At 43.5% G+C, this 245,535-nt stretch overlaps 5 protein-coding genes and 2 long non-coding RNA genes across 26 annotated transcripts; 4 read left to right on the top strand and 3 right to left on the bottom strand.

Moving 5' to 3' along the window:
* Positions 1 to 1,244: 1,244 nt before the first annotated feature.
* Positions 1,245 to 2,256, bottom strand: LOC111771341 (uncharacterized). Its single transcript, XR_002805136.2, has 3 exons — positions 2,114 to 2,256; positions 1,684 to 1,785; positions 1,245 to 1,488 (listed from the first exon to the last, which is right to left on the bottom strand). It is a non-coding gene; the product is annotated as an uncharacterized lncRNA (long non-coding RNA).
* Positions 2,257 to 18,426: 16,170 nt separating this feature from the next.
* On the bottom strand, positions 18,427 to 40,246 carry DDX59 (DEAD-box helicase 59). 9 transcript variants are annotated; one of them, XM_023632746.2, is made up of 8 exons: positions 40,088 to 40,246; positions 38,079 to 38,884; positions 36,710 to 36,877; positions 32,881 to 32,970; positions 25,409 to 25,660; positions 23,978 to 24,130; positions 23,326 to 23,454; positions 18,427 to 18,934 (listed from the first exon to the last, which is right to left on the bottom strand). In XM_023632746.2, the coding sequence occupies exons 2-8, from the start codon at positions 38,871 to 38,873 to the stop codon at positions 18,671 to 18,673; spliced, it is 1,851 nt and encodes a 616-aa protein (XP_023488514.1). In that variant the 5' UTR covers positions 38,874 to 38,884; positions 40,088 to 40,246; the 3' UTR covers positions 18,427 to 18,670. The 9 variants fall into 9 exon arrangements, with proteins under 9 accessions (XP_023488514.1, XP_023488517.1, XP_023488515.1 ...); XM_023632749.2 differs by having other exon boundaries at positions 38,394 to 38,884; positions 40,088 to 40,226; XM_023632747.2 differs by having other exon boundaries at positions 39,955 to 40,118.
* Positions 38,959 to 44,765, top strand: LOC111771351 (uncharacterized). The gene is made up of 4 exons (XM_070255762.1): positions 38,959 to 38,997; positions 39,827 to 40,351; positions 40,898 to 40,952; positions 43,635 to 44,765. Exons 1-4 carry the CDS (start codon positions 38,959 to 38,961, stop codon positions 43,655 to 43,657), a joined length of 642 nt encoding a protein of 213 aa, XP_070111863.1. The 3' UTR covers positions 43,658 to 44,765.
* A 212-nt stretch (positions 44,766 to 44,977) lies between these two features.
* On the top strand, positions 44,978 to 65,741 carry LOC102150522 (uncharacterized). The gene is made up of 7 exons (XR_001380307.3): positions 44,978 to 45,172; positions 46,657 to 46,897; positions 47,390 to 47,604; positions 59,513 to 59,606; positions 59,769 to 59,842; positions 63,251 to 63,310; positions 65,277 to 65,741. It is a non-coding gene; the product is annotated as an uncharacterized lncRNA (long non-coding RNA).
* Positions 65,742 to 108,652: 42,911 nt separating this feature from the next.
* On the bottom strand, positions 108,653 to 109,369 carry LOC111771292 (uncharacterized protein C10orf95-like). The gene has a single exon (XM_023632486.1). It carries the CDS (start codon positions 109,367 to 109,369, stop codon positions 108,653 to 108,655), a length of 717 nt encoding a protein of 238 aa, XP_023488254.1.
* On the top strand, positions 108,874 to 218,633 carry CAMSAP2 (calmodulin regulated spectrin associated protein family member 2). 12 transcript variants are annotated; one of them, XM_070255856.1, is made up of 19 exons: positions 130,127 to 130,386; positions 134,482 to 134,599; positions 135,440 to 135,508; positions 136,500 to 136,560; positions 172,024 to 172,185; positions 182,122 to 182,205; positions 192,703 to 192,844; positions 193,145 to 193,284; positions 199,891 to 199,984; positions 202,086 to 202,179; positions 205,416 to 205,498; positions 205,773 to 205,842; positions 206,157 to 208,356; positions 210,248 to 210,384; positions 210,896 to 211,116; positions 212,091 to 212,190; positions 212,943 to 213,058; positions 214,956 to 215,074; positions 215,704 to 218,633. In XM_070255856.1, exons 5-19 carry the CDS (start codon positions 172,039 to 172,041, stop codon positions 216,007 to 216,009), a joined length of 4,053 nt encoding a protein of 1,350 aa, XP_070111957.1. In that variant the 5' UTR covers positions 130,127 to 130,386; positions 134,482 to 134,599; positions 135,440 to 135,508; positions 136,500 to 136,560; positions 172,024 to 172,038; the 3' UTR covers positions 216,010 to 218,633. The 12 variants fall into 12 exon arrangements, with proteins under 12 accessions (XP_023488287.1, XP_023488288.1, XP_023488286.1 ...); XM_070255858.1 differs by having other exon boundaries at positions 212,118 to 212,190; XM_070255854.1 differs by lacking the exon at positions 130,127 to 130,386 and adding an exon at positions 189,392 to 189,424 and having other exon boundaries at positions 134,487 to 134,599.
* Positions 218,634 to 224,732: 6,099 nt separating this feature from the next.
* GPR25 (G protein-coupled receptor 25) lies at positions 224,733 to 230,887 on the top strand. The gene has a single exon (XM_023632516.2). The coding sequence runs from the start codon at positions 228,727 to 228,729 to the stop codon at positions 230,047 to 230,049; it is 1,323 nt and encodes a 440-aa protein (XP_023488284.2). The 5' UTR covers positions 224,733 to 228,726; the 3' UTR covers positions 230,050 to 230,887.
* Positions 230,888 to 245,535: the final 14,648 nt, after the last annotated feature.

Consider the following 245,535-nt stretch of genomic DNA (forward strand, 5'->3'; position numbering starts at 1 on the left):
GGTAAGTCCCAGCCACGGCTGGGACAAGCACAGGGCGCTCATCAACACGACAGTGAGAGGCAAGAACGGTGCAGTTGTCGTCCCTGAGCTTCAACATTGAATCGGGCTCTGCACTACAAAAAAAGTGTAGACGCCCCCTTGCCAAGGTCACGGATAACCTTACTGCCAGCTCTGTAAACGCCGACCTTCAGATCTTGTGTGGCTTGACCTCTGTGCAGCATTTAGCATGCCTGGTCCCCACTCCTTTTTAAATCTCTCTTGTATGTTTTCTGAACTCACTCTCTGTCCTCAGCTCCAGAGTCTCCCATACTTCCTGAGTCTCATTTCATTGCTCTTTCCTATAGTAAAATGGGGAGCTAGAGAACAAAAGGCAAGAGCTGGTTTGAGAGTAGAAATCAGTCAGTTTGTTTTCTGGGAAATTGAGATTGAATTGCCAATGCAGCTATCCAATTGCATAAATGCATATGATGGCTGGAGCTCTGGCAGCTATTTTGGACCATGAGGACAAAGGCTACACTCTAGAGATGGAGTCGTGACTGGAAGGACCCTGGATCACTGATGACAGGGAGCTCCATATCAAACCCTGGACTGCCTACTTCCTGACTTCTTTTACACAGACAGAAGTAAACTTTTTGTTTTAAAAGCCACTTATATAGGTTTTCTGTTTTTGCAGCCTAATCCTAACTAATACAATCCCCATTACCTACAAAATAAGATTCAAACATAACTTAAAAGGCCCTGTGATTTGGTCCCTGCTTACCCTTCCACTCCATCTCTTACCACAGCCTTTCACCGCTAATCTCTTGCACTTTATGCTGAATCATTTCAAACCACTTATTCTCTGAATGCACCTTTGTGTCTGCGCATGTGCTTCTTGGCGCTCACGGAGGTATGAAGGAGCAGACGTGCTGGGCCTGTTTCTACCCTCCCTGAAGTCGAGCCTCTGCAAAGACTCCCACCCAGGAAAGATGGTTTTCTAGGAGTTCCACAACATGAACCAGGCTGACAACAGATGAACTCTGACCTTGAGCAAAACCTGTCCCCAATAATCTATAGTTACTCTGAAAATAAAAACAAGTATTTTTTTTTAAATCCACCAGAGGGAGACAAACCGAAAGAAAACGCGGAGAAAGATCAGAATTAGGGCACTTCTGAAGCCTTCCAGATCATGTTAAGATTTAAAGAAAAACGATGAACTCGTGCAAATTACTGGTCTCTTAGGATGCATATCTATCACAATTTAGTCAATTTCATAATGTTTTTAATAATTAAAATGAGGGAGGTATTTTCTGGCCTTATAGGTGTTTGTATTCAGTTGCCTTTGGGGTCTATAACAAAAAAGGGCCCTAGGATCCTGGGAATTAAGTTTAAAGTCCAAAGTGGAAGTTGTGGAGAAGCGGGAAGAGGACCACACCTGAATTCCAGCTGCGGCTCTGTCGCGACGTGATGGTGGGACCACAGGCAGGTCTCTTTCCTGCGTTTCCTCACCTGGAAAGCACAATGACTAGATTAAGGAATTATGACAGCCATCGATTGTTGTGTCCCTTCTTTATGCAGATCCGTACCAGGCCTCACTCAATCTCCATAACCCCATAAGGTGATACTGTTACTGTGACGCTCACTGTTTCACAGGTGAGGGCAACTGAGTCCAGGAGGGTAAATAACTTGCCTGATCTTACTCACCTGAGAAGCCACAGAGCCGGGTTCAGAACTCAGGAAAGTGGGGGCCGTTGCCTGGACCCCGTGCTGCTGTTTTCACAGACGTTCTTTCCGGTTCCCAAATTTCTGTACATTATGATAAGCACAAGAGTTAAACAAACCTAAAGGTAGTTTGAAATCTGTCATATTGTCTATTTTCTTTCTGAATCCTAATACACGTTAGACCAAGCATCTTGGCAGTAGGACGATAATCCGCTGGTAATTCTTGGGCGGGTTGACGAAATCTTTACAATTCAGGGCTGATCCCTTAGCGACATAATCGAAATACGTTTAGCAATACTGCCAGTAATTTAGAACGAGGCAATTACACAAGCTAGTAATCCTTTTTTAAAAGAAAAAGAAAAGAATTCAGGGATTAGTAAATATTCCAGACGCTCTTTTCTCTTTGAATCACCTGGTTTCATTCCAGAGAAGATTAGTAAGACTTAAAAACCATTCTCAGCCCCAAAACCTACTGGTTAGCCTATTTTGACCTAAAGGAACCTCTAGGTTCACTCAGGAAGAGCAGTTTTTTAAAAAAGACTGAGTTTGACCTTCAATCAGGCGTCTCCTTCCTGCTGTGCTTTGGCAGCACAGCCCAAGGTCATTCTCAACATCCTGTGAAAATGTTGCTCTTTCATGTAGAATTGTAGCGGTTTTCCCAAAGTGGTGAATGCAAGTTTTGAGTCACCGGCCTTTCAACAAGTTTAAACAGAGGCATTAGATGGTCTCAGTAAGGGTGTTGAATGTGTATAAACTACCCAGCTGTCCGTCTTAACCCCCAAATAATTCATAACCTCATTTCTTTTACTGGTAAATTTCAATACTAGTAGTGTCTAGAATGCTAGAATTGTCTGGAATGATCTGCATTTCGTTATTTTTACAATCACTTTTTAGTTTGTGGGTTTAGAGAAATCAGTTTTCTCATTTAAAAAACAATATAAAAAACGTTGTGCCCTGCAGGTCATTCCTTCTCCTATTTGTGGTTTTCAAAAGGGCAGCTGCCAAGTGAGAAGGCACCTGGGCTGCCAGGACTCTGCGTCTCTCAGTCATTCCAGAGACGGGAGATAAGGAAGCGTTTCTCCAGCCTTGGAGCTTCATGAATAATTCCATGCCCATCCGCATGTCCGTACCCGTGTGCGTAAGGCTCAATGTTTTTTCTTTTTTTCTTGGTGTAGGCCACAGTCTGTTCTCTGACTCACTCAGGAGAAAAAGAAATCCACCATCAGAAAAGGTTCTGGTTTGTTTTTTTTTTTCAGCTGCAACGGGCTGGGACGCAACAGAGAGTTGAGTGTTCTCCTAGGAAGAACATTTTCTCAGTTTGTCCTAGCTTACAAAGATGAGTAAACGATGGCATTTTTCTGTGATAAGTAGTGTTTTCACAAGCCATGGTGTAGGTTTATATGGACTTTATGGGTTTAATTTAATTCACATGAAATTCTATCGAAGAATTCATCTTGTTCATTGTGTCCTTTCTTTCCCCCAGCTGCGTTTCTTAAATACTAGGAATTAAGTTTCTGTACCACAAGCTTTCATTGGCCCCAAACATCCACTCCAATTGACAACTGGGCCTGAGCAGTTAAAGAGCTTACATTCCTGAGACGAGAAAATGAAACAAACTTCTGGTTTATCAGTTTGTTCCCCTGTCCTGAAACTTAACAAGAGGGATGCAGACGGCTGTCCTGGAAATCTGGGCCGTGATCTGAAAGTAGAAAGCTGGGCGGTCCACTGGGATGGAAGCTACCTGTGAATTTTCAAACTTCTAGTAGCCATGTTAAGAAAGTAAAAAGAGGGGCTGGCTGGGTGGTGCAGTGGTTAACTGTGCACGTTCTGCTTTGGCACCCCAGGGTTCACCAGTTCAGATCCTGGGTGTGCACATGGCACCGCTGGGCAAGCCATGCTATGGTAGGCGTCCCACATATAAAGTAGAGGAAGATGGGCACAGATGTTAGCTCAGGGCCACTCTTCCTCAGCAGAAAAGAGGAGGATTGGCAGCAGATGTTAGCTCAGGGCTGATCTTCCTCAAAAAAAAAAAAGAAAAGAAAAGGGTCATTCATTTAAAGAACATATTTAATCTAACATATCAGAAATATCGTTTCAATACACACTCAACATACAATTATTAATGAGCTATTTCACACTCTTTTCTCAGATCCTGTGTGTGTTTTACACATACAGCACCAGCGGCATTTTAAATCCCCAATAGCCACCATATTGGCCAGTGCAGGTGTAAGCGATCTTTCTCTCTGTCTCTTCCGCTCTCTCATGGCACATGGGAAGGAGAGAGCAAGGTTTTAGGATGTGGGTTCAAACTTTAGTCAATCATGAGAGAATTACCTTCTAGCTGGACAGAGAGCGAAGAAATTCCCCACTCCCGCTCTCTGGCCACACACCTACGCCCTCTGTCTTCATCTCTCTGGGCTTGTTGGCCCCTGCTGACGGGCCAGGTCTGTGTTCTGAGGCTGTTTCTCATTTCAGGAAGGTGTAGCCCACTCTGAGCTCATAGGTCCCTGACTTTGCTCAAATTAATGCTAACTTCCAGGTTCCATTTCCTTTTCCTCAGCTCAGATCCCTGCTCTCTCCTTAATCAATTTAGAAGCCTTATCTCAAAAATACAGAGGTCAGCAAAAGAGTGAGGACAAAGCGTGGAAAGAAATGTGGGGACCCTTACCTGAAACTCATGACCCCAGATCCAGAGATGGGAGCTTCTCCTTATACTCAACTCAGGAAGAGGCTGAAAAATGCCTTAAAAAGATTCTCTGGCCCATTCCTGAGCTCCCGATCAACCTCTCCTTCTGTTTCTCTAGCTCCCCCTCTTAGCACAGTGCTCCCCTTCTGAGTAGCTTCAAGCCCAGGATGGCGCCCAGGATCTAAAGGAGATGTGAGAGACTCATTCACAGAGGGGACCGCTGCTTCCTCCGCCCCATGAGGAAATCCCTGCTGGCAGCTGGTCTCCTGATGACACGACTATCTACCCCAAGGGCTCTTTCCTCATTATTTCCAGCAATTCCACCCCTTAGGGCTCCGTTGAAATGTATTACGGATTCTACTTGAGCGCCTGACCTTCCAGCTCTGTGAGACTGAATTCCATTAGCCCGGTTTCCCTAAACTGTCTCAGTCTTTAGTAATCTGGCCCATTCCTGGAACGTAGAAACTGATACTCCTTCATTACAGGTCCATCTGTAAACGTACCTTCTTGCCTGAGAACACGAGGAACTCAATGATCCCTTTGTGTTAAAAGTACCCAGCATGGGGTCGTTAGAAGGGCACACTCACGGCTGGGGTCCCGCTTCCCCAGGGTGGCAGGAGTACATATCTCTGAACGTGGGCGCCTGGTCCTGGACCCTGAGCTATGCTCCCTTCCTCTCCCTGCCTTGTATGTTGGAGTTGTAAGGAGGGACGTGGTTTTCACACTCATAGACAGGGCTCGCTCTCAGTTCCAGTCTTCCTGCCTGGCTGTAACCCTCAGCTTCTCCTAAAGTTTCTTTTCTGCTTCCATTTCTAGGGAGAGGAGAGGTTTCACTGAGAAATGCAATAGGCAGTGGATTGGGGTTCCCTTTCTCTTCACCGTCCCTGCCTCTGCCTCCCAGTTCTTCCCTCCGCGGCCTCCATCCCTGCTTGTGCTCAGAGCATCATAAAACTGCTGGCTCTTAACGGCCCCTAGTTGCGTCCCTCTCGGTGCTGATCTTGCCTTAGCCCGGCCACCCACTGCGCCCGGTGCTGCAGCTCCATGCTGTGCCCCACTCAGCCATGGGCTGAGCTGTAACCCCACTCTGGTCTCATCCCACCTGTTTTTGGTTTAACCACATGGCTGAGTCTGTTTAGAGATAGAATGGTAAAACTAGAATTCAAATCCAGGCCTTTGGACCCCAGATTTGTGATCAAGATGAAAAACCGGGGTTTGAGGAAGAACAGCAGACAATTGTGTGTGCTCGTGAGAAACAGAGAGTGGGCAGGGGGAGACTGAGGCAGGGGGGCCGGGTACGGTCCTTGTGTTGGTCCCAGTGTGAGGCCGTGAGGAACCTGGTTGACACCAGTGGCAGAAACAGGCAATTAATGGGACAGACATGTGGAGGTTGAGGATCGCTATAAATTGGTAACTGATTATATGATGAGGGGTGGGAAAGAGGGGGCGAATGGCTGACGCTTTAAGATCACTGGACGGGTCGTGAGGAGATGCCCGGAGACCCAGCCAAACTGAAGCCAGGCTCCTGAGGGTTACTGTAGACATTCAAGAACATGGCTACCCTTCAGCCTTGTTCCCAACACAGAGGCAGATGAAAAAGAAGTTGATCTTGTCAACTTGCTGTTTTCTCGTTTAACCTGAGGACTGACTCAAGGATCGCAGGATTTATGAGCTTACTTTGCAGAAGAGAAAGAACGCCTTCAAGGAACCAGCCCCCACCTGCCCTTGATGCCCGGAAGTTAGAAACCCAAGGGCTGATCTGGAGTGAAAGAAACACAGATTTCCCCCTTTGTTTCTCTGAAACTCCTCCTGCCAAGCCTCTTAGCTCTACAGTCTTTACAGGCTTTATAAGAGACTTGGTTCTGTAAGAAGAAACCCCGTTTCTTCTTTTGTTAAGGCAGATTTGAGAGAACCGATCCTCTCACCGTCTCATTTTGGCCAATTAGAATAAGCCTTTCCCACCTTCCAGCGCTGACGTCTCCGTGATGGCTTTATCTATCGCACAGGCCCAGAACTTGAGATTAAGAAGTGTGGTAGCAAAGTCAGTCAACTCTCTTTGATTCTGTCTCCTCGTGTGTAAACCGAGGGGCTTGAACAAAGTCATCTCTCAGGGAACCTTCAAGAGCTAGGGCTCCTGGACTTCAGTGGGTGTCCGTATGTCTGTACGCCCCTCAACAGGCAGACGGCATTAAGCAGTGTCCGTCCCTCAAGCTTGGTTCTCAGGACGTTGGCCAATCTTCGCCGGGGTGGGAGCGTCATCTCAAAGGCAATGCTCTTCGAGCTCCTAGGAAAGCACCCACAGTAGAAGCTCTCGTGCCTCTTTCCCAGCAGATGCTAGGAATGAGGTCTAAGCTTCGCCACTTATTAGCTGTGCGGACTTGGGCAACGTAACTAACTTTTCTGTACCTCAGCTTTCTCATCTGTAAAATGGAGATAATAATAGTGCCTACCATATTGGGTTGTTAGGAGAATTAAATGAGATCATACATTTGCCTGGCAGATGGCATTCAATACGTTTACCTGTTATCATTTCATATTTCTTGGCCCCTGAAGTCCTACCATTTACAATTCATCTAAATAGGACCTTTCATCAGTCCCTCGAGGAAAAAAGTAAACAGAAGAAAAAAAATAAATAAGGTAAGGCATTTTCCCAAAATCACAGTAGGAATCGACTCATCAGGGTCCTTCTGATGCGAGCTGGAGCAAATTTCAATGGTGAGGAAGCTGGGATGATGGGTGTGGGGCGCTGGTGCTGATGAGCAGAAGCCGGCAGGAGGAAGGGGCTTGGGGTCTGGGCAGGGGGCAACAGCAGGAGAGCAGCAGCCTCGCTGGGCAACGGGGGAACAGGGTGCCACTGCGTGACGGGAGAGGGGCACAGAGCGAGGAGAGGGAGGGGTGCAAGGTTACCTCTGCTCCCCACCCGCCAGCCGGGGAGTGAGGTGAGCGGAGAAATGGTCCCAGCCCCTGGAAGCCAGGGGCCTTGCTGCCCTCTGTCCCCTCCTTTTACTCTCCCAGTAGGATGGGGCAGTGGGGAGCGTTACCAGACTTCTCTCACTGGGTGTCAGGAGAGAGAGAAAGATCAGCAACGGAGAAGCAAGTAGAGGAGCGATGTGGCAGCATCTCCAATAGCGATGGCCACTTGCCTTCCACTTCACGCCCCTCCCCCCAAATAGATAGGAACGGGTTGAGGATAAGCCCCAGCCCACTGCTGGGCCTCCCAGGGAACTTGCACGTCACTGAGGGCAGAAACAGTGTGTCACGGACTTTGTTGACCCCAGCATCCCGCAGAGTCATTGCTGGACCAGGCTCTGACCCAAGGCCTCTTTGGATGAATGAAAGAATTAATAACTCTCCAGACAAGTGTGTACAGTTTGTCACAATAATTACAGAATAGAATAAACCCCTAGCTCCATGCTCCTAGAAACTCAGAAACAGTCCTTCCAGATTCATTTGGTTTTGAAGAATGTCCATTAAGAAACACTTTATCTCAGTGGGTATAGCTGCTGGTGTCTGAGTTCCAGCTTGTCCCCAGTGTGCCGTGAGCCTCTGTTGCTGTAGTTAATGTTTACTATTTATACTAAATGTACAGAATCGAATGTTCCATCTTCTCTTGGGTGTTGTTTTCCTTTTAAAACATTTTATTATTGTTGGAATAATAATACTGTTCTGTGTATTATTTTTAATATTTTTATTTTTAAAATTCTCAGTCTATCCCCAGGATTTTAAAAACCACACAATAATATATGTGGCACAGTGACAAATGGGCACAGGTTTTATAATCATATATACTTGGGCATAAATCCATGCTTCCCTATATGAGCTGTGTGATCTTGGAGAGGTTACTTAGTCCCTCTGTGCTTCCCTCTCCTCATGTATAAAATGGGGTGATGAGAGTTCCCACCAGGCAGGGTTGTTGTCAGAATTAGATGGGTTAATGAATATAAAACAGGTGGCACATAGTAGGTTGTTAGTAAATGTGACTTCCTTTTTCTGCCACCATAACGATGTCCACAGTGGTCAGCTCTCTGCTGTGATGATGCTGCGTAACAAGCAACCCTCAATTTTCAGAGGCTTACGACAACCACCCATGCCCTTGCTCGTAGGTGTGCAAGTTGGCCGAGACGTCTCTACCTCAGGCTGCTGCTGAGGCTCAGGTCTACTCCTTGTGTCTCTCTTTCTGGGAATGGGTTGAGGGGACAATGGCTACCTGGTGCACGCCCCTCTCATGGCAAATGGCAGGATCAGAAGAAGGCAGGCCAAACCATGCCAGCTCATTGCAAACCTCTGCTCTTGTCAAGTCTGCTCTCCTTCCATCAGCCAAAGTCAGTCACAGGGCTGAGTTCACAGCCAGTGTGGCAGGAAGGTGTATCCCCAAGGGGGAGGGGGAGGGAAGTGACTATTTGCTTAATACCCATCTATGCTACCACAACAGAGAATATAATTTTCATAAATTTCTGAATAGCATGTCAACAAATAAAGAGAACTAGAGAACCTAGATGAGGTTTCCGGAACTATGCTTGTTCTCATATTTGAGGAGAAAAAAAAAATCAATTCAGAATACGCATTAAAATAGAATTCAATCTGTTTGTAAGCAGAGTTTTGTAAACTGCCAAGCAAAATACGAATACGAGGGGATTATTTTTCTATCTGATTTGTCTCATGATGATTATTCAGTTTTATGGATGCTCTCTATAAATTGCCAACCATTACAGAATTCAGCATTCCTTTTAGTGACCATAAATCCATAATTTTTTAAAAAGGAGTAGAAATACTGTGAGTTACTTATTGTGTTTCTATTATTCATTATTTTTTACAAGTTTTAATAACATATAAATGTTATATAATGTTTTATTTTATTATAAATTATATACTGGATAAGACCAAGCCTCCCTGGGGGTCCAGCACAGCTGTTTGCGGGGCTCTGGGAACATTCAGAGCTAGCAGACTGATGTCATGGAGAAGTCCGAGGCGTGGGCTCCAGTCCCGGCCCTCCAACAGGCGGTGGACATTCACGCTTTCTGTCTCTGGGGGAGCTGAGAGGGAAAAAAGCAGCAGTCAGCCAGGTGGTCTCTCCGGCTCCAAATGTCTTGTTTCTAAACTGAGGATGTGGTCTCTGCTTTGAGAAGAAATGGGAATACCCACGGCACAGAGGAAGGAACTTGTACGTCATCCCGTCTGTGCCAAAACTCAGCACAGGGCAGTGGTTCCGGACACAGACGGCAGAGCCAGGCTGTCTGTGCTGACTCCTGGCTCCACCACTTACCTTGGGCACCTTAGGTAACCCTTCTGAACATCTGTGAAATGATGGTAAAAATAGTACCCGCCTCATCAGGCACTTGTGAGGATTAAATGAGTTAATCATCAAAAGCAGTTAGAATGCTGCCTGATCCCCAGGAAATGCTAAAGCGGTTATTCATTGCCTCTGATAAACAGTTTGAAGGTTTGTGCTGGGGAGCCAGCCCCGTGGCCTAGTGGTTAAGTTCAGTGTGTTCTGCTTCAGCAGCCTGGGTTTTGTTCCTGGACATGGACCTATACCACACGTTGGCAGCCATACTGTGGTGGTGACCCACATACAAAATAGAGGAAGATTGGCACAGATGTTAGCTCAGGGCATATCTTCCTCAGCAAAAAAAAAAAAGTTTGTGCTGTTATTTTGTGCCTTAAAGAATCACTAAATAATTTTTAACCTACAGTAGTTCCTTTTCATTTTTCAGAGAAACAGTGCCTGTTATCTGATTAGAAAGGAATTCTAGGGGCCAGCCCTGTGGCACAGCGGTTAAGTGCGCATGTTCCGCTTCAGCAGCCCGGGGTTCGCCAGTTCGGATCCAGGGTGCAGACATGGCACCACTTGGCATGCCATGCTGTGGTAGGCGTCCCACATATAAAGCAGAGGAAGATGGGCACAGATGTTAGCTCAGGACCAGGCTTCCTCAGCAAAAAGAGGAGGATTGGCAGCAGTTAGCTCAGGGCTAATCTTCCTCAAAAAAAAAATAAAGAAAGAAAAAAAAAAAGAAAGGAATTCTATTACCTTAGAAGTAATTTAACCATTAGCATCTCCAGTAGCTTTAAATTGTGGGTAATAACCTGAGTCTATTTATGAGAGTGACAATCCTCAACCTCCGTTGGGCATTTACGGCTCCATCTGGCCTTGGATATTTGCTTTTCCCTCCTAGTGTAAGCAAGAAAAACCAATCAAAAAGAATATCAATCATTCTCTTTTGGTTTGTTTCTCACTTGATGGTCTTCCATTTGTTTTTGTTTTTTTGTCTTTATTTTTTTTTTAAAGATTGGCACCTGAGCTAACAAATTTGCCAATCTTTGTTTTTTTCCCTTCTTTTTCTCCCCAAAGCACCCCCAGTACATAGTTGTATATTCTAGTTGTGAGTGCCTCTGGTTGTGCTGTGTGGGACGCTGCCTCAGTATGGCCTGATGAGCAATGCCATGTTCGTGCTCAGGATCCGAACTGGCGAAACCCCGGGCCACTGAAGCAGAGTGCACGAACTTAACCACTCAGCCACGGGGCCCGCCCCAGATGGTCTTCCATTTGTTGATCGCTGATTATTTCTTTATACACCCTCTACTTTCAGTGACTACAGTGTTCAAAAAAATTATTATAGCATTGGTTTCATTTCATATTATTAAAAACTTAGAAACTGGTCGCCTAAATACTTAATTGATGATTATTTGTTATTATTAGCAGTTTTAAGAAATTCACAGATCCATTTTCATAATTACCATTTTATTTTTTTAGCGTGCTTACTTTAAAGGCAAAAGTGTAATGAAATAGCCTTCCTCCCTGACAGTGGAACATTTTACAGTAAGTGGCTACTTTATTGCTCTTTCAACCAAAGAAAACATTGTCTTCCTATTTACTTACGAGGATTCTGCTCCTTCTCGTAAAGTAGAAACATAATGAGCACACAGTCAAAGCTTGATGCCCGTGAAATCATTTTCTCCTTAGTTACCGTCAAATAGAGTCCTTTCTGCTCATGCATGCCCGTGCCCATCACCGCCCACAGGCGGTCACTGGTGTTCCGTATGCCGGCAGCACCCGGACACACCGGGATACTGAATGGTGAGCGTGTGCAGCCCCGTAACCAAGGAGCTCAGAGAGGCCACCAGGAGGCGAGGGGCCGAATCACAGTTGCGCTAGCTTCCGGGACATTGCTTCCAAAGATGCCAAACGTTGTGAGGGGTTAACGGCCCCCACAACATCCACCTCACTGATTCTCACAAACACCCTAAAACTGGCTGTCACCTTGCCGCACAGCTCAAGGGGGCTCTATTTACGTAACTATGCTGCCCCGCAGCTCTACGAACTTCCTCTCATCCTGGCTGGCTTTTGTAGAGACCAAAAAAAAAAAAAAAAAAGTGAATGCAATTAACTAAAAACCCTCCAAGTACTAGCATTTTCTCCAGATTAGAAAAGCTGATAAAGAAAGCTCAGGCAAGCCTCAGGGACGCGGCTCTGCTTTAAAAAATGCTGTTGGTTTGAAGCTTTAGCATCTCTGAAGAAACTTGGCTTTTTTAAAAGAACTTTGCATCTGTTAATCATGGCCACGGAGGATCATAAGGTCTGGAATAGCAAAGGATGTCACCATCACAGCGTAAAGTCCTGGGCAGCAGCGATATGGCCTGGATTTCTGGTAATTAAATAAACGTATAACTAATATGATTGATTTCAAACCTGTGCAAGACCGACCATATAGGTGCATTTCTATAGAAGGAAAAAGTCTTCGGTAAGATCATGTCCGTTTTTGGTATGGGAAAAAGTGGTTATCATAAGCATTTATCTAACTGATTCTGTTTGCACTTTTTAAAAAACATGAATCTATTGAGTTCATTCATCTCACAAAGGTTGTCTAGGCCTTTAGTTACTGAATGAAAATGGAAAAAGCAATATTTTTGCAAAACTGAATGGACATTAACAACAATTCGTTCTTTGAGAATACTCACATATTGAAGATTGAAATCACACTCAAAAATGAATCAAGAAAAGCTATGGAAGCTTCAGTTACACATAAAGGAAACTGAAATCCCATTTTATAGATTTTTTTTTTTGAGAAAGATTAGCCCTGAGCTAATATCTGCTCCCAATCCTCCTCTCTTTGCTGAGGAAGACTGGCCCTGAGCTGACATCCGTGCCCATCTTCCTCTACTTTACATGTGGGGCATCTACCACAGCATGGCTTGCCAAGTGGTGCCATGTCTGCATCCGGGATCTGAACTGGCGAAGCCCGGGCTGCCAAAGCAGAACGTGCAAACTTAACCGCTGCGCCACCGGGCCGGCCCCTATAGATTTCTTTAAAGGAAGTATACAGCTCAGTCAGGTCCTACTAGCCTCTCGAATACACACGAATGCCAGGAGAAGCTGGTAGAAAAAGTCAAAGCTCTTTGTCCTTCACCTTGGAGCCACTACAAACCCCCAGTCCCTGGACGGGTGTGCCCAGGACACCTTTAGTCTGGGCGTTTCTTTAAAACCCATATGCATTTTCCTTGAATCATTTACAATGATCTCTTATTTGAAAAGAAAAAGTCCAAAATGTATGCCCACCCGACAACACTTCTCCAACAGCATCAAGCCAAATTGTTTAATTTGCTAGAGGTTTGAGTGAATTACAGTTTTATATGTACTATTTAATATCTAGTAGTGAAAGTTCAAGTAGACAAACTAATCTTTCTTTCTTCCTTTCCTTCCCTCCCCTCCCCTCCCCTTTCCTTCTTTCCTTCCTTCCTTCCTTCCTTCCTTCCCTCCTTCCTTCCTTTCTTTCTTTCTTTTCATGAGGAAGATTGCCCCTGAACTAATATCTGTTGCCAATCTTCTTCTTTTTGCTTGAGGAAGACTGTCACTGAGCCAACATCTGTGCCAATCTTCCTCTATTTTACTGTGGATGCCACCACAGCATTGCTGGATGAGCGCTGTGTAGGTCCACATTCGGGATCCCAACCAGGGAACCCCAGGCCACTGCAGCAGAGTGCGAGAACTTAACCACTATGCCACCAGGCTGGCCCCCAAACTAATTTCTTAACACCATGCTATCTTTCCCCATAAAATATGACTGAAATGTACTACTTAACAAAACACACACAAACTCCATACTTCCCTTCCACCCCCAAATCCAAAAGAATTGAAAGGAAATTGAGTAACCATTTACCTAGAAATAAATAAATATGAAGTCTGCACTTTGTTTAAAAAGGTCATAGAGTGACGGTTTCCCAGCCTTCTCCTCCTCAAGGGCTCACATCTGCCTTCTTAAGATTCCTCCAGAGACACTGTATGTGTGTGTGTATTTATGTAATCACACATATTTATGTAAAATGTTATTTTCAACTAGGAATTCCTGAAACGTTTATATTGTTGCATTTGTAACTCATAAGCTGCTCTAATTGTATGAAATGTCTTAAAAATCGTAGTGATTGTTTATAAACGTCCTAATTTCCTTTCTCTAAGGCACCTCATTTCATTAAATGCACTCAGTAGTCTAACTCACATATCATAGCAGCTTTGCCAGCCCTAAAGTGCTGCCCCAGTTTCAGAATTTTCTTTAGTTATTTCCTGATTCCAAGCACTTAAGATTCCTCTGTAATTCTGATGTAGATATCACCAGGATTCAAAATAGACAAGAAAAATGCTAAAGACATTCCCTCCCTAATTAAAATGGTCCTTTCCCCAGCAGATTCTTTGCTTCCTCCAGTTCTGCCGGATGGCTGAGAGCTCGTCTACGACACGTCTGTTCCAGATTGCCAGCAGCGAGTTTTCTGCGTTGTGAATGTGCTCCCAGCAGCTCTGGAGAACCGGTTCATCTCTCGGCAGTGACACTCGGTACCGTCCGAGTGTGCAGAGAGCCACGGCAGGCAGTCAGGCTGGAGCAGCGGGAAAAGGCTGGAAAGTGGACTCAGAGGAAGGAGTGATTCAGACGCCAGCCAGAAGAACTCAGGTTTTTTTTGTTTTGTTTGTTTTAAAGGTTGCTAATCAACTGACTTTATTTTCTTTTCTACTGTTTTTATGGAGGTCACATTGGTTGTAACATTATATAAATGTCAGGCGTACATCATTGTATTTTGGCTTCTGTAGACACTGCATCGTCCTCACCACAAATAATGTAGTTTTTACCCACCACCACACACATGTGCCCTTTACCCCTTTCGCCCTCTCCCCGCCCCCTTCCTTTCTGGTAACCACCAATCTGTTCTTCTCAGCCGTGTGTTTATCTTCCACATAGGAGTGAAATCGTACGGTATTTGTCTTTCTCTGTCTGACTGATTTTCCTTAGCATAACACCCTCAAGGTCCACCCATGTTGTCAGAAATGGCACGATTTTGTCTTTTTTTATGGCTGAGTAGAACTCAGGGTTAACATTCCGGTTGACAGGGAGCTACTGAAGGTTTCTGAGCAAGGAAACCTCGGAGAAGTGGTGAAATTGGTGAAATCATACTCTAAAAATATCTTCCTGCTCTGGATTGGAGAGCTATTGAGTGACAGGTCCTGGAATTAAAACGGCCAATTCAGAGGCTGCTAGGATAATTGCGATTTGAGGTGATGGAGTTCTGGGCTTCCATGGCAGCATAAAAACATGGACATTTTGAGAAACAGATATGACTTGGTGACTAGGAGAACAGGGAGAATAGGGGGAGAAATGAGCCAATGGTGACACCACGAGTCTGAGCACGACCCAGGAGGGGAGCACCACAGGTGACCTGAAGTCAGAGAGAGGGCATCGGACTTTCATAAGCAAGATGGCAAACCTGGCCCTAGACAGGCCAAATGGAGCTAAAAAGTTCAGCAGAAAGTTGAAGCTATGTAACTAGGGCACAAGTCAAAGGGTAGAATTGGAGATTATGTATATACAAGTTTTTATTGTGGAATATTTCAGATACATCAAATGTAGACTCCAGAGTAATAAACGACCGTGTGCCCATCACCTGGCTTCAGTCATGATCAACTCTCGGCCAGCCTTGTTTCACCCAGACTCCCCACTCGGCATTATTCTGGAACAAATTCCAAACATGGAGGGAGGGATTTAAAGGTTCGAAGCACAGAAACTGTAGATTTGGGAAGATCTCAGAGAAGCTGAAAGCAAACCTTATCTTACAGACAAGCAAAGGTAAAGATCAGAGACAGGAATACACTTCCCCTCGTTCAAAACAGTTGGTGGAGGTATAACAGGAACCCAGGTATTCGCAAACAGCTTTGCATCTTTCTGAGATGAAATGAGAAAAATAAGGATGCCATGCAAATTGTTCAGAAAGCTGAAATTCAAATATTAAAATTACTGTCTGTAAATATTTTACAAGTTACTATTGGTAAACATATTTAAAAAGTAAACATTTGTCTTGTGTTTACCCTATTCGTAATTCTGTCAAGTACAGCACACAGGTCATACATTGTCAAATAGGTCCTCACAGTAACAGCAGAACAAGAGACCTGTGTCGACTTAATCACCCCTGGTTGGTTTTCAGTGTGGCCGCAGAGCATCCAGGGTCACCCTAAGTGTGCCCTGGGGACAACAAGAGTCCTATCTACCCAGAGTCAGTTTACTTGCGGCTGCCAGGAAAGTCACCTTGAATGACACGTCCCCTCTTGGACCCCACCCACCTACATTCATGGTGCAAACTCCGTGTTGATTGTGGCAAGGGGAAAACATAACGGTGCACAAAGAGGTGTGCTGATAACAATTCCACAGAAGGGCACGACGTGAAGAACAGTGAGCCCGCCCAAAGAGAATGGCATCGCTTCATCAGAAAATACGACAGTCCGTGGCTCCAGCTCAGACTTATTAAAGTAAATCAATCAGTGTGAGTCATGGTTTAAAGACGTGGCAGTGTTCTTTACAAAGAGGTTATGAAACCACAGAACAACTTCAGCTTTGTGGAAAAAAAAATCTGATTTTAAAAATATGCGTGGTGTTAGAAATACGAATACAATGGCATGGAAAGTATTTATAAAATGGGGTTGCCTATTGCAGACTCTAAAAGCCACTTACATTTCAGGCATTAAGGTGTTTGACGTACATATAAAAGATGTTTGCTTCCCTCTGGTACTAAAACAATTAAGTTGATTCTGCACCTCTGTCACAGGACACAGTTACTGGAGGGGTGAGACAGCTGTGTGGGACCATATACGACTCGTTACTTCAGGTAAGTAAAATTCCAAACTGTATGACAGTTTTTCACAAGAAGCTATTATTGCAAATGTTATAATATCGTCCATCGGTGTACGGGTGCCCTCTCTCCTGTCTTGAGAAGAACTGGCCCTCATTCAGAGAGTGTGTCCTCCCTTCTCGTTCTCTATTACACGTTCTTTCTTTCATGAAACGACGGATGGCAGCTTTTTAAAAATAACATCCTTAATTGCGGAAAAAAAATATTAGAACACTGAGACCAATTTTTTTTTTTAAAAGTTTAAACTTTTAGTCTGTAAAACGCATTGAGGAAACCGCAGCAGTGCAGTACCCACAAGGGGAGAGATGCGAGAGCAGGAAGATGCGGCCCGGGGAAGGGTCTCAGGGAATGAGGAGGCCAATGGTCGCGTTTTAGAGAAGTGGGAAGACTGTGTGGACGGATCGGGCAGGGCGCCGGCTGCCTGCTACCCCACTGGCTGCCCCACGCATGCACTTGCCTTTCATGCTCAGGAGCCTGGGAGCCACGGGCTCCGCCCGGCCCACGTCCCACTCGCCTGCTGCCTCAAGGATGCGCTGCTGAAGGCTCCAGTGCGAGCTGGCGGGACGTGCGGTGTGAGGTTAACGCAGACGGCTGAAGTGTGAGGGCCTTGACGGGGAGAGAAGGCAGATGCTGGGGACGGAGCTGAGCCGGCAGCTTGCATTGGAGCCCCGTGTTATCTACGTCTATTTCAACAGTCTCCTATAAAGGCTGATTCGCAAAGCTACTTTATTTTTACGGCCATACTGCTTTTGTTTATACACGAGTTCGAGTCTAGTGAAAAAGTGCCCCTTCTCTAGATTCTTACAACACTTCAAGGCACTTACTGCACGGGAAGCACGGTGCACCTGCTGTGGGGGCCGCCTCAGCGCCCCTCTGCTCCAGCATCTGGCCCTTCCCAGCTGCCTCCTCATCCCGCTCCCTTGAGACGGAACACACTCGCCACTCGGCAGGCAGCAGACACCAGACACCGCGCGAGAGCCAGTCTTCAGGGTTCACACGCTCTTTGTGGACCCTCTGAGCCCGCTTTCCTTTGGGTGGAGCCCACACTTAGGAACGGCCTCCACAGGGACTCCGGTGAGTGGGCCAAGCCATCCCACATCCCCTATAAAGCTTGTTCAAGTGTCATTTATGTAACGTCCTATCAAAATCCCCCAACTAAACTGATACTGGTTTGTTTCTTTTTTTGAGGAAGATCAGCCCTGAGCTAACATCTGCTACCAATCCTCCTCTTTTTTTGCTGAGGAAGACTGGCCCTGAGCTAACATCCGTGCCCATCTTCCTCTACTTTATATGTGGGACGCCTACCACAGCAGGGCGTGCCAAGCAGTGCCATGCCTGCACCCAGGATCTGAACTGGCGAACCCCAGGCCGCTGAAGCGGAATGTGCGAACTTAACCGCTGTACCACCAGGCTGGCCCCTGATACTAACGGTTTTTAAAGAAAGGAAAGTATTGATGGATCCAAGCACAACACCCATCTTTCTTTCCAGGACTTAATATTGTCAATTGAATTAGCAAAGAGACACTAACATAAAACTATAATTGCAAAGCAACATTAACAGAACCTGGCATTATTTTGATAAATAGCCCATGTTAAATAGAAAATAAATTCGTTCACCAAGGTGAAGGGAAAACAACTGAGAATAAAACATATTTTATATTTATCTTTTGAAAGGCGCCCTGGCCATTTTGTCCAGCTTCGGCCACTTGCTCTCTTCCTAACGTTCATTTATTCCACAAAAACCCAAGTGCCAGTGTGCACGCACCACGGGGAGGACACCAAACCAGAATCACGGTCCTGAACCAGCCTCTTCGCTGAGCAGGTTGCGAGTTCCAACAGCAGCTCCAAGGAATATATTTTTTTTAAAAAAAAATACTCTATCCAGAGAAAAGAAATTTTATTTTACTTAGCAATTCATTTTCTGATGTTTTAATTTATAAGTGGCATAAAGGGAAATAAATACAATATTGCTGTATAAATTTGATATTCTATTAAACATTTTTAAATCATGTTAAATTTTTTCATTTCATGTACATCTGCCATTTACTCAAACCGGAGAGTGATAACATACAGAAATTTCACTGACAATACACAATATAAAATTATTCAAAGTGGTATAACAAATCACTTTTGAGAATTACTTTTATCATGTTTTCTGATAATGGCCATAAGATTAGCCTCTGTGACCAGATCGTTCTGTGTCTGTTTCTCCCTCTGCTGTTCCTTTCTTTTCTGGTCATGAAGGTAAGGAGAATTTAACAACTGGGGCGGAAGAATGGATCCTGTGGGTTTTACTCTTTTTGCAATATCCCAGAAGAGTCTTTTGGAATTGTTATTGATGAAAGTAATCGCTGTTCCATTTTGACCTAATCTCCCCACTCTTCCAATCTGAAATGAAATCAGAGGCCATTTTCAAAATGGGCAAAACCTTAATGTCTCCTGAAAGAAAAGGAAGACTAGTATTTAAAGAGGCTTTGCTAAGATTAACATTCATTCAGATAACGTTATTTTGAACTGTACATCTCAACATATTTGTGAAAGCAATCTAGTGGGCTGCCACCAGATCTTTTTTTTTGCTGAGGAAGATTGGCCCTGAGCTAACATTCGTGCCCATCTTCCTCTACTTTATATGTCGGATGCCTGTCACAGCATGGCTTGATAAGTGGTGCATAGGTCTGCACCCAGGATCTGAACCGGCAAACCCCAGGCCACTGAAGTGGAGTGTGCAAACTTAACCACTGTGCCACCAGGCCAGCCCCACCAGCAGATTTTTAATGAAACCGCTCAAATAGAAAATACGAAAGTGATCACATACAATAAAAGTTAGTATTGTTTCTGAAACATGTGTTTCAGTTACATATGTGTGTGTGTATGTGTGTGTAGGGGGGGTAATGACATAAAAGGTGGGTTAAGGTAAAAACTTTTTTTTTTTTGAGGAAGATTAGCCCTGAGCTAACATTTGCTGCCAATCCTCCTCTTTTTGCTGAGGAAGACTGGCCCTGAGCTAACATCCGTGCCCATCTTCCTCCACTTTATATGTGGGATGCCTACCACAGCATGGCTTGACAAGTAGTGCCATGTCCACACCCGGGATCCAAACCGGCGAACCCCGGGCCGCCGAAGCAGAACGTGGAAACTTAACCGCTGCGCCACCGGGCCAGCCCAGGTAAAAACTTTTTTAAAGCAACTGCATTAAGGGCAAAAGGACCATTTGCTTTAGAGCACTCAAGTGCTGTGAAACGTGGGATTTAAGCAAATCCATCTTTGCATAGTTATTTCCCATTTTGACAGAAATAAATGGACACTAATTTGTGATGGAGACACCTGAAAAGGAACAAAATTTACTTGTCTCCAAATATACTGAGAAGCTCTTCAGAAGGCGGGGAATACACAACCGCGGTCACTTTCTGCTCCTTAACTGAAATGTAGAACTTGAAGTCTATATTCAGAGTATTTAAATGAATAGATGGTTCCTGACAATATACAGGACTTTTCAAACGTTGTCAAAGGAGGAAACATCAAAAAAGAGTGGAAAGCGGGGGCCCCTAGGGAATGAGATTGTGCAGAAGAAGGGGAGGGAAGGGAACCCTGGTTTTCATTATCAGCTTTTACTTTTACCTGATTTATTTAATTATGTTCCTGAATTGTTCCAATAAAACTGTAAATTAACATAAAAACAGCTGCAACTCACAGGAGAAAATATTTGCAAATCACGTATCTGATAAGGGGCTTCTAGAATATACAAAGGATTTTTACAACTCAATAATAAACGGACAACCCAACTGAAAAAATGGCCAAAGGATTTAACCAGACATTTCTCCAAAGAAGACACACAAATGGCCAGTAAGTACGTGAAATGATGTTCAGCGTCATCTGACATCAGGGAAACGCAAATCAGAACACAAGGAGATGCCACCTCACACCCATCAGCATGGCTATAACTGAAAAGATAAACAATATAAGTGTCGATGAGGATGTGGAGAAATTGGAACCTTTATCTGTTGCTGGTAAGAATGTAAAACACTGAAGCCGCATGGGAAAACAGTCTGGTGGCTCCTCAAAATGTTAAAAACAGAGTTAGCATGTGCGCCAGCAATTCCATTCCTAGGTGATGCCAAATAGAAATGAAAACGTATGTCCACACAAAAACTTGTACATGATGCTCATAGCAGCACTGTTCACGGTACCCAAAAAGTGCCAAGAGCCTAAATGTCTAGCAATGAATAAATGGAAAACAAAGGCGCCGCGTCCTTACAAAGGAGCATTAGGCAGTAAGAGAAACGAGGCAGTGATACCTACTACAACACGGGTGAACCCTGAAACCACGGTGCTAAGGGAAAGAAGTCACAGGAGACTCCGTCCTGTGTGATCCCACTTACACGAAACGTCCAGAAGACAGAACTGCTGGAGACAGAAAGCAGGGCAGTGGCTGCTTAGGGTTGAGCGTGTGCGTCTCTGTGTGACGAGGAATGGGGGGTGGCTGCTGATGGCATGCAGACGGAGTTACTCTTTGGGGTGATGAAAATTGTCTAAAACTGACTGCAGTGATGGTTGCCCAGCTCTATGAATGTACTAAAAACCACGGAAGTGTACACTTTAACCCGGTGAATTGTAGAGTGCGTGAATTATATCCACGGAGACATACTTTATATCGGGATATTTTATACTGAGATAGAAGGCTGTTAAAAAAAAATAATAGCAGTAGTCTCCAAACTCTAAAGGACAGCTGACGTTCACAAATATCAAACTACTTCCTCAGAGGCTCCCCACCCCCAAAATTAAAAAGCAGACACATGGAAACCCTATTATAACGTAAAATACACATATCCTTTGACTTAGCAGGTCTGCTACTAGGAATTGACCTCACCGATGTACTTGCACGAGAGGCACAAAGAGCTGTGTACCTGGATGTTGGCTGCAGTGTATACTTAATAACGAAACCCTGGAAACATGGTTGTCCATCAGTAAAGGGTTTACCAAATAAATTACAGTACCTCCACACAACACGTTACTGTGCAGCCATTAAAACAGAGCAAGCCAGACCAAACATGTGAAAACACTTAAAGAGCATAGAAAGCACCTGGCCATACAGTAAGCTCTCGATACATCTTAACATTTATTAACTGGTACGTATGATGGATGCTGATAAGGAAAGGTGTCTAAGATGTATTTAATAAAGAAAGCAAGGTACAGAACAGTTGGTACAACACGGTCCCATTTATGCAAAAAGCGTTAACAGGGTGTGCACATATGTGTGTATATATGAATACGTATGCATTTATATTTTCTGCACCATTAACTGTGGTAGCCACTGAAAGGTAGCACGGCCACCTTACAAAGACTTACTTTTCATTTTGTATCTTTTGTTATTTGCATTATTTGCTACTGTGTGTATGTCCTTCAGTTAGGGAAACAAACAACAAACATCCAGATACAGACTAGAAAAGCAGAAGGATCTGGGGCCATTCTGGGCAGAGGGGAGAAACTATATATGCCATCAGCCCCCGAGGCCACTGCTGTGTCAGAGCACAGTACAGGGAGGAGAGCAGAGCCATGGGCTCGCCCTCGGGGTAGCGAGGAAAGACGAGATCATTATAATCAGCACACTACTTAAGAAGCAAAGAAGCTTCTTGCCTATTTTAATATTTTAGAAAGATTTCCATCCAGAATTATTAAAAGTTTGACAGAAAATAAACGTCAGTTATTTGAACAATCAATGCCTGTGGAATACTCAATTCCCTGATGCACAGGGAAATGAGACGGTACCAAAAAAAAAAGAGAGAGAGAGAGTGGACTGGCCTGGTGGCGCAGTGGTTAAGTGCGCACATCCCGCTTTGGCGGCCTGGGGTTCACTGGTTCGGATCCTGGGTACAGACATGGCCCCGCTTGGTAAGCCATGCTGTGGTAGGTGTCCCACATATAAAATAGAGGAAGATGGGCATGGATGTTAGCTCAGGGCCAGTCTTCCTCAGCAAAAAAAAAAAAAAAAAAAAAAAGAGGAGGATTGGCAGCAGATGTTAACTCAGGGCTAATCTTCCTCAAAAAAATAAAAGAGAGAGAGAAAGAAGTACCGGTGTATTATTATGTCTAAGTAAAAATAAAAGCAATAACGAGTTAAAAGTACTAAAAGCGTTTCAGTGGTGGCCCAGGGAATGTGGTATTCAGAGGCAACTCTGAGAACACCGGAGAAAGGCTCCCCGTGGAGAGCGTGTAAGTGATGCTGGAGAAGGAAGACGGGCACCGTGGGTGAGATAACGCGGCGCTGAGAGGAGCCTCTTTTTTCTGCTAGAAAGGAGAGCTACTGTTATCTCTGGTTGTGAAAAAAGGAACAAAACTGTAAAGGTTGAAAGACCAGAACAAGTAAGGATATGAAGAGGAGATGGGGACAAGATTCCTAAAAACACAAATACTTTCACGGGTCAATTTTATTTTGGCCAGTTACATGAACTTTGTAAAACAAAGCCTCTTTTTTTCGGATTATAAAAGCCATTTAATATGCTCAGGGAAGAAAAGAAATATAAAGGAAACAAAAATAAACCCCAAATGAGCCACTTAAAATTTTTTGAAACTAACATTTTAGGTTATTATTTCCAATTATCTGTGAATGCATTTTAGGCATACCTATAGATCTTAAAATTTATGTACGTATATATTTTAAAAGCAAAAATATACAAAGTTTTGCGTCCATTATAAAAGCTTTTTTCTTTCTTTTTTTTTAACTTACCAGTATATCGACCACGCCTTGCCCAAGACTGCTGGTGGCCGCACGTCGGTCTTACCTGATGCACGTACTCGTCCATGCTGGATGGCATGTCGAAATTCACGACCAGCTTCACGCTGACCAAGTCCAGGCCGCGTCCCAGGACCCCGGTGCTCACGACGACTTCATAGTCTCCCTCCAGCAGTCCCTTTCCAGGAAAGCAACAAAATTCATTATTCAGAATTTATCTTAGGTGATTTTATGTCATTTACGTATCTTTTTTTTCTCCCAGTACTTTCTTCTATTTTGTTGTTGCGATATCTTTTCAGTGTGTACGGGGTCTCTGTACACCTCAGAAACGTATGTAGCTTAAGGTCCTCCCAACGCGCCCCCACCCCCCCAGCCCCTGAATTTTTTCTATTAATTCACTTGGGCAAACCGTTTCCAAAGGTGAGCTCCTGCTCAGCCCCAGCTCACAGCGACCTGATTTCAGAAACGGCGGGTTCGGAATTAGGAGGCCGTCAGTGGGTCCCCAGGGGACAGGTTTACTGCTCCCAAAACACAGACGCCCGGGCAAGAGGCACAAGGAACTTCGCGGGGGCTGCTCTGAAGCTCACGCAGTCGTTAAAACCAGGTCTGCTCTAAAGACCAGCGGGTAATAGGGCATCTCTCGAAAATAAGGCAAAACAGGTTTGGAGGAAGGATGAGAAGAGAGGTGCTGCGTGTCAAACCTTCAGGATGTTTCTCCTCTCTGTCTGCGATTTCTCCGAATGTATAGACACGCTTTTCAGACCTGTGACTTTCTGAACTGCTTCGCTCAGCAGATCTGCCCCCAGTTTGCAGTCCACAAACACTAACACTGGAGGCTTAAAGAGTTTCTTATCCTGGAAAATTAAAAACACGCATTTAAAATTGTTCATACGACATAATTTACAATGGGGAGTTTTTCCAAAAGCATTAGTATAAGCCCATTACCAATCAATTTATAAATACTGTTAAGGAGAAAAAAAGGCATATTCTGCTAAAATGAGTATTTTCTTTAAAATACGCACAAACATAAGCCAAACTGTCTACTGCCCTTCCCAGTTCTCTATCTCTATCTCTATATTGCAAAAATAATTTTTAAATTTTAAGTGCAATTTAAGATTTTCAATACTGTTCACAGTCAATACAAACCATATTTACCTTAACACCATATTTTTAACTATCCTTGCACATTATCACCCACTTAACAAATTTCTGTTTAAGCTGGTTACTGTTAAAAAATTCAATGTCTCAAGGTAGTATACAGCCAAGAAAGAACTTGTCCTCACCTTAGATATATAACACTATTAAAAATTTTTGAAACAAAAAAAATATTCTTAAGGAATAATCTTGATATTTAAGTGTTTTTCTATAACAAAGAAAAGAAAAAGCTACTCTGCATCTATACAGCATGTTTTTACAAATAAAAATTTATTTGATTCTCACAGAGTTCTGAGGGAGGTAAAGCAATTTTTTTTTTTTTTGGCTGGGACACAGTCGCCCTGAGCTGACATCTGTTGCCAATCTTCCTCTTTTTTTTTTTCCCTCCCCAAAGCCCTAGTACATAGTTGTATATATTAGTTGCAAGTCCTTCTAGTTTTTCTATGTGAGTCAGTGCCACAGCATGGCTACTGACTGACGGGTGGTGTGGTTCTGTGCCCGGGAACCGAACCTGGGGCGCCGAAGCAGTGAGGGCCCCAAACTTCAACCACTAGGCCATCAGGGCTGACTCTGGTAATTTATTAAGTATCTATACCAAATTGCCCCAAAGCTGCATCTAAAAACCACTCTCCTGGGGCCAGCCCAGTGGTGTGGTAGTTAAGTCTGTGCACTCCACTTCAGCAGCCTGGGGTTCATAGGTTCAGATCCCAGGCATGGACCTAGCACTGCTCATCAAGCCATGCTGTGGCAGCATCCCACATAAATAGAGGAAGATGGGCACAGATGTTAGTTCAGCAACAATCTTCCTCAAGCAAAAAGAGGAAGATTGGCAACAGATGTTCGCTCAGGGCCAATCTTCCTCAGCAAAAACAAAAAACAAAAAAAAGGCCACACCCCAAAAATCCCACTATTTTCTTAAGAACTGTGAAAAATGCAAACACAATTTACAAAACAGGGTTGCCAGCTTGACTACTCACATTTAAGATTTCAAATAATTTTTTCTTTTTGGCTGGTTCCTCTATCCACAAAATAATCTGACGCACACTGGAACACGGCAGGTTCTTTTCTCCGGTGACGATCCTCACAGGGTTGTGCAGAAGCTGGCCTGCGAGTTGCTCTATGCTGGTTGGAATTGTAGCGGAAACCAAAATGGTCTGACAATCCTGAGGCACGTTTTCCAAGACGTCAAGCACCTGCTGTTGAAAGCCCATCTTTAACATGGTGTCGGCCTAAAATAAAATCACTTTAAGGTTAGTCCTTCTTGATACTAAAACCCAGAGAAGGCTGATATAATTGAGAACATAAAAAAATTAAGAATTCCTACCCAGAAAAATATACGACAATGTCAAAAGACAAAGGCTCAACTGGGAAAAACATACACTTACATATATTGATATATGGTGTCACGATATGTTTACAACATCAAAGATTTTTATTATGGCATTATTAACAGCAGCAAAAAACCATAGACATCCTAAATAGCCATCACTACAGGGCTTGGTAAATAAATTATGGTAGATCCATAGAAGACGACACTCTGTTGTCATGACCAGTGACCAGAAAGCCATTTATTAAATGATAATGAATCACTACGAAGAGGAAAAAAGCAAAGTACAGAACACCATCACAATATGATACCATCTGCAGACGTGCTCAAGAACCATTATTACCACCTCTGGGGAGAAGCCTATGGGGGGCCATTTCATTTTTCATAGCTTTTTGCAAAGTTTGGGTTTTTTTTTTACCATGGACATCTATTTATAAAAAAGTATTTAAAAAAATTAGTGTTGGGGGCTGGCCCCATGGCTGAGTGGTTAAGTTCTCGTGCTCTGCTTCAGTGGCCCAGGGTTTCACCGGTTTGGATCCTGGGCGTGGACATGGCACCGCTCATCAGGCCACGCTGAGGCAGCGTCCCACATGCCACAACTAGAAGGACCCACAACTAAAAATACACAACTATGTAATGGGGAGCTTTGGGAGAAACAGGAAAAATAAATAAAATCTTTAAAAAAATAAGTGTTGGCTTTCACTTCTGTATCTACTTCTGCACTGCTGGGGGGTTTTTTTTGTCTTTTTTTTTTTGAGTAAGATCAGCCCTGAGCTAACTACTGCCAGTCCTCCTCTTTTTTTGCTGAGGAAGACTGGCCCTGAGCTAACATCCGTGCCCATCTTCCTCTACTTTATATGTGGGACGCCTATCACAGCATGGCTTGCCAAGCGGTGCCATGTCCAAACCCGGGATCCAAACCGGCGAACCCCGGGCCACCGAAGCAGAACGTGTGAACTTAACCGCTGTGCCACTGGGCCGGCCCCTGCACTGCCGGTTTTTAAAAACAGTGAATGTATTACTAAGTAAACAGAAAAAAGAATTTTAAGTTTGTGCTGCTTTAAAATAACAAAAGATTGAGGCTATCTTCATTTTCAAACATAATCTGGGTGTCTATTATTTTGGAAAATAAGATATTTAATTATTTTAGACTATTTAGACTCAGGCACTGCATTTTTAAGAGTCCACTAACGTACTGTCTGATTTAAGTTTGAACACTCATTTGAATATTCTTCTTCTATGACATTTAAAAACTCTACAGCAATCACGATGGTCTGGGTTTGATCCTGGCTCCGTATCGATGACCTTAAGCAAGTTCAGGGATGGTTTTCAGCCTTTGTCTTTCCCTTTATAAACGAGGACGACAACAGTTAACTAGTTCATGGGGCTGATACGAGGATTAATGAGACAAAGTACCTACAACACTGGGGACAGCGCCCCCAGCACGGGCCGTCTCAGCCAGTGCTCCAGTTGGCTACGAGCCATCGAGAACACACACGCACACACGTGTGCACACACACACGCACGGTACCCACGTTTCCTCAATAATCCCACCACGCCCCACTCATCGAGTCCATGGCCTTGCTCTGCTGCTTGAGAGAAAGTACAGACCATTGGGAATAAATCCTGTCGTTTCTCTTCTCATCCGAGCTCCTGAAGAGTTGTCTGCACCTGCTGCGTCCCCTCCCGCCCTCTCTGTTCAGTCCAGGGTCTCCGCCCCCTCACCCGGCTGCAACTGCACACATCCTCTTTCAGGTCATCTGTCACTCCCAGAGCGTCAAATCCAACAGCCATCCATTGGTCTATCTCGAACTCTTTTTAAGATGCAATTTTTATTACTATTTCTATAACATAAGTAATACGCTCACTATAGAATACTCGGTAAACAAACAAGGTATAAAGAACGGAACAGGGGTCCCCTATTATCCCGTAACCCAGACACCGCCCCTACCTCGCTCCCTTCCAGTCTCCTAAATGAGGTCTGCGAGTCCCTCGTGCCCACCCCATAGCCACCGCCCAGGCTCAGACCCCCTCCGTCCTGGGAACCAGCTTCCCTGCTCACAGGCTCCTCTGCACATCAGGAATAAGAGTCTGATCACGGCACGCTCCTGCCTACAGTCCTTCGGGGCTCCCACCGTCTACAGAACAAAGGCTGAACTCTCAGGGCCTCTCAGAAACCACGCGCGGGTGAAAACGGAAAAGAAATGAATAAGTATGGTTATTTTAAGGTGCGAGGAATATGATGCTTTTCCCCCTTATTTCCAACCCGTCTTTAACGTGCATGGATTACTCATAGAACATGGTTGTCATTCAAACTGCAAAATGAGCCACAAATAGCATTTTTTTAAACCCACAAAACAGGACAGAATAGAAAATATCAGAATAGAAAAATTGCATGTGGTAGGTATTGTCCCATGAAACTTCTTTTCATTTGTACAAACAGACACACACATGCTGTTCACGTACTGGGTCTAAAGTGTATGGTTCAAAAGCCACGATGAATCAGGGCCGGCCTGGTGGTGCAGTGGTTAAGGGCGCACGCTCTGCTTCGGCAGCGTAAGGTTTTTGCCGGTTCGGATCCTGGGTGTGGACATGGCACTGCTCGTCAAGCCATGCTGTGGCAGACATCCCACATATAAAGTAGAGGAAGATGGGCACGGATGTTAGCTCAGGGCCAATCTTCCTCAAAAAAAAAAAACCCAAAAATAGAAAAAAAAAAGTACTACATAAATATATAGTGTTTCAAATATTAGAAGCACTCACAATGAAAACAAAGCCACTTTAGAAACACGAGAGTCCACAGCGGGAGGAAAAGCCAGGACTCCGGTAACATTAAGGGGTAAACAGAGTCAGAGGTAAGAACAGAGGGAGAGGTTAGCACAGGTGACCTCTAATTAAAAACACACGTGGCCAAGCTTTTCTGGGAAACGTTCTGTTTTCAGTGCTGCCTACACTTCACTGCTCGTGACGTCCTTAGTCCCCGAGAATCCGGCTTCCGTCTGTGCCACCAAAACCTCCGTGAAGGTCCCCAGCTCAGCGCTCCCTCACCCAACTCCACTGAGCAGCGAAGAGTGGCTGAAGCTCACATTTACCCAGCGTTCACCCTGCGCCAGGCTCCTTTCCACGGGCTGCACGTGTCCTCGTAACACTCCTGCGAGGGAGGCACCTCTATGACCCTGGTTTTACATGGGGAAACTGAGGCATATCACACAGGGATCCATCAGGTGTTGGAGCCCAGACGTGGACCTTGGCAATCCGGCTCCAACCACACGCCGTGAACACCAAGCTACACTGCTGTGCTCAGTGGTTAAGACACACGAAGAGACCCCACCTTTAAAGACTATGGTCTCGCAGGGAAATAGATGGGTCAAACAAAACTTACAGTATCCATACACTTGACATATGATCTATTTATTTACTTATTTTTATTCTTTTTTGGTGTGGAAGATTGGCCCTGAGCTAACTTCTGTTGCCAATCTTCCTTTCTTCTTTTTTCCCGCCCCAGAGCCCCAGTACACAGCTGTACATCACGGTTCTAAGTCCTTCTACTTGTTCTATGTGGGACGCTGCCACAGCATGGCTTGATGAGCAGTGTGTAGGTCTGCACCCAGGATCCAAGCCGGTGAACCCTGGGCTGCTGGAGCACAGCCCACGAACTTACCCACTGTGCCACCGAGCCGGCGCCTGAAATATGATATATTTAAGTTATGGCACATGACATGTTGACAGGCCCCCTTCAATTTATTTTTCTTCCCTCACTGGCTACGCCTTTCTCTTTAGATCAATCTCCACATGGTGGACAATCTCTAAGCGGTGGAGACCCCCCTGGGCTGGGTCCTAGGCCCCCTTTTACCCCCATTTACGCCCTCTCCCCAGGTAACCTCAACAAATCCTACAGTTCGAATGCCACGCGCACATCAGAGACGCCCGGGATCTCATCTGTGGCCGTAACGGCCTCTCTGAACTCAGGTGGAAGAATCCAGCTGCTGACTGAACGTCTCCACTTGGATCTCACGGGCCCTCAAACTTAACTCGCTCACAACAGAATTCTGTACTTCCTCCCTGCCAAACCCTCTCCCATTCCGGGACACGCCTCGGGAACCGGGAGCCTCGGAAACTCCCGTCTCCTCTCTCTGCTCCGTCCCCCGCCTCCAGCCCATTAACAGTCCTGTGGACACCACAACACGGCCCCAACCCAGCCCCTCCACTCCAGCTCGCCTTTGTGACTGCTCTCGCTCCCGTCGCTCCCACGCAGGAACCCACTCACCTCAAGCAACCACACAGATTCTTCTAGAATGTGAACCAGATCTTGTTACCCTTCTGCTTAAACCCTCCGGCGACTTCCCAGCGCTTAGAAGAAAGTCCGACTCCTAACCAGGGCCTAAAGCGATACGGTCCTCATCCTCGCCCACTCCTGACTTCATCCCCTACCACGCCTGCCCCACGGGCCCTCCCCCTGCCCCCAGCTCCCCCCTGCTCGGGCTTCGGCTCCTGTGCGCAGGCTGCTCTGTCTGAAATGGTCTTCCCTCCAGAGGGAGCATCGCGGGGCTGGCCCTTCATTCAGATCTCAACATGAAAGTCACCTCGGGGAGCCCTCCCCGACTACAATAGAGACGCCTCTGTCACGTCACCTCGTGTACGTCCACCTGGCACAGCTCATCTCACGTTCCTCTGCATCCTCAAAACCAAGAACACTGTCTGGGTGTAAAAAACCCTACAAAGGTACCGGATAAAGCAGCAGTCTTCAACCCTAAACGCTGAACCGGCACCTATGTGTCAGGCAGCATGCTGGTCAGCGTGTCCCAAACCTCTCTGAAGATAAGCACCACCCAGAATCAGTTTCTAGAACATTCCTGGGCTCCAACTCCGACCCACCGGATCAGAACGTCCCAGTGAGCAGCCTGGTATCTGTGACACTCGTGGAGCACGGCAGGCGAGTCTTATTAGGGGAGCTCGGGAGAACGCCGTCCTCGATTTCTGGGGGACGCAGAGAGCACAGCGTGAGAGGGCTGACAGGGTCTGCACACAGGCCGACAGAGCAGGGGACGAAGGCCCGAAGCGAGCCTGGGGAGCGAGGGAGGGCTGCCCCGTCACGGACACTGAAGGAAGAGCAGGCAGGTGGGGCGGGAGAGAATTCTAGACCACAGGACAGGCGTGCAGGAGACCAGAGGGTGACAAAGCAGATTTGCCTAATTCTAAACGAATTATCTTAATTTTCGTGCCTGACCATTCCCATGCCCCACCTCCTCCTGAAACAGCGACTACTCTCTTCGTCAGGGACAACATTCCTTCTCAGCTCCTTTCTGCTCTCTCGCCTACTTCTTTGCTCACTGACTTATCTTCCAACTCCACAGGCCAGACCCTCCACCTTGGTCCTTGTCTCTAACCTTCCTCCCTGAGAGAAACTGGTAGGTCTCACGGTTCTAATGCACTTTTTTAATTTTTTTGAGGAAGATTAGCCCTGGGCTAACATCTGCTGTCAGCCCTCCTCTTTTTGCTGAGGAAGACTGGCCCTGAGCTAACATCCATGCCCATCTTCCTCTACTTTATATGTGGGACGCCTACCACAGCATGGCGTGCCAAGCAGTGCCATGTCCGCACCCAGGATCAGAACCGGCGAACTCTCGGCCGCCGAAATGGAACGTGTGAACTTAACCACTGCACCTCCAGGCAGCCCCACGTTCTTGCCTTTATCTGAAGTATATGTGTCTTTGTCTCCGACCAGACTTAGCACCCTGGAGGCCTGAACGGTATTTAACGCTCCTTTGTGGCGCCATCCAAGCTCATCCGGAGTCGGCCCACCTGTGCCGCCTTCAGACTCAGCACCGACCGATGACACTGTTTACCAGCACTGCCCCTCTGGACCACACGGAGACGCGCCCCTTAGCCGCCGGGGGCTGGGGCCGCGCTGCGCACAGGGGCACTCGGCACACACTTGCTGCCTGAGACCTGCTTCGTGCCGAGCGAGCACTGAGGTGCCTGGGGGAAACCTTTCACCGAAGAAAACAAAAACGCGGCCGAGAGAAGCGAGCACGAATGGCACCTGACTCTAAATTCTCCGCGAGGATCTCTGCTCAGGCTCAGAGGATGGCGAGGACTTAAGAACTCGGCACACGGGCCGGGCGGCAGGAAGTCTGACGACAATCAGATGCAACAGACCAGTTCCGCCAAAGGGCCAGGCCACGAAGATGCTTCTCAAGGGGCTGAATAAGCTTTACACCTGTGTGCGACTTCTCAGTCTGTGAGACATCTTCCCAATCACTAACTCATCCTTCCACAACTCTGGACGATGAATGACCTGCCCGAGGCCTCTCAGCAGGTGGGGTGCGGGCTCATATCCTACTCTTGTGGTCTTGGCCACGTGTTCTGTCCATAGCCTCTGGCATCCTACTGCCACCCACTGGGCCACAGACAGCAGGCCAGGTTGCGATCACGGGCCAGCACCTCACACTCCACATTTCTGACCACTGCCAGGTACCACGGGCCTCTGCTCTGTCACTGCCGTGGGACCCGTGTGACAGTGGCTGCACTGTAGGCAGGAACGGCTCCCGCCCGGTCCGGGCTGGCACGTGGTTTTGTGTTCTCGTGCTTGTCTGCACAGTGGAACATCATCGAATCATAACACATTTCCTTCACCTTATTAAGCAAGCCAAAAGCAGAAAACGCCTGGCTGCTCTATGCCACACAGACAACCGCGATCACAGACCCAAACGTCCACACGGGAAAAATAAAAAAAGGTCACCCCACGAAGCATTATCAGCTACTTCCCAAATTCCTGCGGACACTTACTTGCCACGGATCCCTTGATCTTTGCAGACAAACGATGGCCAGCATCAAGTGTTCAAAAATCTTATCACTGAGCACAGAGCACTTGCTGAATTTGTTTTCTGCCAATTAGGAAGAGACAGCTGTGGTTTCATTTGAGTGCACACTACCTTAGCTAGCTGCAGTGTCACACAGGAACCAGCTTAAGAACCACTGCCGCCATTTAAAAAAAACCCTGACTTTTTCTCCTTTGGGGGAGGAATTGCGTGCATACACAATGAAGTTATATAACTATAATATGCATTTCATAACTTATATAAAATCAGCTGACTACTGTTTCTAAGCACGGCTACTTACTTCATCTACTACGACAATTTTTATCCCGCAGAGGTCTACAGCGTTCTGCTTGATTATATCCAGAAGTCGCCCTGGAGTTGCTATGATAACCTGAATAGGAGAGAAAAAGCAAATAAAAAAATCAGATAACACTCATTCATTCATTCATTCATTCTTTTTTTTTAGATGAAATCTCTTTTCATTTTCTTCTTTTTTTTTTTTTGGTGCTTGAGGAAGATTGTCCCTGAGCTAACATCCACTGCCAATCTTCCTCTACTTTGTATGTGAGATGCCGCCATAGCATGGCCGATGAGTGGAGTCAGTCCGCATCTGGGATCCGAACCCTTGAACCTGGGACACTGAACTGAAGTGCACAGAACTTTAACCACCAGGCCCTGGGGCCGGCCCCTTTCTTTCTTTCTTTCTGTACTTACTGAGCGGCTAACGTGTGCCGGACACTGTGCTGAGAACTCAGAATTCAACGATGAGTAAGTCAGGCATGGTCTCTGCTCTCAGGAAACTCACAATACAAAGGAAGAAACAGATAGATAAACGCTGGTGGGATCAGCATCATGTACGACAAAGGAAGGGATCTTTCCTGTTCCAGCTAACACAGAAACTAAAGCCTACAGGAGCTGTGGGAGGGCTCGAGGTGTGGACGGCCAGGCGGAGGGAAAGGCATCCACGTGCGTTCTGGACCCGGGAGGCCACGAGTCGGGAGGGAGGGGAGGCACAGGCCGAGCCCTGGGAACCAGGCAGGGAGCCCGGCAGGGGATGCCTCGCAGGCAGGCTGACCGCTATTTGGCTCTGTGAACAAGTGCCAAACCCTTAACCTCTGAGCTGGGCCTATTTTGTTTTTAAATTAAGAGGCTGGCACAGGGATTTCTCAGGTTGCTGAAAGCTCCTGAGGGTCTTAGAATATATTGTAGGAGTGGTTAAAGGCAGAGGCTCTTTAGTCAAGAAACTGAGGCAGGAATCTTACCCCAGCACCTAATAAGGACGTGAATCTGTTCCCTCATCCACAACACGGAAACGATAATAATCACGGTGAGGAATAAACGAGCCAGTGCCTGGCACAGAGTATAGCAGAGTCACAAACGAGCTAAGAAAGTCAACTGTATTCCACTTTTCAAGTCCACACCAACACAACGGTAAGATCGCTGAGAAGGAGAAGACGTCACGCTGCTAAGGATCTGGGTGCAGACCACTACAGGGTTCTCTCAGATACCTCAGAAACACACATGTAAGTCAATTTTAATTATTTTGAGTTGTGTTCACCCATCTACGTCATTTTTCCTCCTCTGCCAGTTTGGAAATTATAAACTTTTTTTTTTTCATTATTTTAATGCTTCCCTTGAATTTTAACCAACATACATAACGTAATAAAGTCTACAGTTAATTGACATTTTTACCTTTTTCCTAAACAATCAAGGGCAAATACCTGAACCCCAATCTCATCCATCGTGTGCTCACAGGCTGCTGTTGGCCAGTATCTTATTTCTATTTTTTTTAAGAAACCCTGCAGATTGCTCATTATTATTGGTTTTATCCAGTCGATGTTTCTGTAGATTTACCCGCGTGCTTGCCATTTTCTTGGCTCCCCAGCTTTCTCCCATCCCACACCTTCCTTTCCTTTCCGGAATCATCTCCCTTATCGGCAGGATATCTTAGTTTAGAAGTTCCCTCAGAAGGTTTACTGGTCATAAACTCTCCCGCTTTTGTTTATCTGAAAGGTCTTCATCTTGCCCTTGCCCTTCAAAGACAGCTTTGCTGAGCAGACAGACACATCCGCTGTTTTCTCTCTCTCACAGGGTGTCTGCGAGGGACACGGCCCAGTGGGGGCAGCTGCAGTGGCAGCAGAGTGAGGAAGGCTCTGCATGGGGTGCTGTGGCCGGAGGGGTGAGGAGGGCGCAAGTGGGGTCAAGAGGGGAGACTGGTTGCATACAGGAGGACCGGTCTAATGCATAGAGGAGAACGGGTGGTGGGTTCTCACTGTCAGCGTTACAAACATGGCAACAGAAAACCTAAAATGAGCCTAGTTGCGTTGCATTAGAGTTGGAAGTATCAGCAGGACTCCTGGCCTCAGACAAATGTGACACAGAAACTCCCACACTTAGATACATTCCCCGCCTCTGGTCACTGTGAGCTCCTGAAGCAACCACAGCTCGCCAGCCACGAGCCGGACCTCGAGCCCAGATGCTGCTTCTAAAGACTGTCCTCCACCCCAAGGAACCAGGCTCCCTGGAGAAAGGCAGGATTGCAGGGCCGAGGCAAGGAAAGAACGAGGTGAGCATGGACATCTTCTTCAGATAGAAAGTAAGACAGTGCTCAGAGAATGACGGGATATGATAAAAGGACACAGAAATCCACCTGAAGGTGCTTCCACTATCAAACTGAGGACAACTGGAGTATCAAAACAAATAATGACAGATTATAAACCCCGCCGCCCCCCCTTTTTTTTGGAGAGGAAGATTAGCCCTGAGCTAACATCTGTGCCCATCTTCCTCGACTTTGTATGTGCGACCCCACCACAGTGTGGCCTGATGAGCAGTGTATAGGTCTGCACCCAGGATCCAAACCTGCAAACCCTAGGCAGCCCAAGCAGAGTTCGTGAAATTAACCATTATGCCACTGGGCTGGCCCCAGATTATAACCCTTTAAATAAAATAGGGAACCACGAGTCCAGACTGATATAAAAAAATAAATGGGGGGCTGGCCCAGTGGCTCAGTGGTTAAGTGCGCACGTTCCACTTTGGCGGCCCGGAGTTCGCCAGTTTGGATCCCGGGTGTGGACATGGCACCACTTGGCAAGCCATGCTGTGGCAGGCATCCCACATATAAAGTAGAGGAAGATGGGCACGGATATGAGCTCAGGGCCGGTCTTCCTCAGCAAAAAGAGGAGGACTGGCGGCAGATGTTAGCTCAGGGCTGATCTCAAAAAAATAAAAATAAATAAATAAATGAATAAGTGGGAAGTTTGGTGAAGCATAAGAAGTTTGTGATCAGAAAGCGCTCCCCCCAAAATACTCAATACGAAGGGTAATGATAACTTTACAGTTAGTTTTCAGATAATATCATCAGTAAAAGGACAAATTGAAACTCTGTCGTCTACAGGAGGTAACGAAAAGAACAGAGCATCTCTCTGTGATACCCGGTCAAAGATACATAACTTGCATCTAATCAATTGAGGGACGTTCTTCAAAGGAAGTGGCTTATAATCCTGAAAAGTGTCAAGATGGTGAGAAAAAAGGAAAGACTGAAGATCTCTTCCACACTGAAGGGGATGAAAGCGACAGGACAATTAAATGCGGCAGACGATTCAGAACGCATCTCTTGTGCGTCCAAAGAAAGCTGATGGGGCAATGAGCAAAACGTGACGGGGCCCGAGGAGCAGCTGGTGGCAGTGCTAACTCCTGACGCATCCGGTGTGTCCACGTCCGCTTCCTGACTCTGCAGCTGTATTGTGGTTCTGTGGGATAAGGTCCCTGTTTGCAGGAATCGTTCTAAAGCATATGAGCGATGGATCCTTAGATAAATCCCAGCTTTCAGAGACTCAACTTTTCAACCCTAAAAGATGGGATACACCAACCCGCCTCCAAGAGCAGAGGTGCTGATGAACTGTGAGAATGTGCGTGAGAACACGTGTCAGCGAATGGCACACACCAGGCACTCAGTAAGCTCTGCTCCTGGCATTTCCTATAAGCATCAAGCTTAAAAATTAAGGCTTACTTCGCAAGAATTTTAAGGCCACTTAAAAATCACACTCATAAGTTTCTCAAGGAAAAAAATGAACTCGTTCCCACATTGCGAACAGCAGCCTGCAAGGGCATCCTCCGGAACGGGCGCCTACCTTGACATGCTGTCGCAGCCGGTGGAGCTGAGGGGGGAGCGGCAGGCCCCCCACCAGCAGCACGGTCTTCATGCGCGGCAGCCCGGTCATCAGCTCCTTGGCCTGTCTCTCTATCTGGATGGCTAACTCTCTCGTTGGTGTCAGAATGAGGGCAGCGGGGGTCTTGCTCTGCAGAGATGTGAAAAACGAGTCTAAAAACACGAGCCATCAACTCCTGCCGATATGGACCGAATCTTGACAGCGAGTCCAGGAGCCTTTCCCTCTGAGAGCATCCCCACCAGCCCTGCTGGATGGCAGCCCTCCCGCCTTCTGCTCACTGCCAATTTCTCCTCCAAAAGCCATCACAAATTGAACCCATTTCTTATACAACAGAGATACACACGACAGATCCAAAGTGGGACCAGGGAGAGGCAAGCGCAGTCACCGAGGGGGGACAACTGAAGGTTTCCTCCGAGTGGATGCGACCCTGCAGGCTCCAGCCATCCTTCTCCAAGAGAAAACCCGCTCATCACTGAGAACAGGCGGTTAAAGCTGGCATTCTACCCTGGGTTTGCCTCTCAGCTCTCTTTGTGTGTTCACTCCTTTCTCTGTCCAAATTACTTCCTTATATAAATACCCATTTCCTGCCCGATAGCTCTATTTTGGTCCTCCAGTTGAGTTTCACCTATATTTCGAACATCTGCGGCTTTCTTCCATTTTTTTCTCTCATTTTATCTTCTACCACTCTTCAGTTTCCCAAATCCTCCTCCTTTAGCTCTTCTCTCTGCCTACATTTTTCTTATTTCCCTCCCCGCCATTCTTCATACCCCACGAGCTCACCAGTGCTTGACATGCAATCACCCAAAATGTCTCTTAAGCTAATCATAACTGGGAGGGTTTCAGACATGGTAACCTCACAAGTAAGGGGAGGCAGTATCATCTGAAGACGAACCGTGGATGACATTTAAGGGTCTATTCTGAAACTCCACGGCAGTGTTCCAACTTTGGTATAAATCGGGTTTTTCAAAACACAAAATGCAAGGAAACTAAACTGACACCGAAAAACTGCAGCTCGTCTGGTCAGCAGGAGTTTTTTTCCCCCCAAATTAAAAGCTTATTCCTCGAACAGAAAATTTGTTAGACGGAAAACATTTCGTAGGGAAAGCAATTTTTGAGACCTTCAATGAAGATCTTTGGTGCCACACAATAAAAGAATTCCCTGCAATTATGTTTTCCACACAAACGCCTATCAGAGGCAAAATCTCTAGGAACACTAGGGACTAAAATTCTAAATGTCGTGTTTCAGGTTGCAATTGGAAGACAGTTAAGGACGAAACCTGGTAAACAGCTCGCCTGTTTCTGAGAATAATGCAGGGGAAGTCTAACGTACCTCCAACAGAGCTCGGAGGATGACAGGAAGCAGGAACGCGGCCGTTTTTCCCGAGCCGGTGTCCGCACTGGCCAGGATGTCCCTACCCAGCAGGCCCACGGGGACCATCTGCATCTGGATGGGGGTGGGGACCTCGTAGCCTGCTTCCTTCAAGTTGTGATTTAAGGCCTCAGGGAAGCCACAATGCTCAAAGTCAATGATGGGCCTGGGGACGTCTCGCCCTTGAACTACAATTCCCAGCTGCCGTTTAAGATTTTCAATCTGGTCCCCCTGCAGGTTCGAAATGAAGGGGTGCTCTTTGTAGACGTAACCTGCCTGTGGTAGAGACGCTGGCTCAGAGTCGGCTCCCTGGGGCCCGCCGAGTTTTAACTTCTCTTCCTCTTCCTGCACCGTCAGGAGATGTCTCGCCTTGCACTCCAGACTACACACGTCCTCGTCCGTCCTGTCGCAGATGTACTCTCCGTACCGGCCGCAGACCACACAGACAGGCTCCCCGGGCTCTGCCCAGCGCTGGGTTTTGGAAAATGACTTAACAGGCTCTTCGGAAAGGCCGCTGTCCTTTGCGCCCTGCCCAGGTCCAGCCACACCGACCTTGGCCATCGGGCCCGCTGGACCCGGGGAGGGGCATGGCGCGGGGCGGGGCCCGTCTGGCGTGGCCACTGCACCATCCACTGGACCCTCTCGGCCTTCATCCAACTGAAGGTCTTCTGCTTCTGGTTTAACTCTCTTAGCCGCCCAACTTTTGCCATCATCATTAGCATTCCTCTTGACTTTGAGAGATCTTGGGACAAACATCCTTCAAAACTCTGTTGAAGAAAATACATAAAGAGATTTATTTTACCCTCAATAATGTTTACCCATAAGGTACCATCTGGTCACCATGGAGGCAGCCTGGCGTCCCCGGGCTTTCCCGGAAGGGGTAGAGATGGCACCAGGACACCACTTTCATCCAGCTCTCCTTCCATGCTCCTCTTTCCTTTGGTGACAACAGAGTCCTCCTCACACACAGGGGTGAACAGCGCACACCGCCCAGCACAGCCTGACTGCGCACACGGCCTGCTTCTGCACACTGGCCACGCACCCTTGGAAAGCCAGATATTACGGAAATTCCGGAGTAAATCCTTATATGACACTTCACAAGAGAAAACAGGAGGGATGCTGCACAAATGGAATCTTTCGAGTCAAAACCACAAAGCAGAGCGAAAAATGCTGGTGTGACACACTAAGTACCGTTTGCATGGTGCTTATGTCCCACTACAGGGCTGGGGGCTTCCCGCTGGCTCCTAAGCAGGGTACCACGACCCCCCGTACAGACAGACGCACGGATGCACTTTATTGCTGGATGGTGCAGTGTAGACTCATTTTCACACGAGCACGCGCAGCCCCCGGGGGGGAAGCGACCCGTCCAAGCGCACACCATTCTCACCCCCAGAGAGCGGGCTGGAGCCAGGGCCACACCCATTCACGCCCAAAACGTGTTTTTGCAAAGTGAAAGTGGGAAAGCAGCATTTAACCTAATTGGGGGACTATCGCATATAAACATTCTTCTTAAAAAAAATTAATTCTTAGGATAAATTGTCAGAGTCCATTCTTCCGGGAAAATCCCAACAAAAATGCAACTGAGGGTCTGCAATCACTATCCAGTCTCCCCAAATCCCAAAATAAGGGGAGCGGGCCAGGGCCGGCTCCGTGTAAGCGGGAAGCGCCAGGAACCGAGTCCTCAGCCGGTGAACCCGCTCGGGAACTAGGGGGGCAGGCGGCGGCGACCCCCATTCCCACCCACGCCCCGACGCCCGCCGTCGCCCCACCCCGACCCCCCCAGCGCCCCGGCCCACCCCCGCTCGGGCGTCGCCCCGCACCCGCCCGGCAGCCGCACCCGGGCGCGTGACGTCACGGCGCTGCTAGGAGACGGGGGCGGGGCGACGGCGGGGTGGGAGGGGGCCTGCAGGGGGGGTGCCGCCCTCGGCGCGGCCCGGCGCCCGCGGCCAGGGGAGAGGCCGCAGACTCACCGCGCAGGCCCGGGCCGGTCCGCTCCGCGCGGGCCGCTCCTCCTCCAGCGCGGGGCCGGGCTTCCTGACGACCCCCCCGACGGCTGGGCGGCACTCCGGCGTGCCCCGGCGGCGGAGCGCGGAGTCCACTTGTCCGGGTTTTGGGAGCTGGCGCGGCGCGGAAGGCGGAGCCCCGCGGGGGCGGAGCCCGGCTGGGAGCGGTGGCGGGAGGGGCGTGGCCGGAAGTCCGCGTTGGCCACGCCCCCCGCCCCGCGCCGGCTGGAGGTAAAGCCCGGAGCCCGGGGCGGCTGGGCCGGGTCTGCAGGGACGGGAGGTTTGGGATCCTCCGGGAAGGATCGACGTAACCGAGTGGGCCGGGACTGGGGAAAAAGAGTCAGACGGCCCGGAAGGAAGCAGGCGGGGCGCGGGGCCTGGTGCACTCGGAAAGTGGGACGTCTGAGTGTGAAAGGGAGGGCAGGGGCCTGCAAACCCATTCTGCCTGGAGCTGGCAGAACAGCTGTCAAATTAACCGGAGTAGGTTTAATGCGGCTTATTGGGTAGAGTGGATGATGCTCGCACATCGCCACACCAGACCCCACCCCCAAAGGAGAATAACCCAAGTCCCGGCTCTCGGTCCGGTGGCTTGTCCCTTCTCTGCTCTCCGGCCTCTGGAGCCCCGAGCCCCAGGCAGCTTGCGGTGGAGAAGGGATGGGGATGGGGGAGGGCAGAGGCTGACGACTTCAAGTACTGTCTTAAGGGTTTTAGGATATTTTCAGTCTAATATGTGACGCCTGCAAAATAATATAATGAACAAGTGTGTACATTTTAAAGCACGCTGAGAAAACGGAAGGCTGTGACTCCGCCAGGTTACCAACATTACGCAGAGGTGCGTGCACCTGCCGGGTTCTGCCTCTTGCTTCTTCCCTCACCCCCGCCCCACCCCGCTACCCCGAGTTCTGTCTCTCCTTGTCATTTTTAGTAAGTACCTTTATCATAGTTGGATGCATTCCTGAAGAATATGTTGTTGTCTTTCTTCCTTTTGAGCTTTATAAAAATAGCGTAACATATATAGCCTTATGGGATTTGCTTTTATCCTCAAGCGTTTGTTTCTTCGACTCATCTATGTTGTTAAGAGTAAACAAGCGATAGAATGTTTATTTTCACCGCTGTAATATTGTGTGTCCGTCAAGTCCTTTATGTATAGTTCTGTTTCGTTTTTTTTTTTTTTTTTGAGGAAGATCAGCCCTGAGCTAACATCTGCCAATCCTCCTCTTTTTGCCAAAGAAGACTGGCCCTGAGCTAACATCCGTGCCCTTCTTCCTCTACTTGTATATGTGGGATGCCTACCACAGCATGGCTTGACAAGTGGTGCCATGTCCATACCTGGGATCCGAACCGGTGAACCCGGGCTGCCCGAGTGGAACGTCGGAACTTAACCGCTACGCCACCGGGCGGCCCGTGTGTATCGTTCTTTATCCGTTTTCCACTTGAGTTGTCGCCAGTGTTTCGTTATAATTAGAGGCAAATATAGGACGAAACTAATGAAATTTAAGCTTCAGGACCCGCCGTGGGTTCTTTCCAGAGCCCTAAAAGAGGAGTCTTGCAGTGTGTTCATGTGGACGCATATTTTTGTAAAATCGGCAAAAGAAAGAGATTTAAACCAGGATGGAGTAGGACCACCTTCTCTTTCCTCTATGGCTTCCCTTCCTTTGACGCTTCTCAAATTGGGTGGTGGTGGATGGCTGCAGGCACTTGGGAATGGAGCCGAGGCTGGTTGAGCTCCGGACGTATTTTCTTTGAGTTCATTGAGTGTCTTTATGAGGTTTGCAGTCTGTTCATGTTAAGCTCTTGCTTTTCACCCCAGAGCAGGAAAGTGCAGACAGAGATCGTATCAGGATGTGAGGAGTGTGGCCTGCAGGATCCCGCGCTGGGGGTATCAGCGTGGTGGGGGGATGTAGTTTGACATGTAGGGAGCTAGAGGCTAGTCTGTGAAATTCATTAGGTGCATAAACTCATAAGCAGAGGCTCCAATTCTGACCAATGCCTGGGCAAGTGGAACTTCTTTCCCATCAGGAATGTATTCATGATTACATGATGATTCTAAGTGCACTTCACACTTTTTCTTGATTGATGCGAATCTCACAAAGTAACATTTATCAGACTCCCTGGGTTGGTAGGTCACAATCTATAACAAAACTACAGTGAGTTTGTCTGGATGTGAAGACACCTGCTTTTTACATCCCAAATATTAATCAAAAAAATTTTAATAAGCCAGGCTAAAAGAAAGAATTCATAATCTTTTTATTCTCTCTATAGAAAACAGTATTACAGAAATCATTGCTGTATGAAGAAGGGATGGAAGAGTACGCAGCCAGGCCAGCCCCGGTGGGCTAGGTGTTAAGTTCAGTGCACTCTGATTCAGCGGCCTGCGTTTGGTTCCCCGGTGCAGACCTACACCCCTCGTCTGTCAGTGGCCGTGCTGTGGTAGTGGCTCATATACAAAAAAACAAAGACTGGCACAGATGTTAGCTCAGGGCCACTCTTCCTCAAGCAAAAAGAGGAAGATTGGCAATAGGTGTTAGCTCAGGGCCAATCTTCCTCACCAAAAAAAAATAAATAAATAAAATAAAACACACATATATATATTCTCAGTACCAATCTTTTGTCAATTGTATGTGTTGCGAATATTTTCTCGCTGTTTATAGTATGTGTTTTCAAGTTTAAAAATTTTTTTACTTTATTAAAAAAAAATCAAACTTCAGAAAAGTTTCAGGACTAATAGAGTAGCCCCCTTTTCCACAGTTTCACTTTCCAACCCCTGTCCAAAAGTGTTAAATGGGAAATTCCAGGAGTAAACAATTCATGAGTTTTAAATCGTGATGAGTAGCGTGATGAAATCTCACGCTGTCCCACTTTGTCCCACCGGGACGTGACTCATGCCTTTGTCTGGCACATCCATGCTGTGGATGCTGCCCACCCGTCAGTCACTTAGCCATCGCGGTTATCAGATTACTGAACTAGCGCAGTACTTGTGTTCAAGGAACCCTTATTTTACTTAACGACAGCCCCAAGGCACAAGGGTAGTGACGCTGACAATTTGGCTGTGCCAGAGAAAAGCCCTAAAGTGTAAAGGTGAAATTTCTCCACTTAAGGAAAGAAAAAAATCATATGCCGAGGTTGCTAAGATCTGCGGTAACTTTTAATTACAGTATATTGTTATAATTGTTCTATTTATTATTAGTTATTGTTGATAACCTCTTACTGTACCTAATTTAGAAATGAAACTTCATCATAGGTATGTATGTATAGGAAGAAATGTAGTATATACAGGGTTCAGTACTATCCATGGTTTCAGGCGTCCACTAGGACGAGGCTGAGGAAGGGGTCCTGCACAATGAACTCCCGTATGCATGTTCTTCATATAGATTCACAGTTTGCTATATTTGTGTATAAGAGAAACTGTATATATATATCTATATCTATATATATGTATATATATTTCTGATCTATTTAAAAGTAAGTTGCAGCACGTATCTCTGTGAACAGATAGTCTCTTCTGTACCTACAGAACTGAGACAGGAACCAGCCTAAAGAGACACAGCCGTCTGCAAGGCCCCTGGCCTCACAAGATAAGGCCCCCAATCAATCGGCAAGCTGGGAGAATCGGATAGAGGCCGCCAGGATCCAAGTTCAGCAGCTTCAGGACTCTCCTGGGCTTACGACGCACCCCAGCACCCAGGAGCTGACTGAAGCTGAGCCTAGCGACATCACCACATTGAAAATCACACTCGGGGCGGAGTGCTAGCATCCTAAGCTACACGCAGGGCGTGTGGTGGCATGTAGTGCAACAGCACAAGTGCAAGAAGACAACCCCCCCCTTACAGGCCAGGACAGGGCCCTCCTCCCCAGCCTTTGCCTAATAAAAGCCTCACAATCCCACTCCATAACGAGCCAGTCATCTGCCCCTTTCCTTCCTGCACCGGCTCCCTCATCCTTGCCCTGTGCATGAGCTAATCAACTTTTACTTTTCTACTCCACTTTGTTGTCTCTCTTGATTTCCATCCTGGGGGCCAACAAGAACCCAATGTGCCGGTAACAGAACCACTTTCAAATTTAGGTAGTTTAACATTAATATAATACTCGTGTCTAATATACAGGCTATATTGACATTCCGCCATTTGTTCCACTAATGTGCTTTAGAGCAGCTTTTTTCCCCAATCCAGGATCCAGTCTAAGATCTTTTCACTCTCTCTATGGAGTCCTTTGATGAGTGAAAGTTCTTAAGTTTAATGCAGTTAAATTTGTCAGTCTTTTCTTTTGTACTTAGCAACTTCGGCATCTAGAAAATCCTTGCCCTGCCAGGGGTTGGGGGGCAGGGGGATGAGGAGCACAGAGGAATTTTCGGGCAGTGAAAGTATTCTGTATGGTACTGTAATGGTGGACACGTCATTATTCGTTTGTCCAAACCCAGAGAATGCACGACACCAAGAGGGAACCCTGATGTAAACTGCACTTTAGGGGATAATAATGAGTCAACGCAGGGTCATCCGTGCGGTGGGGGATGTTGATAATGGGGGAGGCTGTGTGTGAATGGGGCTGGGGGTCTGGGAAGTCGCTGTACCTTCTACTTAATTTTGCTGTAAACCTAAAACTGCCCTAAAAAGCGTCTATTAAAGAAAAGGTCCTTGCCTACCCCAAAGTCAGAATCGTATTTCCTAGAATTTGGGGGGAAACTTTGAAAGTTTTGTCTTTCACATTCAAATCATTAATCCGTGTGGAATTGGTCTTTGTCTGGTATGAAGCAGGGATCCGTTTGTAGGTTTTCCAGATGGCCAGCCAATGGTCCAAACACCATTTATTGCCTAAGATCCTTTCTCCAGTGATCAGCAGTGCTGTCTCTGGTCACATGTCAGGTTTCCATAAGGCATGAGTCTGGGTCCAGAGTCGGTTCCCTCTCTCTGTTTGGCTGTCTGGTTGAGAGGTGTTCTTCAGGAGTGTCTTGGCTTCTCTTGGCCCTTTGTGCTTTCATACATCTTAGAGTCAACTTCTCAGTTTCCTCGAAAAAGTCCTGATGTGCCTCTGATTGGACATGCATTAATGCTACAGGTCAGTTTGAGGGGAGAATTGATTTTACATACTGTCTTCCTATCAATTTCTCGTTATTTAGCCTCTCTTTAATGGTTTCCATAGAATTTTCTGATTTTCTCCAGAGGTGCTTGCCCATCTTTGACCAGATTTATTCCTAGATTCATTACCATTTCTATTATTATTGTAAATGGTCTCCTTTTAAAAACTTATGTTTTTGAATCATTTGCTGGTTTATAAAAATAACATTGATTTTCATATATTGATATTCTAGCCGGTTTGCTAAATGCTCTTCACGTTTCTAATAATGAATAATGTGTAGATTATTTTTGGTTTTCTGTGTAGACATCAGATGTGAAGTAATGCCAGTTCGTTTTTCCTCTTCTTTCCCTTATCTTGCTGTGCCGGCTACAATCTCCGTCCAGCGCTGGTTAAATGTGATGATAGCAGACATTCTTGTTTAGCTCCTGATTTTGAAGACTTTAATTCACATGATTCCTGATTAAGAATGATGTGTGTTCCAGGTTTTTCACATACACTTTATCAAGTTAAGCAACTTCTCTTTCATTCTGAATCTGCTAAAAGTTTTATCATGAATGAGTATTGGATTTTATCAAATGCTTTTTTCCTCTCTTTTTTAAATCTGTTGAGATCAGGAAAAGATTTTTTCTCCCCTAATCTATCAATATGAAGGGTTATATTTATAGGTTTTTCAAACCTTTACGTTCCTGAGATAAACCTAATTTGGCCATGCTATGTTATCTTTTATATACCTGATATTTTATGTTAACTTTTTGTTTAGGATTTCTAAGTTTATGTTTATAAGTGAGATTGACCCATTCTCCTTTCTCACCCTCTCTGTGCTTATGCAGTCTTCAAAAAATGAGTTGGGGGAATATCCCCCCCCCCCATTCTCTGGAATAGTTTATAGAGATTGAAATGATCTGTTTGCTGAAAGTTTGGTAGAACTCCCTATGAAATTATCTGGGCCTGGAGTCTTTTTGTATGTGTGGAAAGATTTTTACCCTTAGATTTATCATCTTTAATAGTCAAAGGACTAGTTGGCCTTTTTCATGGAATTCTTGAGTCTTGAGTCAGTTTTACTGTTGTATTTTTTAGTGTCCTTTTCGACTGTTTTCATATTTATTGTCATAAAGTTGTTCATTTTATCCATTTTTATCTTTAAAAAATATTATTATATGTAATTATGCCTCTTTTTCACTCCTGATACTTACTTGACCCTCCTCTTATTTTTGTCTTAATCTCACGGGAAAGTCTGTGTTACTGCACCGTGTTCTGAAGCATCAGCTCTGACCTTGTTGATTCTGTTGTGTGTTTGTTCTCTGTTTCACTGATTTCTGTTCTTTTTTTTTCTCTCTCTCTCTCTTCTACTCGGTTCAGATTATTCTATTGTTATTTTAATAATGTTATTGAGTTTAGCATATTCCTTTTTAACCTTTTTTTAAATTTTAATTTAAGTTTATTTCATTTTATTTTTGAGGAAGATTAGTCCTGAGCTAACATCTGCTGCCAACCCTCCTTTTTTCGCTGAGGAAGACTGGCCCTGAGCTAGCATCTGTGCCCATCTTCCTCTACTTTATATGTGGGACGCCTGCCACAGCATGGTGTGCCAAGCGATGCCATGTCCGCACCCGGGATCAGAACCGCCGAACTCCGGGCCACTGAAGCGGAACATGCAAACTTTAATTGCTGCGTCACCAGGCCAGCCCCATCTATTTTTCTAATGTAAGTATTTAAGGCTGTAAGTTTTCCTCAAATTACTACTTTGTCTGCATCCCACAAGTTTTGATACATGGTATTTTTATTCCGTTCTGGTATTTTAAAATTTCCATTATTATTTCTTCTTTAAACCATGAGTCAAAGTATTTTTAATTCAAAATATATTTATATTTATATTTTTTCATATACATTTATTGCATTGTGGCCTGAGAATAAATATGATATTAATTCTTTAAAGTTTCTTGAGACCTGCCTTATGAACTAGTCCATGGTCCGTTTTTATAACTGTTCTAAGCCAGAGAATGTTTATTTCACCAATGGATAGATAGGTGCTGTGATATATATCAAATAAATCCAGCTCGGTAGTTCAGAATTTCTACATGTTTACTAAGGTTCATGTTCACGTTTGTCCATCAGTAAGCGTCTTGCCCATTAATAGATAACCTAGACCAGTCAGTCTCCCATTATAATGCTGGATTTGTCTGTTTTTCCCTGTAGTTCCAGCAGTTTTAGTTTTGTGTATTTGGGAGCTGTTTCATTTTAGAATCAATAAGTGTAAAGCAGTTGAAGCATTAACATGCCATAGGATCTCAGATTTGGACGCAGTCACCGAGTCCCATCACAGCCACGGCCATTCTCCATGCCCGGACGGGAAGAGTGTCTTACAGCACCTGCCACACGACCAGCTGACTTGTTGAATACCTTTAAAGACGGTGAGCTTCCTACCTTCCACGGCAGCCCAGTTCTTCACTGATTATAATTACCATTTAATTAGATTCTCTCTAAGGCCAGGCAACAGGCAAAGTGTTTAACAAACAGCATCATGTTGAATACTCAGTATAACCTTATAAAGTAAGTATTTTATCCCCATTGTGCTAATGAAGAAACAGGGTAATTAAGCGCCTTGCACAAGGGCACACAGGTAGTGGTGGAACAGCAAGAACTTAAGCCCGGGTCTGTCTCCTAAATCCGCTCGGCTATACCACCCGGTTCTGTATGTCACGTCTAAAACCATGTCCCTTAAACTTTCAGTCAAGGGACCTGGTTCTAACCACTATTTTTAGCGTTCCCAGCACTTCCCAGTCCTTTGGAAACCTCAGAAATAACTCAAGCTAATATGTGTTCCGTAACCCTGAGCTCCTTTTGTTGGTGTTCTCCCAGAAGCTTTGGACCTTTGCCGTACACATTTACATTCTTATTGTAACTTTTGGAAAACTAGTGAGTCTCTACATGTGAGGTGCTTCATTCTTTTTTTTTTCTTCATGCTTTTTGGTGAGGAAGATTGGCCCTGAGCTAACATCTGTTGCCAATCTTCCTCTTTGTTTTTCCTTCTCCCCAGTGTCCCAGTACAGAGTTGTATACCCTAGTTCCAGGTCCTTCTGGTTCTTTTTTTGTCAGATACCGCCTCAGCATGGCTTAGTGAGCGGTGTGTAGGTACACACCCAGGATCCAAACCGGCGAAACCCAGGCCGCCGAATCAGAGTGTGCAAACTTAACCACTCAGCCATGGAGCCAGCTCCAGATGCTTCATTCTTAATGTCCAGCCTGGTAACAGAAGTAGTACAGCTCATTTCTGCATGTGAGTCAGGCTTGCTCCATGAAGCTTCCTACTTAGCCTCAAGCTCTCTGTCTTTCAGGGTTAAAAAGCCAAACCTCAGAACCACTCAGGTCTCACACGTGGCTCGGCCCCACTGTATGCTCTTTAATAAAGAGCTCAGATTCACATTGCCTCTCAGGTCTCACCAGAGCACAGCCTAATTCACCTACACCGGTATTTCTGTTTTCTTCACCGACATGGTCTTATGATGGTCTGTTAACTGTGGGGCCACAGAAGGCCTTACCTGTAGTTGTTCACATGGAAATCACAGGTGGTGTTACTAACACATTCCTTTCATGCATTATGGTCTATGGCAGGAAGGAACAGGAAAATATCCAGGGTGACTCAGTGGGACAGAGTTGTGGAATGCGTTCCTCCTACCTAACCATTCTAAGAGTTTGCCCCAAGCTGTGCGTTAGAACAGGAAATGCTGCAATGATGTGAGCTGACGTGTGTGTTCTCCTGTGCTGTTGAGACACGTACAGAAATAATGATGCCTCTCATCCTTTCATCTCAGGAGCCTCAGCCTCACACCTATTCATTTATAGCTACTCCTACTCTTTTAAGATGTGAGGCTTGGGAAACCTGGATAAGTTTACATCAAGGTGGAGAAGGAAAGCACAGATTGATAGCACTTGACCGCCATTGATGTTTTTTCCCTCGTGCCATCACAATGAATCAGACCAGAACTTGGACCCCACTACTTTCTGCCTTCAGCACCTTTTCTTGATAAGCAGTATGACGAAGGCTTCAAATTCTAATAATTGAATTACTTACTCATTCAACAGACTTATGGCATCTACCATATGGCACGCCTGGGACTATAAAGAGGATAAGAAGGACACCCTCTGCCCTCACCCAAGCTGACAGGAAAGGAGAGAAACAATTAGACGAGAAATGCTATGATGGGGATGTCGTGGGAATGTATGGGATGGTCTCATAAGCCAGACATGGGGGACCAGGGAAAGCTCTCCAGAGGAAGTGACATCTAAACTAAGATCCGAGGGCTGAGTAGGGATTGGGAAATTAAGGCAGGAGAGAGAAGAGGAGGGAAGGCCCAAGTGAGAGTCTGGCACAGCTGAGGAGCTGGAAGAAGCCAGTATCAGTCTACTTAGGTCAAGTTGTGCTGCAGTAACAAATGACCCCGAAATCTCGGTGGCATATAACAATGGAGGTTTATTTCTCCTTCATGCTGCAATGCAGAGAAAAGATTGTAGGGGGTAAAACGGAGGTAGGCGGCTGAGGCAGTAATCCAGGCTAGAGAACATGGCAGCTTGAACTCAGGAAGTGGAAGTGGGGCTACAGAGAAGCGGACAGAATCTAGAGATATATGGGAAATAGACTCGCTAGCCCTTCCTGCTTGGACACAGAGGGTGAAAGAGAGGGGTTGTGGTTGACACTCAAGTTCAACACATACTATGTAGCTTTATATTAACCACAAAACATAAGACGAAGATGAAAGCTTTATAGAGATATATTTAATACTCACAAGAGCGTGCTAAATGTTTCGTTAATTTTAGAAATGTCTTCCTACTGATCTCTGATACATCCTAGAGTTTCTGATCTCAGTGGTCAATATTATTCTTTCTATCCAAACTCCAGGCACAGGTATCTTCACAGAAGCACGTAATTCTTGACAGTAAAGTGTCTGGGACACCAAATTGGCAGATGCCCTATTAAAACTAGGTCTATGTTACAGCTCTACTTTTGTTCTGAAACTTGCGCTTGTGAAGATGTCAAGATGGATGGTTAGGAAAAAATGGCCTGGTACCAGGCTGTCAAGTCAGCTTCTGTAAACCGTCCCGAAGGGAGGGACGTACAGGTTTCATTAGATTAAACGTTGCAAAGCTGTCACTCTCTGAAGACAGCGTAGGAGAGGGAAGCCGGGTACCTGAGGGCTACTGTAGATATTCAGGAAGAACATGGTTGCCTTTTGACCTTGTTCCCAGCACGGACGTAGATGAATCTTGTCAGTTTGCTGTCATCTTGTTTAACTTGAGCGGTGACTCGGGTCTGAGGATTTATGAGCTTGTTTTGCAGAAGAAAGAGAATGCATTTGGGGAAGTTGTGATCACCAGACGGCCGGCCCCCAGCGGCCATTGCAGATTGCTCTGGGGCTTATGGGGGTGACCCCTCTGTTTCTCTGAAGCTCCTCCTGCCATGCCCCTTAGCTCTATAAAACCTCCCTGCTTTTTGCTCTGGTTAAGGTGGATTTGAGCGAACCCATGCTCCTGCCTTCTCGTCTTAGTGCACTCGAATGGGGCCTTTCTCCCTCTCCAAGCACAGATGTCTCAGTGTCTGGCTTGCTGCGCATCGGGCATACGGGCTTGGGATTAAGAGGTTCGGTATCGAGAGCTGTGACCGTTAGAACACTTAGGAACCTGCTGCCAGTGTGCCTTAATTTTCCAGAGGAAACCATGCGGTCCTGGATTCTCCCTTTCAAGATTAGGCGTGTTGCTGCGATAATAAGTTCTCCAGAGACGAAGGGAAGAGCATCTGAAGTTTTACTGGGCAGCTCGCAATTTCTCAGCAGTGGGCGCGTTGAGAGCACCAACTCAGATACTCTGTTATCTGGCAACGGCCACCTTTCCTTCGAGCTTTCCTTGTCCAGCTTCTCCCACCGTGATCATCTTTCAGTCACCCTGGGACCACGGGTCTAGTAATTTCTCTGTTTTCTCCCAGGATTTCTGCCATCTTCTGTCTTCCTTTTCTGTCTTCTCCAACTTAGATTTTGTGCTGGGAGGAGGGTTAATTTCAGCAGGCCTACAATAAGCCAGAGCTATTTCACCGAAACTAGAGATGCACCAGAATTGCACAGACCCCTGGTCGAGGCATGGAACATACTGATCCATAACATTGCTTCGTAACCAAGGGTCTGAGGAGTTGGTTCCCTAGCATCCTCCAGAGGTGACCTATGAGGGTTTGGGTTTTTTTTAAACCTCTATGAACGCAAAGATTTTAACATATTTGGTGCATTTCAGTTCATTTCACTAATTATTCTTTCTGAAGCTGAAATTGTCCCGTCTTTGACAATGGGAACCTCTTCAAGCTGACTCCTGGGTCCTTTAGACACAATCCCGTTAGGCTTTACCAGCTTCCTTACTTTCTGGTCTGATGGTCCAGGCTCAGCTTACACACTTTTGCCCCAGACCAAGAATCAGCCGTTTCTACCAGGAGCCTGGATTCCTGGGCTGTGTTGAATGGAAAAGGGTATTTAAAAGACACAGTCTAGTCATTAGGGATGCTAATTGCTACTAAATTGGTTATTGTTCCTAAGCCTTTTTAGTGGACACAGCTAAACAATCTTCTTTTTTTTATTTTTTAGGAGGAAAAAAACATTGAGGTCATTCAATTTAAATTTAGGATGGCACGATTTTTATTTAATGTCTTTGATTTTGTATTGGCATCACTTTTCTCCTACACTGAAGATCTGGGTTTCTAAAAACATTAATATAATTATTTATTTGTTATATATAGAATAGTTTCAGAGTAACAACACCAAGAGGATTGCTAAACATATGATTACTGAAAACAGTTTAAAGTGTCTTTGAATTTTTAAAAGATTCCAGGTGTATCCCACCAGGGATGTAGAGTCAAATCATTGTGTTTTCAAACCGTGTGAAATGCTGCCTTTCTGTGTGGTTAATTGATAAATCGTTACACAGGCGGGCTCATTTGTTTCGTTTTACTTTTGGTTTTTAGGAATTGCTTTTCTTTTCCATTTTGACTTAATATATAATTATATAAAACTATTACACAGTTTGAAATCAAATCTACAAAATGATGTCTATTCTGAAAAGGTGAGTTTTTATCCCTAGTCCTTCAGCCTTATTCATTACCCCCCACCACAGGTTACTTTAAAAAAAAATTTTGTCTATTCTTTCCTTTTTGAAAATATAAGCAAATATTTTGTATCTCTGCACAAATATATGCCTCTGCTTTTTAGAAAAACAGAAGCATACTCTTATCTCTTGTCTAAACACTTTTATCCGTCTTTTTTCACTTAGCAACATATCCTGGACACCACGTCATAGCAGGGTATGGAAATAGCCTGCATTTCCTCCCAGCCCTCCGCTGGGTGTTTTTACTATAGCTCCAGTCTCCTGTTGATAAATATCCGGGTTGTTTTCAGTTCTTTGCTATTGAAAGTAGTCCTGCAGTCTGTAGCCTTCCAGGCGCTTGATCAGCCTTTTCGAAGTACGATCATATTTCATTGAATCTGAAACTCCGTTGACGGTAAGATGCACCATTATTTTATGCAACACTAAGAAAGAAAAACACCCTGACAGTTAATTGGAAGATGCATCTCAATTTCAGAGATTTAAGATGTGGAAAAAAGAAGTGTACATCTTAAAACTGATGCAATTAGAATCTCGTGTAACCTCACAGCATCCCTAAAAGTGAGGTAGGAAGGACTATCCCGAGGTCCGTGAAGGAGGAAACTTTTTCTTTGTTTTGACTTTATCGCCAACCCCAAGAACGATGCCCGGCACCTGGTAGACACTTCCTAAATATTTGTTGAATAAATGAATGAGCCCCCACTTTACAAAGAAGGTACGAAGTTTAACTAACTTGTCTGAGACCAGACAACTGTTCACTGGCACATCCTGGATTTGAACCAAGAAGGTCCCAACTCATTCCTGCTGTGTTCCACCCCGTAAACTCATGGTCACCAGCTACAGATGGGACCTCAACCATTCTGTTGCTTTTCTCCAATCGACTTGCATTTCCACTCGCAGGAAAATTATTTTAAACCATCACTCTCTCCAAACCTCAGGGTCCCTTCCCCCCATCTCCACTGTCCCGTTCCCTCCCTTGCTGAGTAGAGAACCTTGCCTCATATTTCATGGACAACATGAACCCCCCTCCTACAGCTTCTTATCAAACACGTAACCGTCCTGTATCCACGTTGGCTCTCAACTCCTTCCCCCGTGCCAGTGGAGAATGTCCCCGTCTCCTGCAGAAGGTGGATTCCTCCACTGGGACTTGGGACCCCACCCCACCTGCCCCTCCAGGACCCTAACACTCCTAGTTACCCCTTTTCTGCCCTCCAGATTCAACCTGTCCCTCTGTGTCAGTCAAGATTCAGCTTGGCTGCACATAAGGAAGACCCCAATTAATTGTGACTTAAACAAGAGAGAAATTTATTTCTCTGTCATGTAGTTGCTTAAATCTTAATTTGTCTGCATATGTAATACCTAGTTGTTGTATAAAAAAAATCAAATGGTACAAATTGGTACACAACAAAAAGGCAGTTTTTTTGGTTTTTTTTTAAAGATTTTATTTTTTCCTTTTTCTCCCCAAAGCCCCCTGGTACATAGTTGTATATTCTTCGTTGTGGGTTCTTCTAGTTGTGGCATGTGGGACGCTGCCTCAGCGTGGTCTGATGAGCAGTGCCATGTCCACGCCCAGGATTCGAACTAACGAAACACTGGGCCGCCTGCAGCGGAGCGCGCGAACTTAACCACTCGGCCACGGGGACAGCCCCAAAAAGGCAGTTTTCTTCCTACCCTCCCCTCAGCCTCCTGTCTCTTCCTCCTGTGGCTTCGTAAATGGTATTTAAAACCATGGGACTGGCAGTGGTCACTTGGGAGCATGTGTGTGGAGAAAGAAGACGACCCTAGGACAGAGAACTCTGGCACTCCAGGATTTAAAAGTTGAGTAGAAGAAGAAGAACTGAGAATTCAGAGAGTCTGAGAATAAACTTCACTGAAGAAGGAACCCCAGAGATCGTTTTGCCCTGGAAGCCAAAAGAAGAAAATATTTCAAGAAAAAGAGAGCGTGTCTAATACTGCTCAGAGATTCAAGTAAGATGAGAACAGAGAAGTGACCGTCATGTCTGGCAGCAAGAAAGCGCTTAGTTACCTGGACAAGACGAGGCTCAGGGGAAATGGGCTGAGGAGAGAAGGTGAGGTAACCAGTGAAGTCAGCGATTACGGTTAAACTCCAGAAGTTTTGTTATGAAGAGGGCAGAGAAACTGGACTAGGACTGGAGAGAGAGATGTGGTCAAGATCAGTTTTTTCGGGGTCGGCCTGGTGGTGCAGCGGTTAAGGACACACTTTCCCCTTTGGCGGCCAGGGTTTGCCAGTTTGGATCCCAGGTGCGGACATGGCACCACTTGGCAAGCCGTGCTGTGGTAGGCGTCCCACATATAAAGTGGTGGAAGATGGGCACGGATGTTAGTTCAGGGCCAGTCTTCCTCAGCAAAAAGAGGAAGATTGGCAGCAGTTAGCACAGGGATAATCTTCCTCAAAAAAAAAAGGTCATTTTTTTTCTCTTATAAAATAGGAGCTCTTATGGGATAGTGTTTCCTGGTGAAAATAAACTATTAGAAAAGGGGAAATCGATGATACACATGAGAGAGGGAGTAATTGCCAGACCAAAGTCCTTGAAGATGCAAGACTGGCATGGGATCCAGAACACAGCAGAAGGGTTGGCCTTTGAAATGAGCAAAGACACTTGATCCCTAGGACTGGGAGGCAGCTCACAATGAGTATATATGAAGGGAGGTTGTAGTTTGAGTGGCCCTTGTCTGCTTTATTCTTTAGTTTTAAATTTTATGATCAAAAGGTAGGGGTGAGGGTGGGGCTGCAGTTGGGGTTAGGGAGAGGTGGTATAATTCAGGAGGTTTGAAAAGACAAAATGTGAAATAGTTTTGCTGAAGAGTAAGAAACAGAACATTCCAAGAAATATAATAGGATTGTTCAGCAATGCTAAGCACCCGATTTAGATTTGGGGCCATGAATTTCAAGGAGACCAGTGGACGTGGTGAATAAGACCAGCTCAGTCATATTCAGCTGCCCTAATGCTGACCCAAAGTGGGCAGATCGTTGAGAATAACCAGAGTGGAGGGCTTTCCCAATGAATACACCAGGGGAACCTCCCGGAGAGGGGCAAGGAGTTTTAGGGCATTTTCAAGGAAATGATTATAAACATTAACTATGGACGTTGGGCTGGGTGAAGAGAGGGATGTGAGGACGTGGGAGGTGATTCTAGTTGGGAAGATGATAGAGTCTATGGATAGGAGTTCTTGATGGAGTCAAAGAGTTGCTGGAGCAGGAGCTACACACAGAGGAGGGGAGCCAGAAGGATGGGGGTGGTGGCCAGAGAGTCAGGGTTTCAGAGGTGGCGCAGGGATTGTGGTGGCAAAACCAGGACTGTGACCACGGACGTTGGGGTTGGGGCGGAGGATTATGTTTGGGAGGCCAAGAAAGCTGAGGGTCCAAGAGGCCAATGGATCGTCCACATGAATATTGAAATCAATTTTAAAAAGAGAGAGAGAGAGAAGAGAAGGAGAGCAGAGAGCCAGGCGGGGTGAGGACTGTTTCCGCCTTAACTACAGGCAGGCCTGGGCCTTTCTGAGGGGCGGGATATTTCCAAGAAAGAAGAGAAGAGGGGCAGAAGGCAACATGAAAGGAAAAAGCCAAGAGATTGTGTCCCAATTCAGTCCTGTGGCCTGGCTGCCTGATTGTGAACGTTGAGTACGTTCACTCTTAACCCCAATCTGGGCATTCTTCCTCTAGAAGGGAGAAAGGGAGGGGGCCACGGTGAGAAAAGAGCATGGTTCTCAGGCCGGAAAATTCTCCGTGGTCTGTGCACAGGGGCTTTCTCCCCCAGCCCCCTCGCCTGCTAAACGTGTCCATAGATTTCATCAGATTCTCAAAGTGAACGTGACCCCGGAAGATCAAGAACTACCTCAAAAATCAGAATATGTTCCCAATAAAGGGGAGACGCATCAAAGCAATACTCTATTGCATTATAATAATAATGATAAAATGATAACAATAATCATAGTGGCTGACATTTATTGAGTACTTTCTACGTGCCAGGCACCCTCCAAGGGATATGACCCTGAGCACACACCGTGAGCAGCCTGGTCTGTGTTGGAGGGGTGACTCACGAGAAATCCACACGTGGCTGGTGCGGTTTACATATCAATCTTTTGTGAGTTGGTTATCCTGGATCCTTTAACCAGAGACCAATCAGCCTGATCAGATCCCTGGACGGACATAGCTGACTTCAACCTTGGTGACCACGTCAATGGAAGTAACCAAGGGAGACCCTGCTGGGGGGGGTCACTATTTCTCTAAGTCTGTATCTTCTTAGTTGCTTCATTAGGTTATTTCATTTGAAATGTTTTCTCGCAATGGCGGTTTACCCTGTGAAGCAAAATAAATTAGTCCTTCCTATAGGAAAGGAAAATAATATTAAACTTGGAGGTCTTTAAGACGTGGGGAAAAGTTGATTATTTGACGTTTAGTCAATCTGTCAAAAACTATTAGTTTTGAGATGTCCCTATTCTTCTAAGTCCATGATAAAATGTGAATGCAAAATTGCTCAAAATTTCAGAATGATAATATCCAAGTTTAGGAAGAGTGTGGAGAAGCTGATGCTCTTGTAAGCTATTAATCAATGAGCATGATGGTGGAATGTATCAGGTGCTTAAAAGTATTCATGCCTAGCAATGCCCATTCTAGCATTTTTTATTGCAAACTAATTACTGATGCATATAAAGGTATATTTTGGAGGTGTTTGTTACATTATTTGCAAATAATATTATTCTGGGAACAGCCTAAATATTCAGCAAAAAGGAATTAGTTAAATTAATAATGTTCATCTGGAATATAATGCAGCCGTTAAAAATTACGTTGAATATTTAATGAGGTGAGAGGATGTAAGTGAGCTATTAAGAGAAAAAAACAGGTTCAATTTTCTGAAAATATATTAATAAAACTCTTAGAAGAAAACAGGAGTAATCTTTGTGATCTTGGGTTAGGCAAAAGCTTCTTAGATGTGACACCAAAAGCACAAGAAAAAAAAGGAAAAAATAGTTAAATTTAAACCTTTTGTGCTGAAAATTATACCATCAAGAAAGTGAGAAGATAACCCACAGAATGGGAGAAAGGATTTGTAATTCACATATCTGATAAGGGACTTATATCCAGAATATATAAAAAGTCTTACAACTCAACAATAAACAGAAAAGTAATCCAGTTTTTAAAAGGGCAAAGAATTTGAATAGACGTTTTCCCATAGAAGATATACAAATAGTCAATAAACACTTAGAAAGGTGCTTAACATCATGAGTCAATAGAGAAATGCAAATCAAAACCACAATGAGATACCACTTCACCCCATCTAAGATAGCTATTTTAAAAAAGGAGAGAGAGACAGACACGGAGCCCAGCCCTGTGGCCCAGTGGTTAAGGTTCCATGTGCTCTGCTTCCGTGGCCTGGGTTTGCAGGTTTAGATTCTGGGTGCAGACCTATCCACTCATCAGCCATGCTGTGGAGGCATCCCACACACAAAGTAGAGGAAGATAGGCGCAGATGTTGGTTTATGGCTAATCTTTCTCAAGTGAAAAAAAAAAAAAGAGGAGAATTGGCAAATGGATGTTAGCTCAGGGTAAATCTTCCTCTCACACACACACACACAAAAGACAGAGAGACAATAAAAAGTCTTGGCAAGGATGCAGAGAAATTGGATACACTTCATACACTGCTGATGGAAATATAAAGTGTACATAGCCATTGTGGAAAACTAATCTTGCAATTCCTCAAAACATTAAGCATAGAGTTACCATATGACCCAGAAATTCCGCTCCTAGATTCCAAGAGAATTGAAAACACATGTTCAAACAAAATCTTGTGCATGAATATTCACAGCAGCGCTATTCATGACAGTCAGAAAGTGGAAACAGCCCAATGTCCGTCATAAATGGATAAGCAAAATATGGTATATCCATACAACGGAATATTATTCAGTAATAAAAAAATTAAGTATTGATACATGCTACAACGTGGACGAATCTCGAAAACATTAAGCTGAGTGAAAGAATTCAGTCACAAAAGACCACGTGTTGTGATTCCATTTACATGAAATGTCCAGAATAGGCAAATCCATAGAGACAGAAAGAAGATTAGTGATTGTCTAGGGCTGGTGGGGTGGGGTGTATGGGAGGGAAAACGGGGAGGGACGGCTAACAGGTTTCCTTTGGGGGTGATGAAATGTTCTAAAATTATGTTGTGGTGATAGTTGTACAGCCCTGTAAATATACTAAAAAACATTGAACTGATAAAAAGTGCTAATAGTAGGTATTTCTGGATGGTTGGCTTATGTTGATTTTTGTTGTGTTTTTTTTTTTGTTCATCTATATTTTCTACAGTGAACAAGTGTTTCTAGTTGTAAGAAAAAAGAAACAAAGTTATTGGTTTAAATGATTTATCTCAACAAGGTAACTTCTTAGAATCCTGTATGGAGGTTCCTGGGTTTGGGGGCATTCTTAAGTTAAGTAATGATCCTTGAGGAAAGTTGCTGCCTTCTTGTGAGCCGTTCTCCACGTCTTCTCCTTATTCTCTGCTGTAAAATAGAGGAAGCTTTTTTTCCCTTCAAATAATGAAATCTGTGGGTGTTTCCATTTTTTTCATTTTGCGTGGTGATTCATTTCGGGCTGAATGCCTTTCCATTTTTGACTTTTCATTGTTTGCTGCGTCACAAGAACTTCTGCATTTTAAATTCTCAATTTGGATGGGAATACAGTCCATGTGGTTCCACAAATGGAGTTTAAACCTTTCCTCCAATTTGGCAGATTGCATTCTTGCTCCTTCCCCTACCCTGAGACCGATTATCGTTTGGTTGTAATCCCTTAACGGTGATAAATATAAACGACAATGAATGCATGTTGCAAAAAAAAAATCTTAAATTTCAATTTGACTGTCTAATAATATGCTGTGAGAATGAAAATGACTGTGTTAAAATAGGTTATAAATGTCTGAAACATTATATAAAAGTAGTTGGAAGAATTAGGGGTTTTCTCTTTATTATGGCCTATGTTGAATGTTAATTAATTAGTTTATTGCAGGTGAGAGGATCAATCAGTATCAGGTGATAACTAGGCTTAAGGAAAACAACTATCAATTCATATTTGCTTAAAAGATTAAAGACATCTGCTTGCCTAGTTGAAAGGCAATACTACTTAAGAGAAATCCATGAACATGTTATAACGTCAGATTTTCCTCTTAGACATAGACCATGAAATTAAGAATGACTACATTACACTTGGAGGGGACACAGACTGCAAAATGTGAGACAATTGATAGAAAAGCACTTCCAAAAGGTAAGAGCATTATAAAATAGAAGATACTGTTATTATTACTATCACCATATGAAGCAAAAAGATACATGTTCTTAAAGAGTATAAACATAGGCCTTTGCAAGAAATTTCAAGTTTAAGGTTTTTGCTTGTGTTAGTCAATGTTTGAATTTCCTTTAAACACAGGATCTGGAGCTAAAAAAGAAAAAGAGAGGAAAAAAAAGTTTGGAAACAAATGCTGGTTTTCAGTGACCACTTAGGTAAGTGCTGAAATCTTTTCAATATTAATTGCTCAGTTGTGGCCTGAACCTGCATCCTAAGGAGGAAAGGGAAAGCCTTCGTGTGAGGAGGCGGGCAGACCCTTAGCTGGGCTGGAAACCGCGTCAGAAGGGTGGCTATCTACGGGCCAAGTTTGTGTCCAGGGCCAAGGATGCGGTTGTGTTTGCATCCCTCCGAGATCATGCATCAGCAACAGGTTGGTGGACAGGGCGTGGGGAAAATGCCCTTCTAGGCAAATGCGAGACATACGTTTTCCCTCCGGCTTATTATGTCGTGATTATTTTGGAGGAAAACTCATCACGCTGAGGCTTTCTCAGAGCCCTCTATTGAGGCCGCCTGCCCGGCCGTCTGCCTCACCCACTCTGCTGTGAATTCCTTGAACACAGAGATCCTGGATTTCTACCTTGGTGTCTCCAGCACCTTGGCGGTACTTGGCAAATCAAAAATATTTGAATGGCTTACAAGGATTTAATAATCAAGCAAGCTGCTGACAAAACGATAGAAATTTATTTTCCAGCTTAAGGTAATTGACAGCTTTCAGAGTAGAGAAAGCTGCTCACAGGTGCCATTTGCAGCTTTTCTTTGCTAAGAAAACAACCAAAGGGGATTCTGGCCCCTAATATTCTCCCTCCTACACTTTCTTGTCCCTATACCTTGAGTTTCCATGCTTTTTCTAAGACTGGATCAGACCCAAGCTTGTACTGCAAGCCTTGCTGGCCTGTCTCTCTGCAAGGTCCTAGATTTAGACAAGTGTGCCATTTGGAGTATTCCTAATAATGACACCTCAAAAAAGCGTTACAGATATTTCTGTATGAGGATTCGATTTTGAGAAATGTGAAGACCCTATATTCCCCGAGTCAAATAAAATTTTACTATGAATGCAGCCGAAGCGTCTTTACCTCATTTGCTTTCGATAAACAGGCATGTGTCTGTTTGTGTGTCTATAATTGTTTGATTTTGATTTTTCATCGTGTTACTAAAAAAAAGCAAACCCAGGATTTAGAGTTTACCTTTCAATTACTTAAAAAAAAATAACCATATGTTGTGGTCTGAATGTGTGTGTCCTCTCAGAATTCATCTGTTGAAATCCTCACGACCGATGTGATGATGGTAGGGGGTGGGGCCTTTGGGAGGTGCTCAGGTCATGAGGGTGGAGCCTCATGAATGGGATTAGTGCCCTTATAAGAGACCCCACAGAGCCCCCTCACCCCTTCCACGCAGCTATGAACCAGGAAGCAGGTCCCACCAGACATGAACTCTGCTGGACGATGACCTTGGACTCCAGCCTCCAGAAGTGTGAGAAATAAATGTCTGTTGTTTTTAGGCTGCCCAGCCTGTGGCATTTTGTCATAGCAGCCGGTGACTGACACCATAGTAGCTCAAATGTCTGATACCGTAGGAGGTGGAATTGATTTCCTTTACAACATGAAAATTGAAAAAGGAGTGTAATAGACATTAATTTTAGCTAGCCATACTTGTAGTCATCTCATGTGTAGCTAGGTTTCATGACGACAGAAGAAAGAAACCCTCATGGGTCACCTTTGGAGGATGCTGGAGAGCTAGTGAATACTTCTCTGATCTCTGCACCCAGTTCCTGGCACAGAGCTCCTGAACTTTCACCCTTGGGATTTCCTGAGTGATGGGGCTGAGAGGGGCATCTTCAGTTATTTATAACAAGCCCCTTCCAACCACACCTGAGTTTGTGTTAATGAGGTGGCTTTTGAAAAGCTTCTAAGGATGAGACTTAGGAGGCTGGTTGTCAGGGGAGCCAACCATGCGATTAGAGGGTCTGAACTTTCGGCCCCACCCCCTGACCCCTGGAGGTGGACTTCATCCCCAGTGATCAATGATTTAATCAATCATGCCTACACATGCCTACAGCGAAGCCTCCATAAAAACTGAACAACAGGGTTCGAGAGCTTCTGGGTCGGGGAACACGTGGAGGTTAGGGGAGGGTGGTGCCCATGGAGAAGTTGTGGAAGGTCCACGCCCATCCCCATACCTTGCCCTGAGCAACTCTTCCCTCCGGCTGTTCCTGAGCTGTATCCTTCGTGATAAACTGGTGATAGAAGTGCTTCTCTGAGTTCTGTGAGCCATTCTACCAAATTATTGAACCTGAAGAGGGAGGTGTGGGAACCCCCAATTTATAACCGATTGGTCAGAAGTACAGGTACCCCGAATTTGCGACTGGCACCTGAAGTTGGGGACAGCCTTGTGAGGCTGAGCCCGTAACCTCTCTGTTTGCGCCAACTCCAGGCGCTTAGTGTCCGAATTGCTGAATGTGAGGGAAAACCCCACACATTTGGTGTCAGAAGAGTTGTGGGAAGAGAGAAATAGTAGTATTTTTCTTTTAGGAACCAACTTACACATAAAAAAGAACCAAACAGTTGTCTGTCTTTCCTGTACAGACTGTATCTCGGAGCAACCATTAGTTGATGAAATAAAGGTTCCCTTTGTAAGAGAGATTCTAGCTAAAAAGTAAAGCAAGCATGATGGAAGATCGTGGTGTGGCAACCCCTAATGAAATAGTGGGTGTGAGCCAAAATCATGAGGGCTGCTGAAAGCATGAGGTGGAAAGCTGACAGAACCTTATAATGTGTGACTCAGCCGGGCAACCCTGAATCCGCTGATCCGTCTTACAGCACAGAAAGACAGTCAGATACATTGTACCTCCTGAGGAATATACACAATGTCACTTACAACGTATTCTTGCGGAAAAACTGAACCTAAATCTGATTGAGCCTCTAGATGCATCAATTTACAGAAAATAAAAGAGACAGAGGAATCTTTTAAACAGCATCAGCAAATGCAGTTCGTAAAATTCAGACTGTGGAAAAAGTTACAGGAAAAATGGCAAAAACATTCCAGGGAAAAGAAAGTGAGGGACAGAACCAGGGGAGGAACTCAGAGTTTAGGAGAGACATGTAAACAAAACGTAAAAATATGTGACCCTATTTGGTTCTTGATTTAAACAAACTGATTGTAAAAAGAAAAAAATTCAAGAGCTGCCAAGAAGACTCTCCCCACTAAAGGTGGAAAGAGGATCACAACCCCCCCTCCCCGCCCCCCAGTCTTGTTGGCTTTTGTTGGTATAAATCCTATAATTAAAGAGATGTACCTTTTAGCTAAACCCTGTTGTCCTGAGTTGAGCGCTCCTAAAAATCACCATATTAAAACTCAGCAAGCCCTGATCCCCAAACTTAACTGAGTCTGTGAGCTCATTGCCCAAGGCCAGGACCAATGAAGGACCTAAAGCTTGAAGGTGATGATTTTTTAAACAGTGCCCAGAAGAGAGGGGATAACACAAAGACAGGGAAAACTCAGAAGTCAAATCTCACTGACTCTGTGAATCTACTGGGATCCCTGACTTTTCCCATGCGATTTTTCAGGGGGCCAGTTCCAGAGAAGATGCTCCTAGAAGGGCCCTGCAGCACAGCCCGGCTCAGATGGTGACGTTTGGTTTTTTGTTTGTTTTGTCTTTGGAGTTTTTTTTCCCCGTATGTTTTAATATGAGGACCTGAGAGTTTAGAAGACCAAATATTTCAGACCAAACAATGAAGCCATTTTGTGCAGTTTTGACTCCAAAGCTACAGGACAGCCTCCTAGCCTCCCAGGTCTGTTGGCCCCAGGATCACTCTTCAAACTAATGTGAATCTTAAAATCCAAATTAGAGGGAGCAAGGCCTAAGTCCCTTCAACAGCATCGCTCTTAAATAATCATCTACTCTCTGTTTAAATACCTCCAATAATAGGAAATCTCAGGCAGATTCCATGGTTGGCCAGGTTTAATTGTTATAAAGTTTCATTTTTGTTGCACAAGGAACAAGGCTGCTGCATCTTCCATGATAACACTTGACTTCTTAAAGACAGCTTTCTCATCCCCCCTAAGACAGCGAGTGTTACCTGGAGTCCAGAGAGTGTGACGGACAGAATGAGAGGACAGCCCTTCTGCTGGGCAGTGCCAGCATCGTGGAGCGGGAAAGCCTGAGGAGTCTGGAAGAGCACTGGAGTGTTCCTTAGATGCTCTGATGCTCGATTGAAGTTAAAAAGTTATTCCTGTGGTTAAAAAGAGAGAAAATATGTGAACATCTTTTTTAAATGGTTTTAAAGCCACTGTCTTAGACCTCTCTTTCCCTGGTTAGACATTTCCTGCTCTTTGAAATAGTGATAATCTCAAAGGAAAGGCTCAATAAGGTTTGGCGCTCACACATCCCTTTAGGCGAGAAGTCATTAAGTTCTTGAGTTAACAGGTCATGTCTTCTAGCTCCTATAGAGCTAGAATAAATAACAATTCTATTTGCATCAAATAATTACTTAAGATGAATAGATTATGGTGTCAACACTACTGTATTAGATACCATGTAGATTTGGCCTCTGTAAACGGGACCCCCAAGTAACTGTCTGAAAACAATAAAAGCATAGGTATCATGTAATAACATACGGGCTCCACCGTGTTTGGGGTCTCAGGCCTCTTATGTTTTTGCTCCACCTTCCCTCATCTGGAAAGGTAGGATGGCTTATCCTGTAGTGGGAAAGTCATATATGTATATGACATTATATGTATATATATAAAACTTTTTTTTTTTGAGGAAGATTAGCCCTGAGCTAACTGCTGCCAATCCTCCTCTTTCTACTGAGGAAGACTGGCCCTGAGCTAGCATCTGTGCCCATCTTCCTCTACTGTATACGTGGGATGCCTACCGCAGCATGGCTTTTGCCAAGCAGTGCCATGTCCACTCCCGGGATCCGAACTGACGAACCCAGGGCCGCCGAGAAGGGGAATGTGGAACTGCTGCACCACTGAGCCAGCCCCAATATATGTAAAACTTTTATGTCACCTCCTACAACTGGATGAGCCATCCTATAGTTGTGTACAACTCCAGGCTATATCTAAAAAGGGAAAGTGGATTATGCTACACCTTTATATATATATATGCATATGTATATAAATATGCATATGTAACATATACATGTGCATACATATGTACACATGTATGCATATACGTACATATGCGTATATACACATATACGTAGGTATGAAAGAGTAGCCTAGCCCACTTTCCCTTTTAGGACAAGATCTGGAAATTGTATCCATCACTTCTACTCACTTCTCATTGGTTAGAACTTTGTTACATGGCTACACTTACCAGTAAGGCAACTGGAAAATGCAGTGTTTATTCTGGGTAGCCGTGTGCCCAGACGGAAATCCCCTTACTCTGGAAGGAGACGGTGCATAGTATGGACTATTGATTGAGAGCGTTTATCTCAATAACTCTAAATAGAAGCTATGGAACCACCTATTGTAATGATAATGAGCCCTAAGCTAAGAGTTTCACTGAAATGCCCAAATATAAGTAGTATATGGGTGATGGATATTTGTTCTTGGCTGCCTAACACCCATTCACTCTGCTTCCAGGAACAACCTGGCTTTCATTTGGGAGTCCCTTCTTCCTCCGTCCACGTGGTTCTGTGGGTGCCCCTGTTCTTGAATCCAGTGGTGACTTGTGACCCAGCGCAGCCAGTCAGACCGTCACGGCCCCCACACAGCAGTGACTGGCTCAGGGCTTCCTGTCAGCTACTGCAATCGCAGCCTCTCCTTCAGTTCTGCAGCCATCTTGCTACACAGAGCTTGACAATAAAACCAGATTTATTATTTTTTTAGCCCAGAATCCAGCCATGTTTGGAGTCTGCTCCACGTTGGGGCTTCTTAGCTACAAGATCCAGCAAACCCTCCTCCATTTTTGTCTTGTTTTATTTTTCTCCTTATACTAGTTCATAGTGGATTTTCTGTAGAATCCTCAGTGATGTATTTGTGAATATTTCTAAATCTCTAAAACGTAAAATTATACAATGAAGAATTAAAATAATTTTTAAAAATCAAGCAAAATATCTGACTAGTTTGTATATTGAAATGAGTGAGCTATTAGCATATAGTAAAGATACACAAAGCATCATTGTTCTACGCTGTGCTTCCAGAACTTGGAGCATTAGTGTGTGACAGGCGTCAAGGATTCTTTCTCGCACATCACCAAGTAGCTAATATTACTGTAGATTCAAGAGCTTAAAAATTTGGTCATTATCAAGACCAATTATCAAGAGTTCAGCCTTAATTCTTTCTGAAATGAGGTGGGAGTATAAATAAGTGTAAAACGACATCAAGCAATTTCCTTCCCTTTCTAGCAGCTTCTTCTCCAGGAAGCCAGTGCTCTTTTTACGGAGTCCATATCCTCATCCAGTGGTTCTTAAAAAGCACAACATGCTACTTCTGACCACTTAGAGTGAATAAATAATTCAGCGTGAGATAATGCCAAATGTCACACACAACAAATCAAGCTTCCTCCAAGTCCCTCGAGAAGTATCTTCAGAAGAAATATGGAGGGACAAGTTCATGGATTCCTATACTGTTTGTCATAATGTCAGAACAATAAGAAACATTCATACTTCAGGTTGTGTGTGTGGCAAAGTGCCCTGTGATCACCCGGGTGGTGCTGGGGTTGAAAGATGCACTTGAAGCCCACCTGGATGGGAGAACACAGGCTGAACGGGGCAGAAGGGTCTTCGAAGGCATCTCCTCCTCCAAGGAATCATTGATCAGAATGATCCCAGAAAAACAAGGGATTTCTCTCATTTTAAAGACGGAATTCATTCCTTTAGTAACCCATGTCTATACATAAGCCTCCCAAGAAATGAATCAACTGTGTTTTGTCCAAACCCTTCAGGCTGAAATTCTTCTGTTTTCTGGAAACAGAAAGCTGCTGAGGACTGTCATCAGTGTGGGAGCGCTCCACAGATTTGGACTCTGTAATGAAAAGCTCTTCTTTATGCTGAATATCTTGACTCCTTTAACCCGGTCCTTCTCAACAGGGGGTGAGGGTTTCCCCCCAGGGGACGTTTGTCTGCAGACTTTTCTGGTTGTCACAACTGGAGGGGAAATGATACCGGCATCTAGCGGGTAGAGGCCAGGCACGCAGCTGCCATCCTACAGGGCGGAGGACAGGTCTGCACACCCGCACACGCATCCCAAAGACTTAGCCCCAAATGTTAATAGTACCAAGGCTGATAAACTCTGCTACCTTTCCTTACATAGTCTTATTTTCCGGACCTTTAATAAGCATTTGACTTTTCGTTGAACCGCTTCTCAAACTTGCATTATCCTACTTAGATTTGGAGCTGTGAATTACACGTGAGCCTGACCACTTCCTAATTCCTCCAGTCTGTGACACTTGTTCAGGAATAACCTAGAGTGACGCGTCCTGTGGGAAGGTTACAGACCCAGAACTTCTCTCAGGATGTAAATGACCCACTTCGCGTGTCTGTACACATTTGGATGAACTACGAGGGCACACCTAAAATTCTATTCAAACAAGGTTATGGGAATATCTGAGCCTGAAAGAAGAGGCAGGGGCCCAGGGTGGGGCAGAGAAAGGAAGATCTTGCCCAGCTGAGCCAGAGGAATAAAGAGGGACAGGAAACAGGAGAGAGAGGATCCCAAGGCAGCAGTCTGAACGTCAGCGACCAAAGAAATGGGCTAGATCAGGCTCCCAGCCTCAGACACGATGTACTGCCGCCTACGGACACGTATTCAAGATCACTTTTCATGAAATCTTAAACTTCTGTAACTTTTCCAACATTTGTTTATTTTCAATCCCTTGTTTCTCAATAATGTGGAGCAGCGAAAACCCTAAAAATGAAAAGGCTCAAATATTGGCTTCAAAAATAGCAGGAGTAGCCCCCTTTGGGGCCAACCTTGAAGAAAAAGGAATTCTGGAAGAGAAATTTGACTGGCCATAGCTGAGAAGGGAAGCAATCTGGGAAAATCCTGAGATCTGCGAGAAGCAATTTGGGACCTCCAAAGGGCTGGTGCTGAGGTTGGAAAAAGTGCTTCAGGTCTTCAAAGATGGACAGCGAGTTCTGTTTTACATGGTGCCTCACTCGTGAGAGGAGTTAATGCAGGGTTTTCTGATTTTGATTAGCATTTTGCTCCTAACTACTGCTCTTAAATTCAAATTATAGCTTTCTGGAGGATGAAAAAGAAGGAGAAGAAATATGCTGAGGTTTGCATAGCGATCAACTAACCATTCCATTCTAAAACCATAGATTCTGCCATTTGTTGAGCTGTGGTGCCGGGTTCGACATTTCTCCTGCTTGATGTCTACATACAAATAAATATTCACGTTGGGGAGTTTGAACAAAAATCACTTGGTTGGTTTGAGTTCTGTAAGGAATATATGAAATCTTCCTTGAAATTTTAATTCCAAGCGTACTTTATGTTGAAATGACTCACAAAGACTTTATTTGTACATTATCTATTTAGCGTGAAAGATGATCTAGAGGAATATGGAAAAATAATGAATGTCAACTTTGTGTAAGGGGAAGATGGCAGCTCGATGTCTCTCACGTTCCCTCTCCTTCCAGCTGCATCTGCTGGGGCCGCTCAGTGGGCAGGAGGGATCTGGAGGGTGAGAATCATAGACCTGATGAGATGCTTTCTTCACTGAGGGCAGGACAGAAGCTGGGGTCAGGGTGGGATAGGCCTGATGGGGAGACCTGAAAATGCTGGTCCCTCATAGTTGGTCCCCATGGTGGTGCCACGATAGTTGGCCTGCCAGCAGGTTGATTTCTGCCCAGTGTAGGTCTTCATATGCTCCTTGACCCCAAGGAGCTGGGGACAAACCAAACAGGCCAGGAGAACTTGAGGAGATCAGGGAGTGGAGGGGGGTCCTTTCTTCCTTCCTGAGGACCTATCTGCTGCTCTACCACCAGACATCAGAGACTGCTGACGTCCACTCTCTCAGGGCTGCTGGTACTTAAGCTACTCCCAAGAAATCCACAACCGGAAATAGAAAGAGAAGATCAAACAATTAGATAAAGTCCCATATGAAACAGAGCTGCTGGAAGAGACGGATAAAAACTTGTACAGCAAGAAAAAAATCACTAAAGGGGCCAGCCTTGTGGCCGAGTGGTTAAGTTCGTGCGCTCTGCTTCGGCAGCCCAGGATTTCGCTGGTTTGGATCCTGGGTACGGACATGACACCGCTCATCAAGCCATGCTGAGGCGGCATCTCACAGAGCACAACCAGAGGACCCACAACTAGAATATACAACTATTTACTGGGGGGATTTGGGGAGAAGAAGGAGGGAGAAGAGGAAGAAGAAGAGGCAGAAAAAGGAGAAGGAGAAAGAGAAGAAGAAAGAAGATTGGCAACAGATGTTAGCTCAGGTGCCAATATTTAAAAAAAAAATTGCTAAGAACACTAAGGAGAGCTGAGTGCAGCACCAAAGAGACTCTCTGGAGAAAAATCAAACCATGGTTTCAGACTAAAATTTAATAAAACGAAAGCCATTATTGAGACTCAAAGTAGAAGCTTGGAAAACTCAATGGAAGAAATATCTCAAGTGACATCAAAAATACAAAGAGGGAGAAATTGTAATAAACAACAACAGCTGAAAGATAAGAGATTTAAAAGCTAGACCCTGGAGGATAGATTCTAGAAGGAGGAAAAAGATAAGATGGAAGAGTGAAAATAATAGAAGAAAATATTTTTGTGTTGAAAAAGACCGGAGTCTGCAAATTCGAAAGGCTCACTAAGTTCCAGGTGTAATCAATGGGAAACACATCCAGGCATGTGGATACAAAATTCTTGAACTTCAAGATAAAGGAAAATCTTACATGTTTCCAGGCAAAAAAATTAAGTAAATTACAAAGAAAAAGAATAGGTGTGTGATTTATCTTCAACTTTGGAGGCTCAAAGATAGAGGAGCAGACTCTGCAAAGTACTGAGAGAAAAGGACTGAGATCCAAGAATTCTGTACCCAGGCAAGTTATCATTCACCCGTTAGCATGAAAGAAAGATATTTGTAAATATACAAGGATTCAGAGAATATATCATGGATGTCCCACCAGTTGAGGAAAAGACTTGAGAAAGGACACTAAATAACAGAGTAATCTGAAGAGAGCGTATCTATGTTGTTTTAGTTATCTATGACTGTGTAACAAATTACCCCAAAACTTAGTGGCTTGAAACAACATGAGGCATTTATGATCTCTCAGTTGTTGTGAGTCAAGAGTGGCTTAGCTGAGAGCTCTGGCTTAAAGTCTTGTACAAAATGGACTCATGAATGGGCCAGGGCTGCAGCCATTCGACAGCTTAACTGAGGCTGCAGGATGGGTCACTCATCTGGCCAGCAGGTTGGCTGGCTGTTGGTGAGAGGCCTCCGTTCCTCTGACGTGGGCTCTCCCAGGGCTGCTGGAATGTCCTCATGATATGCTGGCTGGCTTCTCCCAGAGCTCGCCATCCTCAAGAGAGAGAGACCCAGATGAGGCCTCAAGAGTCACGTGGATGGCATCATTCTATTTCTTAGAAGCAAGTCGCTCAATCCAGTCCACCTTCAAGGAGAGGGGAATTCGAAGTGTCAAAAAAAATTGTTAATGTATTTCAAAGCGATGCATAGATAAAGTAAAAGCTAATAGAAATACGAGAAAACCTGAGAAAAATTCAATTGTGTGGAGAAATTTCTGCATACCTTTTTCAGAATTGGACAAAATAAACAAAAATAACTAAGGAAATATGGAAGAGGCGAATCAATGCACTACATTTAATAGACATACATAGAGCTTCGCATTCCTCAGGAAAAGGATGTCCATCCTTTGATCCACAAAATAAATAAGAAAAAAGTGACTCAAAGTAAAAACACCTAGCAATATATATGCTAGCATTGTTTAAAACTTCATTATGTCAGGTGCTGGTCGAAGCACTTTACATGGAACAATTCATTTAATCCTCATAGCATTCCATGACGTAGAGCTGGACCTACTTGGAAATGTGCGCTGTGTAACTACATGCGTGCTGTGTAATTGCCTGGAAGTAAACACACATACCAACACACCCCTAGATTATCTTTGGTCCAAAGAGGAAATGGGAGCTGGAATTATAAATGGGAGTGGATATCCATCAAATGTGCATTGATACAGCTAAAATAGTGTTAATGGCTAACATCCATCTTGATTGGTGGGTGCTCACAAATACTGGTTGTTAGGTATTTTTAATATTGCCCTGATCACAAACTATCTAAAACGCTTTGAAATGAACACTTCATAATAAAGCTAAGGAATCAGCAAAAGCTGAACTCGGAGGAAAACTAAGTGTCTTCATTATTAAAGAAGAGAAAGAAAAATAAAAGAATAAAGTTAGAGTTAAGACATTCTAATTAGTTAGTTAATTAAAAATTAGCTAAGAAATTAGAATAACAAATAAACTAAACAAAAGTAAAAAGATGGAGTTACTATAAAGATAAAAGCTGAACTTAGTGAAATAGAAAACAAAATTAATAGAAAGGATAAATAAATTCAAAAGCTGGTTTTTGAAAAGAATAATCAAGCAAATAAATTCCTCATATAGCCTTATTTAAGAAAAAAGAGAAATAGACCAGACTAGGAAGGAGAAAGAAAAATTAACTATTTATAGAGAAGAGATGAAAATAAGTTTGAGACAATATGACCCAAATTAACCCCAGAAGAAATTGAAAGTCACCATAGGAGACTGGAAAAATAATTAAAGAGTTATCATTTAAAAGAGCTGAATTCTTTAAATGTTAAAGAGTACGGGCCGGCCCAGTGGCTCAGCGGTTAAGTGTGCACATTCTGCTTTAGGGGCCCAGGGTTCACCAGCTCGGATCCCAGGTGCAGACATGGCACAGCTTGGCAAGCCATGCTGTGGCAGGCGTCCCACATATAAAGTAGAGGAAGATGGGCACAGATGTTAGCTCAGGGCCAGTCTTCCTCAGCAAAAAGAGGAGGATTGGCAGCAGATGTTAGCTCAGGGCTAACCTTCCTCAAAAAAAAAAAAAAAAATGTTAAAGAGTAGATAAATCCAATGTTATTTAAACTATTCCAGACAATAAGAAAGATGAAAATCTTCCCAATTCATTTTATTACACTGGCCTAACTTTCATACAAAACCTGCTGAAGCTATTGCAATAAGGAAAACTACAGACCAATTTTACTCATGAACCCAGTGATTTTTGACCAAGTAAGGTTTAATCAAAGAATACATGGGTGATTCAGTTTGAGAAAATCTATCAACATAATTCTTTACATCCATAAATTAGAGGGAAAAACATATAACATTCACATGGTTGCTCAAAAGACTTTCGATAAAACGCAGTAGCCATTTGTAATAAAGCTTTAAAGAAGGCAGAACTGGCAGAAATTGACCACATAACAAAGAATACCCAAAATCAGCAAATATTATTGTAGAGTGCGAAATACTAAAACCAAGTCGATTACAGTCAGGATCCAGACAGGGATGCCTACCGCTTCAAGTATCGTCCAATGTTTTCTTTGACGTGCTAGTCAATAAAAAAGTTGTTATAAACATTGGAAAAGTCAAGATAAAATTTTTTGCAATAGACTTGATTGTAAGCCTAAAAAAACACTAGTAGGATTAGTAAGAACATTTGCTAAGTTATTTTAAGAATCAATAACTTTTCTCAATATGACCAATGAGTCCCAGAAAATGGGAATAGGATAAATTTCCTTTGCAATAGCAACTCTGTGAAATAACTAGTAATTAATTTAAAAGAAAGGCACACACCCTCTCAATAACTGATAGAACTAATAGACGGAAAATCAGCAAGGATATAGAAGATCTGAACGACACAATCAACCAACCAATGGGAGCTAATTGAAATAGATAGACTAGTTCACCCAATAACAGCAGAATATGCATTTTGTTTTTAAGCACCCAAGACAGACCATCTCTTGGGCCATAACACAAACCTCAGCCAACTTTAAATAATTGCAACCACACAGAGTGCATTCTTTTACCATATTGGAATCAGATTAGAAATGACAGCAGGAAACCTCTAAACATGGGGAAATTAAGCAATTTACTTCTATGGATCAATAATCCATATTAACCCATGGGTCAAAGAGGAAGTCTCAATGGAAATTTTAAAAAACACAAACAATAGAAAGAAAGTAAAAATACAGTCATGCGTCTCTTAACGACAGGGTTACGTTCTGAGAAATGCATTGTTAGGTGATTTTGTCATTGTGTGAACATGACAAGAGTGTGCTTACACAAACCTATATGGTATAGCCTATTATACACCCAGACTATATGGTACTGATCTTATGGGACCACCATCATATATGCAGTCCGTTGAAATGTCATTATGCGGTGAAAATGTAGAGAAAATCAGTAAAAAAGCTGGTTCGTCAAAAAAATCAATAAAATCGATCATTTCTAGCGAGACTGATAAAGATAAAAACAGAGATGATGTAAAACAGAACATCGGAGATGCTACTGCAGATCCTGCAGGGAATACCACAGGCAGCCTTATGTTCATAAATTTGACAACTTAAAAGAAATGGACCAATTTCTTAAAAACCACCAACTACCAAAACTCGATCAAGATGAAATAGACAAATTAATCGTTCTATAACCACTTAAAAAATTGAATCTGTACTTTAAAAGTTCCCCCAAAAGACATCTGCAGGCCCAGATGGCTTCAGTGGAGAGTTTGATCAAACATTTAAAGAATTAACACCAGTTTTACACAGTCTCTTCCAGAAAATAGAAACAGTGGGAATAATTCCCAACTCGTGTCATGACACCAATATACTTCTATATAAAACCAAAGACAGTAAGAAAAAGAAAACTACAGATCGATATCTCTCATGAACTTAGATGCAAAAATTCCCCCCAAAATTAGCAGAATGAATCCAACATAGTATTTAAAAAATTATACACCATGACCAACTGGGATTTAATCCAGGTATGCAAGGCTGGTTCAAAGTTTGAGAACCAACCAATGTAATCCACTATGTCAGTAGGCTAAAGAAGAAAAATCATATGATCATTCTGATCATATCATTTAACAAAGAAAAGGCATTTGACACACTCCAGCACCCATTCATGGTAAAAAAAAAAAAAAAAAAAAAAATTCTCAGCAAGATAGGAATAGAGAGGACTTACCTTAACCTAGTAAAGAACATCTATGAAATCCTATGGCTAAAATGATACTTAATGGTGAAAGACTAAATGCTTTCTCCTTAAGATTGGGAACCAGGTGGGGAGGTCCATTTTTACCATTATTGTTCAACACGGACTGGAAATCGAGTCACTGCTATAGGGCAAGAAAAAAACATAAAAAGCTTACAAACCAGAAAGGAAGAAATAAAACCATGCCTATCTGCAGATAATATGATTGTCTACATAGAAAATCCCAAGGAATCTGCAAAAAACAGAAAATAAAACCCTTTGGGGCTGGCCCGGTGGCGTAGTGGTTGAGTTCAGTGTGCTGCACTTTGGTGGCCTGGATTCGCAGGTTCAGATCCCGGGCATGGACCTACACCACATGTCAGCCATTCTGTGTTGGCATCCTATATACAAAATAAAGGAAGATTGGCAACAGATGTCAGCTCAGGGTGAATCTTCCTCAGCAATAACAAAAAAACGAAACCCTCCTAGAACTGAGTTCAGCAGAATCATTGGATACAAACTCCACACACGACAACCAATCGCATTTTTACATACTAACAATGAACGTGTGGGAAATGAAATTTAAAACACAGTACCATTCACAATCACGCCAAAGAAAATGAAATACTTAGGAATATATTTAACCAGCGTGTACACGATCTGTATTCTGAAAATTATAAAATGCTGATGAAATAAATCAAAGAAGACCTAAATAAATGAAGTGACATACTGTGTTCATGGACTGAGCGACTAAGCAAAGTAAAGACGTCAATTCTCCCTAAACTGATCTATACCTTTAATGTAATTCCTATCAAAATCCCAGCAAGTTTTTTGGTAGATATAAACAGCTTATTCTGAAATGTATGTGAAAAGGAACAGGTCCTAGAATAGCTAAAAAAAATCTTTTTTTTTTTTTATTAAAGATTGGCACCTGGGCTAACAACTGTTGCCAATCTTTTTTTTTTTTTTTCTGCTTTATCTCCCCAAACCCCCCCGTACACAGTTGTATATCTTAGTTGCAGGTCCTTCTAGTTGTGGGATGTGGGACGCCGCCTCAACGTGGCCTGACGAGCGGTGCCACGTCCGTGCCCAGGATCTGAACCCTGGGCCCCCGCAGTGGAGCGCGCGAACTTAACCACTGGGCCACGGAGCCGGCCCCTAAAAAAAATCTTGATAAGCAAGAATAAAATGGGAGGAATCACTCTACCTGGTACTGAGGCTTTGAGAGAGCACGGTCTTGGAGGAGGAAAGACATGCAGTTCAAAGGTACAGAACAAAGAACTCAGAAATACACCCACACAACTGTGCTTGAGAGATTCTTGACAAAGATGCAAAAGAAATTCAACAGACGAAGAATAGCCTTTTCAACAAACGGTGTGGAGCAAATGGGCATGCATGAGAAAAAAACATCTGGACCTAAATCTCACAGCTTATACAAAAACGACCTCAAAATGGATTTCAGACTTAAATGTAAAGTGTAAAGCCGTAAAACTTTTTGAAAAAAAGAGGAGAAAATCTTCAGGATATAGGACTAGGCAGGTTCTTACACTTGACACCAAAAGCATGAACCATGAAGGAAAAATTAATGAACTGGACCCCGTCAAAATTTAAAAAACAAGGGCTGGCCTGGTGGTGCAGCGGTTAAGTGCACATGTTCTGCTTTGGTGGCCTGGGGTTCGCGGGTTCGGATCCCGGGTATGGACATGGCACCGCTTGACAAGCCATGCTGTGGTAGGCGTCCCACATATGAAGTAGAGGAAGATGGGCACAGATGTTAGTTCAGGGCCAGTGTTCTTCAGCAAAAAGAGGAGGATTGGCAGCAGTTAGCTCAGGGCTAAACTTCCTCAAAAAAAATTTTTTTTTTAAATAAAATAAAATTTGCTCTCCCAAAGCCTGTATAAAGAAGATGAAAAGATAAACTACAGACTGGGAGAAAATATTTCCAACCACATATCTGACAAAGGATTAGCATCTAGAGTATATAAAAATTCCTTCGAACTCAACAGTAAAAAAATCAGACAATCCAATTAGAAAATGAGGAAAGACATGTACGGGCATTTCACTGAAGAGGATCTGTAGATATGAGACAAGCACGTGAACAGACGTTCAGCATCATTGACCATCACAAATGCAAATTACACCTGTCGTCAGATTTCGATACACATCTATCAGTTTGTGAAAATAAAAATTAGTGACACCAAATGCTGGCAAGGATGTGGAGAAACTGGATCACTCATGCATTGCTGTTGGGAATGTAAAATGGTACAGCCACTCTGAAAAATAATATGGCAGTTTCTTATAAAACTAAACATGCAATTACCATACAACCCAGCAATTGCACTCTTGGGCATCTAGCCCAGAGAAAGGAAAACTTACGTTCACACAAAAAACCTGTACATGGATATCCACAGCAGCTTTCTTTCTAATAGCCAAAAATCCCAGAAGCTGTCCAAATGTGCTTCAACAGGTGGATGACTAAACCAACTGTGGCGCATACATGCTGGGGAATACTACTCAGCAATAAAAATAAATCGACTATTGATTTATGCAAAACAACTTGCATGAATCTCCAGGGAACTACGCTGAGGGGAAAAAAGGCAATCCCAAACATACAGTTACATACTATATAATTCCGTTTCTATGACGTTTTTGAAATAACAAAGTTACAGAAATGAAGAGCAGTTTAGTGGCTGCCAGGGGATAAGGACAAGGGGGTGGGTTCATGTGATTATGAAAGAGCAACATGAAGGATCCTACTGGTGATGGAAGTGTTTAGTATCTTTTCTTTTTCCCACTTGTATTGAGTGAGTATCTTGACTATGATGGTGGATACACCAATTTATACATGTAGTAACATTGTGTAGAGCTAAATACACAGACACACACGCACAAAGAAATACAAGTAAAACAGGGGAAATCTGAATTCCACTGGTGGATTGGACAAAGTCAATGCCCTGCTTGTGATGTTGTACCCTAGCCTTGCACAATGTTACCATTGGGGGAGCTGGGTAGAAGGCACACGGAATCTCTCTGCATTATTACTTATAACTGCATGTTAACTATAGTTATCTCAATTAAATCTTCCATCAAAAAGTAGTAGATAGCTTCTGAATCTTTTCAGAATTTCAAAGGGCATTAAAAATGAGGGAACTAAATGCCATTTGTTATTGGAGATATGTAGCTATATTTTAAAAAAAGGCATAGGGCCTATGTGAAGACAAGGAAAAATCTTATGGAAGGACTTCAAACAAGATCTGAACAAACGGAACAATTTACCATGTTCTCGAGTGGGAAGACGTTTAGAAAATGGCAAATCTCTCAAAATTAAGATACAAATTCAGTGCAATTCCAATTAGAATTTTAACCAGGGTTGTTGTTGTTGTTTTTACTTGAGAGGATGATGGATCAAAATATCTTAGAGCTCATATGGAAGAATAAAGCTCAAGAACATAAAAGGCATATAAAAATGAAGAATGGTGAGAGAATTTGCCTCACAAGATATCAGAATGCACCCACAAGGCCAGTGCCATCACATCTCTGTGGCACTGGACTGAGACCAGACAATCAGGCCAATAGAACACATCAGAGTCCCAAGATAGATCCCAGGGGTTGTATGTAAACTCAATATAAGACAAAGGTACTATTTCCATTGGGCGGAAAAGCATAGTTTATTACCATATGGTGCTGGCATGACTGCTTATCCATCTGAAAAAAAATACAGTCATACCCTATAAATTAGAAAACAGTTAAAATCACAAGAATACCTAGGTGACAACATATGAACTCAGGGTGAAACGCTTTCTCAACTAAGAGAGGAAATCCAGATGCTAGTTTCCAAGAAGACATATTTGGCAATATGAAAATTAAAAACTTGTTGAATGAATGGCAAACTATACCGAATACAAATTCAACAAATAAATGATGCTTATGACAATAAAAGGGCTAACGTCTATCATATACAAAGAACTGTAACAAGCTGATAAATAAATGAACCCCATCCCCACCCCGGCACACATACACACAACCCAAAAATGGACAGAGGATGTTCCATACAGAATGCCAAGAGACATGCAGAGATGCTCAGACTCACTAGTGGTCAGGGAGATGCAAATTAAAATAACAGTAAAAGTCTCTTTATTCACTAGATTGTCAAAAGTTAAAAGGAGTGATGACACCTATTTCTGGTGTTCAGGGGAAAAATTACTCTCATATGTTTCTGTGGACATGTGAAGCCTTTTGGAAAGGAATCTGGAAACATGTATTAAAATGAAAACTACGTCCATGTCTTCAACCCTGCAATCCTTCTGGGAATCTGTTTCCCAGAAATAAAAGTCCCCAGGGTATATGTATAATGATGTTCATTGCAGCATTATTCATAGTGAAAAAGATTTGAAACAAAGTGAATGTCCACTGAGAGAAGAACACGTGAATATATTACATGCATCCACACTGTGAAATATTATGCAGCCATGAAGAAGAATGCATTTGCATTCTGCCAGTCAACATCAGGAATTTCAGTGAGGTATTATTGCATGAGAAACTAAGGTATGAGAGCAGAGTATATAATATAATCTCAATTTTGCAAAGCAAATAATGATTTTTGTGTGTGTGTGAGGAAGATTGGCCCTGAGCTAACATCTGTGCCAATCTTCTTCTATTTTATGTGGGATGCCACACAGCACAGCTTGATGAATGGTGCTAGGTCTGCGCCCGGGATCCAAACCTGCGAACCTGGGGCCACCAAGGCGGAGCGCGCAAACTTAACCACTATGCCCCCGGGCCAGCCCCCAAATAATGATTTTTAAATCAACATATCTATGTATGGTTATATGAATCTGTAGAAAAACATAGGAAACTATACATCATATTGTTCATACAAGTTCCCTAGAGGAGAAATGAGTGGGGCAAAGGAATGGGGGAGGGGGGGAAGAGAGAAGGCAGGGAGGCAAATAAAGAAAGATAGAAAGAAAATGGAAAGACTAAACAAAATGAACATACTCTATGTGAAATGAACTCTTCTATGTAAAATAACGTGTGTGTGTGTGAGAGAAAGAAAGAGAGATTATATATAAAGAAATTAGAGAGTATTCTTTTAGATATATATTTACTAACTTGCAGAGAAGTCTACAATAAACCAGCAAATGGAAACAGTAAGTTGGAATGCATGGACTGAGGGGGTGTAAAAGAAAATCAGGACACGGTGTCGAATCTTCAAAAATCTGGAAGTGTATGGAGTATGATTATGTTTCCATGATAAATAAATCCCTCATGTATCTGAATACATAGCTGTATATGTATTAACCAAATATTAACATTGGTTGCCTGGGGGAGTGGCAGGCAAGGGATGGTGTTGGGGCTGAGGTGGAGGAAGAGGAGAGAATTAGCGCTGTCTTTTATAGATGCTTGTTCCCTGTTATTTCACTTGTTATTAGAAGGGTGGGCAACTGCTGTAATGGTAAAAAAAATCAAGTAAAGAATTTTTTTAAAAAACATAAACCCCTGGGCCTGGCCCGTGGCCAAGTGATTAAAGTGCCCCGGTGCTCTGCTTTGGTGGCCCGGGTTGGCAGGTTCAGATCCCTGGTACGGACATGCGCCACTCACCAGCCATGCCATGGCAGGGTCCCACATGCAAAAAAATAGAGGAAAATTGGCAGGGATGTTAGCTCAGGGCTAATCTTCCTCAAGCAAAAAAAGAGGAGCATTGGTAATGGATGTTAGCTCAGGGCGAGTCTTCCTCAGCAGATAAAATAAAATAAAAGAAATGAAAAACATAAACCCCAAGTTTTCCCCATGATACCTCAAATGGATGCCACATTCTGCACGAAGAGCACCTCTCAAAGAAGAATACCCTGGATGTTCATTTTGGGGATTGTGCACAGGCATTATTGGCTTCAAATGGATTTACTTTAAGGAAGATAACTTAGGAGAGAAACTAATACTCAAATTTAGGTGCATAAATATTTGCTTAAGCTCATTGAGAGAATATTAGACGGCAACTGATAGAAAATAGTGTCACAATGACCCCTATGCAAAGCAGGAAAGAGGCACGCTGACTCCGGGTGGCTGGAAATGTGCTACCAATGATGCCCAGAGACAAAACTGCAAACATCAGGGCCTGTGAGCACCAGCTGGAGTCAAGCTCAGGCAGCCAGAGTGCTGCAAACTAGCCAACAAGGGGAAGTTATCATTTCGGATGGCTTGCAGGGGCTCATCGGCAGACCGCCAGAGTCCCAGGCAAATTTCCTGCAGAGAGATTTAAGAGTGCTCCCTTTCCTCGTGTCTTCCTCTTCCTCAGACTCCCATTGCCCATGTCTCAGGACGTGGAATGAGATTTTGTCTCAAAATTTCAGCCATAACCTCAAAGCTAGGGACAACGGGTGACAAATGTGCCTATATTTAAGAGAGATATCAGACGCATCCAATCGGAACTAACTAACTAATTAAACTGGTCCATCCATAATCAATACCATCCCCCATTTCCAACCTTTATAAAAGAAGAAGAGACTCATTAATGAGATCCTTGGTAGTAAGAGAATTCACATGAGTTGAAAGTCTTGTAAGGCGCTCCCCCTCCCACCTCCAAACCAAAAGAAGGGATCCCAGTGGACCCGTTTATAGAGATTGGTGCTATCTACAAGAGGGACTTTGGTCCCTCATTTTCCAGCTGGAAGTTGTGCTGTCACAATGCAACGTCCCCAGGAAGTTGGGTCACGCAGGATGAAAGTAGAGACTAGTGCCTACCTCTCCCCTGGGAAACTCCTAGGTAGGGAGCCCAGCTAGAGTGGCCCGTGGCTTAGGGCAAGGAGGAAAGACAGCAATGGGAGCATCTGCTGTTCCGGGGAGCCGTCATCCAATTCCTGTGTAAGGATGTGCAATGTTTCCTATGGACCTAGTGGATGCCGCGACGGGTAGCTGGGAAAAGATGGCCTTGAAAGACCCCATCTAAGAACTGTCTGGGTTGGAAGATCCCAACAGAGAGAGGCTGCGGGTGAAACCCCAGAGGATGGAGCTGATAAGGGCTGCCCCGCACTAGGCAGCCAAAAGAGAATTACGAACATCACCAGATGTGAGAAACAGGCTTTGCCTCTTTCCTGCTCATCCCTTCTCCACCACTGTTTCCAACTCTACAGAAGCCAAGAGCAGCCGTGGGAGGACGCAGAATGGGAACAGACCAGAACCTCAGCCACTGCTGCTCCCCAAACCACAGCTCTGGCCTGAGCTGAGGGCACGAGAGGAGCTCTCAATTGCATGACAGATTGGAATGTTGTCTTAGATTTAGTAAAAGCCCTGAAAACTATGGATCCTGCTCAAAAAGTAACTTACAGGGTAGAAAAGACAAGTCCTATCTCCTTAGCCGGCATTCAAGGCTCTCTACCTCCTGGCCCTCACACACCCTCCAGTAGACAAAGACAAAGCTCGTTCTCTCCTCTTCCTCCACCTCTGCCTCAACACCGTCCCTTCACTGCTGCTCCCCTGAGGGAACCAATGTTAACATTTCGTTTACGTTTATTAGGTAATCAAGTTTATTTCTGAATTACTTGTTCCCTCTATTCCAGCCAACATGACGTGTGACTCCCCACATCCGCGTCATTTCCTCTGTTGTTGGCATGACTTCCTTGCCTCCATTCTGCTCGTTGATGCTCCGATGTTCTTTGAGGCTTTCCCTTCAAGCCCCCACCTCCTCCACAAAGCCTAACCAACCGGCCAGATTCTGAAGAATCGCTCCTTGCTCTGAGTTCTGGTGTTGCTGATTGGCAATAAAATAAGATATTCTGTTCCCATACATCCCCATAAGTCTACCATACAACCCAATTTTCATGTGAAGAATGTGGTCACCGTACACCCAGCCTTGTTACTTCATGTTGTCCTTTACTGTCACATGTCTCATTATATGCTCCTTGACAGCAGTGCTGATGTCACCATTATTTATTTGTTTGTTCGTTTGGGTCTCATGTCCCCGGACTAAGCACGTAGTAGATTCCAGGGGAACCTCTGTAGGTGGAGTTGATGTTACTGATGATTCAGTGCTTGCTCACCTCCTTTTCTGCAGTCCCGTCCCACCTCCTGGGGACCTCTCTCAAGTCTCTATCACCCTTAACTTATCTTCTGGACTGCCCAACGCTGAAACACCCCGACACGAACCACAAAACAAGGGTCAGTCATTTCACAGTCACTTCCAAAAGGCTGGAATGACTAGACTGGAATCCCAGAGAAGGAATTTCCAGTGCATCGAGCATTTCAACACAGAGGAATGAGGAAATAGGAAAGAGCAGGAGGTGGGCCCATGGGAGGCAGGACAGAGCTCTGGAGACCTCAGTGAGCTGGGCATCAAAACCACGGGCTCAATTCCTGATTTGCCAAAGATCTGTGGGCCAGGGTTCTAAAAGGGCTTTGTGCCACTTTCTCTATTTTTGAAATGGGAATAACATACATTTCTCTCTGCCTAATCAGTAAGCCTATTAGCAGAACCAAATGAGATGATGTGAACTGTGTTGCTCTGTAAATCAGATTATATATCATTAGCCCTTTGCAGGATCATTTTTGGCGAGATACAGAAATGAGTGATCCGAAAGAACGCTGGCTTCTCAAAGAAGGACTTTCTCTTTTATACTCTTGTCCATTTAGAATTCAAGATTTCAGCCCTTTAGGAATAAAATAGCTGGGCCATGAATCAATCGTGATTCATGTCATGATTTAAACAAGGTAAAGCAAGTCTGAACTCAAAGGCTCCTCATTCTCTAAAGGCTGAATATTCTATCCTAACTTCCGCCTTCTGACTCTTTCTCCATTAGACACAGGAGTCTGCAGAACCCCATTGCAGCACGAGGCCGTCAAGTAAAGGTGGACGTTTGCTCCCCAAAGAAGGAAATAGCCATCATTTTTCTTGAGAAACTACAACTGCAGGGAGAAAAATGAAAGGTGATGAAATTATGTGGCGGGTTTTAATTGCCATGCTAATTCTCTGGATAATTCAGGAACACAAGCCCAGACACTGAATTGTCTAGATTATCTGTCATCATCTGAATCTGAATTTGCTTATTCCACAGATACATTAGCCAGCCCTTCGTTTTTCCCTTAGTTGTTTAAAACTGGTTTGGAGTGTTTAGAGCAGCATAGCTCACATGTGGTCTTTCCTCCCCGGTGGTGGAGATCCCAGGCTCTGACCTCAGCTGGATGTCGGGGAGAAAAAGTCAGGCAGAGAGAGTGGGCAGAACTTCCTGGAGTTGAAGAGCACTGGGAGCCTGAGGTCAGGGACCCGATGGAGGAGTCCTGGAAGCAAGGACGGAGAGCAAGGTAAGATCAATATATGAGTGATGACAAGTACTTCATTTTCCCAATGAAAATCATCTTTGGAGCATGTCTTATACTCCAGCAAATATGGTAGTTTGGGGAAAGAAACCCTGTCACATCCTCAAACTTACATTTAATCTCATGAACCTACAGGAGAAGCCAACTCGAAAATTAATAGGTTCCTCTCTGAGAGTTTGGTGAATAAAAATGAGAATTCTCAGCTTTTTAGATAAATGTTGAAAACCATCAACTGTACTCCTGAGGCTTGAGTATAGTTGTTAGATCTCACTGTGTGAAATTAAAGAGTGAGTCTTTGCCTACATTTGCAGTTTATGTAGCAATTAAACAGAGACGTCAAAATGGAAAAATCTTAAGGCAACGGACGGCTATTTATGTCCCATGTGCTTAAGATTTTCTGCACGTAAGTCTCATTTCTGAAACACCCAACAGTGCTGTCATCTACACACATAATTGGAGTGACTCTACTTTTTCCGGATAATTCCTAGTACAAAGTCACTACTTGTCCCCTGAAGACAGTGTCCCTATTTCTGAGCACTTCCTTCTGTCTCCCTGGTCATTGTTGGTCAGACCATGGGCTTCACACCTGTCCTGTGCAGCCAGCTTGGTTTTCTCCCGTAGAGGTTTGGAATTATGACCCTAGCCATTCTCCGCCAGACACACACAATGGGAAGAGATTTGAAGCTGGAGCTGGGATGTGTGAGTCTGAGCACACTGCTGCACAGGAAAGAGGTCTGCAGAGAGAGAGAGAAGTGGGGTGAACACAAGGGGCCATAGAGGCCCCGAGAAGGAAAGTCGAGGTTTAGTTTTCCAATCCTTCATGTTGCCCTATCCTTGGGGTTCCTTGTGATAAACCTAATTACTTCCAATAAACTCCTTTTATGATATATTTTTTAAGATAGCTTGAGTAGGTTTCTATTGCTCAGCCACTTTGGAAAACAGTATGGAGTTTCCTCAAAAAATGTAAAATAGTACTGCCATATAACCCAGCAATTCCACTTCTGGGTATTTATCCGAAGAAAGTGAAAACAGTAACTTCAAATGATATATGCTCCCCCATGTTCATTGCAGTGTTATCTATAATAGCCAAGAGATGGAAACGACCTGTGTCCATTGATGGATGAATGGATAAAGAAAATGTAACATATAATGGAATATTATTCAGCTATGAAAAACAATGAAATCTTGCCATTTGCAACAACATAGAAGGCATTATGCTGAGTGAAATAAGTCAGACAGAGAAAGACAAATACTGTACGAACGCACTTATATGTGGAATCTTAAAAAAAAAAAGCAAGCTCATAGGTACAGAGAATAGACGGGTGGTTGCCAGAGGTGGGGGACAGGGGGTGGGCAAAATGATTGAAGGGGGTCAGAACGTACAAATTTCCAGTTATAAAATAAATAAGTCACGGGGATGTAACGTGTAGCATGGCAACTAAAGTTAATAATGCTGTACTGCATATTTGAAAGCTGCTGAGAGAGTAGATCTTAAAAGTCCTCATCCGGAGAAAAAAAATCTGTAACTATGTATGGTGATGGATGTTACTACACTTATCGTGGTGATCATTTCCCAATGTATACAAAATATCGAATCATTGTATTGTACAACTGAAACTAATATAATGTTGTATGACAATGATACCAGAAGTTTTTAAAAGTTAAAAAGATTGCCACTGATCTCATAATTCTTCAGTCTCTTTGGATGCTGTCGAGTCCTCGTTTCACTTGACCCCTCTGCAGTACTGAAATTGTCTCCTTGCTCAGCTTCTCGATTGACAGCACAGAGACGGGGCTCAGAGCACAGGCTGGAGCCTGTCTAATTGCGAATCCTGACTCCAGACCTTACTGGCTGTATGACCTGTATCAAGACTACTTCCACTTTCTCTGCCTCCATCTCATGATTTTCACGGTGGAGACCTTCACAGCGCTTCCCTCCAAGGGCTGTTGTCGGATGTAGTGAATAAATGCATGGAAAGCGCCTCAGATGGCAGTGGCCCGTGTTAACCAGGATGTGTTTGCTATGATTGTTCTGTTTGTATTTCTGGGTCACCTCTGAATGCTTGGTTGGGCCTCAGTTGTCTTGCAGGCTCCTTCTTTTTTTCCCAGTTCCTCCAGGTTTTTGCTCCCAACAGCTCTCCGCCATGCTTCTTCTCACTGTAGACCCTCTCTCCGGGGCACTTGCCTCCAAGTTTCCAGATTAAATGAGCATTTACCTGTCCATGCCTCCTTAGCTTTATCAGCCACCCAGACCTCTCTCTGGAGCTCCAGATTCATATCTTTTTTTTTATTATTGAGTTCATAATAGTTTACTTCATTGTGAAATTTCAGTTGTACATTATTTCTTGTCTGTCACCACATAGGTGCTCCCTTCACCCCCTGTGCTCACCCCTCACCCCCTTCCCCTGGTAACCACTGCACTGTTCTCCTTGTCCATGCACTTGTTTATCTTCCACGTAGGCGTGAAATCTCCAGATTCACATCTTTTAACTGATTGCTAAACAGCTGGACCTATAGGTCCCACAGACACCTCAAGCTCATTATGTCAAAAAGTGAAGTAATTCCCTTCTCACCTCCAGCTTTCCAAACTTTCGCAAATTTCCATAGCCAGTGGAGAAACCTAAGAATTAGGGCAGGGTGCTCTTTGTTGTGAATTTAATAAAAGAGGGTATTCCAATGTTAACCCTGGCCAGGAAGATGGTGGGAGGGGGCAGGCGCTGTTCCAGTTGTTTCAGTGGTAGAAATAGTCATCCCTCATAGACCGTGTGAAGGGTTTTGGAGCAAGAGGTGCGTGTCTTCAAGCTAAGTTCTGAGATACTAGAGAAGAGTCAGAGCGGGGGAACCTTCCTCTTCTCTGCCGCCCCACTCATGGGAGCGGAAGCTCGCTCTCCCCCTTGTACCCAATAGCACAATCCAGACACAAGAGAGAAGGACTTGACCTGGGGCTCAGATCAAGGCTATGCAAGTTACTAAGCACAGGAGAGGACGTATTTTTTAAGGAAGAAGTGATACATTCTAGAAAATAAGAAGGAAGTGAAGATAATCAGGAGAGGAAAGGGTTAAAAGGAGGAGCCATGGGGAGCCGGGAGCAGAGTGGCCTTAGGAAAGGAAAGAGTCTCCAACCAGGGAGCCTCAGAAGATCTGAACGGTGAAGCCTGCGCTCTTACTGCGTGAACGGGGCTGAAGGAAACTGGTCAGGGATGTAAAGCTGGTTTTCCACCCTCTGACCCAAAGGGTTTGCGTTTATCACTGGTGGCTTTATGTAAAGAACTGTTTATTCTTCAGAGTTCAGTGTTTGTTTCCTTCAGGAAGCAGTTTTCCAAGACAGAGTCTGGAATAAGGGAGGGGACTGTCTCCCTTTCTCCTGGGTCACCAGCAGCAGAGGTGTGTTCACCGTGAAGGTGAGGAAGCTCCAGTCACGGGGACGCTCACTCGCACCAGCCCTTTCCTAGGCCCTCGGAGAGGCAACATAGCACCTGGTCAAACGTTTTTGTAAGTTTTGAACAGGCAAGATGTTTTTCTATGAAGCTTTCCCGGATCCCCACTCCTGTAAACTTATGGAAGCTTCAAGCTATGGAGAGCCTGAGTCTGACTCCCTCCCCGCCCCCTCAAGCTAACAGACTTTGGAAACACCTGCAATGTGGACTGTGGAAGTTAAGGAAATAATAACTCACCCAAAGAAGCAATAACATTAATCCCTAAAAGTACGTCCCTTCTGACAGGTGACTTACAAACACATCTCTTTGGGACAAAAGCAAAACGCCTGTTTATCACATGGCGTTCGCTGATGTTGGTCAATAGTACCAGCTTCTAGCCAACCCCCCGAAGGCCCTCTTCCCTACCCTACACCCACCCAATTGTTCATTAAGTCCTATCCGTTCTACCCTAGAAATTTGCTCCCCACGTCCATCTCCATCGGGCTAACCGCAGTCAGAGTTGACATGCGTGCTCATCATTTCCCACGTGCCACGACACTGGCCTCAACATGTAACTGCTTGCTTTCAGCATCAGTACCTTGCTACTCCATTCTCTAACATGATCTCTATCTCTAATACGATGTTTGCAGAAGAAATGAGTGATTATATTGCTCTCTTGCTTAAATATGTTCGGCGGCTCCCATTACCTACAGGTCAGCCTTGCCGGCCACTCTGCAAAAGGCAGCCGTGCTTCTTCAGCTCATACCGGGATTTCTCAAGTGCGTGTAGAGGACATTAGATGATGTTAATTGGTTGTCACATGGATGAATGATTCCATTTTAATAATCGTTTTAATGTGTGCTAGGAAAATAAAACTAGCACATCAAAACCTTGATTTCATGGATATTATTGCCTACAGTGAGGCTAAAACAGACAGCACCATGGTAACCTGACTATCACAGACGTCATAAATTATAGAGCTGGCGCTCAGGTGCCAAGTGTTAACGCTTTTACCCCAGAGGAGAATGGACGTTCTTACTGTATCATACACATAGATGCACCTACCAGTACTCCCCTGCAAGATGTGCGTGATGACCAAAGAGAAGCACGTAACACAGCTGCGCAAACCGTAACATTAAGAGATAACGCCCGAGAACTGTCACTACGTAATAATGAAAGACATGCATCCTCAGATTTGCATATCACAAGGACTACTAAGAAGGTTAAATCGAAATCCACAGAGACACATGGTGGTGTAACTGTAGCACATCGTAGACAAAGAAAAGATGTTCAAAGCAATCAAAGCAAAAAAAGAAATTATACACAAGGATGACAATTAGATTAAGAGCAAACTTCTCCACAGCAGCAAAAGAAGCCACGGTGAAGTGGGACAGCGTTTTCAAGCTGCTGCAAAAAAAACCCAGTCAACTTAAAACTCTATATCTGGGTAACTATTCTTGGAGTGAGAGGGTGAAATAAAGAATTTTTTTCCCAAACAAAAATAGTGAGAATTTATCAATCTAAGATCTGTTATTGAGAAATCTATTATTAAGGGATGTCTTTCAGGCCAATGGAATATAATCACAGAAAGAAGATCTACAATGCAAAAATAAAGGTTGAGCAAAGACATCAGTCAATGAGTGGTTAAATATAAACAAATGTTTTATTAAAAAAAACAGCAATAATAAGAATAACTGATTCAGGAAAATAAAACAATGTGGAAAATGAAATCTTGGACAACAATAACATGTAAGATAGGAAAGAGTAATCACAGTTAATAGATTCTAAGGTGCCTGTACTTGAGAAATAGGGGTTACCCTGAGACTTTGTTATGTAAAGTACGTGGGTTGAAATTTTAACTGTAACCACTCAGTAAAAGAAATAGGATGTACGTCTCAAAACAGTAGAGTGGGAGAAGGAAATAATGTAACCTCACCCAACTCAAAATAAAACGTAAAAGTAGGGGGAAATGCATAGAGGAAGCAGAGTAAATAGGAGCACAAAATAAGATGGGAGAAATAAATCTACAGATAAACGTAAATGGAATAAACCACTCAGTTAGAAGACATGGATTGTCAGAGAATAGATTAGTGGTCACCAGAGGGGGAGGGGTGTTGGAGGGTGGGCATAAGGGGTAAAGGGGTACATATACATGGTGACTGACAAATAATAATGTACAACGGAAATTTCTCAACGTTATAAACTATTATGACCTCAACAAAATTTTTAAAAAAGACATAGATTGCCAAATGAGATTTCAAAAGTCAACCTGACCCTGCTTATAAGCGTTGGGCAAGGCAGCATAGACACAAATATCCTGTTATGGACTGAACATGGTGTCCTCCCCAAATTCGGGTGTTGTAGCCCAATCCCCCATGTGGCTGTATTTGGAGACGGGGTCTTTAAGGAAGGATTAAGGTTAAATGAGGTCATAAGAGTAGGGCCCTGATCTGATAGGATTAGTATCATTATAAGAAGAGACACCAGAAAGCTTGTTCTGTGTGTGTGTGTGTGTGTGTGGGCACGTGTGAGCGTGCAAATACCAAGGAAAGGCTATGTGAAGTCAGCTACAGTGAGCCAACAAGAGAGCTCTCACCAGAAACTAAATCAGCTGGAGCCTTGATCATGGACTTCTAGCCATCAGAACTGGGAGAAAATAAATTTCTGTCATTTAAGCTACCCACTCTATGATGTTTTCTTTCTCTCTTTCTTCCTTCCTTCCCTCCTTCCTTCCTCTCTCTCTTTCTCTGTTTCTTTCTCTCTCTGTCTCTCTCTCTCTCTTTCTTTCTCCTGAGCTAACATCTGCCACCAATCCTCCTCTTTTTGGTGAGGAAGACTGGCCCTGAGCTAACATCCCTGCCCATCTTCCTCTATTTTTTTATATGTGGGACACCACCTCAGCATGGCCTGATGAGTGGTGCCATGTCCGCTTCCAGGATCTGAACCAGTGAAACCCTGGGCCGCCAAAGTGGAGCCCACAAATTTAACCACTTGGCCACAGGGCCAGCCCCTAAAAATCTTAACAAATATCAAATAATCAATGTCATAATAGGATGTGTTCTCTGAATATAATGTTTAAAATGTTTAAAAAAAGGTTAACAGGATAAACATACTTCTGGCTAGACTATTCAGAAAATAAGAGAAAAAAGCACAAAGAAGCAATGTTGGGAGTGAGAAAAGGACAAAACTACAGATAAAGCAGAGATTGAAATACTAATGAAAAATGCTATGAGCAAGTCTATGTAAATCAATTTGAACACGTACATGAAATGGAAATTTTTCCTAGAAAAATGTCACATCAAAACTGACTCAAGAGAAATAGAAAGGCTGAGTAGACTTTTGACCTTTAAATAAATTAATCCAAGGTTAAAATTCTTCCTATAAAAATACTGTCAGGCCTGGACAGTTTCACAAGAAAGTTCTATCAAACCTTCAACAAGAAGATAATCCTATTTCACACAATCTATTTCAGTTACGAAAAAAAGACAGAATGTGTACCAACACAATTTATGAAGCTAGTATAATCTTTATGTCACAATCAGAAAAGGAAATAAAATAAAGAAAATTTAGAGGTAATCTCAGTTAAGAACATAAATACAAACATATTCATGTAATCTACACTACAATTGATAATATTCATTCTCGATTAAAACAAAACAAAAAGCTCTTTGAATAAAAAGATACTTTCTTATTCTGGTAAAGTTTGTCTACTAAAACCTATGCAAATATGATACTTAGTTCTGACTTGCCAGGACCATTACTTTTAAAGTCAAGCATAAGCCAAGGATAGCTGTTAACACGGCTTACATTCATCATTTACTAGAAGTTCAAGTCACAGTACTGAGACAAAAAAAAAGGGCAAAGATTGGGAAAAAAGAAACTAAACTATAATAATGCACAAATGACCAATTATCACAAATTATCATAGAAAATCCAGAGAATCGATAAATTATTAGAAATCACAGTAGAGTTTAAAAAAAATGAATTGCGTTTCTACGTATGGGCAACGTAATAGTACCCAAATTCATGAGATTCTTAGGAGTAAATCTAGCAAAACATGTTAGGGACCTTTTAGGAAAATAATCGGAAACTATTGAAAGAAGTAAAAGGGGACCTATATAATGTAGAGATATATCTTACTTTTAGAACATTCAACATTGTAAAAGTATCCATTCTCTCCCGATTCAACTCTTAACTCACTGTAATTCCAACCAAAATCTCTATAGGGTTTTGGCAAGTGAATTCTAAAATTTATGTGAAGAGATGCTTTTGAAGATAAAGGAACTTCCCCTACCATGTGAGAAAGCTTATTATAAAGCTATGATAATTAAGATTGTGTCCATTGGGGCCGGCCCGGTGGTGCAGTGGTTGAGTGCGCACGTTCCGCTTTGGCCGCCCGGGGTTCGCCGGTTCGGATCCCGGGTGTGAACATGGCACTGCTTGGCAAAAACCGTGCTATGGTAGGCGTCCCACATAGAAAGTAGAGAAAGATGGGCACGGATGTTAGCTCAGGGCAAGTCTTCCTCAGCAAAAAGAGGAGGATTGGCAGCAGTTAGCTCAGGGCTAATCTTCCTCAAAAAAAAAAAAAAGATTGTGGCTATTATAATTAATATTGGTTCAGTAATAGGAAAATGATCACTAGCACCAATAAAGAGTGGCAAAATGAAGGCATTCACACATGGAAGCTGTATAGGGCACAACACATGCCTGGGGGAAAGGACCACCTCTTCAGTAATTGGTGGCGGAAAAACTAATCTATCATATGGGAAAAAAAATTACATACTTATCTCACACAATCCACAAAGGAACATTCTAAGTAGAATAAAAACAAAGGCAAAATGGACAAAGGATACGAATAGGCAAGTCACAGAAAAAATTCAATTAACATGGAACAAAAATCCTCAAACTCACTTGTCGTCAGAGAAATGCAAATTATAACCAGAGTGAGCCAGCATTTCTATACATCAGATTGGAAAAAAATGTGAAAGTCTTATACTATCTGATTTCCAAATTTACCATAAAGGTATGTAATCAGTGCAAAGTGTCACTGACATCAGGATAGACGAAGAGATCAATAAAGAAAATGTGAAAGTCGACTGATGTCCAGCGCTGGTATGGATGTGGAACAGGGTGAACTAACCCCCTGCTCGTGGGAGCTTCAGTTGCATCCCCCTTTCAAATGCTCTCCTGGGAGAGCAATTTAGGAATACATATTTAGTTGAAGACGTACATCTTTATAACCCTCAGCAGCTCTCACACCTGTGCCCAAAGAAACAGGTACGTGAATATTTATTCTAACACCGTTTGTAACAGTGAACAATTAGAAACAATCTGAATGTCCACCAATAGTAAAATGGATAAATAAATTGTGGTATGGTCATATAAAAGAATGCTATACAGCAGTCAAAATGAATGAGCTTGAGCTAAATTTGTCAGCATGGGTAAATCTCAACAGGAGTGAAGGATGGTGATACAGAACCTCTTAGTCTCAACTTCTGTGCCCGATGCTCAGTAAGCCCATCACTGAGACATGGTGCTTGGAGACGGAGAAAGGTTTATTCGCATTGGCCAGAACAGAAGGCAGGAGGATAGGTGCTCTCAAACCTGCCTTGAGAAAGAAGAAAGCAGGCGGTCTTTACAGAGCGAAGGAGCTTGCAGGAGGAGCTTCGGAGAAACCAAAGGGGAATCCGTATTTCTTTCACTCCAGATAAGCCCTTGGGCAATCTGACTTCTGGGCTTCAACAGCAGCTGGGGGCTGGTTGTCTGGTGATCATAACTTCCTTAAAGGCATTCTTTTTCTTCTGCAAAACAAGTTCGTAAATCCTTGTGACCCTTGAATCACCCTTCAGATTAAACAAGAAAACAGCAAACTAACAAGATTAAGTTCTTTTCATATATGTCTATGTTGGGAACAAGGGTAATCATGTTCTTTTTTGGGGGGAGGGGAGACTGGCCCTGAGCTAACATCTGTGCCCATCTTCCTCTATTTATACGGGACCCCACCAAGCACGGCTTGATGAGCAGTGTGTAGGTCTGTGCCTGGGATCCAAACCTGTGAACCCTGGGCGGCCAAAGAGGAGGATGCAAACTTGACCACTGCACCACCGGGCCAGCCCCGATCACGTTCGTTTTGAATATTTAAAGTAACCCTTAGGTACCCGGCTTCAATGGTAGGATATCATTAATATAAGATTTACAAATATATGTCAATACTGTTTTATTTATTCCATTTTCATAGGTAATACAATTATAAAAAGATGCAAGGGAAAAAACATTTGGTGTGTAACAGCACACACACAGCAGGCAGAGAGTGAGCGACGGGACGGGGAAAGAGTATTTAGAAGGTTTTAACTACATCTGTAACATTCTATTTTTAAAAAGTTGAAGGAAACATAGCAAAATATTTAGATCTGACAAGGATCAGTGGGCGGTACTTTATGATATTATTTTCTGTAACTTTCTCTAAGCTCGAAATATTTTAAGATAAAACAATTTAAAATATAGTAAATTAATCTTGCCTGATTTATACCTACAAATAATTATATTAGTTGTTTTTTTTTTTTTAGGAAGATCAGCCCTGAGCTAACATCTGCTGCCAATCCTCCTCTTTTTGCTGAGGAAGACTGGCCCTGAGCTAACATCCGTGTCCATCTTCCTCTACTTTATATGTGGGACGCCTACCACAGCATGGCTTTTGCCAAGTGGTGCCATGTCTACACCTGGGATCCAAACTAGCCAACCCTGGGGGCCACCGAGAAGCGGAACGTGCGCACTTAACCGCTGCGCCACCAGGCTGGCCCATTATGTTAGCTCTTTATATAGTAACTACATAGTGCCTGACATTAGAAACATTATTCTAACATTTTGAACTTGAGGGAGAGTGTCATGTACCTTGATTTGACAACAGCATTTTCTACTTGTAACACAGCAAATGAAGAAGTCATTTAAAATCAAGCAGTGCGGGGCCAGCCCGGTGGCGCAGAGGTTAAGTGTGCACGTTCCACTTTGGTGGCCCGGGGTTCGCCGGTTCAGATCCCAGGTGTGGACATGGCACCGCCTGGCAAACCCATGGTGTGGTAGGTGTCCCACATATAAAATGGAGGAAGATGAGCACGGATGTTAGCTCAGGGCCAATCTTCCTCAGCAAAAAGAGGAGATTGGCAGCAGTTAGCTCAGGGCTAATTTTCCTCAAAAAAAAAAAATCAAGCAGTGCTTTCTGAAATTGCTTCCCTAGGGTACAAGAGTGAAGACAGAGCTGGATTTCAGGAAGATGAGGGAACGATGAAGGGAAAAGTGAAACAGGCGGGGTGGGGGGTGCAGTATAGCGTTAGAGCGAGGAATACAGTTGAGGAAACAGGAGCCAGGAGCCAGAGGAAAAGGAAAAGAATTAGAAAGAAAGCAGCCCCAAGACCAGCCATAAGGGGATGCAGTGGAAGAGCAACAGCGTGGCAATTCTCTGCGTTGTCGTAGAAACTATTTTAGCAGACCCGCTTCGATGCCAAGGGTGACTTGATTTAACTTGGCCATGGACTTTTACAGTTGCTAATGTCTTCTTCAACACCCTTATTTCAAAATGGGGAAACTGAGTCCCAGTGAAGTATGTTGGCCTGCAGTTAAGTGCAGGGCTGTAAGTGGAACCCACCCTGAGGACACCTTGATCCAGCTGTCCGTCCACTCCCTACATTGCCTAACATCACCTGGGTTTCCACCTGCCCTGTGCGAGAGTGGGGTGGGAGAGGGAAGCACAGGGGTCTCCCCGAAGGTAGGGAAACTCCAAAAAGGTGGCAGCACAGTGCCCTATAGTGAATTAACACTGTATGCCTCTAGTCTTCCTCTTGTGTTTTCAAGTCCTTTTTTTTTTTTTTTTTTGGTGAGGAAGATTGGCCCTGAGCTGACATCTGTTGCTAATCTTCCTCTTTTTGCTTGAGGAAGATTGTCACTGAGCTAACATCTGTGCCAGTCTTCCTCTATTTTGTATGTGGGATGCCACCACAGCGTGGCTTGATGGGCAGTGTGTAGGTGTGCAGCTGGGATCCGAACCCATGAACCCTGGGCTGCTGAGGCAGAGCATACAGACTTAACCACTAGGCCACTGGGCTGGCCACTCAAGTCTTTTTAAAGATTTTTATTTTTTATTTTTTCCTTTTTCTCCCCAAAGCCCCCCGGTACATAGTTGTGTATTCTTCGTTGTGGGTTCTTCTAGTTGTGGCATGTGGGATGCTGCCTCAGCGTGGTCTGACGAGCAGTGCCATGTCCGCGCCCAGGATTCGAACCGACGAAACACTGGGCCACCTGCAGCGGAGCGCGCGAACTTAACCACTCGGCCACGGGGCCAGCCCCACTCAAGTCTTTTTAAAAAAGGCTCGTGGGGCATGTGCATTCTGTTTCAGGTATTTCCATAGACAAATGCTAGGAGAATTAAAAATGGGGAGTTGAAAACTGTTAGATTAATCCATTCTCATACTGTTTTTATTTCTGCTTTTCCAGCAGAACAATCTCTATAACACATTCCTTAAAATCCAGTAGAGAAAGGAGCAAAGAGGAATCTTTTCTAATTAGGCCCCAAAATGAGATTTCAGCCCACGGAGGAGGAGCCGGCCTGTACACAGCTCCATTATGACCCCTGTGATTTCCTGGGGGTTTTTGTGTGTGTGTGTGTGAGGAAGATTGGCCCTGAACTAACATTCATTGCCAATTTCCCTCTTTTTGCTTGAGGAAGATTTTCACTGAGCTAACATCTGTGCCTATCTTCCTCTATTTTATGTGGGTCACTGCGACAGCATGGCTTGACCAGAGGTGCTAGGTCCACACCCAGGATCCAAACCTGTGAACCCTGGGCCGCCAAAGCAGAGCACGCAAACTTAACCACTATGCCACCAGGCCAGCCCCCTGGTTTTCTTTTCTTTGTCCTTTTTTAAAGTCAACCATATCAAATTTATACAGTAAACCATGGTTTGTAATGGTTGTTTGTTTTAGTTAGGAGGTGGATATGAGCTTTAAGACAGAAAATGAAATTTAAGAACACAAGCAAACAAAAACCAAACTGGTCATGTGCTACACCGAGCTTGAAGTTTCTTAGTTTTGTTGAGCAGTAAAAGCACATTATTATCTAATGAAATAAATATATGTGCCAAAATAATATTTGGTGTCTCGGAAGTCCGATGAATGGAAGAGGCCAGGTCGATTTTAATGCTTCTTTCTGTGCCGCTGAGGTTTCCAGATAAACTTCGCTAACAGCTCTAGGAACCTTATGTTTCGCTGGTGTGTTAAGTGGCGCATTAAGGGGCTGACAAGACTCATGAATGCTCCTTTGTTCGCCCGGAGTCGTGCTGCAGCGCGGGCACTGTCCCCACCAACATTTGCCATTTAAACCTCCACTGCTGAGATTTATAACTTGGCTGGAATACTCGATTCATCAGACAACTGTGTGTCAAGCGATTGCTTTTTTTACAGACTCTGAAAACACACACACCAAGTAAACCCAGCCGAACATTTTCTGGGGAGCCTGATTTTCTCCCTTCGTCAAGTTGTGCGCTCGCTTCTTATTTTGAGACGTTTTGGGAAAGGCTTCAACTAGGAAAGTGGGTGTTTCAATGAGACCTCTGATCAAAAACCAATCACACTCTTGGCGAATATTTGTTCCATAAGGTAGCTTTATTTCCATTTGGAATCCGGAAAGAACGAAGACGTTTGCTTGGAAAAAGTGTGGTAATCTGTTTTCTTTTAGAGAATTTCCTCTAAAAAAAGGTACCTGGGATCCCACGGAGTCACTTAAAAAATACCTTGTATTAAAAACTGCATAATGTTGTTAAACTACAATAATTAATATATTTTTTTAAAAAATACAACAAAACAATTTTTTTTAAAGTTCAATGATTATACCTCAATAAAGAAAAAAAGTTACATGAAACCGTGAGCAACCGCTCAAGGGTTGAACAGGGCCTCTGAGGCCACTTGGCCCCTCTTCCCTCCAGCAGGGCTGTCCCCTTCGTTGCTTTATTCAGCATTCTCTCCGGTCCCCTGGAATGTCTAAAGCAACACAGTCCTTTGAACTACAATTGTTCTTCCAGCGTTTCCTCAACGGGAGCAACGCCGGGTGGCAGTGATTTTTCTAAATTGAATGCTGCTTCTGATCTTCATGAGGAGATTGAAAATTAAGGCAGTGACATTCTTTTTTAATGTTGGAATTCTGTCTGGGGACGGGTGTTAGCCTGGTATGCAAGTTACAGACTAGGCATTAGTGTAAACTCTTACTGTACTTACTTATTATGTTTCAGAAGAGAGAGGTCTGTGCGGAGTCATGCTTTAATAAGGTCCTACTCTAACAAGTAATATTTTGAGATTTAATGCTTTATCCCATACAATTATTCCATAAAATGATATACTATCCGTTTAGATGTTCAGTTGGAAGTGTCTGGTGGAAAACAGTTTATTGAAGGAAAGAATTTACATCAAAACACAAAATAATCCCACAACTAGAAGGACGTGCAACTAAGATATCCAACTGTGTACGGGGGGGGGTTTGGGGAGATAAAGCAGAAAAAAAAAAAACAAAAAAAGATTGGCAACAGTTGTTAGCCCAGGTGCCAATCTTAAAAACACACACACACACACACACACACACACACATAAAATATATTATAGCTGATGGACCCCAGGGAATATGTGCCAAGAGGCCTATTAACAAAAGTGAGAGACTAATTAAAATCCTTTATTTGTGGGAGTGACAGGAGTAAATAAACAAATTGAAAATCTGATTATTGGGGCCGGCCCAGTGGCACAGCGGTTAGGTGCGCACGTTCCACTTTGGCAGCCCAGGGTTCAACAGTTCGGATCCCAGGTGCGGACATGGCACCACTTGGCAAGCCATGCTCTGGCAGGCGTCCCACATATAAAGTAGAGGAAGATGGGCACGGATGTTGGCTCAGGGCCAGTCTTCTTCAGCAAAAAAGAGGAGGATTGGCGGCAGATGTTAGCTCAGGGCTAATCTTACTCAAAAAAAAAAAAAAGAAAAAAGAAAAGAAAATCTGATTATTACATAAGCTAGAAATGCATCCTCTGTCTTTTATAACTATTGCTCTCTCGGGTCACTTGCTCTGGGCAAATCCTGCTGCCATGTTGTGAGGACACTCAGGCTGCCTATGGAGAGGTGCAGTTGGTAAAGAACTGAGGCCAAGAGAGTTCTAAGCAGAGTGGACAATTCTGTAAGCAATTTCATCACACCAAATGCAAGCTTTCTTTCATTCTGGATTTTTTTTTTGGTGAGGAAGATTGGCTCTGGGCTAACATCTGTGCCAATCTTCCTCTATTTTGTGTGTGGGATGCCACCACAGCATGGCTGATGAGTGGAGTGGGTCCATGCCTGGGATCCAAACCCATGAACCCCAGGACAACAAAGTACAGTACACTGAACTCAACCACTACAACACCAGGCCAGCCCCACAAACCTTTTGAAAATTAGTAGAAATAGGCTTTACTTCTGCGTTTTCAGCTGTCCGTCCTGTCTCCGTCAGCAAATTTTCTTCTTGGCAAGAGACGCTTAGGGCTTGTGGATCCATTCTTTTAGTTCTGTTCATCAATAAAAACCAAGCATTGAATTTGACTAGTCAAGATCACTGTTTTTATGTTGTAGTTAATTTTAAACATTCCTTAAGCTATAAATAAAACAGCTATTTCCCAAACCATTCATTTGAAATCCCGTGGTGCCCACCCACAATGGGCACAAAATGAGCGAACATTTTAGCATGATTGGGAGGAGGGGTGGAGCATCTGTCTATCACATATAAATCCACACCTCAGAAGTGAGTGCCTTCTAGAGGGGGTAATATGTCCTCATCCAAGCTGTTTTCTTCTTACCACAGTCCAGAATGGTTTATACAACCCTTCCCACTGCTATCTGACCGGGAAGAGGAAAGGAGAGAGAGAGAGGGTGGGGAGGTGAAGCAGGATGAGGACAGGAAGCAGAGAGGTGAGACTGAAAGGAGAGAATACAGTGAGGCAGGTGGAGAAGCAACACAGAGGGGGCATTCCCTACAGCATCATTGATGGAGGACAAATCACTGCCCCGGTGCCATCTCCAGAAGTCTTTTCTGACCCCTCCCTGCAACTCACTGTCATATCCTCTGTACTACTGAAGCATAACGAATTAACCCAACACTGTCCCACACGGTTTCTGAGGGTCAGGAATCCAGGAGCAGTGTGGCTGAGTCACTGTGGCACAGCCTCCCATGAGGCTGTCGGCTTCTCCTGATGGCTTTTCAGCAGCTGGAGCATCTGCTTCCAAGACGGCTCGCTCTCCTGACGGCGGGCAGGCAGCCTCAGTTCTTCACACCGGGGGAGCCTTCCCCTAAGCTGCTTGAGTGTCCTTCCAACATGGCGGCCGGGTTTCCCCCAGACCAGTGCTCCAAGAGAGAATGAGCAGAAACCTGCAATGCCTTCTGTGACCTAGTCTCCAACGACTAGGCTCTGGACACGGCCCCTTGTGCCTTTTTCCTGTGCTTTAAAATTGAGCCCCTTCTTCCAGCCCACGTTCAAGAGAAGAGGAATCCGCTTCCATCTTTTGAAAGGAATAGCAAAGAATTTGTGGACCTCTTTATCCACCACATCACTTACCCGCCGTGAGCTGGCAAACAGGTCCTACTCTCTGTTCTCTTGTGTGGTTAGAGTAGCATATTGCATTTAATCAATTGCCGGTCCTTTGGTCTTTTATCCAGCTCATAATGGAAGTTACTAGTAGAAATAATCCACACAAAATAAAAAAGACAATGGCCCAGACTGCATACACTAAAAGTTGTAATAGATGAAAAGCTATTTGGAGAATCACATCTTTTTAACAAAATTAGAGGTATAAAAATGTGACTCAGGAAAACTAAACTTGTTAAAAGCAATGGCCACGAAAGAAACCTTATAATAGCAGGATGCTGTTAGAAGTTCACATGGACAAAAAAGTCATGCAAAAAAGTAAAATCTTGGTTGTAAATTTACAAGCAAAAGAACTAATCCCAATAAAAATACTCTCGGTAAGACAGGAAAAGAAAGTGAAAAAAACTGTGAGTAGTTTAGCCACAGAGTACAGAGAATTGATCAAAGAATTAAATTAGGCTAATGGTGCTCACTCTGGAAATGCTATTTTCGTAATCGACATTGTTGGTATAATTCTGATGAAAATGCTGGTGTTAGTACGTAAAGTAAAAATGTTCTTGAGATCAAAACAGTGCTGTCTCAATATCTCTGATGACAAAATACCAGGGGCAATTCATTTATTAATTCTTGTATGCATTTATATAACCTTTTGGGGGGCGGCAATGGAGGAATGGCTTTTTAAGTTTAACATTTAAGGCAGAAACTGGGAAAGAAAAGATTGATAGAGTGGACTACAGAAGAACAAATACGTCAAAAAATTCTACAATTAACATTAAAAGAGAAATCATAGGGGCCGGCCCCGTGGCCGAGTGGTTAAGTTCTCGTGCTCTCCTTCGGCGGCCTAGGGGTTTGCCAGTTCGGATCCCTGGGTGCGGACATGGCACTGCTCACCAAGCCATGCTGACGCGGCGTCCCACATGCCACAACTGGAAGGACCCACAACTAAAAAAAAATACACAACTATGTACTGGGGGGCTTTGGGAGAAAAAAGGAAAAAATAAAATAAAATCTTTAAAAGAGAAATGATAAACTTGGAAAAATGATTGTATTTGATAGACAAAGAGTTAGTATATTTAATCTGTAACATGTCTCTCACAAATCAATATGAGAAGATGAATTCCCTAATAGAGAAGTAGGAAACTAGTCTTATAAGAGGAGAAAAAAGACAAATAAAATTATAAAGAAATGTGGGGCTGGCCCTGTGGCCGAGTGGTTAAGTTCGCGTGCTCCGCTGCAAGCGGCCCAGTGTTTCGTTGGTTCGAATCCTGGGCGTGGACACGGCACTGCTCATCAAGCCACGCTGAGGCAGCGTCCCACATGCCACAACTAGAAGGACCCACAACGAAGAATATACAACTATGTACTGGGGGGCTTTGGGGAGAAAAAGGAAAAAATAAAATCTTTAAAAAAAATTATAAAGAAATGCTAACATCATTATTTAGCAAAAGAAATACAAATGAAAAAAACAATGTAGACTCTTACACTTTGCTGGTATGCATGAAAATGGGTATAACCTGTCGGAAGGGCAGTGTAACATATATATCAGAAGACGTACAAAAACGACTTGGCAATTCACATTTAAGAATTTGGCCATAGCTAAGAACAGCAGTGAAGTAGGCAAAGATGTATGTTCAAGGGTATTCCTTATGGAATTATTTGTAAAAACAAAAATATAGAAATAACAAAAATATCCTATAACAGGGGCTTGGTTAGAATAAAAAAAATAACGCATCCATACAATGAAATTCTGTTATGCATTAAATTGATGTCTTAGATGAATATTTATTAATATCAAAGGAATTAATAATACAATTATGTGAAAGAAACAATTTATAAATGGGATTTACGGTATGATCTCATTTAGGTACAAATGAGTGGAAGGATATACAAAGCACATTTCTGAGTGGTGAAATTATAGGTGTTTATTTCTTTGCTTTGTTTTTCTGTATTTTCTAAATGAAAGAAATGAATGTGGATTGCTTTCATCAGGAGAAAAAAAATTCCAGGTTTAAGTATAAACAACATACTGAATGGCAATTAGAAGAATGTTTTCTAATTTTTTTTTTTAGTATTGATGTGGGGTCCCTTAAGTTATTTATACTGTTTTCGCTCTTCCTGATGAAAAAATAACATACTTTAAAAAAAAGTGCTGGCCCTGATTTGGGGACAGTCTGTCCTACAACCACCTCCACCTCCACATCTTTGCTCCCATCTCCCACTCCCACCCTCGCTCTAGAAAGTTAACCAGACTAGCTAAGTGGTCCGTGGAAGTTAAGCAATAACATTCATTTCCAGTGAAATAAAAAGTTAAATGATGTACAGATTTCTGACCTGCTTGAACCAACCCCTCTATGTAAATATTAATGTGGGTGTGCAAGAGAAACGTATGGGGAGACAATGGTTTACTATTTACACACATCCAGGTGGTTCTTAGCATTTGCAATTTTATTTACAAACAAATAAAAATCTCCTAATTTTATTCACAAATGGTTGTTATTATTCTGAATCGTGTCGACTAATGTGATATAACAAAAAATGTTTCAAAATACAATAAGAAATAGGTTGAAGCAGATTTTAAATGGATTAGTAAAAGCACCAGAGTATTTCTTCAATTTCTAAAGAAACTTTTTTGATTTTGGAACTGTGAAGGACTATCTGAGCACATTTTTAACCCACCAGGCTATTTGTTGCTTTTCTTTTCCTTTCCAATTCCAGCTTTCATTTCGAATAACCTAGAAGTAAAGGGTTTCTCACATGGCACAAATAATGTTCCCAGTTGTCTAAGTTCCATAAAGAATATCATTTTGGATGCCACAAGCTTTTGCCTTTTCAAAATCTCAACGTCAAGCTGTAATTTTCCCCTTCTAGTTTTATCCAGAACCTTTAAATTAACAGCATAAGAAACTAAACAGGAAGTTACATTTCTCTGATCTAGCAAATTAGGAGAAAGATGCGGAACAGATGAGAAAACGGAATCAGGGGAAGGAAGCCACCATATTTTGTTTCTGTTAATCAAAGTCATATATTCAAAATCTGCCTAGTATCCTGACCGAAAAGATCAAGCATAAGAAAGAAGTGCAGTGTATTTTTCCAGCTGTCGATAGGTCATAAGGAAAGAAGCAACCATTTCCTACATCCACAGATAGTTCAAAATCTGCTTACAAGGAGGCCCACAAAAGTTTAGGCATAGCTCCTAACTAACACTTTAAAGGAAGATTTGATTTATATTTTTAGTGACTGAAAAAGAAGGAAAATTTAGCCCATATGCCATGACTTGTTCAAATACCAACATATTTGAAAATACCAACATTTTTGAAACTACAATAATAACTGTTTCCATAGCAAACATGATACACAAAAAATAACAGATTTTGGCCTTGTTTTTGGAAAGCTATTTGGAGCCCATTTTGTTTAAGAAGCTAATCAGGACTCACTGAGTTCAGCCCATTAGAGCAGAGGTCTCCAAACTTTGGCATTTCACAAAGCAGCTAAGTTTCCCAAAAGAATGAATGAATAAATAAATAAGTAAATTGGAGAAGGGTGAACATAGGATTATTAACTTTTCATTTTACCAAAGGAGGTTACATGAAAGCTCAGCCACCATCAGTAATCACCATTATTTCATAGGAGAAAGGATATTTTAACAGAAAAAACAAGCAGAAAGGGGATAATCTCATAATAAAAAATAGTCCTTCAGAAGAAAGAATATGAGTTTTACGAAAAAATCGCTCCATTTTCTCAGGATAAATTCTAATAAAACATAACAACGTTTAGGAAACACTGGGAACCACTTAGTATAATATTGAGGAGATCGACTTCCCATCTTTAATTCCCATACAAACTAGTTATAGTGATCTGTTTCACGGCCCTAGAATGTGTGTTCATGTGTATTTTTTGTTACCTGTTAATTCACTGGTTCTTTCATCTCTTCAACCAATATTTCCTGTGGTCTATTAATATTAGGTACTGATGGAAATTATGAAGTGGAATAAGATTGTCTGTTCTCTTATGGAGCACAGAAAGAACTATAATTCAAGACAAAGCATACCATAAGAAGGCACAAAGAGATCAGAGAAGCTAAGGGTGGAACGAGGAAAGCTTCACGAAAGAGGTGGCATTTGAGGCAGATGCTGAAAAGTGAGAAGATTTCAATGGCTCGTGTTGGTCTGGTGGAGGGCGTAATGGAGGGAGGTTAATAAAATTATCCAAACCTTGGAAAGGATTAAATATACTCAAGGGCTTGAGAGTAATTTGGCTTGATATGTATAGGAAACTTCTGGGGAAATATGAATATAAAGATACGCCATTGTGCAGAGGATCTTCAAAGTCAAGGCAAGTGCTCAGACTACATCTAGTAAGCAAGTCAGGGGAGGGAGGCTGGAGAGATTCTTGAACTACCAATCAGGAGCCATGAGTTTGAGTGTCAGCTCTATTCTTCCTGCAAAACTTGAGGAATCCTCGTAAACTCTCCGTCTGTAAAAAGAGATCAATACCTATGTTACATGCTGTTTTATGATGAGTTAAATGAGATGCAGTATGTGAAAGGCCTAGTACAGTATCGGACGCATAGTCTGAAATCACTAACGTTTGCTGACTGTGGATGTTCATTGACTCATCAGAATTCAGGTTTAGGAAGATTTCTTGCGTTAACCTTCGGGTTCAAAAGCAGAGAAACTGAGTGGGAGTGAATGAGAGGAAACGAGAAATTCGTGGGAAGGGAACAGAGTAAATGGAAGTGAGAGATACTTGGGCTGCTAGGATGGAGTGGGGTGAGAGAGGAGGAGGGCTCAAGGATGACACATTTTAAGCAGAAAGTGGTGTCATTAGCAGAATTTGAGACACTGGGACTGGAAGCCCAGTGAGAGGAAAATGACCAACGACCAACTCCATCCATCCCCTTCTTTCTAGAGTCCTTCCATTTTTGACTCGGTCCCTGCCTTCACTGGAGGATCCCATTTCCTGTTCTGTAACCTCCCCTAGGCTTTCCCCACAATCCCATCAGGAAGCTCTCTGGAAATAAAAAAGTAACTCTTGCTCTACAGATTTAAATCCTGAATGCTAGGCGGCTGACTGATTTAACCTTCAGTTGTGATCTGGTCACGTATGTGGGTGTCATCCTCCTGTTGAGGACTGTTGGCAGTGGAAGGACCTTAGAAGTTGTCTAATTCCTCCCCCTTATTTTACAGCAGTGGAAACCAGAGAGCAGAGAAGTGACATGTGTTCCCCCAAGTCAGTGGCGGAACAGTCCTGGAAGCCGGGGTCCTTACCCCGAGCCCACTGTTCCTTCTGTTACCTCCCATATCCTTACCCATCTTCAATAGTGTTAAAAATGGTGGAAGCTTTGCCCATTACAAGAGACTCAGGGACCTTGGTTGGAGTAGGGAGTAAGTAAAGAAAAAATATCTTAGGGATCTGGGAAAATAGGGTGCCGTACCTGGGAACCCGAGGGCCAGGTTTCACTTTTCAGTTTAGACACTGACTCACAGTGCAACTCCGGGAATTATGTGGCCTCCCTGTGTTTCAGTTGCTCCAGCCACACATTTGGCATCCTACCATGCAGGCCTTGTTGGAATTTGGTGAAGGTTGATGAGATAATCCTTGTAAAATTCTGTTAGCTATTCAGACGAAAGCCACAACTGTGTCCAGAGAGGATAGAGTGTCAGATACACAGCACAGACCCTTCTTGCCCACGTTGGTTTACTGGATGCTGCTATTCTCCCACCAACAAACCTCTTATTGTCATCAGTTAGCTAGGCATTCTTTTTTTTCCCGTTGGTCCTTCTTAACCTGGTTGATTAAAAGTTTACTTACTTTAGTTCTTCGAGTTTCAGAATGACGTAAGGTCTTCACCATTGACTGAAGTCCTCTGCACATTGGTTTCTCCGTTTGTCAAGGGAGGATGATAACAACAAGGCCGTGGTGAGGATTAAGTAACTTTACATAGAGCAGAGGCTGATACATAGAAAGTGTTAACACCGAATAAGTGTTAGCTACTGTTAGTGTAACTGATTGAAAGTGGATGATAGTGTATGTATACATGCTTGCAATTTTAAAAATAACATGAGGTCTCACTGTAGTACTCTGTGGTTTCGTGTTTCTTTGTGTCTGAGGGTGCACTCTGCTGAAGATGTCTACAGGCGAAGTGACAAGGCTTCTAAACGACAGAGACACAGACGTGACAATAAAGGAAAGCTGGGCTGCTCAGGCCCTGGGATCTCTACGTTTTCTCCTTAAAAATTTGCTTCCTCAGCTGTCTTGGTCAACGCTGTATCCTCAGCATCCAGGTACTCAGTCAATCAATACTGGCCAATGAATGAATGAATACATTTATGAATCTATGAGAGGTTGAGTATGGCCGCACAGAAGGAAGTCTGGCTGACACTGTGGATTTTCTGGGAGAAAGAAGAGAAACTTTTAAAATAGAGAGAAGAGGGATTGTAGAGTATGTGTAGGAATAGGTGTAACTGTTGCCTAATGGATAGAGGCTCAGCCTGGAGAGAAAAAATAGAGGGAGTGCTGGGCAGGTGGACAAGTTAGCCCAAAGGATCATTGGGTTTTGTTTCTGTTTTTAACGAAGTCAGATATCTTAAGAAAGCAGTGGAGAGCATTTCTTTTTGACAGTGGTACTCTGCAGAGATTTCCAAGTTTTGAAAGGGAGCATTCTGAAGGTGTCACAAAGAACACCCTATTACAGTGTCTGTCTCCCTGAAAATGAATCCCTCTTCTTTGTTCTCAGGGTGTTTCTCTGTTAATAATAGCCTCATACTATGACCCCAAGTTTCACAGCCTCCCTGAAAGTAAAAGCTGCTCTTTGTGTAGGTATTTTTTTCCCCATTCCTAAACACACTCCTCCCCAGTTGGGGTCATAGCAATGCCATCGCCACTAAATGCATCACCATTGAATCAAGGGCAAGTCAGAGCAACTGTCTGTTTCCTTCTCTTCCTCGTCATGTTTATTTAGGTTGACATAGCTTTCAGTAAAATTCAGCAGGCATTTACCCAGCACCCATGTGAGCAAAGTGCTGTGCTAGGCCACATACACACATCAAGTTGATTAAGCACGGTTTCTGGCCTCGAGAATCTTGTACTGGCTTGCAGATTGTTATAACAACTGGTGAAATGTTTCGGGATCTCTTTTCCACCTCTCCGGGCTATAGGTCTCTCTTAATTTGACTTGTTGCTTTGGAATTCAATTGAAGGTGGATTTGAGTACATGAGATTCAACAGATGTCTCTACGAAACTTTCCTGGTCCCTCCACCTTTCTATCTCTTCCAGCACTTACCTCTTTTACATTTTAGTACATTTATTTATGTAGGTGTCAGCCTCCATAATCTGGGGAGGGAACAGGCACCAGGAAATGCACCTGAGGAACAGAGTCAGAAGACGTACTTGTTTTTGAAGCCAGACTCAGATATAAATCAACCGTGAAATCATGGCTATGCAACTTAATCTCTCTGCCTGTCAGTCCTGCAGCTAGAATTGGGAGATGATAAGAATGCCTATTTCACAGAATGGATGTGAGAATTAACATAGTTACCATATGAACCCGCTTTGTGAACTATTATTCATAGGTTAATTTTATTATCCCCTGTCAATGAAAAATAACCAATAATCATCTGTAGATAAGGGAAATAAGGTGAGTTTTACTTGAGCCAAAACTGAGGATTACAACCCAGCAAGGCCTTTTCCAGAAAGGAAGAAAGGCTTCCAGACAAGCATGGTTTTCAGTATAGTCTTATACTTTGTAGAACAAAGAATCATACATTAAACACGCCCAGGATACATGTTTGTCAAATTTTGGCTCTACCACTTTGCTAGTAGTGTGATATGGGGTAATTTTTAAATTTTTCTGAGCTTTAGTATTCTCATCTGTGAAATGACATACCACAGGGTTTGACAATGATTAAAATTAGATAATGCAGTAAAATGAGATATAGTGAGTGATAAGAAATTTTCACCTATTGAGGCATATGGAGTAGCTATCCTGGTTTAAACCTGATTCGGCCTGAACTAAACCTGTCTGACTTGTGGCCTGTCAACCTTACACTGTACCTCTGCTTTAACCACCAAAGCAAAGAATGCACTCAACATTATCTTGAGGTAAAGGAATGCACTCTCTCAAGATAAGGATGCAGACTTCCTTTCCTGCCACACCAATATCAGTCCTGGGAAGGTAAGTTTCCTTTCACAGACATCAGGGTCATGTTGACCTGTTAATCTAGCACTGAATATCTCTTTGAAATTTTGATGAATGTGATCCTGGGCATGTTTGATGTATGTTTTTTGTTCTAAAAATGCTTGTCTGGAAGACTTTCTTCCTTTGTGGAGACCGCCATCCCAGGGTCCTCCTCAGCTTGGCTCAGATCTCACCTTATCTTTCTCCTCTATAGAATGGTTATTGGTTATTTGCGACAACATGAGGCATTAATGAGTCAAGCTCAATAAGCGTGAACTACAGTAATACCCATCCTTAGTTCCTACACATTAATTGAGCAACTCCTATGGGCTGGGTGCTGTACAGAAGCTGAAGATAGACCCTGTCATCAGTGGGAAAGACAGATAAGTAATTGCTGATTGCATGTATGTGGCAAGTGCTGTGACAGAAATAAGAACAGGGTGCTTTGGGGACAGTCGAGGAGGCACCTACCTGACCGGGAGGGTGTCGGTAGGGCTTCCTAGAGCAAGTGATTATTGCCGAGGAGGAGTGGACCGAGGGAGCTCATCGAGCAAAGACGTGGGCATCCGAGAAGGAACGCCCCTTTGGGAAAATGGGGAGCGGCTCTGACAAACGAAGCCATAAAGGTCTGCAGGTGCCAAATCACGGTGGGCATCCGTTCGCTTTGCATGAGAATTTATGCTCTATTTGGAAGGAACGAGGAGGCATTGATGGACGTGCCCCTTCTAGAGAGGAGGTTTAAGCGGGGAGAATCCAGTTAAGAAAAGTATCATGATGTCGCGAAATTAATACAGGGTGGGAGCTTCATAGCTCCTGAATCCTGGCTAAGCCCCCATGCGTGACCTAATCAACTCACTTCACCTTTGCAATTTCAGGGTCCATCAACGATAACATCTAGCCCTTAGGGTTACTTCGAGGACTAAACAGGATCATGCACGTCAAGTTCGCAGCAAAGTGCGTGCACGTAACAGTGCACGTTACCAGTTCTCTTTGCTTAACCACTGTGTAGCTAAACAATGAAAGCCACTGCTAGGCCTCTCTCTCCTCCCTTCCTTCCCTTTCCTCTTCCAGCAGCGGGAGCAGCGGCCGCAAACGCCAGGGACGCGGAGGATGTCCACTCCAGGGCGCCCTGCCCAGCGAGCATCAAAGACCAGCCGCACGGAACCCAGGGCGCGGGCGGGGCGCTAGGCTGCGCATGCTCCGCGGGCGGCAGGGCGGGGCTAGCGCGGCGGGGGCGGGGCCGCCCTCGCGGGAGGGCGCATGCTCAGTGCCCGCGTCGGCTCGCTGCGTCCCGTGCCGCAGCCGGAACACCGCAGCGGCGGCGGCGGCGGCTGCGGGGGCGGCCGAGGGGGGCCGGCTGAGGGGGCGGCAATCCAAGGGCATCCCCGCTGAGGCAGGCACTCAGAGCCTGGGACCCACGACTTGTCGCACTGCCGCCTTCGCCGTCGGCGGGAGGAAGACTCGGGAGGCGGCGGCGGCGGCGGCGGCGGGCGGAGACGGCGGCGGGGGGAGCGCTGAGGCGGGCCGGGCGGGCGCCGCAGTGGTTTCGGCGTTTCCCCGCGGCGTCTCCCGCGGCCGGCCACCCTCCACCCCGCCCGCGCGTGCGCGTTCGGCCTCCGCCCTCCGCCCTCCGCCCACCGGCCGAGGGTCCCGCGGGAGGGCGGACGGACGGACGGACGGACAGACAGACGGGCGAGCGAGGGGGCGGGGGCGGCGGCGACGATGGCGGGGACATTTTCCACAACGTGACTGAGCGAGCCTCCCCCCCGTCACATTCCGGGCCCTTCCAGCCTCCGCCCTCGCCGCCCGTGTGACTGAGGGGAGACAAAGGGGAGGCGGCGGCGCCACGCGCGCGCTCGCGGGCGGACGGACGGACGGACGGACAGACGGAGGGACGGACGCGGCGCCGCCCCGCTCCCATGCCCGCCGCGCCGGCGGCCGCGAGGGTCCGCGCCGGCCCGTGCCCCGCGGGCGCCGCCATGTGAAGGAAGGCAGGGTCGCGCCGGGAGAAGATGGGGGATGCGGCGGAGCCGCGGGACGCGCGCCGGACGTTCCTCGTGCCGGCCATCAAGCCCTTCGACCACTACGACTTCTCGCGGGCCAAGGTGGCCTGCAACCTGGCCTGGCTGGTGGCCAAGGCCTTCGGGACCGGTGAGAGCGGCCCCCCGAGCGCGTCCGCGGGCCGGGAGGAGGGATGGGTCCAGGTGGTCCAGACCCGGCGGCCTGGGATGGGCGGCTGGGCTTTGGGGGGCGGTCCTGGGTCTCTGCGTGGGGTGGCGTGGGCTGGCGATGTTCCCCTTTGTGCCGCTCGCGTGTCCCCCCACCCCACCCCACCCCCAGGTGATGACCCCGCCCGGATGCTCGGGGCGGGGTGGGGGTGGGGGGCTTCTCCATCCTGGGATGGGGGCGGCGCCCTACGGGATGCCCGCGCTGACCCCGGGGGATGCCGCAGCGATGTCGGGGTCCTCCTGGAGCCCGGCTCCTCCTCCTCCTGCACCTCGCGCTGTTAGATCGGTGGTCCCAGACGCCCCCTCGACTGTAGGGGGGCCGACTGTAGGGTGCTGTTGTCCTTGCGTGTTAGCAGCCGGGCGTCTTCCTTTTCCCAGACGTAGTTCGGCTTCCTAAATTAAGGGCGACAAAAACTCGCCACTGTGGATGTCTTTTGTTTTTGTTTTTTGGGGTTTTTTTTTTTTTTTTTGGATCCAAGAGTGTTTTGGGGGCATGTGCTGTTGACGCTGCCCTATAGGGCGGCAGCGATTCGGCGCTCCCCCTGCCACCCAGGCCCTGCGGAATAACAGGAAAAGGGCCTCCGCTTGTCACTCCTTCGCTGTCGCTTTGGGAGCCCGGCTTGTGGAACGCACCCCCCCCCCCCCAAAATTAGGGAGCTTCTCGTTTGAGGATGCTCCTGTAGGGTCACGTCGCCTGGGGCCTTTCAGAGTCGTTTTGTAAGGTTTCTGTGCCTCAGTTAATAAATTGTGGATGTATATACTAATCTGTTGAAAAGCTTCCTATTTACAGATTTTTCTCTGAATGTTCAATATAGGGTTTTTTGGGGGGGCAGGGAGGATGGCTTATTTCCCCTTTTGGGACGGTGGAAGTAGGTGGGTCAGTGGTTGTGTTCTTACCGCTGGAAGGTGCACGCCGAGTGTTTTCAGGACTGCACGTTTCAGTTTACTAGCAAACGAATCTGTGTCTGGGAAATTATTGGAGTTAGTTTCAAGGGAAACATCATGTGAACGTGATTTTAAATTTATGACAGCTTTTCGTGTCGTTTGAATTCTCAAGCTCTGATACTGAAGTAGAAGGATGTTAAAGGTTTTAAAACTGGCATCAGGAGTCTATAGTAGTAAAAGTCGTTTTGAAAGAATTGAAGTTTTGGAGATCTGTTTGGAACTAAGTGTGCAGAGTAGCACATTGCTGGAAGCACAGAGTGTTAGGGTGTTTTTATGTTTTGGAACCACTGATATCAGCGGTGAGAATAATAGCATACTGAAGCTAATATCCGTTTGGAGGAGAAATGGAAGCTGTTTAAGTATTTAGAAGAAAACGGAAAGAGAGAAATTTATGTAGTGACCTGCCTAGAAAAGCAGTGTGTACAAAACAGAATAACGAAAGTACTTTCTTTGGATGCTTGTCGTAGCGATGTCACAATGTTGCCCTGGATTCATACCGGCTGCTCTCCAGAAAGTGGCCTACTTTCTGGATGTCTTTCGGGCCCTTTTCCTGGATTCTGGACCACTTGAGGACCACACTGGAAGAGAGGGTGAAAGGACCCTGGTCTGGGGCGTCTGTTGTGGGCAGGCTCTGTGCTCGGGGCTTTGCGTTAGGTTGTACTTTCAGGAGTCGCAGCCGCTCTGCGATGTAGGTGGTGTGTTCCCCACTTAAGAAAACTGGGGATGCCACTTCAACAGAGAGGTTGAACACCTCTCCTACTATCACACTTTCAGTGAGGCAGTGATGGGTTTCGATCGACTGCTTGACGCCAAAGTGTATGGCATTGCTGGAGACAGGCTCTGTTTATTTCCCCAGCAGCTCTGCAGATGGGTACTGTTCTGGTTTTGTAGACGAGGGGGCAGGCTCAGAGAGATGAGTTTGCTCGAGATTAAACACCTGGCAGGGGATGGTCCTGCATGCCAGCTCAGGTCTTTCTGACTCTGAAGTCTTTGCTCTTCACACCAAACTGCAGATTACTCTCTTTATCTGCAAGTGTGAAAAATGTGCCCATAGTACATGGTAGAAGTCTGTTTTTCCCTTTTTTCTGTAAAGAGTGTGCAGATCTTAATACACTCTCAGATAGTTTAGATGAATATTGTTGGTACCCACTTAACATTTGCCTTGGCGGCAGTTGGCATGGATAAAGACATCATATTCAAAATGGAATGAAAAACAACTTTAGAAGACCTTAAGAGAGTGGCTTAGTAACAGGAAATTATTACATTGTTAAGAATATTACATTATTAAAGAATGTTTATTCTTTAATCAGTAGTCTTTCAAAGTATGTGTTTATATGGAGTGAATGGAAAAAAGGATTAATTTCTTTTGATATAAATATTCTTTATTTACTGGAGACACTGTTATGTAGCAAATGTTAATAGACAACATATTTCAAAGGTATTACCTAATAGTATTCAGTTAATCATTCAAAAAATTAGCCCAACTTTAAGTCATGATTTACTAAAACCACTTCTTTAATGATGACATATAGGCTCTTCAGGCACTGAGGTATTCTTTTTCCATCAGATACTTTCTGATTTTTGACATATTAAAAAGTAGTCACTTTTAGAACCATATGTTGTCTTAAATGACCAAAAGTCATTTAAAATGATAGCTAGAAATCAATTGTGGGCATAGAATGAAGTTATCGAACCACAAAAAAGAAATAAAGCACCAGGATTGTAGTACCTGGAAAGCAGATGGAGTATTTGCTTAATTTGGGATGTCAGGAGCTTTGAATCATTCTTCTCTTCACACTAAAAATATTCCAGAGAGCCCAAATCTTAAGTTTATTTTGTGGGAGAATGCATATACAGTTTTTTTTTGCCCTCCCAGAGCCCCAGTACGTAGTTGTAAATCCTAGTTGCAGGTCTTTCTAGTTGTGCTACGTGGGACGCCACCTCAGCGTGGCTTCCAGGATCCCAGCTGGCCAACCCCAGGCCACCGAAGCAGAGTATGCGGACTTAACCACTCGGCCACGGGGCCGGCCCTGCAGATGCAGTTTTGATCAGATGAAAAAGAGTTTGTTTAGATGAATCTGAAACAATAGATATTCTAATTACTTTAAGCAAATTGCAAAAGCAGAGGGAATTAAATGTTCGTGCTGTCTGTGCTGCTGCATTTGAACAGCTTAACCCATTTCAGCAATGATGTTACTGGGTTTCCTCTAAGTGTTCTACTCCCTTACATCCTTTGGGGAAAGCGGGAGGTGCACAACCTTTTATGACACTCCTCCTTACTAGATTCTTGAGTTTAGAGTTCTTAATATGAAATTTAAGGCTCACTTCCTAGTGTCAATTTACTATTTCAACTTTATCAACTATCATTCTCCCTTTCATACCATTAGTTTAGGAATATAAAATTGTTTGCTGGGGCCGGCCCGGTGATGCAGCGGTTAAGTTGCATGTTCCGCTTTGGCGGTCCCGGGATTGCCAGTTTGGATCCCAGGTGCGGACATGGCACCACTTGGCACGCCATGCTGTGGTAGGCGTCCCACATATAAAATGGAGGAAGGTGGGCACGGATGTTAGCTCAGGGCTAGTCTTCCTCAGCAAAAAGAGGAGGATTGGCAACAGATGTTAGCTCAGGGCTAATCTTCCTCAAAAAAAAAAACAAAACTATTTGCTATTGTAAATACACCTTGTTACATTTCACTGTGTATCCCAACACATTTTGTTGTCCAAGCCCTACGTAAGTTCTAACTCTTACGTGTATGTGAAGGTTGCGATGGCAGTGGGTAGCCCTGTGTCTAAGAGTGACTGATAGCAGAGAGGCCGGTTTGGGAAGTTACTGCAGGAGTCCAGGCAGGAGATCATGAGGGCTTGAGCAGGGTGGAAATGATGATAAAGCTGCTAATATTTATTGAGTGCTTACTCTGTGCCAAGCCCTTTTCATGTGTTATCTCATTTTAATCCTCATGACAGCCTAGAGAGGTGGAAAGTATTAATCATTCCAGTTTTACCGATGAGGGAAGCGAGGCCCAGAGGTTTAAGAACTCATCCAAAGCCACACAGCTTAGGGTGGGTGGGATCTGAACCCGGGGAATCTGACTTGAGTCTGTGCTCTTAACCACTATACCACAGGAGTAGAAGCCAAATTAATGGAAAAGAGGCAAAGATAGAAAAAGTGTTGCAGAGATTTAATCCCTAGTATTTCTAAATGACTGAATTTGGGATGCATGGGGGAATGGTTTAAATAAAATGGTAATACATTAGAGGATGAGGTCACCTGGGGTTTTTAGGAGCATGGGGTCACCTGAGGTTTTGGGATGTAGTGACTGGGAGGATGAATTGTGATGCTGTTGTCAGAGAGGGAGAGAGCCGCAAATTGGAATGAGAAGTCAGCTTTGTTTTTGGGAACCATGAACTTGATCTGTTGGCCAAATAGCTTATCTGAGAAATTCAGTGCAGTAGATAGGTATACATGTAGGTATGGAATATGATTGAGAAGTTGAGGCTAGAAATAACAATTTGGGAATCTTCTGTGTAGAGCAGTGTAATTGAAATTGGAAGTAGATGAGATTGTAGAGGGAGAGAAGAAACTTGAGACAGAATCTAGGGATTCTAGTGAACACTTAGAATGGTTTTGGGAGTGGGGCACGAGGTAAAGAGGCAGAAATAGAGCAATCAGAGAGTTAGGAAGAGAATTAAGAAAGTATGATACTACTGAGGCTCTGGAAGAAGGTTTCAAGGGGTGTGGTCTTATTAACAGTGTCAAATGCTACAGGTTTTTAAACCGTGCCTTTCCTCTAAGAGTTTGTGCTAGTAGGGGAGATAGGATAAAGGAATACCTATAGTGGAGTTCAGGAAATACATGAGCCGTGGAACTGGAGCAGTGACGTGCCGGGGTGCAGGGTGGGAGACGGGAGAGAGGTCACTTTCAGCCTCTTGACCTGTAAAGGACACCTCTGAAGTGGAGGTGGTAGTTAGACTAGACCCTGAAGGGGGTCAGGCTGGCATTGTAGATGGAGGAAGTGGTTTGTGTGCAGGCATGAAGTTGTGAAACCCAGGTAGTGTAGTGAGACAACACAGACCAGTTGCATTGGAAGAGGTTTATGTGATGAAGTGGTGGGAGACCTAGCTTGAGAGGCAAATTGGGACAGAATTGTTTGAAGGGCCAGGTTAAGGAATTTGGTATTTATTTAGTAGGTAAGTAAATTATCTTAAGCACATTGAATTAAAAAAAACAGCTTTTATTGGACATGTGATTTGTACTAAGTACAATTTTGAACATTTTACATGTATTATTTCTTTTACTCTGAGAATGACCTTATTAAGTAGATAGTATCTTATTTCTTCTTCTTCAGCTCTAAAGCAGGGTTTCCCAACCGCAGAACTATTGGCTTCTTTGTTGTGGGAGGCCGTCCTGTGCACTGTAGGGTTTTAGCAGCATCCCTGACCTCCGTCTACTAGATGACAGCGGTATTTCCCACCCCACTTCCACCCCACTTGTGACAACCAAAAATGTCTCCAGACATTGCCACATGTCTCCTGGAGGGCAAAATGACTTGAGAACCACTGCTCTAAAGATTGTAAGACACACTCAATTTAAAGATTTTTGGGGGGCCGGCCCCATGGCCAAGTGGTTAAGTTCACGCACTCTGCTTCAGTGGCCCAGGGTTTTGCCAGTTCGAATCCTGGGCGTGGACATGGCACCGCTCATCAGGCCACGCTGAGGCCGCATCCCACATGCCACAACTAGAAGGACCCACAACTGAAAATACACAACTGTGTAATGGGGAGCTTTGGGAGAAACAGGAAAAATAAAAAAATCTAAAAAAAAAAGGTTTTTTGTACATTAAAGTACAAATTAATTATAAGACGTGATTTCACAAATATTCACGTGGAAAATAAGGATTTCGGAAATATGATAGTTTGCCCTTTTTAATGGGGAAGCAGGTTTAGAGGGGTTAGGCAGCTTGCCGTTGATTGTCCAGCTTGAAGTGGAACGGGAAGAAGAACCTGATGATACTAAAGTTTGTGTTTTAGCCTCTATGTTGTACTTTTCCTGTGGTTCATTACAGTTTTATAGCATAGTACTGGGAGCGAAGGCATAAAGAAAGCATCACACCTTTCAAATGTAAGTCTTAAATTTTTTTGCAGAATTTAAAAGTATGTTTAATTTTTCTTGAACAAGCCTATTTATATTTGATTAGTTAGTACAGAAATGGGAAATAATATTTAGCATTGGTCTGTCACTTCTTTTTTAAAATTTCTTTTTAATTTTTAAAATTCTTTGGTGAAGACTGGCCCTGCACTAACGTCTGTGCCAGTGTTCCTCTTTTTGCTTGAGGAATATTGTTGCTGAGTTAACATCTGTGCCCGTCTACCTCTATTTTGTATGTGGGATGCCGCCACAGCATGGCTTGATGAGCAGTGCGGATGTCCGAGCCTGGGATCCAAACCTATGAACCCCAGGCCGCCGAAGCGTAGTGCATGAGCTTAACCACTGTGCCACTGGCCGGGCCCCTGGTCTGTCATTTCAAGGCTTCCCTCGTACCTCCCTTGGATCTAGTTTTCCCTGTATACTAGTGTATGAACCTTTTCTATTGGTAAATTACAAAGAAGGATGTTTAAATTAAATACTGCACATTGATTAGTAGTGACAAGCTTGGTGCTTTAGCTGAGATAGTAATTGTTTTCATTGACCACATTTAGCACTTTTTCTACTCATCTTGCATAGTTTTCCTTTTTTTTTACACATCGACTCTTTGCCAGCGTAACATTTTAGATTAAAGGGCTCTGTAGTAGTATCTTCCTAGGTCTCCCTCTACCACTTGCTCCCCTTTTTGGGGGTGCATTTTCCTAAAGTACTCTTCGTCTCAGTTTCCCTGCTTGCTCCAGGGTCATGATATTAAGTATCTCTATGGCTTTGAGTTCTTTAGAAGAAAACATAAATTGCAAAGTGTTAGAATTTATCAGTCTCAGATTTAGGTTCCCTTTTCTGTTTCCCATTGTGGAATAGGATTATATTTCTTAGAATAATTTCAAAGAATTCTTTTTATTAAAAATATTTTTTCCTATGAACTAGGAGAAATAGAACAGTAGGTAGGAAAACAGGATAGGAAAGCACAGTAGAGCTGCACTCTGCACTTATGCCTAGGAGTGTTTATGAAGGACCTGGGCCCTGTCTTCTTGAGCTGAAGAGATGGGATTTCAGTTAGCTGAAGGAAGTGTTCATCTCCCCACTCCATTTTTCACAGACACAGGTTCCTGGTATGTGCGTGATCTTAAAAGGTTATTTTGAACTTTGTTAACCCATTCCTAATCCTGTGCTTCACACCATTTTCTGTCCCTAAAATGAGAATTTCATGCAAATTTTAAGTACTTTGGGCTCTTGGAATAAAGGACATTTGAAACATTTGAAATATTTTAAAAGACCTTTGTCCTCAGAGAAGGCAGCTTTCAAAAGCAGATGGTTTCATTTCTGGTGGCTTTTTACTACTACTCTCAAGCTTCTCATTTTCAACTGTCTTCTCGTTTTTCCATTCTCTTTTTTGATGACATTCAAGTAAAGAGGTTGCTGACCTGGTAAATTTTTCTCTAATTTATATGTTTTGTATATATGTTTTGTAGAATTGTAACAGATTTTGAAAGAGCAGAAATGTCTTTTTTTAAGCTACCTCAATTTTTTTTTACATAGATGCTAGAGGTTTTGATTATAAGTTCTTAAAAATTTACCTTTTGATACTTAGAAATGTTTTTTGAATAGGTGAGGCTGGCACAGATTCAGCTCAGACGGTATAGAACGATCGATGTAGGGGCCGGCCCCGTGGCTAGAGGTCAAGTTCTCCCCCTCCACTTCGGTGGCCCAGGGTTTTGCTGGTTCGAATCCTGGGTGCGGACATGGCACCGCTCGTCGGGCCACGTTGAGGTGGCGTCCCACATGCCACAACTAGAAGGACCCACAACTAAAAATTCACAACTATGTACTGGGAGGCTTTGGGGAGAAAAAGGAAAAATAAAATCTTTAAAAAAAAAAAAAGATCTAGTGAAAAGTCTCCTTCCCACCTGGACCCAGAGCTACTCAGTTTCTGTCTTAAGCCAGGTGACGTCATTGGAAACCGTTTTTCAAAAGCTCTCTTGGCATACACTTAAAAATGGCTAAAATGGTAAAGCTTATGTGTATTTTATCTCAAAAAAAAAAAGATCACTTGGAAACAGTAGAAAATGTATTGGGGGAGACTAAGAGTTATGAAGGGGAAAGACAGTTACGAAGTTATTCTGGTGCAGGTGAGAGAGGATGGCAGCTTGAATTTAGATGGGAGCCGTGGATATGGAAAGGAGTGGGTGAAGCTGGAAGATGAGATTTGGTGATTGATTGGTCATGTGGAAGGAAAGGTGAGATGGTGGGAAGTGCTAAGATTGACTCTATTTCCTGAGAAAGGGAACAGTGGCAGAGGGCCAAGTTGTGTGTGTGAGAGAGACAGGGTGGGAGAGACAGTGTTGGGTCTGAGGAATAACTAAAACGGTGGTGTGTGCCGTAGGCCCTTGAAAATTCGTATGTGGAGCTCAGGAGATCTCACGGGTGAGACTTAGGTGCTGATTAAAATAAACAGCGTGAGTAACTGCTAGTGACTTTAAAGTGACTGTGATGAGAGAAGGGGCCCCAAGACAGGAGAGCCAGCAAAGGGGCCAGACATAGAGTACCAACGAGGAAGAAAGAAAATCGGGCGGGGATGGAATCTCAAGCCTAGGGAAGAGGACATTGAGGATGAGGGAGTATGAGGTGCAGCTGAGAAAGACTGATAAGCAAGAAGAGGTCTCACAGAATCTGCTGGATTTAGCAGCAATGAAGTTATTGATGACTCGGCTGAGAACATGTTGAGGGAATGTGGAGGCAGCGCTGTGACTAGAGGAGGTGAAAGTGAATGGGAGGTTGTATCAGGCTGTCTTCACTTAGAGTAACAGAAAATCCGACTCAAATTGGCCAGCAGTAAAGAGGATTTACTGGCTCCTTCAGCTCACAAAATTCTGAGGTAGGACGGGCGTTGGATCTGGTTTCCTCGGGGATCCGGCTCCAGTTCTCGGTGCTTCCCTGGCTGTGCTCCCCTTCAAGTGTGAGTTTCCTTCTCAGGCTGTTTCTCTCCTGGTGGCAAGTGGCTGTGGTAGTTCCAGGCCTCGCATCCCTGTACCGCACCATTCAGCTCTTCCCTAATCATCGAATGGAAGTTCTCTACTCTCCTCTTGCTTTTTTCTTTGTCTTTAAACAAAGCCATTTGATTATAGAAAATCTTGAATATATACAACGACAGTAAATCTTCATGTGCTTTTCACCCAGCCTCCACAGTCCACAACTCATGGCCAGTCTTGATTCATCTGTGAACAGGCCCCTCCACCCCCGCATTGCCAATTATGTGAAGCAAATCCCGGACATCATATCATTTCATCTATAAATATATGTTTCTATATTTATGTATGTTTATAATTTATATATTCATATATATTTATATAAAATATAAATATATGTGCGTGTATCTCCAGAATCAAGGACGGACTCCCTTTTGAAACGTAGCCGTGGTACTGCCGTCGTCACAGCACTCTTCATCACACGACTCCACGTCGTTGGTATTAAGATTTCTGTCTCAAATCTTTGTTTTTTTTGTCTTTATGTTTTTGTTTTACAGTTCATTTGTTCCAGTCAATGTCCAAATAAAGGCCATAGTTTGTAATTGAGTGGAATGTCTCTTTAAGTTTGCTTAACATATAGGCTCCCCCTCCATCTAATTTTGTCTTCCTTGCAGTTTAGTTTTTGGAGAAACCAAAGTATTCTGTAAAGTTTCTCACAGTCTGGATCTTTGTATATTGTTTGACACATTTCTCTTTGTCCCCTGTATTTCTTATAAATTGGTAGTTAGATCTAGCAAATTGTATGGATTCAGATTTTTTTTTTCATACTTCATAGGTGGTGTGTACTTCTCCTAGGAGGCACGTAATGTCTCATTGTCTCTCTTTCTATCATGACTTCTTCATTTATTAGCTGGAATACTCCTTTAAAAGAGATTTCTTTCCCTTTATTAGGTATTTGGTTACCCTCTGTGGGAAATTACCTTGATGAATGGTAGCCTCCAAGTATACTACCAGGCACACTGCCCCAGACATCATGGAATGGAAAGGCTCATAGAGCAAATTAAAATGCTGAAGTCATATGGTTTGTTACAGCAGTTTACACTGAGCAGCAAGGGGAATGGGATGGGGTAAGTTAACGACACACTTAGGATGGAGTGCAAGGAGGGAGAAAGAACCACGCTCTGAATCCTGTGGTGTGCAGTGTTCATGTGTCCGTCTCTTTCTGTTGCCTTAGCCTTCCCCGCTCGTGGTGGGGTCACAGGGACCAGAGTTGAGGTTTGCATAAGAAGGCCCACAGTGACACCCAGACCAGTGATACACACTTGCTGTATCAGAGAGACATGGGGCTCACCTGCCTGCCGTCGCTCCAGCTTGCCAGTCAGCCTGATGAACAGCCGTGGGTTTTGTGTTCCTTGGGCAGAGGGCACGTAGGCCAGAATGGGTGTCACGAATGGCTGGCCACATTAAGGACTCATGAATATTAAGTGTTCATGTATATTTAGTGTTCGTTGCCTCTTGTTTCTTCAGTCTCATGCATATTTAATATATCGTGAGTTTTTAGTATTTTGTATGTTTAGTATCATGAATATTTAGCACCTACATAACTTATGAATATTAGGTATCTTATTTTTTTCTATCCCTTGTTTAGCATATATACGCCACTAACTACTTACCTTTATTTAACACATTCTCTGAATTCTGTCTATGCCTAACACACTTTTTGCTTGCTAGTAGTTGCCTGTAATTAAAATATCTTAAAAGATTTCACGTATGTTTTACAAGCTATAAACTTATTCATCTTTTGTAATGGAATTGAATAGTCTCGGAAGTACATTACACTGAGGTACAGGGCAGGCAGGATAAATGCTATGTTCTTTCCCTTTATTGGAGGGAAATCGGACCAAACTGAATGGGTCAGTGGCTCCTAAGAATCTGAAAGGGTGGAAAGAGTAGAGAGAAAGAGCATTCTGAACAGAGTGACCAGAATGCAAAGGCAAAGCCTTTATAGTAGAAGAGAGCGTGGTTTCCAGGAACAGCACGTTGCTAGTGGGCATGCATAATACGAGGAGATGGGTGGGGCAGGATCATTCCTCTCTGGCAGGTCAGAGGAGGAAGTTGGAAGTCATTGGAAACCCTAGGGTTTGGTGGTGGTGTGTGTGACATGATCAGATTTGCTTATGGGAAATCAGCGAGTCCTGGCTGTAGTAGAGAATCATTTGAAGCGAGGTCAAGCGTGAATGTGTGAAGACAAATTTAGGAGTGAAGACAGTAATTGAGATGAAGCGTACTGATAGCCAGTCACCGGAGATGTGAGTTGAGGCTGTGAGAAGGGGCAGTTTGTCTGGGGGCTGAGGGAGAGGGAGGCGTCAGTGATGACTCTAGGTGTCTGGCTTGTGCAACTAGATGGATGGTGGGGTAGTTCATTGCTGTGGGGAACACTAGAAGGTGATCAAGTCTGGGGGCAAAGGATTGATTTGGGGCATTTTGAGGTTTCGTAACTTTTTTCAGCATAATTTTAAATGTGTAAGTATAGTACAAAGAACTCTCAAATACCCTTTGTGATAATTTTTTTCCTTTACTAAAATGTATTTTTATCTTATAAAAACAACAAGCCAGTTGTTTTATAGACTGTCCCCCAATTTGGATTTGTCTAATGTGTCTTAAGGATTAAATTCAATTTCTGCAAATCTGACGGGACTGCCACAGAAGAGGTGCTTTATCCTCAGTAGATTGTATCAGGAGGCACATAACGTTTGGTCCAGGTTGGTGATGTTAATTGGGATCACTTGGTTAAAGTGGTATCTGCCACTTTTCTCCACTATAAAATTATTCTTCATTTTTAATAAATAATTTATGGGGAGATAATTTGAAATAACCGTGTTTATCAAACTTTTATCCACCGTTTTAGCATCCAGTAATAATTCTTGCTTGAATCAGTTATTACTGTTATTTATTACTGTTGTTTTTCTCATTTATTAGTTGGTATTCTACTACAAGAAAGAGCTTACTCTTCTTTCTCTTTTACTTTTTTTTTGTTTATGTCTATCAGGATGGACTCACTGATTCTTGTTTTATTTAATGGGTTATAATCCTTTATTATCATTACTTATTTTGTTGTTCAAATTGTCTCAAGTTTGGCCAGTGAGATCTCCTTTCAGCTGGATCCTGTGTCCTTTTGACATGGCCCCATTATTTGTTAGCATTTCCTTACCTTCTGGCACGCACGTGCACACACACACACACAAATCATTCTTAGCTCATCTTGTACTTTTCCTGTTCCAGCTCTGGAAAGAACCTATTTTTTAAGAGCCTGATTTCTTGGCATGGGAAGGGTATTAGAAACCAAGATCTCGTGCTATGCTTATTGCTACTTGGGTTTAGCAGACAACCAGGAGACGCATATGCATACATAACATATAGCTACATTCATTTCTTTCTCCGTGTATCTATAGATAGATATAAAACACCATGTGTTCATATTGACACTTCCCATTTCAGTCCAGCACCACGGAGTTCTTTCTAGTCTTTCCCCTTTCCATACTTGTAACTCTGCTTGTCACTGAGGAGCCTGGCTCCTATTTTGAGTTTGAAGTTTCTTTGTGACATCCAAGTGAAGAGTTGAGTTAGGTAGCTTATAAGATCTGGGGCTCCCAGGAGGTGCTTTTCTCATAGGGTAGTGGGAGGAGTGCAGGAGGTAATTTAAGCTCAGGAATGCCGTACAGCACTTAACACATGGTTTGGTAAGTGGAGGGAAGGAGGGAGCTAACTTCTAATTGGCCTTTCCTTTGAAGGCAATGCTCTGTGTTTAGGTACTTCACATTCTTTTAGTAAATGCTCGAGTGCCTGCTATATTCTAGGTGCTAGTGTCACAGGGTAGAGAAGTACCCTGCTCTCCTTGAGGTTACATTATAATGGGAGGAGGCAGAAATAAACATAAATATTACGAGATAATAATACCTGTTACATAGGGAATTAAAATAGGATGACTGATTGGGTGGTCAGAGAAGGTCTGTCTGGGGAGATGGCGTTTAACAGATCTGAATGGAAAGAGCCAACCATGTGAAGGTTAAAAGGAGGAACGTTAGAGGCAGAAGAAACAGCTAGTGCACAGGCCAGAAGGCATGAACTTGACTTATTGTAGCAATACAAAGACTTGGGTGTCTGGAGCATAGGGAGCCAAGGGAAGGTGGAGGAAGTTACAGTCAGAGTAGAAGTAGTAGGCACATGTGTGGCCTGTGGGGAAGCTTGAACTCAGAGAAGTTAATTATTGCATTCAAGATCCCATGTCAAGTAAGTGGGAGAATTAAGACTCACCTTTTTTTTTAATTGAGGTATGATTGACATATAACATTATATTAGTTTCAGATGTACGACATAATGATTCATTATTTGTATATATTGTGAATTATCATTACAGTAAGTCCAGTTGACATCCATCACCATTCATAGTTGCAAAATTTTTTTTCGTGATGAGAACTTTTAAGATCTACTCACAGCAACTTTCAAATATGCAGTACAGCATTATTAACTGTAGTCACTGTGCTATTCATTGCATCTCCGTGACTTACATATTTTATAACTCTAAGATTGTACCTTTTGACCTCTTTCACCCATTTCTCCCACCCCCCATCTCCTGCCTCTGGCAATCACCAATCTCTGTATCTATGAGCTCAGTTTTTTTTAAATTCCACATATAAGTGGGATCATATTGTATTTGTCCTTCTCTGTCTGTCTTATTTGACTTAGCATAATGCCTTCCAGGTCCATCCATGTTGCTGCAAATGGTAAGATTTCATTCTTTTTTGTGGCGGAATAATATTCCATTGTATGTATGTATGTATGTACCACATTGTCTTTATCCATTCATCCTTTGATGGACACTTACATTGTTTCCATATCTTGGCTGTTGTAAATAATGCTGCAGTGAATGTTGGGGTGCATATATCTTTTCAAGTTAGTGTTTTCTTTTTCTTCAGGTAAATACCCAGAAGTGGAATTGCTGGATCATGTGGTAGTTCTGTTTTACATTTTTTGAGGAATCTCCATACTGTTTTTCATGGTGGGCTGCACCAGTTTACATTCCCACCAACAGTGCACAAGGTTTCCCTTTTCTCCACAGCCTTGCCAACCTTTGTTATTTCTTGCCATTTTGATAATAGCCATTCTAACAGGTGTGAGGTGATCTCATTGTGGTTTTGATTTGCATTTCCCTGATGATTAGTGATGTTGGGCATTTTTTCATGTAGCCATTGGCTATCTGTTTGCCTTTGGAAAAATGTCTACTCAGATCCTCTGCCCATTTTTTAATTAGATTGCTTATGTTTTTGCTGTTGAGTTCTGAGTTCTTTATGTATTTTGGATATTAACCCATCATCAGATGGATGATTGCAAATATTTTCTCCTCTTCAGTACATTGCCCTTTCTTTTTGTTGATGGTTTCCTATGCTGTGCTGAAGCTTTTTAGTTTGATGTAGTCCCACTTGTTTATTTTTGCTTTTGTTGCCTTTGCTTTTGCTGTTAAATCCGAAAAACCATCACCAACACTGATGTCCAAGAGCTTACTGCCTATGTTTTCTTCTAGGAGTTTTATGATTTCAGGTCATATGGTCAAGTCTTTACTCCATTCTGAGTTGACTTTAGTGTACGGTTTAAGATAAGGGTCCAGTTTCATTCTTTTGTATGTAGCTGTCCAGTTTTTTCAACACCATTTACTGAAGAGACTGTCTTTTCCCCATTGTTTATTCTTGGCTCCTTTGTCGTAAGTTAACTGACCATACATGCATGGGTTTATTTCTGGGCTTTCTATTCTATTACACTGATCTGTGTGTCTGTTTTTATGCCACTACTATACTGTTTTGGCTACTATAGTTTTGTAATAGAGTTTGAAATCAGGAAGTGTGATGCCTCCAGCTTTGTTCTTTTTCAGGATTCCTTTGGCTGTTAGGGGTCTTATGTGATTCCATACAAATTTTAGAGTTGTTTGTTCTGTTTCTGTGAAGGATGCCATTGGGATTTTGGTAAGGATTGCACTGAGTCTGTAGATCGCTTTGGGCAGTGTGACTCCTCTTTTTTAATCCAAAGCCTCTATTTTTCCTACTATGTCATGCTGCCTCCTAATGGTGGTGAATGTCGGTTAGCTGAAAAAAGGTTTGAGCTTGAGAGGGAATACTGTTGCAGAAGTAGAGTGGCCTAGGGGAAAGCTCTCAAGTTTTTCAGAGCGGGTACGAGAAGTGAATTATGATTACTAGTGCAGAATCTGGGAAAATTGAATTCTAGGAGTCTCTTCAGGAAAAAGCTAATGACTAAATTTTTTAAAAACATAACATTTTTATTCATTTATCATATATTTATTGAGTGCTCACCATGTACTAGGCACTAAGTTAGGTGTCTGGGGGTCTGTTTATGGTGAATAAGACAGACCTGGTCCTTGCCCTCTGGTCGTGTGCGAGGGTACTCATTTTAGTACATCTCTACCAATAGTGGGTTTAAAAAAATTCTGCCATTTTGATAGGCAAAAAATGTTGTCTCATTGTAACTTTGTTTACTGGTACTATGGATTTTTTTCATGTTATTGACCATTTTTGTGTCTTTTGGTTAACGTAGAGTTTAAGGTCTGTGGCTTACTTTCAGTTGGAGTTTTTGGAACTCAGGAGTTCTGTCTTAGCAATTGTTTTAGAAATAGTATTTTAGATTTGGAAAATAAGGTAGTGTTCCCATGACTGAGTGTGGTGATGTTTCTCAAATGCGTTTCCCTCCTACTTCCCGACCCTTCGTTGTTTTAAAGAAATCTGTATCGTTTGCTGGCGTATGGATGCACCTAGTAGCTAGCCGAGCTTTATAGAAAATTTCCTTGAGCGTACTGTCTCTACTCTGTCTACTTGTATCTCAAGCATTTCAGCTGATGGTTAATTTCAAAACTTCGATGTAGTCAGGATTTATAATAACGTGATTAAGGTAGGTTCTGCCTGAGTCCTGGTGCACGACAGAAACTTGGCTCTTATCCGTTGCCGTTCTCCGAGTGGTGTTGCACTCATCTGTTCCTTAAGCGTTAACGTCTTACCTTTTGTGCTCTGGAGGTTGGGGAGAGGGTGAGACTTTTCTCTGATTTTGCCTTTATGATTTTGTTTATTTTCTCATATGCTGTTTCAGTTCATTTGTTTTAAAATGTGATAGAACTCCAGACTGTTTTTTGAAAAATGATAGTCTTTTGCTATTGGCAAAAATGATAGACATTTTTGAAGTCTTCTCTTAAGCATATTTAGTTCTTGAAGACTTGTTTTTAAAAGTGACCTATTTTATAACATTCAGTATGCAATTTTGCATTCTTTTAGGGGTGGAAAAATCTGTTTTTGTCATATTCTTGCAGCATTCTTTGACTTGTTGTGAATCCTTTCCCTTTTCCTGGCATTGGAATCTTTTTAAAACTAACACTTTCATAATTTAGGTTTGTGGGTATGCCATAATAAAATGGAAATAGTCCTCGAGCTGTATGTCTTCTTCCTCACCTTGTGCTCTTGGCGCACCATTGTTATTTTTGAATCAGCTTAGCTAGATGGTTTAGAGCTGGGCTCTGCATTTGTCAGCTGTGTGCCCTTGGGCAAGATAACCTTTCTTGGGTTCCTTATCTGTAAAATAGGGACAAGAGGATTGTTAGGACTGAATGACAAAATGCGTATTTAGGACAGTGTCTGACACATAGATCTTTTATTTTTTTAAGGTATTTTATTTATTTTTTTCCTGCCTTTTTTTCCTCCCCATATCCCCCCAGTACATAGTTGTATATTTTAGTTGTGAGTCACTCTAGTTGTGGCATGTGGGACGCCGCCTCAGCGTGGCCTAACGAGCGGTGCTATGTCGGCGCCCAGGATCCGAACTGGCGAAACCCTGGGCCGCTGAAGTGGAGGGCGTGAACTTAACCACGGCCACGGGGCCGGCCCCATGACACATAGATCTTTAATAAGTGTTAGTATATTCCTAATATTTATCTGCATGTTACCTGATTAGCCAGTTTCACCAAGTTGTTATAAAGATCATCTGTGAGAATGGATATAAAAGCAGTAAATAAATGTTAGGTGGATGTATAGGTATGATAGAGAAGTGTGTAATCTTGATAACAAGTAGTCACTTTTCTTTGCACAGCTAATGTTTAGAGACCAAGTCGTGTATATTAGTTATTCTTTTATTGTTACAGGAAATAAAAATCCATTTTATATATATATATTTTATAATAATTCTCTCAAAATCAAATAATTTCCCTTTTAGAGTTGTTCTACTAAATAGCTTCTAGTTTCTGTGGTACTAAAATTTAAATGAATACCAGCGCTGTAGTCTGTGGTCTGCAACCGAGCTTGTGATCATGCTGAGGCGGCTGTTGAATTTAAGGCTGGCTCACCGCTGGTTAATGCAGCTATGAAGAGAGGAAAAGGTTTCCAATTATTAAATGAGGATGGTATTTTTAGATGTCGCCAAAATCCCAAATTGATACATCTACTCTTGACCTCCTTCCAGAGTCCTCTATCCCCAGCTGCTTTTGGATGGTTCCACTTGGATATTTTTGCTATCGTTTCAAATTCAGTATATCTAAAACTGAATTTATGCTCTTGCTTGCAGAATTGGTGCTTCCTCTGATTTTCCTTTTTCTATTAATGATACCACCATTTCCCAGGACCCAGGCTTGCTCATCTTTGATTGCCATCTTGACCCCTTCCCTTTGCCTTGTTTCTGGGTCCGTCTTCAGCAGTCTCTTGTGTCCTTCACTTCCCGTTTCCACTGCTGTCTTCCAGCGTCATTTTCTTTTCTCTGTAATCTTCTGTCTCTGACTTTTACCACCATCAATATTGAATATGAGATGAATCGTTCCCAAACATAACTCTTAGTTTGTCACTCTCCTCCTCTGACACCATCAGTAGGTCCTTGTTAGCTGTTATGTACAAGCCTCATGTTTCAAAGAGATGTTACTTTCGAGTCTTATCACCAGCCTCCCATCCAGTTTTACTTCTCACTCTTCTCCTAATGAGCCCTTTTCTCCACCCCAACTGTACAAGTGGGTCTCTTCATATCTTCTCTCTTTCTCCCCTTCTGTTTAGAAAGCCCTCCCCACCTTGTTTTTTTGGTGAGGAAGATTGGCCCTGAGCTAACATCTGTTGCCAAGCTTCCTTTTTTTCCCCCTCCCCAAAGCCCCAGTGTATAGTTGTATATCCTAGTTGTAAGTCCTTCTAGTTATTGTGTGTGGGATGCCACTACAGCATGGCTTGATGAGCAGTGTGTAGGTCCACACCCAGGATCCGAACTGGTGGATCCTGGGCTGCCAAAGTGGAGCGCGCAAACTTAACCACACCACTGGGCCAGCCCAATAAAGCTCCATTTTTTTGACTAGACAAATCTGCATATTCTTCCTGTCCTGTTTCTTTAAGATGAAGTCATGTCAGCTCGCTGCCATGCTTCCTCCTCTGAGCTCTAAGCACTTGTGTTCCTTTCTTTCATTTGGTGCTTAATCATTTACTGTTTAGTATTGTCTCCAGTTTCTGAAGTGCTTAACTCTGCCTGTTTGTCTGGTCTTCTGTGGATCCCCTGCTCCTTGAGGGTGGGGATTATTGCTACTTCTTTTATTCCCCAGAACCATGCTGGGATATAAAATGAACATGCAATAGTTACTATAATATTGTTTGATGAAAATATTTTTCTAAAGAATAGAAGCTTTTCAAAAACTTTAAGGTGAAACTGGCTAGGGAGTATATTACTACTTTGTGAATAAAGTTTTTGAAATGCTGACTTTGATGGAAGGAGCACTATTGAGCTTACAGTAAAGCTGCCTGTTCAGGAGACTCCTAAATGGGTGCTGGGATGCCAGCCTGGTGGTGTAGTGGTTAAGTTTGCACTCTCCATTTCAGCGGCCCAGAGGTCACGGGTTTGGATTCTGGGTGCCAGCCTACACACTGGTCATCAAGCCTTGCTGTGGTGGTGTCCACATACACAGTAGAGAAAGACTGGCATAGATGTTAGCTCAGGGAAAATCTTCCTCAAGCAGAAAGAGGAAGATTGGTGACAGATGTTAGCTCAGGGCCAATTTTCCTCACCAGAAAAAAAAAAAAGAAGAAGAAAAAAAAAATCAGTGATGGGGGATGGCTGCCCTTAGAACCTCACTTTCCACAGAGAAGGCAGGCAAAGGACTGGCTAAGTGTCAGCCAGAGTTCAGGTTCTATGATTGCAACTCCGTTAACTTCTAACTTCAATGCCCCACCTGTCCTTTTTGGGGGACAAACCTCATTCTTGTCCTGGTTTTGATGGAAAACACAGAGCCAGGAGTAGGGAGGAAGAGGCAGGGATATAGAGTAGAGCAGGCAGGAAAACTTGTAAAACAGTGTGGAATGTTTCATCTGTCTTGTCACCTTGCTGCCAATGCTCCTGCTCTTGATTGGAAGCAGAACTTGGAGAGTGGGCTTGACCCTCTGCAGGGGGGAGGCTGGCAGGAAAGAAACCTGGAAGGAGATTGGGTTTCCTTCTCGTGGCTCCTTTGTAAACTACCTTTTCTGTGTCTCCATGGAATGGGTCAGTTGGGCTTTTTGGGTGGGATGGGGAATGGTCAGTGGGAAGATGGAGATAACAGTGGTTACTAGTGTAAGGGAATTTTAAGTGTAGTTCTCCCCCAGACTATACTCATATTTCCCCCTCAGTAGCTTCAGCAGGCAAAGCAAGAGGGCAGAGAGACCAGAGGTCTTGAGGCAGGGGACAGAATAAATTAGGCAGTTTCTGTTTTGCAACTGATTAGCTGTAAAATTTGGGGCCAATGATTTTTTTTTTTTTTTTTAAAGATTTTATTTTTTCCTTTTTCTCCCCAAAGCCCCCCGGTACATAGTTGTGTATTCTTCGTTGTAGGTTCTTCTAGTTGTGGCATGTGGGACGCTGCCTCAGCGTGGTCTGATGAGCAGTGCCATGTCCGCGCCCAGGATTCGAACTGACGAAACACTGGGCCGCCTGCAGCGGAGCGCGCGAACTTAACCACTCGGCCACGGGGCCAGCCCGGGGGGCCAATGATTTTATACTCTCAGGCGGCAAGGACTAGCAGTGTCCTGGAAGGGCTGTTCCTGTGCATTTCCCGGTTGACTGTGAATGTGAGGGGATGCATTGATACTGGTTTTTGGGAATCTTGTAGCTCATTCTGTGTAGTTGAGCGTGCATGTAGGAATCCTTTCCCAGAGCCACTAGACTCAGAAAACTTTCCTCCTTGTCTGCGTTGTAGTCCCTTTTAGAATAGACTTGGAACTGTATCTTCTGGAAAGGAAATTTCAATTTCTCATTATAGATTATCTGCCAACGTTTAATAAATCATCTTTGCAGTTAAAGGGTTATTATTATTTTTACAAGGAATCTTACTTTCTATGACATAAATAATAGTTATTAAATAGTGTTTCTTTATAAAAATCTTGTAAGAATTTTTTTCCCCTTAATCTTTATAGAAAATGTGCCAGAGGAACTTCAAGAACCATTTTACACAGATCAGTATGACCAGGAACACATCAAACCGCCTGTTGTTAATTTGCTCCTGTCGGCTGAGCTGTACTGTCGTGCTGGGAGCCTCATTCTCAAGAGTGATGCTGCGAAGCCCCTTTTGGGCCACGATGCTGTCATCCAGGCTCTGGCACAGAAAGGTCTTTATGTCACTGACCAAGAGAAACTGGTAACTGAACGAGATCTCCACAAGAAACCCATACAGATGGTGAGTCTTTTATATACCCGAAGTTACTTTGGTTGAAGTGCGTACTTTGGGGTGTGAATTGTATTATAAAACAGAGGGAAATCTGTTTTGGAATTTGATTGTCTTTTCTGCCTAGGGTTTTTAAAAAACTTTTTCCTGACAAACTTTGTTTCCAAATTAAGGAAAATTTAAATAAACTATCTTGGAGTGTTTGATGTCATCCTAATACCTGGGGGAGACAAATACGTAATTTCCAACTACTGTAAAATGATTTTTATTCAATTTTAAAACTTTTTTTCCATCATAGAGACTAGCTAGGAGAGAGGGAAAGTGCACCCTGATCTGTTCCCACTAGGAAAGAGGTGAGCTTTGTAAGTGTTCATTTACGCGTGCGAAGGACCTCTCGGTAAATGTCTGCATGGTGACGTTGTAGTTTATTTAATAACCGTTAATTCATTCTTGAGGCAAACACACGATGAAGGCCTCTGAACTGGTCTGGGGCGGAGGTGCGGGAATTCATGAAAATCTCTGGAGACGATGCCAAATGTTCGCGCTCCCGTGTGCCGCCCCAGTCTGTTCTGCTTTAGCGGAAGTTTACAGCTGCTGGGCGACGTCAAGGGTGAGTGTAGAAAGACAGACGGAGGCCGGCTTTGCACGTTTGACGAAGTCGTGCTCTTCTGTGAGAGCAGTGGTCTTACTGCAGAGGAAGGGGGAGTATATGTGGAAGAATATATTAAGGAATATATGACATTTTGAGATTAAAGGATGAACAAAAATTAGTTTACCAAATCTAGTACTAAATGCGGTGATGACCTACTCTGCTTTCTGCCTATTTTCCTTCTTAAAAAAACTATTAAATGACTTTCAAGGAATGGAGACTTTCTCAAGAAAAATTGAATGAATTTAGTTATAGATTTGTAATGGAATTGTTAAGGATAACTAAGAATATTTATTGTCAAATAAGAGATTTTCAAGTTTCATTGATGGTTTCAAGTTCACTTTATGGTTACCGTCTGATTTTGTCTACCTGCCTTGTGTACATAGCACGTATGTGAACAGCACCAGGGGTGAGCGCTCTCCTTGGGTGACCTACCCGTGTGAGAAACCTGTGTGAGAAAATTTCTCAGAGTACTGGTAAAAACTGTGTTCCTTAAGAAACTCTTTTGTTTGGTTTTAGCGTATTAAGTATCAGTTTCCTTCATTGTCCTGCTTTTTGGGAAGGTTAATGAAGAATAATGTGTGTAATTGTACTGAATAGATTTACCCCTCCCCCTCGGTTCTAAATTATCTTAGTACTTTTGAGATCTTTTATTTATGTATGCTGCCTAACAGCGTTTTGGGGAAAAAAATTGTGTAGTGGTAGCAAAAGTATCATCATAAGTGTAAGGCGAGTTTGAGTAAGCAGAGCTTATTAATTTTGGGGTGGGTGGGGATTGAGAGGAAGGTTTTTTTAATGAAAACACATGTTGGAGAATCTATGCTTTTTATTTGAGTGCTTTTAAAGACAGATTTTTAAGAGTATAGCCTTTAAAATGTTTTCTTCTATATTTATAACAATGGAAAAGTATTTTCAGACACTGGTTTAACCAAGCTGCTTACTAATTATAATAAAGTTTTTTCAACACAGAGTCATAAGATTCCTAGAAGGAATGTCATTGTGATCTGCCTAATGAATATCACAAATATGTGAGAGAAGGACAAATGTAAACAATATGCAGTTACAGTATTAAAATGCATTAATGTCTGCTTGAATCAGCGTTTAGTGTATGACTGATTGGGTGCCAGAGGAAGAGTGTATGTATCAAAATCCCAGGGGAGCATCTTTCTACCAAAATACGCTCTAGTCCAAATCGTGTTATCTATCAAATTATTTGTCAAAATAAATACTGGTATCTAGAATCACGTGAAAATTGAGGGCCTTCTAGCAAATGGAGCCAGATGCTGAAAAAGATAGCTTAAGGGTACAGAGAACGTTTTGATCTTTCTTCTCTAGCAAAATGAAGTTGCATGTGTTGCATTCAGTATCATCAGGTTGGGCCAGGGGATTTGATGAGTGTCATAAAATCTTAAATTCATAGAATTTATAGCCAGAAAGAACCTAAGAAATCAGAAACCGGTACGTGTAAAACTTTCTGATCATGAGGAACATGAGTCCTTGGGCACCTTTGAGTCCAGATTCCCTGGCCCTCTAGTCAGAGCTGCTCAGTTAGAACCTTCAGAAGAGGGGTTGGGACATGTATTTTTAAACAGGTATGCTGAGTAATTTATGATCAAGAATGTGTGGAACACTGACCTAATCCAGAGTCGTCTTACGTGTGTGATACTTAGAGTTTAGAGGGGTGGGCCATGTGCCTGAGGCGGCGCTGTTATTCAGTAGCAAAACTAGAATTAGAATCTGAATGAGCCAGCACTGTGATTTCTAATTTACGAAACCAATTCCACACGTAAATGTTTGGAATCGTATTTACCCGGCTATTTACCTAAACTGTAGACTGGTTATGAATCAAACTCTTGGTTGTAAATCAGTTTTCCAACCATGTTTGCATATATAGGAAATGAGTTGATATTTATAAAACTCAATTATTGAAGTAAATGTATGTGTGATATGAAATAGGTTGATTTTCATATGTGACTTGTAAAATAACATTTATTATTTAATCATTCTTGATTTGGAACAGTCATCATTATAAAAACCCAAAATTTATTTTGAAGTGCTTTCTTTTAATGAGTTCCCAAAAGCGATCGAATATCGTATTTGCTCAATGGAAATTAAAGTGGGCCTGATAGGTCATTTGGTAAGGAAGGCATAAAACATTGTCTCATAAACGGTCAGTATTGTTACAGTGAGTGTTTATGGATGTTCAGAACATATATGCTAAAAAGTTATTGTGCGTCCATGCTACTAGCCATTACACTGCTTTATTATAATGGGAAGGCCAGTGAAGCTGCGGGGAAAACACAGAAAGGTGATGGAAGTGTTTTTTTACCCTCAAGAAGGATATTCCTATATGTGAGAAGTGTTATTTCATTATATCTATTTGGTAGTCTGTGCGTTCAGCTGACCACTGACACTTCCTCTTGTGTGATGTTGAGCTTAGAATCTGGTGAGGAAGAAGGCTGGAGAAAAACTAATTAGACAGCATGAGCTGAGGGCTCTAATACAAGTTGAAGCTGTAGGCACTGGGATGGTAGAGGTCGATGTGGTGGCTTCTGCTGGGGAGCGTGAGGGAAGGAAGGCATCACAGGGCGGAACGATCACTGGGGCTTCAGCGGGTGGGCAGAGCGATGGCCTGAGAGTGCTGACCAGGTGCAAGGAATTGGCGACTCAAGTTGGCACTGTGAAAGTACGAGTTACGACTTAGGGCGTTGACTGCGTGGAGGCTGAGATGAGGGTGAAGAATAGGATGGGGCTGGCTCGTGGAGAGGCTGTGAGCTGAGGTTAAGGATGTCTGACTTCTTTGTGGCTTACAGGATCCTAGAAGAAACTTTCTTACTGTTTTCTCTGGGCTTTTGTTGTTGCTTTATTGTTTTTTTTTTTCTCTGCCTACATTAGACAAAACATTGCAAAACACTGTGAAACACTTTGTGAACTGCTGTACTGTCAGCTTAGTGTGAATTACTTCAGTTTATTAATTCTCAGATCTTCCTTACTGGCTTATGTTTATCTGCACCCTTGTTCACTTAGACTCTCTGACAACTGTTTTTGTTTGGTTTATATGTGCCAGGCACTGTGCTCACACCACATACTCTGTCTCATGTAGTTTAGTTCTTACAACAACCCTAACAGGGAAGTACATTGTCCCTGTTCCACCCATAAGGAAGCTGAGGCTGTGAGAACATAATTAAGGTCACAGAGCAAGCACAGTGGCTAGTGAAGGCAGGATTAAGACCATCTCTGCTTTAACGAGAAATCCCACACTCTGAACCACTGAGTTGTATTTTTTGTCTTTGCCTGGGTAATGGGAAGGGAGCAGGAACAGGGTAAGAGGAAAGTGGGTGTGGAGAGATGGAAGGAAGAAGTGATGCGCTACGGGATCTGCCTGGTGGTTTGAGATCTTGGTCACTTGCCCAGGCTTCTTTTCAGAGTGGTTCGCCCATTCAGTTCTGGTCTTGCAGGTGGTGTTAGTGTCGTGTGCTGGGGCGTAGCTGGAGCTCTGAGCTGGAGCACTGCTGATGGAGGGCGAAGCAGCCTGCGTTGGTCTGTCCCAGTTTCCTGATTTTAAGAATGTGCGAGGTAATCTCCTAGTTACCATTATTTTGCTGAAAATAGGAAAGGTGCTGAGAACAGAGAAGCTGATCGCAAGAACGTTGTGTTGTCCTCTTTCTTTTTCTTCCTCCCTCCCTCCCTTCCAGCATATTGGTCCTGTTGGCAGCTACTCTTATGGATTTCTGTGGTGTCACCATCTGTTGGAACTCAGTGTAATTCTACTTGTGTAGAAGCTTTAAAAAAACTCTTTTTCCCATTTAAGAAGATTAAAAATTGCACTTTAGAGGAAAAGGATTATCTGAATGTAACATCGATAGTCGTTGAGATACTAATTCCTAGTCACCCTTTTATAAAGCCTTGCAAATTTATGGGCAGAAGCTGTCTGTGAAAAGTTATTTTCAATCTCACGGCTTTGTTGAACTGGGCTTTTCTTCTTCATACACAGAACTGGATCTCAGTTTTCTGTTTCCCACTAATCATGTACCTAGTTTGGAGTCCATTATTTCTAGGTAATGTATACACCTCAGTTATAAATTCACATTATCTTTTGATATCTTACGGCCACGTTTATTATGTTTGAGTCAGTGTTTATATGTAATAATTTATTTAGAACTCTAAGATTAGTTTCTCATAGAAATAACTTGCTGAATGGTGCTTATTGTACCAGATGATCTCACAAAAACCTTTTATTTTTATAGTAAAACTGAAGTCAGTCAGGCCATTTATTAATTTATTCAGTGTATTTATGGAGCTTTTGCTATGTACTGTGTATCGTCTACTGTGATTTAAAAAGTTTCTATCCTTCAGTGTCTCACTTTCTACTGAGGATTATAGAAAAATAACCAAATTATAATACATATGTTTCAGGAGTACAGAGGCACCAAACTTGATCCTACTCTTAAGCTGAGTCTTGCAGGATGTGAGGGAGTTTCCCAGGTAGGCAAATGAAGGACATTTATAGGGTAGGGCATATGAGAGTGTAATGGGATGTTAGGAGGGAGGGAGTGTGGGAGCATGCAGGCTCAGGGAAGAGGGTTTGGTTGTCTCTTTAGCACTAGGTACATATTAAGGAATGATGAGAAATGAGACCAGAGAGTTAGATGGGGAGAGGGCATAAATGACCTTTTATGTCATGCCAAGGGTGTACTTTATCCTGGAAATGACAGGGAGCTACCCAGGATAGGGTTTTAGACGAGAGGGGATATCATCAGATTCGTGTTACAGAAAGTCGCTCTGGTGGTACTGTGGAAGAGACACCTCTTAGGAGGCTGTCGGAATAGCCAGGGACCTGAACTGAAGTCGAGGTCGTTGGGATGCAGAGGAGGGGTTGGTTTGGGAGAGGCATTTTTGCGGTAGAATTGAGATGATCTTTTGACTCATCAGAGTTGGGAAATGAAGGAGAAGAGAACTTAGAATAGGACTGGCAAAAATATGTTATCCCTTCTGTCAACTCTAATGAATTAATGGGTGGTTAAATACTAGACGCTGGAAGAACTAGCTCTTGGTTTCATTTTGTTCTGGGAGCCTCAGGGTCTACATGTTAGCTTCTCCATCCTCTCTTGCTCCTGGTGCTTTTAAATCCTGATATTTTTACTTAATAATGGTAAAAACCAAAATAAGTAAAGGGCCAGCTTTATAGTTTAAAAATCTCGGGCTGATGTTCTTGAATTTCTTATTTTTGTTGAGAAAGATAAAGCTGCCTCTGTAAGTCTTGTCCTAAGTTTCTCTTAGTACCTTTTGAAAAAGATAGAGTTGTATATAAGTGAAAGTGGGTCTTTGTAGAGAGAAATGAAATAAGATTGACGTGCTTTTTGTTAGAATATCCAGTTTTTTGGTTTGTTATGTTATGCTTACATATTTACCACAAAGAGGGATAGGAATTCATTTATTTAATAGATACTTACTCACTTCCTGCTGTGTGCTCTAGGCTAGGTGTTGCTGATAACGTGGATGATCTCTGCCCTGAAGATGCTCTCGGGAGGCATGAGGTGAGGGGTGACGTGGGATTGAGAGGGCTTCACTCTGGAAATGGGCTAGGACTGACGGTGCAGAATTATGGGGATGAAATGAGGGATGAGGGGAATTGAACGTACTTGACAGATGTGCGTTCTTAATGCGATGTGTGATGCAGGTGGCATTCGAGTTGTAAAGATGAGGAAGCTGCCCCTCTGAACCGTGAGCCAACTTGCCCGAGGGCAGATAGGTGAGAAATGATGATGCTGAGATTTAAGCTCGTGTCTGCCGACTCCAGAGCCCCTGCTTATCCTGTTTACACTGTGTGGCCTTCTGGGAAAACCCCAACACACAAGCATAGAAAAGAAACGTGAAGTCATGTGTGGAATCCAAGCAAAACAAAACAAAACAAAACCAAGCTCATAGATGCAGAGAACAGATTGGTGCTTGCCAGAGGCGGGAGACATGGGTGAAGGGGGTCAGAGGGACAGACTTCCGGTTATAAAGCAAATCGTGGGGATGCACTGTAAGCATGGTGACATAGTTAATAATACTGTACTGCGTGTTTGAAAGTTGGTAAGAGATTAGATCTTCAGAATTATCACAAGAAAAAACATTTTTAACCATGTATGGGGATGGATGTTAACTAGACTTATTGTAGTGATCATTTTGCAATATATACAAATATTGAATCATTATTTGTACACCTGAAACTAATATAATGTTATATGTCAATTATACCTCAAATAAAAAAACCCCTGCTGTTTCTATAGTGCTTAATAGTTTGTAAAGCATTTACTCTTTCTTTTTTTTTTTTTGTAACAACCAGAGAAAGGTAGATGGTTGTTACCATCTCTTTTTGACAAGTAAGGAAACTTTTTGGATGGATGTGTTTGATAGATACTTAATCCAGTTCCTACTGAAAGAGGTGTAGAAAGAGGAAGTGAAGAGATCACGATCGTATAGCTAGTTAGTGACAGAGCAGAGACAGACCCCAGGGCTTCTGGCTCCTAGCCCAGTGCTGATCGTATAGCTAGTTAGTGACAGAGCAGAGACAGACCCCAGGGCTTCTGGCTCCTAGCCCAGTGCTGTTTTGCATACGTCGTGCGGCCATCCTTTTCCTGTCTTTGTGGATTATACTCTGCCTTGATTCTGAGGGCACCAGCAGAGAATCTAAGCAGGAGGGATGATCTCAGACAGTGAGAGGGTGTGCAGCAGTGAAGGGGGAGTATGGTAAGAGGGGAGCAGTGGGGATCTCAAGAATAGGAATAGGAGGGAGACGAGAGAATTGTTTTGGTTGCCTGACTAAGTGACTGTCGTAGTCCCTTCTGGCTGCTGTAACAAAATACCACAGGCTGGGTAGTTTATAAACGATGGAAATTAACTTCTCACACAGTTCCGAAAGCTGGGAAGGCCAAGATCAAAGTGTCACTGTGGTTGGGTTCTGGTGAAGACTGACCGGGAACAAAATTCCCTGCCCCAAAATATGTCTCTGGCTTGAGGATTATTTTGGGCTGATTATTATTTATTTATTTATTTTTAAGATTTTATTTTTTCCTTTTTCTCCCCAAAGCCCCCCGGTACATAGTTGTGTATTCTTCGTTGCGGGTTCTTCTAGTTGTGGCATGTGGGATGCTGCCTCAGCGTGGTCTGATGAGCGGTGCCATGTCCGCGCCCAGGATTCGAACCAACGAGACACTGGGCCGCCTGCAGCGGAGCGCACGAACTTAACCACTCGGCCACGGGGCCAGCCCCTTGGGCTGATTATTTTTAAGAACAAAAGACTGAGGAAGTGACTTTGACTTTCCCCCTAGCTGCCTAAAAACATTTGAGATAGAAGGCCCATTCTAGGCAGGAGCTCTTGCCATAGATAACTGTAGAATGTGAGCCAGGTGTGCTAGACAGGGAGGAGTCTCGCAAGGCCCCTTAATCAGGGTCCTCTCCATGTCCCGTTGTCTCTGCAAGGCCTGGCAAACCTGTGTTTACCCACCGTTAACTCTTTTTATCTTCCTGTAAATTGCCTCCTTTCCTTTTGAAGGCCCAGACTTTTGCCCTCTTCTGCTTAGTCCAGAATGACATATATACCTCATTTTGCTTGGCTGTCTTTGGAATTCTTAATGCTTATGTGAATTCCCTGTATGCATGTATTAAACTTTGTTAGATTTTCTCCTCTTAACCTGCCTGATGTCATTTTAATTGTTTGACCAGCCATAAGAACCAGGAGGGTAACGGGGAGGGATTCCCCCTCCCCCATAAGGCCCTGGTGTGTTGTAGACTGCCAGCTTCTGTCTGTGTGCTCACTCTGTGGAAAGAGCAGGGTCTGTCTGGAGCTTCTCTTAAAGGGCACTGATCGCATTTATGAGGGCTTTGCCCTCAGACCTAATCACCTCCCAAAGGCCCTACCTACTAATACCATCACCTTAGGGGCTAGGATTTCAGCATAGAAGTTTTGGGGAAACACAAACATTCAGATCATAGCCCTTTTCTTGTATAAGGGATGTATTTAATTTGATGACCACTGACATTTCTTTTTTTTAAGATTTTATTTTTCCTTTTTCTCCCAAAGCCCCCCAGTACATAGTTGTGTATTTTTAGTTGTGGGTCCTTCTAGTTGTGGCATGTGGGATGCCGCCCCAGCGTGGCTTGATGAGTGGTACCATGTCTCTGCCCAGGATCCAAACTGGTGAACTCTGGGCCACCGAAGCAGAGCGCACGAACTTAACCACTCGTCCAAGGGGCTGGCCCCAAAAGATATAGATTTTTAAAAATAGAGTGATTCACTTTGAAAATAATTTCTTAATTTTAAAAATATTTTGCTTTAGGATTAATTTTCCCAACACTGATTTACAAAAATATGACCACCTCAGTTTTTAAGAACACATGGGAAATGAAAAATATCATGTTTATTATAATGTTCAGTATAATGTTCATTATGTTAAAAGAATAGTTCTTAACATATAATCCACATTCTCCTTTTTCTATTGAAAACATATTTCATATTTTTCCTATTTTTTCCAGCTTTATTGACAAAAATTGCATATGTTTAAGGGGTACAGCTTAATGTTTAAATGTGTATGTTTATCACATTGAACCAAGTATTATGCCTGGTACATAAGGGCTCAATAAATGAAGTATTAGTTTCTGGCCATGAAGATCAGATGTTTTAGACAAATTGGGATGGTGGCATTTTCTTGTTTCCAGAGACCATGTTTGTGCTCCTTGACCTGCTCCTGGCCATTGCTGATTCCTCGAGGGGCAAAGATATCTGATGTACGGTGGGCTGATCCCTGTTTGCTGGGCATCTGAAAACTCGTGTAGAGGGAGAATGGCAGCCCCGTGGTGGAAGGTGGTTGGAGCCGCCCCCTCTTAAAGAGGCAGTGCCCCGGGGAGGCCGGTGAGCTCCTGCCGCTGCATCCCTGGAGCTGCGCGTTTCTGTTCTCCTGAGCTTGGGGGTTCAGCTCTTCCACAGAGTCTGTCACCTGCTTAAGTGTCTTCTCACTCAGGCCCAGTTTTTGTTGGTTAGCATAGTTAGTTCAACAGTTAGATTCTGCTGCTTACCATTAAAGGGACTATAGCTCAATATTAAAGAAAAAGCCACCCATTGACCTTTTCTCCCAGTTGAGGACAGATGTCGCTGTAGAGGTGGAGCTTTAGAGCTGAAAGAGATGCCAGCAATCATCTGGTCTAGAGCTTTGAAGTTCTTTTGACTGTAACTCACAGAAATACGTTTTCCTGCCACATCCAGCCCTGGTTTAATTAGTTACATATGTACAGAAACAGAAGTATTGATCTCTGTAGGGGCCGGCTCAGTGGGGTAGTGATTAAGTTTGTGCACTCCACTTTGGCAACCCAGGGTTGGCAGGTTCGGATCCCAGGTGTGGATCTACACACCACTCATCAAGCCATGCTGTGGTGGGGTCCCACATACAGAATAGAGGAAGACTGGCACAGACGTTAGCTCAGGGCCAATCTTCCTCAAGCAAAAAGAGGAAGACTGGCACAGACGTTAGCTCAGGGCCAATCTTCCTCACCCCCTCCCCCCCAAAAAAAAGAAAAGAAAAAAAGTATTTATGTTTGTAATTCGATTTTTTTTTTTCTATTCCGTTTGGAAAAAATATGAGTTGTGACTACCCCAGATGTATCCCAGGCCTCGAGCCCATTAATGAGTGGGCAGGGGGACGTGGGAGAGCTTCCTTCCCAAGAAACTCCAGTTCCCTTCCTCTCTTGCCTCTCCCCACCCAATTCCTTTTGGTTTTTCATGTTAAAATGATTTAATTGATTTCTTTAATTACATGACTTCATGTATGACCTGTGAATGGATTATAAACCCACATTTTAAAAAAACTAGTTAAATTGCTTTATTTTATAGAGGAGAATGGTAAAACGACAGTGTTGGTACTGAAAACTAAATACGATACCCATGTTTTTCTTAAAAATATATTTTAGTATACAAATTACCAACAGCTTCTATTTTAATGAAAAGATTATGGGAATAATTTGTATGTGGACTTGTTTCCTTAAGATTATTTAATCTAACCTTTATGAAATACTGCTGCCAGATTAATTTTCCTGAAATAACACTTTGATATCTGTCTTATTTCCCAATTCAAAAAATTTTAATCCTTTTATTTGACTTTCAGCATACACTATGGTTTCAGGTGCATGTTGCTTTTTCAAAAATTTGTCCTACCTTTCAGAGCTAGCATCTAAAGTATGGTGGAAGAAGTTGCTTTGAACTTTGTCTATAAAATAGATAATTCACTTAAATAATGAAATTTTATATTCTTTTTGTTTGTAATCTCATCTTCATAACTCACTCAAAGTAGCAAAAGCTAAACACTTAGCAAGTTGTCTGCTTACAGACCTGCCAGCAGTAATTATTGATGATTATTGAAGATGAATGTATATTAACTAAAACTTTTCATCTTTTAAAAGGAGAAATAACTATATATTCATTGTAGGTTACTAAACTTTAGATGGTACAGAAGGTGATTTATCTTTATACATATTTATATATATAATTGGAGAACAAAGATTGAGATGCTTTAGCAGGTTTGGTGTAGAAATGTAGATTTTTCTAATTTGCACAATTACAATCCAGTGTTATGTAGAACAGTGGAATGTCACAACAGTCGTCCGCAGCCGTCCACACCCCCAGTCTGTGTTGAACAGATTGATCCCGCACCCCATCCCCGTGATACTGACCCATTTCCGCAGCTTGGTAAGATTATGGCAGTTTAGCAGATTGTTTTTAATTAATGTTAGGATGTAATTTAAAGGAAGAAGATAGATGATCATTTTAAAAAAACAACTAAAAACTGTTCCATTTGGCTGCTTTCCTGTGTTCAGACACCTGGATACATGAGCTGCTGTAATAGAAGAAAAGTCTTTATAATACTCAGATTCCTTGTGAGCCTGTGCTGTTCTGTGTTTGGAAAGAGGGTTGTAATGAGCTATCTTACCGGGCTGTCCCAGGGGCCTGTCTTTTCAGGAAGTTGATACACTTGCAGGGTATGAAAGAATACTGATTACTGTTTTCCTGAAAATTAAAATTTTAGTTTGTGCTAAGCAGTGAAACAAGTGGACAGATTCAAAAAGGGAGCTTTAGAGAGTGGTAAGGACTAGGAAGAAAACAAGAGCGGGATAACGTGGGAGAGGGTCAGGGAGTTGTGTGCCATTCTATTACGGTTCGAAGGGTTAGGAGCGCCTTGCGTGTTAGAGTGTGTTTGAGCAGAGATCTAGATGGTAAGGAGCCAGTTAGGCAAAGATAAAGGGGGAAAGCAGTGCTGGCAGGGAGCAAGTACAAAGGCCCTGAGTTGCTAGATACGCTGCAAAATAAATAGACTTCATGTCTGGATGATGAAGTTCCTACTGAGAATTTCTTGGAGGGGATATTTTCAGGAATTTGAAATTTTAGGGCCACATTTATTTACCATGTAATTTGTATGACGTGATGTACTTGATGAATTCAGTAAGTATTTGTTGAGAATTACTGTGGGCCTAGGCAATGGGAGTCAGTAATGAGAAGACAGACCAAGCCCGTGCTTTCACAGAGATAATCTTTTAGTAGCAAAGACTAGTAGTAAAAAGCTAAACAAATGATGATAATTTCAGACAGTGGTAGATGCTGTGAAGAAAGTGAATCAAGAAGGAGCTAGAGGGAGTGGAACATGCTGTTTTCATAGGAGGTGGTCAGGGAAGGCCAGTCTCGAGAGTTATTTGTTACTGTTATTTGGACTGAGACCTAAATACCAGAAGGAAACAGCCTGTGATGATCTGGGAGAAGAAAATTCCCAACAAAAAGAAGAGCAGGCTTAATGGTCTGAAGTAGGAGTGGGTTGGGTGTGTTTCAGGAATGGAAGGAAGGCCACGCAGGTTGCAGGGAGAGTGGAATGAGACCTGCTTAGAGAAGATTGCAGCCAGAGCAGGTGGAACCCTGCAGACCAAGTGTGAGTCTTACTCTTGAGCCTGCAAGGAAATCGTTGGAGGGTTTTATGTGGGGCAGCGAGTTTGATCTGGCTTACTTTTTAAAGTGCGTTCAGGTTCCCCTGCAGACGACAGTATAGGAGGTGAGGATTGGACGGGGGCGGGAGGCAGCTGGAGAATCAGGAATTGTATTTTGGAAATGTTAAGTTTGAAACGCCTGCCAGCTCTTGAGTAAGTAGTTGAATATCTGAGCCTGGAGTTTAGAAGTCCTCTGTTGGTTTAAAGTTGGGAGTGGAGTTACCAACATTTAAAGCCCATGGGACTGAATGAAAGCACTTAGGAAGAGAAGTAGATAGAGAATCATCAGGAGCCGTTATAGTAATTACAGTATAGTGGAAAAGCTTCCTTTCTCGTAAATGTGAGTGTTTGAATATAGTACATTCTAGGAAAACAAAATAATTTGAGGGAAGACTGGATGACGTGTCTGGGAACTTCAGTGAGTGCAGTGTGCTGTGTCAGTGTAAGGTCACTGCTGGCATGGGGACGCAGGGAGATGACATGACTGATAATCCAGATGAGGACAGTTGAAAGCTGCTTGCTTGTCTCAAAAAGTTCTGCCAAGCTTATTCTTTGGGAAAAAAGTCTTGGGTGTTGAAAATGCAGAGTTGAGTGCTGGTGTCCTCGAGTTCAGTCAGGGAGTCAGGAACGTTTGTACCGCTCATGGCCCAGCCTTCAGGTTGCTCTGTAGAAAAATACTTGGGAGAGAGCTGTGCATGGAAAAGGCAAAGCAGAACACACATTTTAGTGTGAGCTCAGGTTTCTGCTGTGCTACACTGGACCAAGAGAAAGGGCTCTTGTGTCCAGCTAGGTTGGCCTTGAATGGAGTGGTTGCAGGATGTCCTCCTTTTTCCTCTGACCACCAGACATGGAACGTATTATTCCAGGAGGGTCAGTGACCATCCTGCCTGTTTCAGGGGAAAAAGAAACTGAGAGTAAGAGAGAGAGACAGAAGCCTGGGCAAGGGTGCAGGGAGGGCAGGAGAAAATAGAGAACTGGTCATTGGTGGAAAAGAGTGAGGATAAGTTGGGGGAGAAAAAGAAGGAAGGACAGGCAGTGGGGGTTGAAGATGGGAAAGGAAGGAGCTGGAATTTCAGGCAGCTGCTGCCTCCAGGCCAGTATATGATCAAGGGAGGGAGAAAGAACTCAGCTTCTCGCAGATCCTCCTCTTGTCTTACCTCTGGTCACAAGGAGAGAGGACGAGAGGAGGACGAGCCGCCTCTGCTCTTGGGGAGCAGGTCCTGGGCTGGTGAGACTGCAGCCGCATGGGCAGACAGCAGAGAGGAGGCACTGCCTCGGCGCCGGCCTGGGACTCCCTCGCGGACACTGCCCTGCGGAAGGTAGGCCCCTCAGTGTTTGGGGTCTGCTGCTTTCCCGGGCTAACATCCGTGCCAGTCTTCCTCCGCTCTACATGTGGGTCACCACCACAGCATGATGAGTGGTGTAGGTCCGCGCCTGGGATCTGAACCCACAAGCCTGGGCTGCTGAAGTGGAGCATGCCAGACTTAACCACTATGCCACAGGGCCAGCCCCCAAATCAAGTTCTTAATGGGGAAAAAAATGTCTGCTACTTCAGAGTTGTCCCAGCCAGGGAAGGCTAGTGGAAAGTGCACTTTTTGTATAGAATCAGCTCCACAGAGACAGGGCCTCGTTGATCACATCTGTCGTATTCCCAGTGCCTGACCCACAGAAGGTGCTGAATTAGTAAAGGAGTAAGAGATGTTAGTGAATATTTAAATTAAGAATTAAATATATTTTGAAAGAGGAGTCGTTTGGAATTAATACTGAGAGAGTGGTGGAGATTCAGTTTTTGTTTTCCTATAGATTTGAAGAGAGTGAGCTGTAATTATTCATGAAATACATATTTATTGAGCTTCCAATATTAGCTGTGCTGGAGGAGGCTCCTGAATGCGTGGAGTTTACAGGAGAATCTAATTAAGCGATTAGGTGTTAGTTTCTCCTTTATCATTTCAAAATAATAAATGCCTGTCTACTTTTAAATAATCTTGGGAAAAGAGAGTGGACTTTTGGTTTCACTTAGCTCATAATCATTTGCTGACTTCCCTCCTGATCTTTGTTTTTTGTATCCAGCTGTGTTTAAAATTTAACAATATATGTATATCAAATCACCACGATGTATACTTTAAATATCTTACAATTTTTTATGTCAGTTATACCTCAATAAAGCTGAAATTTAAAAAAAACTTAACAGTCCTGTTTAGCATATAACACCTGAATTTTTACTAGTTTGTTTTCGTGGAGTGCAGCATGATTGAGGTGTAAATAGACCTATGAATACCAAGGATGTATTTTAGAAATCCAGCTACGGTAGATTTTAGATTGTTGCCTAAATTCTTTCACTATTTAATTGCTTTGTATTGATCTAGAAGAATATTTTTAAAAATTATAATACATTTATTCCCTAAAGGTTCCTTCTTGTACCTTCATTCCAGCAGAATCTCTGTGTGTTATCACCAAGATACCACGTCACCTGTCTTCTACAGGTAGTACTGCCAAATTGGACAGCCTTTCTTGGGTTATCATGATTCTTAAATAATTTTCATTAATTTCAAGTGGGAGAGATTTTGTTGTGCTGAAGCAAGAGAAACTGGAATTTTTTTTTTTAAGATTTTATTTTTTCCTTTTTCTCCCCAAAGCCCCCCAGTACATAGTTGTATATTCTTCGTTGTGGGTCCTTCTAGTTGTGGCATGTGGGACGCTGCCTCAGCCTGGCTTGATGAGCAGTGCCATGTCCGCGCCCAGGATTCGAACCAATGAAACACTGGGCCGCCTGCAGCGGAGCGCGCGAGCTTAACCACACGGCCACGGGGCCAGCCCTGAGAAACTGGAATTTTAAATAAAATTCATAAAACAGTACTTACATTTGGAAATGAACCATACTTTTTACACTTCACATTCAAACAGGGTAATGGTGTTGTATATGGTGTTGTTTTCACAGAAATGATTACTAGATGTTTTGATACTGTCGTATAAATCACTGTCACTTTTATTGCGATTTTCACAGTCTCTTGCAGTGGTATCCACATCCACGCAGGTTTCGTCGTTCTTCTTCCACTCTTCCAACACTGCAGGATGATAAAGGAGAACAAAAGTAGCAGCACGTGCTCAGCTCGTTCAGGGATCTTTTCGGTCAGACTGCGCACCCATCTGTTAGGGTCAGAAAACAGTCTCTAGAAATTAGTTTTAGGTTTATTTGTACATGAGTTTTCTTCTTCACAGTCATGCAAACTTTTTGTTTTCTTCTTCTAATTTCCTTATATTTAATTAGAATGTCACATTTGTTGAATTTTTCTATGCAGTTTCATACAATTTAGAAAAAAATTTTGTCTAAAATTTTAATTATTTTAAAATTTAGAACTCTTTGGGGTTTGAACGCTTGTACCAACGTTATTAAACGCAAGCAATACTGCATATCAAATAACTAGATAGCACAAATTCAGAATTCGTTTTTCTGCCAAAGACTCTGATTTGCTCTATTTGAGGATCTCAGGGTGTTTCAGTTTACTCTTCTACAGCATCTCACGTCTTGTCTAAATCAAATATAACTTTTTATTTTATTTTATTTTTTACAAATATTTTAGTTATAAAAGTTAGTTTAGAATTTTATTGCATTTGGCTGGAACCATTTTTTATAAGAACAGATAGAATCCAAAGAGTAGCTAGTGACCTCTGCCTTCTGCCAGTGGCCCAGCACAAGATGAAGAATGGGGCCTTTGTTGGAATAGGGAAAAGAGGAGAGGAAGGGATTGGAGTGGGGGAAATGGCCCTGGTAGAGTGAATAGATAATGAATCCAGTTTGGGACGCGTTTAAGATGCCCTCGGGACAACCAGGAAGAGATACCTAGTGAGGTGTGGGCTGAAGATAGACGTTTGGGAATCACCTGAGTAGTAATGGTTAGTTGAAGCCATGGGATTGCATGAGGTGCCCATGGAGGGTGTCTTTTCGAGTGAAAAGAGAAGGCCGGGGATAGAACTGTGAGAAGCACAAACTTGTAAGCAATGCACGGTAGATACAGTGGAGAATAGTCAGAGGTGCAGGATAAAGAACTGAACAACTGAGTAGTATCAGAGTCTTCTTGTTCTGTATAATACCTACTTTCTTGTGATTTTTTCCCCCCTCGTTTTGCTACTTAATCATTTTTTAGTTTTATAGCTCAGATTGGGAAAATATTTTAACTTGCCTGTTTAATAAATATAGGACATCATGATATATTAAGAGTGATCTCATAGATTTTTCTAAAGTAGTTTTGAAATAAAACACCAGAAGCTCCTTTGTTAAAAAATTTAAAATGATGAGGCACATAGGTTCAGAAACTTTCTGAATATTTTGATGTTAATTGCAATACTATGCATTGGTACCAGTATCCCTAATAAGCTTTTCCTTTCCATCTTTAACAGCACTTATGCCTTACCACTAGTTTCCTTAAGAATATTGCTGGAGAAAGCCTGAAAAATGCAAGGGAAACTGATTTTTTCAATCTTTCTTTTGTTAAACATCATCATTATTGATAAGTAATAGCATTATTTATTGAATTTTTAATGATCTAAATTAGAATTTAGGTTTAAATAATGTCAATATTAATGATTCATTACAAATTAATGTTTTAAAGGAGCTATATGTGTCATGGTCTACCAAAATTACTGAGGTGTTTTATGTAGGCAGTACTTGTCAACTGGTATTTGAAAAGCCAATACTAAAGGTACAGTAGTCCCCCCTTATCCATGGGGAACATGTTCCAAGACCCCCAGTGGATGTCTGAAAGCACGGATAGTACCAAATCCTACATATGCTGTGTTTTTTCCTATGCATACATATTTTTCAGGTGTGACAGCAAAACTAGCACAGATTTCTTTTTTCTTCTTCACAATTTCACAGATAGAAGATTCATTCTTACCGTAGATTTTAGCAACCTCAGTTTACGATTTTTTTTTTTCCTTATTAAGTCGAGAACTATCACCTTTTCACTTAAGGAAGCACTTTACAGCTTCTCTTTGGCACAGTTGAATTGCCAGCATCACTACTCTTGCACTTTGGGGCCACTATTAAGTAAATCAGGGGTACTTGAGCACAGGCAGTGTGACCTGCAGTCTATAACTGAGATGGCGACTAAGCGACTGACAGGTGGGGAGCAACTGACTGACAAAGGGGTGAGTCATGACCTGAGCGAAGTGGGACAGCGCGAGATTTCATCGTGCTACTCAGATCTGCAAGCAATTTAAAACTTGTAAATTGTTTATTCCTGGACTTTTTAATTTAATATTTTTGGACTGCACTTGACCACGGGTAACTGAAACTGTGGAAAGTGAAACCTCGGATAAGGGCGTTGTTACCAGCTGAGAGGTTTGGAAAAACTTGATAAGTATCTTGATCCCTTTACATATTTCTTTACCTTAATTAGAATTAACAGAGTGAAGATTTGACAGCTTTATTGTAGGTAGGAGCATTTCTTGAGAGTTATGTCGCCAAGTTACTATGGAGGGCAAGGAAAATAACTGCCCTGTTGCTGACTAGATCCATTCTGAGCACACTGGGTTGTATCTTCCAGCTCCTTTCAGCTAAGCATACATTTTCCTGCCGGTTAGCCAGTGAGATACCTTCCACATCTAACTTTCCTTACTTTTCCTGATAGCTAGAGCTTTCTGGGCTCTGGCCAGTGTCTGTGTGTAGGGACTATGAGGCGGGCTCGGGTCAAGTTTTGGTCTCGTGGTTCCACCACTGCGCCATGTTAACCTCGGCACTGCTTGCCAGCAGGTGTTCATCCAGAAGGAGATGGGCAGCCTCTAGATACTTGGTAGGTTGTGGGAAAGGTGTTGGTCCTTCTTCCTGTGCTGTTTGAGTTTCTGCCATAGCTGTGTTCCAGTCTTGTGAAACTTCCCCTGCTGTTATTCAACTTTAAATCCTCTTTGTAGTTCTGAAAACCTGGGATGGTAACCTCCCATAGCACTGAGGGAGACATCGTGACCTTCCTTTTTCTTTCTCATAATTGCTTCTTGGGAAGTGAATCGTGATGGGCTGGTAGAGGCCGATTAGGGAACAGCGATGATTGTGTTGTAACCTTGTGTGGGTCAGTTTCTTTTTTTTCTGGTAAAGCTAATGCTGTCAGGCACATTATTCGTACACTCCCAGCTGAAAGAAATTTGCTGACAAACTTCCTTTCAGGCAATTTTTTGAGTGGTAAGTGGAGCTTTTACTGATGGTTATTTTTATATGATGAAGCACATTTCAGTGTATTTTATGTAACTCGTTTCAGATTTTGAGTTTAAAGCACAATTTTTGGCTCAGCGTCACATATGCCTGGGAAACTTTCAAGTCTGGAAAGCTATAAAACAAACATACTTTGAAGTGCACCCTATGTGACTGGCTGAACTATACTAGGAATGTCGTATGGGTTAGCAAATGAAAGAACATAGCTGTCATTGTGCATTGTTGGCATAAGGTAGCAGCAATTATGCTGAGTGGTGGTGGACAGGCCTGAGCTGCCACATAGAAACCATCGTAAAAATAAATCCTGCCCAGGTCACTACGGTCAGGACATGTGGAAAATACATACGTTCTGTACTTAAATCTTGATTTGTTGGATAGAATCATCTACTCCAGTGGGTTTTCCATAAAGCAACCCATGTTTTATTGTCTTGGTGGTTATTGTTGTTTTTTTTCCTACTTACAGGAAAGCAGGTTTGATGGTTCATTGACAACTCCATTATTGGTGGGTCAGGCACTTGAAGGGTGATATTATAGAAATCTCCCAATTTAACTCCTTAAAGTAGTAATTGACATAACATTTGTTTGGGAAAACCTAAAAATAAATGATTACAATGAAGTTTGGAGATCATCTTTAGATAATAAACTATTGTGTAGGGTAATTCCATAGTCGTGCACTGACTATATAATGCCTGAAGCAGTAAAAACACTGTAAATCTTTATATCGGTACTCTGATATACCTCTCGATGCCTTGTGAAGCGAGAAGTCAGATATTATCCACATTTAACAGGCGAAGAAAATGAAGCTCATCCAAGTCTGAGTGACTTCCTATGGTTAGAGCTTTCTTTTTAAAAATCAGCTTTGTTGAGGCATAATTTAAATAAAAGAAAGTATACCCATTTAAATAGTTTGAGTTTTGACACATATATACACTCATGTAAATACTAGTTCAGTTAAGATGTAGGACATTTTTATTACCCAGAATTCCCTTGTGCCTCTTTGCTCTCAGCCCCTCCCCACTTCCGCTCCAGGCATCCGCCAGCCTCCTTTCTGTCACTGTAGGTTAGTTTTGCCTGTTCTAGAATTTCATATAGATGAAAGCATAACGTAGGAACTCTTTTTTAATCGGATTCTTCTCGTATTTTTGAGGTTCATCCCTGTTGTGTGTAGTTTGTTCCTTGTTATTTCGTATCCATTGTGTGGATCCCACAGTTGGTTTGTTCATTTGCCCGTGGATGGACGTCGATGTTTCCGGGCTTTGGCCTGTCATAAATAAAGCAGCTGTGAACATTAGTGTGCATATTTGTGAGGACGTACGTTTCCATTTCTCTTGGGTAGATACCTAGGAGTTGAACTGGTGGCCGCACATACGTGTGTATAACTTCTCAGTGGCCGTCCAGCCGTGTCCCAGAGTGCTTGTCCTTGCTGTTTTGCCCCCGGCACTGGGTGAGTTCCAGCTGCTCCACATCCTTGCCAATGCTTGGTATTTGTTAGTCTTTTTAGTTTTAGCCATTCTCGTGTGAATCAGTATCTCCTTGTGGTTTTAATTGGCGTTTCCCTGATGACTAATGTAATTTAGTGGTTTTTCATATGATTGTTTGTCATTCGTACAGCTTCTTTTGGAGCGTCCTTTTAAATCTTTCTTTCATTTTCTTATTGGGCTTGTTGTTTTCTTGTTACTGTAAGAGTTCTTTCTATATTCTGAATGCACGTCCTTTGTCAATTACATGTATTCAAATATTTTCTCCTAGTCTGGTTTACTTTTTCATTTTCTTAATGCTGTCTTTCAAGAAATTTTAAATTTTGATGAAGGCCAATTTATAATTTTTCTTTTCATAGCTAGTCCTTTTATGTCCTAAGATATCTTTGCCAACAGCATGATTGTGAAGAATTTTTTCTACGGTTTTTCTTCTAGAAGTTTATAGTTTCAGCTTTTACGTTTAGTTCCATGGTGCATTTTGGATTAATTTTTTTGTATAATGGAAGGGAAGAGCAGAGGTTTATTTTAATTTTTTAAACAAGGATATCCAGTTGTTCCAGCATCATTTGTTGAAGACTGTTCGTTCCCCGTTGATTGACTTTGACACATGTGTCTGTGCCACTGGTTACCTGTCTGTCAGGCCAGCGCCACGCAGTCTTGAGTACCGTGGTTTCGTACTGAGTCTTAAAATCTGGTAGTCTAGGTCATCCAACTGTGTTGTTCTTTGTGAAATTGTTTTAGTTATTCTAAGTTCTGTACATTTCCATATAAATTTTAGAATCACTTGTCAATCTCAACAAACAAGCTTGGATTTACTTTGGAGTTGCGTTGAATCTGTAGAGCGTTTTAGGAAGAATTGATATTTTAGCAATACTGAGTCTTCCGTGGTAAACGTGGTCTCTCTTCCCGTTTACTTAGGTCTTCTTTAGTTTATTTCAGCAGTGTTTGGAGTTTTTAGTGTATGTCTTGTACATATTTTGTTAAATTTTACTCTATTTCATATCTTTTGATTATAAATGGAATTGTTTTTTAAACTTAATTTCAAGCTTTTCATTGCTAATATGGAGAAGTACAGTTGAATTTGAACATTGATTTCACCTTGCTAAATTCATTTGTTCCTAGTAGGTTTTTTGTGGATTTGTCAGAATTCTCTATGTACACAATCATGTTGTTCGTAAATAAACACTTTTTCTTCCTTTCCAGTGTGTATGCCTTATTTTTCCTTCTCTTACTGCACTGCCTAAGACTTCCAGACAATGTTAAATAAAAGTGGTGAGATCAGACATCCTTGCCTCATTCCTAATCTCATGGGGAATGTGTTCCACTCTCAATGTTAAGTATGATGTTATGTGTAGGAATTTGAAGGTGTCCTTTATCAGGTTTAGGAAGTTCCCTTCTGTTCCTGGTTTGCTAAGAATTGTGTTGTATGTATGTATGTGTTTTAAATCATGAATAGGTGCTGTGTTTTGTCAAATGCTTTTATTCCCCCCTCTATTGAGATGATCATATGGCTTTTCTCATTTATCCTGTTATGTGACTATGTGAATTACATTGATTGATTTTCAGATATTAAACCAGTCTTGAATTCCTGGAATTAAATTCACTTGGTTATGATGTATTGTTATCTCGTTTATATATCGGGGGATTTAATTTGCTAATGTTTTTTCAAGGATGTTTGCAACCATGTTCATGAAAGACGTTTTTCTTGTCTTCTTATTTCTTTGTCTGTTTTCAGTCTCAGGGTAATACTGGCCTTCTATCATGAATGCAAACTGTGCCTTCCTCTTCTGTTTTCTGAAAGACCTCATCTAAGACGTGTATCATTTCTTCCTTAAATGTTTAGCGGAATTCAACAGTGAAGCCATCAGGGCTTGATGTTTTCTTTGGGGGGAAGTTTTTAAATTATAACTTCATTTTTAAAAATAGATATACAGCTATAAAGATTTTTTGTTTCTTGTGTCAATTTTGGTTATTTTGTGTCTTTTCAAGGTATTTGTCCATTTCATCTGAATTTGTGAAGTTTATTGGCACTATGTTGTTCATAATCTTCCCTTTTTATCCTTTTAATATCTGTGGAACCTGTAGTGATGGCCCCTCTTTCTTTCTTGATATTATTAACTTTTTTTTTTAAAGATTTTATTTTTCCTCTTTCTCCCCAAAGCCCCCCAGTACATAGTTGTATACTCTAGTTGTGGCATGTGGGACGCTGCCTCAGCATGGCCCGACAAGCGGTGCCATGTCTGCACCCAGGATCTGAACCGGCAAAACCCTGGGCCGCCGAAGCGGAGCACGCGAACTCAACCACTTGGCCACGGGGCCGACCCCCTGTTAGTAACTTTTTATGTAGAAGTTATCAATTCTATTAATCTTCTCCAAGAACCAGCTTTTTGTTTCATTCTTTCTTACTGTGTTTTTGCAGGTTTTCTCTTTCATGGATTTCTGCTGTTATATTTCTTTTCTTCTCCTTATTTTGATTTAATTTTCTCCTCTCTTTCTGGCTTCTTCAGGATGGAATCTTAGGTAATGGATTTGAAAATATTCTTCTTTACTGATATCAACACTTAAAACCATAAATCACCCTCTAAGCTCTGCTTTAGCTGCAACCTGCAAATTTTGACGTGGTGTCGAACACCAATGCATGGCGTTTCGTTGCCGTTTAGTTCAAAACCTTATTTAAATTCTCTTGTGATTTTTTTGACTCATCAATTATTTAGAAGTGTCTTATTTAATTTCCAAATAGCTGGATATTTTCTAGGTATCTTTTTTTATTTTTTATTTTTAATTTATGTCTGTAGTAGTTAGAGGGCATACTTTGTATGATCTCAGTCTTTTTAAATGTACTGAGGCTGTTTTTGGTCCAGCGTTTGGTGTGTCTCACATATGTGTTCACGTCCGCGTGAGAGACTGTGCGCCCTGCTGCTGTTGCGTGCAGCGATCTATGTCAGGTCGTTTTGCTCGATGATGCTTTTCAAGCCTTCTGTATCCCCTCTGATTTTCTGCCCCCTTATTCTAACAATTCTTGAAAAAGGAGTAAGGAAAACTTCAACTAATTTTGGGTTTTTCTTTCTCTCTTTTTAATTCTGTCCATTTTTCTTCATATATTTTGACTTTTTTCAAGATTTTCAGTCTTTGTTTTTCGGAAGTTTGACTATGAGATGCTTACATGTGGTTTTCTTTATATATATATATTCTGCTAAGGGCTCACCAAAACTTTTGGTTCTTTGGGTTGGTAACTTTCATTAATTTTGGAAAAGTCTTAGTTTTCGCTACTGTATCTTCAGATATTTCTTCTGCTGCATTCTCTCTTCTCTTTCGGGTACTCCAGTGACGTGTACTTTAGACAGGCACTGTGCAATATAACGTGAGCCACGTGTCATTCTAAATTGTCTAGTAGCCACATTATAAATAGGAAAAACAGGTGAAATTAATTTTAAGAATATATTTTAACCCAACATATAAAAATGTTATTTAAACATTTAAAAATAATTAGTGTGATATTTTCTATTCTTATTTTTGTATTGTCTTTAAAATCCAGTATAATGTACTTATAGCACATTACAATTTAGATTTTCATCAGAAACACTGTACTTAAGTTTTTTTCCTTCCCTCCTCCGCTATTTTTTTGGTGAGGAAGATTGGCCCTGATCTAACATCTGTTGCCTATCTTCCTTCTTTTTTCCTCTCCCCAAAGCCACGCTATATAGTTGTATATCCCAGTTGTAAGTCTTTTAGTTCTTCCATGTGGGATGCCGCCACAGCGTGGCTTCATGAGTGGTGCTAGGTCTTTGACCAGGATCCGAACCGGCGAACCCCAGGTCACCGAAGCAGAACAAGCGAGCTCAACCACTACACCACCAGGCCGGCCCCATTCTTAAATTTTATAAAATTTAGGTTGAACATTGTCACATACGCAAGTTATTCCAAACAGCCTTAAAACCTTTCCAGTAATTGAATTAAATACCAGTCTTTTTTTTTTTTTACTTGTGTGATCTGCTTCACTTATTTATTTACTTATTCATTCATTCATCTGTATTTATTTATCACAGTAAAATATATGTAATATATACCATTTTAAAGTGTACAATTCAGTGGCGTTAAGTAGAGTCACAATGTTGTGCAATCAGCACCATTGTTTAGTTGTCGAACTTTTCATCACCCCAGACTGAAACCCCGTACCCATCAGCAGATACTCTCTCCCCCCACTCCCTTGCCACAGCCCTGAGCAACTGTTAGTCTACTTCCTGTCTATGGATTTGTCCATTCTGGACATTTTGTATAAATGGAATCATACAACATGTGACCTTTTTTGATTGGCTTTACTTTGCATAATACTTTCAAGGTTCTCCTGTGTTGTAGCACGTAACCATACTTGATTTCTTTTTGTTGTTGAACAGTGTTCTCTTGTATGGTTGTAACGCATTTTATTTATCCATTCATCAATTGATGGACATTTAGGTTGTTTCTACTTTTTGGCTACTATGAATAGTGCTGCTGTGAACATTCATTTATAAGTTTTTATTTGAATAGTGATTTTTAGTTTTTTGGGTATGTACCTAGAAGGGGAGTTTTTCCTGTGTGATAATGGTAATTCTATCTTTAACTTATTGAGGAATTAACAAACAGTTTTCCATAAGAGCTGCACCATTTTACACTCCTGCCAGGAGTGTATGAGGATTCTGATTTCTCCACATCCTCACCAACACTTGGTATTTTCCATTTTTAAAATTATAGCCATCCTAGTGGGTATGAAGTGTTATCTCACTGTGGTTTTGATTTCCATTTCTTTGATAACCTTGCACATCTTTTCACGTGCTTGTTGGTCATTTCTATATCTTCTTTGTAGAAATGTCTGTTCAAGTTCTTTGCTCATTTTTTAATTGGGTTGTTTATCTTTTTGTTGTTGAGTATCAGTTTTAAAATTGTTAAAAAGTAAGAATTCCGTTCCTCTGTTGCGTTATTTCTATTTCAAGTGTTCAGAAGCCATGTGTGGTTGATAACTCTTACATTGGACGTCAGGTCTGCAATTTCCATTGTGCATCTTATGACATGCTACCTTCAAATCATATCATATCCATGCCTAACGTAAGCATCATCAACAGTATTTCCCTCGTTTGTCCTTTGAGTTATTCTCACATTATATTTGGCTTCTACCTAGTTTGTAAATCCCACAATACTTTTTTTTTTTGCATTGAAACAATTACATTTTTAAAAGTTTTAAAAAATGACAAGCGAAGTCTTCTATATTTGTGCACGTATATGGTTTTTTGGTGCTCTTCATTCCTTTGATTAGATGTGAGTTTCTGTCTGGTGTTGTTTTCCTTCAGCCTAAAGAGCTTCCTTTAACGTTTTTTGTAGCACACATCTGCTGATGACAGATTCTCTCAGTGTTTCTTTATCTAAAGATGTCTATTTTGCCTCTGTTTTTGAAGGCTATCCTTGCTATTTTCCAGGTTCTCGTTTGACGGCTTCTTGCGGAGTCGTAAAGATGGCGTCCTGTCTGCTCATCGCCTTGTTTGCGGAGAAGTCAGGTGTTGTTCTTATTAGTGTTCCTGGATGTACTGTGGCATTTTCTGTAGCTACTTTTAAGAGTTCTTCTTTTATGATTGTTTTTCAGCAGTTTGGTTGTGATGTGCGTTAGTGATGTTTTCTTTGTGTTTACCCTGTTTGGGATTTTTATGAACTACTTGGATCTGTGAGTTTGTAGTTTTCATCAAAATTGGAAGAATTTCAGCCGTTATTTCTTGGAATATATATCCCAGCCCCCTTTTTTGGACTCCATTGCGTAACTGCTTGCTCCTGTCCCACAAGCCGTTGAGGCTCTGTTCCCTTTTGTTTGTGTCATGCTCCTTTTCTTTTTATGCTTTAGTTTGGACACTTTCTCTTACCATGTCTTCATGTTCACTCCAATGCCTCATCTGCTGCTAAGCTCATCTGAGGAATCTTTCGATTCTGATGTTGTATTTTTAAGTTCTGAAAATTCTTTCTTTCTTTTATAAGCTACATTTCTCACCTCAGTGTGTTCTTATTTTGTAGCATTTGTTTAACAGTCTTTGTGTGGTAAGTTGTCATCTCTGCTGTTTCCGTCAGATTCCTCTCATAATTATGAGACACATTCCTGCTGCCGTGTCTAGTAATCTTTGATTTATTTATTTGTGATGAGGCAGACTGGCCCTGAGCTAACATCTGTGCAGTCTTCTATTTCATATGTGGCATGCAGCCACAGCATGGCTTGATGAGCCGTGTGCAGGTGTGCGCCCTGGATCCAAACCTGTGAACCCCGGGCCACTGAAGCAGAGCGCACAAACTTAACCACTACACCACCAGACTGGCCCTTAGTAATCTTTTATTTAATGCTAGACATTGTAACTGTCATATTTTTTAATGAATATCTTTTCCTCCTTTAAAAAATTTTGAATTTTAGTAAACTTCTTGTGAACCTATAATTATTTTAAAATAAAAAGTTTTGAATTTTGTTTTTGTAAGCAGTTAAGTAACTTGCGTGGTCCTTTTGGGACTTGTTTTTGAGCTTCGTCAGGGTGAGTCTGGAGTGGCCTTTGCTCTAGAGCTATTTCAAGCCTCCTGCTCAGATGTGACCCCTCTAGGGTCTCTTCTGAATACCCAGGATGGTCACTGGTCTCTTCTTTCTTGCTGGTTGGAATTTGAATATTTGTGAGCCCAAGTCAACTGTGGGAATTATTCCTTTTACAGCTCCTTTGTAGTTGTCCTTTTCCTGGTGATTGTTTTAGTCCAGCCTTGTGGAGACTTACCTGTTACTGTGCAGGTTGGTATTCTGCCAAAGGGGCCCTCGTGCAGATTTCTCTGTATAGCTTCCTCCTCTCGAGTACTCTGCCCTGCAGGTTTTAGCTACCTTTCCCTCCCTCCCCCAAACTCCAGTTGTGTCTCTTCAGCTCAGTGAGATCACCATGCAGAGCGTGGCTCTTCTCCCTGTTTGTGTTCCAGAAGTGCCTCTAGGCATAAGGTGAGGCGATTGTAGGGCTCTGCTTTGTTTCCCTTCTCTCAGGGATCACAGCCCTATGTTGTCTGTACTCCAGTGTCTGAAAATAGTTGTATTATATATTTTGTCCAGTTTTTGAGTTGTCGATGGCAGGAGGGCACATCTGGTACCGGTTACTCCCTCCTGGTCAGAAGTGATTGTGTTTTAGATGACAGTAGATAATATTTATAGAGTACCAGGTGCGGGCACTGCTCCATGCACTTTATATTTGTTAATTCACTTTACCCCAACAGTTCATTTGAGGTCTGTAGTATTCTTATCCCCTGTTTTATAAATGAGGAAAATGAGGTACAGAGGCGTTAAGTGCGCTGTGCTGAGTCAGAGCAGATCGTTGGTGGAGCCAGGATTTGCCGCAGGCAGCCTGACTCCAGAACCTGCTCACTCCCCCAGGGCTCTGTGTTGCCCCCATTCTTGGAGCTCTAGACCCGGAGCCTCCATCTTGGGATGGAGTTCTAGGCTGACTGAATCAGGCAGGTGTCTAAATGGAACCAATCAAAAGAGACGTGATCCAAGAGGTCGACATGGGTTGTAATTGAGGAGGGAACCAAATGTTAGAGGAGCAGTGTCAATACAAGGCTTGAGAGGATAAGGATAAAGCTGTTAGTGGGATCAAAGCAAGGTCAGGGGTCACTGCCTGCCAGTACAAGGCAGGATGAGAAAGTGGTTCAGAACAAAGTATGGGTGTTGGGAGCTGGTTTCTTTGGGGTTGAACATTCCCTCCATTGTTCAGCCCTGCTGTGTGTTAGGCCCTTTGTAAACTAGACAAGGCCCCTGTCTGCATCGAGTATGCCTTCTGGAGTAGCAGAGGTGGGTGAAGGGGGAGCAACATGGCAGACAGAAAACAGACATGAATCAGATAACATCCGGTAGCATTAACTGCCAGCGAGAAAATAAAACGGCATGATTTGATAAAGAATAATTGGATTGGGGGCAGGTGCAGTCTTTAGGGAAGATCTCTGAGCTGGTGGTTTTGCCCGGAGCCAGAAGAAAAAAGAAACAAACGAGCAAGATGTGCAAAGATGTGAGGGCAGAGCCATTCAGTCAGAGGAACCAGCAAATGTAGAATTTCTAGGCAAGAGCAGATTTGTCATAATCGAGGAACGGAAGAAACAGCATGGCGCTAATGAATCAGACCACCCTGTCTGAACGAGATCTGAGAGGTAGGCAGGGACCACAGTGTGTTGCATCTAATGAGTCATGATAAGACTCACTTCAAGTGTGGTGGGAGGTCATTGGAAGGCTTTTTAAACATGGAGGTGATGTGATCTGACCTGTGTTATAAGAAGATATCTCAGGCTGCCCTCAAGAGGATGTATTGTAAGAAGGCAAGTGGGAAGACTAATTAAACTGTTTAAGGAAGAAGTGGTATTAGGGTGGTGGCAGTGAAGATGAGTGAGATGGATGGAATTAAGCATATCGTGTAGCACTGTTCACTTTATTACAATTAAGTAGTGAACTGAACTATTTGTAGCTACTCACAAGTATAGTTTAGAATAATTTTTTTTTTGGCAAGATGACGCTAAAGTAGTTATCTAAAAATCTGAAATTCCAAAAGTGCTTGTCTACGTGGTAAGAGAATATTAGACTAAAAAATGACGTGGTTCTAGAGGATTTGGGTAGAGTGGTGGTTTACTCTCTTTTTATTAGGGTAATTATATTTAAAAACATTATGTCATAAATAAGGTGCCTGATTTTAAAATAACTAGTAATAGCTTCCATCAAATGGGTGCCATGGCAAAGCCCATTAGGGTAATTTTCCTGTTGACATTGAACACAATGTCATGGGAGGACTAGTTTCCAGGTCTCCTGGTCAGTGTTACAACATGTGTTTCATGCATTCAGCAAATATTTATCTATTGATCATCTAATGTGTGTTAAGTGTGGAGGTACACCATGAGGACAGTCCTTGTTTTCAGGACACTTGGAGTCCAGAAGGAGAGACAGACAAGAAAGTGGCGGTTGCTTCATGGTGACTGCTCTGGGAGGTGCTGTGGAACCTGTCAGAGGGGCACCTGCACCTGGTCTGCTCAGAGCAGGAGCAGTGGTCGGGGAACCCTGTCTGGGTGATGTGATTCTCAGCCTAATGCCTAAAGAAATGTGTAGAAATTAGCTTAAAATTTTTCTCTCGGGTGAAAGAAAAAGGCAGCTGATGATTACATACGAAAGCACGGAGAAAAGAAGATGTGCATTTTGTCACTGCCAGACAAGTACTTGTGAAATCTTTAAATAACACTTTTAGACATTTATGGTTTGGTGCTTTTCTGTGTGCGCGTGCTTGTGTACTTCGTAAATGGGCGCTCATAATGATGGCGCTTGGTAGGAGATGACCCAAAACTGTGTACGTGTTTTTCTGGGCAGGCTGCCTCGCTGCTTCTTTGATAGCGTGAAATACCACTGGAAGTGGAAACCAGGAAAGTGTTACATTTCTGGTCTCACTCCTGTCTTCTCTTCAAAGATGTGTTCTGGGGCACCTATTTCTTGTGATGATTATTTCCTTTCCTTAAAGACCCGCACAGAGATTTACTTTTTGTCTGAGCTAGTTAGGTTAAAAATTAATACTGACCAAACATAAACTACTTTTCATTTTAACTGTGCCATCAACCTGTATTCTTCTTTTTAAGAGTGCAAACTTTAGTTAGAACTTTAAACATTCATAAGAAAGGTAAGGTAAATTGGGAAGATTTGGCCACACATGGTATTAAATAATTTTAGTACTTAAATTTAATATATTTAGCAGGCTCCTAAGAGTATAGGTGAGATAGTTTCTATTGAATGTTCAAAGTGTAGGTCAAGTTGATATGTTTACATCTATAAAAGTGTGGATTATCATAATCTCAAAGAATCAGTGTTTTTACTTTAGAGGTTTATTGGAATGCTCCTCACAATAAAAAGAAACAAACTATTGATATGTATACCAGCTTGGATGACTCTCCATAGAATTATAGTGAGTAAAAAAAAGCCAGTCCCAAAAGTTTCTTACTGTATGATTCCATTTATGTAACATTCTTTAAATGACAAAATTGTAGAAACGGAGAACAGATGAGTGGTTGCCAGGGTTTAAGGAGAGGGAGGGTGGGAGGGGTAGCGGTGGCTGCACCAGGGCACCTGGAGGGGCCTTGGATGGAAGTGTCCTTAGTTTAACTGTGTCACTGTCGGTGTCTTGGTCGTGATACTTACCATGGTTTTACGAGATGTTACCTTTGGGGAAAACTGGGTAAAGGGTACGTGGAATCTCTGTGTTATTTCTTAAATTCCATGTGAACCTACAATTATCTCTAAATAAAAAGTTTAACAACAACAAAAAAGTTGTGTGACGAATGGATGTTTCAGATTAAAATGAAATACTCCGGTTTGGAGCAGAAATGGTTTCAGTATCTTTTGGCAAGTGCTTCACTGCTGGTGGGGCAGAACTGTAGGCGTGAGTGTGTTGTCTCTGGAGTAGGACGGCCCTGGGTTTGCAGCAGTTAGCCGTTTGACTTTGGACTAGTTCGAAAACGCTGTAAGCTTCAGTGCGGTCGTCTGCATTAAGGAATGATGATCCTGTCCACCTTCTCCGGCTGAGAAGGTGAAGCAGACTAGAGCCATGCGGCATCCGCTGTAGTCCTTGACCTCTAATCAGAGATCAGTCAGCTGCGGCGATTGTGAGTGGTTTTATTGCCCCACTTCTATTTCTAGGTTTTAAAAAAATAAATACTAGTATGTAAATTAATTCAAAACAACAGATATGTATTGTGATAAAAATGGTTACTTATATATGGTAAAGCAAAATAATAACTAAAACGAATAAAATTTATTTTTGCTTCACATCCTAAAATTTCCTTAGAGTGGAATTCTTTTTGGAAGGGTTGCTGCAAAGAAACGTGCCTCATTTGGATGTTACAGATGACAATATTCTGACCTAAAAACATGTGCCTTCCTCTTGCTCTCTATACCTACAGAATCGTTAAAGTGGCTTATATTTGCTTTGAAGCCCCAAATTGAAGGCATTTTATTCTTGAAGCTGTTCTTGATTTTATCTTATTTTTATCTTTTTGGCTTATTGAAACTCCTTAGTTTCTGTATCTGATTGTAACAACAGGAGTGGCAAGTATTGCTTAATGAGAACTAGGTTAAAGCTGTGCACTGTCCTGTACGCATCTGGTGACTTGTTTGTTGAACAAATAAACGTTTGGAATGCATTCCGTATGAGGTATGGCTTGGGAAGAAAGCTGCCAACAATTAACCTAGGAATTTAAGAGGTAAACAGGAGCAACTTATTCTGTTGATGTATTAGCAGCTCCTTTTTTAGCCAGATAGCACTCAAATCTTGCTCTGTAAACAGAATTTTGTAGGATAAGAATATCAGTACAAGATCTGCAAATTCACCTTTAGACCTGAACTGACTTAGGTATAGCATATATAAGAATGTGTGTATAAAATGTACTTACTGATTTCTGTGGAAATTAAATATGAGCTTTGCTTCTAAATTACATTTTCTTCAACTTTTCTTTCTTTCTTTTCTTTTTTTTTTGTGAGGAAGATTGGCCCTGAGCTAACATCTGTTGCCAGTCTTCACCTACTTTTTGTATGTGGGATGCCACCATAACGTGTCCTGACAAGGAGTGTGTAGGTCTGACCCTGGGATCTGAACCCACCAACCCTGGGCCACTGGCCTGGCCCCTCTTCAACTTTTTATTCTGCTACAAAGTTAAAGAATAATTTGATGCTAACATTTTGCTGTATTTGCTTTTATCTTCTCTCTTCCCTCTCCCTTCTCTTCCTCTCCTCCCTCCCTCTCTCTTTACACACACACACACACACACACACAATCATTTCAGAATCTTATGAAAAACAAGGACATTTTCCTGCATGACCACAATACCATGACCACATCGAGGAATTAAATGTTTTTATAAAAATGTTATTCAACACATAGTTCCTAGTCATATTTCCCCAATTATTGTGCCTAAGACATTCTTTATAGCTTTCTTTTGTCTTTTTTCACACCAGGAACCAATCAGAGATCATTTACTACTCCTTGTGGTCGTGTCTTTTCCCCTTAAGTCTGGAACAGTTGCCTCCTCCGCCTTATTTTGTTATTATTTCATGACACTGACGTTTTTGAAGAAAACACGTGCGTTGGCTTGTAGAATATACCCTAATCCTGATGTCTGATTGTTTCTTGCTGCTTAGATTCAGGTTAAAGTTTTTTGGCGTGGATGCTTCGCAGGTGGAATTGTATGCTTTCGATCGTGTCAGCTCGTCCCATCGTGGTGACAGTAGGTTTGACCTGTGTCTCCTTGCTGATGGGAAGCGTTCTGTGAGTGAGGACAGTGAGTGCACTTTTATTTCCCAGCACTGCTCCACCTGGTGCTTTTAGCCTCTATCGATGGTCTGTGCCTGAAGTAATTACTGCGTTGGTGGTTGCAATGTGGTGATTTTTAAACTCTGCCTTCCTTTTACATTTCTTACCTGGCGTTGTTCTGTAAAGAAGAGCTTTCTCTTCCTTCTTTCTCCCTTAATGGTTATCACCATGCACTCATGGATCCTTTTTGTTTTTAATTCTTTGTGTTGTAATTCATTATTGTTATTAACGTTTTTTGTACTCATGCGGGCCCATATTTGGCCATTGGCAGCCACCTTCAGGTTGGCCCCTATATCCTTTTGGCATATCTCCATCAGTCTTTGAATACTGTTTTCTTTCTGAACAACCATTTATTCCATGCTCCCTTTGTACTTTTCCTGTCTCTGGCTTGGAATCAGCCATTTTCTAAAGAGCCTTGGGTTTATTTTAATGGAAAAATGTCGTTTAGAAACCAGGATCTAGGTATAGATATTTAATGCTACTTTGGTGTGATTGCTTCTAGGCCTTTTCTTCAAGATAGGACTAAGAAAAATATATGTATATAATCATGAGTAGTTTTTACTGATGACCTCCAATTCAAAACTGAGACCACAGGATTCGTCCATATTTCACTGTTAAAATGAGCATCTTCCCCTAGGGCTCCTTCCCAGAGCGGTGCATCCCCAGCCTAAGGCGGCTCTGGGTTAGGGACGTAACACTGCCTCCTGCGCGCACCTTAATATGCTCTCCTGGCCGAGATCCACGTCCATCTGCCTTACCTCAGCATCCACCAGCCATGCTCTAATGAGAGTGCTGGCAGCATTTCCACACTTGCTTTTGTGCATTTTTCAGTATATATTGTGGCACCTTCCAGCCAGGTTGAGCTGCCTGCTTCAGCAATCCAGGTTACCTCCTAGTTACAAAATGCATAGCTTTTGAATGGTCCACCCCAACCCTATTCTTGATATAAACTATGTTATTTTTAGGCATGAAATGCCTTGTACCATTCCTGTCACCCCATTTTACAGATGAGGATATTGAAGCACAGAGAAATTGAGGACTTTGCCCAAGATCGTGTAGTAGGTGGGAGAGTCAACACCCAGGCACTCTGCTTAAAGAGTCCTTGCTCTTAATCTGTGCTACTAGACCGTAGCGTTTACCTTGAGAAGTAGTAGAAGATGAGGCCTGAAAAAGGTGATTATTTTAGGATCATGAAGAACTTAATTATTCAGGTGATTTTGGGCTTGTTTGGAGGGCCCTGGGAAGTCACCGAAGGCTTTTGATTGTCGAGTGATGTGGTTGGAGAAGCGCTGTAGAAAGGCTCATGTCTTGTGGCTCTGAGGGACTGTTGGAGGGAGACTCCTGTTGGAGGGAAACTCCTGTTGGGATGCTCTTCGTAGGCCTCCAGGGATCTAACGAATCACAGGCCTTAAGGTTTGGGATCAGGGAACTTGTGATTTCTTTTTTGTTGTTGTTGTTTTAGAGATTGGCACCTGAGCTAACGTCTGTTGCCAACTTTCCCTTTTTTTCCTTCTTCTCCCCAAAGCCCCCCAGTACATAGTTGTATATTCTAGTTTTAGGTCCTTCTGGCTGTGCTATGTGGGATGCCACCTCAGCGTGGCCTGATGAGCAGCTCCATGTCCGTGCCCAGGATCTGAACTCCTGAAATCCTGGGCCGCCAAAGTGGAGTGTGCAAACTTAACCACTTGGCCACAGGGCTGGCCCCTGTGCTTTGTTAATGATGAGCCAGATTTAGAACTGCTGTCAACTATTTCCTTTGTTTACCATATTTATTTGACTACTAGTGTGGTTCCTGTATGTGTCCACCCAGTTGGAGCCTCATTTAAACGTACTTAACTTGCCATTTGAGGTTAAATATAGTCCAGATGAAATGAACGGAACTGCTCAGGAGAATAATTTCTTTCGTTGGCCTGAGACTTGCATTTTGATAGACATTTGGGCTGTACTATTTCTCGTATGCATTCCATTTGCAATAAAGCTTAATATCAGTTTGGTTCAACATTATCTTGAAAACAGTTCTCTCTTGGGTAGTGTGATTATCAAACTCACCAAAAAACAGAAAGTAAACCAGATGCCCCTGGTGCCCTTATTGAAACAGATTAAAGAGAGCTCTCAGCTGCTTCATTGTGTCTTATGTTGTTAAATTTAGGCAGAGTTAGATGGCAGCTAAATAAGTACGCCAATCATAAATTAATGCTAGTAATACTTTTTTGTTTTCTCTCTATACTTCCTTCATGTGTCTAACCAGGAAAGTCCAAATAAAATAGAGGTATCAGTTTTGTGTGGTCACAAGCAAATGTCATATTAAGGTTTTGAATCCCTGGCCCCGTGGCCTAGTGGTTAAGTTCGTGCACTATGCTTCGGGGGCCCGGGGTTTCACCGGTTCGGATCCTGGGCGTGGACATGGTACCGCTTGTCAGGCCATGCTGACGCAGCGTCCCACACAGCAGAACCAGAGGGACCTACAACTAGAGTGTGCAACTATGCACTGGGGGCTTTGGGGAGAAGAAGGGGAAAGAATTGGCAACAGTTGTTAGCGCAGGTGCCTATCTTTAAAATTAAAAAACGTTTTGAATCTCCTGAGAGAGGTGTTTGGGTCTCGTGGACTCACCTCCCTTGTCATGCTGCTCATCTCACCGTTCCATCTGGGTGGGGCAGGGCGGCAGCGGGCCTCTTGGGTTCCGACTCTGTCTAAAGCAGGTCGGATGCAACAGCAGTGCGTCTGGAACAGCAGTGCCCTGGTCCTCCTGTAGGTTACAGCTAGAATCTTTGCTGGTCAAGGTATATTCCTGACTTTGTTTTTAAGGCCAGTGTTTTTTCCTTTTTGGACCAGCCCACTTTTGACAGGCTGGATTTTTTATACGCTAAGATCTCCTTATCATGAAGAGGACAGAAACTTTGATTGGAAACAAATTTTTTCTGGAAAATTTCTATTCTTGAACCAACTGTAGAAATCTGTCTCTAAGATTCCAGCAACTAAAATAATTAAAGGATGTCTGACTAAGAAAGGCCATAAATGATGATCTTTAAGAATAAACTATATACTTTTATCCAGATTAGTTGGAGCCTTAAGAAGTTGAAAATAAAAATCTATGGGAGGAAAATAAAGTTAATTTAGCTTATTTATTTTTCTTTTTATCATCAATTTCTATGTAGATGTTTCCTGCTTAAAGATGCAGAAATGCAAACTTAAGAAAATAAGAAAATGTTCATTTATTTTTTAATAATATCTAAAATACTCCATTGTCTAGAAAAATAAATGACCCTTTGCCTTGAAGTACTTATAAAGATACTTTGCAAACACATGGATGATGGCTAACTACCTTAATTAGAGCCATAAATGGTGATGTATGAGGTATTTACACTGGACAAGTGGGAGGAGAGCATCATAAATTAATCTGATTTTTTTTTTGGTAACAGCTTGAGATATAATTGACGTACAATTCACCCATTTCAGGTGTACAGCGCAGAGGTTTTTAGTATATTCAGAATTGGGCAAACATCACCACAATCAATTTTAGAAAATTATTATCACCTCAGAAAAACCCCACACCCGTTACTGTCACCCTCCTGTCTCCTCATCTCCCACCCCTGACCCTGAACAACTGCTCATCTCCTTTCTATCTCTATGTGTTTGCCCATCCTGGACATTTATATAAATGGAATAATACAGTATATCCTTGTGTGTGTGTGACTGGCATCCTCTACTTAGCATATTGTTTTCAGGGTTCATCTGGCTTGTAGCATCTATCAGTCTTTATTCTGTTTATTGCCGAATTGTATTCCATTGTATGGATATGTCACCTTTTGCTTTATCCATTCATCAGTTGATTGACATTGGGTTGTTTCCACCTTTTTGGCTGTTACGAATAATGCTACTGTGAATATTCATGTACAAGTTTGTGTGGACGTAAGTTTTCATTTCTCTTGTGTATATACCTCTGTGGAATTGCTAGGTCAAATGGTAACTTTGTTTTACTTTTTGAGGGACTGCCAAACTGTTTTCCACAGCGACTGCACCATTTTACATTCCCAGTGGCGGTGTGTGAGGGTTCCGACTTCCCCATGTCCTTGCCAGCAGTTGTTAGCTGACTCTCCAATTACAGCCTCCCTTGTGGGTGCAGAGAGGTGTCACAGTAGGGTTAGAGGTGCTATTTTGCTTTTCTGTTCATGTACATTGAGGACAAGTGAAATTTCTGGTAAACCTATTTCTGAATTGGAATTAACTTTGATAAGCTACGGTCTGATATGTATATGCCGTGTGTGCCGTTTTAGCAGAAGAATTCAAATCCTTACTGTCCATGGGTGCTGGTTAGCCTTTGTTCCCTCGCGTCCCCTCTAGAGTGCGTGGACATGGTTAGGTGCTCTGGCCACTCCAGCGCAGTAGGCCGAGACCTGGGTCGTTTTAGGAAAGTTTTCTTAATTCTGTTTTCTATCTGTTACAAGAATAAAAGCATGCGAGACTAGAACTTCTGTCTTACTAATTTATGAGGCTAATAAACTTCTTGTGTACAACACTTAAATGCTCTTCTTTAATAGCTTTACCTTTCGTTTCCAAAACATAAATGTAGCTTACTTTTGTCTAGACTCCACTGATGGGATACAACACAAAAATAACACAGATGTAGAACCTAATGTTGGCTTTTCTGTGATCCTGTAAGCTCTTACTTAGCAAATTCCTTGCGACTCCACGTGCTTTCCTTTTTCGTTGAAATGCCAGGAAGCTCTTGCTCTTTCCATGACCGGTCTTTATGCCGCTGCTCTTAGGTGTCGTGTTCTGCCCTGCCACCTGGCAGTCTCAGTGCACCAGCTGTTGCTCTGGCACTGCTGCTCTCGCCTCCTGCTGCCGTGCTGCGAGTCCAGGGGTGGGGCGCTGGGGCCAGGCTGCAGGCGTGGGCCTGGGTGCTGTGGGCTCTGAAGCAGGACTTCTAGGGTTGAGTTCCCGCGTCACCGCCTCCTTGCTGTGTAACCTTAAGCAGGTTACACAATTTCTCATCTGTAAGATAGGTACGATAGTGCATCTCACAGAGTTGTGGTATTAAATGAGTTTAATACAAATGCTGAAAACATGGCATGGCACGTGACACTCAGCGTTAGCTACTGTTGTTATTCTGACGTTAGTGCTTTGGGTAAGAAATTAAATATGTGTATTTTATTTAGAGACATAAATCATTGCGTATTGATTGATTGTAGCTTCGAGTTTATCTTTTACTGTTGATCTTTCTAAATTCATTATGTGTATACTTTCTGTTATATGTAATTTTTAATTTACCACTACCTCATATTGTAAAGTTAAAGGGTAAAAAAAATACTAAAATTTGAAGGTTCTTAGTTTAAAAGTGGGTGAATATTACATGGAAATAACTATAAGCACAGTAGTGGGATTTTTTAAAGTCTGTTTTTTAATTTAGGAAGTTAAGTAATTAGTGAAATGAGCTTTTTTCTGAAAATGTGTTACTAATTATACTTGGTGTTTAACATCCTAATTTTTGAAGTAAACTGTAGATTTTATATGTATCTTTGCATACTATAACAAGGTAGTTTCTAAGTAAGTTTTACTTTCATTCCTTTTCCCTTCCTGTTTTATATATATTATATATATATGTTCAAGAGGTATATATGTATATATACGTACATGTTTGTATATACATGTGTGTATATATATATTTTTTTTTGAACATTATTATAGTGTGGTGGTGTTTTTTCCACTCAATGTGGTATTGTGCACATTTTCCCCTATTGTTAAAAAGTTTAAGATATTATACATTGCTCATTATAGTTATAACATTTTCTTTCTTCTGGTTGTAATATGTAATACGTAATGGTTACTTTCATTCATATAGCTCTTTTTTTCCTCTCTCAAATTATATCTATAAGTTGCCAAGAGAAAGAGTTTTGATGAAGAGTACATGAATGGCTTTATATCTCTTAAACTGTTTTCCGCATTTTTGTTCAAAAGAGTTATGCTTTTTAATGCTATGAAATACTAATTACTAAGAGCTTTCATCCTGAAAACATTGTGCCAGGAACAAAGGTGAAAAAGCTGGGGTCCCTGCTCTCTGGGCTGGAGTGACTAGAGAGTGCAGGAGCGGGTGAAGGACCCGAGTGAAAGGGCACGCAGGAGCTGGCGGAGAGGCCACCGTGAGTCTGAAGGAGCAGCTGTGTGTCTGGCAGCAGCAGTCAGGGGAAGAGTTCCTGGATGATGCAGAATATGAAAATAGGGTGTGAATTTGAAGTACTTATTGATGCTTATTTTTCTTTCTTGTGTATGATGTCTGTTTATCGTTTCCAAAACACATTTCTTACCTAACTAAATGACTTAATTTTTGCCAACTGCATAATACATTAGGAAGAGCACACAGGTTTGGACAAACTAATTAATTGTTTGAACTTCAGCTTCCTAGCATATAAAACGTAAATAATACTTCCTTCAGAGAGTTGTGAGGGTTATAGAAAGTATCTTTTATCTCCAGCCTACTTCAGAAAAGATTTAAAATGAAGGAGTTAATATATTAATAAAGTACTTAGCATAGTATCTGGCATATAAAGTAAGACTTAATGAGTAGGGGTCACCATTGGCTTTATGATTGCCATTATTGAGCATTCGGCTTCAGACAAAGCATCTGCCTTCCTGTAAATACTGCTGAGTTATCAATAGGCTAGTCCAGCACCTCCTAGGTAAAACGCACTTCCTCAGCCTCCAGTGTAAAGCCAGCTCCTCGTTCTTTATAGTGACCGATAGACTTCTTTCCTGCCTTCTTTCCTTTCTTCAGCCCTTGCTAATGCCAGGTACCAGGTCAGGTATAGGAAACGTCACGATAACTAAGATGATGTCCTTACCAGCAGACGTCTTACTAGAGAACTAGTGTTACGTATTGATTGATTGTAGCTTAGAGGTTATTTTTTACTGTTGGTCTTTCTAAATTCATTATGTGTATACTTTGTTATACTTAATTTTTAATTTACCACTACCTCATATTGTAAAGTTAAAGGGTAAAAAAACATACTGCAGTGAGATAAGTCCGTGATTCTTAACCCTGGCTGCTCCTTAGCGTCATCTCGGAGCTTTTTAAAATACCAGTGTCCATGCCCTGCTTCAGATGGCTGAGCCAGAATTGCATGCAAGTGTAAACAGTGTTCTGTAGGAACCTGTGCTCACTCTAGGAAGACTGAGCCATTTTGATTGGAAAGGGAAATGGAAAAAGCCTTTGCAATGCGGGTAACAGTCAGACCAGCGACAGGACTTGGTCTACATTGTAAGGAGGGCAACAGAAGCTTGAAAACTGGCGACAGATTTGGGGACGGCAGGCAGTCTTCTGGGGCTGTTTTGAAAGGAGTACAGATGAGGTGAAGGAAATGCTAGGTTATAAAACTAACTGATGGGTAGGGACCAGCTAATAAAGAGCTTTACCGCTTTTGAGGAGTTTGGACTTTATTATGTAGAAAATGAGGTAGACTTTGAGAGAATGATATGAAATCTGTGATTTGGAAAAATAATTAGTCCCTAGTTTATACCATCTTCAAAAATAAATTCCAGGTGAAGTTAAAGTAATAGAAAAAATAGAGGACATTATTTCTATATTCTTGGGGTGGGGAGGGCTTTTGTAGACATAGGAAACATTCCAGAGGAGAACTTTTGAGATTGACAGATTTTACTGAGTAAATGTTTAGAACTTCTGTACAGCAAATGACACACTAAATAAAGTCGAAAATCCAAAGACAAATTAGGAAAGAATAATACTTTCTGCAGTATTTACTACCTGAATGACACAGAGCTAAGGTACCTAATATATAACGAGCTCTTACAAATTAATAAAGATGAACATCCCAAAGAGAAAAATAGGCAAAAGATAGAAACAATCAGTTTTCCAAGGAAAAAATACAAATAGTTGCTAGACATATAAATGCTCATCCTTGTTAATCAAAGAAATGCAGAGTTGAACAAGAATGTGGGTTTTTAGCCTTTCAGACTGATACAGATCGTAGAAAGTGATACCTAGTGTTGGCAAAAAATGTGGGGAAATGGGCATACTGATAACAGTCTTGGTGGGAGAGAAAAGTTACTGTACGCGTTCTAGAGAGCAGATTAGTGGTTATCTGTCAGAACGTGAACTGTGGTTGCTGTGGGCCTGCTCGCCCCACAGTGAGGAGCCATCCCTGGAGAGAGACAGTGTTTGCAATGCCAGCGAATAGGGAGCAGTGCAAATGCGTATTTGGTGCGCTTTATTAATTTTTTGGTAAGAATGCATACCAAATTGTGGACATTGCTTGGGGAGGAGGGCTGGGAGAGGGTTACTTTCTACTTTACGTATTTTGTAATGTCTGGAAATTTTTAAGAACCACCATGTAACACGTTTGTTTTTAAAAAGAAAAAATCAAAAATGAAAAAAAAGAAAGCCAAACAAAAGACAAGAAGTCCTCGTGCTGGATGAATAGGATATGAGGAAAGGCTTGGAGCCAGGGAAGTCAGTTGGAAGATTTTTTGCCTTGTTCAAATGAGAAATATTGATGGTCTGAATGGAACTGACGATCAGAATGAGGAAGAGGGTAGATATGAGAGACATTTTAGAAGAATCTATAAATTTCTACTATGTGGATGTGAAGCGTGAGGAAGGAGCGTAGTTGAAGATGACTTTGAAGTTTGTAAATTGTATTGCTGAGTAAATGCTTATGACATTATCAAAAATAGGAAAAACAGGAAAAGAAACACCCTTTGAATAAAAGATAATGAGGGTCTTAAACATAGATCCTCAGTAAGAATTTGAGTGATAAATTGTTTTAGTTCAGTTAGTTCATCTTTAGCGTGAAACGTTTATGCTTTCTTATTAATGCTCATCTTCTAGTCTTTAGTTCTGCTACTGTTGGTTAGGAAATGTTAGTAATATCTTAAAATATATAAACGGCATTTTCCTAGTGTAGTTTTAACTGTTTCTTCTTGTCTTATATTTTCAGAGTGCTCATTTGGCCATGATAGATACCCTAATGATGGCTTACACTGTGGAGATGGTCAGTGTAGAGAAAGTAATTGCGTGTGCTCAACAGTATTCAGCTTTTTTTCAAGCCACGGATCTGCCCTATGACATTGAGGATGCTGTCATGTACTGGGTAAATAAGGTATGAATATACTCACTTGAGTAAAAATGAGTCTCATAACCAGAAAAAGTGAAACCTCAATTATAGATTGATAGATTGAATGTTTGTGTCTGCCCAAAATTCGTGTGTTGAAACCTTAACCCCCAATATGATGCTATTGGGCAGTGAAGTTTCCGGGAGGTGATTAGGTCACGAGGGCAGAGCCCTCATGGGTGGAATTGATGCCCTTATGAAAGAGAACCGAGAGCTCCCATGTGCCGTCACAGCAAGAAGACGGCCAGGAAGGAGGACCTCACCAGACCCTGAATCTGCCGATGCCTTGGACTGCCAGGCTCCAGAACTGTGAGAAATGCGCTTCTCTTGTTTAAACCATGAGGCTGTGGTGTTTCTGTGCAGCCGTGGAGCAGACTGAGGCACACTCCCCTTACTGCTCTTGTGTAAACCCGAGGCTGTGGGGTTTCTGTGCAGCCATGGAGCAGACTGAGGCACACTCCCCTTACTGCTCTTGTGTAAACCCGAGGCTGTGGGGTTTCTGTGCAGCCGTGGAGCAGACTGAGGCACACTCCCCTTACTGCTTTTGTGTAAACTGCAAGGCTGTGGGGTTTCTGTGCAGCAGCTGGAGCAGACTGAGGCACACTCCCCTTACTGCTCTTGTGTAAACTGCGAGGCTGTGGGGTTTCTGTGCAGCAGCTGGAGCAGACGGAGACACACTCCCCTTACTGCTTTTGCTTTACGTCAAAGTGAAGGCCAAAGTTCTGTCCGTTCCTTAAAATTTCCCGTTCTCTTTTAAGTAAAAAAATACTGTTCACGTGATGAAATAGATTACTGTATATTCTGTAGTATCTATGATTACATTTAGTAATGATTAATTTAGTTCATATCCGATCATTACAAAATTCAGAGCACTCGGAGGAGGGCTCCATACCCTGTGGGTGTTCAGTACATATTTTTTGAATACAAGAATGAAATACTTTTCTCATAATTTCGTGTTAGATGATTCTTAGGTTAGCTTGACGGAGTTGCTTGTAGATTCCTCGTCTTGGAAATTTTAGTGGTGCTGTGATTGGTTATTTGTGCTCTGGAGATGCTTAAATTGTCAGGTTCCCGCTCCCTTTGCCCATTTGAGTAGTTAATTCCTCTCACTTCTCTTTCATTTACAACTGTCATCCCAGAGAAAATGAAACCTTATCAGTGAGCAGGACCTGAGGAGAGCAAGAGAAGATGTATCTTCAGATCCTTCCTTTAATGCTTGCGTGAAGCTAAGTGTAACAACTACTGCGTTCATCATCGTCATCCATAATATCAGTGTCAGTGTAGAAGGCCCAGTTACTACTCTGCCCCTGGAGCTCCTTATTTCTTCATCTTTAGTGATCTTTTTCTCCCCTCCTCCTCAGCTACAGAGAATCCTGGTCACATGTTAGACCTGTTCATTGTCAGAAACTGTGTGCCCTTTACATCCCATTCGTGGACAGTTCCTTCACTTAATCCAATACCCTCTACTGTTAAAAATGTTCAACTTCTCCATGAGTTCCAAACCACTGAGCCTGTTAATTCTCGCAACCTCACTTGACTTCACGTTTCTCCTTTCTGAATTTGGATTCTTGCGAGTACTATCAGTTATTCTGCTTGTTTTTCCTCCCTGTTTCTTATCTGATAAAACCCTGGTTGCGCTCAGTTACCCACCTGATCTCTGAGGTGCACCTGCGGAGGGGAGTGTTGCTGAGGAAATTTCCATGAGGAGTCTGGTTGCACTTTGAATTCGTAAGCTCTCACTTCGGGTGGACACTCGGCACTCACTGCCAGTCTAAGTGTGTCCCTAAGGCGTCGGCTTTTTTCTCCTTTTCGTGGTCGTTGATCTTCTGCTTTACTTCCTCTCACACTTTAATGTGCGTAAAAAGCCCCCGGGAGCTTGTTCAAACTCAGCGTCTGACTCCGCAGATCTAGGGTCGTCATGGCTAAGAAGCTCCAGGTGCTGCTAATGGTGCTGCTCTGTGGACCACACTGTTGCCCCCTCGCTCTTTCATCATCTGATTCTCCCCCCTATTGGATGATTCTCATAAGAATACAAACTTTCTCTCGTGTCTCCCATCCTGAGAAACAGAGCTTCCCCATCCAGACACAGCCCCCTTTCTGTGTGCACAGAAGCTCTCCAGAGTTGTTTCCTGGTTCTTTAGCCTTCTCTCCTCTCCCGTCCCCATCCCACCCTGAAGCCGCTCCTGGGTTCGTCAGCAGAGGCTCCCATTTGGACACATCCAGTGAACACTTTCTGTACTCACCTTAAATTCAGTCTTTACTTCTAAAGCACATGTGACCCTTCTGAAGTTTCTGTGGAAAACCTAGTGTTTACCAAGCCCCCTCTATGTTGGTGGGACTCGAGCCCCACACCGTCTCTCCTGCAATGCAGCCTCCTCAGCCCCCGGCACTTGTTTTCTCCCTGGGCTCCGTGGAGTCTTTTCTGCGCGTGCACAGTTCGGGGCTCAGCCAAGGCTTTGAGGGCAGTGTCGGTGTGGCTTTGCTGTCTCCCCCGTTAGTGCTTCCTTCCTTTTCAGGATACTCCTCCTCACTGTCCAGCCGTTCTGACAGTTCCTCGTTCTCCTTTCGTTCCTCGAGCCAACAAGCCTGCAGTTTTCTGCTTGAGTTCTAGCCACTCTGCATGGTGTGGATTGATGGGAAAGCCATAGACGCATAGATTTCACTCAGTGTGTTCCTTTCTTTCAGGGTTTAAATCCTTTCCCATTTCTACTTCTGGTTGCTCTCCAAGACCTTCACCAGTTGCTTTCTGTGTGCGAGCTTCGTGTGACATGTGCTGTTCCACTATTGCTAGAACCAGAACTCTCAGAGGATCTTTTTACAGGGTGACTTGTATCGTGTGATTCCTTTGCTAAAACTCTTCAGTGGCTTCATTTTACACTTAAAGTGCGAAGTTTGCCTTGGTCTACAGAGCACCATATAGTCAGACCCCTGTGTGCCTGTGTCCTGGGCTCATGGCCACTGTTCTTTCTCACTTGTCTCACTTCTTTCCGGCTGTATGGCTCACCTCGGAGCCTTTGAACAGGATGTCTCCTGTTTTTGGCAGCTCATCTCCCAGCTTTGTGTGTTTCTTCTGTTCCATCATTTCTCAGTTTAGGAAGCACTTTTTTCTCACAACCTTATCTAAAGTAGGCACATATCAACTCTTATTTCTGCTACAACACTCTGTTTCTTTCCTTCATAGCACTTTTCAGACTTTCTAATTACTTTACTTAATCATTTAAACAAACTGGAATAATGTATGTGAGGACAGATGCTATGCCCCCCCCCCTTTTTTTTTTTTTAGTTCTCTTCCCTAGAGTAGGGCCGCGTTTGGCAAAGAGCTGATGTTTAACAAATAAAAGAGAGAATTTAAGCTACAGAATTAGAACTTTGAGAATATACAGAAGGATAAGGAAATCACTTAATTAGGAATGTTCAGCACTTTTATGAGTCATATCTACCTTATTTGTTTTTTGGGGGGTTTTTTGAGGAAGATTAGCCTTGAGCTAACATCCGCTGCCAATCCTCCTCTTTTTGCTGTGGAATACTGGCCTTGAGCTAACCTCTGTGCCTCTACTTTAATATGTGGGACGCCTGCCATAGCATAGCTTGATAAGCAGGTGTAGGTCTTTACCTGGGGTACAAACCGGTGAACCCTGGGCCACCGGAGCGGAACGTGCGAACTTAACCGCTGTGCCACTGGCCTGGCCCCCCGTTTGGTTTTTAGATTAAGTTTGAAACCATTTGATTCAACCTGCACCTCAGGGTATTTTTTCTTGCCCCTTTCTACCAATACCAGCTTCATTATTTGTTCAGTCATTATGACTTTGCCGTTGCCTCTCAGATTTAGCATGTATTTGTTCCTTTTGGCTCTTACCTTGGCTCATCCTAACCCAGTTGCTTTTCCTTCTGGATAATACATCCACAAGTATAAAAGAAATATACCATAGAAAAATGGGAATAACATGGCTAAAATAGTTATCAGCATTATTGGCTGAAAATGAATTTAAATTTAAAAAAATCAAAATCACAGAAGACGAGATTATACTGAATGACTAAATTGTGTAGGGGTACACAGAAGTTGACTGCATGAGCCTTATATTATCTGGCCCTGCCTCTTTCCAGTTTCATCTTGTAACTCGTCTCTTGGGGTTCACCATGGCCCAGCCACACTGTTGTCTCAGTTCCTCAGACACACCAAGATTTTCCCACCATAGGGCCTTTGCTTGTATTTTTTATTGTCTGTCTGGAATGCTCTTTTCTCTGTTTTTATCGTGACTAGCTTCTTCTCATCCTTAAGTCTCAGCTTAAAGTTACCTTTGAAGGAGGCCTTCTCTGATACAGCCATCCTTTCTGGAGTAGGTCTCCCTGTCCCCCTTACTTTCTCCTCACTTCTTTATTTATCTATAGCTCTTCTTACAAATTGCATTTTTTTTGTGTGTATGTATCTTTTACCCTTTCTTTTTGGTCTTATCTCCCGTGCTTCATGAGGACAGGGACCATTCTGGATTTATATATTGTATTACCCCTAGCCTCTTAATACAGTATCTGGCACAGAACTGGCATTCAGTAAATAGCTATTCAGTGTGTGATTAAATAAATGAAGAGTAGTTTAAAATGTTAATTTGTGATCAGTTTCCTTTTTGGATAGAATCAGATAAAAACTTTTAAAAAAGTCATGAAGATATTTGCAAACTGATAGAACAATTACAACTACCTGACTATGAATTAGAAAGTATTTCTTTTTTAACTTTAAAAAAAAAGAGAGAATGAAAATACTAAAAACAAACCAGCAAACAAAAGTTATAAAGTTTCCCAGGTTTTGGTCCTGTCACTACCCCATCCCTAAGGCTTACACACACAATTGGTAAATGGATCAAAATACTTCCAAGATGCATGGAAGTTATAAAATTGCCTTGTAATACATACATTACTAAGACAGAAAATACTAGTGATTTGGCAACATGTCAGGTTAAAACTACAACCCTTCTTATTAAAAACACCTGCACATGTTTGATAAAATATGATTAGAAAAGTTGATACTACAGAGCTGAGCTTTAAAGAAAGAAAAGGGACTTCTCAGATGCCAGAAGCCGAGTGGAGAATGAAAGTCTTGGTGGCCCTCTCAGGGGAGTATGGAGCTGATCCTGCAGTTTTATAAGTCAAGTGGACACAAGAGAATGCCTTAGTTTTGCCTGTTATGGGAAGTTGAAACCGTGACCTCTGTTTAGACCCACGAAGTGAAGACCCATGAAAAGTTGTGCCCTCAGTAAAAGGGAGAGCATCAGCCAGGATGTCTTTGCTTTAAGTGTCAGAAGACACAACTAAAAGTAGCTGAAGGGGTTTATTATCTCACATGGCAGCATATGTGGAGGTAGGGCATGTCCAGGGTTAGCTAATTTAGGGGCTCAGCATCAGCATCAAGAATGCAGGGCTTTGCATCCTGTTGTTCTGTCACTCTGAGCTATGTATGAGAGTTGTATAACGGCAGCAGTGGTTCCAGACATCGTATGCAGTCGTGGTAGTATCCAGCAAAGATGAGAGAGTCTTCTGGACCCTTCGGTTAGCAAGGAAAACCTTCTCCAGAAGGTCCCCCCCAGGAGGTCCCATTGAGTAAGATGAGGTCTCATGCCTGTACCTAAACCACCCTCTGGCAAGAAGCATGAGACTGTCGTGATCATCGTAGGCTGATTGTGAGTCTCCCTCTGGGGCTGGGAAAGAGGCCTCCTTAACTGAACCTACGGGAGGATGAGCACTAAACTCTGCTTCTGATGCAAGGAAGAAAGAGGGAGAAAGCAACAGGTTAACAGAAGGACTAGTGCCAGGCCAGTGGTATCTTTCTGCACCTGGCAGAGAAGCAGATGTGTAAGGTTGCTCTGAGAGTTCACTTGCACACCCAGAGCCCTAGGGGTCTCCCAGCCGTGGGGGGTTGGTGGGGGTGGGCCTCTCCTGCAGATGTGGGAGTGCTGACCATCAGAGTTGACGAGGCGCCTGAGGAAGAAATCTTCACATATCAGAGTCAGCAGACGTGACAGACGAGAACTTCAGATAGCAGAAGACTCGGAAAAAGACTGCAAAATAAATGTTTAAGGGACTGAAAACAAAACATGAACTAAAAACCATAGGAAGGAGTAAGGCACCCTGGAGGGCATAATGGAAAAAGAACCAAATATAACCCAGAATGAAAATTTTCAGTCATTTGAAAATCAAAAATTTAAGTAGACGATTAGACATAGTTGAAGAGGGAGTTAGTTAACTGAGAGGAAATTACCCAGAATGAAGCCCAGAGAGGTGAGATGGAATGTGTGAAACCAGGGTGAACAAGACAGGCCAGTAGCCGAGTGGCAATTCCAGAAAGAGATTAACAGAGAAGTGAGGAGAGAAGATATTCGAAGAGATAATGGATGAAATTTTTCTACACTTGATGAAAGATAAACTTTCAAATTCAGGAACCACAGTGAATTCCAACCAGGATAAATGAAAACAAATTCACTCCAATACGTATAGTAATAAAACTGCACATCTCCAAAGATAAAAGGCTGACAGTGGACTTCTCAGCAGTAATAGTTGAAGCCGGAAAACAGTGCAGCAGAATCTTCAAAGTGCTGAAGAAAAATAACCATGAACTAGAGTTCTGTCCCTTTCATTCAGGATTAAGGTGAAATCAAGCTTGGTTCAAACAAAGAAGGTAGTTTATCACTCAGACCTTTGCAGAAAGAACTGAGAGGCTGTACTTCAGGGAGGAAGAAATCGAACCTGGAAGGAAGGACTGGGATGTAGGAAGCAATGAGATAAAAAGAGAAATTGGGATCCATGGGTAACTCGTGTTGTGAAAAACCATAATAATGTCTGATTTTGAGGCCCATAAGAAGAAACAACTATAATTCTAGGTAAAATAACATGACAGATGAGAGGCGGTGATTTGAATTAAAGCCTTTCTGAGGTTTTTATATTGTTCAGGAGGAAGGCAAAAATATTGACTAACTGTAGACTTATATTAAGGCAAGGGTACACATTACTATGTTGTATTTTAAAATGAAAAACTTTAAATAAAAGGTAGTGTATATTTTAAAGTTAATGGGTTTTTTAATTAATATGTGATTATAGCAAATATATGTTTAACTAATTCATACTGCTAGAGCCAACTATTTGTTATGTTGTTCTCGAATTCATTAGTCCTCAACACTTGTTCAGGTGATGGCCTGTTTCTCAGTCATGGTGAGCGCTTGATACATTCCTTTAACTTTTATCCTTGAGTTGTACAGAGAGTGTCATGATTCAACTTGAGTTGTAGAACTTTCTACCAGCATTTGGAAACTGGTTTCAGTCACTAAGCTAATTATTTCGTTTATCTGTCTTGTGTACCCAAGTAGGTTAAGTCACTTGAATTGACATCATGTCGTGTAGTTTTCTTGTATTCTCCCTATGATGAAAGTTAATGTTATCAACATGTAAAATTTTCTTGTGATTTTGGTACTTTGGATGATTTTTACCATTACATCAGCTTAAAGTATTTTGATTAGGATTTATTAAAGCCCTTATAGACATTTAACTATCTGATGTTACTTTGGGATATATTTCTTATAAATAATGGCAGTAGTTTCTATTCATGGAGTATGCTATGTGTTATGTACTTTACTTGGTACATTTTATACATTTTCTCTTTTATTCTCTGTATTAAGTGTTGTGGTGTAATAATTACCTCAAACTTAGATACTTAAAACAACACACTTTTATTACCTCAGTATTTATTTATTTACTTATTTTTATTATCTCAGTATTATCAATTTCTGTGGGTTCCAAATCCAGGCATTGCTTAACTGCATCCTCTGTCTCAGAGTCTCTCACAAGGCTGCAGTCAAGGTATTGGCCAGGCTTGGGGTCTTATCTGAAAGTTTTATTTTTTTAAATTTTTTTCTTTGAGGAAGATTAGCCCTGAGCTAACATTTACTGCCAACCTTTCTCTCTCTCTCTCTCTCTCCCCTATTTTTTTTTTTTTTTTTTTGGCTAAGGAAGATTGGCCCTGAGCTAACATCTGTGCCCATCTTCCTCTACGTTATATGCGGGACACCTGCCACAGCATGGCTTGACAAGCAGTGTTGTAGGTCTGTGCCTGGATCTGAACTGGTGAATCCCAGGCTGCTGAAGCGAAGGGGGACTGCTGCGCCACCAGGCCAGCCCCTTATCTGAAAGTTTGACCATGGAGTCAGCCACTTCTGAGCTTGTTTGGTTGTTGGCAGGGTTCAGTTCAGGCATTGGACCCGAGGGCCTCAGTTTCTTGCTGGCTGTTGGCTGGAGGTGGCCCTCAGTTCCCTGCCATGTGGGCCTCACCACAGGGCAGCTCACAGCACGGAGCTGGCTTCATCAGAGCCAGCGAGAGAGTCAGCCGGTAATGTGGACAGCACAGTGTTACGTAACGTAACCACAGGAGTGATGTACTGTCACCTCACTTGCTTGTTAGGAGCGAATCACAGGGCCTGCCACTCTCAGGGCGATCCTTGGGGACTGTCTTAGAGCCAGCGTCCCTCAGACCACTCTGTGATGTAGGTTTCCTTCATACCAGCAGATGAGGCTCAGGAATATCAAGACATTAAGCTGACAGCTTGAAAGTGCAGGTTTTGCGTCAGACTCAGGTCTCTTCTAACCCTCCTGTCTCTTAGAGAGAGTGTTTTACACAGCCAGCTTGGTGACCTCGGGTTAACTGAGAGATCTTAGAGCGTTGCGTCTTTGAAAGCCCAAGTCATTCTCTCGATTAAATGCCCTTGACACCTGGGACATGTCATGGGTGAAGAAGACCCAGTAACTATCGTTCATTCCATTCATCGTAAATTAAAACTCTCCAGTCATTTGTTTAGCCACTGAACTGAATTTTAGACAGTAGAGGAGTTTAGAAAGTTATTGATTTTGTTTAGAGTTATCGTGGTTGATAATGGCAGTTAATACTTTCTAGAGTGCCGTGATTAATTTGAACTTTATTATTACTAGAGTGACCCTGAAATCATTAACTCAAAATCTGGAATTGCCTAAACTGGCCTTAAGAAATATTTTATGCATTAGATAGATTGTTTCTTAACCTTTTTGGATTATGGACTATTTGCATTAGATAGATTGTTTCTTAACCTTTTTGGATTATGGACTATTTGCACAGTCTGATAAGAGACAAATTAGACCTTCTCCCAAAAAGTTCCCGTATGCAAAGATTTTTCATGTGTTTTAACTATGTCCCTAGGACCACACTAAAAACGACTGGTGATCCGGGGACATGTCTATGAAATCACAGCTTAAGAATTTGATTCAAGGTGTTTTCTGTTGATAATGAAACATTAATTTTAGGAAAAATAGTTTTCGTTTGTTAGTTCTAAAAGAGATTGTAAAATTTTTTCTAAAGTTTTATTGCTTCCTAAGCATTAAAACTGAAGGTACTGAGTACCTTTTTTTCTCTAGCACTCCAGCCGTTCCTGACACATAGTAGTATTTGATAAATTAGTGAATTAACTTTAGAATATCAAATAAAACACCTGTAAAATACTTGTTTGTTTTTTGGTGAGGAAGATTGGCCCTGAGCTAACATCTGTTGTCAGTCTTCCTCTTTTTTTTCCTTTTTTCTCCCCAAAGCCCTCTAGTACATAGTTGTCTATCCTAGTTGTAGGTTCTTCTAGTTCTGCTGTGTGAGACACTGCCCCAGCGTGGCTTGATGAGCAGTGCAAGGTCCATGCCCAGGATCCGAACTGGTGAACCCCAGGCCGCCAAAGTGGAACACTGAACCCCACCACTTGACCATGGGGCCAGCCTTTAAAACACAGTTTTGCGCTTGGGAAAATGGAGTTCTCTTCATTTGAGTAGTACTGCTATTTGACAGCAGAGGTCTGACTATAGGCATTTTAAGCTGCATGTTATGTTATTATATTTGAATATAAATTCAAATGAGTGTTTTTATATTTTAAGGTAAACGAACATTTGAAAGATATAATGGAGCAAGAACAGAAGTTGAAAGAACATCACACGGTTGAGACTCCAGGAGGTCAAAAGGTATATATTTCAAAGAAAAAAAGGTGCCTTTACGAAACTCTTATCTGTGTTCACATATTTGTATTGTTTTGGGAAAGGTTAATAACCGTGGTCATTAAATTGTTTTTTGGTTAACTGTACCCTAGAAAGCCGTCCCATAAACCCCAAGTGAGTAGGAATACAAAATGAAAGTTAATTGGATGATGGGGTTTAGGAAATCTTGGTAATGACTAGAGCTCAATTTCTGGGGTTCTTTTGGCAAAAATAACAGTTGTGTCTTTGTTCTGTAAAATATGTGAAACAGCAAGAAAACAGTTTTCAATGTGTCAGCCTTATAATGACTTGTAATAAGCCCAGCCTTTAAAGGAATTGTGAGTTATCCATACGGTTGGTTATTCTGTGAAGAAGGAAGGAACAGTAACTTGGATTCATTCTTTAAAAATTCTTGAACATACTTTTAGAGTTTTCTTCTTTGCAAATTTATTTGTGTTTGTCACATACTAAGACCAAAGTATATTTTCTACCTTATAGTATATCTTCTATCTTTTAAAATGTATTATAGTGAGAGCCCTTTAAGTATGTTGTATAACATTTGAATTGAGGTGTAAGATAGATTATTCAGAGACCTTGTTTTCCTTTAGGGTTATTTTAATTCTCATTATTATACAGTACTTCTTTGCATTTTGGGCTAATGCTACTAGTTATTGATACTTCTATACGGAAGAAAGAGAAGAAAGGAAGGAAAGGGACTGCTGTTTTGTGTGTTATCAACTTCAATGGAACAGTTTTCTGGAAGACTACCTAAAATTTTGTCTGAATTTGATGTTTTGGGATCGCCGTGATTTCCCTCGTTCAGCTTACTGACTAGCTCCTGAAAATACTATCCCCGCCTGATCCTTCCTCTTAACTTTGTTGGCATCCTTTCCCCACAGGTAAATCGGAATGGCGATCTCTTTCCCATTATCCCAGGTTGTGTGCCATTTCCCTGCCTTTAACTGACTTCTGTCCCTGTCCCGCCCCTCTCTCTTTCCCCGCTTCTGTCCTGTTAGGTGCCCTCCCTTTCTCTTTCCACCCAGAGCATTTGAGCTGAAGCCTTTGCCTTGGAGCTGTATGTAATCTTGCCCTGCGATTTTGCTCCTGGCTCTCATCAGGAATAAGGTTCAGATGGGGTCATCCTAAGTTGTAACACTAATGACCTTTCTCCACAGAAATCTTATTATATATAATGATTAAATTCTGTAGTATTGCTTACACCTTATGAACTAAATGGGGGTTTTGTATGCTGGCATAGGACCTAATAAACATTATTTCTACAGGAAAAAAAGCCATTTGTATTCCAGACAACCCGATTAAGTGACCTTTACAAAAAACAAACTCTATGGAAGCTAGACGCTACTTGTGTTACACTGCTTTGACTTTTTCATACCACTTAGCCCCACGCAATTGCACATATTAACCTCACAATCAGTATTTGCTGAGTGAGTGAGTGAATAAATGAATAAATGAACGTGATTCACTTGTAACTATTTGGATTAGGACACATTTTTACTTCAGCACAAACAGCATTTACACCTTCATTTGCAAATGAATTTTATCATTTTTCCCATTGTTAGAGTCTTCTTGAAAATAAGTGTTAATTTCACATAGTCTTACTGCAGAGTACAGGTGTCATCATGATGAAGAAACACATGGTCACAGCATAAACTAGGGAAAGAAATTCTCATTTGAACTACTTGATTTGGCTGGAAATATAATCATTTCATTCTTAATTTTTATTTCTGTAAAAGCAAAATCCTTGATCCTGTCTTCTTTTGGGGATGAGAGATAGAATGACATGTTCTTTCTTGTTGCTGTACTGTTGGTAAGAAGTTGCCACGCCTTCCGCCTCCTTCAGCCAGCTTTCCTGGTGGGGCACATCAGATGCCCGGCCCCGGTGTCTGTTACCCAGCTGTAGACGGAGCCGTGGCCTTGGATGGTACTGTGTCTTCCCTTTTGTCCTTTTCCAGCTATTCTCAGCTCAGATGTCCAATAGAATTTATTTCATGAAACTTCTTTTTGCACCCATCTTCTTTGTAAAATGTATGCATGTCTTGAGGAATACTTGCACTGTATATAGTGTTGGGCCAAAATTAAGATTCCAAAGATATTTTTTTAGATTATTAGATCTTCTGATGATATATTTCTGGTTGTTGGATTGGTTGGTATCCTAAGATGAAGGCATTTTAAATAGTGCCATGTCCTAGGAAAAAAAATTTTTTTTCTTTTGAGGAAGACTGGTCCTGAGCTAACGTTCACTGCCAGTCCTCCCCTTTCTGTTGAGGAAGACTGGTCCTGAGCTAACATCTCTGCCCATCTTCCTCTACTTTATATGTGGGATGTCTGCCACAGCGTGGCTTGCCAAGTGGTGCCTAGGTCCGCACCTGCATCTGAACTGGCAAACCCTGGGCTGCTGAAGCAGAGTGTGCCAACTTAACCACTGCACCACTAGGCTGGTCCCGGAAAATTTTTTGTTTAAACAGTCTGCTAATGTTCTTTTCTTTTCTTTTTTTTTTTTCAGTTGCTCTTTTTGCTTCTGATAATCCTTTTGATTCTAAAGTAGGATGTCCAGTTAAATTTGAATTTCAGATAAACAACAGATAATTTTCTGGTGTAAGTTGCATGAGCATCTTGTTATTTTTATTTGCTAAGTCCAGCAACCCTCCTTTAAAGATCTCTCAATTTTATAGCCAAGGGCAGTAAGTCCAGCATTCGTTCTCTTAAAAAGCTTGTATGAAGTGCTCTGGTCAAATGAGTCCTGGGCTTGCAGTCAGGGTAGTTCTGCCACTCACTAGCTTCTTGACCTTCACAAAGGCATTTGACCTCTCTAGGCCTCATTTTCTTTATCTGTAAAAATTTGAAGATTGGCTTAAATGGCTCCTGAATTTTATGACTGAGACCATTCTCAAATCTTTCCTTCTCGGTATATTAGGAAATGTTAAGGGACTCAGAACAAAAGCTTAGTGAAAATAAGAAGTTGGTTATCGTAAACTTTTCCTATACATAAGTGTACGTGTTACTAGTAGATGTATGACAACTGGGAGTCAGGGGCCTAAGCAGCCTTCTAGAGGATGCCAAACTTGAACTGGGCCTTAGTAGGTTTTACGATATTTGCAAAGGAGGGCACTAATCAGAGAGAATAACATGAGCGAAGACACTAAGTTGCAAGGAAAAGGCACATTTGGGAATTAGGGAGGACACCACTTGGAATGTTTTTGAAAGGGCTGTGAGGGGCCGGCCCCGTGGCCGAGAGGTTAAGTTCGCATGCTCGGCTTTGGTGGCCCGGGGTTTTGCTGGTTTGGATCCTGGGCACAGACATGGTACCGCTCATCAGGCCATGCGGGAGTGGCGTCCCACAGAGCACAGCCAGAGGCACTCACAACTAGAATATACAACTATGTATGGGGGGCTTTGGGGAGAAGAAGAAGAAGAAGAAGAAGAAGAAAAGATTGGCAACAGATGTTAGCTCAGGTGCCAATCTTTAAAAAAAAATCAAAAAGAAGGAGCTGTGAATTCATAGGTTTGTATTCCTGAGTTTATAGTACTAACTATGTAGAGTGAAGTTTGTTTCTGACAATATTAAAGATACACGTCTATTCAGTGTAACATTTGCCACTTTTAAGAGAGAAATGTTTGTGAGGTGTTTCACAGAGGGCTGGGATTTGCATGAAGGAATTACCTCTGGAGAAAAGGTACTCGCTGGGCTTTAATTGCTTTTCATTTAGAGGATAGTCTCAAAATAGATGGCAGTTTCCCCAGTGAGGCAGTAGGGGAATGCTTATGTATCTTGGCTTGATTACCTCAGCCCATGTGAATTTCCACCTTGACCGAAGTTCCTTAGCAATTAACAGGTATAACCCACTTTTTTTAAAGAAAATAACCTTCCATTTCTTCAAACAGTACCTAAGATACTATTTGAGAAAAGGCTTCTGCAGTCAGATATATTTGGGAAATGCAGCTAGTTTGTGCCCCTCTAAGAATGTTACAGTCCATTTTAGTACCTAAGAAGCCTCTGTAGCTGTTGCCCAAACATGTTTGATCTTTGAACTCTTTATGAGTGACATCTACTGATATCCAATAGAATTAGTGTTCTTGGGAGCACACTTTGGGAAACATGGTTTGTAACCTATAACTTTGCAATTGATTAAGTTGTCTGTTTCGTACACATGTAAATACATAAAACACACATTTAGTGTTCTAATATCATGCATCGTTGATGGATATATCATTTGGTTTGACTCAGGTTTACTTTGGTTTCCTTTTTCATACCGTTATATCAGGTGAATAGTTGGAGAGACTTCATCTGCCTAAATTAGATCATTTTGTAAGAATTCTACTCCCAAGGTTCTGTTCTGTAATTCCACTTTATTCCTTTGTGGACTTTAGTCAGTGCTAATGCCTCTCTCTTTACGGCGTTGCCAACGCTGTCATGGTCATCTGCTCACCCTCGCTGGTAACACAGCACCTCGGTCTAGAATGTGTCCTATTGGGCTAGGAACTCATTTAGTCAAGTTAAATGAGGAATTTGGCATTTTAAACATTTTTTAAATTCAGAGACAGTACCATGATTTTTTTCCTCCAAGCAATATTTTATAAAGATGATTTGGCCTGAAGGGAGTTAGATGTTAATGGCTGTCCTAGTACCATGATTTTTTTCCTCCAAGCAATATTTTATAAAGATGATTTGGCCTGAAGGGAGTTAGATGTTAATGGCTGTCCTAGTACCATGATTTTCATCTCTGCCTGAGAGTACCATAAAAGTTAGCTCTCTCCATGGTGGGTGCATTTGGACACAAGAATCTGCGGAGGTTTGGGTCAGTGTGGACTTAGAACTTTTTAAGAACCTTTGCTTTGAAATATTTCAGACTTAAGAAAAGTTATAAGAATGGTAAGAAGAACCCTATATATACTCTCTACCCAGATTCATTAATTTAACATTTTGCCACCTTTGCCTTCTCTCTGTATGTATGTATATGTGTATATATATTTGTACTCTCACATATATATTCCTCACAAACACATATACATGTAAATTTTCCTGAAACATTTGAGAGAGGGTTGCATACATCATGCCCTTCACCCCTTAATACTTCAATGTGTATTTCCTGAGAACAAGGCTGTTCATTTACGCAACCACAGTACAGGTAATTTAATGTCAGTATAGTACTTGGATCAGACGTACAGCCTATATTCCAATTTTGGCAGTTGTTCCAGTTGTACTTTGTAATACGTTTTTCCAGTACAAGATCCAGTCCAAGATCACATAATGTATTTAGTTGTCATTTCTCTAGTCTTCTTTAAGCTGGAACAGTTCCTTGGCTTTTTTTGTTGTTTGTGATCTTGACATTTTTGAAGAATACAGGTCATTTTCTTAGAATCTCTCTCAGTTTGGGTTTTTCTGATACTTTCTCATAATTAGATTAAGGTTGTGCTTTTTAGACTAGAACACTGTGGAAATTGTGTCCTTCTCACAGTATTATGTCCATTTGCCCCTGCTGGATGATGTTCGTTTTGATCAGTTGGTTAAGATGTCCAGTTTCTTGAGTGCATGGTGATTATTTTTCCTTTTATAAGAAGTAATTTGAGAGGAGATGCTTTGAGACTGTAAATATCCTGTCTCTCTTCAAAGTTTCCTTCACCCTAACTTTTTGAAGCATGAGTTTATAAGCATGAATAGTATATTTATTTGTTCTTTTAGCAGATTTACTTTTTTAGTCATATTTCCTTCAAATAGCCAATCTGTATGGTTTTCCTTTTTCCTCTAAAAGGATTGATGTCATGAATTTAGGTCAGTGGAGAGGTGGCAGGAGGAAGGCAGGCCAGAGCAGTCGGAATTAGTAAAAAGTCCTGTTGAGTATTTTACAAGAAATGTAGAGTAACTTGAACCATTAGAGACTCCTTTGCATGTCTCCTGTTTTGAGTAGTCCACAATAATGTCTTGTCATCACTTTCTATTTAATGGATTTTTCTAGTCTCAAAAATGAGAAAACTCCTGTTTTTGAGATTTCTTTTCTTCATTGGGAGCCCTGATCCATTCTCAGGAACTTCCTGCTCTTTGGTTCTGCTCTTGCCCTTTTTATGGCCGTTATAACTGCAGCTGCCAACAACTTCTGGTTAAATGAGAGATTAAAATACAACAAAATTATTAGGGTTAGTCTTCCTGATGCAATAAGAACAATTTATTCAGGATGTTACCTCTTAAGGGGAAGCTGATATTTTTCAGATTCTTGAGGTGACGTTTTTCTGGTTCTTGAAGTTCTTTAAAATACCTTATATTATTTTTCCAAATAATCTTGTTTTTACTGTTAATTTATGTAGGAAAAGCTTTCTACGTAAAAGTTGAATATGAATTTTGACTCAGACCCCATTTCGTTTGGTTCACTGCAACAAAAATTTATTTGGGGCTGCCAGAAATTGTGCTAAGAAATAGGAAGATAAAGTCACAAATTATTAATTTACGTTATCTGAAATCATGGGTTTATTATATTCATCTTTTTAAAGAAGTAAAATTATATTCTTTGGGACTCCTAGATACTAAAACTAATGACATTTATATTCTCTTTATGTAAGTAGCCACTTGCTTTAGAAACTCTGTAAAAATCTTAACTGGTAAGAATTGCCAACTAGTTTTTTTCCCCATTAATTAAAAGAAATTCTTTATATAGTTGAAAGAAAAGATTGTCTTGTTCAAGGCTACACTGCTATTTGCTTTATCCATGTGCTTATTGATAAGTCATCCTTCTTTTCCTTTTGGGAGAATACTGCCTCATCAGACTTGGTCTACTAATATCTAAGAATTATAATGATTGCAAGTCCAGCTCTAGAATCTTTCTACTTCCCTATTTTTTGTGATATAGATTTTTTTTTACTATGATGTGTGATTCCAGAACTCGGAAATAAAATTCTTTGCTGCCAAAGTATACAACATACCCTGAGTATCCTAAAAATGAATTTCTATGCTGGGAGGGGAGAAGAGGGGCGGAGGAGGTGGTGGTCTTTATCATTAGAAACCAATATATTTTAAACTAAAGTATTAATTAGCATTTAAAAAATGTTATGAGAACTATAAACGTGGAACTGGAACTTTACTGTCGCTTGTTGATTGAAGATGGTGCTGATGGATTTTCCGTTTCCCTTTTGCTTTCCCTTTTTCCCGCTGCCTCCTTTGAAGTCTCCCTCCAAATGGTTCTGGAAACTGGTCCCAGTAAGTGTGCCGCTGCTTCCGTTTGCTCTCCAGGACTGTAACCGCAGATGCTGGTGTTGTGTCTTGCTGGTGTAGTCATTTCATGTCTTTCTGCTAGTCACTGCATAGAGATGGGATTTTAAGGTATTTGATCATAATGTAAAATAAAAAGGTAAAATCTAGCCACAGTTTGGATTAGAAGCTTTAAAAATAGTAAAGCATAAGCATCCTTTCACTAATTGTGTCAGTGTTCACAGACCATCAGTAACTAGGTAAAAAAAAGTATGACATAGATTCTCATTGGTTTCAATAACTTTACTAAAAGTGAATATGAATTGCATGCATAAATTATTTGTATTTTAAATTATCTCTTTTTGAAAGAATCATTTCCTTTTCAGCCTGAATTGTAGGGGACACTGTGTGTGTGACAGAAAAGTGACAAATTCTCCGTATCCTCACCAGACTTGAAGGGTTGATCTTTCAAGATTAAATCTGGGGGGTTAGACCACTTAAGTATTTTACACCCTCAGAAATAAAAATGTAATATAGAAATACACCATAATGTTGAAAGATAGAAAATCTGATGCCCCTTTTAAGCGCCAGGTTTCTCAGTTTGTAGAAGGAGCAGAGAATGTTTTCGTGCAGCAAGTTTGGAAAGCACCTAGCACGTTCGAGTATAAAAGACTCTAACTTTCATGAACTGCAGATGAACTTTCTGGTAGTTGTCCATGACCTGATACATCTTCTAGGATATAATTTTAGGAAAATGTTTGGCATGCCACTCAAATCTCTGATTGCCTGTTCTAAAGCATAGACATTTATTGCTAAAGCCTTATAGAGTGCTGTGCGCGCATGCACACACACACGCCTTGTATAGAAGTGCTGCTTGGCAGAGAACCGCATAGAACAAACCACACAGTTCAGTTCTTTGTTCCACGGCCCTGGGCGCTCAGCTCAGTCCAGTTCAGATTGTAGGCTGAAAACAAGCTAGTCCTAGAGATCTGGGACGTTAGGGACGGAATCCGGCCAATTGAGAGGATTTCCAAGAAGGGAGACTGTTTTGTTTCTAGCTGGCCAAAGAAAGGAGTGTGAGGATGTGGAACTGTGCTTGCCAGATGTGAGAAAGGTAGCCTCTGGCCAGACGATGCTACTGGTTGGTTTCTTTTTTCTTTCTCTCCCCTCATGTCTTCTCTTTTTTCATGGTTGATTTTTAAACTGTCTGCTAGCAGTGAAGTGAGGAAGTTTTCTAAGGATTATAGAAAGATCAATAATCAATTAAAGAATTTGTAATTTTTTTCTGAATGTGGGTACTTCCCGAGTTTGGAATATACTGTTAAATGCAGATGTCTAGCCCGCACTGACAGTAAGAACACGCTCCTGAGAATCTTCAAGAGGAAGAACGTTCCATGGCTCTTGTTCTCGGTGGCTGGTGGGAGAAACAGGAGTAGATGTCTCCTCCACGAGTGCATGTGCTTTCTGAGGGGTATCATGTAAAGCACTGCCAAATGTTAAATTTTCTCTTTCAGTAAATTGTTTTTCTATTTTTACTCTCACAGAAGTACTTTATTTCATAATGATATTTTAATTTTAAAATATAGAGATGACCAGATTAGATGGAGTTAGAAGAAAAATTAGTTTGATTACTTTAAAAAAAAAACTATTTAAATATCTGTAAGCAATATAGTGGTGAATTTTGCTAATAAAACGCTTCAGCATGCATCTTCATTAAGTTGTCAGCATTATCTTTCTTGGCTTTGGGAGAGCTGCTAGCTAATACCAGCCCCCCTTCAGTTACTGCTTCCTGTGTGCCCAGCAGTGTGCACAGCACCTGCTGTCTGTCATCTCATGTCGTCCTCCAGTGGTCCTGTGAATTAGGTGCTGTGATTATCCCCATTTTACAGATGGGGCACACTGAGAAAGGAGGTGTAAGTAACTTGTCCAGGATCACAGAGCTCGCAAGTGGCACAACTGGGATTTGAACCTAGGCAATCTGACTCAAGAGCTGGTTCTTTTAATCATGGAGTTTTGTAGCTTGTCTCATTTTTAGAGAACTGTCTTTATAAATTTGTATCCAGTCATACCAAGCAGTCTTGAAAAAACAAAAGTTTCTCCTGTTTTTCTGAGGGGAGGAGAAGCCCTTCGACTTGCTCTGCTACTGGTTAATGAAACCTCAGTTGGGAGGGTTTTTTTCAGTTTCAGAGTTGTTCCACTTTATTTGCATCATCATTAACATTCAAATGATAAGCCAGAATATCTTGGTGATATTATTCCAGTTCCTCAAAGTGATGTTTTTTATCACCAAATTTCCTTTAAGAATAGTATCATGTTCTTCTCCCTGCTCTCCAATTTTGATAACTCTTGTACTTGCTTCTGCTCGAGTAGCACTGTTGCCCTTTCCTTATAAGAACTCTCAGTCTTTCCGCAGAAGAACTTGTGGCCTCAATTCAGTCTAACATCAAAGCAAATGAATTTTATCATCTACACAAGGGCAGAACTGATGATTTGGATGCAAAGTTCAAAATCCATTTTGTGATCTTTTTATATTTAAATAGTTAGACTAAATGTCATTTCATGTAAATTAGCAATATAATATTTAAGTACTTAGCTTCGAAACTGTAGTACTGTTGCCCCTTGTTTAAGTTTGGTAAAGTGATGTCTGGCACAGTTGTCCCTCTCATCCACGGGGATACGTTCGAAGACTCCCAGGAGATGCCTGAGACTGCACGTGGTACTGGGCTCTCTGTGTACTGTGGCTTTTCCTGTGTATGCATACCTGTGATAAAGTGAGATTTATAAATGAGGCAGTGAGATTATAAATGAGTAAGAGATTAACGACAGCAACAATAAAATAGCATAGTTATAACAATACAGTGTAATAAAAGTTAGGTGCATGTGGTCTCACTCAGAATATCTTACTGTACTACACCCACACTTCTTGTGATGGTGTGAGATGGTCCAGCGCCTGCATGATGAGATAAGGGGAATGACGAGGAAGGGGGACTTAGCTAACGTTAGGCTGCTGTTGACCTCTTTCTGTCTGTATGTCAGAAGGAGGATCTTTGGACGTCATGTTGTTGATAGAATAGTTGGATGTCAGGAGCAGATGATGTCTGTGGTTGACTGGGGTAACTGAAACTGTGGATGGGGGGTCTCACGTATTATTTAAAAAGGAGGATATTGGTGAGTAGTTCTCATTCTCTTGACTTATATTTTATTACTGATGCATTAGAATCTACAATACTGGTTTTTTCCTGTATATTGTTTAGTACTTACTTATTTTCATCTTTTTTGTATTGTAGGCTCGTTATAGAAAAGAGCAGACATTGCTGAAGCAACTGCCTTGCATTCCGTTGGTAGAAAATTTGTTGAAAGATGGTACAGATGGCTGTGCTTTAGCTGCCCTTATTCATTTCTACTGCCCTGGTGTGGTCAGGTTAGAGGGTAAGTGTTCCAGTGAAATATTTCTGAACTATAGATGGTAAGAAGTATTTAAGACAACAATGTTTAGTAAGTAATAAAGGTGTTTTTAGAAGGAACATTTACATATAATCCTGAGGAAGAGAGTTGAGTAAAGTAGTGCTTGGTTTCTGAGTCTTTCTGTGGAATGACTGCTGTATTTATATGTGTATGTGTGTTAAACAGATTCCACATAATTGTGTATTTGTACTAAGTCACTAATTATGAAATGGATCTCACTGAAATTAACCCAAAGTCATCACCGTCCTCTTTTCCTGTTTGAAGATATTTGTTTGAAAGAAACCATGTCTTTGGCTGATAGCCTGTATAATCTGCAGCTGATTCAAGAATTTTGCCAAGAATATTTGAACCAGTGTTGCCATTTCACCCTGGAAGATATGCTCTATGCTGCTTCATCCATAAAGGTAAATGAATTCTTTTTTCCTTTGCTTTGCTTAAGTTTTTTTAACTAGATGTATAAATGGCCTAGCCACTTTAAGCTTACAAGTTAACTATAATATCAATCAGAAGAGCTTTTGAAAAATCAGTTTTTGTTTGATTTTTCTGCTTATTTTCTGCTTTTTTAGTACACTATTACAGGTTTCTTTTACAACACAAAGCTAAATTTAAAGTTGTAGTACAACGTTGATCTGTTGTCCCAATGTTAACAAAATAAAGGATAAGCCATTAGATGTTTCTGAATCTTAAATAGGTGCTAATGTAGTGGGAGCATAAAGCAAGTTTTGGTTACTGTCAGCACTCAGCAGGACGGCGGAATATGGGGGGGAAGAATCCTCCAGGTTTCAGAACTGGATAAAACCCGGGGAAAGAAGGGAAGGAAATACTGAAATAGTGTGGAAATGAACCTTTGAAGAACGAGTTCCTTTTATAGCCATTGCGTGTGTCCCTTGCTGCAGAACATCACGCGCTGCCTGTGAGCCTCAGGCTGGTGCTCACTGCCACTGTTTCCAGAAAGATTTCTCGAGCACCTGTGAGCGTTCTAGGTGTTGGGAGAAATCAGTGAACACAGCAAAGATCCCTGTCCCTTTAAAGAACTGACTTTCCAGGAGTGAAGGCAGACACGTCGCAGGCATAGCTGTTCCTGAGCAGCCAGGTACAAGCAGCTGCTCGTTGCAGACTGTCAGGACTTGAGACAACACCTTGTTATTCCCAGCAGCCCACAGCTTTAGAATTCCTCAGGTCTCTGGATACCTGCCGAAAGTGTCCCACTTCTGTTTCAAGGTTTTAGGAATCAATAATCTAAAGGTAGATTTTTTTTAAAAGTCTTGCTGAGAGGAACAACTTTATATCGATCCTAATCATGGTTCTAGTGCCAGCCTTAGTACAAACTGCTAATGGACCCCTCTCGCTGTAATGCTAGTGCCGTGTGAGTCTTTAAATTCTTACTCTCCGGTATCTCTCTTTTTCCTTCACCCATTTCTGGATCACCACCAGGTAGAAGATGGAGCCAATGGTAAAGGCATTTCCAAAATAAGCCACTATTCCTGTTGACCCAAAATAGTGCCTGCTCCCCACTGACACATCAAAAGAAAAACTTTGAGTAATTTTGAAAGTTTACACCTTGCGATTTTTATCAAAATGGAAGTTAGGAAATATTATTTCCATATATATCTTGTTAATGTCTTGTCTGGCACTTACCTGTTAAAAAACTTAAATACTACTGTGATCTCAAAGAAGACAGCTTATTAAATACATTGAGACATAAGATCAATTATATTTGTTTAAGTTGTGTGCCTTAGACTTCCAATAAATACTATATAGGCCTGATGTTTAGATCAACTTAGTCTGGGCATCATCCAGATATAAAGACATTTTCTTAAACCAGGCATATTTAAAATAGATAGTTATCTACAGAGGAGGCTTTGGTTACTTTCTGTATTCTTTGCTAAATTGATTAGAACCATTGCTTTGACTTCAATTGAATTGAATATTCAATTGAATATTTTAAGACTTCAAGCCTTCAAGAGGTTGCTTGGTCTGTGATGCTGGGCACCTCATTGTCACCGTGTTAACTTTAATAATCAGTGTTTATGAGGATGTAGGGAAAAGGCACTCTCTGCCCCCCTAGGTGGAGGTATGAACTGGTGTGGTCTTTTTAGAGGGCAGTTTGACATTAAGCAAATTTAAAATGCACAGGAGGCACGTTTGGGATTGTTCACGGTGGTGAATGGGTGGAAACAATTGATCTTAGTAGGGACACGTTTAAAATGTTTGTAATGTAGTTGAGCTGTTTAAAGGAAGGAGGTAGAGGTATTTTTACTCATACAGAAAGCTCTCCAAGACATTATTAAGTGAAGAAAGTGCAGATCTTGTACATGTATATAGATGGATGGAAAAAGGTCTGTAGAAAGTTGTACAGAATTGTTAACGGTGGTTTCTTCTGAGTGTGGTATTAGGATTTGGGGGAGAGGAGTTAAAGCATACTTTTACTTTTCATTCTGTATTCTGTATATCAGTATTCTTTATTGTTTACATTGTTTAGCAATGTTAATATCTAGCTGCATGACTGTCTTAACTAAAAGAAGGAAAATGATCTTTATGGGAAATGAATTTGATATCATTTGTGCCCTATGGTAACAGATTTATTGCTGTTTAGTCATCATAAATTCAGAAAGAAATGCTCTTCGTAAGCTTTAGTTACTGGGAAAATTATTTCTTACTATACTGACATCTTGTGGCCAAACACAGTACAATTATGTTATTAGGGCAGCTGTCTTACCGAGATGCTTAAAGTATTTTTTCCAGCTTTATTGAGATATAACTGACTTAGAACACAGTGTAAGTTTAAAGTGTGCAAATCACTCCCCACTGTAGCATTAGCTAACACCGCCATCCTGCCACAGAATTACTGTTTGTTTTCTGTGATGAGAACATTAAAGATCGACTCTTTCAGCAGCTTTCAAGGAGATAAACAAACAGTATCATTAACTATCATCATTAGAACCCCAGAACTTACTCATCTGACAACTGGGAGTTTTTATCCTTTGACCAACATCTCCCCATTTCCCCAACCCTTCAGGCCCTGGTAACCACCACTCTACTCTGTTTCTGAGTGCAACTTTTTTCAGATTCCACGTATAAGTGATAGCATTCAAAATTTGTCTTTCTCTGTCTGACTTGTTTCACTTAACATCATGCCCTCAAGGTCCATCCACATTGTCATAAATGACGGGACTTCTGTCTTTCTCATGGCTGAATAATACTCCATTGTATATGCATACCACATCTTTTTTATCCATTTTTCTGTTGACTGACACTTAGGTTGTTTCCATATCTTGGCTATTGTGAATAATGATGCAGCGAACATGGGAGTGTAGATATTTCTTTGAGATCCTGTTTTCATTTTCTTTGGATATATACCAGAAGCGGGATTGCTGGATCGTATGGTAGTTCTATTTTTCATTTTTTGAGGAACCCTCATACTGTTTTCCATAGTGGCTACACCAATTTACATTCCTACTTACAGTGTGCAGGCATCCCCTTTTCTCCACATCCTCACCAGCACTTGTTGTTTCTTATATATATATATATATATATATATATTTTTTTTTTTTTTTAAAGATTGGCACCTGAGCTAACATCTGTTACCAATCTTCTTTTTTTTTTCTTTTTCCTTTCTTCTTCTTCTCTCCAAAGCACCCCAGTATATAGTTGTCTATTCTAGTTATAGGTCCTTCTGGTTGTGCTGTGTGGGGCGCCACCTCAGCATGGCTTGACGAGCAGTGCCATGTCCGCGCCCAGGATCCGAACTGGTAAAACCCTGGGCCACCAAAGCGGAATGTGTGAACTTAACCACTTGACCATGGGGCTGGCCCGTTTCTTACATTTTTGGTGATAGCCATTTAACAGGTCTGAGGTGACATCTTATTGTGGTTTTAATTTGCATTTCTCTGGTGATAAGTGATGTTGAGCACCAAGATCCTTAAAAAATTAATTTCCTGTCAACAGACAATTATTGAGCACTTAAACAGTGTTTTTCCAAAAGATATAGACAGTTCAGTTAATTGTATTAGTCGAGTCAAATCTAGCATGAGTACTTTAAATACAATTTTATACTTTGGTTTTAGAAGGTCTTCTGTAGAGGTAAGTATAAAGAAAAAATATAAATCACAATGATATTATTACCCAGAGGTATTCTCTATCAACATGTTGAGGTTTTGCCCACTAGTCTTTTTTGTTACACATTTATTGGTTAATTTATACATACATTCAGTATCTGTTGATCATCTATTATGTACCAGCCACTGTTTTAAACACTGAAGATGTAATGATGAGCGCCAGCTTTGTCCTTCTAGACCTTCTAATCTGATGGGTGAGATGAGGAACCCCGGAGAATGTGGTATTAGATGAAGCTGGAGAAATTACAGAAGGGCCCATCAAGTACCCTCTGGTGACCCATAGTCAGTTTCCCAAGAGCAATGGAAAGAGGAGGGCGTCTTGCATTTTGAAAAGTTTATTTGGCTTCATAAGCCAAAGAAAAAGCTATTGTGTTCCAAACAAGAGATGAAAACAGTTTGAGTCAGAGTAATTATTCTGAAGATGGAAAGAAGTGGGTAGATTCTAGAAATATTTAGGATGCAAAATTTGCAGCTTTGGTGGCAAATTGGACGTGGGAAGGGAGAAAGAAGGAGGTGGAGGTATCAAGGATGACTCCTAGGTTTCTGGTTTGCACACTGGGTTAGTGGTGCTATTTAGTGAGGTAAGATTGGAACAAGGTAGATTTGTGGGAAAGATGACTAATTCAGTTCTGGACATTTGAGGTGCCTTGGAGATATTCAAGAGAAAAGGCTCTGTAGGCCATTGCATATGTAAGTGTAGTCAGTACATTTGGGAGTCATTTGGTAGCTGATGGACATGGAGGCAGTTTTCAAAGAGGAGAAACAGGAGTATCAGATGCTGCTGAGAGGTCACGTAAGATGAAGACTAAAAAACTTGTTTGATTTAGCAACATAGGTAAGTCGTTGGTTACTTGAGCAAATGCTGTTTTGGCAGAATGATGCGCCTGAGTGCCAGACTGGAGTGGATCCGGGGGTAGGAAGGGATGATGTGGAGGCTGTCAGTGGAGGCCTACTCTTAGAGAAGTTTGTGAAGAGGGGAGAACGTGGGGTGAGGAGAAACTGGAGAATGACGAATTACTGAATGAAGGTTTTGTTTTTAATAGGAGAGATTTGAGCATGTTTCAGAGCCAAGTAGGAAGGATTCGGTTGAGGGGAAGAATAAATATATAGGAGAAAGAAATACAATTAAGAATGTAAAGTTTCTAAGAAGACAAGCAGGGATAGGATCCAACATATGTGTTGGATGCCTTAGAGATTATGAGCATTCTCGTTTCTTTTTAAAAAAAAATCACAGATTTTATTGACTGCTTAAAATAGTATGTATTTGTATATAAATGTTTGAATATTCTGGGAATTTATAGTTAAAAGCAAATGCTGAAAGAAGAAGACCCACCAAATTCTATTCAACCCCCTTCCTCATCCTGTGTAACACTCCAGACGCTTACATTCAGCCGCCTGCCTACATGACAAGTCCACGTAGATGTCTGACCAACATCTCCTGAGCTGCCAGGGCTGGCAGCTCGTGACTCCTCCCACTGCCCGTTTCCCCAGTCTTTCCTGTTTCACTAAATGGTACTGTGAGTTGCTGAAGACAAACCTGACTCACCCTTGGTCCTTCTGTTTCCTCACTTCCTACCTGCACAACAGATAGCTCTTTGGAACTATCAAATAAGAGATGACTAGTTGAAAGTCACCACCTTAAATATGAGAAAACAAAGAGGGGCTGGCCCGTGGCTGAGTGGTTAAGTCCTCAGGCTACAGTTCCACGGCCCAGGGTTTCACTGGTTCAGATCCTGGGTGTGGGCATGGCACCACTCATCAGGCCACAGTGAGGCGGCGTCCCACATGCCACAACTGGAAGGACCCACAACTAAAGATACACAGCTGTTTACCAGGGGGCTTTGGGAAGAAAAAGGAAAAATAAAATCTTTAAAAAAACAACAACAAACAGAGAGAGTGGATGACCTCTGAGAGGAAATATACAGAGCCTGGAGGAGCATTCATAATTAACAGGCAGGAAGAAGCCACTGCATCGGGACACCCCTGTTTCCCACGGTGATTTTGAAAACTGAAATTTAACATGAAATAAGACCTCACTCATCAAGTATTAATCAGTTTGATAGTAACAGTTGAATTAGATGCCGAACATCCAGAATTTAAAAGATGTGATTTATTTTAAATAATTGTAAAAACAGATTTTGTATAGTCCAACTTTTTAAAACTTACCAAATGCTTTCAATTAAAATAATTCTTCATATTTATGTTCTTCAGCTTTTATGATGTATGTATTTTAAAATTTAAACTTGTAGTAGAAGTGTGCTTTTTAGGACCCTCTTAATCTTTTAATTTTAAGTCATTTTTAAAAATTATTCACATTTTCAAATAAAAATAATCAAAGTTAAATGATATTTTTGACTTATCCTTATTAATAACTTTTCAAAATTAAGTAGATACATTAAATTCTATAAATAATGTTTTTGTACATTTCAAAATTATTAAGAATTTGCCATAACAGTCTAGAGTCTTTGTGTTATTTAGCACCTGGATTATTGTTGAGTTTAGCATTATCAAGCACATAGATATAATATTTTTAACTAGACACTTGATTACATTTTAAGAAATTTCTAGGCTTCTGGAAAGAGCTTGATTATTTTTTTTAAAGAATAACCACTCTCCAGAGTGTCAAAGGCTGTTGAATACACCTACAGTTAGAGACATTTGTACCTGCAGGCAGCTGGACTGCCCTTCTGGAACTAGAGAAAAGTCAGCACACAGGTTTTGAGTAGTTCTTAGGAATTTTACCTACAGTCACTAATATTCTGTCCTAGATTCTGGACTCCAGGGATGAATGAATGAGATGTAAACCTGTGTTTAGTAAGGAAGCAGAATAGGATTCTGTTTGTCGTCACTCCTTGGCCACCTTTGCTGAGCCCTCTTGCCTCTCCTCTCTAGAGTAACTACTTGGTCTTCATGGCAGAGCTCTTCTGGTGGTTTGAAGTGGTGAAGCCGTCGTTTGTGCAGCCCCGTGTGGTTCGTCCACCAGGAGGTAACCGGTCTTCAATTCTGTGTTCCTGTAGACAAACAAAATGGAGAGTTCGTGTAACCTCACCTGGTGGTTCTTTTAGAGGGAAGCCCGTTGTTATTTCATATTCCAGCTCTTAACCTTGATAACTTCTGAATATTTTGATATTTAAAGCCACTAAGTTCTCTGTGAGAGACAGCTCATGTAGGAGAGAGAAAGAAAATGGAGAGAAAGGCTCTGAATTTGAAGCCTTCTGTTGTGGAACTTTTAGCTTTAACTGTTCACCCACTTTCTTCTCTTCCCATCCCTAGCTTTTATTCCCTATTAAATTCTGAGTTTTTAACATTGTTACCCAGAATCCACAGACATTATGATTTGGCTTTAATCTATAATTTGAATTTGCCATTAAACCATAAAGATGTCTGGAGGCCGGCCCTGTGGCCCAGTCGTTCAGTTCGGTGCATTCTGCCTCAGTGGACTGGGTTCGGTTCCCAGATGCGGACCTATACCACTCGTCAGTGGCCGTGTTGTGGTGGCTCACATGCCAAATGGAGGAAGATTGACACAGATGTTAGCTCGGGGTGAATTTCCCTCAGCAAAAAACAAAATAAAAAATACTTTTAAAAAAAGTTTGTTTATATATATTTTTAGACCTAGTAGGTTTTGTGATTATTACAGTATCATGAGCTCTTGATTGCACATAATAAGAACACTAATAAGAAATAAAGGGGTTATTTATAAAGAGCCCTAGAAATAAAGAACAAAAAATCTTCCTGCATTTTCTCTAAAACAAAACAGATTTTCCGTTGGTTTCCATTGTAAAAGCAGAGGTTCAGTTCTCGCTTTGGCATCACATATGCTAAATGCAGAGGTTTATGTCTATAGGGGAAAAATGATCCTAAATCGTAAGTTTAGTCCCACTAAAGAGCTTTCTCCCAGCATAGCTGTGAACTGTGGGACCAGTTCTTTCTTTGGGCTCTGGCTGTCTGGCCCAGCACAAACAGGATTATTGTGCATCCCAGCTGCTTAGGTGCTTTCCTTGGCTGTAAATTTTAGTGTTTTTCTCACCACTACCCTTATTTGTCCCCATCCCTACCACCTCCCCCCGAAAAAAATTATAAAGAAGAGAAAGAAAGAGATCAGGAAGGAGGAAAAAATACATAGTCACTGAGAGGCCTGTCACTCTGCTGAGCAGAAGGAGTTGCTCAGGCAGCCCACGGCATCGGAGGTGAAATTCTGTGAAATAGGCAATAACAAGTATTTAATCTGCTCGTCTCTACGCTGCTTAAGGCAGATTCTGAACAGTGAGCCATTATGTTAAAAAGAATACCTATAAAGAAGTTGAGATCATTCCCTAAGGGCATTAAGTAAAGTCAGGTGTCTTTAATAATTATCGTAACCAGTATTGATACAGCTTTTCACAATTAATATAGAATTTTCATATATATTGCTCTTTCTGATTTCATTGTGAAGCCCACTGTTCAAAATGTTCAGTGGCTGTTACGTTAGGTCTCAAAGGCAAAAAGTAAATTTGAGTCTTCTCCCAGAGTTATTTACAAAAATGTAAACTATAGCAGTGGGTTTAATTATTAACCAATGAAATTCTATCTCTTTTGTTAATTGCTTACCAAAATACCAACTATTGCAAAAGAAGCAAAAATGACCATATGTAACTGAAGTTCTCTGAAAGCTTAGGCAAAAATTAGACACTCAGACTGACTTTTATTTTAAATGTGTGTTTATTTTATGTAGGCCTCCCTCCCCCTGCTGTTAGCCTTAGTCAAGGGAACGTTTTTAAGCCAGAACACTTGAAGAGCTTAAAAAAAATTTTACCTTTTGAAAATTATTTTTAAAAACTTAATGCTATGATTTCTCTACAAGTAATAAGGGAAAATGAGATTAAATTTAAACATTTATTTGTGGTCCAGAATTCTTGAAATAGTGTGGGGTTTCATCAGATTAAGGACTTTTAAAGAAATAAATTACGTGGCCCAATATATAATTTTAGGTTAAAACTCTGGAAAATAAATTTATCAGCAAGTTTAAATAGATAAATGCTAAGTGAATATGCTAAATATGCTACATGCTAAATATGTGATTTTGAGGTTTTTATCTTTTATTGTAGCTGAACCTGTGGACGATATGCCTTCAGTTCCTGTCTTGAATGCTGCCAAAAGAAACGTCTTGGATAGTTCGTGTAATTCTGACTTCACTTCAAGGTAGATTCCAGAGGCTTCATCTGCACTGTTTCCATTCTTCCTTTTTTAAAGATTGGCCCTGAGCTAACACCTGTTGCCAATCTTCTTTTGTTTTTTTTCTCTTCTTCTTCTTCTCCCCAAAGCCCCCCAGTAGATAGTTGTATATTCTAGTTGTGAGTGCCTCTGGTTGTGCTATGTGGGACGCTGCCTCAGCATGGCTTGATGAGCAGTGCCATGTCTGCACCCAGGATCCGAACCAGTGAAACTCTGGGCCACCGAGGTGGAGCACGCGAACTTAACCACTCGGCCACGGGGCAGGCCCCTTCCATTCTATTTACTAATGAAATCAAAATAAAATTTTATTACATTAGAGTTTCAAAAATTTCAGTTGGAGTTTGAACTAAATAAGTTTTAATTAGCTTACCGTATTAAAGCCGTTTTAACTTAAATGTAATTTAATGAAATTTGCTCTGAAATGGATGTTTCTTCAGTAGGCTTTTATGAGTCACAGTGAAAAGTGGAAGAATATATTCTAAGCCCCAAATAACCAGCCTAGAACCAAACTTTTGCTGCCTGACTTGTTTATAATTGAGAACTGCTTAAATGGTACGGCCTCAGGGGGAAATTTTTAAATTCTATTTGGTTTTTTAATGATTTTTTTAATTCTTTGAGGCAGTTTTCCCTGCTGCTTGGTTTGCTGGTTACTGTAGCTGTTAAGAGACCACAATAGAATATTTATTGTAATATTGACTCTTTAATGCTTTAGTTCTTAATATCGGAAGCTCAATTGAAAGCAAAGCAATAAATTTAATATCAGGATAATCCTGACTTCTGACCCAAGTGTATGATAGAGACATTAGTTTGTTAAAAAATGTTTTTTAAAAATGTTTTTAAGTGGCTCCTGTAAGCAGCTTCTCGTGTATTTATTAGAACCTAAAATTTGTATTCACGTTGGACTCTGTAATTTATCTGTTTTTTTAGTTTAAAATTGATGTATTTTGTGGTTTTTTTAGAAATTCAAGCAGATCCATTAAAAGTACATTTAAAAAATTGTAAGAAATTGAAAGTATTTTCTGTATGAATTCTTGGTTTAACATAAAAATATGAGCTTGTGTTGAAGCTGTCCCCCACTCCTCACGTTTGAGAAGTTTCTCTCCCAAGTGCATGTGAGTGAGTGTGAGACTGGAGCCTTGACATAGCCCCTACGACACTCTTAGTACCTCTGGAGGGCTTCTGACCTCTGAACGTTCTGAAGTCTGTAACGCATTTCCTGCAAATTAAGAAAGCATTTTCCTTCCCTTACTCTCTGATTTACTACTACAAATTTTCTTACTACTTCCATCAACTTTGCTATTTTGTAAATATCCCTGAGATTTTCCACAAAGAGGTTAAGATAGAATATTGCTTATCTAGGAGTTTCTCTATATTTTTCCCCATGGGAATCTTTTTTCTACATGTTATTTTCTCATTACTTTCCTGGGTTGGTTACGTAGTGACATTTCTTTCCTTGAAAATTTAGGAAACAGTATTCTAGGTTGTAACTCTCGTACTGTGAAATCTTTAAAATCTCTGAAGCTTTACACTTGAAGACTGTGTTATTCCATAATTATTTTTTCTAGCTAGCTGAGTGGACAATTTTCTACATTCCTAACTCTGGACAATGTCTTAAGGTCCTCCAGAACATTTATCTCTTTTCTCGTTCTCAGACATCTGAGTGGCTACCTTTTTCCTAGTAGAACTTTCTATAACCAAGTGGGTTTCTAAATTCTTTTCCTTGAAGAGTCGTTATGCATCCATCATTCTGGGATCTTGGCAATCCCCTCATTTCTGTACGTCTCCCTACGTTCCACTGTAGCTCTCCCGTTGTAGGACTTTTGAGGACGGAGCCAAGAATTTCTACTCTTCCTGAGAATAATGCAGTCACATCTGCAAGTGTTATTGCACCTAAATTAATGACCTTATGAGAAAAAGAAAACCAAAGGAAGAAGACAGGCAAAGCAGAAGGCATCTCTAGCAGCTTCTCCACACGCTTGGCTACTAGCCTGTTCAGAAGTCATGGAAGATCAAAATCCTCTGTGCAAATGTGAAAGCGAGGCAGTCAGTAGGAATTTACAACACTTCAGCCATTATTTGGGGAAGAAGAAAAGAGTGAATATATTTTAGTTACTAACATGCATGTATTCAGGATTGCCGTCCAGTAGAAACTGGAAATGCTTTCAGAGGGGGGATGATAGAAACAAACACGGCAGGGGAGCAGTGTGCGCATCTCCGATAGTCCTACGTGACTACAGACAAAACTGAGAGAAAGAGATGTGCGGTTTAGGGGAAAAGACACACACAAGCGGATCAGCATTTGCTGTGGACAGACCAGGGTGATGTCCGTTCTTCAGGTGTCGTTGCTTTTGGAGAAGCTCTTTAAGCTTTCCTGAAATAGAAGAATACACTATCGTCATTTACTTTTGAATTCTTCGGTGACTTGTTCATCTTCTCTCAGTTTACATTAGCCAAAAGATGATGTGGTTTGAGAGCTACAGAAGGCACTAGCCCCTGTTCCCCAGTGTGTTCCCGGCTGGTTTTGAGTGGGGATGCTTAACTTCCTCACCTGACTACAAAATGGGCCACGGCAGACTTGAAACTTAGAAGAGAAAAATTAAATTCTGCCCAAATGTTGTTGCAATTTGAGAAATAGACTGTCTCATCCTCTGCAATAATTGGAATAGGATGGAATTAAGTAAGGAGAAATAACAGGAAAGCTTCATATCTTTCTAGGCATTGAGGTCTTCAAGGTGCAGCTCACTGTATTAGTTTTGAAGTAACTGTCAGAGATGTACAGACATAGGTCCGTGAGCAGGAAGGCTGCCAGGGTCTTTCATAAGGGTTTATTAGACTTAGAGTTTCTAGAGATTTTGGGTTCGACCAAAATATTTCATACTGACAGCTTTCACGTGACTTCTTTATTTCTTAATTTTTCTATTTGTAAAATGAGAATAATATGCTATATTTTATCTTGCAAGGACATTGATAGTTATCTGAAAGTATTTCAGAATCTTTGGCTAAAAGACATAAAATACATAGAAATGTATATAATTACGGCCATTCTTTGGTTGAAACAATATATTATGTTTTCTTCTATTTTTTTTATTTGGGATGGAGACTCAGAGCTGATAGTGGTGTTCCTAATTGCAGCCATTCTATAGAAAACTTAGATTAAAGAGAGAAATCGTATTGTAACATTTTTAATCTATTTTACATTGCAGTGGAGAAGGAGCTGCTCTTACACACTCTCATCATCATTTGCCTTCTAGACACTCACGTCCCCAAGCTCATTCTGCAGCCTCAGGTAATATATTTGAAAAAGCCTAGGAAATGGTTGAGAATAAATGTCAATAAACAACTATGCAGTCTTTTTTTCTGAAAAGTGTTATGTACACACTAAAAGGTTGGTCTGTTTCTCTCTGCTTGCTTTTCTTTATATAATGATCTCTGTTTCTCCATATGTACCTACTTACTTTTTAGTGCTATTAATGAATCCTCAAATATGTGAAATCTGTTCAATTGCTATAAGTTAAAATTTTTTATGTGATTTACTGACTTTTTCTTTTTTGCGTTTGAAGGAGGAATTAGAAGGTCTTCATCTATGTCATATGTTGATGGGTTCATAGGGACGTGGCCCAAAGAGAAAAGGTAAGCAAAGAGAATTATTTTTAGTATATTCACATTATCAAGAAATGCTGATTCTGTCTCTCTTTAGTCGTTAGCCAAGTTGCAGTGGACTTTTAATTAGTACCTGATTTTGAAAGGGCAGCAGAGTAGTCAGACGACAGAGGGACCAACGGGCTAACTAAGGGGAAGCCTGGTGCCTGGCCTTGCCTTAAGGACAGTATGACTATGAGAAATGGAGGCAGAAAGGACGTACAGTTTCTATGGTCGTCGTCGTTCAATGATACAAACCATTTCTTTTCTGAGGTTATTTAAAGACTTTCTCTTTAAATGTTTAGGTCATCAGTGCATGGAGTTTCCTTTGATATTTCTTTTGATAAGGAAAATACTGTACCAAGATCCACCCCAAACCGAGGGATCATTCGTTCTATTAGCAATGAAGGACTTACTCTGGACAACAATCGTGTTTCTAAAAACATTAGGAAAAATTTGTCCTTCAAGCCAGTAAATGGAGAAGAGGAAGAAGAAAACATTGAAGAAGAACTTAATTTAGACTCTTACAGTGACCTTAAATCTTACGTGGCCCTCAACACAAATGAACTAAATTCTAATGAGAACATTCATTACAAGCTTCCAAATGGAGCTTTACAAAACAGGGTCCTTCTGGATGAGTTTGGCAATCAGATCGAGACACCGAGCATTGAAGAAGCATTGCAAATAATTCATGATACTGAGAAATCTCCCCGCACACCCCAGCCAGACCAGATTGCTAATGGCTTCTTTCTTCACCGCCAGGAAATGAGTATCCTGAATTCAAATATCAAGCTAAGTCAATCCAGTCCTGATAACATGACTGACACAAAAGGTGCCTTGAGTCCCGTAACTGACAATACTGAAGTGGACACTGGCATTCATGTCCCTTCAGAAGACATTCCTGAGACTATGGATGAAGACTCTTCTTTGAGAGACTATACTGTAAGCTTAGACTCTGACATGGACGATGCATCTAAGTTTCTTCAGGATTACGATGTGCGAAGCAGCAACCCCCGAGAAGCTTTGAGTCCGTGTCCCAGCACCGTGAGCACCAGGTCGCAGCCGGGCAGCAGTGCCTCCTCCAGTTCCGGAGTGAAGATGACCAGCTTTGCAGAACAGAAATTCAGGAAACTGAATCATACAGATGGAAAAAGTAGTGGAAGCAGTTCTCAAAAAACAACACCAGAGGGCTCTGAACTTAATATTCCTCATGTGGTTGCCTGGGCACAAATTCCAGAAGAAACAGGCCTTCCACAGGGACGGGACACAACCCAGCTGTTGGCCTCTGAAATGGTGCATCTTAGGATGAAGCTAGAAGAAAAGAGGCGGGCTATAGAAGCCCAGAAGAAGAAAATGGAAGCCGCTTTTACTAAACAGAGGCAGAAAATGGGCAGGACAGCATTTCTTACTGTAGTGAAAAAGAAAGGGGATGGCATTTCCCCTCTTCGCGAGGAAGCAGCTGGTGCAGAAGATGAGAAAGTGTACACTGATCGAGCAAAAGAAAAGGAATCACAAAAAGCTAATGGGCAGAGGAGTAAGTCCCTGGCGGATATAAAAGAAGGCATGGAGAATCCTCCAGCCAAATGGCTCAAGTCTCCGACAACCCCCGTTGATCCAGAGAAGCAGTGGAACCTGGCCAGCCCCTCGGAGGAAGCCTTAAATGAGGGGGAGATTTTAGAGTACACGAAGTCCATTGAAAAGTTGAATTCATCCCTGCATTTTCTGCAGCAGGAGATGCAGCGCCTGTCCCTCCAGCAGGAGATGCTGATGCAGATGCGGGAGCAGCAGTCCTGGGTGATCTCGCCCCCGCAGCCCTCCCCACAGAAGCAGCTCAGAGATTTCAAACCGAGGCAGGCAGGCCTGTCGTCAGCCATCGCACCGTTCTCGGCAGACTCGCCTCGTCCCATGCACCCATCTCCACAGTCTTCTAACAGGAAAAGCGCGTCTTTTTCTGTTAAAAATCAAAGGACTCCTAGGCCAAATGAACTAAAAATAACACCCTTGAATCGAACGCTGACACCGCCTCGGTCTGTGGATAGTCTTCCTCGGCTAAGGAGGTTCTCGCCAAGTCAAGTTCCCATTCAGACTAGGTCCTTTGTGTGTTTTGGGGATGATGGAGAGCCTCAGTTAAAGGAATCCAGACCTAAGGAGGAAGTTAAAAAGGAGGACTTGGAGTCCAAAGGGGCTTTGGAACAGCTGGAACATAATCTGGAAGAAAAGGAGATGAAACCTCTTGAGTCAACGGTTTCTGAAGTCCTGTCACAGCCTATCACAGAGACTGTGTGTCTGACCCCAAATGAGGACCAGCTGAATCAGCCTGCACAACCTCCTCCTAAACCTGCGTTCCCACCCACAGCTCCTAAAAATGTCAATCTGATTGAAGTTTCCCTCTCCGATTTGAAACCTCCTGAAAAGGCTGATGTATCTGTTGAAAAATATGACGGAGAAAGTGATAAAGAACAATTTGATGATGACCAGAAAGTCTGCTGTGGGTTCTTTTTTAAGGTAAGGCTAACCTGCGTGGTTTTCGCTGTCTCCCTCTGATGGATTTGGTTTCTTTAGCTGGCATTCTTCCTTCAGGAGCATGCCCTTTTCTCACCAGTCTGCCATTAATCTGAAGACATGTTTTGGTCCTCCCCTGGTGGACTGCAGTAACTTTCAAGCACCCTGCGATTTCTGGAACAGTCCTCCTTTCCTCATGTTCCCGGGGCCTGTTTAGATATGCTGTTTCTGCCTCTCCACCTCTCTCACTTCCACAGAAGCCTTCCCTTTAAAGGGGGGAGATGTTCAAGACGTAAAAATACACTAGAATAGACTTACAGGCAATGCCAAGTCATGAGCTTTTTACAAATTGGGAATAACTCTTTGAAGAGATCCGAATAAATTTAAGGTTTAAAAAATTTTTTTTTAATGATTTTATTTTTTTCCTTTTTCTCCCCAAAGCCCCCTGGTACATGGTTGTATATTCTTAGTTGTGGGTCCCGCTAGTTGTGGCATGTGGGACGCCCCCTCAGCGTGGCTTGATGAGCAGTGCCATGTCCGCATCCAGGATCTGCCTCTGTTTAGTAAAAGCGGCTTCCATTTTCTTCTTCTGGGCTTCTATAGCCCGCCTCTTTTCTTCTAGCTTCATCCTAAGATGCACCATTTCAGAGGCCAACAGCTGGGTTGTGTCCCGTCCCTGTGGAAGGCCTGTTTCTTCTGGAATTTGTGCCCAGGCAACCACATGAGGAATATTAAGTTCAGAGCCCGTTTCTTCTCCATCGCTTCCCTCCGTCCCCTCTTCATCCCTTCCCTTCATTTCCGCTCCATTGCTTCCCTTCCCTCCATTTCTTCTCCACGCCTTCCCTTCCCTCCGTCCCCTCTCCATCCCTCCCCTTCCCTCCATTTCCATATCGTCACTGCCCCTTTACTTTACATAGTAAAGTGCCTGGCACATTGCAGAGTGTATGTAGTTTGTTAGATACAGACATGTGAATGTTTGGACCGATGGTTTGAGTGGCAGCATCTGACTTTCTCCATTCAGATCTCCTCTCTCTCTGGGCTCCTATGCAAAAACGCCTTGTTTGAATCTCTTCCCCGAAGGTGCCATATCTTTTTTCATATTGTATTTTAATACCTGTATGCTTGGCACTGTGTTGTAAATATATCAGAACCCAGGATACACTTGTTGACTTATTACAAGGAGTCGTTAAGACAGTGAACCGTTTCTGCAGCTTGTTATACTTTCCTGAATTCTGAAGCATTTTGGAAGCTTTCTGAAAACTGAGGCTGTCCCTAAGGATTCAGGTAGAAACTGAGGCAGGCTCAGAGGCCTGCAGATCATGAACCAGCTCTCAGATTGAAGGAACTTTAGACGAGGAGTCTTATATCCATCTTCTCTTTGAAGGAAAAACTTCTTCGATATAGTTCAGAACCAATCAAGCAAACTGTCAGAACCTCAACTTAAAAAAATCATTGCAGTAGTTTCATTTATGTGATACAGCTTTGGGTAGCTAATTGTTTGGTATTTCTGCTTGAGTGTTCTTTATTGGGCATGTATTTTAAATACAATTTAAATGGAACTTTAGAAATTGGGGAAAACGCTCCACTCTTAGTTATTTATTAGGGTCCAAAAAAGCTCTGTCCTTTTTTTCCTTTTTGTGGTTGTTCTTTGCTAACTTCCTAGGTTTTGAAAACATGTAATTAACTTAAAGTGTACAGTTTACTTGGTAGAACTATTATGACTTTAATTCATTTTTTCCTTCATAATTTTGGGAACATGTCCATATATGGTGGGGTTGGAATAAGGTTGAACAGATTGTTCAGTTATGAAAACCACTAACTGTGACCACAGCAGTTGAAAATGAGAATACGGTACATAACACATGTCATCTTTTTCAATGAAATTCATTCTTAGGATGATCAAAAAGCGGAAAATGATATGGCAATGAAACGGGCAGCTTTGTTGGAGAAGCGATTAAGAAGGGAGAAAGAGACTCAGCTTCGGAAACAGCAGCTGGAAGCGGAGATGGAGCATAAGAAAGAGGAGACAAGGTAAGGGGCCTGCGGTCCCCGCTCTGCCGCTGAGATGAGTGTGCGCGGGTGTGTTTAGAAGTTTGTAAGTATGTGCTCGAGGAGGCAGTTTCTCATTAATTTTTTATTAACAGATTTTTCAGAGACCTTTGCAGTATATGTAGACAACTGAACTAATGCTAATTTTTGGTGCTTTTTAGAAATTCATTTTCCCAAAGTATTACTTGATTGTATATTTTTATCCTAAGTTTGAGGCATTTCAAAATAAAGTGCTCCAGAAACATTAATTTAAAATAATTTCACTAGGTTTTATACACACTCACATATTTTTTTAAAGTAGTTATTTGATTTATTAATGGTATATTTATATACATTTTAATGACCTAAATTATCTCAGGTATGTTTTAAATGAACCATTTATTCCCAAAGTGCTGAAATACAATAATTCTCCCTTCTCACATCAAGTACATGCTCCCCAGTGTCTGTTTTCTTTGGTATGTAGAATAAGAAATGTAACCATTTGGTTTCTTAGGCGTAAAACTGAGGAAGAACGTCAGAAGAAAGAAGATGAGAAAGCACGCAGAGAGTTTATTAGGCAAGAATATATGAGGCGAAAACAGCTGAAACTAATGGAAGACATGGATACAGTAATTAAACCCCGGCCTCAAATAGCAAAACCCAAAAAACAGCGCCCAAAATCTATTCACAGAGATAACATTGAATCTCCCAAAACACCAATAAAAGGTCCTCCAGGTAACACAGCTTATTGTGAAGAGTCTGTTCATAGAGACACCAGCCTGGTTTGTCCTGCTAACTTGACTGTGCTTTGGTACGCTGCATTGGACGCGCCGTTTGAGGCTGTGCGTGCTCCTCATTGCAGAACCAAAATGAGCAAATGCAGTTTGTTATGACTTACATGTATTATGTGTGCATGCATATATTCAATAGAACGAATGTGAATGCTGAGAAATGCAATGTAAGTACTAACCGGTTAGGAAACGCTGCTTCTGATGTAATCTCCCTGAATTATTTACTAACCTTTCTATACGTGTAGATTTAAGGATAAACGTTGTGTGCATGAAATGTATAAGAAACAGGTCACTATGAGGAATATAAGATGAAGAGTTCCTGAGTCCCTTCTTTAAGATAGGAATGGTCAAAAACCCAAATTTATACTTTTGGAGTTGAGAGAATATATCTTTTTTTAAAAATTCAACATTCATACTCATTTTTAAAAATATTTATTTTATTAAAACTAAACTCTAGGGAATATTTTAGAGAATTCCCATAGTTATTCTAAAACTCAGGGGAAAATAACATAACACTGACTGTTTAAAGAAAACTGTGTCTTTTCTAGTCAGTGAAATTTTTCGATACCCAGTATTGGCTGAAATTAATAAATTAATTTTCCACCTAGGAATCAGATATTCCTAAATATATTTTTTCCTGTTAATTGTTTTTCTTATGATCACAATATCATGTCTCATAGTACCACTTTCCTTTTGAATAAGTCCGAATGACAATTTTATCAGTATTTCTTAAAAATAGGCTCATTGCTAATTTTAAATAAAGTATGCATATATGCATGCAGGCAATTATATGTTTCGATTAAGAGTAAAGAAAGGAAAAGAAACTACAGAAGCTCCATTTTCATATGCTGGTGTTATCTAATGAACAGACTCTTTTCTAGTTGCTCCTTTTAAATTTCTAATTTTGTTTTTATTCAGGATCACGAATTTATCGTGTTTTTTCAGTCTCTAGCCTTTCTTTGGCGTCACTGAACACAGGCGATAACGAGAGTGTGCTTTCAGGCAAGAGGACACCAAGGTAAATCCATAATGTGAACATTTTTCATAGAAAAGAATATGTTCCCTGAAGTTACTTTTTTTTAAATGAATAATTATAATCACAAATTTTTATAAGTTTTGCTGATAAGGATCGTTTGGGTTTCTGTATATATAAAATATAAAGAGGTCTTTTCATCTTTCACCGTTTCTTGTAGAATTTTAGAATCCTGACCTTGATAAGATACTTTTTATAAACTGTAAAACATTAACCGTAGTTACTCCTGTGGCTGATAAAATCACCAGTCTGAGAAAGCTCACTGTGTGTGTGCTGCCAGCCTCACTGGCTCGTTCCCACCTGACATGGAGAGTTTCCCCATTAGAATAAGTCCAAAGGAGGTCACCTGGGACATAGGAAGATCTCTTGTGCACTCTCTCTCTCTAGGATATAGATTAGAAGACAGTATTTCATTACCTTCTACTATAATACCCATATAAAAACGAATGTTTCTAGTGACAGTTAGCAGCTCTGAGTTCTCCTCTTTGTACTACCATCTGTTGCATTAATTGCCATTTTCATATGGAAGAACATTGATTCTTTCAGTCAGCAGATGTTTCTAGAGTGCCTCCTACGTTCTAGGCACTTGGATGGATAGCTGTGAATAAGACAGTTACTACCATCTTCTTATTTTTAAGCCTCTAGGTTGATTTTGGTTGGTACTCTCTCATAGACCCTTCTGACCCCCAAATGTTCTTTCTCTGTTTGAGACACAAAATATTTTATTTACTATTTAGATCAGAGTCTGTAGAAGGCTTCTTATCTCCAAGTCGTTGTGGCAGTCGAAACGGAGAAAAAGACTGGGAAAACGCGTCAACCACTTCTTCAGTGGCTTCGGGAACAGAATACACAGGTCAGCGTCTGTCCGTTTTAATTTAACTCAGTAATGAAGATAGATAAAGGCAGTACTAAAGCGCGTCTCCTCGGCTCACTTCTCGGTCTGAACGCGGGAGACTGATCACAAACGGTACATGCGGGTGGTCACTTGCAGGCAGGTCAGTCTCATGGTCCAGTTCCGTGTAGGGAGACAGTGACCTGTCCCAGGACAAGTGAGACACGTTTCTAAACCAAATGAGCAGTACTGCCTAGACCGCATCCTGCTGCGTCCCTCTTGAAAATGCTGGCCTTTTCCGTGTTGTAGTTTGGGTCTGGAGGAGTTTTAGAGAGGTTCTATCAGCAGTACACAGGTGCTGTGTACTGAGGAAGGGCTGGAACCCATGAAGTCCTCTCTCTAACGTTGGGATTTCTGGTATCTAGACCTGTGCATCTTTAAAAAGCATTAAGAGGCTCTAAAAGATGAGAGGAATGCATTGGATCTGGGAGGACATCAGCCTCACATATCCCCATCAAGTCCTCTTTTGGCCTGTTGGGTAGGCATCGTTGAAATAAAAGCACATTGAAGAATAGAATGTAAGAACGCTCCTAAAGAAATGAAGCAGGAGAGGGGCCGGCCCCGTGGCCAAGTGGTTGGGTTCACGCACTCTGCTTTGGTGGCCCGGGGTTTTGCCGGTTCGGGTCTGGGGCATGGACATGGTGCCACTTGTCCAGCCGTGCTGGGGCAGTGTCCCATGTGCCACAGCTGGAACGGCCCACAACTAAAAATACACAGCTATGTACCAAGGGGCTTTGGGGAGAAAAAGAAAAAAATAAAATCTTTAAAAAAAAAAAGGAAATGAAGCAGGAGAGAACGTGAGAAGAAATGTGAGCAACTGTCGAGCACTAGGATGGAAAGGCCCAGGAGAACACGCGTGGGAGAGCAGAGGCCCAGGAGGGTGCCTCCGTCTGCTCGTGGCCTACCCCAGTGGAAGCCCTGTAGAGCCCTGTAGAGCCCTGTAAAGGCCTGAGGAGCTTCTGACTTGCTAACCTTCCTGTGCGCTGCGTTCTGTGGCTTTTAACGCAGCCTCCTGCGGCCAGTCCGCCAGCCTCACAGCCTGGGAGTGGGCAGCGCTTCCTTCTTACTCCCTCTGCTTCTCTGCTGTGCCGTCGGACAGTCCCACTTGCCAGGCACTGTTAAACCCTGAGCGACAGAGCTGCAGTGGTGCCGGCCCAGCTCGTACTGGCTCTCGACCGATTGTTAAATTTCGGGAGTTATGCAGGCTGTAGAGCCGCTGGAGGGTTGAAACCAGCCCTGGCGGGAGGATTTTATGCCCCAGAGGCAGGCGATCAGGGCTAATGGTTCTTCCCAAAGAACTAGTGTTTCAGCACACTCCTGAGGGTGAGGCACGGTGCTTGCCGTCCAGGACAGTGCGGTTAGTGTGAGGGAGCAGGGGAGTGCACTGTACTAGCCTTCGTGAGTAGGAATTTGCCGGGAAAATGGCAGAAAGTGCTTCTGTGCTTTGAGACTAAGGAGCACCGTTGGTGGAAAAAAGGCTAAAAACCCCAGAGGTATGGAAGGAGAAGATGAAGCTTTTTCTTGTCTTTTTAAAAGCTTAAATTACTGATGGACCCATTCTGCTTTAAGCTTACCAGTGACCTTACCAGACTTGAGAAAGAAGGTGACAGAGCAACATCTGATTTCCAGCACTGCTCTCCCAGAGCAGCCTCAGGAGGCCACAGAGCATCCTCAAGATGTGTCCCTGTGAGGGCCAAGCAAGGTTCTGACTGCACAGCAGGCCAGGGGCCTCCAGGCACAGGAGCTGGTTTCTGTTACAGTGTTTCATCAGTGTAGGGACAATTGTATCATTTAAACAGAGCAGTGTTGCCGACTTAGGAATGCTGTTATTCTTGTTACTGTTAAATTCTTACTGCAGGACCAAAGCTCTACAAAGAACCCAGCGCAAAATCCAACAAGCACATCATACAGAACGCTTTAGCTCATTGCTGTTTGGCTGGAAAAGTAAATGAGGGTCAGAAGAAAAAAATACTGGAGGTAAGCGTGTTTGCATGAAAATTAAATTGGGCAACATTCTTAAATTGTAGGAGTCTTCTCTTTCAATTCAAGAGAAATTACTATTCATAGGCTTCTAGAATTTCAACAGCATATAAACATCTGTAGCTCTGTTTCAATTATTAGATTGAGTTAGTCCCCTCTCCAGTGGGCTTCCGGAAGACTGCAGGCTTAACTAAAGACCAGGAGTGGACTTCGATGATAGTATGAAATGATACGCTATCTTCTTGCCCAGATGCCCTTAGTTGTAAGTGTAGATAACGTGATTTTCCTTCTCTAAAATGAAGCCCGCCAGAGCCTGGCCGTGAGTAGCAGACGGTGGCACAGTGTCAGGGTTTAGCGGAGGCCTCGTGTGGGGAACAGTCTGCTGCAGGATTGCAGCTCCACACAGCCAACCGGCCCTCAACAGAGAGGTGTTTGCCTGCATCTTTCATTAGTGCGCTTTGCTTTTATAAAACGCATCTTATTTGGGCTATTGAAAATTTATATTTTAAATTAAATGTCATAAAATTTGACCCAAAAATGTAACACAATCGCATAAATTTGTATGCAGTGAAATGTTTACTGTTGTTTTTCATTGTTGTCGTTTTGTTTTGTTTCTTATTCTAAAGGAGATGGAGAAGTCAGATGCCAACAACTTCCTGATCTTATTCCGGGATTCAGGCTGCCAATTCAGGTCTTTGTATACTTATTGCCCGGAAACTGAAGAAATTAATAAACTGACTGGGATAGGCCCTAAATCTATCACTAAAAAAATGATCGAGGGGCTTTACAAATATAATTCTGACAGGAAACAGTTTAGCCACATACCTGCTAAAACTTTATCTGCCAGTGTTGATGCAATTACCATCCACAGCCATTTGTGGCAGACCAAGAGACCAGTGACACCCAAAAAACTGCTACCCTCTAAAGCATAGGAGCTGGGAGATACTCGCTTCAGAACATTTGTGGTAAATTTGCACTTCATCTTTCCTGCCTGTAGAACACCTTTCTAATTGCCAACAAGACTTTCATTCATTGAAACTGCACACTAAGCTCTGTTGTCAGGAACAACTGGAATGTAACCACAGTATTTTGGAGTGCAGAAGCTTTTCGCTTAGGTGATCAGCGACAAAGGAAGTGTTTTGATTCACAAACGGAGATTTGTGTCATCGGGTTCACCTGCTTGATGTTCGATACAGTGAAGCACTGAATTCTCATGGACACTAATTGGACTTATGGTTGCAATATGGTTAAGGTGACAAATTATGTGTTTTATTTGTTGCTTTTTTTTTTTTTTTTTAACTTTTTAATGTACTTGCTCGTCTTCAGACGGTTTATTTTGCTATTTTTCTCTCCTGGGGATTGAGTCTAAGATAGCTTTTACGTTGTTTCATGTGGAGATCATGAGAGTAGGAAATACGCCTTCAGAGGTAACTGGCACCTTTCTTATGATGCTGAGAGAAACACTAGTGTCTAGTTTTACAGTAACCTCATGTTTTAATGTTGTTAGAGCATTTGCGAGAGTTATTCTACTAAGTATTTACAATTCTGTATTTATTATTCACTCAAGTATTAACATTTCTCCATTAAATAAGAGGAGGTGTTGTAAAGAGCTGCTAGTAGGTTCGCTTAAACCACGAGCTTAACCAAGAATATGTTATACCAAGTTGCTGATTCAATCAGTGCTGTTTTTACACCGCTTTTGGCCAACTCAGAATAATTTAGATTGTTCTTTTAACAGGAAAGGCTTTCTATCTCTTTTAAAGTGAGTCACTTTATCAGCTGGCAGAAGTGAATGGCGCTTTGAGAGTAGTCTTTCCGTCTGAAGATGTAGGACTTCCTGCCACGAGTTCTCCAGAGGTCTTTGCATTATATTTATAACTGATAGAAAATTATATTTAGAATTTTTAAACATGTACAAAGGGCTACATTTTACTTTTAAGATAGCTTCACGTTATTTTACTTAGATTGAGTTTTTCTTCTTCTGGACCCTTGTCAAGTGGAACAGCTTAGGTGGCGTGCACGCTTGAACTCCTCTCCGTGGTCTTTGTTCCTTTCCTAGTGCACGGCGGAGGGCTAGTGGGGAAATCTTCATTCTCAGGAAAAGACTTGAATGATATGTGACCCTGTTATGTTTCAGTGTTGTGACAACTGTGTGGACTTAGGGAGAAAGACAGTATTTATCATAAATGAGATGCGTAGTATGTTTTCTTTCATGGGAAGTAGAGACTAAAATATATCCATTTCTCTAATTGAGTTGTTTAGAGAAATTACTAATATCTTATATGATGTATTTACTTATTTTAAAAAAAGAGAAGGAGATGCCCTGAACTGTACTTTTCTGTTGTTACAGCAGTACATCTGGGTTATCAACATGTTCTCAAATGCTGTCAATATTTTACTGTAATTTATGTTCTTATATTTATGTATATTGGTTAAAACTGTAAAAAAAAAAATTCGCAGATTTTTTTCCAATACTTTGCAAGATATATGTGTAGCTCAAAACTATTTGTGATCTACTGTTTGCATGTAAGAGACCAGGATATGTAACTCTTATATTTTAAGTGTATACATACTGTGTATATAATATATGAATATTAAAAATGGGAAATTGCACATTTTACCTTTCAGACAAGTTTCTATTACAGCTAGAAGGAAATGATTGTCAAATACATGTTTAGATTAAGACTAGTTTAAAAAAGTAGTAAATGAATCTAACCAAATGAGGTAAATAAGAGTCAAAAGGAGAATTAATCAGCATTTCACATTACTAAATTTGTTCTTTTCAACCAATTAAATTCCCCTTATCAAAGCAGTCTTCTTCATGATACTACTTGGCCATTCAGTTTTTAAAAATTGAGTGCAAGACAACGGAGGGAAGTATTTAAAACTAAACAGGACTACCTTTTATTCTGAAATTAGGCGTGTCCAACCGTGAATGTCCATAGTGTCTGGAGGCGGAATGTGAGTGTTGCCACACAAGTTCATTGCTCGCAGTGGAATATTTTACTTCACTCATGCAGAAGGAATATGGGTATATTTCTTTAAGTCTGCAGGGTTTTTTAAATTATGGTGCAGCTTTTTTTTGTTTTTTGAATTATGTTTTAAAAACTATACAGATGAAAATTATGCCATTTCGTAAAGTCTGGAGGTTTTCATAAACCTTATTGAAACACACTGGTGCTTTCACATTGAAGGTCAAATTAGGACGATAATTCTGCGCTTAAGTTTGCCAAACGCTTCTCACAGTTGCCGGTGCAGCCTGTCAAGTTCTGCCACTCGACACAGCTTTGGGAAGCTTTCAACTCCTCCCGGCCTTTCAGGGTTGTTTTAGAATGACTGTTACAGTGTTTATTTGGCTGTTTAAAGCCAAATTCTGCTTTTTAATTATGGTTTCCTGGACACTGTGGGGCAATGTACGGCATATGGTGTGTTCACCTGTCCACTCGAGCGCGTTGCGTACAGGTTTTCAAGATGCTGTGCTGTAAAGGCGGTCATGTTTGCTATTTCCTGGCACACTGTAGTTCCCCTTTCATTTCAATAAAAGCATGGCACCAAACAACGCCTTTCTGTTTCTTGAATAAAATGTGTTTTCCTTGTACTGTTATTGGAACTTGAGTGAACTCAGCATATGGTTTTCCTGTCTCTTAACCCGTGTTTAAATTAACAATTCGAATAGTCATCAGAGGCAACTTTTAATAACATCAGACATTGTTTGAATACTGACTTAAGGCAATGTTAGGAAGTCTGTATCTTTCTGTGCTCAGCTCAGACAGTCTACGTAGTAGTGTATAAATGTTTGTGCTCCTCTTACATTAATCTTCTCCGTATTCGCTTTCTTTTGGTGAATTAATAATTAAAGTGTGCCAGAGTTAACACTCTGCACCTTTGAAAATGAATGCCGAATGAGCTCACTGATCCACTGCCGACCGGGGAAGCCCATTCTTGGTTGTTAGTCTCTGAGTTACAGTTTGATTTTGCTGACTCTGCTCATGCAGATCAGAGCCATTAAGGAAAAAAGACCTAACGACCAAAGAACGGTCTTCATACATAATTACATATCTGAAGAAGGATCTGCAGTCGCCCAACATAAGCGTGGTTCTCTACCTTCAGATGCTTTGGTAGGATAAGCTTCAGAACAGAGCTACGCTGCCACAATGTTTTCTGAGACTTTAACTTTCAAACATAAAAATATTTAACCATAGACTCAGGCAGTCTTAGACAAGTATACACAGACCATGGCCCCCGAGCGCACACACACAGTTTGAGTGTGTTCCCTGACCTGGCTAATCCATCGTTCTTAACCAGGGCAGAGGAAGACGCTCTGTCGTGCATGGGAGCAGACGTCTTTATTTCATAACCTGTCTACACAGAGAGATGATAAGAATACCACCCAGAGAAGGAAACAGCTGTAAGGCTCTGACTGAGGACTCAGACATCAGAGAAACACATCTGTAAAACGAGTGTGACATTCACAGTGAATAGATGCTTACAAAATAGGTCTGTATCTCCCTCAATGGCAGTTTTGCCTTTGAAAGAAACAAATGAGAAATTAATGATTTCGTATTGTTGGGTGGGGTGGCGGGGGTTGGTGCACGGGTTGGTGTATCAGAGCTGGCAGAGATAAGGAGATCTAGAATCTACTTTCAGCCATCTTCTTTGCATATGTGGGTGTACAGCCTTCTCGCACCTCAGTACCCCGAGTCCAGGGGCTTAGAAAACGAGAGTTAGTTTTGTGCATGTATTTAAGGAATTTTTTTTTTAAGTTTGGCACCTGAGCTAACATCTGTTGCCAGTCTTTTTTCTTTTTTTTTAAAGATTGGCACCTGAGCCAACAACTGTTGCCAATTTTTTTTTTCTCTGCTTTTTCTCCCCAAATCCCCCTTGTACATAGTTGTAAATTTTTTAGTTGTGGGTCCTTCCAGTTGTGGCATGTGGGACGCCACCTCGACGTGGCCTGATGAGCAGTGCCATGTCTGCACGCAGGATCCGAACCAGCGAAACCCTGGGCCACCAAAGTGGAGCGTGCGAACTTAACCCCTCGGCCACAGGGCTGGCCCCAGCCAATATTTTTTTTTCTCTGCTTTTTCTCCCCAAATCCCCCCAGTACATAGTTGTATATTCTAACTGTGGATCCTTCTAGTTGTGGCATGTGGGATGCGGCCTCAGCATGGCCTGATGAGTGGTGCCATGTCCGTGCCCAGGATTCGAACCGGCGAAACACCGGGCCGCTGAAGCGGAGCATGCGAACTTAACCACTCGGCCACGGGGCCGCCCCTGTGCACGTATTTAATATCACTGTGGTATTTGTAACTAAAGTTACCTCCATCCGCAGGGATTCTGTGTATGTCAGAAAAAAATGATTTACTTTTCCATTGAAGAGGATAAAAGCAAATGAATTAACAAAATATGTCTTAAGACCCACTAAGGTTTTTTTGTTTTAACACCTTAAGCAAGGCCACTGTGGTACCCAGGCTACTGATGGTTCCCACTCTGCTGAACCCCAGTCTGTCGCTGTAGGTGGCTGAGTCTGTGCCTTCCTCCCGTAGCACCTGCCGGTGTTAGGAACATCCCAGGGCTGAAGGACGCAGTTGACGGCACCGCCACTTCACAGTGATTCCTGACCCCACCCAGCTATTCACACTTCAGGCTTTGCCTGTTTCCCTGAGAAAGGAAGTGTGGCTCTCGGCCCCAAAACAGAGAAGCTCTCCCCTCTCCCATTGCTTTATGATTTCCGAGGTCCTTGGTTTGCTTTCTGTGAAGGGCTGAGCCTTCCCTCTCCATCTGACAGTGAGGACGTGCCAGGGACACGGCCGGTACGTGGCGGCACCACAGCTGGAGTCTGCGCCCTCAGATTTCAGATCCCCTTCACTGGGCAGCCTCGTCCACTGCTCTGGAGTCGTGGGGTGAAAATACTTCAAGTCTGATCGTTGTACTGGGTGGCAATGGATTCGCCACTGGTGGAAACTGAGAACTTTTGTAGTTAAAGTGGATTTCGCGCTCTTGCTTAATAATCTAAGCAGCGTCAACACAGTAACGACGGCTAAAATCAGACTGGTGTGTCCCCGTTCTCTTGACTATCTAGATTCCTATGAAGAAAGGAGAAATCGAAAACGTGGTGGAAAGGCACGAAGTCTGCTTCACGGGCTGATCAAATTTATCAAGGAAATAGTACTGAGGTGCAAGGGACTAGGCCACGAAGAGAGAGAGTCTGTTCCATCAAGGAGCCTGCTGTCTTGAGGTGGATGTAGCCAGGCCCTTACAAACAACTGAGAAACTCTGCATGAGAGGTACAGGCCCGAAGGAAAGGACAGGTAAGCCCTTTTCTTGTTAACAGTAAGAAGTTCTTATGCATGAAGCAAGTTCTGACTGCGAAGGATGTGAGGCTCTCTTACGTTATCATCCCCTGGGACGCCACGTCCTAGTTTTCTTCAGACCTGAGTTTGAGTTGCCGAGACGTCCGTTCTGGTGATAGGGCCTTAAAGGCCTGCTGTATGATCATAAACATTCGACAGAGCTAGCTAGCGGTGAACTGCGTTCTCTGCTTTCTGAGCCAGAGGCAGCTGTGTTGGACGGTTGGCACTCCCCTGTCGTCCCCTCCTACCAGCGCAGAGGACTGACCTGAACACACGGTGAGTACCACAGATGTATCTGTGCACCTCAGGAAGTTTGTGCTTGATTCTCCATCATTACAGTCAGAGCCTAAACGTCATAGGTATTCGGTACGTATCTGTCAGATGGAGGAATGAATGGAGGAATGCCTAGTCCTGGTCCAAAATTCAAAGTCAGACCCAAAGCTTAGTCTGATTTCTGCTAGGCCACCCCTAATTTCCTACTATACATACTTCGCCCTCAAAATATAAACCCCTACTTGGCTTCCCTGGTCTGGCTCCCTCTGGTTCACACGGACCACTCCAGGGGACCCAGGTGCAGCTTGAGATTCCGAACTGCCAGTCACTGTGACACAGCGATGATCCGATCTCCTCCTTCCGTTCTCTCTAGCTCCTCATGCTTCCCTTCCACAAACTATGGGCCAGTCTCAAGGCTCAGGTCTCCGTGCTCTGCTCTTCCTCCTCTCTCCTTCCAAGGCCTTCAGTATCCGCTTCAACTGACACCTCGGCACAGAATCGACATCTCCAGCCCTGACAGCTCCCTCTGGCCCCACCCGTGCCCCCGGCTGCCATCTCAGCTTCTCACCTGCCGGTTCACTGCCAGCCTCCACTGAACCTGTTTAAAAACCAAACGTCAACGTCCTAGTCGAACCAACTCCCTCCTGGCATATATGCCTCCGCCAAGGCTGAAACCTTCAAGGTCTTCTCTTACTCTCTCTGTCCAACATGGAAGGGTCCTCATGCCCAGAAAAGCACCCAATCCTATCAATTATTCACCCTTTCAATCTGTTCCTCATCTTCACTGCCACCAGCCTGTGTCCAGGCACTGACAGCTCCCCTGAACTCTGCCATAGCCTCCGGGGGTCTTCCCCTAATTCCATTTCTCCCTCCAAATCCTCCTGCAAATTGTTACTCAGTTTTCCTAGAGAGCCGATTCCATCCCCACTCGTCAGAAACTCCATGGTGCCTTATTATCACAGCCCCAAACTCAGGCTCCTGAGGTCAGTGCCAAAACCCTCATAGCCGGCCCCAGCTCGGCTTTTCAGCAGCATCAGAAATCTGATAGGGAGATACCGAACAGGCACGGCAAAGCAGAAAAATCTGACAGTTCAAGATAACTCATCAACGTAGTCATGAAAGAAACCTAAGGACCCCTACTCATTTGACAGTTCCCTGTTTTCATTGTGAATTGCAGAGAGGATGGGGCTGGGCTGGGGAGGTGACTGTAGTCTTTTCGGTGCTTGGGACCACTATGGTCTTAATCCTGTTTGTCACGTCACTCCTGTACGGGCCTGTTCCTCAAAAGGGCTGACCTCTGACCTTTATGACGGCAGGATATCACGGTTGGCCTGATGCCAAAGCGGGTTGTATGTTACAGCTCACTTTCTCCAACGATGTGTGAACTGCCTGAGAGGACTTTTTCTTCCTCGTGTCATACTCTTCTCTGTGTCTATGACGTTACCTGAGACAGGTAGGAACGGGCCATGGACCGAGCTGATCTGAATGAAGGTGGCCTCCGGCTTCGGTGACAGAGTCCCCACGCTGTGGGGGGAGCCCCTGCCAGTGCGGAGGGAACAGCGCCCACGTCCTGCTGTGAATACTAGAAATTCATGCTAACTTTCTGTGAAATCACTGATGAGTAATGGCAGGCCCTGGTTTAGAAGCTTCTGTGGGCAGAATGAATTACTACCGAGAGAAAAAGTTACTTCCTTTCCAAACAATTTCTGGGGCCATTTTTATGTCGAGGGACTTCCCTACCGCTTGTCTGTTTAGTCTCTGCGGGGTTTGTTTTACCCTGTAAAAGAACCCTTGAGCAGCAGAAACCTCAGTGGAGGAGGGGCAGGGGCCTGACTTTCCTTGAGAGTCCCTCCCCACCATCCTGACCCCGCCACTCCGTGCCCGCGGGGCCCACAGTGTAGTGGGCAGAGGGGCCCTGAGACAACTACCCAGCTGTGGGCCACAGGCTCTCACGTTGAGTCATCGCTCCGCCTGTGCCCCCAGTGTTGGGGTCTAACTCAGATGCCGTCCTTTCCCAGCTACCCCATATTTAGTACCTGAAAGTTTCTGAAGCAATCGAACATCAAAAACATTCTATGTGGCCGCTGGCACCCAGGGTGGGGCCCCTTCCCTGCTGTGTGCCAGCCATGCCAGCGGGGGGCTGCCACCTGGGCCCTCCATCACCCCGTCCTTCCCTCACCCTCACTCACACACACTCACACTGTCACAAGGGGCTTCTCAGGGTGCAGCATCTTGGTAGCTGGTCAGTACCAGGGAATCAAACAGTGGACTCCCCACTCCAGGGTCAGAACTCACGGCGAGAGGGCACATAGCACAAGGTGACATGGCTTCGTGAGGTTTTCCTCACGCTCAAGATGTGCGACCGCTGGCCTCCCTGTGACCACAACTAACTGGGCATAATGCCGTCTATCCGCGCTTCGGTACTGTCAGCAGTTTCTCTGCAGCACCTGTCACCCTACAGAATTTGCCCTTGGTGACACCAGGCCCAGGGAAATGTGGTGGTCAAGTCTTGAAGACGCCCCAGATGGAGATTTTCTCTGTAGATTCCCACTGCAGTTCCAAACACTCCCTCAGCACCCACTGTGTGCCAAGAAAGCACCGTGTCCTGGAGGGGGTCGGGGCCGGCAGGGGGCGGAAGCAGCGCCAGCCGCTGAGTCAGGCAGCAAGTCGCGTGGAAACACGCAGTGCTCCGGGGGCTGCAGCTGAGGCCAGGAGAGGAGGAGAGAGCCCCCGGGGAGGAGAGCACCGGCTGGGCCCTGCTCAGACCCAGCCTGGGGGGGCTGGTCCAGGGCCATCTAATTCCTCTGTGCACACCCGGTCAGGTGGATGCCACCGTGCCCACTGTAAGATGTGGAGACGGCGCCCAAGATCACACAGCCACCAAATGATGAAGGTGACAGGGCAGCCAGCCTCTTTTGGCTCCTAAGCTGACCTGCTCTGTTTGTTCACTGAACAGAAGCAGACACAGTGACACATAAGATACGTATATAATAAATTCAACATCACAACACAGAGAGCAGGGCTTTTTAAAAAATATTTTTAATTTAATGGTCTTGGGAATGTTGAAAAGAAATCTGAAAAAAAGGTTACACTGCAAGTGGGTTAAGAAAGGCGAAAGGAAATTATTTTTTAACAAGAATAGAACTGAATGTTCTTAGATTGTCAAAGAGAAAATGACATTTTAAACTTGGAAATTGCTAAGAGCAACAAATCTGACTCTATGGAAATGTAAAACTAAAAACCATGAAAAACAGCTAAGGAGAAAAGTCTGGAAAAATATTTGAAACAAACGGGGCAGTGATTTCTCCTAAATAAACAGTTCATACAAAGTAATAAACACCTACGATTATAATAGATAAATGTGTGAAGGACATGATCGGACAGTTCACGGAAGAGGAATTAAATACGGAAAGATTGTCAATCTTATTTGTATTCAAAGAAATGTAAATTAAAATGAAGTACCATTTTACCTCATCACCTATTAAAGCGGAAAAAACATATTTTCACGATGAGGATCTCTAAGAAGATTTTGCTGAGCCCAACATCCTCACACAGTGCCATGCAATTACTAGTCACTGGGAGCGAACACCTTCAGAGCTGTGACCTGCAGGAAGGCATTTCTACCCTGCAAACTGTGAAAGAAGAAAAAAGTCATAAGTGTAGTTATTTATTACAAATTTCTGTAACAGTGAAAAGTACTGGAAACAACCTAAATGTCCAAAATTAAGGGATCAGAAAATGAACTAACAGAAAAACGTGGATTTACACGGCATTCGTTGAGCAAAGCAAACTATAAAAACATCTACGGGGGCGGGCCCCGTGGCCCAGTGGTTAAGTTCTCGAGCTCTGCTTTGGTGACCCAGGGTTTCACCGGTTTGGATCCTGGGCGCGGACATGGCACCGCTCATCAGGCCACGCTGAGGTGGTGTCCCACATCCAACGACTAGAAGGAACCACAACTAAAAATATACCACTATGTACCAGGGAGATTTGGGGAGAAAAAGGAAAAGTAAAATCTTCAAAAAAACCCACAAAAAAACAAACAAACAAAAAGTACGTTCTAATTACAAATATGACTCCGTTGTGTAAAAAAAAAATATGTGGAGAATATCTGACACGGAATGTGAAAAGATAGGAAGCCCAAGAATAATAGGATTACAAACGAGTTCTTTTGAAAATGCCCTTCCCTGGACGGACAGAAATTTGCCACAGGGCCAGGCCTGGGGCAGCAACGTGATGTGTTTTCCATCATGTGATTGTATGGCTTTTATGATGAAAAAGGCAAAGATAATTTTAAAAATTTTTCCTAAAAGGTTAAGATTATGTATTCCTAAAAGATAATAGAGAAAAATTTAAATTGGGGGGGGAAGTGTAGGAGCTTAAATAGAGGAGCCCATAAAGGGCTGAAATAAAATGCACCTGCTGTAGGCAGGCCAGTGCAGGGTACGCGCGTCTTAAGCATCCCCTCAGGCTCGTGCCAATCACGGGGATGGATGGAGAGAGCTCCCCTCACCCCAGGAGTGGACAACCGCTCCAGCCGCAGGGTGAGGGAGCCTGTGAGGGACCCATCAGCCGGCCCTGCAGGGCGGGATGGAGAAAAGGGAAAAGCACTCCCATTTTGCCTGTTGACACCTGTTAGCGAGTGGCAGGATTCTCAGCCGATGAGGAGGAGGGTTTCCATGAAGCGACTTGTTTCTGACCCTGTGGGGAGACCCCTGTATCACAGAGTGGGCCCTGGTCACTGAAAGGTGGGAGGGCAGGCCCAGCCTGCTGGCCCAGCTCCGGCCTTGGCTGCTTCCTCCCGTCCCGACACGTTCCAAAGGGCCCCCAAGGGTCGCCGCTCTGGGCTCCGGGCCACAGACTTCCCTCGGGCAGGAGACCACGGCCCCAGGAAGCAAGAATCTCTGCGTTCTTAGTCAACAACCTGCTGCTTCCCCTGCACCCTGCCTGTATTCCTCTCTTGGTCCTCTTTCCCATTCTTCTGTGTCACCTGGCGGTTTCCTTGCTGTTCATCTCCAGCTTTCAGAATCACTCACCAGACAGAGGGGTGCCCACGGGGAAGGGGAGGCCAGCAGCGCTGGGACCGTCCCTGAGCGTCTCGGGGCTCTGCCAGCCAAGCCCTGCCCTGCTGGCCTTCTGGGGAGGGAGGCTGCAGCCCCCAGGGCCACCCGGGATGTGGGCATCACTCCCCAGGGCCCATGTGATCAGACGTCAGAGATACCACCCTGTGTCTGCAGCAGCCCCTCAGGTTTCCACCCGGGGCTGGCTCCTCAGGGGAATCCCAAGCCTGGTGGGGGGATGCCCACAGAGAGACGGGCCGGACAGCATTCCCTCCCTGGCCTCTCCTCCTGCCTGTCCTTCCCCATCTTGTAACTGGCCCAGGAGAAAAATTCTGGACAGGAACAGCCTGGACACGTGCATACGCAACTCTCCCTAAGCCTTTCCAACTCCCTGGGGCTCTCCATGGACCACAGGGACCTCAAGCTAGGGTGACGTGATATTCCAGTTCGCCCAGGGCAGGCCTGGCCCACGGCCTAGGTTAATCACGATAACGCCTCTGTCACTCTCGGAAGGGCCCGGGTTGGAGCCTCCCCCTCTGCAGCGCACAGTTCTGCCAGCTGTCTTTTCACACCAGACTGACATGCTGCCTACTCCAGACCGTCCAGTGGCTCCCCACTACTCACAGAATGAGATCCTGGGCCCTTTGTGACCCGGCCCCCACCACCCTGCCTGCTTCCGTGCCTGCCACCCTCCTCCCACCAGGGGTCCGGTCACACAGGGCTCACGCATTGCTGCTCTGACTTGCCCTCCAGCTCAGTCCTGGAACTGACCTCTGTGTCAGCCGCTGGAAAGCTTTTTCTGACTTCCTCATCCATCAGAGGTAGCCGCTCCCTCTCTGAGCTCCAGCAGGACCGTGTCTGTAACAGTGACTAGCCTGACTTCCGGCATGTTGGCCACGGCTCGGACCGCGTAGGTATCCATCTCCCATGCCTGAGATGGGCACTCTAAGGTCAAGAACGGCTCTCCTGAAGCATCTGAAACAGCGCCTGCCCCATGCAGGTGCTCACTGTTAACTGGACTGAATCGAATACAACTGATGATCCACCTTAAACTTTTAACACCAGAATGCCCCACGGCTCGGTCACTCATTCCCGGTGACAGTGGGATGGGCGCTGGGAGGACAAACACCCTATAACATTAGTTCCAACACAGCATCTCATGGGAGGGATGTCTGCTAAGAAGAATTCAGACCTAACCAGAGTCGCCCAGAATCCCCATGGCACCCCACCTTCCGGAGAAAGGGCGAGCTCTCCCTCCACCATCCTCTCCTCCTTGGGTCCCCCCACTCGCTTCAAGGTCACACTTCATTCCCGCCCTTCTGCACGCATCCTTCCCTGACTCAGTCCATAGGGACCTGCCCTCCTCTAAGCTCCTGACTCCTGACTCAGGACCGACCACTCATCTGCTGCTAAATTACGTCCCCTCGTGTGTCACCTGCCCCCAGCTTACACCTGTGTTTGGCTGAAGGGGCAGGTGTTGCTGGACGGGTGAAGATGGGAAGAGCTGGGATCTGAATCCCGGGCCCTGGTCCTTTCACCTGGATAATCTGACTACACTCCTTCCTCTCTAGGATAAAACCCTCCTGTGTGGCTCCATGAGGACCTGATTTGGTCAGAAAAACCACTCTTTGGGTTAAGACACGTAGCCCAGCATCTCAGGACACAATCATTGAGAGCTCTGGCGGCCCTTTCTCCTTTCAGGGGTAGGCCCCCAAGGGCAGGCCCCACCTCCCCACCCCAGAGTGCACCAGATAGCAGAGCCCCTCTTTCCTAGAGGACAGGGCAACGGGCACAGGCTGAGGCACCGTCGCCCTTAGAAGACCCTCAGCGTCTTCACCTCCAACGCTAGACAAGCAGCAGCGCGGGCGTGGGACAGAGCGCAGTGGGCGACGAGAACCGACGAGGGTTCATCGTGGGCATCCGCCACCTCTTGCAACCTGACATCGGCCGGGGGAGATGGTTGATGGCCCCATTTCATAAACAAGGAAACCAAGAGAAGAAGGGGAGGCCGCCAACTCCACCCTGGGGGCCCAGCCCCTCCCACCCCACACCCTCCCCCTCCACCACCTTCCTGGCCACCCATTCGCCTCGGTCAGGGTGGCAGGAAGGGAGGTGCAGGGCACCGGCCGTGAAGAGCAGCCCCCACCCACACAGAGTGGCTGCCGCCGAGCCCAGGGCTCCTTGCGCTCCGGCCATGAGCCCCACCGCGCCCTGGAGCCCCAGCCCGGGGGCCACGTCCTGGGACTACTCGGGCTGGGGCGCCCTGGAGGAGCTGGAGCTGTGCCCGTCGGGGGACCTGCCCTACGCCTACGCCTACGTGCCCGTGCTCTACCTGGCCGCCTTCGCCGTGGGCCTGCCGGGCAACGCCTTCGTGCTGTGGCTGCTGGCCGGCCGGCGCGGGCCGCGGCGGCTCGTGGACACCTTCGTGCGGCACCTGGCGGCCGCCGACCTGGGGCTGGTGCTCACGCTGCCGCTGTGGGCCGTGGCGGCGGCGCGCGGCGGCCGCTGGCCCTTCGGCGAGGGCCTCTGCAAGCTCAGCAGCTTCGCGCTGGCCGGCACGCGCTGCGCGGGCGCCCTGCTGCTGGCCGCCCTGAGCGTGGCGCGCGCCCTGGCCGTGGGCGCGCGGGCCCGGCGCTGTCCCCGCCGCGTGGGCGCCGTCTGCTGCGGGGCCTGGGTGCTGGCGCTGCTGGCCGGCCTGCCCTCGCTGGCGTCGCGGGGGCTGCAGCCCCTGCCCGGCGGCCACGGCAGCCAGTGCGGCGACGAGTCCTCGGACGCCGTGCAAGGTCTGGGCCTGCTGGTGCTGCTGCTCACCTGCGCCCTGCCGCTGGCCGTCAGCGTCCTGTGCTACTGCCGCGTGTCGTGCCACCTGCGCCGGCCGCCCGCCCTGGGCCGCGCCCGCGCGCGCTCGCTGCGCATCATCTTCGCCGTGGAGGGCGCCTTCGTGGGCTCCTGGCTGCCGTTCGGCGCGCTGCGGGCCGTCTTCCACCTGGCGCGTCTCGGGGCGCTGCCGCTGCGCTGCCGCCTGCTGCTGGCGCTGCGCTGGGGCCTCACCCTCGCCACCTGCCTGGCCTTCGTCAACAGCTGCGCCAACCCGCTCATCTACCTGCTGCTGGACCGCACCTTTCGCGCCCGCGCGCGGCTCTGGGCCTGCGGGCGTGCCGACCGCCTGGCGCGCACGGTCAGCTCGGCGTCCTCGCTCTCCAGGGACGACGGGCCCGCCTTCCGGGGGCTCAGCAGCGGTGCGGGGCGAGCCCGGACGGCGAGCAGGGCCGCGGCCTCCCTGTAGCTGCCCGGCCGGTGGAGGAGGCGCGGGCGGCGGTGCGCGTCCCAGACTCGCCTTCTCTCCAGGCCGCTCCAGCCGAGCCACCCCCCCCCCCCCCCCCCCCCGCTGGAGTCTCCGTCGTCCGCTCTCCCAGAACCCCCGAGCTTTTTGAACTGCCCCCGAACCAGGCTGCTGAGACCGGCCCTGCTCTCGGCCCGGTGGGCCCCTGGACTCAGCTCCTGTCCGATGAGGTCCTGTGAGATGGAGCAGACAGCAACTGGACACGCTCCGCGTCGCCGAGAGCAGGAAAGGGAAGTGGGTTTCCTCCTCTGCCCCCTCAGGAACAGCACTGGCCAGAATACAAACCTAGACTCCAGAAGCCACTCCTGTCCCCGTGCTGTGCTTTCTCTGGTCCCCTACAATAGCCATTGCCTTCTGAGAAAGACTTTCTCCGAGTCAGACCCTCTGAACCTCTCCATCTCCAAAAACGCCCGTGGAAATGGGGATCGACACCCCCTTTGCACTCGGTCATCTTGGTAGCCGCGTTTCCGGTCGTGGGTCACCATCAATTTCGATTTTCATTTTCAAAGCTCCCCAAAGCCATGGGAACTGCCCCAGTGTGAGCCGCCCAGGTTGTCCCTCCAGCAGTGGCCCCAGAACTGCTGGGCCCGCCCTGGTTTGATGTCTTCTCCCCACTCCCCCCCGAAGCCCGGGGACTCACCCTGGAATTTGTCCTGGCCCTTCTCTCTGGACAGAGGCTTCTGGAATCTCTCCCCAGGCATTCAGATTCTCTGTGGCTCGTCGGGAGACCCAGAATCTTGTGTGAGTTCGTCTTCCTCAATAAACACTTTTGCTAGCCCAAGCCCGACAAGGATTTCTGTCTTTACTCAGGTGGTGGGAGTGAAATGAGTGTCAGGAGGCGCAGGGCACCCCAGTCAGACAACACTCAACCCCATAGTTGAGGTTGACCTCAGGGTGACCAGGATTTGGGGCGATGGCGGGATGTGAGCTGTGCTGGCGGGGGTGCAGTCATCCCACAGGAAGCGGCAACTCGTTTATTCTTATTCTTTTAAAGGACGTTTTGCATTTTGAAGGTTACAGACAGGGGGAAAAAAAAAGATTTAAGGGCATCTGCCAGCCAGGCGTCACCTCAAAGAGGAAATGTGTCACTGCGATTTTCAAATATGTGTGAGGCCTTTTTTCCTGTCCTTTTGGAGACCATTCAGGGCAAATGTTTGGCATTATCCGTTTTCGAACTCTCTGACTTTCCCTTTGAGGATTCTGGAGGGTTTGGCAATTCAGGGTTTGGGCTTTTGACTAAGAGGATTCGCCTACAGAAATGGCGGGCAGTGCAGGGGAAGGAGCTGGGTGGTCCTCCCTGAGAGCCACTTCCGGCCAGGTCCCCCTGCCCCCTGCCCCATCGTGAGGTGGCAGCCTCTTGGGGCAGTGACCCCTGGGGTCAGCACTTCAGCACCAGGTTGGGTCTGAGGCCCGGGCCTTGGCCCTCGGGCTGCCTAAGGCCCTGCCCGGCACCCCTGTGTTTCTCTCCAAGATCTGGGCCGCTGGATTGGAGCAGGTTGAACATCACGCCCGCCTTGACCCTGCTTTGCACGTTCCTCCCACACACCCCGAGACAGGCAAGCCTTGCAGCCCGTGGGTCCCCGGGGCCGGCAAGACCAATTCCAGACACTTTATTGTCGCAGAGCGCAGGGGGTGATGGCCCTTCCTGCCTCCCTTCGCTCTCTGAGAAGAGAAATTGCTGTGTGTCACAGCACAAGGCCTCAGGGCGGGCGGCGGGCTCTTCTCTGGGCTCGTGTGTGGGGAAAGCTCAGCTCCCAGCAGTGCTGCTTTGGGAGGCCGTTGGGAGGGGCCCACCTGCCAGGGCGCTTCTCCTGGCTTGCTGAGCGACTGGAGGCAGACAGGAGGAAGGGGTCCCCATGCCCAGGTGGGCTTACATCTCCCCTCCCACAGTAATTATTGAAAGTCAGTATCTCTCCCACCGCAGCCCTGGCGACGTGGAGGGAAAGTTCCCTCCGTCCATTCGCCTCGGGAGCTCGATTAGTCTGCCAGGCATCCCTGGGAAATCTCTCTTAGACTCAGGCAGGAATGACAGAGGACCGGCGAGCTCCCATTTCTCCCTGGGGAAGAGGAGACACAGATCCAGCGAGGATCCCGTTAAATGAGCACCCTGCATATGTTGCCGGTGGGAGGGTAAACGGCAGATTCTTTCAGAAAGCAATTTGTCAGTCTATATCCGGAGCTTTCAAAACAGTCACACTCGGGGGGCCGGCCCGGTGGTGCAGTGGTTAAGTCTGCACATTCGGCTTTGGCGGCCCGGGGTTCGGTGGTTCAGATCCGGGGTGCAGACATGGCACCGCTTGTCAAGCCATGCTGTGGCAGGCGTCCCACATATAAAGTAGAGGAAGATGGGCACGAATGTTAGCTCAAGACCAGTCTTCCTCAGCAAAAAGAGGAGAATTGGCAGCAGATGTTAGCTCAGGGCTGATCTTCCTCACAAAAAACCCCCAAAAAACCAGTCACACGCTGTCCCTCCAAAATGTTCCCTTTGACCCTGTGATTTCCCTTCTGCCACTCTGTTCTGAGGCAATGATGCTAAATAAGAAAAGGTGGATGCATGACTCCTAGAGCTTCTTCAAGACTTAAAACCGAAAGGAAGAAACCTCAGCATCCGAGGGCAGCTTAATGCCTCCTGTTAACAGCAGAATGTGAGGCTCACTTTAAGATGTTGCCTAAAGAGAGGTGGAAGATGGTGATGACCGAGTTAAAAGACAAAAAGGTAACAAAGTTCCTGGTGTTACAAACACCCACGCTCTTCCAGCCTGGAGAATGTGAAAGAACCATGAGCGTCGGTCGGCTCTGGGGAAGCGGAGCTTTAGCTGCGTCTTAGTCCTTTGGATGAAAACCGTCCTCGCTCTCTTCTTTCCCAGCACAAGTTGTAAGCATCACAGGATGCCTCCTCTCTCCCGGTGTGACTCCCGGAAAGCCATCTATTTTATTTCCCCGTCTCCCCCATCAGGATGTGAGCTCAGTCCATGACGGGAGTTTGTCTGCTTTAGTCAAAGCTGTAGCCCCAGACCTGGGGACAGAGCGGGGCATGCAGTGGGCCCTCAGCGACGACCTGGTGAATGACCGGTCCTCAGGACTACGTTGTCCCGTGAAATAAGAGGGAGACTATGGAGAGTAAAAGGAAGGATCTTGCGTTTTCTGTGTGTTTATAAAGGGCACACAAGAGAGGCTGGAGGAAACACCATGAATTCTGACAGTGATGGTGTTGGAGTGAGGGGTTACAGATTGTTTCTCTCCATTTCTTTATTCTTGAAATTTTCTATCGCATTTTTTTTTTTTTTGCTTGAGGAAGATTGGCCCTGAGTTGACGTCTGTGCCCATCTTCCTCTTTTTGCTTGAGGAAGATTGGCCCTGAGTTGACATCTGTGCCCATCTTCCTCTTTTTGCTTGAGGAAGATTGTTGCTGAGCTAACACCTGTGCCAGTCTTCCTCTATTTTGTATGTGGGATGCCACCACAGCATGGCTTGATGAGCAGCGTGTAGGTCCTCACCCAGGATCGGGACCACAACCCCTGGGCCGCCAAAGTGAAGCCAGAGAACTTAACCACTATGCCACCGGGCCAGCCCAACTATGGCTTTTTTTTTTTTTTTTAAGGGCAGTTCACAAAGGGCTGTGAAAGTGCCAATGCGCTGGAGCTAAAATCAGACCAGAGTCCTGATTCGGCTCAGTCACAGCCGGCTGCCCGTCCTGGGACGTCTCTCTCAGCCTCCTGGAGCCTCCCTTTCCTCATCTGAAGGATGGAAATGACTGTCTGCTTGGCTGCCTCAGACATCAAAGGCGATCGTGTTCTTGAAAGTACTTTGTAAGCTGGGGTGTTAGACAAACATACCATGGACCCCACCCTCAGGATTACCTTGTTCCAGGCCTGGCTGGCCCTCCCCGTCCCCGTCCCCATTCCAATTCCCATCCCCACCCCCATCATCCCATCCCTCTCCCCATCCGCATCCGCGTCCCCATCCCCGTGCAGCATGTGGGCGAAGGTTCGGCACGGTGGCCGTGTGATTCTGATTTGATTCTTATGACTAATTCTGGGCTTTCTTCTCACCTCCCTCGACCCCGTGGGTCCTTTCTCAGGGCAGAGTGTGGGAACCCAGGGGCCCTGGTGATGAGTGATCCAGAGAGTTCAGAAGAGTGGCAGGGCTGGTGGAGCCGCACCTGGTGATATGACTCAGCCTCCATGTCGCTCGGGGGCTAAAGCGAGGACTCTGGACCCTTGTGAGGACATGGCATTTGTCGGAGCTCATCGAGTCTACACCTCTGCCTACCTTGGCTGAGTGGGCTGCAGGGAGCCCCTGGCCTCAGCTGAAGACCGGGGAGCTTGGTCCGAGAGAGGGAAAGAGGAAGCCAAATGTGAACTCACTCCTCCTCTTCGTCATCTTCCAAGGCACAAAGTACTTGTGGAGTGTGTGATGGCATCTCTCGTGGAAGTCGGCACCGCCTAAGATTCATGTTTTCTCACGTCGCAGGACTTGAGAGCTGGAAGCCTCATTTTGTCCCTGCTGAGAAGGAGGACACTGAGGACCACAGGTGGGATGCCACTTGCTTAAGGTAATAGGAATGACCACTTACATCTTTCATCACACATTGTTAAAGAAGCTCATATACGTGATTTCATCCATTCTCAGGACCCTGTGGCGAGCAGGAATGATTCGCTTCATTTTATTGATGATGAAACTGAGGCCCAGGAGTGAAGAGACTTGGTCAAGGTCACAGACGAGCAAACAGTGCATCTTAAACCCTCGTCTCTCCCGCCCGTCTTCTCTTGCCCCGGCCACCCCTTGTGGGTGACACTCATTCTGCACCCAGCTCACACCGGGCACTCCCTGATCCAGGCTCTCTCTTAAAAATTTTAAGAGTTTCCCCCTGATTATTAAAATACTGTGGGTTCTTTGTTGAAGAAAAAAAACAAACATGGAAATTACAGGAAAGTATGGGAAACACCCATGAGTCCACCATGAAAACATACTTTAGAATATTTTTCTATATATATAATAATACAGATGTGATCATTTTTCCAGCTAAATTTGAGTCAATCTATATGAGACCAAAGAAGTGTATACGCAAAATGGGCCTTCAGTAACTTTGTGTTGGATATACATCATATACGTTGTTTTGTAACCTGCTTTCTTCATGTAGCAATATGCCGTATTTCATCATGTTGTTAGATATTATTTTAAAACATCTTCTTAAGGTTACATTACATCATTATATGAAATGTAACCTCATCTATTTGACCAAGTCCCTAATCTTTTCTCAAGTTTTCACTCTTATAATTCTGTGATGAACATTCTTGTACAAAAATCTTTATCTCTGTTTCTGATTCTTTCTTCAGGACAAATTTCTAGAAGTGAAATTATTCATCAAACATTATGAACAATTTAAGACTTTTGGTACATTGTGCCAAATTTGAAAAATTTACATTCTCTCTAGAATATCCATTCACCGTCCCCTTAACAAACAGCATCGGGCATTATTATTTTTAAAAATATTTGCCAATTTGGTATCCGTCTAAGTTTAAAAGAATACAGTATTACCATCTTATTATATTATTTCAAAGACCTTTTATATTTAATGTGTCATTACGACATCCCTCTGAAGCAGGTGTTAAAATAGCTCATGTTTATTGAGCACATACCACTGGAGAGGCATGGAGCTAAGATTTTATATATATTATCTTACTAATCTTCACAACTTTATGGGATATATAATGTTATTTTCCCTGTTCTACAGATTAAAAATTCAGTCTTGGAAAGTTTATGTAACTTGCCCAAAGCTTCTTACCTAAAAAACCTGTCTGATGACCCCCATTTCACAGATGGGCACTGAAATGCCACGAGCTTTCTCGGCTTGCCAGGGCCGCACACAGGGCAGGACGCAAACCCCACGCATCCTGGTCCACAGCTCAACTCATCTTGCATCTTCCACTAGTTCACCAGCGCCTGGCTTACCCTGTTTATCACTAGTTAGTACTAAACCAAAGCGTTCCCTGGGGTCAAGGCCACCACTACTGGCCCTGCATAGAAATTACCTGCTTCTGTTCTCAAAAGATCAGAGTGAGGGTTAATTCTACCTGTCAGCTGGACTGGGCCGAGGGATGCCCAGCCGTTTGGTCAAATATTATCCTGGGTGTGTCGTGGACACAGGTGCTTGTGCGTGAGATTCACATTTGAGGGGTACACTGTGTAGAGCAGACTGCCCTCCCCAGTGTGGGTGGCCTCATGCAGGCCAGTGAGGCCGGAACAGAACAGAAAGGCCGAGGAAGGGAGACGGCACTCTGCCCGTTTCCTCCCTTCAGTCTCAGACCAGGACTAGAACTTACACCGTCGACACCTGGTGTCCAGCTGGCCGATGGCAGACGTGGGACTTGCCAGCCTCCATAACCACGTGGGCCAATTTCTTACAATGAATTTCTTGATATAGATAGAGATATAGATAGACATAGGCATAGATACAGATATAGACCTACCTCCTCTACTGGTTCTGTTTCCCTGGAGAACCCAGCCCCATACAGTCAGGGTCCCCCTCACTAAGATGCTTGGGCATCAGATTGTGAGGGTGAATGGGGCCCTTCCCGGGGGTGCTGAGGTCAGGGGTCAGGGCTGGGGTGAAACAGCGCTAAAACCCACCAACCTCACGGTTGCCTGGGTTGTCTGAGCTGGCAAGTGAAACATGAGGGGCTAGGATCTGATGGGCAACGGAGCCCGAGGTGCAGCCAACGGCTGCCAGTGTCTGGGGCAGGCTGCGGTTTGCCCAGGGCCGATGTGCTAGACGACGGTGATTAATCTTGCTCATCCTGCTCTGAAAATGACTGTCCTCAGGCTGTGCCTGCTCGCTCCCTCCCCTCTATTCCCATACATCTATTCACTGGCCCCCAAACACCCTGAAGCAAGCAGGTCATGCCCTGGGCTGCCCCCATGCTGGACCCCATGCGCACAGTCACAGCATCGTGGGGGTCACGAGGCTCGCCGAATTCCTTCCATCTTTTTAAAGAGAATCTTGTTTTTCACAGAGCCTATTGCCCCAAATCTTCTCAGGTCTCAATTTGTGAAATTATTATTCCCCAAAAGAGAGAAAATGTAATACGAAGAGTAAAGGAACCCAAGATCCACCTTGAGGGTATTACGTTGAGTGAAATAAGCCAGACAGAGAAAGACGAACTCTGTATGACTCCACTCATAGGTGGTAGTTAACATATAGACAAGGAGAACTGATCGGTGGTTACCAGGGGAAAGGGGGGGTGGGGGGAGGGCACTAGGGGTGAAGTGATGTACCTACAACATGACTAATAATGATGTACAACTGTAATTTCATAAGGTTGTTAACTATCATAATCTTAATAAAAAAAAAAAAAAGAACCCAAGATCCTCCACCCGAATTGTGATATTGTCATTTTTGCACACCGCCTTTCCAAGCCTTCTCTACCGTGGTCACAGTTTACGTTGCCGTCCTCTTGCGAGGCTCTGCATTTTTTGGCGGAACATATCATGAACATTTTCTGCGCCACCCTCCAGGTTTCCTCATGGTCATCTTGGAAGGCTTCCCTCCGGGGAGAAGCATCTGGAGTCCCCGGTCCTGCCTCACGAGGCGTTAGCATCCTCAGGAGCTCTCGCCTTGATAAACGAGCGGCAGTGAACATCTTTTCCCTGTGGTTCAGGCTGGTTTTGAACGTCTGTTCCAAACTGAACAAAACTCCCTTCTCCTCGCCCGTCCTGCAGGCTCCCCTTCGCCGTCTGTGTGACTCCGTCTCCTCTAACTCATCTCCTCCTCTCTCCTTCAAAACACGGGACGCCCTCATGGCAGCAGCCGTGGACTTTGAACAACGCCCTTTCGAAAGCCCTTTCAAAACTTTCACGGCACACCAGTGCAGTTAAATGCTCATTTCTGATTATTTTGGACCCAGTGTGCTGACTGTGGAAACGGAACAACCTAGGAGTTAAGGGCACAGACAGGTGCATGACCCAGGCTCTGGTCTCAGCTCTGCTCCTCACGTCTGTTCCCGGGGTCACGCAGTCCCCTGCTTCCCCCTGGGAATCCTCCTCTGTGCGGTGGAGACGATGCTTCATACCGCAGAGGGAATGTGAGGGAGTTAGATGTGTTCATACACAAAGTGCTGAGAACTATCTGATGCGTGTTAAGCATTCTCTTTGCTATAATTATTGGGAGTAAAATAAACAGTAAAAAATATGAGTTAAGTGAGAGCGAATTCTACCCTATTTTGGATTCCTCTTCTTGAATTCATTGATCCAACACATTTTTACCATGTGTTTACTAGGCACCTGTTAGCGCGCAAGGCCGTGGGGCCGCAGAAATCCAAGACTTGAGGTTCTCCTGCAGAACTGCCATCGACAGCTTGAGGCTCCATCCCCCCTCCCAGGAAAGATGGCAAATGTGGGCTTGCTGGCACAAAAGAAGGAAATTAAAGCCATTTGGACCTTCAGTTTGGGATAAAATGTTATTTTTCTCGAAACTAAAAATCATGAAGAATTCTGTGCTGTAAATAAGTTGCTTTTGTAGACCACTGATTTCCAGAGAATTTGTGTCCCTTTGGCAAAAGGCTGTGAGGAGACCAGGACATTTTGGTCTGGGCTGGACTGTCCTGTGGGGCCCTGGGAGCCTCGCCCTCAGCCACAGCTCTGCAGAGGTGCCGTGTCCAGCGCGGGGCAGTCGGGCTGCTGCCGATAAGACCCCAGCTGGACGCGGGGACCTCTTTGTCCCTGTCAGCCCAAACATTTCACAGTCCCATGACTGTGGGCCCAGGCTGTTCTCCAGAGACTCATCTAGTTTCTTGCTTAAAAATATTTTATAAAATGCAACCACCAAAAGGCTAGAAGCCTACATCCGTCAATTAAACCTTAAACAATCAAAGCAAAACAATCCCCATGCAGCCACTCAGCTCCAGCATCGGTGACGGTGGACAAGCCCGTCCACGGGAGACCCAGGGAGGGGACCGCTCACATCGGGTCTGCAAGGCAGGCCGTGGATCAGCCCACTTAACAAACGCCTTCTGATATTTAAGAGCCTATTTCTCTGCGGTCCTGAACCAGGAGACATATCCATGCCCTGTGCTCGCTCAGACGTCATGGTCTTGGAAAGACCCCTGAGCAGAGCCCGCCAAGGGCCCCCCAGCGTGCCGTGTGAATAGGGAAGTTATTTGAAAATATAGTAAGTCCATATGGATGTCTTTGGGGGTTTCTCTTTTCACAATCTGAATTTGGAAGATTTACCAATAAGAAGGTGATTGCTCGCATCATATATATATTGCTTTTTAAGAGTAAGAATTATTTTTAGTGGAAATAGAAAATCACATTTTGCAACCTGCAATAAAACAATTGATTCAGCCAACAACCCTTGGTGGATGCTAAAACCACGCGGTGAGAGCCGATGGGGAGCTGGCCTCCTGTAAGATGCCCATATGTCACCTCACAGATTACTCCCCAGTGATCAGGGGAAACGCATCTGACCGTGGAGGCTGGGGCCGTCCCCCGGAACCCACGGTCCACTTCGCATCGCTGTAAGAGGAACAACCAGACTCCAGACCTCGTGTGCTTCCTGAGGAGGGGAGGGGGCGCCCAGCACCATCTGCGAGGTATTCATGCCCAAAACAATAAACCTGAATCTATTCGAGCCTCGGCCGTGCACCTCCAGGTTACAGGAAATATGGGGGTTAGGAGCAAGATAAACGGCAACAGGAGGAGGCAAGCAGATAAAATAGACTGTAGGACATTTCAGGCGACAACGACCTGATTTCAACAAGTCACTGACATGATAAAAAAAATCAGAGGCAGGGGGAGGGGGTCTGCGAGAGATTAGAAGAACCAAATGCAACATGTAGACCTTATTCGGATCTAGATACAAACAGACCAACGATAAGAGACAGTATCGGGACCACTGGAGACCTCTGGATACGACTCAGCCGTGGGTGGCGTGTTAAGGAGTTACTGTGATTATGGGATGTGGTTACAGAAGAAAAATGTCCAGTTTTTTCCAGAGATAGATTCGGAAACATTTAGAAGGGATGTGTCACCAATTCTTTAAAATATTTCACTAAAGAAAAAATAAACCACAGAAATGTAGGGAAATGTTAATAATGACTAAGTCTAGGGGACGATAAAGGGGCGTTCATCACACTAGGCTCTCTCCTTTAATTTATGCTGGGAAGTTTCCATAATAAAAGGTTTTACACTATCTGTTTTAATTACAGAAGTTGCACAGAAATAAGGAATACATTTTCACAGCAAAAAGTTCCCGTGGAAATGATGACACTCAAGCCCTCTCTGTCCCCCGTCCCAAGGCCGGTCCCCTCCCCAGAAATAACCACTGGTGCCATTTGGGTGACATGAATTGCTCTTCAGCTGTTCCCGCTGGGATCCCAGTTCCCAACCGTGGGTTAGGATACAGGAACCACACCTTCCAGCACCCACCGCCCTCGCCCCATCCAGCCGCCCGCCCGCCCTCCGAGCCATTGAAGGACGCAGAACACTTTAGTGCAAGTATCTATGAACGGAAAAATGAAAATGCATTGATCTAAATCGATATTGCAGCGGGTGGGGATGATGGGGGTAGGGACGGGAGCCGAGCAGGAAAGTTTTGGGGGTCACACGTAGCCCCTTTAGGGACCATTTCAATTCAGTAAACAGCGTTTGACCTCAATTTAACCCATCTTCCCTTCCGAATGCACTCCTTTCCCATCACTGAGCACTGTAGGCGCAGCCAGAGGCGGGAGGTGCTGATCTGTTTCCAGTTCACCCACACGGAGGCCCCGGCCAGGCCCGGTCCCGGAGGGGGTCGGCCTTTGGAAGCCTCGAGCTGCAACCTACAGGAAATGAAACTTGGTCACCCGCTAACAGGTTTGGACCACTGACGATGCAATCATCACATAGAAATTTTATTATTTTTTTTTCCTGAGAGTTGGGTGTGGGGAAGAAGAAAAAAAAAATTTTTTTTTTCTTTTAAGACTAGGAAAGTAGAAAAAACATCTTTTAAAAAAAGTCAGTCCCTAGGCTGGCCCGGTGGCGTAGCAGTTAAGTTTGTGTGCTTTGCTTTGGTGGCCTGGGGTTCCAGGGTTGGGATCCGGGTGTGGACCCAGCATCAAGCCATGCTGTGGTGGGCGTCCCACATATAAAGTAGAGAAGATGGGCACAGGTGTTAGCTCAGGGCCAGTCTTCCTCAGCAAAAAGAGGAGGATTGGGAGTGGATGTTAGCTTAGGGCTAATCTTCCTCACCAAAAAAAAAATAAATAAATGAACAGATAAACAATTTCAAAAAATCAGTCTATTTTATTGGGTGCTTCCTATGTACAAAGCACAATGCTGAAAAATTTTTTATCTGCATGATTCCATCGTCCTCCCCACAGCCACACGAGTGGGTCCTATCATCTCCAGTTTATGTGTCTGACTCCAAAACACCGATGTCTGACTTCTCTCCTGAACTACAGACCGGAGCCACTCAACACCCACCCACCGGGTCAGGAGAGGAAAGGGCCCGGGTGGGTCAGGTGCCATTTCCGAGGGCACCCCTATCCCGGGGCCCTGAGAAGAGCAGCCGTCATAGATTCTAAAGCCCAGCCCCGGTCCGAGCAGCAGAGCGCCCCTCCCCACGGCCTCTCCGGCCAGCTGTCCAGTCTTCAGCCTCCCTGAGGAGCAGCCCCAAGAGAGGCCTGAGGACCTGGGGTCTGCCCCAGGGGCCTGGGAATGCTCTAGGACACACAGCCCACCAGGAGGAGCAGGGGTGGGGACCAGGCTGACAAGGTGTCTTTGCCGCGTGCCACCTGACTTCAGCACATGCGGGGTGAGAGCTGGGAGCACGGCTGCCCTCAGGACCCCGGGGTCCTGTCTGTCCGGATGCTGGTCTCGGCCTTATTTGAAAGCCCGACCCAAACGCCTGCCTCCTTGCTCTGTATTTAGCTTGGATCTTTGTCGTCGTATTATTTTTAACCCAATTCACTATCTTTTCTGAAAGTTCCAAATTCTCTTTGGGTCTCCAGAAACAAAAACGGGAATAGCCAGAGAGACCAGGGCCTCAAGGCGTGCTGGACAGTGACCCCAGAGGGCGTAGCAGGCAGGCAGGGGCTGGGGGCTTTGTCCTCCAGAGAGAAGGGGTCCCAGTCCTCCACCAGCCGGGTCTGGGAAGCAAGGAAGAGTCCCAGGCTGGCCCAGGGTCTGCAGGCCACTCCACACCGCCCTCCATCACTCTCGCCCTCCGGGGTTTTCCGCCAGGGCACCAGGAGGAGTGTTGGTCCACTGGCAACTGTTGCCTCCTGGTGGTCCCACCGAGGACGGCAAGCTGCCACTGGGCCCCTCTGGGGGCGGAGGGGAGGGGGGCTCTCAGGGGCCAGTGTTCTCACAGGACACATCCTGCAGCCCCTGGAACGTGATGGGGGCCCCAGCAGCCAGGATGGAGGGGCTGCAGAGAAGGGACGAGGAACGAGAGAACACAGAGACGGCGAAGGAAAAGTGAAGAAGAAAGAGAGGAGGGGACGGTGGCCCTCAGCTCTCTGGAGAGGCCCTGATTGCATTTGGAGCCCAGCTGAGGACTGCTGGCCTGGAGGAGGCTGGTGCGCCTTGCATGGACGGGGCTCCTTTCCCGTCTCACGTACCCAGGGAGTCTGAGCCCCAGAGGAGGGTCTGCCCCGTCCTCCAGGCAGCTCTCTGCACGCAGCATCCTGGCCCCAGTTTCGGGCTTCCCTCCCCTTGAGGCAGGGAAGCGCCCCCCACCCCCAGCTTCACCCCCCAAGTTGGTTCTACGCACTTCGTGCAGCTACTCACCGGCCTGCAGCCTGGCCTGCGCCCGGTCGAGAGGGATCTGGCCCACAGAGGCCAAGGCCGGCTCACAGGCCCCTCCTGTCCCCCGCTGCGAGCTGCAGGATGCGGTCAGGAGAGGAAGCAGGACCTGCTTCGAGTCATTCTGGGGTTTCCAAAGAGGTCCTCGCCGAGGGCATCGATGGGGCACCGTCTGGGCCACTGAGAGCCACCTGCTCTTCCTCAGCCCACAGAGTGAGGGGGCGGGGAGGGAGGGTGAGCAAGGCGAGCCCTGGGGCCTGGGGATGCGAGTCAGCAGGACCGGCGGCTCCCACGGGGCAGGGAGCGGGCTGGGGCGAGAGCCCCTCTCTGTGTGGGAGGGTGGGCAGGGGGCTGCGGAGACCCCACCGGATTCCCCTTCCTCTTCATCAGCGAGAACTGAGAACCTTTTCCCCAAGACCCCTCACCACCTCCCAGAAAGACCCACCTGATGGAGGAGAACCCCTGCCCCCTTCTGCCAAAGTGGGGTGGAGACAAAACCGGTGGGGGGCCCAGTGGTCTCTCCCAGATGGCTCCTCCCCCGGCCCCACAGTCTGAGCCGGTCCGTTCCCCGGGAGGGCTCTGCGTTCTGCTCCCAGGACACCTGCTTCTCAAGCCCCAGCTTCTTCAGATACTTGGGGCCCTGGTCGAGCCGGTTCCTGAGACGTGGCAGCAACTCAAACTACAGCCTGAAGGCACGCAGACACATATTGTTTGACTCCTTTCAATTTGTAAGACGATAATCAAACGTGTACCAACCAGAAGATTTCTCACAGAGTTTGGGATTTCCATCTCTTATTTTTCAAACAGAAGCTTTCTTGCTGTGACATTTGCGGTGACAGCCCCCTTGAGACAGAGCCTGAGTTTTCGAATTTGCCGCAGTCTCCACCATGCCCTTTCGGCTCCCCGCTCCCCAGCTGCATGCACTAAGGCCAGGCGGGAGTCTCCACGTATATCAGAATACCAGGATTCTTACACCGGACGTGCTTCATTCCTTCACTTTGTCTGTCTGACCCTTTAGGTATTTGAAGGTTTTCAGCCACAGCCGTAGGGCTACGGAATCAGAAAGATGGATCTTCCGGTCCTACATCAGTCACTGACCAGGGTGTGGTTCTAACCCAATTACGGAGATTCTCCAGGCTTCAGTTGCCTTATCTGTCCATGAAGATAACAGGATTGCTACAAATCTCAACATTCCAACTGGGTTCGCAAGACACACATACCACTTTCTTTATTTCTTTAAAATCAACTTGATTCTGTCCTGGGCCTGCTGGGAGGGCAAAAAATCCCATTTTCTCGTACAGAGTCCTGACAGCTTATGGGGCCCAGAGAGCAGGGCGAGGCCGACAGCCTGGTGGCTGTAGCCCCCAGGGGTGTCCCGTGGCCTGGGGCTCCTGCTGCCTGGACTCTGTTGAACCGAGAAAGCTGGGCCCACATCCCGGCTCTGGTCGCTGCTGAGGCCTTGCCCCCTCCAGGGGCTCTGCGGGGGTCCTGCTGCTCAGCGCACACACTAGTTTCTCTCTTGTTCACAGTCCACCCCACCTTGTTCTCCTGGCCCTCAAAAGCTACGTCCTTGCTCTTGCCCCTCAGGACCCCCGCCCAGCACAGTCTCAGTAGGCTCAGGGCTGAGGCTTCCAGGAAGCTTCTGCTCCCCAACTGCAGACAAGGTAGGGGTGAACAGGAGGGGGGAAAAGACAAATCAATATTTCAACAGACTACCCCACGGCATGAGTAACAATAGTAACGCCCACCTTCAGAGGCAGTTTGCCCTCTGTCCATCCCGTCGATGCTCCCAGAATTTCCCCTCTTGGTCCTTTTCTCATTTGGCACCCCCATCCCAGGGAATCTCAGCCAGTCCCGGAGCTCAGCTGGTAATGGCTCCCAAGGCCTCTTCTCCAACCGTCCTTGTGCCCTAGAGCCCCAGCCGGGCTGCTCGCCGGACACTCCCATCAATGTCCTCAGGGGGACGCATCTGACACGGGACTCTCAAGTCAGACACCTGGGGACCCCCGACTCTTCCCTCCCCCTCACTGCACGGCCTTACTCGATCTGCTCAGAGTGAGCCCTGGTCTACCTCCTGCACAGCTCTTGACCACGCCCCCCCCTCCCCCAATGCCACAACATGAGTTCAGGCCCCCTCGCCCCTTGCCTGGATGACCCTCTGCCCATGCTTTCCCTTGTCTCCAAACTCGCCTCGCTCCAATCGCTCACACACCAAAGTGATCCAAAAGTGAGTATGGGTCGGCCCAGGTTCTCTCCTGGATTGATGGTCTTCGGGAGTGTATTGGTTAATTTTATGCGTCAGCTTGCCTAGGCCCATGGTACCTAGATATTCAGCCAAGCGTTATTCCAGATGTTTCTGTGAAGGCGTTTTTCAGATAAGATTAACACTTAAAGGAACAGTAGACACTGAGCAAAGCAGATTTACTTTCCATGATGGGGGTGGGCCGCATCCAATCAGGTGAAGGCTTAACAGAAAAAAAGACTGACCTCCTCCGATGGAGAGGGAATTCTGGAGCAGACTGCCTTCAGACCTGAACCGCAGCTGCTCCCTGGGTCTCCAGCCTGCAGATTTTGGAGTCATCCTCCTTTCCCATAGCAGGAAAAAATTCCCTAAAATAAATCTCTCTCTCTCAATAGCTGGAT

The sequence above is a fragment of the Equus caballus genome, chromosome 30 (genome assembly GCF_041296265.1).
Source record: "Equus caballus isolate H_3958 breed thoroughbred chromosome 30, TB-T2T, whole genome shotgun sequence".
In the NCBI taxonomy this organism is placed as follows: Eukaryota; Metazoa; Chordata; class Mammalia; order Perissodactyla; family Equidae; genus Equus; species Equus caballus.

Bases quoted from the DNA above. Each gene is read 5' to 3' on its own strand.
- CAMSAP2 (XM_023632517.2), top strand. From the start codon at position 109,401: ATGGGGGATGCGGCGGAGCCGCGGGACGCGCGCCGGACGTTCCTCGTG. The intron at 182,206-189,391 runs GTATATATTTCA...CCTCCTTTGAAG, and splicing joins AGACTCCAGGAGGTCAAAAG to TCTCCCTCCAAATGGTTCTG. The intron at 212,191-212,942 runs GTAAATCCATAA...TTTACTATTTAG, and splicing joins TCAGGCAAGAGGACACCAAG to ATCAGAGTCTGTAGAAGGCT.
- LOC111771292 (XM_023632486.1), bottom strand. From the start codon at position 109,369: ATGGCGGCGCCCGCGGGGCACGGGCCGGCGCGGACCCTCGCGGCCGCC.
- GPR25 (XM_023632516.2), top strand. From the start codon at position 228,727: ATGGCCCCATTTCATAAACAAGGAAACCAAGAGAAGAAGGGGAGGCCG.
- LOC111771351 (XM_070255762.1), top strand. From the start codon at position 38,959: ATGGAGGCAGCCTGGCGTCCCCGGGCTTTCCCGGAAGGG. The intron at 38,998-39,826 runs GTAGAGATGGCA...CTCGGGAACTAG, and splicing joins CCCGGGCTTTCCCGGAAGGG to GGGGGCAGGCGGCGGCGACC. The intron at 40,352-40,897 runs GTAAAGCCCGGA...TACATTTTAAAG, and splicing joins CCGCCCCGCGCCGGCTGGAG to CACGCTGAGAAAACGGAAGG.
- DDX59 (XM_023632746.2), bottom strand. From the start codon at position 38,873: ATGTTTGTCCCAAGATCTCTCAAAGTCAAGAGGAATGCTAATGATGAT. The intron at 36,878-38,078 runs GTACGTTAGACT...ACATCTCTGCAG, and splicing joins TCCTCCGAGCTCTGTTGGAG to AGCAAGACCCCCGCTGCCCT. The intron at 25,661-32,880 runs GTAAGTAGCCGT...ATTTTATTTTAG, and splicing joins AAATTGTCGTAGTAGATGAA to GCCGACACCATGTTAAAGAT.